General features: G+C 34.8%; 1 protein-coding gene across 2 annotated transcripts; it reads left to right on the top strand.

The window, feature by feature from the left end:
• Positions 1-83,859: 83,859 nt before the first annotated feature.
• Positions 83,860-266,062, top strand: KLHL1 (kelch like family member 1). Of its 2 annotated transcripts, XM_030235167.2 has the most exons (11): positions 83,860-84,347; positions 140,741-140,923; positions 149,218-149,354; positions 164,483-164,679; positions 201,883-202,095; positions 219,798-219,984; positions 235,111-235,335; positions 247,643-247,805; positions 261,062-261,274; positions 264,832-265,003; positions 266,003-266,062. In XM_030235167.2, the coding sequence occupies exons 1-11, from the start codon at positions 83,860-83,862 to the stop codon at positions 266,060-266,062; spliced, it is 2,238 nt and encodes a 745-aa protein (XP_030091027.2). The 2 variants fall into 2 exon arrangements, with proteins under 2 accessions (XP_030091027.2, XP_050830129.1); XM_050974172.1 differs by lacking the exon at positions 140,741-140,923.
• The last annotated feature ends 22,296 nt before the right edge of the window (positions 266,063-288,358 follow it).

Genomic DNA, 288,358 nt, shown 5'->3' with positions numbered 1-288,358 from the left:
ACAATTATTTTTTTAAATGATGTGTCAAAAATGTCATTTTGCTTTATGAATTCATATTGACTTGTTGTTTTTAAAATACTCTCTCTTTTCAGCACTAGCATTCTGTGTGCAGTTGCATTTTAAACTAACAGAGCTAGACAGGCATTCAACCAAAAGACTTCAGTTATACGATCCTCAACATTGTGAAATGTAACTGCTCAGTTCCAGCAGTAGAATTTACAATGCAGATGATTAAGTTTGCATAAACTGTGATTCCCATAAACCTCTTTGAATACTGGAACACTCCACATGGAAAACAGAAAATAAGAAAGGGATAGACTCAAGTGAGTTGCCTAAACTGAACTGTCATGGTCTGGGAATCCCAAGACATGAAAGATATGAACCCGTTGGAACAAATCCAAAGGAGGCCACGAGGATGATCAGAGGCCTGGAACACCTCTCCTATGAAGGTAGGCTGAGAGAGTTGGGTCTGCTCAGCCTGGAGAAGAAAAGGCACTGAGGAGAATTTGTGGCACTCTTCAAGCAACTAAAGGGGATCTACAAGAAATCTAGGAAGGAACTTTTTCCAAATGCATGTAGTAGCAGAACAATGGGGAATACATAGCAAATTACAGATCCATCTACTTTCTATTGATCTTGTAAGACTAATCATCTCAGCTGGCATTTACGCCTCTAAAAGTTATGAGAGTTTGAGAGAAGATGCAGCCACGAAGAAAAGACAGCTTTGGGAAAGAATGTAAATGAAGAAAATGAACTGGTGTCCATATGCATATATTGCACAACTATGTTCACTACGGCTCAATTTGTTCAGCAGTGAGCTTTTTTTAGTGTCAACTGGCACTTTTTATGGCTTGTAACTTAGGTTTCAGTGCTGTGCTAATCAGATCTTGGTGTCATAAATACTTTGCAGAGTGTGACATATCTGACTTTGACAGAATAGGGTACTGTTCACCTTGACACTTCATCCACCTCACATATACATGTCCTGATACTGTCTTAAATTTAGCAGGGGAATCTGAAAATTACAAGTTGGAACAAATTAAACTAATGTGGTTACAAAGGATGCCAAAAATATCTTTATATTTTATCTAATATGATATATTTTCAGAAATTTTTAAAAATATCCTGTAACTAGCAATTATATTCTCTTCTGCATTCAACAGGCTACATTAAGTTATTATTTCCATGGTTCAAATTCTATTTCTCGAAGAAACATGTTTATTTCTTTGTATATACAAGGTCATTCTTTTCTAATCATCTATTGCACAAATGGTAATCGGTTGAGCTGCATTGCAGCCTCAGTTCAGTGCATCAAAAATCTGTGCATAATGAGGACACAAGCCTCCAATCTTTAAGACTTCTAACGGCTTTTATCATATCTAATTTGCTTCATAATTCATATTATTTCTGATTTCTTAGAAATTTATAAAGAAGAATGAACAGAAAACTTAAGTAATAGAAGTGTAGAACCATTCTTCTGTATAAATTAGCTGCTGAAAAAGTTAAATTTCCCATCTTATTAGCGCTGTCTAAATCCCAGTTTCCAAACCCTTCATCAGGACGCTGGACATCTGCATTTCACCTCTATCTGCTGTTGTCAGTCCACACATTTCCTCCAATTAAGAACTCAAAAAACAACATTTAAAAGCTTTTCTCTGGACAGGAGCTTACCGAAAATGTTACTGTTACAGTAGGAAATACATACACACATACATACATACACACATACATACATACATACATACATACATACATACATACATACATACATACATACATACATACATACATATTTTATCTCATTCGCATGGCAACAAAGTCTTCTACCTGGGAAAAATATACTTTCAGAGTGTAAAATATGTTCAAAAAATTAGTTTATTCAGGTAGAAAAGAAGAGGTTCTGGAAACATCTTTTGATTAAAAGAATTTATATTCAGCTTTACTGATTCCCTTCTGAAACACACTTAACTTCATTCTTCTTTTATATGTCAATTTGTTTACTCCAGCAAAAGCAGAGTGGCATTCCTGTTCTGCAAAGTCTCCAAAGTTAGAGGCTCTGAAGACTTGCTATGGACTTTTCTAATGTATTCCAGTCATAAGAAAATTAAAATAATAATTTGTTCCATTATTTCTTATGTTACTCACTATGTATACAGGATGCAGGTTTTTGCATTTGCAGGAAGTTTGTGTGGATTTGAAAAGTATCCTCATATCAGAGCCACAAGAACAACCCCATGCCCTTATTAATCATCTTCAAACAAAGCAATTCTCACAATAACCTAACTAATAAATGATTTACAAGTGAGTTGAAGGAACACGGCAAATAAAAGTAGTGTTCAACTGCAGAGAATTGTTTAGGGATACCATTCCATAATATTTTAAGTTACTAAGCATGGATGGAATGCTTTTTGTTTTCTTAGTTGACTTAAGAACTGATGGTTCCTTGAAGGAGGGTGTTTGGATTCAAGACAACACTGGAAACTAAGAGCATGGCTACATAGAAAAGGCTACTTTTAGACCAGAACATTCAACTACTTAAAGGCAGACAGGAGAATACCTGACGTGACAGCTCTGACAGGAAGAGTCTGAGGATTACCCCGTGGGAACAGCATTAATGCATTTCAATTAAAAAAAATCATTATTTTCAGAGGATCAAGCATCAGTAAAAATAAAAAGCCAAGTAACGACGTCCTACTGCTCTGCTTATCAGAAGCATATTCCTCCATATAAGAGTATTTAGGTAAGGACAATGCCTTCATAAGGAAGGTGTGCCAGTTAGAAAACCTGTAGAACAACGCAAGACAAACTTTCACAATATACAACATACAATGCAAAATTAATAAATAATAATTTCAATCTTCCATTGAATAAATTATTTATTATTTGTTATTTTAGCTTCAGCTGCTAAAAAAAATAATTTCTTAGACTGAATTTTATTAATTCAGCAAAGATATCCTTTTGAGTGTCTTCACACCATACTGAACACTGAGGTGACTAAGAATGTCAGTGGGAGGAAACCTGCTCCATCTCCCCCTCCTTGTAGCTCCAGGCCTGTGAGTGATTAGAAGTTGGTCACTTTGTTTGAGATAAATAGCTTTACCAAGAGAGAATATTATCCAGCCTTTATCTTTCCTCTTGGAGCTGTTTCATTTTGTAGTAATAAATTATTGACTCAGTTGGTGAGAAACAATGGCATTGCAGCCATGGATGTTAGAGTGCACTGATAGGAAATGAAATTTTCATGTTCGGGTCCTTGCTTCAGTGAATATTCAAAATTCATCAGAAAGAAAGTTCAAAGACCAGTAATCTCCACTCAAATTACCTAATTAGAATAGTCTGTTTGCATAAGAGACATCAAGCAGGTGCTCTCATCTGTTAGAGGAATACTGAGTAAGTACAGTTTTGTCTAGTTAGGAGAGAGTAATTGCTGAAATAATTTATTTTTTTATATTGCAAGTGAATGGTCAATACATTTTATTACTGGATAAGGTAAAATATTGTCTTCTGGGTCCTTTCAGAGGGGAAGGCTACCTGGATCTAATGCTGCTCAGCTCCATGATAGGATGCTTTGTCTTAAGAGGGAACTCTTTTCTTTGTCTTTTTGGATTGCTTCCATAGCTTTTCACTCACTCTTCAAGTACCTGTTAAATGTCCTATTATCCCATGCACATTTTTATGGGCATAGTCACTGAATAGGTAAGTATTCCATTAAGTCCATGGGCCCTGTTGAGATGGACTCACAGGTCTCAAGGGTGCCAGAAGATGTTATTCTGAGGCCATTCTTAGTAATGTTTGAAGGATCATGGTGACTGAGGAAAGTGCCCAAAGACTGGATGAAAGCAAATGTCACCCATCTTCAAGAAAGGCAACTAGGAGGACTCAAAAAAGTACAAGCCAGTCAGCCTCATTTTTATCCCCAGGAAGTTTTTGAAGCAGCTATTCCTGGAAAACATCTCCAGGCATATGAAGAAGGAGAAAATAATGTAGTCAGGACAGATTCACCAGGGGAAATTAATGCTTGACAACTTTTAAAACTCCTATGAGGAATCAACTTGCCTGGTGAAGGAAATATTGTCTACCTGGGCTTCAGGGAGTTTTTTGACATTTATTTACATAGCAGCACATATACACACCTGAAGGAATAGTGCAAAGAGCAGGGAACCAGAGTCTTTTAAATGCTCAGTGAAAAGATGACAGGCAGTCACACACTGAAATACAGGAGATTGCCTCTGAACATCAGGAAGTGGTTTTTTAATGTGAAGGTAATGAACCAAGGGACAGGCTGGCCAGAAAGGTTGTGGAGTCTGGATATTTGAAGACAATAAAAAAATGCCCAGATATGATTCTGGGCGACAGCCTCTAGGTATCCTGGTTTAAGCAGGGGGGTTGGACCTAATGAGCCCCACAGACCCCCTCCACCCTCATTCATTCTGTGATAGTGAATTCTCTCAGAGGTGCATTTCAAGGACTGGCACGACAAATTTCTGTGCAGAGATAGATCTGAATGGACATGGGATTTAAGTTCCTGAAGTGGTGCTCAAGAAGCATGTAAAACTCCCAGGGAATTCTTTCTTCCACAACTGAATCCCTTTCATGGGAAAATTTCTCATGTACGTAAAGATCTTCTGATACCCATGCTTAAGACTGACACTAGCTGAGCAAATTTCTCCCTATTTCTGCCTAGGATCTTCACAGAAACTGTTGCTAACATAGTTATAGAAGGTAAATTGTTGAGAAGTGACAACTTACATCATAATGGCAACTATTAGTCCACAAAATGTATTAATGTATGGAAATTATCTACCTGTGTTCAAAATAAAAATAAAGAATTGGTCTTTACTTAATACTTTTATTGCAATATTCACAAGGGAAGAAAAAGACCTTAGTCCTTCACTTTCTTAACGCTAACAAAGATTTTAAAAATTCCTTGTAAAAAATATGTCATCATTATCAGACTATGAAACAACTTTAGTTGGGAAAAAGTTATGAAATTGTGCATAAAGCGGCAAAGAAGCCAAGCAAATAGGAAAGAAGCAAAAAAAGAGAAAAGGAGAGAGCTTGAGTCTGCAAGCTAGTTCTATAAGTAGTCTGCTAGAACAAGGAAAGCCAAGTTGCATTTCAAAGGTATTCATGCACTTTATTCAGTAACTGGTCATTGTAAAACCCAATCCTTTTGTACAACTTCTCCTAGCAACAAAAACTCCAACAGGTTGACACCACCATCTTGCCTGTCCCAGACGTATTTAAAGTAGAAATGATGATTTTCTTGAGAATCTATTTGTGTAAAAGTTGCAAGGCATTTCAGGAATTCTCCATATTCTCATTTCTCTGTGTGACCTGAAAGTATATCTGATAAAATATGCAACAAAGCATATTATTTTTAAGGTAGACTAAAATGGAAGATTTGGGAATTGATCTCTTGTTGATATTAAACTTGGTCTCCACTCTCTGCGAGGTTTCTATAAAAAAATTATGGAGCTGAAGCATGAATCTGCCATTACAGGAGTTTTCCCACGACATTAATAGTCCTTTTGGAAGCATTCAAACCCATGTTTTCACTAACTCTCATTTCATGTGTGTTGATACTTTCACAGATGCAAGAGTGGGGGAGATTTTAATGTATCTATTTGGAAATACATCAAAAAATGAATTATTAGCAACACAAAATTCTATCAGTCATACAGAATGATACTGAAGAATGAATAATATTCCAACTAAAGTAAAATAATCTAAGATTATAGAAAATGTATTTTAGGAAAAGAAAAACAGTGCTTTTAAAAATACATGCCCACATTTTGTTTTTTGTTCTTATTTCATTGCAGAATGCAAATAAAATAAGAGTAATAAACTTGTCACATTACAAATACATGCAACATTCCAGTAGAAAATAGGATAGACAGAAGTAATTAGCTGGAATATGTAGAACAAAGAATTATCCTTTAAATATTTACAGCATTAGTTTTGATATTCCCTTTGAATGGTTTATTTGCTTAAATTAATTAAAGATTTACAGGAGCTTTCAAAAGGATAGCTGCAATCTGAAATCTTAAACATCATATATTCCATGTATTAGAATTGACTGCCTATAGCTTAAATTATTAAAACAACAAAGCAAATAATTTGAAGGTATGTTAAATAGAAGATGTTAATCTATAAATCATTGCTTCCTAAATATGTCACTTTTAAAACTAATTAGAGACAATACTGATAAAGGAAAATAAATGAGCAGGGTTTAAGAATTGTGCAAGTAGCATTATGAACAAAAAAATGGATCAATCTTTAAATTTCCAGGCTCTGAGGTCTAAGCCAATAACCATCACACACTGAAGTTAGAAAAGCAAATTTCAACTTCCAAAACTGACATCAAGTAAACATTCATCTCAGAAGATTGACATTATATTACATCTTTTTCAGTAAACAAAAGGAAGATGAGAATTCATACTGATGCAGCACAATAAATGGAAGACAAAGAAGAAAATTTAAAGAGATAAAATAAAATTATGTGTGCAAAGAGATGTAAATTATTTTAAAGGTTTAGTTACTTTTCCTATAACTTTATCATATATTTCTTTAAAAAAAATATATCTATGTATTTGTTAACTATAGATGTTTCTTCAGTGTAAAATTTTGGACAGTAAACTTAAATTGGCATAATTACAACCCTATAAAGATTTTTATTCATGCTCTACTCTTTACCTGAGATCAAATAGACAGTGCAATCATCCTGTCTGAAGATAAAGTATTTTAACATATATTTATATTGTTAAGTCAGACATCTAACAGACCCATCTCTGTATTTGCTATTCCATTAACTAGATTAATAACATATGGTATGACCATACCTCATCAACCAGTTATATTGCTTTGTACATCTTATGCATAGCTGCTGATAAATGGGGCAATAACACATTAACAATGCTGAAGCTGTATATAACATGCCTTGAATGTTTTTCATCATTAATATTTAATAAATTAATTAATGTGTTGAAGTAATAAACCTAAAGCTTACTTTGTCTTATAGCAGTGGAGCAATATATTTCATTACTAACAATAAAGTCACAAATAAAGGCCTTTAGTTGGCAGCCTCAAAGAAAACTATTTACACAATGCTTGCACAGCACTGTTAAGAAAAAGCATTAAACATTCCACACTGACTTGATAAAAAACACCTTAATAGGGTAAAGATGGGGAAACCTCCTTTTTTCATGAGTTTACAGTTTTTCCTTCCTATCACCATCCCACTAATTGATGAGGATTTTAACCTCATGGAATAAACTAGCACAAAATAATAGGGAAAAGAATTTGTCAAAAAAAATACCCTATTATGATTTTCTGTAGGAGAAAAAAAATCTCTGCCAATAATGATTTAAAATAATTTATTTGTTTAAGTTTCTTGACATTTATAGAATTTCTGCAAGTGTTTGATACCCATATAGTAGAATGTGCAAACTACTAAAATATTAATCCATACAAGATTAAGAGGAAACAGAAAAATGTCTGTATGGGATGAGACCAAAGAATTACCTGGCACAAAAGCCTGACAATAGTCAACAATGGATCTTTAGGAAAGAATATAACAAAAACAAATTAAGAGGCAGCAAATCTTATTGAGCAACTTACATTACATACAATTTTGTAGAGTATTAGTGAATAAAAATTTATAGTCCTGATTTGCAATTACTTACATATAGATAATAAGAAATAAGACAGTGATTTAATTGCTGAGAGTGTCAAGTTTAATGAAGACTACAGAAATTACTCATCAGCATCAGTGAGCATTTACTTTCTCCAAATTTCCTGTCAATAGCAGAAGGTTTTCTGTCCATTGTCTCAGCAGATTGAGTTTGCAGTGTAAAACTTAAAATAAGTATAGACTTCTTCACATTCAACCTTGAAATGTCTCATGCTAAGGGAGCAGTGCTGTACAGTGGTGTGGGAACACTACTCATGTAAGAAAGAAATCGAGGACCAAACAGAATCAGTTTAGATGCTGACTTTGTGTACATCTGGCTACAAGTCTGAATATAAATCAATACAGATTCATTTCCATTGACATGATGACAGCTACTAAATTTCTCTGAGGAGATGATAGCATTTTTATTTACTGACAGTGGAATGATATTAAAACAAAACAAAACAAAACAAGAAAAAACCCAGTTCAGCTGTTTTGTTAGAAACTGTAAAAAGTGTCAGTGCTTAGGTCTTCTGCAGTAACTCTGTGATTGGACCAAACTGGGCCAGTGACATTCTGAAATAAAGGTAAGTTACAGCTTCTGTCTGTAGGCCCTTAATTTATTTAAGGAATATAAAAGTAACCACTGTCATACTGTGACATTCTAGCTTCTGGCTTTGTGTTTCCCCATGTTCTTTCCAAGTGTCCTGCCCACGTGTTGTATTTAGCATCACATAGTACAGAAACTCATGTCTGGTTTGTTTCTCTGCTTCAATTTAGGCTACATGTTTGCCACACGCTGCTTTACCTTTTCTGCAGAGGTTATTCAGTTCGGTTCAGTCTTTACAAGTTATTTAGGTAATAAACTTATATAGCATAAGCTGTATGAAGCATCAGTGAGCTCAAAATGTAAATACAGTGAGAAAAAGTTGCTAAAAATGTTTTTTTTAACACTCAATGAAAATAATTTTGAATACACAAACCAAAAAGCTTTGCAAATAATACAGTGCAGCAAATGGGTGAAATCGCACTTTGGGATAGGTTTGGAATTCTTCATGTTTAATAAAATAAATATCATTGGATACCCAAATAATCCAAAATTGATTACCACAAGTTGAAAGTAAAGAAAGTTCTTAAGTGAACTGCTGTTAAAAATCAATGATCTGTGAATCAATGAAAGACTGGACTTTCCAGAAGGACATTGACTAGAAAGTTTAAACTTTTCCTTTATGTCCTCTGTATAGCAGAAGGTGCCCTTGCCAAACCTCCTGTCATTTCTGAGAGACATCCAATGAAAATATTTGTGATAACCAATGATAATAAATGAATATTTTTAAAGACTGCTGAACAATACACACACACACATTGTACTTGAGGATGTGAAGAGTTTGACCAACAAAGGGACAAAGAAGTGTGCCATTTTCTCTAGGAGGCATAGTAAAACTTGCAAACAATGACACAAGTAGCAGACATGGCAGACAGAGAACATAAAAAATAAGATTGGCATAAGGGGCTGCAAATTAAAAAAAATGAGATTAGCATAAAGGCCTGCAAATAGGCCAAATATCCTGATAAATGTGTGAGAAGGATGAAAGGAAAATGAAAACCAGGATAATTAGCAGTGGGAACAGATGAGATTCTCCATCTTTTAAGATGGACAAGCAGCATGAAAACATAGTCTTGAAGGAGGGAATCCAGGTAAAAAGAATAATTCTACTTCATTCTGATTTTCTTTGTTCTCAGTAATGGTAACCTCAATCTTAGTAATTAAGAATAACCAAGGACCACAGGCCTCAGAGCTATTTATAAGGCATCAATTGTGTATACAGGTTTTTTGGGATATAAGTGTCAAAGACTAACAGCTGTGTATATGAACTGACCAGTAATAGCAGTAACTTTCAAACTGTGCTCCTAACAAAATTTATTCAAAGATTTAAAAGAAGCCAAGTGAATCAGACAATTGTCACAATGATTCCTAAATCTCAGACATAACATGTGTAGGTGTATGTAAATATTTACATATGTGTGTGTGTGTTAGTCTATTTGTATTCTCTTTATATATATATATTTATATATGTGTAAAGATATTCAGCTTGAGTAATACGTATTTACTAACTCCATTCAGTTGTGATTTTCATGGACAAACCAGACCAAAATAAGTTTTTGAATAGTTATTGCAGTTCTTTCACAGTGGGTCAGCTAAAATCAATGGAGCCTTTCCACTGACCTCCACTGAGCCCCATGTCAGGATGCAATCTCTGTGAGGTCAAACTACAATAGCAATTTCTGTTGAAAAAAAATCAAAACATGTTGAAGTGTTCCAGTTTTAAAGCAAACTTTTTGACATTGATTCAGACTTTCAGGTCTAGTAATGATCCACAGAGGGAAAACATTAGCAGATTGCTGGCCTGTTCCAAGTGGTAACATCAGCTACATCAAGACAGTACAGTCTGCTAATGGATGTGGAGCAAGGCACATCACTTCAGCACCACTTCAAGCCCCAGCTGTTACAACCAACCAATCAGCCAAAACCCCACTCTGCGCTCAATATATATGTTGAAAAGGTAAGCACACATAAGGTCAAAAGGTGTGAGATAAACAGAGATAAAATTAGTGGTAAGAATTACTATCTTAGTAATAGTAATAACAACAGTAATAGATTTTTAATATCTAATAATGAATGTTGTATCTGTAAACACTGAAAGTAGACATCACCAAAGTGATGAGAAAATAATTGAAAAATGTAACAGTGTTTGAAAGTTTAAGATCTTTTATATGTGAAAAAAAAGGGAGGGGGGAATGGTTAAAATGCAAATTATGGCATGCCTTTTAACAGCAGTCATTAATTAATTAAGTAGTAATAATAAAATAAATAATGAACATCAGTATGGAAAACATGAAGCTACACAAATCAGCCACTGTGATGGCTACTGCTCAAATATATTTACCAAATCATTCTTCAAAGAAATTTAGAAATTAAGGAGGGATGACTGAAAAATGCTGATTTGGTAACAAAGTTTGAGCCTCATCATTGGAAGAAACCAGTACCAATTTTTCACTGCTTTTGTATAAGCTTTAAACCTTGTGTTCATTTTTTTTAATATATCTTTACTATCTACTACATTCACTTCCTCTCAAAAACTGTCTCTTCCTTCATGGCTTTTAATCTATAATCTGTGCTCCTTGTCTATGTCACTGAGCAAATTCAAAACTTTGGCAATCTATAGTACACAAAAGCATAGGAAGCTATTTATAACTATAATTCAGAGTCTGACAGATTCCACATGAGACAGGGCTTGCTGCCTGCAGAATCTCTTTTCCATTTTGACAGTGTACAAACTTACCAAATCCTTTGAAAAACAATAAAAAGGCATTTGGACATGTTAGATGTTTGAAAACTAGTTAGTTTCCAAAAATTTAATGAATTAAACATATTATCATGGCTTACTATTCATTTATTTTCCCTTAAAGGATATCAGACAAAATAATCTTTGTACTATACAACAGATTTATTTGACAGGGCACTTCTTTACAACTATTTCATTGTGGAGGCTGTTAAACAGCAAATGAATATGAAGAAATTTAAAATGAACTGCCACAATTTGTTGAAGGGAGAAGGACAAGAACTGTTTATGGAGTAAAGGGGAGAAAAACCCCACAAACCAACAATCACGGTGAAACCAGTTCCCAAAAGCCACTGCTGCAAATATTAGCACTAGAAATCTTGCTACTGTGTGGTGTGAAATTCATAGTGCTCTGAATAAAATAGATATAAGTACAGACCCACAGAAAAGCTGAGATTAGAACGGTCTCTTGAGTTTGCCTAGTCCATATGCCCTGCTAAAATTGCACCAGCTAGAGCAGGTTGCCCTTGACTGTACACAGTAGGGTCTTGAATAGAGACTGCAAAGACTTTCTGAGCAACCTGTTGGGCACTCTCAGAAAGAAAATGGTTTTTTCCTTATGTTCAGATGGAATTTCTTATATTTCAGTTTCTGCCCATGGTCTCTTCTACATTTACTGAATATAACTGAGAGGAGTATGCCTCCATCTTCTTTATCAGTTATAAATACTAATAAGTTTTCTTCTGTATTTCTTCCCTTCTCCACCTTGAGCAGTCCCAGCACATTCAGCATCTCTGTAGCAACAGATGCTTCAGTCCCTATTCAACTTTATGGCCTTTTGTATTTGAGAATTCAAAACTTGGTCTGGCAGCTGAAATGTGTCTCCCCAGGAAAAGATCCCCTCCTGAACTAAGTAGCAATAATATTGCCAAAGTAACCCAGTAGGTTGTCGACCTGCTTGGCCATAAGAACACATTGCTGGACATAATTTATTATTTGTGGAAAGGAATAATTATTAAAGGTTAAAACAAAGAAGAGATAACTCATTTTGGAGTGATCACCTCTTAAAATTTGTCTTAAATCAAGCAACTAGGAAAAAAAATGCCCATTGTAACACCTTTAAGACTTATATGCAACACTGTGTTTCATCATAAACTAAAGTACAAGGTAGATGCTAATGTGACAGGCGAAAATTTCCTCCTTTGTGAAATTTAACTAATTTAAATCTTATCCCAAAAGTAGTTCAAAATTCTGGTCCAATTCACCTTTTATTTGAGTGAGATTAGCAAGTCAGAACTATTTGTGAATGTCAACAAAATATCAAAGTTTATGAGTTATTATTTGAAGGAAGAAATATGCTATATAATCATAAAATTATTTAAATGAACATGTTAGTGCGATGTTGAATAAAGGCTAATACAATAAAGATATTTTAATAAAATTAACATATTAAACAGTGAAGGAGCAAAGGGTTCATTTGAAAGTGATGAACAGTCACAACACTTTCTGAAATCGGGAGAATTTTAAGTTACTTTATGCATTCCAATTCATGTCTCATTAATATTAATATAGGTTAGATACCTAGGAGAGGCAGAACTGAATATAAGTTTCCCAGTTTTCATCTTTATCCAAGAATTGTTTTCAGAGGAGTTAAAGAAGTCCTTACAGCAAAGCAGGTTGACATCCTGTTTGATTACTTTGGCAATACCATTGCTAGTAGGTCCTTCCAGGTGATTCTTCTAACTTTGTCTTACTTTTTTGTCTCCTATTCCCAATCCCAAAACTCTATTCACTACTCTTCTATATCTCTGACAGGTACTAGGTAGAACAGCAGAAGTCACAAGCATATCTTTTTCCCCTTAAGTCCACAAGTGTTACTTTAAATCACTGGGGCCCAAGAAATTCTTGCTAGATATGAACAAAACTTACTTGTTTTTAAGATGTATGGATATGTCTTGCCATCAAAAAAGACCCAAATCAATGTAATCCAAACAAACAAACAAGTGAAAGAAATACAAACAAACAAGAAATACAAACAAACAAACAAGTGAAAGAAATACTCATTTTTTAGTGTAAATGAGTGTCAGCTCATTTACGCTAACAAAATAGAATTGATAAAAACAGGAATGTGTCTGGAAAGTTATGAACCCTCTATAACATCTGCTATTTTAGTGTGAAAAGTACATTATTTAATAAATAAATAAACAAACAATATCCCTGCAAAAAATATGTTACCTTTTTTTATAGAAGTTAATGGTTTGTTATTGGTAAACTAGTAAGTATAACAGTAAAATATTGCTCAGCCATTCTCTGTGAGGGTCAGACTGACAGACAAAATGTAGCAAGAATGCTTAGAGGTTAAGATGAATATATATTTGTCAGACTATGACAGGAGTAAACAGTTTAGAAATTCACCCATTTCAATATACTCATGATTAGTCTTCCAATGATCACACTGGACTGTGGAAAAAATAGAAATCCTTCATAGGGGCAACACAACCACACAGAGATCAACCAGTTAACTTCTGACTTAAAACATATACAAAGTATATATCATATATTGACATAAAAAATTCATTTACTTTTGTTCTGGAGTGTGGCAAAAGTCAAAGTTCAGGTCAAAAAATATTTTGCAACAGTGTTGCTATGTGTGAAACAACTGCAGTAACATTTGGGAAAAATGTCAAATCCATATCATTATGTCACAAAAAAACCCACAGAAACATTGAAAAAAGGAATTCTGTAGATGTTATTGGGTAAAGAGAAGAAGAGGAAATGAAAAGTCAAGAATGACATTCAAGAATGTCATTCAAGAATGACAAGCAGAAGTTGTAACATATGAATTAAAGTAATGGCAGAACCAAGACTCCATGCTTTTCCTTTACTTTGCAAAACTTAAATATCCCCTCAAAATGACAAGCATTTTGAGGTCTTCTGAAATCTTGCCCCTAAATGGTTTTGTTGGCTTTTAAAGAAAGCTTTTTAATGTGAAAGGAAAAGAAAATAGCATATATTCAATTCAATAAAGTGCTCTTTGCATCCAGTAAAAGGGTGGTAAAAAGTAACTTTGCAAAGACTGCTAAACCAGTACAGGCAGAAGAGTAACTTTGAAGTTGCTTTTACAAGAGAAGATAGAAAAAGTCCTTTGAACAACTTAGGATGAACTGCTTGTGTCAAACTAGCAGCTGGGTTCTGTGGTAGTCTGTAATTCACTGAGAGTGTAAGAAAAAAAAGTCAGATGTGACAACCATTATATTGTCTTTCTAAAATTCTTTCTAGCTTGTGTTTGTGCTTCTTAACCTGCTTTTAGTGTGGCATCCTACAGATCTATCCCTTTTTTTAACAGAGCATTCTACCTCAGGGTGTATTGATAAAGGGAGCTCATTTGACAGGAAACCTCTTATGCAAGATTAAAGGCAAGATTTACTTTGTCTTTTACAGCCTCATGAAAAACTGACATCTCTGGGACAGAAAGACACATGGTCCCAACTCCAAGCTTGTCATCGCAGTCCATCTAATGCTGCAGAGCACTTGAAGGTTTCACAAATCTGTTCTAAGGTTCAGAACTATTTTCTGGCTGGAATTTTAAGCCTTTTCAGGACATTATGTAAGTTTGTTCATATGGTAAGTGCAAGGCAAAATGTGTGTTACCTCAGGCATAAAGAGATGATACACTTAACTAAATTTTCTGTAGGTGCTCCTGGTGCAGGGATATCACATTTTCCTTTTCATTACCATGGACATTGTATTAAATGATATGAAATTGTGGTTTATTATTTTTTGTTCAAAACAACAACATTTGTTAAAGCAATTTGTGAGATTATTAAAATTAACAGGGGAAAAATGGTAAAATCCTTTGTAAAGACTCATTCGGCTTTCACTGAAAAATCAAGAAGAATTAATCTGATGATAAAAGTAGCATGTTTTTGTTACTTCTCTATAAAGAATTATCTCTTTATATGTGCATCTTTCAAAGCCAATAGAAAGTGATTAAACATTACTAATTTTATTCAACCAACCTACTACAGAGATTGGAAGAATTATTTTCTTCCTCTCTGCAGTGTAAAGGGGCATCACTTTCAGCTTTCTTATGTTAACTAAAATATTTTCTGTGACATGGAGGATATTGCTGCAAGCAAGTTCCACGTTACAAAGATTTCATGGTTTGTCAGACTGGGGGAACCGCAGCACAAGCTGGCTCAGGCAGTTAAGTCCAGGGCCAGAGGTCTAAACAGGCAAAGGTATGATAATCCCGTCGTTCATGGTAAGGAGCCAAGAATCTAATTACACTGAAAAACAGTTCTGATGAAAACCTCAGTTTCACTTTCAAAACAGATATGATATCTCTTGGGTATTGAGACCCTAAAACTTCAATATTTCCTTTTTTCTATTGCCATCTCAGAAAAAGAAGACTGGTTATATTGGAGGCTTTAGAAACGCCAGGGTAATTTTGTGCCAGATAAAAAGCCTAGTCAGATGACTAAGTGTCCGTGAAGTTTCAGAAGCCATGGTTTTCTGGTATTTTGCACTATCTGGAATTGTTCTAGCAGTCAAGAAACTACAAAGCTGTATATGTGTTTAATATACAAAAAAAATTTATTCTTTATGATCCCCTATTTTTTTACACTCTTGAGATCATCACCTGGATTTGTGGATTTTTACCTGGACATTAGTAAAGCTCTTAACACCATTTCTCATGACATGCTTCTGGAGAAACTGGCTGCTGATAGCTTGGTCAGGTGTGCTCATTGCTGGGTAAAAAACTGGATGGACAGCTGGGCTGAGAGAGTGGTGGTGAATGGAGATACATCCAGCTGGTGGCTGGTCATGAGTGGTGTTCCCCGGGGCTCAGTACTGAGATCAGCCCTGTTTAATGACTTTACCAATGATCTGGGAGAGGGGATAGAATGCACAGTCAGTCAGTTATTTTGCAGATGACACAAATCTGGGCAAGAGTGTGGATCTACTTTGGGAAAGGAAGGCACTACAGAGGGATACAGAGAGCCTGGATTTATAGGATGAGGCCAGTTGAATGATTTAGTGATGGACTCAGCCGTGTCAGGACAGTGGTTGGAGTCAATGATCTTGTGTTTTCCAACATAAGTAATTCTGTGATTCTGTGATTTGCCATCCGCTGTTTACCTCATTCATCAAGCAGAAGGAGTCCCTAATTTGTCTAAGGAATGCTTAGTAACATTTAGATTAAAAATTATGCAGATTTTCACCATTTCAACACTAGCTTAAAACAGTCATGTATGCTAACAGCCCTACCTTCTAGAGATACTGCAAGATGACAGAATGACGTTAAGCAAAACAAAGAAAACTTCAGCTCAGCATAAAGGGCATAATTCTGAAAATATTGGAGTTATAGTTGGGTGTTGAAAGAAACATTTACAGCTGCCCCAGAAAGGTCAATGTAATGGCCTAATCAGAATGGTGTGGATGACATCACCATCTTTAAGCAGACAAAGAGAGCTCAGCAGATATTTTCCAAAACACAGAATTTTCAAAGCCTTTTCAGGTTTTTTTCACACTGAAATGATATCTGAATCTGTATTTCTGGATCAAAAGAAATCTGAATATACAACATCATTGTGTTCTGATTTTTACCAAAAAAGCCTTTAACCAGTTTTTTTTGACCTGATAAATCCAACTAATGAGATCAAGTTCAGGCCATCAAAATTTTCCAAGAGTGAGGAAGCCCCATAATCAAAGGTGTGACAGGTGCTAAGGACACATTTATTATTTTTCCAGGAAATAACCAGAGAAACTTCTTGATGAAAGGCCAGAATCTGAGATTTCGGGAGAATTTCAATTTTGACATCTGTTTTAACAGATGTGGGTAAGCGGTGTCAAGGATTTTTTTCTGTCTTTGAAAATTGTTATTGGCCTAAAAGCAGAAGAAGATCCACTGCATCATTCTTAGCATCAGGTGTTTGTATTAGTTTGCATTTCATAAGCAATGATTTGATGCAGCAAATTGACCTAATGAAATTCCTTTGGGGAAAAAAAGAAACCTCTTCTTTTATTGCTTTTTGCAGTTAATTGAGCTTGATCTGTTATACCAAAATATGAGGAGAAATTTAGAGTGGTCTTGCACTGCAGCAGTAATTTAGTGGAATGGGAATTCATTTCATGTCCTTCCCTGTCAAGATATTTGTGCATCATATCTGAAAACCTAAACACTGCATGACTGGGTAAAAAATTCCAAAAATTGTGGCAGAATAGAAGTCAGACCATCAGCAAAACTGACAATGGACTTAACATAAGGAAGAGGCACTACAGTAGGAAGACTGTTAACTATAATTCTGTGAGAAAGGATTTTAATGAGATGAAATATGATCCTGCAAGAGGGAATCCCAAAGCAGATATTTCAGGAGTTGTAGGCAGGTTTTTACATAAGCCTACACATTCTTTGATCCTCATGCTAAGGCTAGTTAGAGGACAGTTATAAGCCCTTACTCAGATTTAGCTGACTTGCCAACAACAGCTACACTGATTTTAGAGATTGCTCCTTATGTTCCATGTTCCTTATATTCTACATCAGTAGAAATGGTGAGTGGCTTTTTTGAGCTATTTCCCAATACCTCCTGACAAAGTTACTTTATATTGCCTTTACCTTCAGGGAAAGAAGCAATGGTAGGAGATACAAAGACAAAAACATTTCTTTTGCCTTATATCATGATTCACCTCAAGGCTAGAAGAGCCAAGAGGGAACTAATAAAACACGAATGTAAGGATGAAGTCAGAGGAAGAAATGATAGCTATTTCTGCTGCCTCTGACCTTTTAAATATGGTTTTAGAACCTGGCCCTAAATTTATCCTCATAGAAATGATATTTGAAATTTATATGCAGACTTTTTGAGGGTTGCACTCAGTCTACAATTAGTTTTGTCTCTGGTGAGTTCATTATATTTTAATTGATGTAATCTCTTGTTGTGTGTATGCATTCATGCCTTGTTACTGACTTAGACCTTTTGCCTTCCCTTTTGATTTTTTTTTCTTATTTACATATTTTTTTCAAATTCCTGCTGTTCACAGTATACAACTGGTTCCTGTTTTCTGTCTGTTAACTTGCTGGCTGTACTTCATGAGCCCTGTAGAAGCTTCTATTGAACTGCTGTAAAACACAAAATAATACACAGTTCAGAATAGATGCATCATTAGCACAAACTGGCTAGGAGACAAGTACATGCAAGATATTAGCAGCTCTGTTATGGTTCACAGTGCTTTGGAAATGCTTTTATTTGACCAGTTCCTATGTTTGAATATTTTTTTCTGTTTACTTGCTGTCTTGTTAAGGTGTGACTAACCAGGATACATTAATGTGCTGCAGTGCTGACAGTAGCCCACTCTTTTCCTTGTCTATTTCCAGCTGCCCACTAGTACCAAGAACAACTTCTCAATGCCTTAAATCAGACTCTTTGAAACACAATATGCAAAAACATAGCATCAAATTAAAAAAGTCAGCTTTTTACTGAGGAACTTCTTACAAAACTACAGGTATACCTGTCATTTAGAGCACTGGATGTTAGACCCTGATTTCATTTTCAGGAAATCCTCCTTGCTATTTTAGTGAGAAAAGCAAACATTACTGCATCCAGCCCTGTTTAATAAATTTGTCAATCACCTAGAAGAGAGGATCAGGTACACTCATTTGTCAATTTACAGATGACACATTGTTGGGCATGAATGATCTCCTGGAGGGTAGGAAGACACTACAGAGGGATCTAGACAAGCTGCACCAATTCACTGAGGCCAATCACATGACATTCAATGAGGCAAAGTGCTGTGTCCTGCAATTTGGTCCCAACAATCCTCTGCAGGATCTGGGGAAGAGTGGCTGGAAAGCTGCCCAGCAGAAAAGGGACTCGGGGGGGCTGATGGAGAACTGTTGAACATGAGCTAGTGTGTGCCCAGGTGGGCAAGAAGGCCAATGGAATCCTGGCCTGCATCAGCAATGGTGGGGCCAGCAGAACTTAGCAGAGCACATTTGAGGTGTTGCTGCTGCACCTCAAGTTATGTGTCCCGTTCTGGGACCCCCAACAAAAGATTAATATTGTGATGCTGGTGTGTGTCCAGAGAAGGGTAACAAAGGTGATGAAGGGTGTGCAGCACAAGCCTTAAAAGCAGCTGAGGGAGCTGGTGCTGTTAAGCCTGGAAAAATAGGCTCCCAGGAAAATTAGCCTCAAATTGTACCAGGAGAGATTTAGATTGGATAGCAGGGAAAATCATCTTCCACCAAGAGTACATTTTCTTTGCTCCAGCACTTTTCCCCTTTGTTTTTGTGACCTAGGATCCTCAAAGACTGGTTTCACTAATAAAGACTGAGGGAAAGAAAGCATTCAGGACTTTCACCTTTTCCATGAAAAAGATATGCATGTTAGGTAACCAGTCTTGATATCAATGACAAAACATACAAATATATCAGAAGAAACAGATGCTGGGCCCTAAAGTAAAGTATTTCCAGTACGTTAGAAATTCACCATCAGCAATGTGAAAAAATCCAAAGTCCAAAACCTATATCTAGAGAATATATGGGCATGAATTATATTAACTTATGAAAAAGGAGAGATTTTGGGCTCAGAATATTCCTAATAATATCTCTTTTATTTGCTGAGACAAATGATTAAAGCACCCAGAGGGACCGAGCTAGGAGCAATGTATATGGATACTTACGGTCACAATTTTGACTGAGGCATTGAAAAAATATTTCTTAACATATTTGCAAAAATCCTACAGACCATTCCAAATGATCTGTGCTATTCGGAATCAAAGCATGGCTTTACATGCTCTAAAATTCTCTGTAATACATGTGATTCAATATTTGGGTGTTTCCCAGATAAATTAGACAGAGAATAAATTCTCTGAGTGGGCTTCACAGACCTAAGCCCTTTTTTTCCCCATAGATATTCCTATGAAATACTTATCTATTTCAGCACTGCTTTGAATTTATATTTTTGTGGTATAGATAGTGTAGAAATAAATAATTATTATTAAAAGTTTTGTGGACTCCATGCACAGAAAAAGACACCCACACAAATAAACCCATAATATTTTCCAGCTGAACTGCAAATGCTACTATTATCTGAGTCTCTTAAAATTGTCTTAGCTATCTTTCCCTCTGAATTTCATATTTTTGTGGCTTTATTTTGTAAGTTACACTGCTTCAAACAAGCAGTGTAGGTTTTAAGTGTGGATTTGATGCACAGGATCTTGAAAATCTCTAAAATGGGACTGCCACCTGAGCTAAAAATAAAAGTGGACTTGATGAACACAAGTGACAATGAAAACTACTTGCAGTGGCTAATTTCAATGAGGACACAAGTAATAGAGATTCAGGTTCAAATAGAACACATGCAAGTAGACATGATTCTCCTCTGGCTCTGTCCTCATCATGAGTAAAGTATTAAATTTACTAATCAGTTTATCTAAGAATTGCAATATTGTACTGCTGGTTCCGCATTATCTAGGGGCAAAAAAGCTTTTTAGCAACCATTCCCACATTATTTTTTTTAAACTATCATTCATATGAGCATGTTTTTAGATATATTGTATACTAGGAAAAAAACCACAAAAGCTCATATGCGCTTTTCAAGCACTGCAGAAAGAATCAGAAATGTTTAGCATTTAATCTGAAGGATAAAAGGCTAAGAGAATGGAAAAATCCATGAAAACCTAAATACCCTGAATATTTCATAGCAACACAGAGAAAACCAGCAGATACCTAATTGCCATCTTCACCTATATAGTTAAAAGTGGTCTGCTATAAAAACTACATGTAATCAATATGAATGCAGCTATAAACAGAACCACACATGGCACCCCGCAATTTAATTCTGTCCCTACTACTGCTGGGTTCCACTCTTATATTTATAGTATGCATAATGAATGACTACATTTTAGAGCTGATCCAAAGGGGAAAGAAATCTCTTTCCTTTTTGACACATTCAAAATCAACTGCTTGTTTTTCTTAAAGCCAAGTAAACTATATTTGGGTTGAGGATGAGCTGAGGAAGAATTGTGTTTGGTTTGTGTAGCAAAGAAGCTATGTGAAAGAGAAAATTAAGTAAAATTATATATATATATATATATATATATATATATATATATATATATCTTAAAAACAAAAAGTCAGATAAAGAAAATAATAAACAAAATTACACCAGCAGAAAATGCAAGATATTTAGCATATGTATATATATTTCTTCCAGATGTACAGGTGCTTGTCTGTCAATCACTTTTAAAATCTGCTGTCTTGCTTTAACAATAACTTTAAAAGTATTTGCTGTTTAAATATAAAATATATCATTTAATGGATAATATAATATGTGTTGAAAAATAATTTTCCAGGTGTTTGTGATTTTGGTTAGCTTATGCAACTCAACCTTAATTAATTTTGCCTGAACAATTGAGTCCTGAAGCATCTATTGGGGATTGAGTCCTGAAGAACCTACTGGGGATTTATTTTCTGTCTTGTACCATTGTGATGGGCGAATTAATCCTCAGCATCCAGATTTCTGTTCTTCTTTAGTGAAAAAAATCAAATTAACAACTTTATGCAGCTCAATAAGAATTTCAAATCCAAACTCAGTGACTCTTTTTAACTATGTAAAATAAAATTTTAAAGAAAGTAGACATAGATAGTAACACAAATCTCTTTAATAACTAAGTCAAAAGATTTCTCTATTTTTATAGCTAATGCATAACAACAGTGTAACATTGTTAAAAGGAAGTGTGACCAGCAGCTTCCAGAAGGAAGTAAGCAGGTCTATACTCTGTTCCTGTGAGACTCTACTGTGGGTGTTATACTCAGCCCATGACTCCTCAGTACGGGAAAGGCCTCTTGGAGTGCGTCTAGAGGAGGAACACAAGAATGAACAGAGGAACACCTCTCCTATGAGGAGAGGCTGAGACTGTTGGGGTTGTTCAGGCTGGAAGAAGAGAAGGTTTCAAGGAGATCTCATTGCCGCTTTTCAATATATAAATGGTGCCTGTAAGAAAAACAGGGACAGACTATTTTAGCAGGGCCTGTAGTGACAGGCCAAGGGATAATGGTTTTAAACTTAAAGAGCATAGAATCAGATTAGGTGTAAGGAAAGAGTTTTTTTAAAATTAAAGAAGAAAAGCACTGTAACAGTTTTCCCAGAGAGGTGATAGATGCCCCATCCCTGGAAACATTCAGGGTGGACAGGGCTTTTGAGCAACCTGATCTAGTTGAAGATGTCCCTATTCACTGCAGGGGCATAGGACTAGATGATTTTTAAAGGTCCCTTACAACCCAGACCAGTCATTGGTTCTATGATGCTATTGTTACTACTTACTGAAAACAACAGGTTTAGAATGGATGTGTTACCTTTATTGAAATTAGTTGCCAAAATCTTTGCTAGCAGGAAAACCATGAAGAAGCAAAGATTTGTAAAATATGCAAGAATCTTTTTCAGCATGTTTAAGAGGGTGGAGTGCATGCCAAACTGAGAGAAAAGATTCTTTTGCTTTGCAGTCTGTGTCAATGATCAGACCCAAGGTCTTTGACTGGGTCTTTGAATGCATCAGGTGTGCACAGAAGACCAAACCAACATGACAACACCAGATCTACCTCAATGTGTTTTGTTATTGTCTCTGTATGGGCTGCGACTCTGAAAGCTGAGATCTGTCCTTTAAAGAGCTTGAATGTGGCAGATATGCTCATGTCATTTTCTATCCATATAGAAATGCATCACATAGAGACTGAACTGCCCATGTTGCCATGGATCCTGGGGTCACCTTGGAAAAGCATATGTTTTTCTATGTTGTTGGAAACTACTAAATATTCTTCTGTTCAGACTCTACAGCATCCTTTTCCATGCCTCATCTAGTGCTCTGATATAGCTGCCATTATAACAGAGCTAGTACTTTGTATTCACAACATTACTATTCAATAACCTTTCTTTTCTGTTGGGAGATTGCCTGCTGTCCTTGTGTTTGACCTTTAAAGTGAAGAATTTCTACCTAGCAGACATTTCTCTCATTTCAATATTTGTAAAACATTGTCCTCTCTTGGAAAATGATCCATAGAATCATAGAAAGGTTTGGGTTGGAAGGGACACCTATGGTCACCTAGTTTCAACCCTTCTGCAATGTCTGGAAAACTTTCTACTAGACCAGGTTGCTCAAAGCCCCATCCAATGTGGCCTGGAAGACTCCTAGAAATGGGGCATCCACAACTTTTCTAGGCAATGTTTTACAGTGTCTCACAACCTTCACAGTAAAGAAATTTCATAAAATCATTCTAACAGAACCACCTCCACAGCTGCTGAAGGATGGTTTATTCAAATTCATAATTCCTAAGCTCTAATTTTCTCTGCTATTGATTTGCTCCATAACCTCACACTTTTCTGTGATTTAATTGGCTCAGTTTACTTTAGATTGGTATTATCTAATTCAGTGTGATTCTTCTGAAGACTTTGTATTGTTCATGATAAGAAAAGAAAAATGATACATGAATGCCTGTTATCCTGTTTAGATGCTTTGCACCAGCCTGCTGCTCGTTAAAGTTGCCTATAAGCAAGAATGAATGACATAAACTGTATTTGACAAAAACGTCTTCATGAATTGCTGGAAGTAGTGCTATGAATATACTAAAAATAACAACACTGTCATTGTATTCAGGCTGACAGGCTTTGCTAAGAGGCAAGAAATGTTAACTTAGGCTTAAATTTGTTAAAATATTGTATTCTAGACAGGGCTTCCAATGTTTGGCTGCTTTGTTGTGCCAGCAGGATGAGCATCTGACAATCTGCAGCAGGTAATATTTATTTGGCTACTGGAATCAAGCTCATTTATGCCAAGCTGGTTCAGAGGACTTACACTTTATAACACAATGCATCTATCCAGAGCTGTCTACACTCATCTGTATAAGCTTTAATCGTTCACTAGTCTTCCAGATAGAAGGGAATCCTTTTTTAATGTTTTTTTTTTCAAGTCTTCAGTTTATAGGGTTTTTTTTCTTGCATTAAAAGTATAATATATTTCATATTATGCAGTTTAATTAATTTTAGATAATATAAGCTTCTGAAGAGACTTTACCTAACCAGAATTTTTAATCTGCTTTGATATTTTAAAAAACACTTTTTTCTTTAATCAAAAAACCCCACCTTAATTGGCTCATAAACAGCAAAACCAAAACCAACTCCTTTTAAAAAAGATTTTATAATCAAAGTGCTTATATTTTTCTTCTGCTTTCAAAGACACAGAGAGACAAAAAAAGGAAGAGAAAGGTTTATTCTCCTCAGAAGCTCTAATTGAATTAAAAATGTTCTTTTGAGCAAGTTTAATGCATATTTGTAAGAAAGGTACATATGTTTTAGGTATTGCCATAAAGCTATATATTCTGAGCACTTCACCATGATCAATAATTTCTTTACTAATTCCTACTGAGAAATTGTCTGGGAAACATAAACTTCTTAATTTTGTTTTGGCACATTTATTCTACAATTTTTTAGTATTTTGGGATAGAATGATTTCCTCACTGTATCATCTGAACTCTATGCTCAAATAATCCCTTCTTCCTTCTACAACTTGTTTTTGACATTTCCTCATCTATTTTGCTAGGATCCATTTTTTGAATACTAAGAATTCTACTTGTATCAAAACCAATCTCCTTAGATTAAGCTGCAGCTTCAGCATTTACCCATGAAAGATCTTCACTATAAAAGATATGTTTATATTTTATCTCTTCTTTGGTAATACCACTCCTTCTTTGTGGGTTTTTGCAAAACAATTTTTTTCTTAGAGATATTTTCTGTGGCTGTTTAGGATTGTTTTTGCTAGGAGATCTAATTCTGTTTAATTTTCTTTTTCTTCTGGATCTATGATGAAGATTAGATATAATTTTTTATCTTAGAAAAAACAAAATACTTTCTCCAACTTTAAACCAGATTCCTAACAATCTTTTCCTCAGTTTGGAGTCTCAGATTACTACTATAACACTGTTAACTGAGATTCTAAACACCTCCCAAAGATCTCTCACTCTTCTAAAGTCATCTTTTAATTCTCTTTTTGAGTTTCTTAGAGAAGACTTATGAAATACAGACCCCCACCTTTTTTAAAAACTTAAATTTCCGTAATTTTGTTTTAATTTCTTTTGCACTCTTAGCAACTATGAATGTAATGTAATTGCATAAGTTGGAGTTTTTAACCTATGATTCCCTTATTTAAAACTTTTGGGTTTTTTTCTTAAGGATTCACTTCTCATTCTCTCTCTGCTGCTCTGATACTTTTTAGTGACAAATTTTGCTCTGATTTATAAATTATAATTATATTAAATCCTTAATATGATAATGAAATTAGAATTTTTTTTCTCCTTTCTTCAGTTAACAATATGAAATTTAAATAGACTAGGATGATACACAGGTTGTTTTTCTGGTTTGAACAGTCTATTGTGTACCTGTTATTTTAACATTTTTCTTCTCTACAAAATTTTTAAAATTCATCAGAATAGACAACATGCATTTTTTATAATAATATATATTTAAGGCTATACCATAATCTAAAAATATGACTAACAAGTGCAGTAATATACATAAAAATATTTAAACATGAGATTTATAAGAAGCACTGAAATAGAAGAGCTTTAAGGGGTTTTGTTCAAGTCTGATCAAGGATGATTGACCATTATTTATTGGTCTGTAGTTTTGGGTGTGATAGAGAACAGAAAAAAGTTGATCATTAGAAGAATGCAAGAAAAATGAAACTGTGGAGAGAAAGGGCTAAATTGAATGCAGTGATCAAAATTAGACAATGATGAAAATCAGGACAAGAGTGAAATAATTTCACATGAAAGTTTCTTTTAAATTATGAGAAATGCTTCAGTGTAAACCTTAACAAGGGATAAAATTCCTTTCTCGAATTTGCACTGCAATTCTTAATGGTATATTCTCCAGCTGCCCTGTATACAGGGCTCCCACTGATATTAATAAATGCTCCTTTCATAGAACTATTCAGAATATGAATAGAAATCAAGAAGATAAAAATTTTGCTGCGTAGAAGGGTTTCCTGATGTTCAGAGGGAACCTCCTGTGTTTCAGTTTCTGCCTCTGGTCCTGTCACTGGGCGCTGCTGAAAAAACCCCGGGTCCATCCTGTTTACACTGCCCCTGCTTCAGATATTTAAATACATTTAAATCTTTTAAGATCTCTTTTCCCCAGCCTTATCTTTTCCAGGGTGAACAGTCACAGTTTAAAAATATCATTTTAAAATATCCAATTAAGGAGTGTTATTAAAGAATTTATAGATCATTAGGCAAATTATTTTTGTGATGTATTTAATTTGAAACTAATGCTGGTCTCAATTAAAAAAATGTATTATATGTTAGTTAATAAAAGAATTGCATTTATACATGTGTGGTGTATAAATATTTAAATCTGAATTAATTTATAGAATTACTATTAAAATATAACTTCATTTTAAAAGGAAAAACAAATGCAATATTGGATTCATTATTTTAAGGTATTTCAATCTGCATGATCCCTATCATTTCATAAATGATACAAAGTACTCTGTAATAACAGTGCTATGGATTTTCAAATATGTATACATAATTTCTTTCAAAGAGAATATATATTAAAAAGAGTAAAATTGCATATTTGGTAGAAAAGAAGGGGAAAGAAAAGACTGAGTTTTTAAAATTCAGACGACCTTAATCTAAATAGACTTTGAGTGGTAAACAGGTGAGAAAGATGGGGTTTTTTTGTTTGGATGTTTTTCATCCCAACTAAGATAAAAACAATAAAAAAACAGATATTGTAAAGAATCCAAAGGAATTTCTGCTCAGAAAAGCAAATAGCCTACTCTAAAGCATAGTAATTAGTGAAAAGCCTTCAACTTCTCATCTAACTTCAGACACAGGCAGTCTGCTTGTCTCTTTGATGTATTGATACAAGGATTTATATATAATCAATACTGAGTAGCAGGAATTTTTAGGCTGTGGTTTATCTCATCTTAAGTAGATATCTTAATTCAGAAGAATCGCACATTGCAACTGTCTGTTTTCTTTCATTAACCATAAAAAGAAACTACCTATGATGCAGACTACTCCCTTTAATTGGATAAACCCCACTCTCACTTCAGTGGGTCTTGGATTTCTGGAAGCAAAAATATGGGGGTTTTAGAATTGCTTAATGAAATGTACCAATATACCAAATTAATCCAAAATTACCTGAGAGGGGAAGTGATGCTTATTAACCTGAACAGGAGCGATTCCATTTGCTCTAGGACTGATTCAGTTAATTTCCCACTGAGACTAATTGATTTGGGGATATTGAGCTGACCAGCTTGTATTTAAGTCGACTGAAGTCCTTGGTGCAATAAACTTTCTGTGAAAAACAATTATAAAAGCACAAATTTATTATCCTCAAGTTTCTGAATACAGTTACTTTCAAATAATTCAATAGTTAAGCAAACATACACATTCCCTTTCCCATGCAACCCCTTCCACACACACCCAGGCACACACAGAGATCAGCATAGCAGCTCATTAACACATTCAAAAAGACTGAAAATGCTAAATATTTCTCTTCCCGTGCACAATATCTGGTACAATCATTCAAATATCTGGTATAAAAAATTCTGTTTAATATCTATTTCATGTTTAAAAAACAGCTTTTTTAAATTTTTATTTGCAGAATATTTTCATTTATTGTGTTTATTTAAAATTACTGAATTATCACATGATGTATTTCCATGAATATTTTCTTCTAAAATAGAAAAAAAATATATATATTCAGAATAAAACATTGGTTTATACAATTTTAAACCATAACAATACCAAAGAATTTATTTGTCCCTCACTGAGGTGGAATAAGTATTTTAATCACAGATCATTTACAATGAAACACTTCACATTTTTAAGATGGTTTCAATAAAATTTGATCTTTATTGCTTATTCATGGTAAACAGTAATTTCTCAGTGAATGGAAAGGGTGTGTGGTATATCTACATTACTTAAAACACCAATTAGCATTAATGGCCAGGCTGAACTACAGTAAATAATGCCTTGAATGATATTTTGCATTCTTCCTCATCACTTAATGAAATTCTAGCATATGTTGAAATACAGAGATTTTCTCTTTGATAGTGTCTCATGTTGAAACCCATCCCATGCATTTTATGTTTTAATTCTTATCTATTTTAAAATTTGGTATCTTCTGCATAGTTTTCATTATCCTTTCTGTTACAGTAGAGAAAATCACAGATAAATGCAATTTTGTACAACTTTGAATTTAAACCAACAGCTGAGAGAAAACTTGCTCCTATACTTAAATGTGAGTTTCTTCTATATTCAAACTTTGTTTCTCTTCCATCAAGAGTCTCATTTGTGGCTGCTCAAAGCCCCGTCCAACCTGACCTTGAACCCTTTCAGGGATAGGGCAACCTGTTCCAGCGTTCCACCACCCCCACAGTAAAAAATTTCTTCCTTTCATCTAATATATGTCAGAAATAATAAATCTAGGCATATAAAATTTGAGAAAATATTTGAAACTATTTTGATTTTAAACACATTTTACATTAATAACAACTTGCAACTTACTTTAGAGTACTAAAATATGTTGATGGGCATTTGAGCTTGACACTTTTGGAAAAAGTACATGGAATTTAAAATTAAAACCAGTAAAATTAAAACTTTTTGCAATTTCCTTTTTCCTCTGATATTTAAAAATGCATATGTCAAAGCTGTGCTTCATACAAATCTCTCAGACACTCTCAGAAGAAGTTTTCATTTCAGACTAAAATACGGTTTATGTAGAACATTAGTACTAGTGATGGTTTTTCAGGAGATAGGGGGAGCACCTTCTCATTGGATTTGTCTGGACAGTATGTTTTATCCAAATTGTTAAATTCATTCCAGGTGTGATATAGTCATCATTCTTACTGCACCAAGCCTCAACATTCTGTGAAAAGTATCACTGAACATGGTTCATGTGAAACAGATGAGAGGTGATGAAAAAATTGAGGGAGAGAATAAAGAGCATATGGCCCAGTACAGAAACCAGAAAGTACTTTTTTATGTGATCCACAGCCTGAGAAATTGTTTAGCACCATTTAAAGGCTGTGTTTGACAAACAGGGTTGAAACAAATCTTCAAAAATATCTTGTAGATTAAAATCCACTTTAAAAAAATTACTCTGGCCAGTCACCTTCTTGCTGCTGATAATTTACCCTCCATACCATCTGATCAGGCCTAACAATGCTGCTGCAAAAGTATTGTGAAAAAGGTAGGCACATTTTCAGAGATGCAGGGGAAAATCATCTTGGATGATGATTCCTCAGGGAAGTGTAGCAAGTTGTGTATCCTTCTCTACTGTGCAATACCTAAGCTGGTGAGTTCACCATCTGTCAGCATAACTTTAGAAAATAAATGTTTGATCCTCAAAAAATTATTTCATATGTCTCGTCTATCTGCTTCATTTCAGCCAATGAATAGGCTATGTTCCATCAGCAAAGTGGTTTTGGTCATATGTTTTGCTAAACTGTGATAATTCTTTATTTTTTTTTTTTCTAAATCAGACACTGTCCTTTTACAATATTCAGATGCCCATGGTAGGGGTGTAATTAAGTTTCATGTTCACTGAGTCAAAAAATATCATTCTTGTTATCTTCTTATTAAATTACTGACATGTAACATCAGTTTGAGACCTGAAAAAAAACCTAAACAACTTAATTTGCTGTTTGCCAAGTATCATCTATGTGATACAAATGCTACTTGATCAATCACACCCACACATTGCCATATGATACTACTAGTAATGCCTTCACAACCTTTTCTTCATCGTTAGGGATTTTGGTGAAGGGAATGATTAGAACATAAGCAAGGGCATTTGTTCAAGATGCTCCAGAAAGAGCTGCAGTCTGTTCTCTTCTTCACTGCCCATGTTAGCACTGTGCTGTAAGAAAAGAAAGATTACTAGGAAGAGTGTTACTTTTAGTCTAAATTTGTAAATGATATTTGGAATACCCTGTTAAATGACAAGATGCTATTTTAAAATATGGTATCTTAAAGGAAAAAAATCATCTCTAAAGAGGTTTTGAGATGGTTGTTTCCAAGGGGAAAAAAGAATAATTGGAGGCATCTAAGGTCTTTAGCTATACCATTTTCAAGATTGATTCACAACACAGTTCCTTCATATAGGAAGAACAGAGGACAATAATGCAGCTCATTTTAAAATGGAGTTATGTATGGAGTTATGTTTCTGGTTGTGATTACTTGACAGCATCTCTTGTAAAGTCGAGGGACTGCAGTTAGCTCTCCAATAATTTCCTTCCCTGAAATTTCTCTGCATTAGCTCCTTTGTCCAGAGTTCCCATTTATTAGTGATGGTATAGTCTATCTATGCATTGGAATATTCAACTAGAGTGTGTGTCTGATATTTTCTAGTTAAAACTGGCTGGAACTGAATCAGTATTTACAGTTGCTTATATACAATATTCTTATTTTGACAAGTTTTCTTTAGACAATGTTAAGCAGCAGTAGCAAATATGAAGTACAGCTTGCAGCAGGGAAAGACACTCCTCTGCTTTCTCAAGTTTCCTGTAGTTAAATACATGCCAAAAGGCTTTTCATAGTACTACTGCGGTCATGTAGGAATACTGATAAAATCCTGCCTTTGAAAAGATTACTAATGGGCTACTTTCCATGAGGCAGAAATTTTTTCTCTTATTAATATGTTTTCAATAAGGTGGAAACATGAACTTGTGCACCAGAGATGTGGAATGTACTCCTACTTCTTAATGAGTTTCACAACTTAATTTAGAATATATTCACTCCGTGTAACTTAAAATTAAGAATTCTAGGCATCTTCCTTCTATTGATGTAATTTGTTTTCTACCTTGCTGTTATTTTTTTATATTAAACTAATTTTTACCAATAGAAATATTTTCCATATCACCTATGGAAAATACCTATGTTTACTCAATATTGCTGTATTAGTACCTTATTTATATCAACATGGTCTTAAACATATCTGGCAGCTAGACAGCAGAGGTTAGCAAGAGTGAATGGGAATAACTTCTGAACAATTTCAGTAGATTTCCCAGGAAGGGCTTGCTTTCTGCCACTGCAAATTTTCCCAGAGATATTGTCTGGTTAACAGTTGCATCAAAAGAGTATTTTTGCACAAACCTTGGGGCAAGTTCTTTCTCAGATTTACTAGTGAATGCAAAGAGGGTAGAATTGCTGTTTCAAACCCCTCTGTAAACTTTCTGTACCAAGAGGGGGATGACTCCAGAAATAAGTTTTTGATCCCTCTTCAGAACATACTGTTCTGGGACTTCTGGACTCACAGCATCTAAAGACCAAGAAGCTCTCTTGCTTGCTGAAGTGTGTTCAGCAAAAAAACCTTGTCCCATCAGCAAATTTGAACACAACTACAATAGAGTCAACTCCAATGCTGGTAGGGCAATACTCTACCCCAGTAGTAACATGCCACCGTTAGAAGACTGTGTAAAAATATTTGTGTATCAAGTCATAAGAGGGAAAAATATAATTGGGAAAAACAGCACATTGTTCTGGAAAAAAACTCCTGAAACAGTCTTACAGACGTCATCTGATGGTATAAGTTTAAATAGTTGGGTTTTTTTTAAATTTTGTATAAGATAAAATATTATTGCACATTTATGTTTTCTTAATAAAATTGTACAAGTGGCCTTTTAAAATACATATGCTATAGCACACTGTGAAAGTAATTAACTATTAATAGAAAGTCAAAGGTTTATAACTATTTAGAATAAAGTAAGTCTAAGGTGATATAAGAAGAAGAAAACAGCAGTTTTCTTCAGCTGGTGAAAAAAAATTGAGGAAATTGTACAGTGCAGGAGTATTATTTCACTTCCTGAAAAAATGAGTAGGTTTGCTATGGCCAATAGTTTTCTTCAGGAAGGAAGAGATTCTCTTTGAAAAAAAACTTCAAATCGACTTTACATTAATGTTCTGACAATTTCACCAGTCATGAACAGAAATTCTCATCACTTGATATGGAAATCATGATGGTAATGGAAACAAGGATATCTAGGCCATGCATCAGAAACATAAAAAAGGCACTAGAATGAAGGTAAGACTGAGCTCCTGTACTAGTGAGAAGACAATGCAACAAAGACATTTTCCTTTAAGAGTCTTCAAGATTAACAGTTGATCAAATTTTTTCATGTGAAGTATTTATGGATATAAAATAACATTGTTTTCAAAAATCTGTTTACAGTATCTCTTATAACGATGTACAGTTATTACCAATAGAAAAATAAAAGCATTTTTTTACGAACTGTTGTGCACTCTAAAACAATCTAAAATTTTTTTTTTGTTAATTACAAAAATGCCTTGTAGCATACTTGGCACAAGTAGTCTCTTGATTAGCATAGTTTTTTATTCATCTAACAAGTTTAACACTGACTATTTTTCAACTTTAATTAATGGTGTTTTTGTACTTATGCAGCATCCATGAAGAATTTCTTGGGGTTTATTTTGTACTCGATCCTAAATGGCAGGTTTTGCATTCTGCCATCTGTCTAGCTTTCCTGCTTGATGCAGCTTCTGAAAGGTCTTTTCAGATTTGAGGACTACCTGCAAGAATGATGCTAAATATGTGCATTTTACTCCTTGGGTAATGCAAAACTATTTTTCCTTTACAGCACAATAATAATAGGAAAAATAATGATGGTAGATTCAATTTTTATAGTAAGACAAAGAGGACTACTATCATCATTAGATACCAAGCAAGTCATATTTATTGCACATGCAGTACAACCACTAATGCAAATTACTCTGTAAATTCAAAATGAATCTGTATCATAGGAATGGATTGAACGTTTCTATTGATATTTTGCTTTAACCAGAAAATTAATTATTTTGACAGCCAACTCATAATTTCAGCCTAACTTTAAACAACTGCTTTCCAACAGTTGAAACATGTCTGTTTATAAAACTATGCAGTGCAGGACACAATACAAGATCAGGTCATACACATTAAAAAGAGAAAAATATATCAAAGGACAGATTCATTCACATCTGCAAGGCCTCAAGGATGTACAGGTCAAATGTCTCCAGAAAACTAGGCTGCTGGCAAAAATTTTCTATGTTTTCACCAGCAGAAGCAGCTGCTATCTTCATAGGATGCAATCTTGCTTACATCACCCTTCAGAGCAATCTTCTGCCCAATACACCTTCTGCTCTATTCCTTGGACTTTATGTTTGCATTTCTACAGTGCTGCAAACTGACTTGTTTATTTATTGCCTATTTCATCCCATCTAAGCTTACTGTAACTTTCTGAAGTGAAATAAGTCAAGTATGTCACGTGTATTTTGCATGTTAGTTCTACTTCATATTAAAACTTCTCACAGACCTCTCTGATGCCTTACTGCAAAAATATATAGCTGCAAAGAGTGGTTGTGGGAAGTTAGAATAGCCAGAAAACTATGTAAACAATCTAACAACAGGGCCTTGAATTTCTGAATATAATTGTACCATGTAAGGTCAACATATAATATTTAAAGTATTTTCATATAATAATGAGTGTGGGGAAGAAAGAATCCAGATAGGCTTTTTTGTTTTGTTTTGTTTTGAAACAGTTCCAGGGAAAAATAGTCTTAACTTGGAAGTATAGCATTAAATATTTTTATACAGCATGAGTTCTCATTACCTAATAATATCATTTGTACAAATGAATTGGAAATAAACCAAGAAGAAGATTGAAGCGATAAAAGATGTGAGTTTAAGAGAATTCTCTTACAGTTTAAAAATTTTTTTCTATTTCAGATTAAAAATATTAGGTAGCTAATATTTTTATTAGGTAGCTAATATTAAGGTCACCCATTATTTTGAAATGTATCTGGCCTTAAAAATATGTAAATTTCTGCAGGACTTGGATGTCAGATTTTTCTCAAAACCTTTATTTCACTGTTCCCCAAACCTGATTCAGTCCACTTAAACCCAGCTGTATTTCAGATGCTCAGTGAAACTGGCCACGTAATGCATATAGTTTAAAAATAATCTGCAGAAAAATCTGGATAAATTTGAAGATCTTTTTCTGTAAATGATATTTAAATTATTAGTACAAACACACAGATGGGATTTCTGCTCTCTTCTTCAGGCCACCTCCTTCAGAGACCTCTCTATAATTCTACTCTTCTGGTGATCCAAAGTCAGCACTGGGATTGTCCAACTGCGTGGAATTACTGTCTGCTGGAGCTGCACTGTCTGAGGGCTTCTGTGTGCAGCCTCATGTGAGCCCTACTAATGTCACCCTGTTGGTATAAACTGAGCTGGCTCAGCTGGCTGACAGCTGGACCTTAAGGGACAAGATTGTGCACTGATTTTGTAGTAAAAATTAGGCACTAAGAAGGAGGCTGGAGAATTTAAGTATTTCTGCCTCCAGCTTAAACAGCACTAAATCTTGGTCTTTACCTGAAAAACCATGTGAGTGAACCAATTCAGCACTCATATGCCAAAAACGTAATACACTAAGAACTTCCAAAGGAGTAACAATCCAATCATTACTTTATAAAAATAATTCATTTCAAGAAGTCAGGAAGAAGGACGAATCATGCAAATATTCTACCCTGAATAGAATAATTCTATTTATTTACACAGGTTTCTTATTATATTCCCATCTAATGCACTGGAACTCTGTGGTTGAGATGACACAAATACTTGCAAAGCTTACCAGATAAACCATGTGTTCTCTTCAAACAGCAAAACATTTATTTATGGCTGGATTTGCTAATTATGTTTAGACTCAATATTCTTAAAGGTCTTTTCCAACCAAAGTGATAATTCTCTAAGTTGCACATCCTGCTCTATTGAGACATGTCACCAGACTATGCTAAGACAAATTTTTGGAACTGCTAATTAAAATTCTACAATCACAGAGAAGCTGAGGAGGAAACACAGATCACTACAGTTACCTTGTGGCATGCCAATACTTCCTTTTAATCACAATGTTTTTCATTTTTAAATCCATGACATCACAGGCATTAATTAAACATCTTTTGGGCAGGAAGGAAGATCTTCTTCTCATTATACTGATGGGTAAGCTGAAATACAAAGCAGTTAATTCAAAGTGAAAAAGCAATAAAGTCAATAGTAAAACTCATCAGTTTTGGTTTTGTTTTGTTTACCCTAAATCCTTACTATCCCAAAATACAAAAACAGCTGTAAAAACCTTGTGGCTACTTAATTTTTTCCTATACCTACCTCGTAGGGTAAGGGATAGACAATCCCAAACAATGGTAATCCTCAAAAAAGCATTCTTGACATCATGTTCAGGTTTTTCATAGCAAACTCTTGACTTGGCAAAGTTATTCCATTGAAACAATTTGGGGTGTATCTTAAAAGGCCGGGTGTTTTTTGGGTTTAAACTATCTTGATGATTCAGGTATTCAGTAGCAATGAGAAAGTTTAAAATAAGATCGTGCTATGCACGATCTTATTGATTTGCATAAATGACAGCCATATTTCTACAACACAGAAGGCTGACCTAACACTTTAGTACATATGGGTGAAGTAGCATCCTGTTCCCCATAGGTCTTTCTGTTTATTTTTAACTGCTTTCCTACCACATTAATGAGCTGAACGAGCTCAAAATGGAATCTGGCAGATAAGTGCCAGAGCTTTCAAACAAACAAACAAACAAAACAAAAAAAAAAAAAAAAAAAACCAAAAAAAAACCCTAAAAAAAAACCAGATGCAAAATGGTGATTCATAAGTGCATTTAAAAATATGAGTTTTTTGTACTTTTCATAGATACATGGCAGTCTCTAGAATGATATTACTCCAATGTATTTTTTTTAAATTTTAAATGTTATGCATTCTTTTTGGCCATTTTAGTAAATAGATTTTCTGATATGTTCTTTCAAGCTGAAATTGGTTCTAGTAGATATAAGCACACTGGTAGGTAAAAGTAGACTATAAAAGATAACATTCAGAATGTATTTCTCTTGACTTCCCATTAAAGGAAGTGAAGAAAGCAGGCAGGAGATCTTCAGATAACATGCTATGTGAATTGAAAAGAATCTGTCCTTATTTGAAGCAACTGAGAAACTCACACAATGAAAAACAGTTCAGACAGACAAAAAGGATCACATATGATGCCAAATCTATACTTTTAATGTTTGAATTAAATAATATTTCTTCAAACACAACCATGTAAAATAAAGGTGAATTTGCAGAAGCAATTGAACTGGCTCTGTTTTATAAATGCAATGTTTTCTAATTAAACTGAGGATTTAGGAAGGCTGCCTTAAAATTAAAAGGATTTAGGAACATACAAATACCATGACTGGCAGTTCATTAGCTTTAACAGTCTCTTTATGATAAGATTTATTTTTAACTTCTGCTTGTAGTGGGTCTGAAGCCATTAGGAATGCTGCAATATAAAAAAAAAATAAAAAAACTTTCTCAAAAAGCTTTGAGAAACCAGAGAAAATATGATTTATAGGGGTTAAGTAGTCCTTTGAAAGTTGTCTCTGGAAAAGAGACAAAAAACTCTAATGACTGTGGAGTATATTACAAAACTGTAATGAAGCATGTAAGGGGCGAGAGCCTGTAATAAAAATACTATGCTAGGTTGATCTGTTGAAAGCATTCCAGAATGATCAAAATTATGATTCTCGTTGTGGGAGGAAAAAAAAAAGGAAACATCAGGAAAAAATATTTTGAACATATTTTCCCATTCCAAGATGGTATCATGGCTTTATTTCATTTTGTTACTAAGGCTATTTATTATCATGTTAAATGTTTTAAAATAGAGAGTGGGAGTGTTCACACTAACCATACAATTTTGATGGCTCTCTTTTACTTTATACAGCAGCAGATATGGTTTAACACTCCTTCACAATTTAGTCCCCCAAACTGAAAGAGTGTGGCAGATTTAACCTAACTGCCCAGTCCACCAGAATCCTTAATTATCTTTAAAAAGGCTTTGCTATATCTCATTATCTGGACAAGTCTCCCTATCTCCTTTTTGAGCTCCTTGATCTTTCATCTACAGGATGAGATCCAATTTAGCCTAGAAGGATATAGCCTTTCAAAACCACATATTTTATATTCTGTATTCCTACAAGTACATTTATACTGCAGGGAACATTTTGGAAGATCCTAGTCTTTTTGTTTCTCAGACATGTTGCTGTGTAAAATAGCTCTTATTTTAATTTTTTCCCTGATAAAACATAGGGTCTGTGCCTAAATTATTGCAACGCTAACTCATTATCATATATTCTGTAGTCTTACAGAGTATGCAGCAAAGTTTTCTCTTCTTCTGAGGATATTTTACTATCTTTATGAAAAATGTTGAAGGTCTGAATTTAGTTGTAAAGGTCACTGATTCACAGATTGCAGAATTGTTAAGTCTGGTAACAGTAGGAAATGTGTGCTGTTGCTGAGAGTGTAAATGTCATGTCAAGCTGCTGTTGGGATAAAAAGCATGAATATAACCAAAGATATCTGCATGGGTATAAAAGAAACTAATAATGTGACATTTGTTCTGATTTCTGCACTAAGGAACAAAAAGAAGTATGAAGTGTTAATTTCAGTGCCTAAGACAGTATCATCCTTGGGCCAGTTCTCTTCAACATCTTTTGAACAACCTGGATATGGGACTAGAAGGAATATTAAGTAAGTTTGCCAAAGACACTAAATTGAGAGGAGCTGTCCTCTCCCTTGAGGGCAGAGAGACCCTGCAGAGAGATCTTGACAAAAAAGAGAGATGGGCGACCACCAACCATATGAAGTTGAACAAGGGCAAGTGCAGGATTCAGCACCTGGGACAGGGCAATCCTGGGGTGCGTGTTTGTGTAGACTATGGAGCCAGAGGCTGGAGAGAAGCACTGCAGAAAGGGACCCAGGGTCCTGGCCAGTGGCTGAATGTGAGTCAGCAGTGCCCTGGCAGCCAGGAGGGCCAAGTCTGTCCTGGGGTGCACCAGGCACAGCATCATCAGCCAGGCAAGGCAGGGGATTGTCCTGTCCTGTCCTGCTCTGCTCTGCTCTGAGGTGGCCTCACCTTGAGTGCTGGGGACAGTTTCGGGTGCCACAACAAAAAAAGACTTTAAAGTATTAGAAAGTACTCAAATGAGGTCTACAAGGACAGAATGGAGGAAATGGATTGCAGCTGAATTAGGGGAGGATTAGGTTGGATGTCAGGAAAAAGCTTTTACCCAGAGGATGTCTGGGCACTGGAAGAGTCTCCCCAGGGGGGTGGTCACAGCATCAAGCCTGTCTGAGTTAAAGAAGGTTTTAGACATTGCTCTCAGGCACATGGTGTGATTCTCAAGGATGGTCCCATGCAAGGCCAGGAGCTGGACTTTATGATCCTGATGGGTGCCTCCCAATTCAGCTGATTCTATGACTCTGTGCTTCTGTTCTGGCCACACAAGGTGTATTGCTTGGTCTCACCAGATTTTGATCTGCTATTGTTGGTCAGAATTGGTCACTAGTGATATTCTCTAGCACATACTGGGTAATGATATTGATCACAATAGACAAAGTGCCTTTTCTCAACAGAAATTTGAACACACACCCTATAATCCTAAAAAAGAAATCTCCTTGAAACAACACTGTCTTATGCACAGTATTCTTTCCAGTTCTTAAGGAGAATTAAGGCAAAACAAGGGGACATATTATAATGAAGCATTGTCAATTTTCTGGTTCTTTAACAGTATATTTGTACTTCCACTGTTCTTTTCTACAAAATCGTGGTGTTTTATAGCATGTAATTTTCTAGCAAGACACATTTTTGCAACTGAGCCCATCAGTCTCTGTAAAAATATATTTTAAAAAGCACAAAACATATGCATAGGCAGTGACAAGTGAGGAAAAAAAAGAATATGAGAAGCAGTTCTGTGATACTAAGGTGAAACAAGGAGGAGGAGATGCTCCAGTTGACAGAACTGAGAATGCCCTGCAGTCCCTGGAGGACATCCTAGTGAAGCAGATTGTCTCCCAGCAGTCCCTGGAGAACAGTGGAGGAACACATACCTACACTGCAGCCCATGGAGGGCTCCATGCCACAGCAGGTTTATGTGCCTTGAATGAAGCTGTAGCTCATGAAAGCAGGAGCAGAAAGCCATCACTGGCGTCTTCCTTAGTCCGAGAGTATGTGCAAATGTCAAACAGCTGCTAACTCTTATCTATTCTCTTTCTAGTTATTGTTATAGATAACTAAGGAGACAAGATAAGAATTAGAAACCTAAATACTTTAGATTCAGGCTCCCATTATCTCTGGCCCTCGTTAAAATTTAGATTTTTTATTAAATTAAAATTCAATACAAAATTCTTAAGACTTGATATTCAGGCTCTTGTCACTGTAATTTTTTTTAATAGAACTAAAAAATAAAATTACTGTTTTCTAAGGACTTATGGAAATCAGCTGGTAGAGGTGGTGAGAATGAACAGTGTAATTATTCTGAAAAGAGAGTATCATTTAGGTACCTCAGTTGTGTACAAGTTTTTCATTAGGAACTCAGACTTTTAAACAGACTTAGGACACAACAGTTATCTGTGGGAATATTTTAGTATGTATAGTACATTCATCTTTAAAAAGCTCTGTTTTATAGTTATGACTTACATTTTAAATTTTATTTGAAAAGAAGTATTTGTGATTCAGATCATTTACAATTCAGAAGCATTTCAGTTGTTGACAGTTTTTGCTGTCTCCTGAGAGCAGGGAAATAGTCTTTGTACAAAAACTGAAACAAACTAGTTGGAAAAAATATTTTTCCTCATTCTTTTCTGTCTATTCTAACAGGCACAGAAACAATACCACTGCTGAGTTTGAGTTGCCCTACCACTCATGGATGGCAAACTTGTAGTGGCTAGTAGTTTATTTGCACACATTTCTGATGCTGGTTGTTACCTGTTGTGCAGAAAGATCTGCAAACTATTTTCACAGGAGGACACTCCTGAATTGCTTTACTTGTGTCTGAACCAGAGAGCTAAGCTGGCCCTCAATTTCTGAGAGCTTGCTGTGCTAGCCCCCAAACTCATTTCCTTAAAATGGATTTTACTTTAAACCAAAGCACTTCATTACTTCATGATGTAATCCATCGTTGTTATCATTCAGGGTATTGTTCTATAACCATAATAACATATTTCAGTAAGCAAAAATAACATCTGTCTTAAGTAGTATACATCACTTGGCTTTGGTTCATGGATCATAACATGTGCAAGGAATGTCATTTACGAAAATACATGGAGTGGGGTAACTGACCACAGGTTTAGGATTCTTTCTCAAATTAATTTTGCTTTAAAATTTAGCTCTTATCATTTCAAGTGTTTCTTCATTAAAGCAACCAACTATTTATTACCTGTACCACAATGAAGAACAATGAACAGTGGCTTACCATCACACAACATTTCTAATAAGAATTATGGTCTGAGCCCTCAGTGTAGCACAGGGGGCCTGTAATAAAGCCAGAGTCCTCCAGGCATCTTCTCAGCCTGGAGAAAAGCAGACTCTGGGGAAATGTTATAGCAGCCCTCCAGTACCTGATGACAGCTTAGTAGAAGGACGGAGATGAGCTACACAAGGGCATGTGATAGGAAAAGTGTTAGTGCTTTAAAACCTGAAGACTATGTGGTTTGTTTGGATTTGGGAAGAAATTCCTTGCCAGGAGGGTTTTGAGACACTGGAACATGTTGTGGGTGACTCATTCATGGAAGTGTTCAAGGCCAGCTTGAATGGGTCTTTGAGCCTAACAGAGTCTAGTAGAAGGTGTCTGTGCCAATGAAATGGGTGGTGGATTTGGATGACTTTTAAGTCCCTTCCAACCAAAACCATTCTATTATTCTGTGATAATATTCATACTGTGCAGTAGCAGTAAGTAGTTTAAGATAGAAATAACAGACAGTATTGATTCTGAAAAACCACCTTCTAATGAGTTTTACTGTTTTGGTCTCACATACATGTTCAATTTAACATTATTATTTCTAGTAACAGTCTTGGCACTTAAATACCATACATACAGGAGTTTTATAATTTTTCAGGTTCCTGCCATGTGGGAATTTCTCTTTCTTTCTTTCTTTCTTTCTTTCTTTCTTTCTTTCTTTCTTTCTTTCTTTCTTTCTTTCTTCTTTCTTTCTTTCTTTCTTTCTTTCTTTCTTTCTTTCTTCTTTCTTCTCTTTTCTTCTCTTTCTCTCTTTCTTTCTCTTTTTCTTTCTTTCTTTCTTTCCTCAACTTTGATGTTAATTTGCAAACTGTGAAGTAGTCATAGTAAATGACTTCTCCGTAATTATCATTTTGAAACCTAAAAATGGATAAATAAAAAATTGTGTGAAGACAGAGCATTTAAAAATGATTTTGAAGTAAGAATTAGAATTCCATATTGAAAAATCAAAAATACAAAATTGAAATTATGGAAAGGACAGTTTAAAGTATTGTCTTTGTATTTCTGCAATACAGATTATCATCTCAATTCTTACACCTTCAGAAAATACATATTGAAAGTTACTACTTTCAATGAGTATTTTCTGAAGGTGTATGAATTGATAACAAACTCAAAAATAGATTTGATAACAAAATCAATAGGAATCGATAACAAAATCAAAAATACTTAACAAAAATACTTCTAAAATAAGCAAATTGATTTATGCAGATGAAAATATAATCTGAATATTCATCATCTAGTTCAAAGGATTGCCCTTACACAGAAGCTTTATGGATATTTCTAGTCTCATACAAAAATAGAATGGTTTTTCAACTGACTAGAAAATCTTTAAAAGCAAATTTACCTTTGAAAAAAGGTAAATAATGATCAGAAAATGATATGCATTCACACTTACTATATGCTGGTTACTAAATATTGGGTCTGTTTTGTGGGTGAGTACACTTCCCATTTAAACACACAGATACACTTCTTTCCCCTGCAAACAAAAGTTTGATTTTGGCATCTCAAAGAAGGGACTACCTTCTTTCTGTTCAATAGGTTTTGGTTTTCAAAGTCAAGGGAAATTCTTCTTAGATATGAAGTTAATAAAATCAATTAAGTATTTGGTAAAAACTGTCCTAACTACATCTTCATGTGAATCATCTTTTCTAACTTAGGTTGCTTACATACAATTTTTTTCCAAGTATTATGGCAACTAAAGAATAATTACATTAATGACAGATCATATTTTGCAGGAAGAGGTCCATGGCATGTTTAGCACGCACTTATGGCATGCATTTTTTATTAAAGGATTTTTTTTAAGAAATCTCCCTACACCTAATTTTTCCAATTATTTAACATCAGATTCATTAAAATATGAAAAAACACTAATTAAAACCAACACCTTGTTTTCCAAATATCAGCTACCACAATTATATTTGTGTTGTCTAGATAATACCAATCAGTATAGGTAAAGTGCAGGTATAACCTTGAAAATAGATTTTCTTTTATCAGAGTCTCTATTTTTACAAATATAATTATTATAAAAACATAGTTAAATTTAATATAATAATAGCTGTTTCTAGAGATTTTGATTGCTAATAAGATGAGAAATCTATTATGGAAATTTACCTAAGCTCATTTGCTTCTCAAGAGGCTTGTGGAATGTAGGAAGTGGAATGTAGGCAGTAACAATGGTGAGAAACCTATTCCAAAATTACCAGCTGAATACCTTACCATGACTTGGTTTGATGAACTGAGAAAATTCTTAAGTGATATTAGTAAAAACATGGCTTGATCAAACATATTTCAACTGAAGAAAGAACTTGATTGTTTGTTCATTTGTTGGATTTCTGGAGGTTGATATTGGAAGCATAATCACTACAAATACAATGAAGTAAATATCTACTGATTCCTTAGAACCTATAAAAATGTCCAATAGAGGCTTTGCTTGTAAGAGGTACTTAATAAATACACACTTAATTAAATTACAGACACAAACTTTTGAAGGGACAAATCATAAATTTACCCTCTTGAAAATCAGGACATCAATCATAATAGAAATTATATGAGCAATAAAAGAAATTGCAAGCTGGTTTTAATTAAAAGGTAATAGTGCAAATATGTCATGTATACTTTTTCAAGATCATATTGCAGTGCTTCTGCTAAGTATAAATACTATCAGAAAAGCTGAAAATAAACACCTTTCATTGCACTTAGTTTATCTACAGAAGTTTTCACAAGAAGCATTTAAATAACCAGCAGTGTATCCAAGTTCCTATCAGGCCATCTGGATTAGTACTTGCAAGTGTCTAAAATGTATGAACCAATTTAAAGTAATTTGGTGTGAAAAAATATTTTGAGCGTATATGGTGCCTTGTCCATAATTTCTTGCTTGTAAAATAAGAAAATGGCCATTGTTATAAATATGCAAATACAGAATATGCAACATCTATGCAAAGCATGCACTATAAATTCAGGTAGAAATTATGATGTATTAAAAGGCTGATACTGAAGAGAACAGAGCAGAGGCTGGGCTACAGTACATCACTACAATTCTTTGTCCTCATCTGGCAGAAATCTACTGAGCTGGGAGCTCTTTTTAACCTTAATTTAAGTAGTAATTATGAGCACATATATTTAAATAACCTTCTCCAGATCTTTCTATTTCTTTTATTTTCTTTTAGAATATGAAGAACTTATGCTGTAGAGGCACTAAGTAGTTACTAAAAGAAGTTGTCTATCATTTGCTTAAAGGTAAGTGGTTTTTCCACCATCCTTCTTCCCTTCTCCTTTGGAAAATCTAAAATGTTTTCATCAGAAACAGTAAAGTTGTCTATCACAATATCCAATACATCCTATTAATTATGTAGAATAAGTATTGTGCTCAATAATGTCCTTATCTTGCCCTTTTAAAACGACTTTCAGTGGGAAAATTTGGTTATTTAATCTTGGATATTTAGACTCAGTGAAAATCCACTTTTCAAAAGTAAATTGTTAGGAATTGATTGTGAGGACTGCTTCTTTAGAAATTTGTTTTAAAAGTTATTGCCAAAACATACCAGTGAAATTTGATGCGTAGGAAAAGTCTGTTCAACAAATTAAACAAATTAAAAGAAACTGACCTGATTTGTACAATATGAGCATTTTAATCCCGAAACCAGATAATTTTGTACAATTTAAGTTGTTTAAAATATAAAAATATAATACAAGTAATATTTTCAATTACAACTCATACAACAGCAGAAGGTACTGCTATTTACTTAGAACAGAAAATCATATTAGAAACAATATTCAGGCCAAAATATTTTCAGATGCAATATGGTTTTAAATAGACTTGGATACTTTCTATTCCTTAAACTGCCTTTATATTGTGGAAGATAAGTGAAAAAGTGGCTGAATAAAATGTTGCATTTGGTAGTTTGTTTGTGAGTTTGAGTTTCAAGGTTTTGGGGTTTTTTTGCTTTGTGGTTTTGGTTTGGGTTTTTTTTGCCTTTGTTTTTTTTCCTTTGTTTTATTTTGTTTCTAACACGAGATGTCTTTATTCCTTATAGTGTTAATTAACCCTATCAGGAGATATTTAGGTTTTGATTTGGAATTATATAAAATTTGCAACAGTTTTTATTGAAGTTAGTGTCCAGAATGCAACATGAAACAACTTTTCAGATGTGACCAAGTAATTGAACACCTTTGTTTCTAGATACTTGGGACTAACTCTTTATTTACAGCAGAATTCTTTACATTGCTTTGTGAATGTGGCATTTTTTTCCTAAATATTTTGACTTTTCTGAAGAATACTGGAAACCAAAATCTGTAACAATCACTATCAGAGCATTACAAATTAATTCCCCTGGAAAAAGAACTAGATGGTAGATGAGGAGATGCATTTCTTTTTCAAGTCTAGGTTCTAACAGTGGGGTAACTGCCCTTCAAGCAAGATGCCAGAGATAAACATATGAGCATGTTGCTCTTAAAAGTCTGATGAGAAGCTCTGTTTGATAAATTATGAGTGTGTTTTGGAATTCTGGAAATAATACAAAATTTTCTTTGATCAATGGTGGGAGAAATAGTGGAGAAATATAATGGGAATACTCTTTTATTTAGTGGCTTTGTCTTCTATAGACAACACCATAAATGCTTTATAATATTGTACAAATGACAGGGCAGACAATTGAAACATTTCTGGAAATTTTTCCTAGTGTTCCAAAAAAAAAATCTTATTCAAATATTAGCAAAAAAAAAAAAAAAAAAAAAAAAAGAGATCCAAGAAGTATTAAATTATAGATTGTAAAGGCTATTAAAAATGCAAAAATTGCTGATGGGAAGTTAATATGTGGCTAAACATGTATTCACAGGGTATATGTCTCTAAAGAAATACTCTAACTAAAAGCCATTAATTCTTTATATCATAATCTTATCCTCTTTCATATTTTAAATGTGAAAGAAAAATATAATTATGGACTCTATACATATATCTCAGATTCATCTTACATATATAAAGCAAATATTTTTTTACTGCTTTTTTTAAGTTCTACTGACTGCATTGCACATATATTTGTGTGCTTTTTTGCTTCTTTTTTGCTGTCAATACTGGGCAATTCATACCATCTATAAAAAGTACAATTTCTCTCACCTTAGCAAATGTATTTAATCTTTAGGATCCCTTTATATTAAATTGGTAGAAAAGTAATTGATTTATTCCACCTAACATTGATTCTTTTGGTAAAGGTCACCTTGAGAAAACTTTTTTCTGCTAGGATTCAACTCAAGAATTGGGTTGACTGGTAGGCACTGAAGCATGGAGAGCCCTTCAGCCTCTGTGGATATATACCACAGCATAAAATTATCAACTCTCTAAACTTTATTGACTGTACTGAGCAGAATTCTGACTATAATCTCTTTCACACATAGATACCCCTTTTAAAAATACATGGTAAGATGAATCTCATCTCCTGTTCTGTGCAGGTATTTGTATTTTTATTGACTGTTTAGCATTCCTAGATAAATTTCAGATGTCCAAAGTTAGGTGAGACAAGGCCCACTCTAAACACCTAGGAACCCCTCCCTATAAGCTGCAAAATGTTGCAGTTCTGAAAAATTTGCCAAAACAATGACTATAGCATTAACTGTGTGCAAAATACCTGCACACAGATATTTTTCAAGACACTCACAAGATATTCTTCAAAAAGGAAGATTTGAAGACACATCTTTTATCTCTTCAGTGAATAAAACCATCAAAATATATCAGTTTTTTGAATTTAGTACTCTTCCTGTCCCAATTATTTCACTTCACATGGCTTAATTAAAAACATCCAATTCAGAGAAAGACTGGTAAAGCCAGATAGGAAAGAAAATCAGAAATTGGTTACTCAGAGTGTGAGTAGGAAGACAGGGAAAGATTTAAAAGAGTTAGGAATCTAAACAGAAGCAGTGACAATGAGAGACATCCTGCAAGCTTCCTGCAGGGATTATGTATTATTTAATCAGTGACAAAATTATAAGAGCCTGCACATTTGATGTCTCACCACGGGAACACAATAGCCATTGTGCATGCTCATAATTGCCAAAGCAACATGGCAAAGAGAAGGAAGTACACAGAATAATAGAACTGAGTAATAAGACTTTTTCAATAATTGAAATTCAGGTGGTAAATTATTCAAAAAACCATTTTCATATTGTAAAGCAGCAGATATAGACAGTCTGGTAAACTGCATATATGTATCACTTGTACTCAGAAAATGATTCTCAGAAAACTACAGGTTCTAGTTTTGATCAAAAGTTTCTGAATGTCACATAAGAAAGTATAAAAATGCAAATCAGAAAAGTATCAGGATCCAGAGATCAAGAAATTTGTCAAGGTTGAAAAAGCACAGCGGAATCCTTACAAGCACAGCCTATGCTAACAATTACTCAATTACTATGAATGGGAGTTTTGTCTATTACTGAGGGCAACTCTGTGGCAAAAGCTGCATTGATACTATTAAACTGCCTTATGCTGCAGGACATAATGAATACATCCACAGTGCCTTTTGGGGTCATCCACAGTCCTAAGAAATGCTTTAGGAGACTGTGAATAGCACAAGCTTTTCAGGGAGCATTCCAGCAGAATAATATAATATGAAATAGTGTCCAGGTGCATTTCCGGGAGCTTGATTTAATAATATAGATGCAATCAAAGACTTCACTCTTGATGCTTACCATTCCAGTTATTTTTCAGCTCTTTACTTCAAGCTCAGGCAGCTTGCACAACTGTGCATCCAATAAACCTCTCTAGCTGGTCATTCCATGATTTCTCAGTCTGATGCCCTTGAATATTAAGTGTGTATATCTTGCTCTCATTAATAACTTTCCTTCTGGCATGCTGCTTCTCTGTACACTCGGGTATACTAATTGGAAACCACTTCCTATCTGTTACACCAGTTCATAATCCCAGGCTTACTCATGAGGTGTGAAGACTAAGGTATGGCTCAAGAAGGCTTCATTAGAAATGCCTGGTAGTCCACTATATGATTTTCATTTGAAGTTGCTTAGCAACCTTCCTCTGGTATCAGTCCCTGTGTACAGATTGGCAAAAGGCTCTACAAAGGAAAAACAGATAATCAAGGAACAGGAGAGATATCTGAAAGAAAAATCAGCACATAAAAGGGATCCATTTATTAAACCTATTTGGTGAAATTTTTCATGCCTTTTCATTTGTTCCCTGATTATTAATAGAAGAGCAAAGATGCCATTGAGGTCTGGGCATCTCTGCAGCTTAAGATGATGCCAGGAATGAATGAATGAAAAAAAAAAAAAGAGAGAGAGAGAAAAGGATTTGTGACATAACAGTTGTAGACTGAAGGATCTAAATGCAAAAATCCATTCATTCTTCCCTCAAACTTCCTGGTGAGCTATTTATTTACTACTGTATGCTTTTTAGAAAGGAAATTTTTAAGAGATAATAATGGGCTCATTTTTAATGCATAAATGAAGAGTTGTGGAGTTCTGGAAAATGGAATTGCTCTACAACACAGACTTAGGTATTTACCATAGGCTAGTAATTAAATACACTTTTAACTTGTTTTCATTTGAATAATTCTATCAAAGGCTGAATTTGTGGAAAATCTTGCATAAATTTCCTTCAAGCATATATATATGGATAGAGATACTGTATTGTGCCATAGAATATAATCAAATTATCTCTTTATGCTGATGTATACTTACATCTGGAGTCCAGCAACAGAACCAAGAGAAGTAACTTACCCAAGACAGTTTAAAATCAGCTGCTTCCAAACAAATATAAAATGTTGTACTTTTCTTTGACTGCCTTTTGATAAAGGCCATGTTTAGGTCCCCCATGCATTAAACTACAGTCTTAATGCTTTGAAGTACAGCTTTTTACAAGCATGGAAATGGATCCTTGAATGAATAACTACTTATAAAGCACAGAGAGCTGCCATCCAGCTTCAAACACTTCTTTCTCATCTGGTGACTCCTACAGTTCTTATCTCAGATGTCCTTTTGGTGTACTCACTAATAGTGTAAGGAAATTTAATTTGAAAGTTTCTCCTTTTTTATACTGTACAAGATTGAATTTGGCAACTAAAGGCAGTGATCAGAACAAGAAACATACTCTTCAACTCTCAGAGTCCAAAAATTTAGACTAAAGGTTTGGAAAGGATTGTGAGCAGGAGGATAAATCTATAGAAATAATAAATCTCTCCTAAAATATGCCTGGGCCTCAGACTTCTCTGTCTATTTAACTAAACCTGTAACTTGTGTTACTATATATTTTGACTGATTTTGCTGCAAGAGGAAGGACTGATAATGAAGGACTCATAGTGCTGACCACCTGAAGCAAACATTTCCTGATTAGGCTAGATGAATAAGTGCTGGTTTCTTGTGGCAGCCATCCACAATGCTGTGCCACTGAGACCTTGGTCCATATCACTGATTATCCATGGAACTTGAGCAGTTTACCTGGTCAGATGATTGCTGACACCGCTACAGGAAAGATCAGGCATTGCAGTGAGGTCTGTGAAGATATTATGCTCTTGTAGAAATCTGTCAGTAATGAATTCTTCCAATATGTGCTCTTAGTGAAGGCATTTATTGCATACAGTACTTCTGACTCCTATATTCTTATCCTGTATAAAATGTGATGACAGTGAAGAAAGAGAAAACTGTGTCTGTATATCTTCCCAGGCCCATTCAGAACATCCTTTATCTGATTTTCTTTGGCAATCCCAGCTGTCCCTAGTTAGCCCCTCTCATCCAGAATCTTATATTATAGGTCTTCCACCTTACAGGACAAAGTGTGAAAACACTACCATCCTACATGCTACTCAGGGAGAGAGCAATTTTCAGCTGCCAGCATCTGTGGACTCTTAGAGCAAGTTAAGCATGTAAATCATCAACCACACTGCACTACATATAACAAATGCAATATTTATTGGCTGAACATATGTGATATCTGCCTGATCCAGCTAATTGGTTTGGGCTGTGACAGATGGGGACCGTGGTGTCCAGGTGTGCTGGGTTTTGCAAACTTTCTGCTTCTGTAAGACCAGAAGCTGTGACTCTTCTCTCAGAATTGTCTTAGAGAGACCCCAGCTTTTTGTCCATGAACATTGAATCTTCTACTTTCTAGATAGTTCATCTGGGGTTATGGGTAAGACATCTTGCTAGCAAAAAAGGAAAAATAAACCTCCGGTGTTTGTGGTTTTTGAAAAGCAGGATAGTGACTGATTTGAAGAAGTAGCTCAGCAAGACTGAGCAGAAATATGGAGGGAATGAGTAGGAGGAGGAGGTTTTAGTGTGATGCCCTGCAGCACTTTTTCTTCATGTTGTTGTACTGTCACCTTGATAAAGCTGAGTCACCTGAACCACTCCAGCTGAAGGCTGTCTATCCATAACATCTTCCATAGTGTAAATAGGAAAGTAGGACGTCTGCCTTATGGGAGCTATCTGATGATTAAATGCAATTTTGAAAAAGCACTAGCCTAAACTGAGATCTCTATTTTTAGGCAACTGGATCACTTCCCAACAGAAACTAATGTGGAAGCAGGAGTGGTCATTGTGAGCCAAAGGAGTCATCTTGCAGTCTCTCCATAACTTCCTACAATGAATATGAGAAGAGTACTTCACAGGATCACAAAAATATGGTTGATGTACTATGGAACCTTCAAGGAAAAGAATCATGGGGAAAAAAATAACAGGGAAAAGAATCATTGTGAGTTTAACAATTAGCAACTGAGAGGAACTGCAGAGTCTCTGAGTCCTACTTAGACATTGCATGTAAGAAATGTTATAAGGTGGTGTCAATTAATGCATTATAGATGCTGTACAGCCATCACATCTCTTATTATCACATTTTCATTTGCTGCATTTGGCTAGAGTCTGGAACACTGACATTTAAAATTAATCTTTTGGGAGAAGTGCTTCGAAGTCTAAAATTAAAATTGTGCGTACGTTTCAGGAGTTCAGTTGGGAAACAAGATATTGTCTAGCATCTAAATATGTAATTAAACAAAGGCTCCTTCCTTATACTGTGCTCATTAACTCATACCTAAAAAAAATGCCCATCTTTAAATATTTATATGATTGGATTCATGTTGCTGAATAATGTACTTCGAATGATTTCTGCTTAAAATAAAATCATTACTGTGCATATTGCCATTGTAAATCTGGAGAGGTGGTTATAACTCAATGAATTGCAGGGCTTGGGGGTCTTTTTTAAAGATGGGCAACTACAAATTACATTAAAGTAATTTATGTCAAATTTTATGTTAATAAGGATGACTGAGAATGCCCTGCAATAGGGAATTATTAGAGGGGACTGTTCACAATAGAATGTTACTTCAGCTTTTGGTCAAAGCAAGCCTTGTCATTGCAGACCTGCAAGTCTCAAGGCAGGTAGGTGTTCCTCCTGTCTTATTTTTCAGTATATCCAATCTTGTTTTCAGCTACAGTGACGAGATATATTCAGTTATATGTATGATATATTCAGATGATAGCAGTTAAGCTGTTATCATTCTGCTATTCTCAAGTCCACAGCATCAGCAGAAGACTTCATTTGTTAGTTTCTCTCTTGTTTGTGAAAGGTGTGAAATATAAGTTGCAAGTTAAACTCAAATTTGTTCTTCAGCTATAATTGCTGTATAACAGGGTATGAGTTCTGAGCTTTTGTGCACACCCAATGCACTTAAGTCATTAGTTCTTGGTGTGGTCCAGAAATTCCCTGTGAAGCTATCTGCATAGTTGAGATAGTGGACTGACTGGATGACTAAGACTGAAATCTTAGTCATCTTCCCAAAAAAGCTGTTGACTAATTTGCAGAAGACCTCTCCAGGTCAGAATTTCAAACTGTCCCTAAGATTTTCCCAGGTGAAATACGTTGTCTGTACCAGTGGGTATGTGCGAAGTTTTGACTGACACCTTGGGTGAAAAACCAGACCTTTTCAGAAACTACCAATGGCTCCTGTGCAGAACTGACCAACCTTTGAGTAAATAAGACCCCCGTAATAAGTAACTGTTGTGTGGCACAGGTACAGAAATGGTCACATGTGACAACCTCTTGTGCGAGGATAAGCAGGAGATATTTCTCGTGTGATTAAAGAATTGGATTGGACACATCCTGGTCGTGTGATCATGTAGGTCAGGGAGCAGCAAAGAGCAGGGCTCCTCCCTGAGCTGAGCTGGAGCCCTGGGTGACCCTGGCAGAAGCCGTAGGCAGCCATGGACAGAGCCAGTCCCATAGCACCTGATCTAGGCAAGCAGAGCAGGGGTGGAGGCGTTGCTGGAGAATGCAGGGAAGGCTGCTGGGGCAACTAATGCACAGTGACTGACCACCTTGTTTGCAATTCCCCATCTTACTCAATGCAAGGATCTCAATACTCAGTCTCTTTAACTTCTTTTTTCTTTTTTCATTTTCTTCCTTTTTTGTTGTTTCTTTCTTTCCCCCTTCTTTATTTTCCCCTCTTTCTTTTTACTCCTTTTCTGTGCAATACTTAAGCACTGCTGAAAAAAGTGTTCTCTTTATTTCTCTGACACCATTATTTTTTTATATTTATATTTGCTGATTACGTTTTCTAGTGAACATTCAATTTTTTCCTTATTTTTACCATTCTTTCTGAGAATGAGGGACTTACTCTTTTTAGCTTTCTATTTTATTTTTTACTAGACAACTTTTCTCTCTCGTATGATTTAAAAAAATGAAGTAATTTTTAATGTAAGATCTGTGAAGTATTAGGTTTGTAAATAAAGTATCCCATGAATGTATGACACACGAGATAAAGTTATTTCAGCTTTTGAAACAAAAATTGTTTGTAATAAAATTAATGGTATCCATAATTCATATTAATAAATACACTGAGATGAGTTTGTTACAGTCAATATTTTAGAGTAAGACTTCAATAATGTATAAATTATCTAAGGTTACTGGTGTGTTGTATTATTAAGCCTGTTATAAATTTGTGCAAATAAAGCCCACATAGAATTAGAAAACTGAATAGTAATCAGGTAGCACAGACAAATTTCCTCCCAAATTTTACCAGCAAAGTTGCATGCAGGTATCAAATACCAGAATGTATACTACCACCCTAGTCTATTGATTCTTTTTAGTCTCTTTTAATTTATTCCATGGAGTAAGAATAGAATTGAACTTCTGAAATAATAGCTTCAACTTACACAAAGTCTGTGTTTGTTATGATGTAAACCTATCCTCCATGAGAAATTTCATTTTTTTATCTCTATGATTAACAGACTTGTTTCACCATTCAGATAAAAAATACAAGCAAAATACAAAGTTAAACTTAATTTTGTCTATTATGGGTTGTTTTGGTTTGTCTTGGTTTTTTGCTTGAGCTTTAGATTTTTTGAGTGATTTATTTCCACTATATTTCTGTCTTTTCTGTCATTGAAAAAAACCCATAAAACTTTTATCAGCAATAAATTGTTACTTTCAGTTGCCTTAAGGTATCTAAGTACAGGTCCACACTTAGAATCATGGAATTCTTTAGGTGGAAAAGCTCTTTAAGTTCAAAGTCTGACCACTTACAGTACTGCCAAGTCCACCACTAAATCATGTCCCTAAGCACCACAGCTACACATTTTTTACATACAGCCAGGATGGGTGACTCAAGCACTTCCTTGGGCATCCTGTTTTAATTATTGACAATATGTTTGGTGAAGAAATATTTCCTCATATTCAATTTGAATTTCTTCTTATCCTACTTGAGGCAATTTCATCTTGTTATCTTTTGTTACCTGGGAGAAAAGACAGATCCCCACCTCACCAGATTCTCCTTTTAGATAGCTGTAGAGTGCAATATGGAATTCCCTTTATCTTCTTTCCTCCAGGTAAAACAAGTAAAATTCCTTTAGATGCTCCTCATTTCGCTCCAGCTGCTTCACCAGTTCTGTTATCCTTCTCTGGATGTGCTTTGTCACTTCAGTGTCTTTCTTCTAGTGAGGGGTTCTCATAGACAGAGTGATAAAATTCACTCATAGCAGCAATATACTTTATTGATATAAAACAGTGAGTTGAACAACTTTAATAGTAAATGAGACAGAAGTTTAACAAGATTTGATGACAAGGTACACTTGATTACTACGTAGGGTTAGATAAAACTATCAGCGAGACCCTCTAATTAAGTCAAAAGGTTTTGGAAGAAACTTTTTACTTTTTAAATTCCTTCTCAGAGGGTGAACTAGATATGGCTGGATTCAATCCTAGTCCTTAATTTGTTCAATGGCTTATGTCTAAAGGATTAGATGTGCAAGATCATTCCTTTACAAAACTCAAAGATTTCAGCTCTTACCGTGCTACTAATCCCTTACCAAGGATCTGTTGTAGGAAGGAATCTCTCAGTCTCTCAGAGCAGCCTTGAGAGCCATTCCAACTAAAAGGGAGTTCCTGGTGTGCAGCCCATGGTTGTGCAGGAAAGTTTAATGGGTTCTGAGCTGCCCACTATTTATATACTGCGGTGCTGGACTTCTTCAGCCTGACTAGCTCCTGTAGCAAGAGTGGGCTGCCCCCAGACAGCTGTGGAATCCGAGGTGTGGCTGTAGGGCACAGCTGCTCTACAGAACAAATGGCCCGTGTTGGGATAAAACTGCGCCGAGGGTAGGAACAAGGAGAGATCTTTCGTATGTTTTCCAAAGACATTTACTCCCCAGAGGGTCAGGAACAGAAAGACACTGAATCAAAGGCATACATCAACTTATTAACAGGTGAGGTCCCAGGGGAGGAGACAGTCTTTAACCAGGGAGGAACTGGGGGGTGGAAGGCAAGGCAGGGAATACAATGTCTAAACCAGTAGGGTAGTACAGGGGAGGAGAACTTAAACAAACCAATGGAGCTTTGAAGGACACAAAACTGATAGAGAAGTTTTTAGAGAAAGGGGAAGGCATGGGAAGAGATTGGCATTCAATAGGAGGAGGAACAGGGAAAAAAAGGGCAGGTCTTTGGGGAGATGGACAACTAAGGCAAAACTAATAAGGGGAGAAAAGAATGATCCATTGGTAGTAAAATAGGTTATAACAATGGGGGGGGTTATAAAACTGACTACTAGGACTAAATTACAATCAAGAACATGCACCACAATATTTACAGAGTAATTATTGACATTTAGTCATACCTGCATACCAACAAGAGGTCTGGGTCACTGTGTCCAGACAGCCCTTGCCTACCATGCTGCTATTGGTCACCTTGTCCAAAGTGAACAGGTTGGTCAAGTTGCCATTCATGAAGCCACGATGCCTTTGTGTGATCAACTTGTTGTCCTGTATGTGCCATGTGAAGGCACTCAAGATGATCTTTTTCCACTGAAATAAGTGCCAATATAAAATAGGCCATTTTTTGTCTCAGCAAATCTGCTATCTGAAAGTTCAAATTTAGATGTTAACTTTATTCATAGTCATTTCATGCCCATTTCTTCTTGCACCAACATTTATCCCCTACCTTTAATAACTCTTATTTTTATGCTCTACATTTTAGTACTGACTTTTCCAGCTTCATTTTATCAGTTTTAACAGCTAGTGGCCCCTGTAACTGCTGCTCCTTAGCATAACTTTTATAGTTTCCAGTCAAGTCATCCCTCTCTGGGCACAAGTATATATTAGGAAGAAGATTGGCTTGAAAGCAACCCTGCATAAAGGGATCTGGGGGGCCAATTAACAGCAGGCTCAATAGGAGCCAGCAGTGTGCCCTGGCAGCCAAGATGACAAAATGCATCCTGGGGTGCATAAGGCAAAGCACAGCCAGTCAGCCAAAAGAGGTGCTTATCTATCATCCCGTATTCAGCACTGCTGCGGCCTCACTCCGGGGTGCTCTGTGCAGCTCTGGCCCTCACAGGGGTAAGGTAGTCCAGTGCATCCAGAGGAGCTGGAAGGAATCTCCTCTGAGCAGCAGCTGAGGACTTTGTTTGTACAGTTCAGAGAAAAGGAGGCAGAGGGGTGACCTCATTGCTCTATGTGGCTTTTTGAGGGGAGGGAGAGAGAGGTGAGAGAGATGCTGGGCTGTTCTCCTTGGTATCTAGTGACAGGAAGCATTTCTTTACCAAGAAGTGGTCAAACACTGGGACAGGCTTCCTAGAGAGGTGGTCAATGCCCAAAGAGTGTCAGCATTTAAGAAGCATTTGAGCAATGCCCTTAATAACTTTTGTTCAGTAGTAGTAGTCAGGGACTTGGATTGGGATGGCTGTTGAAGAGACCTTTCAACTGAAACAGGATATTCTGTTCTGATATTCTTTTCTGAACCTTTGTATAATAATTCTGATATCTACTGGGAGTAGCAGGGCACTTTTTACACCTTCCCTTCATTTTTACCATATCTGTATTAATTTGGCAAAGTACAGTCATGGTCAGGGAAGTAATATTCTACTGATTAGCTTTCAGTTAATCTAGTAGAAGCTCACTCCATAAGTTCCTATGCACATGACCCCACTAAATTTTGTCCCATTTATATTACTGCATTTTGGAAGTTCATCTCATTATTCCCTTATACAATATTCAGGTCTTGTTATGTATTAATGATGTCTCCAAAGAAATAACAATATAAAGAGTTCAAAAAGAATCATTGACTGATATTTTTTCTATTTTATTAATATGAAACAATAGAGAGGCATATGGCTTCCACTCATTTCTTTCACTACTCTGCCTGAGGATACAGAACTATGATCCTAAGCCACTTCCTCCACTAATTTTACAATTATGAGCTACAGAGCATGAGTTAAAAAGTCACATTTGAATTAATCTCTGTTCTTATTCATGCAGACTCTGGAGTTTATGCTGGATAGGTTCAGTGTAATCCTTCCTAATGGATTTGATAAATACAAGATCAAGCAGAGAGTCCCTTCAAGAATAACGCTGCTAGGATAAGCAGACTACAGGGTGTTTAAAGAATACAGTAGCCTGACTGCTGCCTTGACATCCATCCCACTAACATTTTATGAGGTAAAGCAGCAGTCCATGATAGTGTCTGATATGGAATAGCTGAGAGCTGGAAAATAAAATCTCTTTTGCAGGCAGACTCCTTTAATACATAACTGATAAAGAAGAAACATCCTTCTGTACTGTCATTCAGCCTGGGGCCTGTGTTAAAAAATTATTTCAGAAAATTCAAGATATTAAATGTTTAAAAATGGATGAGTGGGCATCCACTTGTTGCTATTCTTCACTTTTCTTATTTTCAAAAGCATTTTATGAGTGTTGGTAGTCATGTCCTTAGCACTTGCTGAAATAAACTTAAAATGTCAAGAATGCTCTAGAACTGGAGTTCTCACTGGAGCAAAATGACACTTGTGAAGGTAATAATTTTTTTTAGTAAATCATATAGACCATTTCACCAAATACTCTCAAGGACTTAAAATTAATATGAATTCTCTCTAACAAAATTTTTTTGTGAAATATTGATAAATGCTTTCTGCTGTTTTTGAGTCAAGCTGGCAAATGCATTTACATTACTTCAAATATTAATGCAAAAAAAAAGAGAGAGTTCTTCTATAATACATGATTAAATTTTTAAAATAAAAATAAATAATGTAGTTATCAGGGGTTTATGTATAATCATATTTTTAAAAATCAAAATATTAATCTATTTTCTAGGAAAATATTTTAGGTAGGGTATGCTGGTTTTCTATCCTATTCTGTTACCACCGAAGTCAAATGAAAATTCTGTAAAAGATTATGTAGCATAAAAGAGCCCATAAAATTAAGTACTTCAGATACATAGGACACTAGTAAATTGAAGAAGACATGTAACTTTTTTTTTTCCCTGGGTTACACTGGCATGCCTTTAGCTATGGACTAGTGTCAAAAGAAATATTAATCAACTTCATTGTAATGACTCGTATTAAAATACTGCAGCTGAACAGGATATGTTAATTATTTTGCATTTTTTTATTCTAAGAGTAATTTTGAATGCCATTTTGAGGTTTATTTTGTTAAATATCTGTATTGGAGTGAAAGAAATTTGCAATTTTTTGGTATGATTTATCAGATTTTTTTCTTTGCACTCTACTTTCCAGCCAGATTTCTAAAAGTGAAGAGACAGAATTAGACACTGAGAATAGGGCTGCTCAAAAAAATTCTTTTCAAATCATGACCAAATTATTGAATCTACACCCCTATGTGTTTTGTTCTGGGATGTGGTTTTCTTCTTTTCAGGAGTTATATGACAGTGATGGAGGTGCTGATACCTACATGCTCTCTGGTAATAAAAAGCCATGTTGTCAACAGTTATGGAATCAAACCTCCTGAACTTCACTGTTTGAGATGACATTGGCAGAAAAATACATTCTAATCTCAGACACATGTACACTTTTAAAAGTTTCATAACATTGCTGTCTCAAGGGGTGGACTGGGAGGAAGGTCAGATGGGTCAAAGCAGCAGTCACAGCTGTGTGGTGTGTGACCTGGGCTGTGGGCTCCTGTGGCTGTCACCCTGTGCCTTTCTCTTCAGTCCTATCAATCCTGTGTTGGGCCCCCTCCTCGATTCTCACCCCAGGAATCTCTTTCACCAATGTCTGTGTTTCTGTGTGTTTCCACCAGCATCCTGCACAGCCTCCACACATGTCTCACCCAGCCCCAGCTGTCTCCCTCCACAAGAGTTCATCCCCATGTTCTCCCCAGCTGCCTCTCCACAGCACGTTTCCTCATCTACCTCTTCACACACATCTCCCAGATGTTCTTCCCCAGTGTGTCTTCTGTGCCTTGTGGCTCTCCCTCTTTCCTAAATATGTGTGAGCCAGAGCACATGGGACTCCTCTGCCTGGCTGCAGTTTGGGGTGCAATGGGATATTTACAGCATCAACTGAACCCTCAGGATCTCCTCCCTTCAGAGCACCTGGCAGCTCCTGGCTACCCAAACCTGCCACTTAGCTCCAATATATGAACATACCATGTCAGATCTTCCTCTCCTTTTTCCTTCCCTCCTCACTTCTTGCAGGGCTCACTCTCACACTTCTCTGCTAGGATTTAGGACTTTCTTAGTGGATGATGATTTTCATTGGTTCTACTTTATGTGAAATACTGACTTTTTCCTTGTAGAAGGCAGGTTTACAGTTTTTATTCACTTGTGAACTAGTTTCTTCCTGATCTGAAAAGGATTGGGTTGTGGTTTTTTTCTCTTTTCCTTCCATACACATAACTTTCCTTAAGGCAACAATTTTTCACCTTTTCAGTCAGTCCAAAAAGGTGCTTTAGAGGAAAGTATTAGCAGCCAGAGCTAGAGTCAGGACAGAAGATTGTATATTGTTAAGGTTACTAGTATCAATATTTTGCAAATCCTTGAGAGAGGTGTCTTGGCTGTTTTTCAAGGATAAGATTGAGCTGGAAAAATGCAGTGCTAAATGACATTTTTTAACTTTTCGTGCATATTAGACTTTTTTGTATATCTGTATTTTATAAGTAACATATTAAAAAAGAAAAAGGGAAAAATTCTTATTAGGATTTTATTGGAGCAAACTACTACATAGATTCTTGGTATTACATTTCTATTTTATTATACATAATCACCTTTTTTAATGCATTTCTTGCTTATAATTTTGTGAACATCAAACTCAAATAAAATGCAAATAAAGCAAGCAGGATGGGAAATTCTCAAAAGTGCCCTTTCTTGCTCTTAATGGTTGGGTTTGTTCTATCATGATACCTATCTTTCTTTACTTTTTGATGTTTGGCTTAGAGAAGCTGTAAATGGCTGACAGGTTCCTTTTACATTTATTTAGATTCCAGCCAGGACTTTATGTATGAATAAACTTGAGGCCAAGATAGTGAACAAAACCAAGAAATAAAAAATGCTTTCTTAGCATAGGAGTCTACCTTCTACAGAGACTATGTATATAGTCAATTAAACAGTCAAAAAATATTCTGCACCTGCCAAAAAGTTCAAGAAACCCTTACTGTCAGATGCAGCTGCATATGCATTGTATAAAGATGTCTATCTATTAAAGAAAAATTGAAGTGTTCTGTGTGAAGCAGTTTTACAGAGCTTTTCTCTCTGCTTCCTGTCTTTCTGACTTACCTGTTTCCTAGAGAGTCTTAAGACACATGAGCACAGGGACTTTTCTTCATCTTTGTGCAAAACCCTTATTTATATCATGAGGATTTAAACTATGAATTGAAGATGTTAATTTTACACTTCCAGGAGCTCACCAGCCCTAAAGAAAAGAGATTGGACAAATCCTCCCTACAGAATGACTGTGACATTCTAGTTCTGGGGTTTTACTCTAAGTGAAAAAGGCAGGAAGACATCTAATTTTTAATTAGTTCTCCCCATTTGGGAGATCATCTGATTTTACTGGCAGAATTAGCAAGTGAAATCACTCCAGAGCTGCCATGTAAATGTCCCCTGCCCCTGGGGACTCAGTATATTAAATGAGCACAGTGTTAACCTGGAAACATTATTATTGATTTTAAATGAGAGCAACTCTTAAAGTTAGCCGAAAACATTAAGTTGAAATAGTTATTTTGATTCCGTTCTTGATCACTGACAATGGAAGTTAGACATGTGTATGCATTTTATGCAGAAAAGAGGAAAATTTCTGTCCCCCTCCTGCATTTTGTAATTATAATAAACAATTTAAATTAATTCCAGACCAGCTTTAGTATTTTCTTAGAAACGCAAAGAACAACTTGAAGGACATATGAGAGAATAAAAAAGGTCTTAACTCTTTTCCTCCTTGATATTTATTTTTTAACTTCTTTTGCTGACTTATATATAATATGAAATTTTGCTGAAAGAATTTAGAAAAATATGCACTTAGATTTTGTTAATTAGTTTATTTTTCAAGCACCATTTAATTATTCAAATCAAACTATATTTCAATGGCAAATTTTCAACACTCAATTTAATTACAAATGAAGACTATTTCTGGAGTATCAGTATGGAAGCTCATTTACTTCAAAATTTACAATGCTTATGTAAATTCTAAATGACTGCACCCTGGAGCCATACAGACAGCTGTCACATATTTAAAGCTCAGACCTCCAAAAGTTCTTGAATAAGTACCCCAGCCTTACTAGCCTGAATAGTCCTACAGAACTGTCATTCTTATCACTCATCCTTTTACTACTTGAGAACAAACAATGCCTAGAGATGAGCAGAGATTTGAGTAGTCACTGATCTCAGTCAGTGTTTCATAAATTTTACTGCTAATGCAAAAGGTTGTTTAAAAAGAATCATGCATTTCCAGATAGATATTAAAACTAAAAACTAATTAATGTAAAAATTCACTGCTAATGACATGTTTGTTTAATGTTTTAATGTATATATATATATATATATATACACGTATGCAAGTGGACTCACACACAGTCACAGGCCCATAGAACCCTTTAGGTCAGAAATCACCTTTAAGATCATTGAGTACAGTAAATTGTAGCAAGGATATCTGATAGAATCACAAAAGAAACTACATTCAGGCATAATACAATACTACAGCTTTCCTCATTCTCTTCTGTCTTTTACTCCGAAGATGACATAGGTCTCCTTAAAATAAATATACATTGTTACATTTTTAAACATAAATTACTGTAAAAGAACTGACAAAAAGGTCTTTACTTCGCAAAACCACTCAAAGTCAATGGGGAATACATCTTCTAAAATCAGATAAGTGGTATGCAAATCTAGCACAATAATGCAGAGGACTAATTTTAAATGTAAGTACTCTAAAAGGATAAATAAAAGCCGAGGGGGAAAATTTACATATTACATTTATTATCATAAATGAAAATACAAGAAGTACAACTCTTCATGAAACTTTGTAGTCTTTAGAATTATAGAAAACTAGATACCTGCACCAAGGAGAAGTTTATCCAGTTTTTTGACAGCCTCAGAGATACATTCCTTCCTTAGCCACTAACTAGTTTTAGAAATAATGTATAAGAGGAATGAGGTTGAAATAATAATAATGAAGTACAGAGAAAAGAAAATAACTTTTATTTAATGTAAATGTTAAGATTACATTTCTCAAAGAACAGATTCAGCTAGAAAGTGCATCATTTCTTGGACAGCTTTATTGTATATAGTCCTGCAAATTTAGGGAAGTGTTCCAAGTTTTTTTGCAATGGATTTTGGTCTTCTACTACTAATACATTATTAACACCATTAATATTATTAAAAGGGAGAAAAAAGAGGCATTTCTATCAAGAAAATGTATTATTAATTTCAGTAATATCTGCATCTGCTCTCAATTATTCAAATCAAACTTGTCATTATATAGAACACTATACCTAAAAATGGAAATTTGTTTTTAAGAACTATCAAGGATGATATGAGAACTCATTAAGAGTTGAAAGACTTTTGTTAAACAAAAGCAGAGTACTTGAAAATGCTTTGAAATCAAGGTAACTATGTACAGCCTGCAAAAATATATTAGTAAAAGAGATAGGGATTCAATTCTATAGTGCTCTTGATCATGCAGTCAATTCCAGATGTAGAATACTGATGTAAATCACTATCATTTTAATATTTCTAAGAAGGCAAGTATGTATGTATATTCAAAATATAACACATTGGAATTTGCAAATTTAAATTTATGGAACTTTCTAATATTTCTTTCTATTGTTGGAAAACTGAGTATAAATGCAGCTCCTTTTTTAAATTTTCAGATAATTTTGACTTGCAAATAAGGCCCAAAATGACAATATTTGGACGGTTCATAATAAATTTATGCTTTCTGCATATTTCACTAAAAACACAGTCCTTTTTACTGCTTTTGTCAGAGCTTAAAAAAGAAACCACTTTGGCAACCACTTTGCCAATAAGCTTCCCTGAATAATAATTCAGTGAATAATGTTGGAATATATAAAGGGGAGATAACCATTTTATATATATATATATATATACAACATATATATATATATATATACATACATATATATATATATATATATATATATATATATATATGTTCTAAGAATATTAATATATTAATTCCAGTTATGAGAGGGAGTATCTGCCTGATTTATAGGCCAGTCAATATGGTATTTTACAAAATAAAGGGATCCTTAAAAGTAATTACTTTAACTTAATTTTCGCTTAATTTCAAACTTTTCTTGTCTTTTTCCAATATAATTTCTCAGAAAGTTGTGTCTTATGTCCCTTCAAAAAAAAAAAAACAAAACAAAAAAAAAAAAACCCACAAAAAAAGTATTACCATAACAAGAAAGAGACATTTAGAAAATGTCTATGACAAAAAAAAAGATCTCTAAGTAGCTGGAACTCAACAGGTACAATCAAAGAGATATCTTGAGCAGAAGGTCTTTCAAACACTTGAAATGTACAGCAGAGGTTGTCAGCATGTGTTCTCCACCTGGCTACTGCTGGCTCTTTTGAGTTACTGATTCTCATCCAGCCACAACCACTTCCAGCAGAATTAAGCTTTATGAACCATGGCTATGTCACAGGTCTCAAATTGTTACATGCAGGCACATTGTTCCCCTTTACTACAGACTAACCCATGGATAACTATCTAGTGAATCTAGATTTTAGAGTATGTACAAACCTTATGATTCATGAGTGCTGTGAACAGCTCATCTAAACTCACTATGTGCCTTCCTAGCTCTGAATTTTCACAGAAGTACCTTCTTGGGAACCTTTAAGTAAACCAGCATGTGCATCCCACAGACTTAAAAAAAGTATGGCTGCAGTGTTATTTCCAAGCCACTGGCAAGACTTGTGACTTTTTGGATTTTACATAACTGCTGGGAGACAGCCTGTTACCTTTTTTCTATTTTACATTGTTTCTTTGCAGCCAGAGGAGCAGCCCACGCTGTCAAACAGCTTTGTTTACTCCACACTGTACACCAACAGGGTAAAAGGAGCATCCCAGACTTCCCAGAAAAAAGCCTTAGAGATTACATTAAAAGATGTTGGGTTAAAGCAGATGAATTCTCTTGGTTTCTTCTTTTGAAGACGAAAACCACTTCTTTTGAAGTGGTGCTTTCATGCAGTAAGAAAAATAGTATTTAATGTATTAGAAGACATGCCACCAGTGTGAAAATAACTCCTATATAGTCTCAGTGTTGATATGACTTTGAAATTCTGAAATGGGAGGGGTAAATGAATGCTAAATTTTTAATTTCTCTCAGCTTTTCAACTGCTGCACTATTATTGTGGATTACTTCACTAGTACTGTACTGATAATATTTTTTGAGACTCTCTATTACAGTTTATGAGGGACAAACATGGTGGCAAACTTTGTTCATTGTGGTTTGAGATTTCCATATGGCCATTCAGAAGACATTGGATTCAGCACACAACTTTGAGGTTGAAGAGACTGGTTCTGCAAACGGATCAAAATGAGACTCCCTGCAAACCTGCACATAAACAAAGCACAGTGATTCTAGTTATTTAAGGTCAAAAAGGGATAGAAATATATAGTTTTGACACGACATGGCAAATCCAGATTTTGAGTTTTGGCAAAGCCAAATTTATAAACCTCAAATTAATACTGCAAAGTATCCCATTGTGTCATGCCTGTAATCAGATTTCAGGGGAAGCATTTGTTTTAGGTTGCATCAATCAATTACTCAGGCAGTCTTTACTTTAGAAAGGCCTCCAGAAAACAGCTATTTTCCAGCCTGGATATATGGATCTGTGCACCAGCTTGTAACAGTCAAATCTGTATGCCAGCAGCACTTCTAAGTCTGCACACTCTAGCTAATTTCCACAGTAGATTTTGGGAAGCATATTCCAAGCGTGTTCTATATCAGAAGATGAAAATGGATGAGAACATAACAAGAGATTTATATCTGCCACTGCAATGCAGAGAAAATATATCTGTGTAATTAAAATTATCTGACTATAATCTAATGTGGATGTTTGTTTACCGGGATTAATTATAACACACAAATGCTGTTTATGGCTACAAGTACACAATTAAGGACAACATAGTATCAAATTCAAATAACATATGGCATTTGCAAAACCAGCAGTGCCACCAGAAAAAACATACCAGTTGTCATATTTTATTAATCTTATGATAAATTATTGCTGCATTGTAATTAAATGAGCAAGACAGTCAGCCAACATCATTATCAGAGCTCCTGTTTTCTTTGAATCTCTTGTAACTTAGAAATCCAATTTATGAATATTACATTGGTTTATTGAATGTGAATTACTGTAGGGATAGTGGGCTTGAGTTATTCTCCAGTAATATTGCTCCAATATAGTGATGATTTATGCTAGGTATTAATTTTGTCATGTTTTATATTGCATCTATTTATGTGTAGTTCTTGGCAAGAACAACTAGCCCAATATTCCTTAGGTAATGAGCTATTAAGTTCAACAAGTGAACTTGCAGTGCCCTTTGAAATACAGCGTTCACATTTAGCTCTCATTCCTGTCAGGGGTTAATAATTTCACAATTTAATAACTTCCATCTATCAAAGGTAATCAATATTATTTTGTTTCATATGTTGTAATGAATATATTTTTTTCTTGGTAACATGTAACAGAAGCATTCAAAATTAAAAAAGCCTCATTCTTTTCAGTATCCAATAAGTTTTTAAGAATTAAAATACCAGTGAAAAGGAAATGAAAAGCTTGCACGTTGTGGAAAGATAGCCCGATTATTTTCATTACAGGAGCTGGAGATGTAATCCAACAGCAGATGAAGTATCTTAAATTAATTTTGTGTTGCAGTGCTGAGCACTCTGTGGATAAATAATCATCAAAATAATGTCTACTGATTCTTCTCAGCACCAACAAAATTCAAGAACCTTAAATCTTTCAGGGTCATGTACACACCATGTAAGCACTCATCTTGTATTTAGGGGCACCAGATAAAAGACATTTTGCCCCAGAATGTCTTTAGTATTACTATGTAGACACAGCTAAATAAGCTATCAGCCTATTTTGATTTCAGAACTCAACTACAGGTCAAGTAGACACTCTAATTACTCCACTAAGAAAAAATAATTTGACCTAAAATGGGTTAACTGCTTCAAAAAGAAAACTAACCGATGCAAGAACAATTTCTAGTAAGCTCTTGGAGATTTGGATGTAAAAAAAGAAAATCATTATATAGGTGAAATAGTGAGCATATTACAACCAAGAAGAAATTAGGCAGAATTTTAAACTTTGAGGATTTTTCTACATGTTTTTCTTGTTCTCAGGTAATATAAAAATATGGGCCACAATTCTAGTATAGAGACCTCTCCATTCAAAAGTTACAATGTCCAATCTGCTTATGAAGTGGTAAGTATTTTCAAATTACTGTTTGTATGTACCTAAATCTATTCAATTGACACAAGGGGTCAGTTCTCACAGCGAAATCCTTTCTGGAAAGGGCTCTGCAAAGGTTTTTTCTGAAATCAAAAGGATTGTGTGAGAAGCTATGGCACATGCATAAATAAACAAGAACAAAACAGGTCACATAAAGAATTCCATGAATTTTTAGCAAAACCACATGATATTTTGTCTAAAACTGCATTGATATCTGGATTGCAAAGGAAACCTGTCTAATTATAAACATTTTCATGTGCAGGCAGAGAACTACATCTCTGTAGTTATAACTCTTATACGAAACAAATTAAGATGCTACAAAAGACAGAAATAATTTATATGTGGACAGATAAGATCATTCAGTAGATTATATATGCTTATCTCTTTTTATCAAGACAAAGAAATATTTTAAATCTCTCTTTTCAAATTGCATATTTATTCCACAACATCTATTGACTGGAGGTCAGGGCATATGACAAACAAGCAAACAAACAAACAAGCCTAAAAAAACCTAAACCCACCAGAAAAAGGTACGTTTAAAACTGAATCTACAGCTACTATACCAAAATAAACTTCTGTTGAAAGGGAAACAAAAATGTTCTTGATGTGCTCTGTGTCTTCAGAAGAAGGACTGTTAGTCATGCATGGAGAAAACAGCCTCCCTGGAGACCATTGTCTGAAGAGTAACAGCTCTGAACAGATACTTCTCACTACTGGCTAACTATTGGCTCATCATTCAGCACTCTAGTCAGTCTCAAATATGCCAATTCATTTAGGAAGCTCACAGTCCACCAAAATCGACTGGGATTTCAGTCTACAATGAACATATCTTCAAAATAGACTTAAAAATGTGGAACAATAATATGCTGCAGTGCCTAAGTTCCTTTCCAAATTTAAACTCAAATTAATTTCATACAACACTCTCACTGTTTGTTTCTTTCTGAAAACATGTTTGTTATAGCAATACTTTGTAAACAATATTTTTTTACTGTTTCCAAATGAGCAATTCATAAACAAAGTATATTGAGAGTAATTACATGAAACAATTTTGGAACTACAAGAGAAGAGATTTTGCTCTTAACATAATTGAACTAGTTTTTGTCATGAAATTTAATTTATATATTTTAGAGTACAGAGCTACAATTGCTTCTGCAAAAGTAAGCAAACAAACAGAAATCAAACCAAATAATCAAGCAAAAATAATTCCTTTTCTGCCCAAGTGATCTGGTGAAAGTGAGTGGAGATACCTAACAAATATGACTTATCTAGATGGGAGCAAAAAAAGGGATTTGAGCTCTTAGACAACTCAGAAAACAGTCTTGAGTTTTCTGGACTATACAGCTCTGGATAAATTACATTTGAGGATCATAATGGGAGATGTTTGTATGACAGAGAAATATATTATTTTATTTCATGTTGTGTTATTAATTCAAATTTCTATACAAGCAGCTCAATTTTCTAGACAAGCAGCTATTTGGGCAGTTCAAACAAGAATTTAAAAAAAAAACCCATAATTCTGTGCTTTTTTATGATTCTGAGTTATCTTATTAAATGCAGGCTAACACATTGCAAACCATTATTCTCTGTTTTCAATGAAAATGAAATCCTGAAAAATACTTCCAAACCCTTCAGCATAGATTTTTTAAATGCAAATTAAACCATACAAATTACATTAAAATAGGAGGAAGAAAGGTTCTATAGATCTTTATCAGTGAACTCATGCCCAGCTCTAACAGAAGACATATGTTTCATGAAAAGGTTTCCTCTGTCATGTCTTCTAACACCTTAGTTTCTTCCAGTTCCTTCCATCATATTGCCAAAATACTATTGCCAAAAAGCACATGAAAATCAAAAAGCCTTTAGAACAACAGAAGGAACATAGCAATTGCCAAATCAAGTGCAGGAGAAGGGTTTATTTGCTTATTTTTTATGTTGTTTTGGTTTTAATTTCCCTTCTTAATCATTTTGTATCTCATCATTTATAGGGTCATTTCTGTAGCATCACTTTTCAGACACAGAGGACTTTTACTTCTCAATCTCACTTGGCCAAAACTATTCCATACATGATGCCCTGCAGGGCACATTACTAAGTTAGACTTTTATCCACACAGATAACTTTCTATCAAGGAGGAATAATATGACATGGAAGTCTAATGAGGTTAGTCTGTGTTTCAATAATTTCTGTTGGACACTAACTTCATTGAATTTGAGTATTTTGACCGGTTATTCTTTCTAGCATATATATAAATCCAAATAAACAGTTTATTAAATTATAAGTAAGGAAGTACTGACAAGAGAACTGAGTGGCTCCGGGGCCATCCAAATTTCAAGTGCATCTCAGAGTCAGACATCATAGTTCTATCTGTCCATATAATACACTTGGTTAAGAGCTAACACAGCATTTAAGAATTTCTCTTGTTTAAACACAATGCACAGGCAAATCAGAGACTTCTTCAGTGTTTGAATACACCACAGCAAAAAATACCTAAAACTCTACATGAAAAAATTCCTAACAAATAGGCACTAGTAAGTGAAATATGACAAATATAAAAAAATACCATCATAAGTAGAACACTTTGTTTTTAGGTGCTTCACGCAGCTGTAATTTGAAGGAGGGAAGGAGGAGGACAGAGGGATTGTGTTATATCTGTCATGTCACTTTGAAAGGCAAGGCAACTGATGGTGCCAAATCTTACCATTGACTATAACACAAAGCACAGACTTAACTTTCAAAACCACGTGTGATAGCTGAGCACAATAGATTTTTAGTGTGTGCAGTCTGGAACTCATTTGCAACTTGCATCACCTTAAGCTTACTCTATCCTATGTTCTTACCAATTTCTGTCTTCTGGCCACTGAATTATTATTTAAAATCTGCCTTAAAACCTAAACTACACCTGAAATAGGATCTGAAGACAGTGCAGGGGAACTAGAGGTTATAAACTTTGCATTTTCTCTGTTTGTTAGCAGTAAACCCAAAACCACTTTAATTGTTAGAAACACTCAGAGAAGGTCAAATTCCAGACAATATGAGTACAGAAAACCAGATTCACTGATGGTCTATTTCCACACAAGGAAAATATATAAATATCTTGTAGAGTTTAGTGTACAAACTCATAATAACTAATAGGTATATTTCAGCTACATTTTCTTCCATAAATAAATAATAAAATGCAATACATATCTAAAATGGAGATAATAATTTCAAGTTTTCAAAGTAAAACTCCAGGAATTGGTGATAATTTTCTTTAGAGCTAAAATGAAGAGCACTGAAAGAATAATCAATAGCTCTGAAAGCAGAATTGACTTTGAGTGCATTTTTTAATTAACTTCTTAAATCACAGTTTGCTTTTAATAACATTTTAACATAATGAAATATCATATTGTGTTTGCAGTGTTCACAAATGTAGACTATTTTTTAATTAGCTAAATTTTTTCTTTCTCCTACTTGATGACAAATCTTCATACAGAAAACATAAACACAATGGACTGCAAAATTATCAGACACAGCTTTGTAACTTTTCTCCTTGTTCAAACTTTGTAAGGATCATTTACAATAAAAGTCTAGAAGAGAATTTTTTTTCTTAATAGGAGATGTTAAAGTGTGTTTTTACAGTATGGATAATTTCAGTGAGAACATGATGTCAAAGTTGATAAAGAAAAAAACAACAAGTAAAACATGACATAAAATGATGATGTATAAATATGGTAATAGCATAGAAGTAAAATTTTATGGAAGGCTATTTTATGGAGCATTTGAGAAAAGGAATCAAAGCCAGATGTTCTTATAAGTTATCTGACATCTCTCAATGCCAAATACTTTTAGTGATGTTACTGGAAAAGTTAACTGACCACAGGTAAGTCAGGAAGAGGGGCATAAAAGTGATGGGCATTTATCTCTATCTGTACCATAAAAATTTGTACTTGTATCACTGGCATTTTAGTCCTCTTAGTTGCCTGTGTTAATAGCATGGTAAAAAGTCTGTACCTAAGTGTCCATAGACATGAAGATTGGCTTTAAACAGCTGTGAACTTACATAAAGGGTGGAATCTTGTTAGGGCTTGCAAGCCCATGACTATGCTGTGGGCTATAACCGTGCCCTGAGATAAAGTTAACTGAGCTGGACACAGCACGGCATGGGAAATGGCTGGATGTGACAGATAACAGTAGGAGAAGCTGAAATAAATTACAGAGAGCACCATGAGGCATGGCGTGGGGTGCAGAGGTGGTTAAGGCAGAATTATCCAAGAAATGGCCAAACTTCACAGCTAATTTCAGGGATAACTTGGGACCTCCAGGATGGCAGTTTCTCACAGGCAATCAGTGACAAGGTAACCACCTCAGCAATGACCTCTACTGAGGCTGAGGCAACATAAGGAATGGTCACAGAAATAAACAGTTGGGATAAAGATGCAGAAAAACAGGGATCAGTAGGGAAGAAGTAATTGAGGTCAGTTAGGAGGAAGAAATTGGGGCATAGAAAAGGATGTGGCAGAAAGAGAGTCAAGATAAAGAAAAAGAAGTAATAAGGCATGTTAATGTTGAAATTTGTGCTGCCTGGTTGTGCCTTCTGGGCAGTCCTGCACTTGATCATTGCAGCCTAAATCGGGACTGTAGACAAAACCTGTTCCTCTGAGCATAACACAGGAGTCAGCCCTGCAGGAAAGACACCTTAGAGGAGCACACCTGGAAAACCAAACCAACAAGAGTCTCCATGTGAGGTCTGGTTCCTGACAGCATCCACATCTGACCATCACTTCTAACAAGAACAAAATTTTGACACAAACATTTCCACACAGTTAATGCAATTCATATTTTGGATCTTTCAGCTGCAGATATGATTTGAAATAAGAATATTCTATCCACTGGAAATATTATGTCAACATTAAATTATTTGGAGAGGTCAAAGCAATACTTTTCTTATTTTTTTTTAATTGCTGGTATTCATAGTTTAGGGTTCATCCAAGCACAATTAACAAGCTGTACTTTCAATAGTACCAGAATGCTTCTTTTTTTACTTACAAAAAGATGGAGATGGGAAAAAAGCAAAAGGTATACAACAGAGATTGTGCATACACATGGGATGGATTAAACTGCTAGGAAAACTTTGCCTGAGATCTGAGACCCTTGGTTCCCTGTACCTGACGAAGAACTTGAATTAGTATCTTGAGTTTATTGCAATTAAATGGCACCTACTCACCTTAATATTTGGCAATACACGCACACGTGTACAACCCTGCTGGACTGCAACTCTCTTAAATGGTGTCAGCAAGAAAGCTATAAAACTTAAGTATGTGAAACACAACCTAGGGAGAAGAAATGCAATTATTTTCAGAAGTGTTTGTACAATTCCTTAATCAGTTTGCTTTTTTTTCATGGAGCCTTTATGATCAAAAGAATAACTTTTAATATTCACTGCCTACTTTTGACAAAATATGGAATAAACTGCAAAAAATGTAATTTACTGAGCTGAGAATCAAGTGCTATATGTTAGAGATTCTATTGCTTCAAGAAGACTAAATATACATTACCTTTATTATCAAGTAGCTTTCAACAGAACCTAATTGTGCCATCCTTCTGTTCATCCGTCTCTATATCTTGCACTTCCTTTGCAAAATGATTTTTTCACAAGTTTTTATTAAACTAAAATATCTGCACTTCATTTATCTTACATTTATACCTCTTGCTCCACATAAGAAGCAGCACATGATGAACTAACTCTGAGCAGGAAAAACATAAACTTTCAGAAGGAAGCAGCAGAAGTCTACTGCAGTAATGATAATTTCTTTTCTTGATTAGAAACAATTAAATATGAATCTAAAGAAATGAAACTTCCCATCTCACTTTCTATAGATTTATCCTTCATTTGTAACATTATGTATTCCACTAAGGACTTTGTTCTATAGCACTTTAGTGTATTCAATAAAAAAGCAAGCTTATCAAACCATGAAGTATTTAAAATTTCGTGCAGTACAGGCCAGACTCAAAAAGGGTTACTATGTGACCAAATCATAGGATGCTATTTAATTATTTTGAGAGATACAGAAAGAAGGGTTTATATGCAGGCAGATTTAAAAAAGAAAACTGTGTAATCTGGTATGGTTTCAGTTTTAAATATGCAGGCAAAGCCCTCACTTAGCTGTCCATTATTGGTTTATTTTTCCAAGTTAGCCTGAGTCATATTCATTAAAATTGTCATATTTCAGCAACTCTGACATTCAGAGGCAGTTTTCAAATGTATCTTTGAAATAGTCCCTTCTGTTGTTAAGATGCCATGGGAGTTACAGACTCAACAGCACTCTACAGTCAACTGATGGAGACATGGATGAGCATAGGAATGGTGGCAATGACTCTGGAACGCAGAAGCAGGCAATGCTTCACAAATTAATTCTTCTCCTTGCAGAAGTGCCTTGTGAAACACTCCACCTTACATTTCTGGAAAGAAAAAAAAACAATATATATGGGAAAACCCAAAAATCAATCCAAAAAAACATGGGCTTAAATGCAAATAATGAATTTTCATTTCTTTCAGCACATTCCATCAAATTTTGTGTTTTGCATTTGTATTCCTACTAAAAGAAATAACCTAGACAGTTCATGACAGTTTAAAAAAATGTTGCACTGTTAAGTCTACTGTAACTTGATCAAAAACATATGGTGGGGCTTTCAGCTCTGAAACTCTTTCATGAAGATGCCTAACTCATATCCATCTAGATCTACATCAAATCCTGTAGACAACACTTTCTGTTAAATCCTTTCCTTAGCTGTTGTTTTATACTTCTATTGTCTTTAGGTTTCCTGGTCATCAGGATTCTTCATATTTTCAACCATATGATACCTTTACATATTCTGTAGATGTAACCAAGATGGTAATTTAACCTTAAAACTTGCTGGATCTGCACACCTGTTGTAGCTGCAGTACTAAGGCTTATAAAATTTCTTTTTTGTGTCCTCAATTGCTTTGCTTATCAGTTGTATTGAGATGGAAAACATGAGGCAAATACAGCATACTATTACTTCCCATACAATTTAGGTTAATAAAAATTGATGCTATATTGGGATATTTTCCAAAAATTGTTTACTGCCAAATGTTAATGAATAGTAATTTAAATTTAATCAGGACAGGATTTCACATAAATTTCCAATTAAAAAGAATGTGTTCTTCTATTGCCAAGAGATAAGTGGTGTTCAACAAAGTTCAAAATAGATCTAAAATTCAATTTCGATTTTGATACACATTTTACTAAATACATATCAAGAGGCATAAAAGCTAGTTTATTTGAGAACATCATACAATCTACCTAACAAAGAGATTTAATTTATGGTTAAATGTTAGGTGCTTTGTGACTCAGATATCAGGGAGCAGCTATCGTTAAAAGTACAAAGATATATATTCACTAATAAAAAAAAGCATATTTAACACAGAAATTTATTTAATTTATTTTTTGGAGGATGAGTTATTCCTTTAAAAAATATAAAGTATACCAATATTAATAATCTGAAGACAATTTTCAGTTAACTATTGAACCTGAAATCCACATAGAACCATAGAAGGTTTTAGTTGGAATGGATGATGATCTTCCTCTAATCCCCTTGCCATGGGTAGGGAACATTTCATTACACCAGGTTGCTCAGAGCTCCATCCACACTTCCAAAAATAGAGCATTCACAACATCTCTGGCCAATCTGCTCTAGTGCTTTGCCACCCGCTCAGCAAAACAAAAATTTTTTAATATCTAATTAAACCTTCCCTATTTCAGTTTGAAACTATTGCCTCCTTGTCTTGTCACTACATGCTCTTGCAAAAAGTCTCCCTCCATCTTTCTTGTAGGCTCAGTTCTGGCACTGGAAGACCACAAATAGGTCACTCTGAATTCTTCTCTCTTCCAGGCGGAACAAAGAAAGTTCTCTCAGCCCTTCTTTGTAGGAGAGGTGCTCCATCCCTCTAATCACCTTGGCTCTCCTCTCGCATCCAGAGGTGGCTCTCTGGATTCACTCTGATGGGTCAAAGTCTTTTCTGTACTGGGGACCGCAGAGCTGGATGCAGCACTCCAGATGGGGTCTCACCAGAGAGGAGTTGAAGGCAGAATCACCTCTCTTGACTTGCCTTTGATGCAGACCAATGTATCTATGGCTTCCTGGTCTAGAGTGGATGTTGTTGGTTCATTTCTCATCTCTCATCCAGCACCATCACCCCCAAGTCCTTCTCAGCAGGGCTGCTCTCCATCAGTTCACCCCAGCCCTCACTGATACTGGGGATTCACCTGACCCAGCTGCAGCACCTTGCAAATGATCTTATTGAACCTTATGACATTCCCATGGGCCCACTAGTCAAGCTTGTTCTGGTTCCTGTGGATGGCATTCCCTCCTCCAGGTGTGTCAACAGCACCCTGAGTTTAGTGTCATTTGCAAATTTGCTGATGGTGAACCTGATCTCACTGCCTACGTCAGTGATGAAAGTATTAAATAACACTGGTTCCAGTATGGACTCTTGAGGGACACCACTCATCTCTGATGTCCACAGGGACTCCGAGTCATTGACCACTTCTGTCTGGATGCAACTTTCCAACTGACTCCTCATTCACCTAACAGTCCACCCACGAAATCCATCTCTCTCTAATTTAGGCAACAAGGGAAAGATTTTCAGTCCTGTTCATCTGCAATGAACTTTTCTGCAGGGGATTTAGAAAAGTACCTAAGGAAAGAAAATAAATGATCTTCCAAAGTATTAGAAAAGAGCAAAACCAATATTTTCTTTTAAAAAAAAGGAAGGAAAATTTTCCTGGCAAACTGGGTCCCATTGAGGAAGAATATGTTAGTATAAAAATATGTAATATCAAAAGGTGTTTACTGTTGACCAGTACTTTATGTCCTTACAAATTTCATTCAACCAGATACCTATTCTCATTAGTATGTTTGAAATATTAGGGTATTTCAGATATCTGAAATTTCTAGGCCATTTATTTTCTTAAATGGCCTAGAAAATTACAGTAAAGAATATCTGCCACAAGGTAAGAATATAAATTGTTGGAAAGATGTACCTGGCTGCTATTCATTGCACAGAGTACTAAAAGAAAAAATGTTGTGCATGTTTACATATGTATTTGTCTTTCCTTAACTACTGTTTAATACATTTATCATTTTACAACAGAAAATAGAGGGCATTATTCAATTTGTAGACTTCAGACTAGACTAGGCTTTGGAGACCATCTTAAAATTCAAAGAGACTTGAGAAACTGGAGTTGTTTATGTTCCAAAACAACTGCAAACTGAATGTTTGCTGACAAGAATGCATTTTTAGCTTAAAAGAATAAGAAAGATAGCAACTGTCCTCACCTAAAACCTACATCCTGATAGTCAAACTGCACATATGAATATTTGGGGCAAATAAGGAAATTGCCCAAAAGTTTACCATAATGATTCTATTATTTGGTATTTTCTTCAGTCCCTTTCTTTAGATTATCAGAAATAATAAGCCTTCTTGTTTTAGGTAGCAGTGCTTTGTACTGCCCATATAACTTCTACAGGATAGGTAACACGTGTTGTGATCATCACAGTATCCTAATTAGTGACCTTCTTTGTTAATTATGCCTTTCTATTTGTTATATGCTGTAGCAATCAAACTGCCCAGCTCAGATTAGAACAAAATAACAAAAAATATTTCAGTCCTTATTTACACACTTGCAGCTACAGACGAAGTTGTGTCTGGATTTTACATTTAAATTTAATTTATATGTAATCTTATGGAACTGCTAAAACCTACTGGAATAAAATAGGAAAAATATATTGACTTTGCATTAAAAACATTTATTAAAAACCCCCATAATATCTGTCATTTATGATTCATTCAACTATGATGAGAAATTTGAGGGGAGAAGGGGAGAAAAGAAGGAGAATAAGAGAGAGATTAAGTAGAAAGATATCATCACCATGTAGTTTTTTGTGGCATCCTTCTGGTCCTCCTCCACCCTGGTCTTCTGGTGGTGGAGTCCCAGAGTCATTCCTCTGGCTACTTGCAAGTCTTTACCTTTCTTAGATGTGGAATTAAGGCCTTCCTGTTTTGCTACTTGTGCTTGTCTCAAGTTCCTGATGCGGTGGCTTATCTTATAATAACTTTTTCTTTAACAGTGTTTTGAGAAATGCAACTGCATTCTTTAAGTTCTCACAACATTCTACATCTAAAAAAAATGAGCAAGGGATTAAAAATATGGCATAGTTTGTCAGGTAAAATCAGAGAAAATGCAGCAGGAAAACAATTCTGCAAACAGAACTAATTATAATTATGTGAAACTTCAGATATAAACTAATGTAAAAAACATTTTAGAGTGTCCATAACCATCGAATCAAATCTTTCTGCTTTTGTACCATGAACCTGAAGCCAGGAATTTTCAAGCAATTTTTGATCTTAAATTGTTATGCTAACAGTTACTGTGAGTGTCATGACATTTGGATGGAAAACTATCAAGTTGTTCAAACAATTACATACTGTAATCTGAATCAAATGGCATTTCTTTCCAAGGGAGCAGCCACAACAGTATACACCTTCGGACACTCAGTTCAAATGAAAGAGTGAACAGGCAGATTAAAAAAACCATTCTCAAATATTTGATTTTTTAATTTGGTCAGACACTGAATGTAAACAATCAAAAGACCATTTGTACACATAACCATAGACAAAGCCCATCTTTTCTTTTCAGAAGGAAGGACAGGAGAAGTGAAAAGAGCTTATTTTGTTGCTTTATATTCAGTGCTGAAGAATTCTTTTAAATAAATAATATATTTCTGAAAAATGTGTAACTTCTTGCTTGTTTCTTTTTAATGCATTATCTGATTGTGATAGGAGATGTGAAAGAATGAAGTGAATTGTAAATAAAGATTTCATTGTCATTAAAGTTTAAAATTAAAATCGCAGTTAGAGATCCTCAAGAGCATAACTACTTGTGTATTTTATTGTTAGGATCCCCAGAAAGAACATGAAGTCAAAAGTTGTCCAGACATCCACCATTCCTTGAAAACAACAGAAAAAAATCTGTAACTAGGCAATAAAAATTTTTAAACTACTCTTACTCATGTGGCAACAAGGCACTTGATACAAGCAACAAATATCTTGACTGCAACTAGAACGTTTAATATCATGGAGAAAAAGCCAGTAGCTTCCTAATCTGAAAATACACAATTTTTCAGAGTTGGGAATCTGTCTACTGAGACTATGCAGGAAGTATAAGGTACTAAAAGTTTGATGCAAAATAATACGACAAGTGAAAGAATATACCTCTGTGAGGGGTCTTACATACCATGAGAGATGAGGAAAATAGGGAAATGCTTTTCCTGTTAGTGTGTCTTATTATATTTTCCTATAAAATAAAACAACAAAGAAAATAATAAGTCAGACTTATTAAAAAAACCTCCAAAGTTTCTTTTAAAACAACCGGTTCACAGAGGATCCTTAAAAAATATCTTGTAAAAGGTTTTCAATGGCAAAATTACCCCCAAATTATATTTTTTTTTAACTTCAAAAGAACCTGTGAGCTGAAATACAAGCATTGTAAGGTCATGTCTAGAACAGTAAACAAAATGTCCCTGTGCCTGTTCTCTGCTCTGTTCAGCCACTGGACCCAGGCCAAATGGCATGGCACCATTTACCTCCATATGGCTAAATGCTTTTTTCCTCCAAAATTCTAGCTGTATTCAAAGTGCCTATTGAGTATGTTCCCTGAATTATGCTAACTTCTGAATGAGGTTGAAAGATGCTGGTTTGTACAACCAAAAACCATTTTAAGGCTGTGATGCCTTATCAGCATTGACCATCTTATGCCAGTTAAAATGGCTGTTTAATTTAATTTAGTCCAATATAATTTGCTGCTACATGGGTAGTTGTGAAATTTTAGCAGTTTCCTTTTTATAGATACTACATTGCAAACCATTGGTGTCTCTATACTGCGATTTGCCAACATATATTTGAAAGTTTTCAATTTAGATTAAAAATAAACTTTGAATAAAAGATCAGCTGGAAACTGCATATTTTTTGAACAGAACATGAAAGCAAACCAGTTCTAAGAAGATTCTGAATCATAGGAAAATGACAGCAACTATTATGGAATCTAGCAAAGAAAAAACACCCTATTTTCTTTTCATCACGAGAGATTGATGTCATTCATAAAAACACTACTAGAAGTGTTAGTTTTAGATCAAAACAAAACAACATAATGATTTTTATAAGATATTCTAGCACTTAAAATATATAGTAATAGTGTCTATGTGAATCAGCAAGTGGTATGGATGACTGGCCTCGAAATGCTAAGGTCTAAGGATATTGGGTGGAATATGGCATAGGAGCAGAGGTGTGTGCTCTGCCAAACCTGTAGTAGAAGGAATTCAGCTGTTTCACTTGACCATAACTTAGAAGAGTAGACATGGCATTTTCTTCAAATAAAGGTGATTAATAGGCAGCTGGGGAACTGTGGGTAAAAACTATGTATTTCACAAGAGAACTGACAACTGTCACAACCAGAGGAATTGTGGGAAATTATTTAGGAATTTAAGACTCATAATATTATTTAACTTCCCTACTTTTTGAAAATAATTAGAGTAATAATTTCATTTTCTCTAGCCTTAGTTTACTTGCGAATCTTCACCCACAACAAATCCTGTAGCATTTGCACTTCTTAAGTGAAATCCTCTGACCATTGAAAAACTGCTTTGGGGTGTGTTTATACAGCTGCTTGTGATCCTGAAATGAAATGGATTAAGAAATTGCTGTCCCTCAAGCTTATATAAGATAGGCAACTGCTCTTCTAGGCTCCTGCAATGCCGAATAAAATGTATCTGTTCAAGTCACCACTAGGGGTAATTCATACAGCATTTTTTTAATCTGGCATTACTAAGGAGACACTCATCAACAACTGTGGAGAAGAAGTTTTTTTTACCACCTGAAATAAATGCAGTTGGTCATGTCACCACACTTTCAGAAACCTAGCCTCTGCTCTGCTAGCTCACTTTTAATTTTGAGAAATCACACCATTTAACTGTTTAACTTATTGAAGGCAAAATCATTCTCAAAAGTTCAATCTCAGTTGAAAACTCTCTACAAAAAACCAGTCATAAGTACTGACAAGTGAATTAGCTCTGGTTTACTTTTTGTCTGGTTTTGTTATTCCTTTCTTCTGCCATTAGAAAACAATCATAGTAAATAAGTGTAGGCATATCTATAGTATTTTAAATATGACTTCACATACTATTATGGGAGGAAAATCAACAACTTGACTCAGAGGAATACCACAGCATTATGTTTATGCATTATAAACAACATAAGAGTTTAATTTCTCCCTACTACCATCTATTCCCAGGGTTTCTCAGTTTACTTACCAAAATAGAATATATCTACATATCATAAACTGTTCAAAGGCTTTGTAAACACCAAAAGCTTAAATAATAATTCTAAAGCATTACTTATTTGCTTGAATCACTTAGCACACTAGAATTTTCTGCTCTGAGTTTTGATCTCTCAATGGATCTCCCATCCCATCAATTTCTTTCTCCACTTTCTTTAGCTTGAGTATTCTATAGTTCTGTTTCACAGCATCTTTTTAACACTCTCTAGCTTCTGAATGTGTAATTAACCACCCACAAAATAAGCATCTTTATAGCTGAAGTGCATGTTCATTCATTCGTGTGAGAACTCCCACACTAAAGTGAGAATTGTTGTAAAACTTCATTCTAGTATCATCCTTACCCAAAGCACAGAGCTCTCTTTTTGTTTGTTTGTTTGTTTGTGTTTTGGTGGCTTTTTTGTTTGTTTGTTTGTTTTTTGGTTTTGTGCTTATTCTCATTAAAATTCAGCATCTTCTGGATTAAATTATGTGACAGGATAAAACTCAGTAACAAAATTATGCCTTATCCTTACAGTTTGTTGAGAGGTATAGCCCTTCTCTCGTTGGTAACTTCCATTCCCCAGTACACATATAAGCTCATCACTCTCAGACTCTATCTTCTGATTTTATGTAATGCAGAGACTCACATAGACAACTCTTAACCCTAAGGGGTTTCTTTGCATGATGGCTCCTCTGTTGTTTGTTTTATCCATCAATAACCAACTGAAACTCAACTTCAGTCCTAATCCACAAGTTCTCCCTGGGGTACAACATGCAAATAGCTTGACATAAATCATGTGCCTAAAAATAAACAGTACTCCAAACCTTTTCAATAGAAAAAAGGAAAAAAGAGGTTAATAAAATCTTACTCTTTAGGATACCTACTTCTAACTTTTTTCCTTTGGAAGTGCTTTTTAGTACTTGAAAGATTTATTAAAAGGATATATATCCCTAGGCCATTTTTCCTATAAAACATGAGCATGGGACTTCCTTAGGGACATGACTATGTGAATTTATTTCATTTGAAGAGCATTAGAAAGGCAAAAACACAAAGAGAAAGTGTCAGGAATCTGACTCATAACTGGAACATAAAGAATAACCACTTTCATCTGTTTGCCTGACTAATAGATAAAGAAAAAAGAGCCTTGAATACTTTCAAGCAAAGTCGGTAAAGTTATTCAAGATTTGAGTGACAATGAATAATCCAGGGAAACTATGTTGGGGGTGGAAGCTGAGAAATGCTGTTTAATAAACACAAATACAATGTGATATACAGTGTGCAACCAACAGACAGGAAAGTTTACCTGTTATCATTTTTTTTTGGCTATATTTCATGGAAGACATAAAATACGGATGGAATGCTGCAAGACATCAAAATGTTTCCCTTTGACAACCTAAAAAACAAGTGTAATTTCATAGTTCTGTTCATATGTCTATGTCAATCCCATATCAGTAGACTAAGACATATTTGACTAGTAAGCTAATTATTTTAGTGCAATTCCTATGAGTAAGGTCCCTAGAACTTCAGTAGTAGAAATATTTTTTCTTCTTCTGAATGGAGAAGCAAGCCTAGATAAATTACAGAGTTAAGTTAGTATTTTTATGTACCAGAAGTTTCAACTGAAACTCAAATATATTTTGCTTTTCTCTCATGTGATAATCCAGAATATGTTTTTTGCCTCCCCAGCATATGTAAAAAGTATTCACTGGGAAATAGGAAGATAAAATTCTGTGAAAACGTAACTAAACCAGCCTGTTTAACTCTTCTACTTCATGCTCAGAAAACCAGTTTATTAATTAACTATAAATACTAACAATGACTACTTCTTCAATATAGCTTTTTTTTTGGGGGGGGTAGCTCTTGTTTACTGTAAATTGACAAAATAATTGTGATCATGATATGAACTAAGATAATCGAGACAGTTTTCCAGATTTCATTTTATGATACTCAAGTGTTCATGCATCTTCATGCAGGAAAAAAAGCTGGCATACATGCCAAATTAATGCATCTCACTGCAAAAAATTTATTTATGAACTAAAATATGAAAGGATCAAGTAATGTTAAATAAGTCAATGGCTATACATGATATATTGAAGAGCCGAGATTTTAGTTACTAAAAAAATCCAAGACTTTATTTCAGTTACTGACATAACTGAAATAAAAACATTTAAATAACAAATATCCGAAGCATTTTCTACCTTTTTTTCTTATAATTTCTTGATAGCGTGTACTGCATGGACAGGTGATAAAACACCTAAATCACTTTCTTGGGTTGCACTATAATATATATTTATTGAGTGACCTCTGAAGTATATTTAGAAAATATACTTTTTTGGAATGTACTGTCATTTATACTTATATATTTAGGTGAAGTAAAGAGAGAATATCTAACTTATCAATGGTTCACATCAAATTATCAATTTAAGTATTAATGCAGATTTAAAAATTATTAAGATTTACAGCATGGCAAGAAATGATGCAATTCTCCTCAAATCAGAATATCTGAATAGGCTTAATCAGTTAAGAGGTATTAAACACAGAAGAGATAGCATTCTGTCTATCTATATATTAATTGATTAAAACTATTTTATATGAAGATACCCCCATCTTTTAGGGTGTATAACTAGACACTAAGTAGCCATTACTCACTATAGATGATTTCATATATTTCATCATAAGAGATGCAATTCTAGCCTCTCAGAAATTATTGAAGTTTCATCTGTCCTATTCTAGATGAAGATTTCTAGGCATTTCTTCCCGCTGCTCTTGCAAGCAGCACATACTCAGATCAGTTCCTAGATAAAAATGAACTGTGTCTTCTGTTTGATTTAGAATGGGTTTTGTCTCTTTTTCTATCACTGAATACTGAGAAAAAAGTTGAGGCACCAGGGAGTTTCAGTCCAGCTGTTGTGGCATAAATCAATATTTAAAATGCACAGTGGCAATTTTTCTTCCTTTGAAAGTAGGACTTGGTGCCCTGAATTCTTGTACTGTTAAATCCAAGACTTTATTAGTGTTAAACACAAACCCTAATATTGGTTTTTATCCAGAAGCACTACTCCACTGACAAACTAAACAAAACAGTAATATACTTCAGTCATGAAGTAAATATAACAGTAATAAAATTTTTAATTTGTGTTTGATTTTTGTGCTTCCCTGGAGGAATTTTCAAGCTATAATACTTTATGAATGAGGAGTTAAAACATTCCAGCTTGAGGGAAATAAGTCCATCAACCTTATTTCTTGATTTCACAGAGTTTGAACAACAAACTTTTAAAAGCTCATGAGTGCATGGGTAAAGCTGGCCAATGCAAAAATTTCTGGTTGAAAATACAATCTGTTTCATCATTTTCCTAGGGATAAATCTACTTCTATTAGTAAGGTACAGATGAATTGCAGGTATTCTGTGTATCATCTTATTGCCACCAACTTCTCACATGTGGGGTTTATGAGCCAGGTGACAATATGCAATTTTGCTGCCATATCCCTCTCCTACATTTCACTATAAAGCTTTTAATTCTGTAATTATGTCCCCGATGCAGTGTACTCTGTGACACCCCTCCCAAGTGGGCAGATGTTCCTAAGCAGATCTCTTATGTTGTGAAAGGAATCTCCCTTGGGTTTAGCACTGTCAGACTGCATTAAGAGCAGGTATGAAAGGTAAGAAGCAGATGTGTCGTGCTATTTCTGTTTGACACGCTGTACCTCTAGCCAATGTTTCCTACTGGTGCAGCAACACTGAGCCAACAGGCTAATGAATGGAGCCTGCAGAATACATTGTTAACCTGCAACCTCATCCAGTCTCCATGCAGTCTGTTAAGTCAGTACTCCTATTATTCACATTTTTGTGTTTACTGCTGCTGATACATTTGCTGTTGTACTTTATTTTGCTCCCAGTAATATACAGATGTCTCAGAACCAAAATACCAAGGTGAGTAGACCTGCACTGGAGGGAGAAGAGGAGGAGGCTGTGAGGGGCAGCTGGTGACCTGCCGACTTACTTGCACGACGAAGCTTGCAGCATCTCTTTTTCCCTCTGTCTCTTCACACTGACGGCCCCAGAGCACATCTGCGTCACATGCAAGGGAGGGGGCGGCTTGGTGAGAGGCGCCGAGATAGACAGAAAATTGTATACTGAGGACCTTGACAGCCTCACGGGCGGGATTTTTTTTCCCCCTCCTACGTACAGTGCATATAAAGGAGCCCCGATTTCTTTCTGTGCCTGCTCTCAGGCTTTGCCATCCCAGATAACGGCAGGCATGGGACTCCCCAGAGAAACGGGATGGGAAGGCGGGAGGTGGAGAGAGGCTTCCAGGTGACTTTTTCCTCTCTGCCTGCACTCGGTCACGGAGCTCTAAGAGACTGAGGAGGTGCCACCTGCCTCCCGCTGTGGCTGCCGCCGCCGCCGCTCCTCTCCGGGCTCTAGCTCGCTCCCCCGTTAATCAGATTAGCGCGTCGTAGCAGCCTCCCTCACCCGCTCTTCCCTCGCAAGTGTCCGTCTCCCCTGAGAGATGTCTCTCAATTCTGCCTCTCTCTCCTCCCCTTTCCACTGATCACCGTGCAGTTCTCGTCAGCTCTGGGCATCTCTCCCTCTCTCTTTCTCCCTTTCCTGCTGGGTGTCTCTATCTCCTCTTGGCTCTGTGCATCGCTCCATCCATCCTCTCCCTCCGCACTGCTGTGTGCGCGCATCTCTCTCCGCCCGGCGGCTGCCACCCCTCGCCCTACAAGCCCAGCGCTGCCCGGAGGAGCCGCCGCCGCCGCCGCTGCCGGAGCGGGGCCGCCCCGCGCTGCCGCCGCCACCGCCGCCGCCTGGCCCTGCCTGGCCGCCGTGAGTCCCGCCTCAGCCCGCGCCCGTCCCCCGCCTGCCGCGGCACCATGTCCGGCTCCGGCAGGAAAGACTTCGACGTGAAGCACATCCTGCGCCTCCGCTGGAAACTGTTCAGCCACCCCTCGCCGGCGGGCGGCCCGGCGGGGGGAGGCTGCCTGCCGCCCGACAGCAGCTTCGAGCACTGGGGACCGAGCCAGAGCCGCCTGCTGAAGAGCCAGGAGAGAGGCAACGGCGTCTTCTGGAAGAAATCCGCCTCGTCCGCCTCCTCCTCGGCGGCCACCACGGCCAGCCCGCCCAACGGGACGCTGCTGCCCGCCGGCGGCCGGCCGGCCGCGGGGCACGGCCCGGGACCGCCGCCGCCCCGCACCGTCTTCTACGTGGAGTCCCTGGAGGAGGAGGAGGAGGAGGCGGTGCCCGGCGGGATGGAGGTGGCCCTCGAGCCCGAGAAGCCCCTGGCGCCGCCGGAGCGGGAGGAGGCGCCGGGGGGCTGCGCCGATGGAGGCAGCCGGGCAACAGGTGACGGAGGCGGGCACAGGTAGGGGAGCGCGGCCGCTGCGGCGCCACCTGCGCGGCGGGCGCGGCCGGGTCCGCGGGGGTCATCGCGGGGCTTTGCGGCCCCGGGGGTAGCGGCGGGGAGAGGGCTCAGCCGGGTCGGTGTGCTGGCGTTGTTGCGGGAGGGTGAGGGTCTGGGCGCGGGACGATTCCTGCAGTTTGAACTAGCAGGGTTTGGAGGCGGAGGGAAGGGCGGCTGGAGGGCTGCCGAGAGTCCCGGGAGAGACGGCCAGCCTCACGGTGAAGGTGACGTGGACCAGGGATGCTGCCCTTGGCCTGTCCCTGGCCTTGCCCCTGCTCCTGGCCTGAGGCTGCTCCTGACCAGTCCCAGGTCCTTGTCCCTGTCCTGTCCCTGTCCGCACCTCCGCCCCCGCACCTGGGCTGCCCCTGCCCGTGGGGCTGGCCCGAGATCAGGCGCCCCTCAAAGCCGGCGCTCCGCGCCGGGAAACGTCGCTACCCAACTTTCTCAGAAGTTCATTAAAACGCTGACGGGATGTGGTGCTGTTCTGGGTACTGGGATGACAGATGAAAGCTCGAAAGTATAAGCGTCCACTCTCCTGAAACTCGGTGTTAAGCCTACCTCAGAGAAAAATAAGACTTATAAGAATTTTATGAGTCATCAACTGAGTGACACATGAGAGGATGTAAGAACAAGAAAGACACATCCAGATTCTTGTGTTTCATACAAATGCATTAATGTGGAATTGCTTTTCCTTCCCATTCCCTGCCCTCTTCATGCCCAGGTGAAACAGAAATTAAAATCATTTGAAGAAGGAAATATAGCTAACAGAGAGCTTTCAGAAAAACTCTGATACAGATAGTCCTAAGGGTAAAATGACTCATTACTTTAACTCTGCTTGCTCCTGCCTCCCCACAGTTAAGATTACTTCATTTTTATTTCCCTTGTCTTTTTTTTTTTCCCTATGGAGAGAAATGTACTGTTCTGTTTCTAAACATTAAAAAAAATAAAAGAAATTATTTGTTTTGCTGGTTTTGTTTTCATATTGAAAGTTAAACATATCATATTAAATATTTTATGACATGAAGGGACAGCACTGTGCATATGTTTGGATTAGTACAGCTGTAGATAAACATATCTTACTGTTTTGTCAGTTGCTATAGTTGATTTCATAGGAGCTACATAATTTAAACACGTGGAATTGCTGCTAAGTGAGTTAGTGTATATTTTTAAAGCAGAAGCAATGCTGAAGTTTTTATGAACACTGGAAGTTGTTCTGAGCAACAAGAACGTGCTTATTCTATGATTCAATTCAAATTGTTATCAATACACTACAAACACAGATAATACACCAACCTTAAAATTATATCTTCAAGGTTTTTTAGGAGGGAATGGGAGAGGTTAAAAACTAATACCAATATAGTTTCATTCTATGGACTTTTCACTTAGGTGTGCCACTGATCTGAGATTCTGTAGAGATCTGCATACTAACAGAAACTTACTGAGTGGCACCACTTGATTGGTACATAAGAGGTTGACTTGATAGAATATATGTACTCTGTGACATTATGTACCTGATTACTGCTCTTACTGCTCTCGATTTTCATAATCCATTTATTTTATGTTCTTCATTCATTGTTACTGAAACAACATCTAGTCATCAGTAGCTCATAATCCTGTTGAAATATGCTCAAATTTGTTCAGATTTAAAATAACTGCTTCAGGAGATGTGCTTTCATTATTTTTGAAAATGCAACCTTTGGAAGTATGAGAATGTTCAAAATAGTTTTAGAGTCTAAGACTTGACTCTCTGTTTCTTATCAAAGAACCTTTCATTTGCCTCTACAAACTTTGCATGTTATGTCAAGAGGTGGTCAAGTGCTGCAAAAATGACTGTTCTGTGCTTAAAAGTTCTATGATCCAACAATCATCTAAAGCCCTTGTAAATTATGTCTCACTCATTCTGTAGACATAAGTCTTTTTATAAATATTTTTTTCTGCTATTGACATATATGAAGAAGTGAAAATTGCTTTTTCTTTTTTATTTTTAGTGCCTACTTAGTATCACTGTATCTCCAAAAGAGTGTTGGTTGGATTCTTGTTTGGGGTTTTTCTTTGTTTGTTAGTTTCTTTATATTAATTTTTTTCTCAGTTGGTCTCCTCAGCTTGGTACATGAATTTTGTACTGGTATCCTTTTTCAGATCAGCTGGATTTGTTTTTCAGTGTAGTTTTAGTTACTGTTTCTACATCTAAGCTAAACCCAAAGCAGAAGTATCTTGAATTCTTGGTTTTAATCTTCTGTTAGATATTGTGGGATTTATTAAATGAGAGAATTCATTATTACACAACCATTTATTTAATGGTTGTGTAATAATAAATACATTCTACTTTATTAATTTGGGTTTTTTTATGTTTCTTAAGAACATCCTCTCATGTCAATTGTACAATATATCTATGCATAAGTAAGGTATAAATGCAGATAGTCCTATTGGCATTAAGAAGACTGAAGGATTAGATGGGGCATGTTATAAAGTACTTACCTAATTGTTCTACTTTCCATATTAAAAAAAAAAAAAAGAAAGAAAAAAAATGTTTTACCATTAACAATAAGTGTTAGAGCATGGTCTGATTGCTTGAAATTGCTTGGAAACATGCATATCAAATTGGTTTAGAGCTGGCATGACAAAATTGTCAATAGATGCAGTGGATATTTAAAGATTCTTTTTTTTTGATCTTCATTTCCTAAGACAAAACTGTTAGGAAAAAAAAATCTATAATAGGAATTTTTAATTAAGATTTACAAGTCAGACCCAAAATGCTTGGAAAATACCAGCGCAAAGATTTGTGATACATCTATCAGAGCCTCAAAGTTTGTAATGGAGATTTTACATGCTCACGATGGCTCTTTTCAGGTGACTTGTTAATCAGCCCGCAACATGAATGGGATTCACTTAATAGACAAAGAGTTAGTATCTTATCCCCTCCTTTCTGGGTGGGTGGTAGCCTGTTTTGCTTGCCTGGCACTGTTCAAATCCTATGAAGATGTAATTCCTCATGTGCCCTTGGCACTGTTCACCACTACACTTAGTACGTGCCTCACAAACTAGTAACAGGTTTATTTTTACATCAGCCCTATTTTACAGTGGAGGAGCAAGCCAGAAGGAGAGATATAAGAAAAAATCCAAACCATTGAATTGGTTGATTTCAGCACATATAGCACTTTTCTCCCACTACTTTCTCTGTTCTCAGTTGCACCCATAAATGATGAGCCCATCTGCAAACCAGTCCCAGACTCCTCTGGTTGTGTGTGAAAGGAGTGGAGAACACAGGATTCAATTAACATTTGGTTTAAGAGACGGTTCCAAGAAGAATATGCCAGATATGCCTAACCCACATAAAGCAAGCACTGACAATGCAGAAGTCTTTCATAAAACATACAAGAATTTGAAAATACAGTTTCTGAAAGAAGATGGCAAATCCTTCCACCATTAGATACTTTCTAATAGTGTACTGTAAAGAAAGAAGCAAAAGGACTGAATACTGTGACTTTCTCACACAACAGAGTTTCCTGCTCAAATGTTGAGTCACTAGAAAAGTAATGAGGAAGGCATTTTACTGTGTTTCTGTCGAGTTTTGTCAATTGGAAGTAAAAAATTCAGTATTAATGGGAATCCAAAAGGTTAATAAATGAGAGAATGATTTTCTAATTCGAACATTAACTGAGAAATTTAGTTTGCAAGTCTCTGTGGTCAAAACTATTTATTTAAATTAAATTGCTATGATCAGCGAAGAATCAGGAACATAAAAATGTGCATTTTTTAAAGTACATGATCAAAGCTTTTGTATTAGCATTTCTTTTGTATTTTTCTGTTCTGAGCCCACAAATCCTGCATTTTGATGCTTTTGCCCATTAGTGTCCACTTCCAAGTCTTCTTCCTTTTCTCCTAGCAACCTACAACCTTGTGGTTGGCATGCTGCTCTATAAAGTCACGAATTTGAAACCTATCAGGATGACCAACATTCTCAATGCAGCTTTCTAATTTAATGAGGAAATGTTTTGTCCATTTTAAAAAATGTAGATAAAACTGTCATAAAAATTTACTATTTGACTACTTCATGCACTGCTCTAAGTTTAGCTAGTCTTAGGAGAGGATTCTGGTCCCTGGTTTCTAAGTAAATGGAGCTTCCTGTTTGCAGCTTTCATCTTGGTACCTGAACTTACAAGAAGAGGAGAATCAAGATACCTTTAGGATCTTAGTCTACCTTGAGTGTCTTAGTTTACCCTGTGACCTCTCATAACTTCAAGTATTTTCACAACCGATCATGTGGCCTTTCTTAGGTGCTATCCATACTTGAACCATAGCTTCCTTCTCCTATGATAACCAGATCCTAAAATTAGATCCTAAAGAACTCAAATCAATATCTGCCTATGTTTTTATAGACTCATATAGACTGCTTTCTTAAGAAGGCAATTTAATTCTTGGGGTGGAATATAGATCACACAATTTTGCATTTCTTAGTGTTATGGAATCAGAAGAGGATAATGCATTTGTTTATATCATGAGCTAGTTTTTAAACTTTATTATGAAACTTCTAAAAAAGGTTATATAACTTGTAGGCTTTTATATTTATACTTTTAACTTTCACAACAAAAGAATCAGGGTTTCCTACACAACACAGGCCACAGACCTTTCTTATTCATTCTCAGAGGATCTATGCTCTGTGCATGGGATGCAGAAGAATCAGGTGATATAAATAGTGCAAGAACACATAGCTGAAGACTGTATATATATACGTGTATGGAATTAGATAGGTTACAAAGAGCATCTAGGTCTAAAATTTCCTAACTTTAAAAACTGGCTTTGGTACTTTTAGAACAGCATTTCTAAAGCTTGGCTGTTTTGTTTTGGTTTGGTTTTTAAAAGAAAAAAAGAAGCAGAAGAACACATAAGTCACTTCATGTACTGTCACCTCTTTTGTCCGTCACTTGAATGCAGAACTGAAACTTGAGGTTTCACTGTGTATCCCATTGCCACTTGAACTCGTAGAATAACTGACATCAAAAGAAAGTTCTTGGTTTTTACTTTGGTGATTACAATGGTGATTGTGTACTTCCTCTGCATAAGGACTGAGGACTTCAACAGTGGAAGATATTGCAAGTCTTTAGAAGCTTCTGCTGAATTTGGAATTCTCATGAAAAGCATATTCCTATATCTTTCTTCTTGGTGCTCTTGAACTTACTGTCTTTTGTTGCATCCACTTTATTTTTTTTTTTTTTTAATTGAATGTGTGTTGTCCTGGACCTTATTCTTGCTTTTTTCTCCCCCTGCTTTCCATGGTCTCAAAGGAATCCCTACTGCCCTCTTCAAATCCTAGGTTCCTTACTCAGAAATCATTACTTGGTTTTGCCAACATCTCTTACCATCGCCTCATTGTTTCCCAGGTTACTTTCTGTCCACTTTTGCCTGTACCTTGTCCTAGATACTTCCAAAAATAAAGTCAGATTTCCCCTAGTTCATTAACAGCTTCTTGGACCTCTCATTGTTCTGTTTCTCCCTAACTATTTTGCAATCTTTGAATTTCAGTATCATTTACACCTTCCCTTATCTCCTTAGCTATTTTTTAAGAAAATCTTAATAGAATTTCCATTCCTATGTTTTTACCTCAGCTCCCCATTTTACTTTGTTCTCTGAGTTGTTTAATCACTGGCTGTCAAACTGATGGTAGTATTTGCTGTGTTTAATGGGTCAGCAAGACACTTTAGTTTGAGTAACTCCTTCAGTCCCTGATGGGGATTTATCTTATCTCATCTCATCTCATTTCATCTCATCTCATCTTTATCTTTATCTTAGATGAACATTTTTGAATAAGGTGAATTACCTTTCAGATGTCCCTATTTCTCATCATTGAGTGTAACAATAGTCTAAAGTGGCTAGTTCAGGTTCAAATGTTTGATTTAAATGTTTAATGTTCAATTAAATTTGGTAAAAAGAACACCATTTGAAGTCTGCGAATTCAAACTGTTCTAAAAAGAATAAATGGATAGAAATAATTGAACCTATTATATTTTCACAGTGTTAGTAAAAAGTATATCACTCATCTCAATAAAAGTATGGATGCTGCTAGAAAACGAGTCCATTAAACACACTATGAAGCAAAGGACTTGACCAGTCTTTTGGTTGTTGTTACCCATGTACTTTCAACGTTGACAAAACCAACCATTCTTTTTTCCTCTGGACTAAATTGCACTGTTTTTCAGGAATATTTAAAAAAAATACAGTATTAAGAAAAGATTTGGCAGTGAAAATATCAGTTGCACAGGGAGTGACTGAATCAGTGAAATACCGCTAAAACTATGGACCTCTTAAGTGTAAACATTAAAGAACATTACAATAGGGAAGTGCTTTTCAACCTTTTCAAAGTCAAAGTAAAAGAAAGAACAGAGAATAACCATCTTGAAAATCCAATTGATGGTGAATTGTTATAGATAAGTCTGCAGAAATACTCTTGGCTTGAATATAATTTTTTTCCCCTCGATAAAACCATTTCTGGAATAATTATAGTAGAGACCAACATAAGCCTATATATGCTCAAATAAATACGTACCATTTGCATTTCTCTCTTAGTATAAACATTATAAGATTTACATATATTAAAATGCATATATGTATATAATTTATATAGTTCTTAATAAATAAATTAGAGCTGATTCTTATATAATATTTTTGTGAACAGTGAAGCTCATTCAAATATTGCACATGGAAAAAAAATGGAGCATATTGTTGGAATCTGTTAAATTCATAAGAATGTTGCTGATACATACAGACAAACATACTCTTAACACATGATCATTGTTTCCCAGCAGCTTCTTCTTATCCTTGTGACCATTTTTTTATACCCTGTTGAAAGCAGTTTAAGAATTTGCTTTCTTTTTATATCTCAAACTTGCATTATTTTTGGTGAAAATTGCTCCTCAAATGTTATGCTATGATGTTTTGGCAGAATTTTCTAGCATAGAAATTTCCTGGTGTTGTTAGAACAATTTTTAAGAATACAAAATTGATGATTTAAAGTAAACTATTTACACTAGGGAAAGAACTAGATGTTATTAAAAGTTTCAAAAACGAAATTTATCCTGTAAAAAGTTGAGAGCTGCTGGAACTTCCTCAGAAAGACAAGTAACTGTGTAATCATCCCTAATAATACTAAAAAAAAAAAAAAAAAAAATAATCCCCCAAATCCCCAAACCTCAACTTTACCAAAAATTTAATTTTATCAGTATTTAAAATTTCTGATTTTTATTTCAAAAGTCATAACTTACCAGTAATTTGAGATTAACATAGATCCAAAATACTAAAATAAATACTAAAATATTATTACATTTTTAGTAAGAGTGTAAGTTAAGATTATAACTTTGTTTAGATGTTTTTCTATTAGTAATTTAGATCTTTTATCTCTAAATTTTTGAAAATGTTTCTTTTAACTGTAATTTTGGATTGAAACATTATCATAATTTATACTTTAAAAACAAACTTTTAAGTGAAAAACATTTTTCTCCAAAATAAAAGGAAGAAAGTTTCTCCAAAATTCATAATAAAATCTAGCTGGAAGTTTCAACACATGCTTCAAGTTTATGTCACATTGTTCTTTCCGTATCGTCTATTTTCAGTTGAACTCTTGAATATTTGTACTGGCTGTGCTGATGATTCCTGTTAGTTTAGGGCAGTGTTTATTACAGTTCTGTAATCCTAATGTTATATATTGAAGGCATCAGAAGGGATTGTCATGAGTAGCCTGGTTTTCCAAACCACGTTTGTAATCATATCTCCTATTTCTTCTCTCTTCAGTCCTTTACTGCATCTCTCCCTGCCACATTTTGGCTGTCACACAGACCTTTCCTATCAATTAGGATTCTCAATCCATTCTTTCACTTACGCAGTGAAAGAAGGCACATCTTATCTCTTGATTTCCATTTTCACTACTTAATGTGGAATTTCTTCTATTCTTCTTGACTCATGAAGAATATTGGCTTTAGTTAATGAGATAAAATGGAAAATAAATGATGGGTGTTTAATTCTCAGAAACAAGCCAACAGAAAAACACGGAGAGAATTAAGACTTAAGATAATGTAAAATTGAAAATAAAGCTTTATATTTTAGAGTTTTCCATTATCTCAAAATGAGAGATGGAAATGTCTTTTTCAAAACTTAAAAAATATTTTTTGAACCTAAACCAACAATCTTTATCACATGGGATTGATTTTATGAATTTAGTAAGGCAATGATTTTCTTATTCTTTAATAAGTAGCTGGGTGTAATTCATGGAACCCAGCATCTGCAGTTCATTCTTTTTTTAACTGTATCAGTCAAGTTTTCTTTTTGACTATGTGTCATCAACATTAAAATATTCAACCTTTTGTAACACTTGTATTTTCCTGTCATCTGTTTTCATCCTTCCTCCTTCTATACCATATGGAGAAAACAGCACTGTTTTGACCTTGGTGTCTTTTTGCTGCTATGTAGGTTTGCTTTGTGCAAAACTCATGAAGGAAAACAAAACCAAATTAAATTTAAAAAATCATAAAACATCCTTGAATCTGAATGGGTATGATGCAGCATCTTTGCCGAATATAGTCCTAGGACTGAATCCTGTTTGGCCTCCTAATTCTTTCTAAATATGCTTCAGTGGTTTAAGTGATCCATACCTAAAAATAGTGTTGAATTATGTAAGGAGAAAAAAGTCCAGAATGCATACCTCATGCCACATTCTGTTGTGCTGTGTGTTTTTGTTTGAAACTATAGTTTCCAAGATTATTTTATATTCTAACTGGGAATAGGTTCTTTCAGAGTGTAGAAGTTGTTTTACTTTCAGCAAGTATGGAGAAAACTTTATAAAAACCACTGCCTATGTATTTTCAGGAGTATATGGCACTGCAGATACTCAACTTTTAATTCTTGGATGGACTTCTGATTGCCTCCAGAGATATAACTTCTTTTCATGTTGTAGACCAGTCAGGTGCATCACCTGTCCAAGCCTTCAGGCCAATCTAGTTCACTGGTTTTTTTCTCATATTCCTTGTTATTTCTCTACTTATAAACTTGAATATGTAATATTAGTGTACGTTCATCCACTACTAATTTCCACATGCATTGCTATATTTTTATTCGTGCAGTCAAATGATAATAGTTTATGAATGTCCAAAAGATTGAATTTATACAATTGTTTCTGTAGTAGAGTTTTGTAATGCTAATCATCATGCTAAATGCAAACCTTCTGCATGTAATGCCTGGTGGCTCTTATTTATGCTCTATTTATATATTTAATTCTCTTCTCTTCTCTTCTCTTCTCTTCTCTTCTCTTCTCTTCTCTTCTCTTCTCTTCTCGTCTCTTCTCTTCTCTTCTCTTCTCTTCTCTTCTCTTCTCTTCTCTTCTCTTCTCTTCTCTTCTCTTCTCTTCTCTCCTCTTCTCTTTATATATTCAATTCTCAGTTATTTCATCATAATTTTTACGATTAACTTATCCACAAAGATAACCACTTTTTATATCAATTATCTGAAGTTCAGAACAAAAATATCCCTTCAAAGTAGCAATAGTAAGAGTAACTCCAAAGTAAATGAGACATCAAAAATAGGGAAGAAAAGAGCAGAAAGAAGGATAGAGAGAAAGTAAATTATATAAAATAAACAACTCCATATTTTCAATTAGTGGGAACAGTTTTTTAAACTATTTTTAGTCTTCTATTGATAAACATAAGGACTTCAAACTACTGTCACATCTCAGAAGTTGTTTTTTTAATTGCAAAAGCTTCAATTAATAATTGTTTTTTAATCAACAATGCCTTCACCAACACATTTGATGATAATTAATCCTCCTGAGTTAAGTTTTTTGCATATCTTGACTCCGGTATTTTAATTTAAAAGATTAATGACTTTTGTTTGAAAAGTAATAGTGTTTGAGAGGATAGAAATTTAGATGAAAGTGAATACTTCTGTACACTGTTCATTGGAGATGTAAATGGAATTTATGAAAATTGCTATAAAAGGGATTGAAGAGGAAAGCCTTGACATGCAAAATTAGGAACAGCAGTTGTATCAGTAGGAATTCAGATGTTTCTTTTGCACCCAGTACTTTCATTTTAGTCAATAAGGACTAAATAATGAAATAAAGCATATGCTTTTTAAAAATAAAAATGAAAATATTCTGAAATTATTCACCCATATGTTATAGGAGAGAATTAAAATACACACAATAATCTTGAAAAAAGTCAAAGACCTCTGAAAAACTGAATATGGAATAGTGCAACTTGCTATCCTGTCACAACAATAATCATCAGAGGTGTGAAGTAGGATCAAATGTCTAGATAGCATTCTGCAGAAGTGTTGCACTTTGTACAAAGCAAGTAAAATATAAATCAAGTATTCCATCCTGCCACCAGAATTTAATCATAGGAGTAGATGAACGGACACATAGCCTGTGAAAAAAGGAATTTCTATTCTCTGATCTGTTTGGGTAGAGCCTCAGGTCTACTGTATTGTCCAGAACAATCAAGAAATACATGGATTGTTTGAAGAAATTCCAGGTAAAAAAAGTTACTATCATTTTAGAAAACATGTTGTACCAAGAAAAGATTATCACAGGAAATAAATGTTTGTGGGTTTTTTAAATATCAAACAGGTTTACTGGTAGTGGTGTAGACTCTTTAATATCTTGGATTATAAGCTTATAGTAAACTAGACAAACTTCTGTCAACTGTGACATGTTTAGACATGACAATCTTTTTGCCTGGAAGAAAGAAGAACATTCAATAATTTCTCACAAACTGTCAGTAAGTATCTTTGTATGAAAAGGTTGCCTGCAGATACTGACGCAGATTTTAAAAAAAAATCTAACCTTTTGTATGAGGACTCAAAGTTTTTTATCATTCACTTTTTACAACAGTCATTGAATATACCTTTTAGAATTTAAGTACATCGTTTCTTTAAGTTTTATGAGTTCATCTGATTTGCTCTTCCGCTGGATTACTGTGGTGTGCCAAATCTCATGACTGTGCATACCCAAAATCAGTCCCCATCATTCATGCATTTAACATAATGCACAGACTGGTATCTTAAAAAGTTTAGTGTTTAAAGAAATTCCACTTACTGAAAGTGAATGCCAGTATTATTATTTGAGGGGATTTTGTTTGTTTTCTGAAATTTTTTTGTTTGTTTTCTAAAAACACTGAAACAAAAATAAATTGATTGCATGGGGAAATTATAAACTGAAACTAGCTGTTTTGAGTCTGAGTCCTTAAAGGCAAGATCTTAAATCTCCATTAAGTAAATGCTACAGTAAAATAAATTCATCCACAGTGCTCATAAAAAAGAAGCTTAAGTACATAATGAAAACTTGTGTATTTAGTTCATCAAACTGTAACTCCTTAATTATGTGAAATTTAGTGTGTTCCTTTTTGTGCACAAGCTTTATTGTTATTCCCCCTAATTATCCCACTCTATGTCATATTTCTAATTACATTATCTTAAAAATATTGTGGAAAATATTATGAAGTTGATTGCTTCCAGAAAGTGAATTAGATACAAAATAAAAACTTAAAACCATTTTGTATGGTTCCCTGAGTAATGGCTAGTGCCATCTCTGTCACCACCATGAAAGTTGAAAGGTTGGTTTTTCTTTAGATGACACTGTTTTCATGACAGGCTTCAAACATTACAAAAACTGAAAGCTGAAATGAGACCTTTCTATGTGTAAGACTCTTAATCCTCTCATAGTAAAAGAGTTCACATCATTAGGAGTGTAATGCATAGAATGAAACATGGTTGTCTAATAAGGGAGATTTCTGTCTGAAATGTCCCATTTTCTTTGTAGTGGTGACTGGAAATGTAGCAAAAAAGAGGCAGTGAGTAATTAGGAAAGGAAGGAATGTGAGTTATCTTATGAATTCTAGTATAAGAGGCTTACTTCAGAAGGAGAAATTCACTGGAAGGTTTCTTTCCAAATTCTGGCGATTAAGAAATTATAGAGGTGTTTCTTAAATCTTTGGTCCGCTGTTGAAAGTAATTCCTTTGTGCATGACACAAAACATTTTGAAACGATCAGTGAAAAAAAAAATATATATAAAACCCTAAAAAAATTGTGAGATTAGTTAATCTCAAATGAAATCTGGAAATACCCTTTTTTTCTTTCCCCCCCTCCCTTCAAACTAAGTGTTCATTTACAATAGAGATGTGTCTAGGCATATGTTATTTTGCAAGGTGAAGTCAAATAACATCTCTCTTCAGGGGCTTGGCTTTTTGTGTAGTCTAAACAAAGCCACCCATGATTATTGTACTGTAGGAAAAGCTCAATATACTTCAGGATCTTTACTTAGCTTGACTTTTTATGTTAGCATATGAAAGCAGAAGTTGAAAAAAACCAACCCAATCCAACAGATGGTTTGTGCATTCTGCTACAAGCAGCTAATAGATTCTCTCTCTAGTGTATGCATTGTCTGCTAAAAGTTTTCAAGAAAGTATGATTATGGCCTAAATTGCTCAGAAAAATGTCAATGTCTTTTTTAAAAAATTATGGTTAAATGGTGAGAAGTCTACATATTTCAACATGTGTACAGTTGTTCTGTGATATACAGAACCTAGATATTTGATATTTAGATATAGTAAGACAAATCAGAAAAATGCCAATTTCTGGAAGTATTGAGCTGCCTCTCTTTGTAAATGTCATGTTTTGACTTTCTCTAGCAGACTTTGCTGTCAGGGCCACAACACTGTAATGAAACTTTTCTCTCTGTATGTTTGAGCATATTGAAATAACAAGTAGATGAATCTCACTTTCCTCACCGATTTGTATTGATTTTTTTAATATATATTTTTCATTATTTAGTCCGAAATTTCCTGGAGATTACACAGATAGTAATATTGGCTTTTTTATCTCTTGAACAAAACCCACTTCGTTGGATGAGAGTGTAATGGAACAAAGAGAAATACAATTCCCTTTGTGTACAGGTGAAATTTACTTTATCTAAGATTCCCCACCATTACCATAAAAGGCAATCATTCTGTTAGAAAAAAAATCTAGTATCATATCAGAGTAAGCAGCAGATGTAATTACTCTCTTTCACCTTTTGTAAAGCTTTTTCTCTTCAGGAACAAAGCTTTGTCTAAAAATGTCTAAAAAAATGCCCCAAACAAACACAAACTTTATGTCATGTACAGTAGACAATTTTAAGAATATCAAAACTCAATCTAAAGCTGATATAATTTCAAGATAAATTATCTATCAAAACCAGGTATTCCTAATGACTATTCATGTAAATATGTTGCATGCCTTGTCTTTGCTGTGTGGTATTTCAGAAAATCTTGTAAAGTTATGCGTATTTCTGCCATAACCTTTGTCTTCTAATCCCTAATTTCCTTCATCTCATGCAAATTCTTAAAAGAATGTCTGATTGCACTAAATGATTACACTAAAATAGTCCATGTAGCAAATTTCTTCAGGCTTGTTTGAAAATTAATGGAAACCAAAATGTGTTGAAAGTAGGAACAAATAATTCTTGTGTTTGATCATTCTATTCTAATTCAATTCACTGTGAATGGAAGGGTCAGTCAAAAAAGACCTGATGCTTCTTTTCTATACACAAAACAGGGATTACCATGAATTTTCCATGACAATATTTTTTGTGATAAAATCCTGATTTATAAGAAATAGTGGGAAGGTGTTGTTCCACTGCTACTATTTATTGATTAAAATTAATAATTAGGATTTTCAGGAATACTGAAAATTCCTATATGGCATATGAAAAAAACATTTTAGTCTTGTTATTTTTTTTTTTCAGAGATCATAATTAGATAGCTAAAAAGCCTAAAGAGTATGACAAGAACTGGTAGTAAATTATTCAAATTATTTGTTGGATTGAGCTGATAAGGACTTTTTGTTTTGTAATTTTTGCATTCTGGTTCATGAAATCATCAAGGTTCTGATTGCATTGTTAGAATTAGGGAAAATTATTTATCTCAAAATCTCATCAATTTGATCAAGAGATTATTTCAAATTTAATGGAAGAAGAAGTAAAATATATTTTATTTTTAATTCTCAGATCACAGATCATATTTTGGGGAGTCTGGCCTCCTCATGAATGTTTTTAAATTGCATGCTTTTTCTAGGCACGTAAGTTCTTCCCTGCTGACAGTTCTCTGGCTTAAGTAATCTTTTGGGTTTTAGAGTCTCCTATGTTTATATAGATTTGCTATATGATTGAGAACAGATAAAGGTTTCAATAACATTAATAAGTTTTAGATGGCTGAACTTCACGGTATTCCATGCCTTTTGAAGAAAATATGCTAAATAGTATAATATGCTAAATTAGTCTTATGTTAAAGTTTATAATTTACTCTCAGCATAATATTTCAGTCTTATTTTCCATTACTGCTGATAGCTACTCAGTAAGATGTAGTGTCAAAAGGAAATGAGCCATAGCAATCTTATAGATAGGAAATAATATATTTGCTAAAAACATAATAGGGGCAAAAAAAAGAGCAGTATTATTCTTCTGCTAAACTATTTGTCACATGCTATGTATTGTCCCTGCATTATGACCTTTTCAAATGGCATTTAATTTTAATTCTCCACATTGTATTAGAAATTAATTTCAGAGATTAAAACAACATTACTTAGGGTTTATAATTAGAAAATGTAGGAGAAATGGGATACAAACCAGAGGAACTAGATTTTCAGCAAACCTCCTCTGACTACCGTAACTTTTCTTACTCTACTTTTGTGTATTGGATTACTAGATAAAAAAAAATAAACAACATTTCCAAATTTTCATTGCTATAACTCTAAGCTTTGGTGAACCTCTTTCAGCCTTGTTTTTCAGGTGATACATTAGTTTCTTCAATTTAATTTGACTCATCTAACAGAAAGAAACCTAGTTCCTCAGTCATCTAGTCAACATAGTGTAGTTGGTGTTTGAATATAGCTTGTCTTAAAAAAGATGTGCATATACTGCATGAGATGAGTCCTTTAAGTGATGAGAGGGAAGCAGGATCACAGTTCTTGAGTGAGATCATTTTTGAGGGCCAGTATTTCCATGCATTTTAGCTGTATACATTTAGATTACACATTTTGGTGTGTCTTTTTATATTCTTTAGTAAGTGGAGAAAAAGACATATTTAAGCCATGGTTCAGCTGACATACATCAGATGTCCATGGTAGTATGACTGGATTGTGCTTAAGAAGTGCTTAGATTTCTGTACTACCCATTCTCCATTTCCATAAAGATTGTCCCTGAATAGAATAATGAAGAATAAACTGGGGCAAGGCAGAATCTGAATTTTACTCTTCTAATGAGCTTAAATTTCTGGGAAGGCAGCCCAAGCCTGATCATCTTAATCTAAAATGATTAAAAGAATGAATTAAAAGAGAATAAATATTCCTTTAAAGGTAAAAATAAAAAATAATTTTTAGGTGCTGTCTTTCATATATAGATGGAGTTACTTCAAATTACATTTAATACTCTATAGCAGAAGACATTAGTACAAAAAGGAAGTAACTCAGAAGGTTCTAAAAGAGATACAAAACAAGAATTGCACAGTGCTGCTAAAGAAAATTATATAAATTACTTTATCATGAAAATTTTGCAAATTAGAAAAACAAGTACAAAGTGAAACTTCCAGAAGTTAAGTTAATCTTGCAATTGACAGTGTTATTTTCAGTTCAAGGCACATATTTTTCACCTATAGAGAAGAAAATCTGCAACTTTTTAACACTGCTGAACCACCTGCTGAACCATCTATTTGAATTATTTTCAAATGTGCTTAAGAGCTGTATATAAGAATTTCATACAGAGATACTGTTGAGAGCTACTGGATGAAAATTTCTGAATTCAAAGAGAATTTATTTTGATTGAGGCTCCACTTTACTGAGCCCTTTAGCTCTTGACAGTGCTGCTGGTATCGAATAAAATATTTTTGATGTCTGGTGACTAGCAGTTCCTGATCACATTTTGAGATTATCCAAGACAAACTAATTGAAATCTTTGAAAGAAAGTTTGTAACAATTTCATTTTATTGGATCTCAATGGTCATAATGGTCATTTTCCTTTTTTTTTTTTCTGTAATGCATTGACCATAAATAAATATCCCATGAGAAATAAGTATCAGAAAAGCATATCCATAAAGCAGCAATGCAATAAAATCTGTATTTTTTTACTTTCTGGTAGATACACTTGCTGTCTTTTAAACAGAAATTATCACAAGCTCAAGTCTTGTCTTAATATTTCATAACCTTAAGCCTTATAAAACTTTAACTCTGATATAAAATTTTAATAGATAGCAGAAGATGCTGAATAAGAATGTTTTGAAAGGGGTTCTTTAGCACAAAGAAAAAGCACTGAAGTAATTGTGAATATTTCATGTTGTAAGAACTAGCTTCAATATTAACCTTCATTTTTTTGACAAAAAAATTCCACCAAAAGGTTCGTTATAATCTTTGGAAAAGGTTACTTTAATAATACCAAGCAGGGAAGCATATGAAATGTTTGCAAGCCTTTGTGGTCTTAGTATGTGTGTTTCTGATGTCAATTAAAAATATCATCACTCAGGGAAAAGTGCATTTTGAAAAAAACATTGGCAAAAGCCTTATCCTTCAGAAAGTATATTAAAGGAAAACAAATAGGGGAAAAGGATTGATATGTGTTTCAGATTGAAGTCTGCAAGCCCCATTTTAAACAGTAACATTTGAATTTTCAGTTCTGACTGACTATACCATTTTACTTGGCTTCATTGGTTCCTCCAAAATTAGGAACAGAAGTAATGAATGACAACAACAGAATTTAAGAAGGCCCACCTAAAGAATCATGCCTGAGATCAAGAGTATTTGATCACAGCTGGATGGGGTAGTCCATTTATGCCAAGTTCTTCCAGCCACAAGTAGGTTGCTTAAAGCTAGATGTGGTGGCACTCTAGTAATAAATTATTGGCTAACTAGTATGATTGATGGGCATCCAGTGTTTTTGTGTTTCCTATCCTCAACTCAGAAATAGCTTCAAGGACTGAAATAAGGGACATTTTGTTTTGAGCTGTCATTTCTTTGCTTCCTTTCCATGCCCCAGTCACTCTGTAGTTTACAGCACTGTCAAATATGGGTCACCTTATCACTGACTACACAGGTTGTGACAAGCATTAATGTGAAGAAGAGTTTTATTCAGAATAAAAGAAAAAGGCTTCTCAAATTATCTTTTCTTCTTCTTTTCTCTCACCATTTTTTCTCCTGTTTTTTTTCTTCCCATTTCTTATCACTGAGCTGTATTGCTGTCATAGCCCTGTGAAAATACTACTTTGTAAACTGCAAACATAATAAAATTGCTGGTCATGACAAATGACTCAAGTCAGTCTTTCCTATTAAGTGCATGTAATGGCTGCAGTATGTACTGCACTGCACTGAGGAATTGGAATATAGCCTCTGCAGGAGCTAACCTACCAATTTTTAACCAGAAGTAAATCAGTCAGCAATGAATTGTCTTCTTCTTAAACAATATTCATAAAGTCTCTGCTGTGCATTTTCTGTGGAGGCAAAAGTTTCCCAGATTTCTGGAACCTTGTGCAGATTCTGTGCACTAGTTTTTCTTTTATCAGGTTTTGTTTCTAACTTCATGGCATGCAAATTTCCAGGGGCACTTTGAGAAGGTTTGGTTCAATAAAATGATATAAAATTGACTCTTCATTTTACATCTGGAAAGTGTGGACTGTAGAGGCATTACCAATAAATGACAAGTATAAGACGCTCACCAAGGTGCCTGTGTCCTATCATCTTAAATGTATGGTATCTGATTTAAGATATGGGTATAAGAAATATTTATTTTAAATAATATGATTGTGGTGGTACATTATGCAGTCTGGATTACATACAGACACATAGACAAACTGATGAATTTTCCTTTCCCCCAAAATAAAGATAGTGAAAATCTCTCAAAATGAAACTGTACCTTTATTTCAAAATATTAAGAAAAGAATGGTCTTTATTTTTAGAATACTAAAAGAGGTTTAAAATTAAATTACTGTCATATCACCTTTTTTCAGAAGTTAAAGACAGAAAATCACTGCCAAATCAAAGATTCAAACATCTGACTTAGTAAGTGGCTGCTAAGCACATATTAACATAAGGAAAGAGGATCAAATGGTATTCTATGTTTATTAGGAAAATAAAATTATCAAAAATGCATCCAGAGGTATTGTCTAAGTGTTAATAGCCAATTTTTAGCCAATTTAGAGCCTGTTGTTTCCCATATGTGGTGATTGTTTCCCAGTCTCCTTGATTCTGCAGTTATCAACACTGAATTTAATCTAATTTGGTTAGGGTTCAAATGTATTAGTCATTTAGAGGCATGAGATCTTTCTTATGCCTCTATGATCAGGCTAGATGTGATTATCTTTAATAATTGAAATAAAATATTTGATATACTCATTTTTCTTGGGTAAATAATTAACAACAAACCCAGCAGATTGTTCAGGGATATTTCTGGGGAGATCTCTTCAGCATGAAGAATGACCATTCATTTAAATTCTTCTTAATTCCAGTCTTTGGCCTTATAATTAATTCATTAAAGATCTTCTTCTTCCTTTAAAACAGGATAGGTTCTTTCAAAGGTGCTGAGGAGATGACTTAACTGATGTTTTATTGAAAAAAAAGGAATATATTGTTCATATCATATTCATATAATTTCTGATTCCTTTACTTTTTAAGACATGTAAGCTCAAGGTTTCTTCCTTGTAACCCTGTTTGAAACTGTAACTTATGTATTCCTGTATCATGATACTTATTTTATTTTTATACTAATTTCCTTGCAATAGAGCTAAGACAATGACTAGACCTTTTCTTGCCGTTGATGTCGCACTAATAGGTTCTGCCCATAATTCTGATACCATTATTCTGATTTGAGAAATGGCTTAAACCACAGCAGATTGCTGTATATTTCACAGAAGATTTGTGGATAAATAGTGAATTATCCAGACAATTTGTTGTTTTCTATTTCATAAATCCTTTTCTTTAGCAATTGCATTTTGGGACTACTTGTCAAATTTTGTTTTCAGTAAAAGGAAGACATCTGGTCAGAGAACCTACACGTGTCCCTCTGTGACTGAACTCTATTGTAAATAGCAAATTAGAAAAGATACATGAAAAAACAAAAAACAAAACTGAAGGAAGCATAGGACTTTCCATATTTTTAAAACCTTGAAAATTGCATATTTTTATGCAGCTTCCTTCCAGGTATGATTCACTCTTTCAGTGTGTGATACTGCAATATTTCTACTATCCATTTCTTGTTCTTTGCTAGAGCTGTAATCTTCATTTCAAGATACTCTCAAAAAAAAAAAAAAAAAGAAAAAAGCACAGGCATCTAAGAATATAAAACTAAAAGATTGTTTGATTTTAGAGCTGTCATTCTGTCAAGCTTTTTGAAAAATGCATCAAAAAATATGAGTTCATTATAACAGAAAAAAAGAATGGGAAGGAATAATTTATTTCCTCTTTTTTTCTATCATTTTCTATCATTTTTCAGTATTCAAGGCAAATTTAGAGATAAGATAAATACCTAATTTTTAGTGGAAAATTAATCCAAGGATTAATTTTTTTTTGAGAAATGCATAATTATGAAATTAATTATATTTAATTTCTGTTATTAGATGTTTAGTAATGACTGTTTAAAGCTCAGCAAAGAGCCTTCTGGCTTTGTTAGTACAAGGAGATAACGTGACATCTCACACATTTGATGCTCAGTGAAGCTCATTTGAGCTACTTAAGTTTCACCATTTATTTGGAAAAAGCATTAGCTTCCTCATTGCATTTCTCATATATAACAAAGCATCTTTGGGAAGGAAGAGCGGAAGGAAGGAACACAGGAGTCATTTGAATGCTATTTAAATGTCCTCAGCATTTGGTTATTCTCCTCATGAGAGGTCTACTGAAGTATATTATTGCCTAAGATAAAGGTCAAAGTTCAGGAGACAGTCCAAGGCCAGGACATGCATCAGAACACATGCATGCCTGCTCCTGACTAGGCTGGGTATCTAAACTCTCTGGGTTCTGGGACTTCTGGCTGGTTGGTTTTTATTTATTTAACTTGTAAGTTACTTAGCAGAAAGTAATCTGCTTTAATGCTGGAATTCTTATAAATACTACTATATAACTATATTACCTCTTGAGTATTCTGATAATACAGAAAAATAGTATGAGAAAGATTTTCTCCATTTTGAAGAAATCAGTTCAAGTAGTTTGTTGATTAAACTTTTCATGTCTATGTTTCTACAATACTGTAACTGATAAATAAAATTGCAGAATTACAAGAACTTGAAATATGATGATGAATTATGCTGCTAATGAATTCTGTGCCCAAAATTTTCCTGTGAAAATTTTAGGCAAATAAAAGTAAAAAATAATTCTTCAATAAAATGCCGTCACCTACATTGTAGTTTTATTTCCTTTTTTAGGAAAGTTTGAGCATATCTCTGAATCACTTGTAATAGATTGTCTTTATTCTTTAAAGGGTTTTTTAAAAATTGTTTGTGCTGACTAAAAGATTATAAAGGTCTTCATAGACTAAGTAAGCTAGATTAAAAGAATAATTAGGGAATTATGTAATCATACCTCATTCCCTGCGCACTTTTAAATGCACCTACTAGGAAAAATTCAAAGTAACTTACAGCAGACAGCTAACATGAACCGCAGGCAAATCTCAATAACATCAATATATTTTTGGGGTTAGTTATATATGTATGCATATACATACACACACTTACATATGTGTCTATATGATCAAAATATACCTTTTTGTTTAGTGGAAACTCTGTATGGGAAATAGGTTTGGATGTTGTTAGAGTAACCATTCACTTCTGGACACTAACAGTCATTCCTCCCCCACCACACAGGGCTGAAAGAATGGGGAAGAGGAGATTAAATAACCCCATCCTGTCCTGTAGAGAATACCAGAAAGTTCAACCATGTCCCATGATGCATAAATAGAAAAAACTGAATCAATTTTAGTAAAAAATATTTTTTAAAACTATGCAGTACAATAGTACTGCAAATTATATCTCTAACTGAAAAAAATACTATGACATTCAGGGCAAATATTCCCATGAGCCTCATAGACTTTGAATGAAGAACTCCTCTCTAGAAAGCCTTACTTATTTCAAAATGGGGCATGTGTTGTTATTTCAAAATAAATTCAATGTGTTAAAATTTTATTTTAAGAATAAGATATATATATAAAATATTAGAACATGTGGGGTTTTTTGTTGTTGTACAGTACTTGATATCAATATGTTTTACTGAATATATGAAAATACTTTAAAATATTTATATCATTATGAATTTATGACATTTTTAATAACTGTGATTTAAATTAAATCATCAAAATATTTGGAAATAACATGCCAATTGTTTTGACTTTCAGGAAGATAATATTTTATAAACTTATTCCAGCCCTGCAATGCTATTGAAACTACCATCTTGACTTCAATCTACGAAACATTATGTTACCTCTGTGATGGTTCAAGTTTTAAAATTGTCTTAATTATATTATTGATTCTATATTAACTGGAGAAATTTAAACAAAAATTTATTTGCTTTCCTTAATGAGATATTTCATGAACAGTATCTTCATTACAGTTGCTCTTCAATACATAGGAAAAAACTAGCACTGAAGGATCTATGATTCCTTCTAGGTAAGATTCTTACAAAACAGCAATAATAATTTCGTTCTTGAAAATTTTATTTGCAACTTTTGACTACTAGACCAAACAGAATTGAAGAAGCCAGTCCTCTTCCTTTATAGAAGCTTTACACAACAGTGGAGTTTATAAAGGAAACAAATAATTGAGGTTTAACTTTTTAAATAGCTACTAATGTTCAGAATGCTCTGCAAACAAAACCAGAATAAGGAGTCACCAGAAAGGTGTCATAAAGACATGAGTTGGAGTCCTTATTCTGTAAAGTGTGTACAGCTGTGTGAAGTTTTCAGTGTTTTCAATAAGTAAGGTAAAATGTGTGTGTGTGTTCAAGGACCAAAAGCATTGTCGGTTTTCTTTATACTGCTAAATAGGGAAGTGAGACAAAAGATGTTTCCCTCCTATGTGTCTCCCCACTACATTCACAAAAGAGCCCATAATGGCCCTTAGCCTTGCCTAAGCTTGGCTTTAGACATCTGAAGTGAGGCATAAAAGTGAAGAATACAAGAACTTGCCATAATAGCACTAGAAGAAAAAAAAGTATTTCTGGGTAATCTAGCACATTTTCGGTCCATTACAGCAGCTAACTCAGTGTGAAAAGTGGAGCCTCTCCTCATTATCACCTTCAGCTTTGTGACTCCTTCAAAGGGAGGCAAGAGAAAAATAAGGGAACATATGGTAGTGCTGTAAAAGGTATGGAATCAGTCTCTGTGGAGGTTAGGGGAGACTGAGAAATTGCTCCCAGCAGACACCTCCTAGTCTATTTGCTCTAAGCAATTGCTCTCAGGTCAGTATTAGGCCCTGAAATTTGGAATCCTGCTTGAAGGAAGCATAGTTGCATACTTACATGAGTCCAAGATTATTCCATAAAATTAGATTTGCTGTGGAATTAAATTTCTTGTAGTCTTCTCTTGCCATCTTTCCTATGTTCTACCTTCACGTGAGACTATGACATGAACATTAAAGGAAGATGCAAATAGAAATCAATATCAGGCTGATGAAGTGACATTTAGAAACAGCTTTGTTTTTATTACAGACAAAATAAAATAGGTATAGATTTTTACATTCTAATTTAAGACCGTAAATCTACTGCCCTTTAATGAGACTGTTACTGTCACTGATTGTTGCAGTTTCAAATACCATTTTGAAAAATGTCTTTAGAAACTCAGAAACAATCATGTATTTTTCTACTAATTAAACTGAACAAATTTGGTGTGTCAGCCACATTTAATTGAGAGTGTTCTGCATGTGTATGGGTTCAATACTACAAAGCTCTCATCCATTAAGATGCTTTTTCTTAGCACATTACAGGATAAACTGAGTCAGTATGCCTAACATAAACAGGAATAAAAATATAAAAGCAAATGTATGTCCTTATGCATGAGCATAAGTAAAGCATTGCAAGGAAGAACACTCTAAAAAGGCACTCTTTGGAGATGTACTGAATTGTTGCAATGGTTATTTCTTGTTTAACAATGAACTGGCAAAAAAAAAAAAAAAGTATTTCTAAACTGAACAGCAGGCCTGTGAACACTTAAATGTTACTAAGTTAATAAATGTAAAGTAAATCTAAACTGCCACATATTGGAAATCCTTGAATTAGGGCTGTCCATTAATGTCTTAAAATTTTCTATGCGCAGACTGAAGTGAATGAACTCTCCCTTCCCTTTTACTGTTTTGTTTGCCTTAAGGATTGTACATCAATCTATCAATCAACAAGTATTGCAGATACCCCCTCAGAATAAAATTTGTAGCCATGCTTGTTATCCTTAAGCATTAAGCTAGAATTGCACACAGTTGTACTAAGGCAGCTAAGTGTCAACATGTCAGTCAGGCATTGATCTGCCTAAGTCTCTTCAAATATCTCTACTAAGGCACTTCTGAAATAGCATTGCTAAGATTTTATTGAAGAGAGTAAAATACTTAAAATTTTATCACTAGTCTTTTATTTCATGTGATTTTTTTAGAGCAAGAGAATGTACTTTATGATTCTGACACACAGAATAAATGTCAAAAATACTCATTTGTTTATCACTCCCATGAAGTGATGCATGGAAATCATAATATTGTCATGTGCTTGTGATACAAGATGGTTTGTGTGCCACCGTCTACCAGCTATATCCAAATAACTGCTGAGGATGACAGCTGTGGTACTCCCACCTAGCAGCTTTGGTGGGACCCTCCCAGCTTCAACAGAATGCCTTAAAGAACATTCATGACATATGAGCAGTTAGGAGAATATTTGTCCATTGACTACCCTATCTGGCTTTTTCAGCCCTAAGCAGTGTCTGTAGTTTATGAAGTCAGGAATTCCTTTTTGCAGGCTTTACACAAATCCAAAGTTCAGAGCTTTTATTTCATTATTTATAATTCCTGTTGCATAGCTGGATGCAGGTACTTATCCACAGAAATGCTGCTTGATTTTTCTAATTTTCTTAAATGTATTACTAAGAATGAGCAGTAGCAATGTAACTGTTAATCTCAAGAAATATAAAAAAAAAAAATGTTTTAGTTTGCATTTAACAGTCAAAGCAATACCTTCTCCACTTCCTTCTTCATGCAATTTTAAATCTTTTCACTGTCTTTTCAGGAACAATAAAGTTTTACTTGCAACTTCTGACCACTAACCAAACAGAATTGGAAAAGCCAGCCGTTTTACTTTACTTCAGTTCCTGTGATGTAGACAGTTGAATGTGGTCAAGCAATTAAGCACACATTGTTTAAAGAAAAGCCAAATAATGTTTTCAGAGACTTCATAATATCCTTGCTAAAGGAAATGTCAGTAAATGTCCAGGTGAATACTGCTCTAAGCTCCACTAACAGCTAAGTTCAGATCCTGCTGTGTAGATATCTAGTGCCATTTGACATGCCATAAGATGTCTGAGATATGTTCAGTGGAGTTGACAGGTACTACACTGGATGTAGAGGAGACCATTCTTTATGTGATGCCATCTGAAGACCAGACAAGACATATGAGAGCATCTTAGATTGCTTCAAGATGCTGGAATGTGGGCAGCTGTACTGATAGAGCACAAAGAGTGCCACAGTCAAGACATTAAGACTTCTGTTAGTAAGAAGTAATAATTTTAAATATACAGATTTGTGTTGTGTTTACTTGGTGAATAAGTGCACTACAGAAAAGATAATATCATTATCCCACATGCAATATTGCAAATTTTACTAATTTCTCTATTTTAAACCAGCATAATAGGGTGATAATTAACATGTTACAAAATACTCATTTGTTACTTAATACACAAATACAGCAGCCTTTGTTTCTAATATTAAAAAACAAACATACAGAAGACCTCCAATGTATCAAAGAGGAGATAGATTGTACTGTAATTTGGTTTTGACTATTGTAATTTATTTCCTGGAAAAAAAAATCCCACAGTTATGAGCCCCATCATATTGTGATTTAGGATGATATAGCACAACTATAGTATTGAAAAAACAACGTTCCAATAGAGGAATAAAAGTTGTTAATTGTGATCATGAAAAGACAAAAAAAACAACTTCCTGGAAATATTTAAGATTCATATATCACCCCTTTCCATTTATTGTTTTCTCTCCTACATTCTAAAATAGAGAGCAGACATGTTACTAATTTTTGCTGTGTTTCCTTACATGTTGCAAGTTCTTTGCTTAAATTGGTCCCTCCATCCTGAAGTTATTCATGCTATATACTCACTTCAGATTCCTTGGAATTTCAAATCTAGGGAACATTTTTTGTAGATTATTTCACTTTCAAGAGACACAAAAGAAAGGTTTATTTAATGAGATAATCATTGACTATGTTGCTTGAAAGAAATACTGTCTCTTACTTCAGGAGTTTGACAGCAGTAAAAAAGTGATGGATTTATAACAAATCAAGAGGGAATCATTGTATAGGCTTAAGACACATGGAGCACATACACAAAATTTCACTGAGGTACCTTTACTTTCAATAAATAAACACTGATCTTATAAGATTGTGATCAGAGATAAAACCTATCCTCCTATCACCAGTATTTGAATAAATCATGTCTAAGCAATCTCTTTTTTAGATTGGCTTTCTCAATTAATTAAAACCCAGGAAAGATTTTGGCACTTAAGCTAACTGATAAATGAACTATTGATATATGATGTAGGTGTAATCTGCCTGTGGTAAGTGTTCAATTGCTTAAAAATCAATCACAGGATAGTTATTAAAGACTTCTTGTTGTCTAAAAGGACATTTATTACAGTTATGTTTGGAATCTAGTTTCATCCATTATTCTAATAGCTTGAATAATAAAATAAAAATTAATACAATCTGCAGGTGAAAGACAAAAGAGATTTAAAAAAAATTATTTCAAATTTAGAAGTCTGATCTCCCATTGATTTTAAACCATTTGGAAAGAAAAAGGGAAAAACAAGGAGCAATCTAGATTTTGAAACACAAGTCTCACACACACAGGCAGGTTACCCATGGGTACTCTTTTAGTAATCACAAATGTGTATATCCCACAGCAAATTCAAGGTAATTTGTATTAACATAGTTCTCTTGCAACAGTGAGAAGCTATTCCATGTTTCTAGTGTCTGCAGCTAAGAACTGAAGTTTTGGTCAGCTGACATGTTCTGTCTTTTGGGAACATGTTTAACCTGAGATATAAACACTGAAAACTATTACAGATACCTCTAAATCTCATTCACTAAGCAGTTTTGGGTTTTGAGAATTACCCAGATATCTTTTAGCAATTTTCTAGTTTTGTGTAATTCTTACTAGGCAAATGGTTAATTTAAAACATATTCATTTTAACATTTAAATCACTTTTATTTTAGCTTTTTTGTCCTCTATATCAGAATCATACATCTTCCCTGTACAGTTTATATAATGAGCATTTCTTGTGTCTCTTGCTTGGCCAAATACATCCAAACAATGAGCACTTGTACTGTTCAGCAGAACCCCTCTGACTCACCCTGAGGAATGCACCCTCATGTAATTCACAGAGTGCACCAGGAAGACCAGGAACAAGAGTGTCACCCCTGCCACCCATGTTCTGAATTTGTCGGACTGTTAACTGTGCAGTTGAACTAATCTGCCTTGTGTTCCTAAGTGCCATGTGTGCACACAAATGCTGTCTGGATACCAGTGCTATCTGAGAGACACAGAGCCCTCAGCCTTCCCCAGGAAGCTGGTGCCAGGTCTCCTAAACAACCTGCTATGACTTGTTTACTCTTCTGTGCCTTCCATTAGCCTTCATGACCTGCTGTCCAAGGACACTGTGAGTGGTGTAGCTCTGAAGTGGCACCTCCTGGTGCACAGCTAATGGGCATGTACATCTCCTGAGTAATCTCAGGTCAATTTAAAATTGTTCTGCTTACTGACGGTATCATTGTACAAAGAAGTGCAGCAGTACTGCATGTGAGAAAATAAAGAAATGAGATTGGCAAAACAAATTAGTATCTTACTGTAGCTTCTTTTGAGACCATGATAGCAGTCTCCCACTGGTGTGTCTTTTCTCATCTCTATATCCCAAGTCACAATATGTGCTAGTTCAGTAATTTGATGCTGTGAGCATTTCACAAGAACTTATCCACAGGTGTCAAACTCACAGCTGTCATTTTTTTTTTTATGAGCCATCATCCCTTCTGATAAGTCAGCACCTGTCCTGCAGGCTCACCTTTCTCCCTCCCTGCCTGTCTGCTTCTAAGGATTGCATGTAGCCACTCAGTTGTGCTCTTCAGTAGCTCTAGGTTTCTACTTGCACTTACCATTGTCTGCAGGAAAAGAAGCAATAGCTTACCTTACTGAGCAGGCCCCCAGCCACTAGCTGGAAAGGGAAAAAATGATAGAAAAATATGTGGTTTTGTTATTGTCAAGCTAAGATACTTCCACATCAAAGCTCAAGAAAAGAAAATTCTCCTTCAGAAATTGTGCAGTCATAAGACTATCCTCTCTTCCAATTTAGGGTGCAGTTCTGCACATATGCATGTGTGTATATGCACACACAAGAGATATTTGTGCAGTGCAAGTGCGGTGCAAACTGTCTTGGCAAAAGTCGCTGTCTATATCTGGATGAGGTCTGCACTGTTATGAATTTTTTATAAAGAAGGAAAAAGAAAACCTGGAATTAGATAAGTTGTTTTTTTCTTTAGGAGTTCAGAGCACTCTGACAAAGCTATTTACCACAGTGAAAAAATTCTGCTGCAATTGTGGCAGTCAGTAAATTCCTCTGCTCATCTGCTCTCTCTTTCCATACAAACAGTGATGATCTTATTTTGCAAGAGTAAACAATTTTTGTACTTATCTTTTCCTATTTATCTATTTTTTCAGCTTTATTAGCGTGTTCTTATTTGTGTTTTTGGTTTTTTTTTAATGCAGATTTCTGAAATCTTTGCAAGAAGCAATCCTTTTATAAGCATATAGATTTCTGCTTTTTAAGATACAGCTAGATAGCAAAGTAAACAATCAATCTGTGGATCATCTGTTTTCTCAGTTCAGCATTTTTTTCCAGGATTCAGCATGATTCCTGCTGTAACAGTACTTGATGAAAGGACTCTTCAAAGCCCTTCTATTTATTGTTATTTTGGCCACTGGTAAGTAGGCTATTGCAGCTAATGCTTAACTGTGGCCAAATCTATCAGAAGGAAATGACAGTCTATATAGTTTTATGTAGTCAGCAATGAATTTCACAGAACCTTAAAGGTTTGGGGTTTTTTCTGAAAAAAAGTCAATTGCAACTAAGCAATCCTGTATTTTTGCTCTTGCTGTTGTTAGAGCTTTGTTGGATGATTGCCACAAGTTAAGAATGCACATGCCAACCAGAAACTGAGTTTCATGTAGCATAAATGCAGTTTTGTTTAAAAGAGATTATAATTTTATAGCTAGCTCATATTAGCAAATGTAGATAGTAATAAGTAATTTATGCTACTGCTTGTCCTCATCAAACTCATTACTGCAGAGTCTTTCATCCCTCTCCCTCATCAGAAATATGAAAAATTCTCCCAAAAGGCCATCTTCATATCTATTCCCTTTCCAACTTCCACAACTGAATTTTTTATATAGAAAAGTAATGAGAACAAGCTCACAGGACATGCAGTAAACAAGCTCTGGAAAACAAGCTCCAGCTTTCAGTTGCCATTTTACTAAAAGTAGTAATTTCTCATAGTCAGAGCATAATTTAAAGTGCATGGAGTTCCCTCTAAAAAACCAAAAGAGAACAGGGGGGAGTAGAATGGAAACAACAACAACAAAAAAATTGCAAAACATTTTTGTAGAATTGCCTTTTAATTCAAACAGAAAACAACCAATAGGTTACCTTAAAATTTTCATCTTATTTAATTTCAAGACTGGGTCTTTACAAATGGTTTTACTGCAAAAGTGTATCTCATCTTTTTGGGAGAGGGTAGGTCAAGGACTGCTGAGTAGGGGAGGGGAAGCAGTGAGCAGAGGGTGACCACGGCATGGACAGTGATGGGGTACAGCCCTAAAGGATCTGAACACATCAGAGACCAGGGCTTGGCACTCAGTCTCTTGCTAACCCCAACACAGCAAATAAGAAGCCACAGCCAGAGTGCTTCAGGGGGATCAAGACTATAAGGAGACAAGGCCAGAGAAAGACCTGGAGATGAAGCTACAGTATAGACAACAGTGGAGTTTCACTTCTGAAATGAATCCATTTCCTCTTTCATTATTTAAAATATGAGCTATATTCCTGCATGCCTGAAATATCAGCAATAACTCACAAAACTGACATTAGAAGGAAAGAGTGCTGACTTCCAGTTTTTATTCCCACATGGAAACAGTCTTAAGGTGCTTGTGGGTCCTTCAATTTGCATCTACTTCAAAACGTTAGAAATATGCAGTCAAGGTGTATATACAGGCATATAAAGGAGGTTAAACATATGCATGAAAAATTCTGAGCAGTACTAAGAAACAAAGAAAACAATATTTTCAATATTAGGAAGAAATTTACTTTGCTGACATCGGAACCTGGTAGGCAGGGCATACTGAAAATACAGCAATCATATGCCTGATGTGGTGCATTTGTAAATATTCTTTCACTGAAATGCTATATGATATGGTTTTAATTTGTAAAATGTTAATATTGAACTATTAAGAGTACATAATATATAGCAGAAATAGTAACAATATGTTTATTAAAATTGAAATTCTTGATCAAATCTTTTAAAAGAACCAAACAGAATGTTGGAGCATATGTCGATGTCTAAGGGAAAGTTGTTTCTTCTAATAGTTCAAAAGGCCAGCAATGTGTTACTGTCAAACTAGTCCCATTTTAATCCTAAGAAAATATTAGAGAAGTTGATACAGTATGCACTATGAATTAAGTAATTCAGAACAAAAGAGCTTCATAAAAGATAAGTTTTATCAATTCAATTAATTATCTTTCTTCAAAGGAAAAAATGGATACTGTTTTGTAACAGTACATTTTGACACCTGTAAAGTTTTATATTAGTCTTTCATAAGATTCTAGTTTAAAAGAAAATAGTTAGGTATGGGGGTTTTTTACCAGATAAATGAAGTGTGACTTGCATTAAGTGAATTAATTTTCTCTGCTCTAGACTTTATGCTGACAACATGCATTAATATATAATTATTTTAAAGATAATATATAAATTGACTGATGCAATCTGCAGATGATTCTGAAATTATAGAATCTTACATAATAATTACAAAATAGTATGGTCAGCATCCATGCTAGATCATGCCATGATCAGCATCCAGGGAATAATGAATGCCAAGGGAATCTTTTGAATACAAGCTATTTAAAGGTACCAATGTATATCTGCTAAGAATATAAAAAATATATTACTGTGATAGGAAATAGCATCCTGGATGATAAAAGTAACGTAAACAGAGGATCAACAAATTTTGAATGCAAAAAGAAGAAAAGATTAAGAAAATATATGGCAATGGTAATGGCATCACAAGAGCTACACATGCTATGCTGGTATACATTTTGAGGAGAGCATGAGTCTGAAAACCAAACAAAACGAAGCAAAAATCTTTAGAGGAAAAAAGGAAGAATGATCTGATAATTATGCATTAGATAAAATTAATAAACAAAGTAATATTTTCCTGACTGGAAGAGAGGATTTACAAAGAATTTGATCATGACCCAAGTATTTGTACACAGGAAAGTATTTCTTGTGTACCCTAGTCTTTGTAAAGCAAAAGCATCACCATGTGATTTCTGACTTTCTGGATTTTAGAACTGGTATTTGAGTTGTCTTGTAAATCCTGAATCCTTTCTGAGCAAGCAAAATAAGTAGGACTATTACTCACTTGAAGTATGTGTGTATTTCTACTGAACTCAATTGAGTTCTCGTGTGCTTTTCCAGATGGCTGTGGGGAATTCAGTACTAAGCTGCTGCATCATTCCCTTCTGCATCATGTAATGTGTTCCCATGTGTATGGCTGCATTCATCTTCCTGTATGCTGGGGCTCTTGCTGTCTGTTGCTCTCAGGCATGTTTGTAAATAAGCATTTAATGACATCTTGCTGTACCTTTGACTTAGTAAAATGTTTCTTCCAGGGACATTAGTAACAGTTTGGACTCCAGAAAGCATTCAAGGAGACATAATCAAGGAGGCTGGTCTGAATCAGCTTGGAAACTCCTGAAAAATGTGCAGAATAAATAAAGAAGCTGTGGAATAATATATATTTAGAGATAATAGTATTTTTTCCATTCTTTTCTTTGCATATTGTGGAAACATTTCAGTTGTTTTGGTTTTGTGTTTCTGATGCCAACAAATTCCATGTATATTGAAAGGAAATAGTATCTCTAATCTAATAAAATGTAATAAGTGTGAAAAGAGCACATGATTTTTTTTTCCCCTCCAACTCCCTCTGCTCCATATTTGCATTGCCATTGTTGAGCTACAGTGTTTTTTAGAGGAAGCCAGGTATTTCTTGTGTAGAATCCCTTAAATACCATAATTACACTGACTGGTGGAAGTATGGGCTCTGAGGTTTATTAATATTATCCAGCTCTACTTTGTCTCCAGAGAAACAATGGAATGTGGAAAAGGACAGAAGGAAAAATAGAGTACAATTTATACTTATTTCTGATTTTCATTATACCTTAACTGAGAAACCATTTTTCTGATGAAACACATGGGTGTCAAGCCACTGTAAAGGCTTTTACTTCAGTGATTCTAGAAAAATATTTAGCTAGGCTTTTTTGTTCTTACTTGGTTACAATTAACTTCTTGAAATACAAGATTTAACTGAAAAGAAAGGCTGATTCTGTTGTTGAAACATTGTATTAATGTACAGGTGATTTAAGGTTAGGTTTTGGCTTTACTTCAAGCCTTCAATGTAATTTTGTGGACAAGTGACCTAATCTCAAAGCTTCCACAAGAAGATATGATATAAAGATATATTAAGATATAAATATATATAGAATTATATAAAAGATATGGTATAAAGACATGATGTATGAAAGATATTATATAAAGATATAATAAGATATAAAGATATAATGATATCCTCATTTTTCTTTATATTAGGCTTGAAGGGTAGTATTATTCTAATAACATGCGATATTATTCTCCTTGAAATTTTTTTTTTGCCAAATATTGCAAAGGGTATAATTCTATAACTTTGTAAACTCTTTACATTTTGATAAGCTTCCCTATAACTTAAAAATTAAAAATAAGAGAGGCAAAAAATACTGTAAAAGAATAGTTGTTTAGGAATTAGAAGAAATCTGATCCATCATTCTTTTCATGTCAGAGGATTTTCATAGGATACAGCTATGAATGCTGATGTGTAGACACATTTAGACATTCTTGTTTCTTCTACAGATGATCTGTTAAAACTTGTTTTAAATACAGGAATAACCTGAACCCATATGATCATAGGATCACAGAATCATGGAATGGTTTGGGATGGAAGGGACCTTAAGGATCCTTTAGTTCCAACCCTCCTGCCATGAGCAGGAGCACCTTCCACCTTCTGGCTTGCTCAGAGCCCCATTCAACCTGGCCTGGGACAGTTCTAGGGGTGAATGGAAATAGTAGCATTGTGGTTTGTATGCACTACCTGTGAAAATGATAATTCTGATAAAAGACAACACTGAGATTATCAAGTAATTGTGCAGCCAAAGGTGTCTTGTCACCAAAAAGTTATGCCTAAATTACAATTGGTAATCTTTTAAATATTTAATTTTTTAATTTTTTTTCAACATATATTCTTTTCATTATTCTTTCCAACATATAAACAAATCAGCAAATTAAAATCTTCAAATATGACATAATAAAAGTGGTACAACTGAAAATTAAGTCTGTGGCTAAATATAACTGAAGGTTACATTGTTATAATTTTTGACTTCTGTACATTAACCTGCTATTTGGCTGTGTATTACATGCATTTGTCTGATTAATGTTTGCCCTAAATAAAAGAAAGAAAGAAGAGAAAAAATCTGATGACACATAAACTGCTTCTTTACTCATATTGGGGAAACAAGAGAGAGCAATAAGAGATCCACCAAAAGATACTGGAAGGATATTGGCAGTGGGGCAGATTCTTGAGGAAGAAAGAAATGTACTTGGATGAAAATCAATGCTTGCAAGTGTGGATATTCATAACTCCTGTTCATCATCTAAATTTTTATTTCTTTTGTTAAAGGATTTTCTTTTTTTAAAAAAAGGTCTTTTTGGTTTATGGTTTTGGTTTACAAAATGGATTTTTAATCTAAGAAGACTCATTTCAATCAATGGGGAACACTGCTCACACCTCACTTTCTGCAAAGAGCAGAAAGTGATCTGAATAAGAGTGCTTTATAGAGGCATAAAATCAGACATGCATAAAGATCATGAAGAGAGGAGATACAGTTATTTTAACCCGTGTCATTCAACATTTGTGCCAAAGTATAATGACAATTATTTATTGTAACCACTTATGCATTAAAACAGAACTTTAAATTAGTTGCATTCTGCCAAGGAATCTTAAGGTTTTGAAATGGTTAATTCTAAGTAGTAAGCAGGTAATGTGAAGTGTTTTTAAAGAAAGGGAAAAATAGTGAGGTGATTCAGTTGAGCTGAAAGTAAATACCAAAGACATATCTACAGAAGGGGAGATAGCTTTGAAGAAAAATAATTGGAAAAAAAGTGATTATGATTAGAAGGATTAAAGTATATTTAAATATGTGCAGTATATTAAACAATAACTGTGTCTTTCCAACATTTGTAAAAAGAATTGGATTAATTGTTTCTGTCAAAGACCTGTTTGCTATTGACAAGATGGTACAGAACAGCTTAAATAGCTTTCAGAGATTAATTATGAATGCCAGTTTGAATCTTTTAGAATATATATCTTATGAATATATGTAAAATGTATGTGGTAAGGAAAAAGTCTTTTAAAAACACATTAAAAGCTTGGGGGGAATAACTCCATCAATTGATGGCTAAGTCATTATTTCTACAAAGCTTAAAGGTAGTGTGGGGAGGCTGGGGAAAGCACACTGTTTCTGGTCCTTGGTCTTGAAATGAAGCATCCCTAAATGACAAGGTATTGTAATTAATTTTTTTTCCTCAGCCAACATTTAACTTGGCACTGTATACATTAAAATCTCAAGATTAATTATAAAGGCAGAGTTGTGAAAATGCAGTGTAGTAACAATTTCATGTTTAAGAAGCAGAATTTGTGGTGGCTCAATTTCAAGTCACTATGGTTTGGAAACGTATAGTGAGCAAAAGGAGTGTGAAGTGCACTGAAATAGGCTTTTGTTCATGTATCGAGTGGGAGAACTGTGAATGTGCAGCAGTGTCACATTTTTGTTCAGACAGATGTGATATCACTTATGCATAATACTGTATTTCAAGCTTAAGAACATATCAAGTTCCTAAATTAAATTCCTTCTACATGATCTTCTCTAGAGCCATAAATAACATGTTTCAGTTACATGATGTAACATAATCAATGTCAGTGGTCTGTGTTGTCTAGAGAGGGCTTCCAGTACAGAACAGTGTCTAATCACATGAACAAGAAGCTCTCCTGGGCTGGCAGCCACAGAACCCAGGGTTCTGGGCATAAGACCCATATCTCCTACTTTCTGAGGTGATTCCTCTGACCCTGAGCCTTTTCTGACTGTTACTCTTAACAAGTGGACTGACTGATGTTAAATGTCTTTTCCCACCTAAGTGATTCTATGATTAGTAAGTCCAGAATGGATATGTGTCTCTTCATCTCTGTTCTATATTTATACAAGTCTGGAGTCATGAGGGAGTCTCTCTCTTATGCTCTATGACTGTCTTTTCCAATCCTACATCATAAGGAAATTCCATTATGTTTCTTTTGCTGGTATTCCATGCTGGCTCAATTAGGTGCTCCAACCTCTGATTATCCTAACTTGTTATGAAACAAACAAGTTTTTCTGTCTTATACAACTCTACCTGTAAGTGCACCTATTAGTTTCATTTCTGGAAGTAATAGGCATACTGTTAGGCATCTCATTACATCTATGAGTGTAATGAACTATAATTTAGGCTTAATTCCTTTGGATTTTGTTCACCATGCAGCAGATTTTACCTGGCATTGTTTTATTATCAGCTTAGTCCTCTTTAGTCAATCAAGAATGAACTGATGCAAGGTTACAGTATCTGCTGTCTTGGTTCTTAAAACCTGCTAGATCTCTGCTTTTACAGGTCAGACCAGCCCTTCAGTTGCACACATTTGCAAAATTTATATAAGAGGCAGGTCAATGCTGAGAAGGTGTTTCCAGAAGTAAAGAGAAAGGGCAAATTTATGTTTGTTTCTGCCATTGACAGGGCATGGCAACAAACAGCTGGTAAGTTCATTAGGGGTCATTTCATGGAACACTTTTCACCTGTGAATTAGTAGCCTTTGAGGCAGCATAATAGAGCTCGATGGGAAGGTTACATTGGCTCTGGGTTTGTGTCTCTTTGGTTTAAAGGGTTTAAAACTCTAGAGTATAATAATTTGGAGTTAGTAATTTATTAATGAAAGCTGCATTTGAATTAAGGTGCAAAGATCATTTTAAAACATAATATAAATTTGCTCTTCTGTTTCATTTGATTCCAAGAGTTGAATAGTTGATTGTTAGGTATATAAGGATAAGTACTATACAATGATTAATATGTGTATGTTATCAAAACATTGTTAGGACCATAAGAACCTTTTAATGATAGGCAGGTTTGGGGTTTATTTTTAATTGGGAAGGATAAGGATGATATTTCAGTTGAGGTTTTTTTTAATTGCCTTTTTTTTCTTTAGTAACAGTAGCTTGTATTTCCAATTAAATTTTTATTATAAGAGATGCCAGCATTTAAATGCATATCCATTTCATCTGAGAGTAGAAATGTTTGGTGTATAATTGTTTTTTCATGCCAAAAGCTTTAAATAGATTAAATGTATTATCCTTTTAAAATCAAGTAAAATCTTTTTTCCAAGGATGCAAAGTAAATTAATTTTAAAAGTAAAACTTGCTTCATTATAGTATAAAACTTTATGTATCCCAGAAGTTGTCCTACTAGATTTGCAGCTCTGACACATAGCAATTTTTCTTGTGTGTTGATATTATAATTATGCAAAAATCTCTTATTAGTCTGCCTGTTTTAAATTTTTCCACAAATCTAGATGTAAAGTACACATGTGCTATTGAGGAAGCACTGACAGTGAAAAGTGCATTCTGGACTGTAAAGGAAAACCTTACTAGGTGGATTAATGTTACAAAGCCTGAGAAGTTAGGAGTCCTTCCTTTCCCTTTGCCAATTACTAGCATTCTCTTTTTTCCATTCCTTCTTGGAAAGGCTCTCTGGGTGAAGAATGACAGCGTGCTTGTAAAGATGTGTGAATATCAAGTGTACAGCTATTTTTACCTAAATGCATAAAGTCTTTTAATATGATTTAAATGCTTTGATTTTTAAATGTTATTTTCCATTCATTATTTATACTATTGTTCTTTAAATTGGCTCCTTGGTTTAATGTACTTAAGCTAGTTGCTTGTGGGCTTTGAAGCTAGTTTGTCTGTAGCCCAGAATAATCTGCTGGTATGTTTGAACACACAGGCTTTCAAATATACACAACTTGACAATTGACACAAATCCTTTTTCTTTCTGTAAAAAGAACTTTCAAAATATGACCAATCCTGCTGTCAAAAAACTAAACCCTGTTGCTTCTCACCTCAAGCCATGATGGAACACAAAGAAGAAATTACTCAATGATCCCAAGTGTCTTTTCCAACCTAAGTAATTTTATGACTATGTTTTAACTATTGCAAGGCACAGTTTCTGATATGTTTTGTTTACTAATATTTGTGCAACTATTGGAATTTATTACACTTGGTTGCCTACATTACATTTACAGAATTTATTTACAGAAAATACATCATTTTGGTAAGCTACAAACAGGATCTGGTTAATTCTGGCATTTATTGCTTCCTTTTTTACTGGCCAGTATTTTTTTAAATATCACTTCATGTGTTGATGACACAGCTTCTCCAATACTAAAATGCAGTTAATATTGATAGCATTTTTTTTAAGAACAATGATGCTGAATGTGTAGACTTTAGATAATATTTGAGTTTAATAGAAATATTAGGTTGGTAAGAGTAAATTAGTATGAAGGGTCATATAAAGTCATAATGTGCTATATTGGTGTTAATCTTTCAGTCTTTTTCATTGTGAATGTAAGAACACTAAAGCATAAAGTTGCTTGCATATTTATGCCTTTCCTAAATGTATCACATATGAAAAGGCATTGAAAGAAATTGATTTTTTTCATTTTTCAAAACTAGGTGAGCAAAAATCTCTCATTGAGAATAGTTTGACATAAAATCCAATCGAGATGATGCTACCATGACTTCATTAACTGAATTTGACTGAACTGATGTACAGTGCATTTCTGGTATCTTCTGAGAGCTAATGTCTGAACCATGCAATCCTTGAGACCCATAATACCATCGTGAACTGCACCTGGAATTTAACAGGCAGGTGATGCAGCCTACAATGCAGTCAGGTCACAATGAATCCTTGGAAGTTGGTTTTGTTTTTTTTTTTTCCTTTCAAAGCAATGCTTTCAAAGGAATAACTAAGTACAGCCATCCAGGCTAGAGGAGGTCAAAAAGCAGCACTCTGATCTGGCAGCTACAGTCATAATTATTGTGCAAAATGCATGAGAAATAGATGAACTTCACAGTGAACCACTTGAAACTTCACAGATGATTCCTGACCTTATTGAATTCCTCCTACATGTGTAGCTCGCTAATACTGCTAACAGCGATTGATAAAATTTTGCTTTCACTCCTTCTTTTAAATTGCGCTGATTATTTTTTTGTGTTAAACTAAAAGCTAAATGTGATATGCCAAAGCTCTTCGTGAATATGTGTCTGTGTATGTATGTTTGTTATATATTGTGCATATACACATACATGCACACACATATATATAAGTATGAAAACTCACACATACAAAGTGTATTATGCAAAAAAAGATATAAATATATAAATGCCTAATAGATTGAGTCAAAGGAAAACTCAGAAGAGAAAACGTTCTGGCACATCACGTGCCTGAATGGTCTGTTCCCTCTCTCCATTCAAGTTTTTCTGGAGTGTGGAAAATGAAAGGTAAAAGGCTAGGTTTCAGTTTTCTTTTAAGAAAATGTACCCTCCAGTTTCTGTGTCTCAAGATACCACTGAAGGACTGTAAGAAAAGTTTTAATGCTATATTTGTATTTCTTGTCCTCTACTGCTTGAAGAGCCTTATATGATGCTCATGGAAATCTTGCTTAGCCTGAAGATTCCTCCATTTTTACCTGAGGGAGAAGTGCTCTTGTGGCTGTTTTTCCACTAATTGCTGTTGACATATTTTTTCCATAACTTTTTAATGTGTATAACATTAAAACACTTTGAATTGGCGAGCAAAATCAAGGTTCTTTGTGGTGTGAGATAAAGAATGAGGGGGCTGTGCCAGCAAGCAGAGTGGCCTTTGACTGTGGTATATCCAGGTGCCAGAAACTGGGCAGTTGGGGTGTCTGAGCTCAGTTGCTGGAGACATCCAGAAGCTTCCTTGTGCATAACTTCTTTCCCCTGTGTTTTGTTATACTCTCTCTTTTCTTTTAATGACTATGTTATAATTATTGCTAATAATAACTTAATTGCAATTATTAAACTGTTCTTATCTCAACCCTCATGTTTTATCTTTTTCTGATCCTCCTCCCCATCCTACTGGAGAGCAGGGTGTGGTGGGAAGGTGACACAGCAGTGTGCATTCCAGCATTCAGAATTTCTATTAGAACGAAAGTGTTTTCAGATATTGCAGTTGTATCCTGAATGTAGCAACACAGCATTGGAATTGCCAAGCATTTCAATGAAAGCATTTTGGTATTGAGGTAAATTTGTGATGTGTGATTTGTAACACAAGAACATGGAATGGATGCACCTTTGAGTTCAATGTTAGTTTAAACTTATTTTGCATTTTAGCGACAGTGCAGAAGGTTTTCCACGTAATTAGGGGTTCTGCCATGTGTAATCAACTTGCTAAGTAAACTAACATGTTAAATGATTTCCTGAATATTTTTATAATCTGAGATGCTTGTGAAATTATGTACTAAATTGATTTTTCTTAATTTCTATTAAAACTGGATTTCAAATCATCAGAAAAGATACTACCAAGGGGGAAAAAGTGAATAAATAAAACCAATACCCTTTTACTGTCTTTTATTGTAAATAGAATGATATTGTACATGAATTTTTTTTAATTATGGCTAGCTACTTGGGCTAGCCATGCACATATATCATTTAGTAATAAATTTGCATTAAATTAAACCCATAATGATAAAGTCATCATTAATTGCTTAAGGAAGGTGAGAATACTATTCTGAAAGCAAGAAAAGTGATAATGAAATGTCATTTCAAGAATTTTTTTACGGAGGCAGAGAAGAATGGTAAGCATAATGGTTGGAAGTTAGGCTTTTTGAGTGTTTTGGTGTTCTGGTGATGTTTTAGGGATGAGATTTTTCCATACACGCACAAGTAGAATAGTCTTGAATAAGCAAAATTTTGGAAGAAAACTCACAGAGTTAGTTTATTTGTTCTGTTTTGTGTTTTTTTTTTTCCCCAGCATTGCATGTACCTTTGAAATAACTTCTGTTGATGCCTTGTCAGCGGTGATATTTTAAATCAGAAAGGTCTGTCCAGAAAGAATGATTAGTATTTTACAATCTGTCGCAATTTCATGTTATGATTGAGAGATTTCATATCATTATAGGATGAATGAATCGCTCTTTTTGACAGTGAGATAAAAAGATCATGTCAAGCACACTGGATAAGTTTCAATGAAATATGAATCCTGGAAATCTGAGCCTGCCAATAGCATATTGCATCCTTGACAGATGTCCAAATACAACAGCAGAGAAGCCCAAAAATTAGCGGGCTTGCACACATCAATATTTTTAATTGAATTCTCCATCACAGCAAATCTTGGCAGGCATCAAAATCATTAGCAGGTGTATTTCATTAATAAGAGCCAGTCTCACACACAATTTTACCTAATTTCATAATATATAGTATTCAATGATTGCAATTATCCAACAAACATTTATTAGTAACTGCTATATTATGGCCACACAGTCTACAGAGAAGATGCACTGGTTTGTTGCTCTGTTTAATAGTAGCTCTTGTTTTACTTTCTCACTATTAAAATGTGATGATAATGAATATTAGGATTGTCAAAATAATTTGGAAATAAGAAATTGTACTCCACCATAACATGCATGAAAAATACAAGTGTGCTGCCTTAATCTTTCATTAAGTGAGAAGTTAAAGGTCCTCTCTGCTAAAAAAAAAAAAACAAAACAAAAAAGGCCCTAGTTGGGAATTTACTGATGTGGAGCAAAGTTCCTTCACTTTAAACTGGAATTGTCAGTGTCTTTTTTTTAATAAACCGTGAAAAAAATTCACAATCAAGCAATTATTGTTAAAGTAATTAGAGTTAACATTACTTCCTGTTAAAAGAAAATATTGCATGGTGTAGAGCGGTAGACAATTTATCTTTGCTTCAGAATAAGATTGGCAGATACCTTTTGTTTGTTTTACAGCACTCCTAATGAAACGTGGGTCATGCTTGCAGGGATTGATTTGTCTGCTAAATTTGTGAATGCAAGTTGCTCAGGTACAGGAAGAAAGCTGTCAGCAAAGCTCTCATAGCCTACAGCCATCTCTGGCCAAGAGCTATAGCATTGCCAAGTTGTCACATTCTGCCCTTAAGCATGTGTACGGCAGTTTGATGTGTTCTGCTTACAAAACCTTTTCATACAAGTTGGGCTTTTAAGTGACAACTAAATGAAATTAATTCCTCAATTAGGACTCTTTAACTATGCACTTTGTAAACCACTCATCCCAGGCATCAGTTTCAATAGTGAAAAATTGTCATATCTATGATCATTCTTAGAGGTAGGCTAGCAATTACAGCATTAATGCCTTCTCTTTTGTCTTGCAGCTGCCAAAAATATGGCAACATTCAGTCATGACTGGAAATGGCTTTTCAGCAAAATAATCTCAAGCAAATAAATGGATATGGCAGAAGATAATGCTTTCTGTAGCTAATGAATATTAGCTGTTGAATTGAATAAATAATGAACCTACCTGGGCAGTGCACAGGACTAGACAGTCTGTAAAAATCATAGAGCTATTTAAAATGTTTTAGATGTGATCAGTACTTATAGATGGGGGTTTTGGTCTGGTTCTTTAATTTTCATTTTTAAATTTTATTTAATTTTTTAAACTAAGGGCAGAATTTCCTGTTAATTTACTTCTTTCCTCCCCCTCAGATTTCTGATATGAAAGAATACTCTGGTAGCAAGAATTTTGCCACACAGCAACAAACCCTGAGGAGATAAACCTACCATGTCCCTTTTGCTGACATGAGATTGCCCTAGAGCTATTCAAATTTGAGGACAGAAGTGAACAGTCCCAAAAACCTTACAGACAAAAAAGTTTCTCAGAGATACCCTATGCTAGCATATTCACTTGGGTTCTACATGAAACTTAGTGAGGTCAGAGGTGAAATAAGACTAGTTTTGTTGCACCAATGTGAATTAATTGTAATAAATTCACTTCTATTATACTAGTTTGTCTGTAGCTTGGCTGGATTTAAAGTGGTTGAAGAAGAATGTTAGTTGAGCCTCTATATCGTTGTTCTATAGATTATAGATTACTGAATTTGATTTGTTGAAAAAGCAAATTTTATGTAAATCTGTATATCTTTGTGCAACAACAGCTTTTAACTTTTTGGATATTTAATTTGTTTTAATTTTTAAAATTTGTTTTGATTTAATTTAATTTGAAAATTTTGAAAGTGTGCTAGAAAATGCAGGTGAAGACTGTGTGTGTATATATATATATATCTCCACATAACTTCCATTTGAACAGATGTAGTGAAAAAAACCCAACATTCCAAATATGAATCTAAAAGACTGTGGTACCTTCTTGATTACATTCTTCATGATCTTTGGTTGTTTAATACCAGAGGGATATTGGTAGTAGCTTGCTCAAGTCTGAAGCATAGGAAACATGCTCTTTGCAGCAGGCAGGACTTTCTGTATCTTCTGAGTCATATGAAGGAACAGCACTAAATATATTCTTAGAGCTTTTTTTGTCTAAGCAGGATTACTTTCATCTAAATAGGCTTTAAAATTACAATTATTACTGAATTTGGGTAATGTCTAGATTCTTTCTATTTAAAAAAATAATTTAGGTTTGCATTTATTTATTTATTTATTTTTAAGGCACTCAGATGTGTTCTATTATATTTGCATTTCATCCAAAGAATGACAAATCAGTGAAAATCCATCTTTCTAATCTTTGGTACAGACATAAACAGCGTTACAGACATTTTTAAAGTAGGTTGATTAGAAGTACATTTCTGTTCTCTGTTTTTATATTAATCTTATCATTTCTTCTGAATACTGGATTGCTCAAGAAAGACTAATAATTTATAATATTCAAATGTACTGCTATATTTTGTAACATTTTCGTATTTATGACATTATAATATTTTTATAATAGAGTATTATCAATGCAATGTATTTTAATGCCTCGTATTGTGATGAAGAGAACATTCATGAGTTATAATTCTAAGATATTTTGCAGAATTTCAGATTTTTTTCTTTAATAAGTTGTATAACTATAGAACTAAGTAAAGTTATATTCTAAAATCAGTGGTCATTTTTAAGTGTGTTTCCAGAGATACTGGGTATGATGGATATCAGATATAATTATGTTGAATGAACATCCCATAATAAAAACATTTAATTGATTCAAGAATGATCTCAGAAGTTTGAAAAATTATTCCAAATTTGACTTTGCAATTCATATCTTGATGCTGTTTGATAGCTTTATAAAGGTTGCAGGAGTTCTTAACGATGTAATATATTTAATTCTTTTCTTAATGAATGGTATAAACTTTAATTTTTTGTCTTTTCAAGTATACTTGAGCTAGAATTTTATTTTATCCCAAAGTTAAAGAAATAGGTATAAAAACCTATCAGTCACAGCTCTTAACTACTGTTTGAATAGTACTATGATTCACAGCTACACTATTCTACATAGATGAAGTTTGATCCAGATAGTCAGGGAATGGAAGGCTCTGCAAATTAGTCCATATGCACTGAAATTAGCTTGACATTTGAAAGTGCATATTCAGAAAGTGAAAGTGAGTACATGCAAGGAAAAAAAGTAGACTTGAGACTTGACTAAGCAGGCACTCTTTTGAGATGCAAACAGTTGCAGTACAAATTACTCTGGTTTTTAATGAGCCTGATTAAAATAAATCTTATTCTAGTCAGTAATTTTTGATTTTGAAATGTTGTGGGGTTCCCTGAAGCTAGTTGGGAGTGTATGCTCACAATTCTGTCGACCTGAGAAATTAGGGGATGACATATTTTGTAATACAAGTGGGTATTTTTAAAGCACTTGACAAGTTCATGAATTCCACATGGATTAAAGAAAAAACACAGCCAAATAATCATTGCTACCACGCTTTAAAGCTGTCCTGAGACAGAAGATGTGACAGAAGATTCACAAAAGATGTGAATAGGTTTTATCTCTATGTATATGACCTGCAGCTTTTTTCTCTTGTTCTCTATCTAAATATGAAGTGGGAAAGAAAAAGAAAGAGAATGGCCTCAAAACAATTGTTGTGATGTAATAGCCTAAGAAAAAAAGTGGGAAGTGTACGCAGCAATCAGTGTTGTTAATGCTCCTGGACACTCTTTTTCACTTGCACCTGTGTTGCATTATACTCAGAAATCTAGACATTCCTTTTGTCATCACTGGAGCTCAGCTTCTGAAGGAGATTGTTGCTGCAATGTTAAGTACTGAAAGGCCTAAGGATGAGTACCCATAATGAAAAAAGGGTTTTTGGTTCCTTAAATGTTTAATGCAAAAGGCCAAGTACCACAAAATGGAGATCCATGAAAGCCATCACACTTAGAGTCCTCATAAACAAGCTAATTTAGGGCAGGTGCAAAAAAAAAAAGATACACTTTTCTTTATAGATTGCTTTTTTCTCATGTATATGGCTGGGAGTACCTTCAGGACTGTCTCATATCTGTATCTCTCTAATGATATGATAAAAAAAGTGGAAAATTCCTGATCACTAAGGTCTGGCTTCTTTGTGCTATTTGCAATTAATTCTGTGGTCAGAGCACTAATGCTCTGCTCTTGATTCCTTCTCCAGGGAAAGGTCTTACTTAGGGTTTTACAGACTGATCTGTGAAGGAGAGAGTATTTCAGCTACTTCGTCTTTCAAGAAAAATTAAGCAAAAGGCAGAGAGGGGTACAAAGAAAAATACCTTGGCTTTAATGGAAAAAAAAAAATCAGAATTCTAAGTTTTGTTTTTATGTTTGTGTCACACTTTGCATTTAAAAAAAAATAAATCACAGTCAGTAATGTGGAAAAAAATAACATTGGGTTTTTTTTCAGTCCTGTGAGATAATCATTAATTATGCCACAGGCTGCTCTGTAGCTCTCTGTAACTGTGAGGCTTTGACTGGAGGTTTCATACCTACAGGTTTGGAAATTAAGGGCAGTATTTAATGTGGATGTATGTGTACTTATCTTTTTGTTTGGTTCAGTCTAGCCTATCACTCTTATTGCCTGATTTCAGCCTCTCTGGATAGTAATTTTACAAATACTGCAGTAGACAAAAGCAGTATTAATGGCTAGGTGTTTGTGCTACCATGCATGCATATGAAAAATTCATTAGACCTTTTTCATATTGATCATAGGGTGAAGAACACAGCTTGGGTTTGTGCTGGGTTAATGAGTGGGAGCTATTATGAAATATGTAGAATTTAATTGCTTGCGAGTTAAATTCGTAGTGTTGTAGTGATCCTGCAGTGTAGAAACTGAAACCGTCAAATTCATCTTAGACAGGATTCACCAAATTGTCAATTTTAATTGGTGTTTTTAGGATTAGCAAAAAAAATGTACTGGCACTTCAAAACAGCAGGGAAAAAATCACCTACAATTTATTTCTGGTTTTCAGACATATCTTTCTCACTGATTTACAGGTGCTGTGAAATTTGTGAGAGTCACCAAAAGATATATGACACTTGATAGATCTGTAACAAATAGCAGGAAGAGATTGTATGCTGCTTTCCTCTGAATGCTGCAAGCTCTATAAAAGCTTGTCTTGGAACAGGACATGGGCTGAATCATTCATACAGTTTGCTGAAGGGCAGAGTGTGCACACATATGTGCTGTGATCTCCCACCTCAACGAGTGCAGTACTTAACTGAACTAGAATTTTAATCTGGGAAGTTTAAAGATTCAGCCTCCAGTGGTCTTTGACATGATTTCCATCACAGTCATAATGTGTTTTAAGCTCTGACATGCTACCTATGCTGTGGAATATCAGCACATAATATAGTAGCAAAATTAAATTTTATTGAAATGCATGCTAAACTCAATATTCATAAAATACTTGTTTATCCTTTTTTGAATGTCATTGCCATCACTCACATATATCACTTCTGTTTATATAAAGTCCCAATGTCACAAATTAAATGTTGGAAGAAAATGTCTCTTAATAAAAAAGAGATCTGCATCCTAGTATGTATTTGTGCCCACTCTGAAGGAGTAACTGTGTCAGCTAATTTGCTTAGTTTATCCATAGAGATATGGCCATTCATCATGACTAGATAGTTAACACATGGCACAAGCATCTCTCTTAGGCATAATGCAGGCCATCCATTCAGAAAATAGGGCACTTTTGCAGAAGGAAGTAAAAGCAACTCTATCTTGGGTATCTCAATAGTAAATCTAGCACTGCTCTTTTATAATCTGAAGTTGGATTATCCTGTGTAGCATGGAATAGAAGAGAGCTTCTGTGTCAGTGGCACTGGCACTGATTTTATGAAGTTTTAAAGAGGCAGTTCTTGGAGAATTACACACTACTGATAGCAGCTGCTAATGGAATTATAGCCAGAGCTGCTTGAAAGATATGGGAGTTTTCCTCCATAGTATATTAGAAAACTCTCCTGTGTGTAGTACTGGCTTCATCAGTTTCTGAATGTACAATCTTTAGTGTGTTTGTTTGTAAAAATCTCATTCTCTTTGGAAGTATTTGCATAAATGCTGGGTGGTGATACTTAAAAGATATGGGAGAACTACTTTGTTGTGTTACGTTTGACCACTTAAGTAAACCACAAAGGCTCAGTGCAGTTTGTCATCTGGAATAAGATGTATTAGCAGCTGGGCATCAGGGAAACTGAAAGTCTGTGCTTTGTGAGGGTGTGAAGCCTGTGGTGTTACTAGCACTGCTCAGCTGATAGTGCACAGTGGTACACAATACATTTCCATTAATTTCTTGAGCTATTAAGAAAGGAAAAGAAATTTTTCTCATTTTCACCATGGCACCTACTGCTTGGTTTTCTTCCTCTGCTTGTCAGGCATTTAACTGTTCAAGCCAGTAATATTAGCCTCTTTTACAACAGTCTTTACCCTTTGTCTCAAACTTCCCAGATGATGGTTTGGGGTTTTTTTGTGTTTTGTTTTGTTTTGGTTTTTTGTTTTGTTTTTTATGAGAAGCAAATGGTTTCACAAATATAAGGAATTTCATTTTTGCAGTGGCACGGTTTTATTGATTTATTATTTCAACTCAGAGTCACAATCTTCCTTAACAGAACATGGAGAATGAGTGCAATGATTTATATGGCATTGGGTAATAATAGAGAAAGAATGCCTATCTAAAGAAAGAACATTAGTTGTTTCTAAAAGAAGCTAATTCCTGGTCTAAACCAAAGTTGTTTCCTTTCAGCTGGAATTTTGTCTACTTCTGTGATAGGGAAGGAAAGCAGAGCAGCTGGGTGGTACTCTAATGAAGCAGACTAGCTTGAGTCTGGAGCTAGAAATAGAGAAATATTATCGTCAGCAACTTAAGAAAAGTCGGTTGTGCTTGATTGTTCTCCAGCAGTGTATGTATTTAAAAATTGAGGTTTTCTGTGTAGTTTTTTCTGTATTCAGGAAGAATGGGTTGCCTCCTTTCAGGAAGCAACTTGCCTTTTACTGAGCTTCCATTTTACTAAAAGCATGCTTTGGGGAATTTTGCATAGCATGAGCAAAACAGTTGCTAAAAACTTTTTCAACTGGAAGGGTTATATAAAACGGATATTTTCTCAGTGATGGAACCATTTCTGCCTGGGCTGTCCTTCATTTTCCCTCTTAGAATACATAAATTGGAAAGTAAATGTCCCCATTAGTGGTACAGACCTGTAACTTTTCAATAGTGTAGGTTTATATGCACCTGGTATCTGTTTGCAGGGCTTCTATACTTGTAGGCTCTTTGTTTCCTGTATTCTCCATGATGCAAAAAATAAATTCATACAGCCAGATCCAATATAATAGAAGGTTCTGTCAGCAATGTGAATGTGTAAAATATGTCAGTATATGTCCCAGTCATTAAAATGTGACTGTGTGTAGCTAGGAGAACTCTCTTTGAGTTAATCATCAGTTTTCCAGGAACAGCTGGAACAAACTGCTCCCTCTGTTTGGGCATGCAAAGCTGAAAAAGCAGTTGATGCAGCATTAGGTGTGTGTGGGAGAGAGCAATCCAACCAGCATCTTTTTCTGTTGCATAGCAAGATTGTTTAGAGGCACAATAGGTTGAAGATATGGGGTGGAGGGCAGAAAGTGTGATTTGTCAAGAAGGTGTGATGGCTGCTAACTTGTAGCAGAGGTTTGTAGTGGTACCATTATTACTATAGCTGTCAGGTGCCTGGCACAACCAGTATGATGAACCTTAAAAATCAGCTTTCCTTCAGCAGTTTTCTCTGGATTTTAGGAAGTGCTTGGAACTTGCAATAGGGTTTATGCAATGATAATCTTTGTGTTGAAATGAGTTTCAGAAAGGGTGAGAATGATTTTAGGTATGAATTTTCTGCAGTGCTACACCACAGTAAATTGTTGTATTTTACATGGTGAGAGAAACACTATGAGATCTTAGTTACTTTTCAAAGACACTATAAGAAGCAATGACTAGATTTGAAAAAGTATTAGAAAAATAAAATATCCTTTTGATTGGTGGATATTGTGCAGAACAGAAGAAAATAGAACAAAATATTCAGTTTTAGATCCTATCTGGCAACTCAACTATCAGTCAGGGAAAAAAATCTTTAAGTTTAGTTTGTATTTGTATTTATTATTTTTTACTCATGATTTAGATATTTTGGATTTTCAGGCAAAAATAAAAAGTGAGAAATGAGAGAAACAGCCCTGCAGATGCCAAGGTCAGTGCAGGTGTTGGAGGATGTGCTCCAGGCACTGGAGTTGAGATTCCCCTGCACCATGTGCAGACCATGGAGGCTCATGATGCAGCAGAGATCCACTTGCTGCTGGTGGAGGATCTCTGGCCAGAGCAGGTGGATGCCTGAAGGAGACTTACTCTGTGGGAAGCCTGCTGGAGCAGGCGCCTGGCAGGACCCACGGATAGAGGGACCCACTCTGGAGCAGATTTTCTGGTAGCACTTGTGACCCCAGGAGTGTCATGCTGAAAGTTCTGGAAGGACTGCACCCTAGGGAAGGGACCCACACTGGAGCAGGGCAAGAGTGTGACCTTATCTCTCTCTACAAGTCCCTGAAAGGTGGCTGTAGTCAGGAGGGCGTTGGTCTCTTTCACCAGGCAGCACTTGACAGAACCAGAGGACACAGTCTCAAGCTGCATCAAGGGAAATATAGGTTGGATATAAGGAAGAAGTTTTTTACAGAAAGGGTGATAAAGTTCTGGAATGGTCTGTCCAGGAAGGTGGTGGAGTCACCATCCCTGGATGTGTTTAAAAAAAGACTGGATGTGGCACTCAGTGCCATGGTTTAGTTGAGGTGTTAGGGCTGGGTTGGACTCGATGATCTTGAAGGTCTCTTCCAACCTAGTCATTCTGAGATTCTGTGAATTCTGTGTGAGGAGTCCTCCCCCTGAGGAGGAAGGAGTGGCAAAGTGTGATGAACTTACTACAGCCCCCATTCTCCATCTCCCTGTGATTCTGAGGGGGAAGGTGGAGAAATTGTGAGTGAAGTTGAGCCCAGAAAAAGGGTGTTATTGGGGAAGGTGTTTTAAGATATATGTTTTATTTCTCATTATCCCCCTGTTCTGACTATTAGTAAATTGAATTGATTTCACCAAGTTAACTGGTTTTTGCCTGCAATGGTGATTTTTGAGTGATCTTTAGAGTCATTAATTAGGTGTCTCAAATGCTGTTAAAATGAGATCTGAAATTCTGGTTTAAAACGAAGCGAAAACACACACAGACACACACATATGAAGCAAACAAAAACCCCCTCCAAAATACAAAACTAATCTTAAAAGAACAAATTGAATCAGTTATCACATGTGAAACTAAATTAAGTCAGTTCCACTAACTTTCTCTTTACTAAAAGCATACTTTGGGGAATTTGGCATAACTTCAGCAAAACAGTTGTTAACAATTTTTTTGACTGGAAGGGTTATATAAAATGGATAATTTCTCAGTAATGGTACCATTTCTATCTGGGCTATCTTTCATTTTCCCTCTCAGAATACATAAATTTGAAAGTAAACATCCCCATTAGTAGCACAGACCTGGAAATTTTCAGTTGGAAACTTCTGTATCAGAACACTCTTATGTATTATTTCCTCCTGAAAATTCATAAGTGAAGAACATTGATAAAAGCTGTCCTTATAAGTATTTTGCTATTTCTTTGAAGGCAATTTATAGTTGTAATGTAAGACAATATGAAAATGAAACTTTTTTAACCTTTTCATATAAAAGCATCACAGTGTGGCATTTTTCTGTCCATTGCGGAAAAAAGCCTCATCATCCCAACCCCCCAGCCTTTGACCTAATTTAAAACCACCAAAACAACAAACTTCAAATTTCACATATACTTAATTTTTCTGCAAGTATTAGATTATGATAATTTAATTTATTTTTCAAAGTTTAAAATCATTCTATTGATAATTGTTGATGCTCCCTCTCAATCTTTATTTGGAAATTCCATTTTTTGAATATCAGTCTAAGCTGTGTGGGAGTGCTGAGCCCATTTAGTTGTTCATCCATGGAACCTAAATTGCTGGGAGCTGTAAGTATTGGAGAGAGATGCTGAAAGTAATATTGACAGAAAGTAGAGCACAATATTGGTAGGAGTACTAGCAGAGGTGAGCAAAAGCTTATGCTATTTTTAACACTGGGTGCTGGACTGGAGAAAGAGGAGAGGAAATAGGAAGCTTGAAGTAGTTGTTTAGAAGACTGTGGGGGATAAAAGATGAAAAAGTATGCAGAGATAAAGGATCAATTGAATACCTAAAGAATGAACCAAACATCCTAACAGTTTAAGTGATTCTTAGGGCATAGGACATGGAACAAACTCATTTCATCAATAAAAGTAATAAAATCTGGAAAAAATGGGGGAAGACTGAGGGAAGTTAAAGCATTTTTCATCAATATTACTGAATTTTGTAAGTAATTGCTTTCAGAACACAGAAATTTATTAGTAATTGCTCATTAATTAAATTAATTTTATTTTACCTTTTTTTTTTTTACAACAAAAAAAGGCAAAAAAAAGACATTTTAAAAAGAAATGAAATCTAAAAAACCCCAGTATTTCAGGAGTATGTGGAATTTTTATGTGTTGGTTTATCACCACTGGCAATAGAGAGGTCTATGCTTGTAGCTTAGGTTGTATCATTATCTGGTGAAGGATCATAGATAAGAAGAAATCTGGCTGAGTATTTTGAACTGATTCCCCCTTTCCCTGGAGAGAGTTGTCCATGAAATTCTCCACCATAAGTCCATCCCACAGGCAGTGGTTCTTTGAGAGCTGCTGCAAGCAGGTCCCTCTTGCACAGGCTGCAATCCTTCAGGCATAGGCTGCTCCAGTGTGGGTCCCCCAGAAGGTCACAAATCCTATGAAAGAAAATCTGCTCCAGCATGGGCTCATCTCTCCACAGTCCTGCCAGTGCCCCAGGGCTCCCACAAGTTCACAGCCTCCTCTCAGGCATCCACCTGCTGTGGTGTGGGGCTCCTCCATGGGCAGCAGATGGATCTCTGCATCCCCATGATCTTCCGTGGGCTGCAGGGGCACAGCTGCCTCTGCGTGGTCTGCACCATAGGCTGCAGGGGACTCAGCTCCAGAGCCTGGAGCACCTTCCCCCTCTCCTTCTCCACTGACTGCAGGTGTTACTACTGTTTCTGATTTGCCCAGCCTTGGCCAGCAGCAAATCCATCTTAAAGTTGCCTGGAATTGGCTTTGCTGGGCATGGAAGAAATTCTAGCAGCTGCCACCCCTGTACCCGACCCCCACCCACACTAACAAAACCCAATACAGCTGCTAAACAAGGCAACTATTTATTCTCCACAGAAGCAGCTTGATGTGGCACAGTAGTCCTTTCTCATTATCCTTCCCATGTTTCTGAAGAGCTCCTCAAACAATTTTTCCAGGATCAAGCAATAAACTGGTAGCTAGTATTTTGTTTCTTCTGTCTGGTGATACTCCTAAGAGGTACAGAGATATAGAACAGTAGGGGATTCAGCTGCACTTTTGCTGGGCACACAGATGTCCTATGACTGTATTTTGCCTTGTGGTGTTCAAAGAATAAGTTACAAGTATCTTGATTCAGAAATTGCCATTAGGAGGAGATACCATTGGAAAGTATACATTATGCAGGTTTATCTATTTATAATATTCACTGGATTTTTTTTAATTTACATATAAAAGGGATCTCTGAAACAGGACCAATACATCTCTGAGAGAATCTGGTAAAATTAAAAAGTCCTATTTGATATTCTGATTATTTTTTTATCTGGCACTTCTACCTGCTGAAACTCTGGGCAGAGCTTGCAGTTGCAGATATGATTGCAGGTAGCAGAACAAAAAGCATAGCTTTTGTTCACAAACAGAACTTTAACCTTGCTGTTGCAGTAAGAAATCTTAAAGTCTCCCTCTTGCCTTTTTGCAAGTGATCACTAATGAGAGCCATGACTTCTGACAGTCTATCTTAGATGGTGCAATTCCACAGGCTATTGATTTTTAAGCATTCAATAAGTAATTTTTAGGGAATGAATTGTGTGAAGTTTTTTTTTTTTCACTCTTACATATGGAATACTTCTTCTGGCTTTGCAAGTTATAAATAGCAAAGCAATGTTTCTTTCACTGAAGGACTGGATATATTTTATTTCTTGACTATGCATTTTGGATATGTACCCAATAATATACACTAAATTAAATTGAACAGGTTCTGGATAAGTTTGTGTGATCAATCCTGCATAAGTGAAAACTGAAAAAAAAAAAATGTTAAATACAACAGGATTTAATATTCCAGTAATGATGAAATTATATGACATTTTCTGGTTAAAGAGTTCTTCATCTGGGGCCAGGGCCTTTAGTGGAATGAAGAAAAAAAGTATTCAAATTGAGTGTTTAAAATACCTAAGTACTCTGTAAAGTTTTTTCGCTATACACAGTGATATGAATCTGTTGTTTTCTGCACCACTATGAATATTATTTCCAGAATGGAAACATTTCTAAATCTAAGCCTCTGTTTGCACAGAGAAATGTGGTATAATTTCAAGTCATGTAAATTTTCTATTTCAAATTACTTCTTGTTTTTCTTTGGTTTAGGATTTGCTTTAACTCCTGGTTTTACTAATTACTTAACAAGAAAGGGATAGGTAGTTAAATCTGTGTGTGAAATTCCTCTTTCCCTGGAATTTTCTCTTTAAATCCTTGACAACATTACTTTAGCTTAAAGGTTTTCATTTCTTTGTTCTTCAAATCCATGGGTTTTTACTTGTAAAAGAGGACCATTTTGGAGTCAGATGTTTTCAATTCTCTAGTTTTTTATTTCTGTTTAAATTTTTTAATATCTGTGATAGCTCAAAGTCTAGATTTTTCTCCACACCTTCAGGCTCTTTAATAATTTCTCTTTTAAGAGCAGGATGCTCTTAGCACTGAAAATAGTCTGTTCAAATTTGCTAAGGTGGATTTTTTCCTTTTTTTTTTTTTTAATTATTATGCCATGTGCACTCTGGTTTGCCATTTCATTAAAAAAACCTTTTAAGAATATTAATTATTTGCAATGTTGATAATTTTTGTGAACCTTTTAGTGTTCTCATGCTGCAGTCACCCTTCAGTAGCATTGCTGTAGTCTTGAGAAAGGTTTGATTTCCTTATTTCTGTGCTATTACGAAGTCATTTAAAGTGTTTTAGGCTGGACAACTCCCAAATGTTTGAAATTTCCACACTGAGTTCAGGCTTTGCACTGGCCAGCTGAGGAAGATTATTGAAAAAGTCCCTCTGGAGTCTGTCCAGTTCACTGATTACAGAATTCTGAGGTACACAAATGCTAAAAAGGGTTTTGAAAGACTTAGGAAATTCTCAGTCAAATTTGTGTTGGAGTTGCTGCTGAATGCAATCACGAAGCCTCTCACTCCATTTGTGGTTTGATTTGCTTGCACCTAAACAAGAGCAATATATGCAAAGAGAAAATGTGATTTTCATACTGCTAATTGACCCTGAGCACCTATATATGCCTTTCACAAACTGGTAATTGGTAATAAATTCTATTTGCTTTAACTAATTCCTAATTTAACAAGTTGCTATCTGAATTTAAAGCACTGATTATGCAGACAGAGCATTTATAATGAAACAGATAGATATCTCCTGATTAGGATAAGTAGCAGACTTTTTATCTGGGCTTACTTAGAAAATAAATAAAATATTAACTTATTGTCTTCTACCAAGCTTATTGCTTCTTTTTTTCATGATAACATTTAAAATATGCTTTGGTTGTTGGTGGCTTGCTTTTGAGCAGTCATTTATTGACTTGCTAAGTGACAGATACACTGAGTTAGTGGGTAGAAAATGTTGCTTATAAATGGCTAGCAGGAAAAAGCAAAATTTGTGGCAAACACTGCCTAGGAATTCAAGAACAAAATAGACTAAGCTTTTTACAGTGCAATCTTACTTCACAGGATCTGCATAAATTCAATCAGGATAGTTCTCTTTTTCTGACCTGGAAAATACAGCATTTTGAATAGCCAAAAAGATTCAGGACTAGTATCCTATCAGTTCAAATTTAAGCTGACCTAGACCTACCTTCTGAACTAACTAACGGGATGAACCCACTAAGATCTGCTCATTCCTGTTACTTTCCTTTCTCAGAACTGCTTTGTCACTCCTAAATTCCCCAGAGGAGAGGAAGAAACATGTCTGTTTAAACCTATCAACTTCATTTATTAGGCATTAATTTATTTCTTGTAAATTACTTGCCATTCTAATTCTCCAACAATAAAACTTAAGAAATTTGTGTATGGCTACAAATGTAAAATGGAAAATAAAGAGAAAAAAAAACGAGCTGAAATATCTTCCCACTGCCCATTCTAGTGAGCTTAGCTCTCTGTCAGTAGAGTTTTGTGGGAAAGCATCAGTTGATCAACCAAAGATGGGACAATAAACTTGGATTTCTGATCAACATGGTTGGAGTCCAGATTAGATAGGAACACACAAGCAAATTATGTCACTCACAGAATGAATGCGTTTGTTTTATCCCGGAGGAAATATCTGGCATTAAGTACTTGACAGTATAACAATGTTACCTGAAACAGAACTAAGCAAATGTTTCTTTCTAAACAAATCACCAGTTTGTTACTGTTTCTGTTGAGGAATCACATTTAATAACATTTTGCCAGTTCAGTTTCCTATAGACAGGCTCGGCCATAATAAAACCTTTGCAGCATAAAAATAAAAATATCAATTAAACCAACTGAGAATTTTTCACTATCCAACTTCATGTTACAAAAGTGAATTTACTTATTTTAAATGAATTTAAGCAAAGTTAACTTCACTTAATTTTAAATCATAACTCATTCTGTTAAGATAGTACCTGTATGTGGCGCAGAATAGGTGGTGGGGGAGTGAGATACAGAAGTAGCTGTGTTGCTTCCCTGGGAAATTACCTGCATGTCTCCTTCAATTAGGCAGGATTCCAGCTACTTTAAAGGAGTGCTGTGAAGCCTAGTGATTCCTGTGACAGAAAGATGGACCAGCCCTTACTCCTTAAACCTGCTGAGCCCTGTACAGTGACTGTAGGAGACTACACTTTTGTACAAAACATAAATCAGAAGCAAATCAATAGCATGTCTCAAGAATTTGGTTTTTTTTAAATTATTTTTATTTTAGAACTTCGTTTCATTCTGATCTTTAAGAATTGTTATGTTTATGCACTTTTCAAAATTTTTCCCAGCACCAGGAATGCAGACTGCATTTTTTTTCAAATCTTTCAATATAATTTTTGAATGTAATACCTACTGAAGTCCAACCTTGAATAACGAAACTGTTGTATTATTGCTGTAAATAAAAAAATGGTTTTTATGTGCTCCTTAATATTTCTATTTCAATAGAATATGCAAAATGAGATTGTTTTGAATTAATTTATAGTATTGTTTCATATGCTGGACTAAGATAAATTGTCTATTGCTCTTCTATTGATTATGTAAACTCTTTTATATATATATGTTGAAGAATAAAAAATTAACTTCATCTGTGAAATCCTTCATATTCAAGACTAAAAGTCATACATATAATCTTAAGGCTTTGATTTGCATCCATCTCATATTTTTAAAAGAAGAGGGTATCATCTGTGTTGAGAACTATTTAGAAATTCTAGCATAGTTTCCAAGTTTCCTCAAGGGCTAGTGCTTCCTGACACTTGGATTTTCCACTGCGACACTGAACTGAGTAACTTCAAACTAGGAATAGATGTCTATGTAATGAAAAACAAAACGAAACATTTTCTCCAGTTTATTTTTCTTTGCTTTTTTTTTTTCCTTTTTAACATAGACATCATTATCTTTGCAGGGTAAATTCAGTTTTTATTAATAAATATTTTGGATTAAAATTAGGTATGAAATTTTTCATTGTGTAAATAATCAGGGTTCATTACAAATTAGGTCAATTAGAGTTTTTTTTTTCTTTCCCAAGGGGTGCAAAATGAATGGGAATTTGAGAAGGTGAACTAGGGTGGGTGCTCACAATCAGTGGAAAGATTGCTTTTTCCATTTCTCTCCCAGTGCAGCAAGGCTTTTCTGTCTTGTACTTCCAGTGATGAGAACAGGGAAAGGATGCATTGATTTATATGTATCAGATTCTGGAAGCTTTGCTGGGGTCAACACTTGGTCCCATCTTACCAACCTGGAACTTCTCTTGTTGTTTACAGACTGTCAGGAGCCAGCCACCCCTTGCCACCCCACTGTGACATGGATTCCTGTAGCTCTGAGGAATTCTACCAGGCAGTTCACCATGCAGAGCAAACCTTCAGGAAAATGGAGAGCTACCTGAAGCAGCAGCAGCTCTGTGATGTTATCCTGATTGCTGGGGATCGCAAGATACCTGCACACAGGTAGGAGATAAGCACAAAACATGGAGATTACCAAAGTTAATGTTGTGGGTGTGTGTATTTCTTAGAACAGTGCTTCCTGTTGCCCCTCATGATTCTTTCCTCTTTCTATAAACACAAGTGTAAGCGGCTGGAAAAGGTGGGTTTGAAGGTTGGGGCTTTGAAGGTAAGTGGTTTTTGTACAGATTTCAAAAGTTCAAGTAGCACTCAACTAGCAAACTGTTGGTGAGTATGACTAAAAATTCTTCCTGCTGTGATGCTGTTCTTATGTGAAGAGAATGTGAATTTCTGAAATGGGGTGCTGTATAGCTGCACTGAACAGCATCATTTCTAGCTTAAGATCCTGATCCTGCAATGAGGCTGTTGTACAGAGTCTCTCAGACACTTATAGTAGAATACTGAATGCTTTCTTCCTATGACCTGTGCCTTTCAATGAACTAAAAAGTTCTTATTTACATTTAATTATAATTATTGGGATAAAAATTATAGTACATTTTAATTTCTAAAATTAAGTAAGATTGTCTGGTATTAAAGCAGCTAGTATTTATGAAGCTATACTTGGTTTTGGATAAAAAATTAAACTTAAAATAGTTATTCTTCATTGAGATTTTGGTCTCAGAAATATGTTTTCATTAAATGCATGAAAATAAAAATATTCCTAGAGTTTTGATTAAAATAGAGGGAATAATTCAAAATTTCCAGGTGAGCAGGTATTTTTGCATCTGAACTCTGCATAAGGCTGCAAACCAAGGGTAATCTATTCCCTGCTTGTGTCCTGATTTCTCTGGTGAGATACTAAATTCAGAGCAGGATTATGGTTCCCCAGCAGGAAGTCAGAAAAACAGCCAATGAATTTCTGAACTCATAAATTAACTTCCTGATGAAGAGGAATACTCTAAGAGTACCCTGGCAACTTGGACCTTACAAAGTTCCTTTTGCCCTGAGTGAATATGGACACAGAGACTATTCCTGTTAAACAAAAAAGCTGGATAGTCTACATTCCAACTTCTATAACAGTAAGTAAAAGAAAAAAATGTGCAAGATACAAGACTGCAGAGCCAAAGTTATTTTCTAAATGCTAAGAAGTAAAACCAGACAGAACCTTCATTACTATAGTTAAATAATGAGGGTTTTCAAATTAGTTTCTTTCATTTCCCCTATTATTTTTAATACAGTGGTTCATGTTTGGGTGCATACCTTTTAGTAGTAAATTTATTTTCATGTTTGTCATTTCAATTCTACAGTGTATATAAATCCTTCCTCAGCTGAAAACATGCCCCAGTAAGAAGACTAACCGTGAAATAATACCCATAATCATATTTAGATTTTCTAATAAACCTTTGGACACCTTTACATGTAATTTTCTATTTCTCTGTGGTCTGCAGGCAAAATTCCAAGTCTCAAATAACTGGAAAAGTTTTGATAGTGTTTATTCTATGTTTGTTTAGACAGGTGTGTCTGGACAAGCACAGTGAGCTGCTTATTTTACTGTAGTCATTGCAATTCTATAAATTACAGATTCAACTCTCCCTGGTCAAAGCAGGGTCAACTGCAAGGTTAGACCATTGAGGTCAAACACAGCTAATTTTCAAATATCATCTCTTGTGGATGTTCCTCTCTTGTTAGCCTGTTCCAGTTTTTATCATCCTCAGTGTTTTTAGTGATGCAGGATGTGTCATCCAGGCAAATTTGCTTCGTGATCTTGGTGAGGCAAACAAGTCTATAGGTATCCATATATCCTTCTTCTTAGGGATTTACATGGAAATTGACTTTTCCACTCCTTAGAAACCTGAAATTATCATGATCCATTACAGATAGGAGAGTGTGGCACTTCAGTAACATTGTAGAACTTCCCCCTCTATTACACCTTAAACTTGTACTCAAAACACAACATAATAAATTAAAAAAAAAAAAACAAAACTGAACCAAATAAAGCTTTTTTGAGCAGCTCACAAAATCTTTCAAAAGTTTTTCATTTGCTTCCAAGGCATTTACAGAAACCCTTCTTTACTACCAAATCCCTTGCTGTCTGCATCTGTGCCTGGCATTTAGGCCTCTCTAATTCCATTTTTTTACATTGACACAATGTTTCCATATTTCTCCCACATCATTCATCTCTGCTTTCATTTTCCATGTACTTCTGTTGTGCATTTGGGAATTAAATATTGTTCAGAACTATAGAGGCATGATCAGAGTAAATGAAAACTGTTAATCAAGCAATAATCAAATGGGTCAACATAAAATTAAGAGTATGTGACATGTTTGCCATCAATGATTTGCTTATTTTGAGTGAAGGCAATTTACATGAATTGCACTGGTTTTAGATAACTGTGCTTGAAATGCTGTATTCTACAGCTGCTGAAGAAACATCAAAAATCCTGGGAAGAAAAGAGCTAAAGTCACTGCAAATGATAGATGAACCTTAATATTTGTGCTGGAGAGTTCATGAAAACTTCCATCTAGGGCTGCATAAATTTTAGAACATCTCTAAACTCAGACTGTAGTTTAAGATATTTTGATTAGTAATGCTGCACAAAACAAGATAGGAACTCTATGCTGAAGGTGTAAAAAAAAAGAACAAATGTGGTATAAGGCTAAAATTCACTTTCCCCTATCCAATTAAAAGACACCTATATAACAGAGACTGGATTCAATAAAACAGAAAATTCAATAAAACCAGAAAATGCAAAGAAGATGCAGAAGGGGGGGGTTACATCCTCAGCTTACAGTTCTGACTTCCATTGCACTTGTTGAGAAACCAGGTAATCTACTTTTGTTGTTGTTATAATATAGTCAGGTATAGTTGAGTATTTGAGAAATACAAGTTTTTATTTTCTGTTTTCTCTTACTATCAAAAAAACATAGGGTTTTTTTTTTCCTTTACAATACTCAAGGATCATGGGGGACTCCTACCATGGCAGAAAAGGTAGTACAGAACTATTTGGAAATTACCAGTAACATATGAAACAAAGAAATACTTTAGTAAGGTTATCCAAATCTTTCTACTAGTATTTGAATGATATGTGAAGATAAATTTAATAAAACCCCTTCAGCAAAATGCAGTTAGCATTGTCTGTTTCAGTGCTCTGGGTGGTAACAACTTTTTCAATGCATTTTGACTGCTACTACAGAGAGACAAATTTTAAAAAACCAGTAGTAGTAAAATGAGGAAAAATTAATGGAGTAAGTTTAGCTGAAAGGCAAGATGGAAGAACAAAGAACCAGGCAAAAAAGAAAGGAGAAGCAGGCAGAGAAGGAAGGAAAGTATGGAAGCAGAGAGTGAAAGAAGAAAAATGCACATCACTCTGAAGATGCACATTATAGTCTGAAGACCTGTTTTCTGTCACTAGTCAGTAACAGATCCACATGGAATACATGGACTAAAAGCAGTGCAGCAGCTGTATGCTATTCCTAGATACCTGTAAGGTTTGAGGAACTTCCCATATCATCTGAACTCATCTGAACAGGGTTGTTTAACACAACCCACTGTCTGTGAGTTTAGAAACAATTCATTCAAGCAATATGGTTGGGAAAGAACAACAACAGGGAAAATTCCTGCTATCAGAGGAGCAGCAAGGCAATTTAGATAAGCTTTTGACATTAACCTTGACTGATACTCTTGATATGAGGGTTTGGGTTGCTGGCAAGTCGAATGAGAATCAGATTTGCCCTGGCAGCAAATGGCCACCCATGCCCTGGGAAGCACCAGGCACAACATCACCAGCCCATCAAGGGGTGATTGCCTCTCTCTGCTCTCTGCTGGTACAGCTTCACCTTGAGTATTGTGTGCAGTTTTAGGAGCCACAATATAGGGACATCACACTGCTGGAGCATGTCCAGAGGAGAGCATGCAGGGTGGGGAAAGTTTTGAAGGAAAAATGGACAAGGAGAGCAGCTGAGGTTGCTGTGCTTGCTCATCCTACAGAAAAGAAGGATGAGGGATGACCTCATCACAGCCTACAGCTTCCTCAAGGGGAGCAGCAGAGGCGGAGGTGGTGATCTCATTGTCTGGTGACCAGTGACAGGACCCAAGGAGATGGAATGAAGTCAGGGGAAGTTCAGATTGGATATTAGAAAAAAGGTTCTTCAGCAAAAGGGTGATAAGTCACTCCAATAGGCTTCCCAGGAAAGTGGTAAGAGTTCAAGGAGCATCTGATCACATGCTTAATCACATGGTTTATTTTTGTGTTAGGAGCCTTAAGGGTCTTTTTCCAGCTAGAGATATTTTATTACTGTATTAAACCAGAATACTAATGCTATTACTTTATGGACTGGAAAAAAGGTGCAGTAGCTGAAATGGACTCCAAAGGGTGAAAGAACCTACTCTTTTACTTTGAAACCATTCTCCCTTGTCCTATCACTGCATGATTATATAAAGAGTCCCTATCCACCTTTCTTAAAGGCTCCTTCAGGTACTGGAAGGCAGCAATTAAGTCATCCCTAAGTCTTCTCTTTTCATGGCTGAAAAAGCCAAATGCCCTCAATCTTTTCCTATTGGAGAGGTGCTCTATCCCCCAAATCATTTTGGTGGCCATCATTTTAGTCACTCACTCTAAGAGATTGATGTCCTTCCTATGCTGTGAATTATAACAGTATTTATTGAATGTGACATTTTATTCCTTTCAGAACTCAGAGCTTAAAGTTGCAGTTTTTTAAAAGAAATAATACTTATGAATGCATATATATGAGTCTATATAGATATATATATAAATATATATATATGCATACTTTCACAATACCATCTGTCAAAAGGTAAATGAAAATTAAAATGGAGTGTGGAAAAATTCTAAATATTGCCATTTTTTCCCTAGAATCTTTGTAAATGAAAGCTGTTTGCATGCAGTAGGCCAGGTGTGGTGTCACCAGAGTTGAGGGGCAGAATCCCCTCCCTCACCCTGCTGGTCACCACTGATGCAGCCCAGAACATGTTTGTCTTTCTGGGCTACTGTGATTGCAGATTCCAGCCTGTTATCCAGAAGCATCTCCAAGATAGTCTCAGCAGGGCTGCTCTCTATCCATTCATCCCTCAGCCTGGATTGATACTGAGTGTTGCCCTAACACAGGTGCAGCACCTTGCACTTGGTCCAGGTAAACCTCATGATATTCTCATGAACCCAGTTCTCGAGAATATTCAGCTCCTATGTGTACAAGCATAATATAAGTGGAGAAAAAATAGTGTCTTGTCTATGATTTTTTAGTCTAAATAACATCTGATATTCTACTCAGTTGGCAGTAAAATATGTAAGAGTTTTCTTAAAGATTTTAAGTGATCAAGGTTTGTTTGCTTCTTTTAATTAATAAATGCGTCATCAGTGTTGAGGCAATTCTATATCAAGAGTGTATATGAAAACAGTTTTGAAAGTAGCAAAGAAATATTCTATAATAAACTAAAATATAATCTGAAATTCTGGAAAAAAAAAAGGTCACAACCCTAATCAGTCATATGGGTTACTTGTAAAAGAAATCAGAAATTGATCAGGATGAAATTAATTGTAAAGAGAAAAAGTCCCTTAATCTGGAAAAATTCTTTCTGGGTTCACAGACTCATTTTAAGCCATGAATTACCTCCTATGAGTCTCAAGGATGAAAGAGTTTATTATGTATTCTCACTGCCAGATCCAAAGTTGAAAAGGTGTCATCCTCAGCCACCTGACCTTTCTTGATTAATAGGTCAACATGTCTTTAAACCAAGATTTAGGGCTGTTTGGAGTCTTCTGAACTACAAAAAGCAGCAGATCATTACAAATTAATTGATTTCTTTGGTTTCTCCCTTTTGATCTTCCATCTCAACCCTGGAATACAATAAAGATTTACAAAAGGTGTCACCTCTGGGAATTAAGTGTAATTAGCAAGTTCCCCTTTCTTCAGTTCAACTTGCAGAGCACTTCCCAAGGTAAAAGTTAGTGTCTTGAAACTTCATCTTTTGGTTGTAGTAAGTGGATGAAATAGCTGATTCAGTATTTCTGTTAACTATTGATCAACATAAGACATTTTTTAAAAAAACCTTATTTTTTTTAACACTATGTTCAAAAGCTTGTCTTGCTTCTGTAGGTGAGCTGCTAAATCACAGAACCTTTCTGCTCATTAAAGCCATCTTCTTTGATAGGTGGTACAAACCAGGAGGTTTAAACCTCTAAGAAAAATGGGTAATGCTGAGTACCTGACACATGTCTTATTTATTTTTCCTTTTTTTCCCACTTTGGACTCGCTCTTGTGTGTTCTCGTATACTGTATGCTTCTTTGCAGCTGAAATCCATTAGATAATATCTTTGACTTTCCTCTCAGAAACTGTGGAAAATCACATATTTTTTATAGAAGTTTGTGAAGGAGATTTAATCCTTCTGTTATTTATTTTCTGCCCTACCCCTGTTGTTTTTTGGGATTTTTTTGTTTTATATTTGACCATATATATACACACAATAAGATTATATAATAAGTAACTGCTGAACATAAATCACGTGAATTTAAAATACAAGATATTACTATTTGAAAGTATTTTCACTGATCATTAACTGCTTTATTAAAATTTCTGTTCATTAATTTGTCCTTTTTTTTTTATGCAACCAAGGGGTTTGGCCTTGCTTTTGGCAAGTGATCAAATTGAATATCCATAGCTGAATTTTAATGATGGCTATTAAATCTGAAGCAACAGCTAATGCAAAATTAGATGAAATTAAATATCCATGAATGAAACAGTCTCAAATTAAAATCTCCATCACATACCTAAATTACATCTCTGTGAAAATTATAATTCTATCTACATGTCTGTGAGAATTATAATCTCATATAAAATCATCATGTTTTTCCTTTCTGTGATTTTTGTGATGCTTTTATTGAAGCATCTATGAACAATGAAGTCATTTATAAGTGGTCAGAAAAAGTACTAGAAGAAGATTTACAAATATTACAATATATAAATAAGAAAGAATAAATAAACAAATGTAGAAGAAAATCTTCCTCAATGATGAAAAAATAGTAAATTAGAAGTTTCTAGTGGCAGCACCCAAGTCTATTTCTAACTTCGTGTTTTTGTAGGCATCCATTGACATTTAGTCATTAAATAAATATAAATGTAAACTGTTTATGATTTTGGATGTTTACTTCTATAATTCATGATTGTTGGAGTTGAGCACAACATGAAAAGTGATAAAGTATTATACCTATTTAGTAATTTCCCATCATTAGAGGTAAAAATCATATATATGCCTTCAATCTGCCCTGCTTGCAGGTAAAATATAGCAGCATAAAGCACTGTGAAATTATGAAACCAGTTCAAGCTGTCATATTTTACTTAGCAATTGGGGTGAGCTGAGAGTGCAAAGGCAATCAATTACCATGGTGGCTGATAAGATGTAACTTGTTTATCTTCACTATTTTTTAGTAATAATTTGCCCTGAAAATAGCTAACAATATACAAAAGGGTAATTGTTTTTCTCTTGGTTTCCAAGTTCTCCAGTTGTGATTGCAGTGTCTTTTATTAATATGTTTGTTTATTATGTTTTCAAATTAATCCAGAAATGTGACCTTTATGGAAGCACATGGTACACTATTTATAGCTGTACCACATTTCTATCTCAAGATCATCTGTGAATATTCAGTCCTAACAAGCTCAAAATTTCACTGTAGATGGTATTTGGAGGAACACCTTAACTTAAAGCCCCAGTAATTACAGTTGTACCTGATACTGCTGTGGTATTGATTTATCTATATGAGATCCCTAAACAGCAAGCTGTGAATGCTTTATTGGTATTTTCAAAATATTTTTCTTGGACATGTTTATTAACAAAAGCATTACATTACACAGTGATTTTGTTACATATTTTTAGTGAGTAGCATGTTAAGCTACTAACAGTTTAGTAGATTATATTTAGTAGGTTTATAGATTGTCTGAAGTCACATGCTGTTGTTAAAGTTTATAACAAATAAGCCTTTAGGAACAAAGAAGAGTACCTCAGGATTATGAAATGCCTGTCATTAAGAAGGTGATGATTTGATAATGAGAGATTATCTTGTTAACAGTTGGGACATCTGCATGATTGGAACGTTATCAGAAAGACTGAGTGCTAATTCCTATGTCTGTTTTACAGTCATATGCTAAAGAACCACTTGGTTCAAAGGAGGCAAAACCAAATTAGAATTAAATGCCATTCTGTGTTTTGGTGCCAATGTGCATTAATAATATATTCCTTCTAGTAATTTTTAATTATGAAAATAATATTTAAAGAAATTTGGAAATATGTGACATTTCTAATACATATATCCAAGCAACTTACACCACTTTCTTCCTTTTTCTGCAGACTTGTCCTCAGCTCTGTCTCTGACTACTTTGCTGCCATGTTTACAAGTGATGTTTGTGAGGCCAAGCAAGAGGAGATCAAAATGGAAGGCATAGACCCCAATGCACTGTGGGACCTTGTTCAGTTTGCATATACAGGTATTGTGGTGCATACATTACATATGCTTCCTATAGAGGCAGATGTTGATGTTTTTGTTTGCTACATTCCAATCAATTGTATTTTTGTAGAAATATTTTTTTTTTTAAACATAATCATCCAAAAATATTTATTTACCATTTCTAGGGATGGATTCAGATTATTATCTCTTATCTCCAAACTGTTCAATATTTCAGACTTGACAGGTTCAATAGGACAGTCAAGAAAATGCAATTTTTTTCTTGGTTTTCAAACACTTAAAAGGAGTGCCTCATACCCTCAAAACTCAAATTATGTAAGATTACTGAAGCAACAGTTGTATTTTTTGAAAAACAATCCTATGTTGCTTTTTAAATCAAATCTCAGTTTAAATAATTGCATACATCTTTAAAAATTTTAAAGGAAAATATATGAATTTTGAAGAAGAAAATGTTTTAAAAGGTTTTATTATGAGCCGGATGTTTTCACTTTCATTTCCTTTCATATGTTTTGAAGTGTAAACTCATGAATAGCTCACAATTCAGAGTTAATAACTCAAACCTCTCTTCTGAATAGTTTTTATATTTTAATGCATTATAGATTTGGGATTTATACTTCTTAAGCAACTTGTTATGCACATTGTAACTGAAGTGCATTAAACTGAAAGAAAGAATGCTAATATTACAAAATAAGGTAATTAAAGGGCGGAACTGCCTATAAGATTTGCCTTGAATCACATAAGTATAAAATATATACTGATTTCTATTTGTTTCCTAAAAGACATTCTTATATTGTTTAAATCAACCATATTTTATCATGATGATTCTATTGTATATTTGATTTAGATTCAGTTTTAAATGGATAACCCCAACCTTGCAGTTTTAATCTGCTTTAAATACACATATAATAATTTAATCACAAGTTGCTGTTCACTTTGATGTATTTAATCAGGATATGTTCTGGGTTTTTATGACATAATAGCTTTACCATCTTAATAGAAAAGAGAAATGGCAAATAAGCATAATTTAAGCTTAAAATACTCATTTCGAGAATAATGTCTGAGAAATAAATGTTCTAGGAATGTAAGACTGATTTTGTAGAACTCTTAATGTTAAAAGGGTAATGTCTACTCCTTTCAGCTGTGGCTTTGCCACTCAGGAATGTGCATCATCTGGAGGGTTTCAAGCTAGGGATCCATGAAATGAAATAGTTCAATAAGAAGGATACAATCTGATTCCTTGGTGAATAAATGGCACAGGAATACTGAGGCAAAATCAAGAATACCTTGATACAGAACAGCAAAAAGACTACAGGTAGTGTTAAATCATTTTGTAGGAGGGAGGTTAAAGATAAAGGTAAGAGAAGGGACAGTGTTGTTCCCCTGGAAAGAAAAATGTGGAAATCCTAAAGTACTGTATTGTTATTTTGCCTCAGTATTCACTAAAATATATCACCTGGAAAGATGCAAAAGAGTTGTTATTGACAAGAGCAAGAGCAAGAGATAGCATGGAAGTATAGATTAAGGAAAGAAGGACATTCAGAAGGAAGGGGGAAAAAATATAAACATTTTCAAGATGAATGAAGATATCTAAGAACTTTATGGTTATCTGTGGAAATTTGGAGACTGGATGAAGCAATGAAAAAAAAAAAAGCAAACTTCTGCTTACCAAAACCATTTAAAATTTTCAGCTTCTTTATGCTCTTTGATTCTCTATGCTGTGTGATGTACTCTGTTTATTATATGAGGTGACATAAAAGTTTCTTGTAAAAAGTTTCTTTTTGGTGTAAGGTAAATAAGGGCCAGATTTCACAAATGGATGAAAAGAGAACTCCACAGATAGTATAATTTGCATGTTTTCTAATTTGCCTCAAATGAATTTGCATCTGCATGAATATTTATTCATTTAAACAGTCACACAGTCCAAACTTCTTCAGAAATGGCAACATTATGTGTTATTGTAACATCACCTTGAAGAATTAGAAACTTATGATAACCAAGATCTCTTTTTTCCTACCTCATTTTGGAGACCAAATAAGACTCTAAAATGCTTTAAGTTTACACTTGCAAGTTTCACAAATACTTAATGACAATAGAAGAGTGATGAGGGTCAGGAAACGTGAGACAATTTTACATGCTGAAAGATTAAATATATTGGATGCCATAGATCATTCTGGTTTTGATTACTCTGTCTTGCATTTCTCTTCCATCAGGTTCTTTGTCCTGATTTATTCTTTTTTATCCTTATTTATTCTTAGCTTGTGTCCTTATCTCCTGGAGTTCATGTGGGATTATTTCTCTATTTGTTTTCTCTGCATCAGATATCTTAGCAGACACCTAAATTTCCTAGCTACAATTATGCTAATAAATTAAACAATGTTGGGAATCTTTGCAGGCACTGGAACACCATTGTCTCTATTGATCCTGGAAGTTTTAGCCAAATCCAAATAGCAGTCTCTAACAAATGGTGGGTATACCTTGGATACACAGCCCATCATTAATGTGGCCAACCTTGCACAGAGGGTGAGGGCATTCAAAAGTGCTATGGAGAATTCAGTGATAACTCACGTGATTTGTGAATTACTAGAAAATAGTCCCAAACTTATTCAGTTTATTGAAATTAAATACAATCTAGGCTTCTCTGCTAATCACTCTGCTTTCCCTTGACTTTGTCAAAGCAAAACCTTATTTTTTTTTCCAATTTTGTGTCCATCATCTCATACAATTTATCTATATTCATAGTTCCTTATCTCCTTTCTTGCACTCTGATTACTTATTTACCACCAGTCTAGATCATGTCCCCTTTCCCATTGAGTCAGTTCACTTTCCTTGTGCTGCATGGATGTGGACAAGTGGAAATTTAAGAAAATAGCCACTGTTTCAATACCCAGAAGCACAGAGGCCAACAGAAATTCCCTTTCAGACTTTTGATCTCTAATTGAGAGCATACACCTGTCTAGACTTGGGCAGAATATCTGGAGAATCTGGCTGCCAAATTCTGATTACTGATTGTGCAATGTGTGAAAAAGTTTTCAGCAACTCAGGTCTGTAACCAGTTTAGCTCTTTATTGTTTTACCTCAGGAAGTAAAAACAATTTTGACAAATGGGCAGTTATTTACTCCTACTTTATTTTTCCTGTTACTACTTTCTTAACTCAAAGAGTCTTAAAAAAAAAGATCACTGATAGTTGCTGCTATTACAGAGAAGGTTTTCCCTGGGGACCACCAAACAAATCAGAAAAAATACAGCTGAACATGTACTTCTTTGCAAAAATGTAGAAGTTAAGAATAATACAGTGCAAATATGTTTAGATGTGATTTAAAAGATGGAACCATTTCCACATCTTATTATCCGTAAGTTTAAGTTTTCAGTCAAGTTTATATTTTTTTATAATCTAGTGAAATTATTGCATTTCTACCTGTGAATCATACATATTAAAAAGGAGGTTAGAAAGGATAAAATATATGTGTCTATGAAAAGCATTATTATAGGTGAAGATATCATAAACTGATATCAGACCCTCCACCAATAAAATCTAATATGGTTGCAAAATATCAGAATTAAAGTTCATCACAAGGGAGATTTTGTACACCAGACACATAAGGAAAAATAGTCCTGGGGTGCATCAGGCACAGCATCACCAGCCAAGCATGGGGGATTGTCCTTCTCTGCTCTGCACTGGGGCGGCCTCACCTCGAGTCCTGTGTGTGGCTTTGGGCACCACAATATTAAGAGAGACATTAATTTATTAGAGAGTGCCCAAAGGAGGGCCATGAGATTTGTGAATGGGCTTGAGGAGCAGCTGAGTTCACTTTGTCTGCTCAGCCTCGAGAAGACTGAGAGAAGACCGCATTGCAGTCTGCAACTTCCTCATGAGAGGAAGAGGAGGGGCAGGCACTGATCTCTTCTCTGTGGTGGCCAGTACAGAACCCAAGAGAATGGCCTGCAGCTGTCCCAGGGGACATTCAGGCTGAATATTAGAAAAAGGTTCTTCACTCAGAGGAGATTGGGCACTGGAAGAGGCTCCCCAGGGAAGTGGCCTCAGCATCGACTGACAGTGTTCAAGAAACATTTGGACAGTCCACTCAGGCACATGTGTGACTCTTGGGGTTGGTCTTGTGCAGGGCTTAGAGCTGAACTCAGCGATCCCTGAGGGTCCCTTCCAACTCAGTTTATTCTGTGATTCTGCAGTTCTGAGGTTCTGTACACAAATAGATTTCTAAATAACTGGCAAAGTAAAATTACATGGTGACCAGGAGAGGCACTAAGTCTTGCACAGCCTTGATTAGAGCAGCTCTTGAATGGAGGCACCTGCCAATCTAACAGTATTAAGAGAAAAACAGAAAATTAGACAACCAAAAGTACTGATTTAAAGATAATAAAGAACATTGAAGTTTCTGTGAAGATTCAATGTGAATAATTTTTTTAATTTTAAAGTTATACTCTCGATGTACGTGTAAAGCGGAATTTGATTAAAGTTGAAAAAATTGGCATGTGTTGAAATATATTCTATAAACTCTGTGTTAGGCCTTGGGGTTGGGGGTTTTTTGGAAGTGTTTTAGGATTTATATATATAGATATTTAACTTATATTTTTTGTAAACAAATTAATTATGTAGTGACTACATTTTGTTTTATCTGATACATGCACAAAGTTTTCTAATGACATAGCTACATTATAATGTAATTACAACTTGTATAATTCAAATTATGTAGATGATGTGAATTTATTAGAAAAACACTCCATCAAAATTATATGCTTCTTGTTCTATACACATGCTCACAAGGATAAATCAAAAAAGCTTTATGACTGTTTTTTGTAAAAGATATATTTGACCAGTAAAAAATATTATTAAAATGAGAAAAAATAGATTAATATTCATTATCTAACTTGGCTGCATTATTTTGGTTTATTCAAATAGACAAAGAATGTTTTGTCTGTGATATAGCAGAACTGTAACTTAATAGGAAACAACACTTCCTCTTTTGCATATCTCCTCCTTGTGAGCCAAGTGAGGAAATCAGAAGCCAACACAGCTGCAATGGCTATGCAAAAAGTATGTTTCATTTTTCAAGCAGCAAGATGACTGATAGCAAAAAATCTATGACTGAGATTTTAGTGCCCTGGGATAGATGGATGTGTAATCTTTGATCTTTTAAGAATTCAATATAACAGTTACACAGATGACTGTTTCTTCATCTTATTTTCTTAGGTAGTGATTCTTTTTTGATCTTAAAACTTGAGTTTTCATTATTTTCAATTTTGCTTCAATAGTTCAGAGAAGACTGAAACTGTAGATTGATATTCTGTTGATTTTCTGCTATTGGTGGCTGTGGGAGCCCTTCTTTGAAGATACAAAAGAGCTGTGAAGTTACTATAGATTTCCTATATTGGGAAATCTAATTAGCATTGGGATATCTAATTAGCATGCATTCCCAACAGTGATCAGAAGAGTAGGTTGGTGCTTTCATACTGTTAATGAAACTGGAAAAGCAAAACCCATTTAAGCAACAGAAAACTAAAAATCCTTTATTTATTTATACATCTCTGAAAAAAAATAGAGAATATATCATACATGGAGGAGTTTCAAGCCCTACTGTATAGCTTTTAATTAAACTTTATTTGGGAGAGTCTTTAATTAAAGTACTGTCAAGTGCCTTTGTCAGTGTTATAGCTAATAACACAGGGCAGACAGCAGGGATGTAGCAAGTAGGAACATGCCTTTAAGCACAAGGACCTTTAGGTTCTTGCAGCACAGAGATTATAATAATTAAATATTCAAGGAGATTTCTTTCTTGATTGTGGTTTGGGGACTTTTTTTTTTTATTTAATTGGTGAAAGCCAGTTTTCTCTGTGAACAAACATTGAAGACAACTCAGCAATACTCTTGACTTGTGCCAATTAATAGTGTCAAGAGTCCCGGGGCTATCACAGCCACTGGATTATGCTACAACATGCTGTTTGAATGTGACTGCCATTTGGAGGATGACAGTGTTTGGTGTAAAACTGAGGCCATTTCATTCCCCTTTGCCTCAGTGCTAGATGGAAGCCCCAGACAAGCTTAAGTCAATGGATACAACGTTAGGTATTTTATTAAAAGTTTGTGCTCAAACGAATAGTGCCTGGATTTTAGGTACTGGTGGCATTTTTACAGTGTTTCAGGATACTCCTCTCTATTATATATTGATCACATTGAGAAGTGGCCTATCCTGGTATTATAAAGGTCTTTGCCTCTACCTCTGTGACATGTTGAGTTTGTTCAAGAGTTATTTGTTCTGTACTATCATGTTAGAGACCCCTAGGAAGGTGGACCATGTCTAAGTGGCACTTTTTGAAGGAGACTGTTACCTGCTGCTGTCCCACTACATTTTCTCTGCTGTGCAGTTGATGGTTGACTTTCCACTTGCAAAGAATAGGCCCTTAAATTTCCATTCATTTCAGATGGGAGATCATTTATTCCAGGAACTCTGTGATGAGTGATAAAAGGACAAATTAAGATAAGTTAATTGATCTGAAAGACTTTGTCAGCTGTTGTGTAATGGACAGTACAGAAAAGTGCTCCTATATCATCCTAGGGGCTCATAGACATTGGATAAACTTCTGGATATGGAGGTTCCACTGTGAAACTCTCTTCTAGAAGCAGAATGATAGATGTCATACTTTTCAGGAGTAAATAAAGAGACATACTTGTTATGATACATGTCACACTTCTCAGGAGTCAATAAAGAAAGTGTTGCAAAGAGGGTTATCCAAAGAAGACTTCAGGGTTGCTCTAGTTAAGGAAGTAGGAAGTAGGATGGTGATGGCACAATCTGTAGAGCCATAATTCAGATATCTGTCCACGGATGTTCCACATTGACTACGCTTCAAAGTTCCTATGTACCTTTGCTCCAGTTACATTTCAGATTGACATTTTCATATACAGTGTTCCTCATAAGATTCTTATTTATGCATCAGGATTAAATTCTCAGCTATACTGCCCATGTGTACAATGCAAGAATCTTTCAAAATTCCTCAATATAACTGTAGGTTCAGATTGTTGTCTTCTGTCCTCTGTGAATGTCAGCCTGCTTGGATAAAAATACCTTCCTTCACAGAATATTTTTCTGATCCTAAAACAAACTGCGGGCTTTCACATAATTCAGGTCTGTAGGGAAGAACTTCAGAGACCCATTTATTGTAAAGAACTGCAGAGACTGACTGACTCCTCAATTTTATTTTTTTTTTTCTTAGCCAATCTCTGAGGATCTTGTTTCCATCTGGAGCAGATATTTTCCATTCCTGTCCCTGAAACACAAAGTCCTTGCTCATTCCTGGAGCTCTACACTACACTCCAACAAATTGTAATTCTTCCTTTTACCCAACATACTTCATTAAAGGACAGAATTGGCAATTATGTACCAGGAACCAGCTGTTGTCTCATTCTTTTGGCAAAGTATATGAGAAGCACTTAGGAAAGAGCTCTGAATTGGATATCCATAAATTTTGAGTATTCAGAATTATCTAGAATATAATGGAGAGATAGATAGTGACTGTGTTTCCTTGTACTCTGATGCAATCTACTATTGCGGAGAAGTCAATAAAAATAAATTCAGACAGACACAGGGAAGCAATGAGTATGGAGGGGAAGAGCAGATAACTGGGTAAACTTCAGGGCGCATTTTTAAAGCTTTCCTTTGCTAGGCTCAAAGTTCTTCATCTCCAAACAGAGATTAAAACAAGTACTGAACATTAATACAGGACATGACTGGAAAGTGAGTGTTCCTTTGAATGGAGTGTCATCCCTCTACATGGCCATCTGGCACATGCCAGCCTGTTGCCTGAATGGCATCAGTGAAGTGATTAGACAGGCTGCTGTAGGGTGGTCTGACTCTTTAATGTGTTTCTTTCTGGAGCTCCTACCCTGGAGATGCGCACCCGTATCCAGCGCTCTTGAGCTCAGCTGTGTATCTCCAGTTCCAAAAACAAAAGAAAAAGAATAATGAAAATTGCAATGGTAGTTTGTGAGAGAGGTTCTCACCTTTCAGGTGTTTACTTCTGCTCCTGCACTGTAAAACACCTTCACTGCCTTTCTGCTCTGTGCCCATGTGACAGCAGCTCTGATGAAATGTAGCCTCAGAACAGGATGTGACAGGAGTACTCACATCTCCCAGCAGTGCAATCCAGCCCAAAAAAAGTAGATTTCATTAGGCTGTAAGGTGGATCATAAGCAAAAATCTTTTCTTGGCAATTGATGCCTTCATTTCTGTAAATTTTTGTTCTCTAAGCATGGATTTGAACTGCTCTGTGCTGTAGCACAAGCTGCCAAATCATTGCCTGAGAAGTTAAGAAGCTTATCTGGCAGAGGTGAGTGCTCCTGCTTCTGAGCTAGCTTCAGGTGTGGAGAATAAAATACTGCTCCTTCAAATCTAAAAGCTGAGCTTCTTTGTCCTTGAGACATTTTTGTCCTTTTTTTTTTTTTTTTTTTTTTTTTTTTCCCACCAGAGGCCAAATCTTGATTGTGTTCAGTGTAATAGAAAGGTTGTATCTCTCCAAGAAGTACAAGTACAAATTTGGTACAAGTCTTGTGGAATGAAACTTCCCCCCCTTCTCAACCTGAAGTTTGCTTTCTGTTTACAAACATAAATTCCTGGAGTGCCATTTGCTGTGTGCAGCATGATGATCAGAGCATACAGTCTAGAAACAAACATAAGTACTGAAGTCCATTGACTAAAAGCAGTTAAGAGAAACTAAGGCCTTATAGATTAAATTAGTTTTTTTGAAATAATTCTTGTAATCTCCCAGCTTATTTTGTGAATGACTGCAAAATTTGTGCTGTCTCAAATTTAATCAGTAAGTGCTGTTTATATGTTTTTTGAGGTAAATTTTATCTTGGGGTTTTTTTTCTTTGTTTTAAACTGTGAGTTTTTATTCCTCTATTTATATATATAATTCCATATTTATATACATAATTCCAAATGCAATGCTGTATATTAGCTGAATTACTGGTGACAAAACTGCTAACATAATGGTCATCTGTGCAAGTACAAACCAGTAATATTTAGCATAAAATCCCAAGAATGATGTTCATATTTTAACAATTTTTCTATAACTAATGGAAAAACATCTCTTGTATCTCAGAGTGCTGACATATCTTTCTTCACAGTTGATATAAAGGTTTTATTAAGATGAGGCTAACAGCTAAAATGATTTGCTGCTTTTAGTCCTGTTACTTGTACGTACATCTTACAGGTGACTAAGTTCAAGTGTATAAAATGAGTTAAGGCGTACGAATGGCATAAGGAGAAAATAACATTTTAATGTCTCTCACTAAAAAGCTGATTTGTATGAGTCAGTGGACAAATTTTTTTAATACCTGACATTTCAGTTATACAACAGAGGTGTTTTTGTTTGTAGCTTTGAGGGGTTTTTTTCAGAACAGGAGATGAAAAGGTAACACGTTGGGGATTATTTTGGTTAATATATTTTTCTGATCTTTAGCCAGACATTTGCGAGAAGTTTCCTGCTCAGGGGGATTTTAATTTGTTAATAGCATTTCCTTATCACTCTGCAATGGTGTAATTTTCCATGCTATTTAGATGAAGGGGACTGGCAGTACTGATGAAGGTCACGTGATTAGGCCAGTTTAGTCCACTTACTCAAAAGATATGACATTAGGGTGCAAATAATTGTACAGTATTTTAAAAGAGTGAATCTAGTTAATTTATAAGAATTCTGATATTACTGTGATGGTGGTTTTATTCATTTTTTACAAGCTGAATATTTATGTCTCTGGAATAATTTATGAAATTATTTCATACATAATAATACTTAAATGAAGGGGGCCTACAAGAGAGGTGGAGTGGGAATATGTATAAGAGCACATAGAGACAGAAGAAAGGCTTCAAACTGAAGTACAGTAAGTTTTGATTGGATAAGAGGAAGAAATTCTTTACTGTGAGGGTGGTGTGGTACTTCAGCAGATTGCCCAGACAAGGAGGAGATGCTCCACCCTGGAAGTGTTCGACGCCAGGCTGGGTGGAGGAAACCTTATTTAGTTGGACATGTCCCTGCCCATGGCAGGAGGGCTGGAAGTAGATGATTGCTGTGAGACTGAGGGACGGGGCTTCAAAGGAGGGGTGCAAAAAGTAATCCAAGCAAGAAGCCTGAGCAAAAAGAAGTTGAAGTCATTGAAGCCATTTATTGAAGTTGCAGTATTGTTCTCACAGTGCAGTTTTATACTGTTACAGCTCCAGGCAGCCACAGCTTTTGGCAAAAATTTCCCACTAGCTGCAGATAGCCTATTGTTTGCATTACTTGGCAGCCTTACAAAACTGCATAATTTCAAAGATCTTGATAGTTACATACCGTTCTTTTCCTAGTTGTTTTTGATATCTGTTTTCTCTTTTCCCAGGGTCTCGATCCCACCAAAGCCAGAAAAATCCATTCCATAATTGCACTGTGGTCTCTGTTCTGTCCCCCATTTGTTGTCCCATAGATGATCTTTATGGACCCTTACAACCCAAACCATTCTGTGATGTTAAATAAACACAATTAGCCATAGAATGACTTCTTCCTCAAGTACAACTATGATTGTACTTGATTAACGTGGTCTGCAGCAAATAATTAATAGGAAATAAAACACAGTTTGATCAGAAGAAAACTCTGCTAAGTGAATATATTGTGTCCTGTTTTTTTCTCTGAAAACATCTTCAGCTTTATAATAAATATGGAAGACAATACAATGTAGAATTTCTCTCTTAAGGCATAGGTCAAACTGGAGACTAAAATATGTTCTGCTACGCAGATGACAATTTTTATAGCATTCTTCATTGACTGGTGCTCATGGATAGACATAAGAGGTGTTTTTACACACTATGTCACTACCAGAAATTGACCATAAAAAAGAGAATTGATCATCAGAATTGAACGAAAAGAGTGTTTCATCACCTGAAACCTGATGGCTCTAATGATTCCAGTGCTGTGTTTGGGAGCAGAGTAACTGAATTCATATCAGCAAATATGAATATCTGTAGTGTCTCAGTAAGACAAATGAAGGTCCTCATTTTGTAGCTGAAATCAAGAAATAGCCATTCAGGGAGTGGTTCATCTCATTCTGCAGTACCTGACTGAAACAGAGCAGGTAAAAACTGCTCTAAGGCTTCCTATTTCTCTCCGTGAACTGTAAATGGAGATCTTGGGTGATTAGGTCAGGTGGCTATCTCAAAGTACCTAAGATTTGGAATGATTAAGGTAAGCAATGGCAAAAAAGTTTATTATGGGAGTGTGAGGCATAGTACCTTTTTAATAAGCTTTTTCAGGTCTTCAATTGAATTAGATGCTTTTTCAAGAAACCAATTTCCTATTGTAATCAATTAATCTACTATGCATAAGATGAATAAATATTATCTTGATACCATTTATTGCCTTAAAAAAAAATTAAATTTTAAAAATTTTAAAAACTGATTAGCCTCCTAAAACAGATTAGCCTCCAGAAATAATTCCATTCAGCAACGTTTCAAAACTGCCACACAATTGATCAAGACACATGAAATAGAAAGGTTAAAAAGATAAATACGTGATTTCAAGGAATTAGCTTTAGTCTTTGTTTCCAATTCCTTGACACTTCCCATGATTTCCCTTGTACACACAATGCTCTTAAGAATGTTGAGGAGTCTTGCTATGAACGGATAAGTGTGTTGTTACAAAAGAAAAAAAAAAACTACTGTGAACATGATGTAAAAAGTTATTATGATGTGTTAGAAATTTAGGTAAAAATTCTTTGCTTCTACCCAGAGCAAATGATCTGTACCTACTGAGTTGTCCCACCACAGATCCAATCTGTTGGTCAATACTTGTGGGCCGCTGTTCCTGTGATACAGAGTGACCTTATTTAACATCATACAGAGGAGGGCAAAGGTGCAGTGGTTCCCTGTAAACAAAAATAGTTTAGTCAATATAAGTAGAAGTATAGTCAATAGTGTAGAAGAGAGAATAAAAGAGAAAAAAAAAAAAAAACACACAAAACCAAAAAACAAACAAAAGAACCACAAAAAAAACAACAACAACAAAAAACCCAAACCCAAAAACCTAAACAAACAAAACCCCTCAAACCAATTCCAAGACATAACTGTCCCTGAACTTGGGAAAAGTTTAAGGAACAGAAAAAGAATATCAGAGAATTCTTATATGATCTCTGCTTCACATTTGATAATGAGGTAATAAAATTTATGTAGTCATTATGAGAATGCATGCTAAAGACAGGCATTTTAATTTCTGCATAAGCAATGCACATAAAATTTTTTGCAAATACAGCTATAATTTAGAATAACAATTAGAATTCATTAAAGTTCTTTTGATTGTTTTTTCCTCATATTTTTTCATCTTAATTAATGTAATACAAAAGCAGATTTTAAGCTCTAGTTAATTTGTTTTTCTCAGACCAAGGCACTTATGCAAGTTTTTATTGCATAAAAATGTGAGGGGAAGATGAATTGAGGAAGCAGTAATATTAATGCCCCTTGAATATCCTATTAAACATTTTTAAATAGATGCTTGGATCTTCTAATTGCCAATATGAAACTGTCTGAAGATTTCATATTTTATATACAGAGCCCCTTAACAGCTTTCTTTTTTCAAACTCTGACCATGCTAAACACTTGATATCCCAGAGGAATTTGCCTAAAAATGTCATAGCACTCTTCTGAAAAAGGGAATACAGACCCTGTGAACAAATTTATGAAGGTGTCTTGATGTTTAAAAAAGAAGATAGGTAAGATTTGGAAGACATTTAGATGGATTAAAAACCTATCTATCATTGAAGCTAAAGGAATGAAGAATAATAAACTCTTTAATTCAAACTGACTGTATTTTTCTAGCTTTTATCATAGATGTATTAAGTAGTAAATTAGTATTTCTGAATTTAGTAAAAAATAAATAAAGCTATAATATGTTCGTATGCCTAGATATGCCATAAGTGGTTGTATGTTTACTTCCTCTATTAAAATGTAAAGCAGAAATGTATTCACACTCTTCTATAAAAATGTGAAGCGTCTTTTTCAAAGTTTCCATGTTAGTTACATAAAGAAATACATAAATAAATGATTCATAAATCAAACAATATATTTTGTTGATTTAAACTTAGTTTAATTGTACTTTTTCCCAACTAATACTGTACCAGGACTAGTATACCTTAAAGTGAACAGAAAATATCTCAATTTGAAAACAAATAAATTGATGTGATTTCAGCTGATTCCTTTGGGTTCTTCTCCTAAGGGTATCTACCATTAACCATAAAAAGGCCAAACCATGAGAGTGTTACCTTTCCTCATAAAGTTAGGATATTGAAAGTGATTCTTTCTATGCTTACATCACTTTGGAAATATTACTTGGATCAGTTTTGTAGGGCTGGAGAGGTTTTTGAGCTCATTGTTGAAAAATAAATAGCATGGAAGAAAAGGAGATTTAGAATTCCTTTTTTTTTTTAATTTTTTTACCTCTGTTACCAGAATGGTCATTTTTAACCTGAAAACGACTACTTTTTGAATGCTTCCACTTTATACAGTGGAACTCCTCCAGAATTGTTGGGCCAGCCATTACCTGCAGGCATGCAGAAAATGTGGGAGTGTCATTGATGAATATATGGGTCAGCCAAGAATCTGCTGCTGAGTGTGCCTTCTGACCACACTGCATAAAGATGGGATGTACAGGAATTGTGAGAAAAGGTTAGATAATATAAAAAAACCCCTCATGTGGCATTAATAAAAGAATAAAAATAAGGAGAGGAAACCCACTGAAATTAGGCTGTGCGCTTGATCTGATGCTCTGACCTTTGCAAAAGGATGCATTATAACTAAATCTAGTAAAGGAGAACTTCACAGTTTCCCTCCTGTGTTAAAAGCTCCAGATACAGTGAAAGGAGAAAAGATCGGATGGGCAGTGTTAATGTTACTGTATTTTGGGTTTAGTTTTGCAATATAAGGCGTATTTTCTTTCCAATGGCATGCTGTTTTGAAATTGAGGATTTTAGAACTCTTTAGCACCATGCAATAGAATTATTAGGATTTTTAGATTTTTTTTTTTTTTTTATTTTACAACAAATACAAAGCTTGTGTGGGGAAAAGAGTGAGTATAGGTGTTGAACTATAATACTGTTAAGAAAAGGTTCAATATACACTTAATCCTCTTATAGTCAGAAAGTATTTTTCTGAGCACAGCACAAGACAATAAGAAGTATTTTTTTATAATTTGTATTAAATTTGCGCATTTTATTTGCCTATTCTTTTTTTTTTTTTTCAGTTCTTCAAAACATCTTTGTAATCTTTAGTTTGAAGATTTTTAAGTTATTAATGTAATAGAATTGTAAGATTCCACTGTAAAAATTAAATTTAGTATTATGGTTGGGGGGAGCATTATAACAAGAATTACATATTCCAGCCTAAAATAAATTCTTTTTGAAGTTTATTTTATTCTATTATACCTTTTATTTATTAAAAAGTGTGTCAGTCTGCAAGGTAAAGATAACGACTTGTGAAATTACAGAATTAAGTGCAATATATGTAATAATAAATAGCTCTTTTCCCCAATATAAATTATTTTAGAGGATCTGTGTGTTATGAGAAGCCTGCCATATGTTACTCAGATAGCATTAATCCTAAAGTCACATTACAAATAAGCAACACAATGTTAGAAGACTGTTAAGCCTTGTTTTGAAGAGGTATTTATGGGTTTATTCATACTATACTAGGCAGTTATTTCATTCTTTTCAATGAAGTAAATGGCTATGATGTTTGCTCTGTGCCACTGAAGATAGCACAAGTTTTATCACAAATTTCAATGAGAAAAAGAAAATAAACCCAACAAGCAACCATCAACAGCCTGGTTGATATTCAGATATTCCAAATCTTCTCTTCCATTTGATACAGTGCAGTCTCTCTTTTTATGCCTGTTATATAGTTGAATTAATAGTAATTTAAAAAGAAATTTTTCTAATATTGTAATTTCCAGGTCACTGGGGTGTTTAGTCAGGGAGATTAATCCTTCTTTCCTTCACTTTTTCTGTAGAGTTATTTATATAGAGCTGCAATTATTTATAAAAAACATCATTTGCTACTGTATATTTTGTAAATACTAAGTAAATAAGTTTGCATTTATTGTCAATACTTCTTTTTTAGGCTGCCTGGAATTAAAGGAAGACACCATTGAAAACCTGTTAGCAGCTGCCTGCCTTCTCCAGCTTCCCCAAGTAGTAGAGGTTTGCTGCCATTTTCTAATGAAGCTTTTGCACCCATCCAACTGTTTGGGAATACGAGCATTTGCTGATGCACAAGGGTGCACAGAGCTTATGAAGGTGGCTCACAACTACACCATGGTAAGGCAGTTTTGGAATATCTAAATTCAAATCTTGTGACTCCTATATATCCTCTACAAGTAAAAATACTGTGATAGGTTTTGGATTGAAATTATTCTGTGTTATATTCGGTATTTCTATTGAACTTCATTTCATAAGTGAAAACCATCAAAGTGATGAATCCTAAGAACTTTATGACAATTGGCCTTCTATGATGGATGCACTGTTTTCTGTGTCAGGACAGTATATAACTTACTTAGATGCATGATCTCATACAGGTGATAATAGTAAAGTGCTTTTTAATCATTATCATACTCTTTAATTGCTGTAGTTAAGCTTTAGGGAAGCTTTGTAATTGTCATTGTTTCTTGGGATTTCTGCTGGTCAGAGTGACTGAGATGTGTTAGAAAGTCTCTTTTCTCAGCCCAGCAGTCAAAGAAGGAATCAGAATTCTTCTGTTCTTATTCTCAAGGTTGTTTATTATTTCTTATCTATAACATCCTTTCTTTGGCTTGCCGAGGTCAGACAGAGGCACAGTGACTGCCCTTGGGGCTGTGTTATCTTTTTATACCAAAAACTACATGTACATTATTTACAATAACTTTCTAATACCTGTCACTTGTGTTAGACAGTGAGTTTCTACTTTAAACCAGTCTGAAAGTTGCAGTATCACTCAGAACATGGAGGTAAGGAAGAAGAAGAAGGACAAGATATGCCTAAATTCCTCTTTCTTGGGACCTCGAGCCCCCATTCTAAAAACCTCAAAATTCTACTTTTCACCCTATGACAAACTATCATTCTACTTAAATTTTTGTGGCTTGTAATTCCTCATTTAAGGTTGGTAATTTTTTCCATGGGTCAAAATCAAAGGCACAGGTGTCTTGGGCTCTGTGCCAAGGTCTCTGAGCTTCCTGGCAGGGGCTCGAACCATCCAGGGCAGCCAGAGGGATGACCTGAGTTCCAACAAATGTTCTGAATAGGAACAGTATGAAGGGAAGTTTTGTTGGGTAGTTGGTGTTTTGGGGTTTTTGGTCAAGAATTTTAGTCATCCTTTTAGTCATCTGTGAAGTAGATTAAGACAGAAAGTTCTAGAAATAAGGAATTTTATCTGGTTATATTTAATATTTTGCTGGTTTCATCTGGCAGAACAGGTATGGAATTAATGTCAAAATTTAATCAGAATTAATGAAGCAGAAATATACTACTTATTCAGAAATTAAATCATATTGGTAGCCTTTGATTTTTTATAGTTTGACAAAATTAAAAACATCTGGCTCATTAAATTAAGCTTACATAAAGAGTAAATTATATATAATTTATGATGGTCCCTTTCGGTCTCTACTGAAATTATTATTGAAGTAATAGAGCACATTTCAGTGAATCTCTTTCTCTTGTTCAGCATTTATGTCCTTATTTTATTTACTCTTTCCTGTAACTAATAACACATTACAATTCACAGGTTTACCTGTGTTTTTTTACCCCTACAGTTCAAGTAGTTATAGCCCTGTTACACTTCTGGAGCAAGTTCTGTGATTTCTTTGTACTACAGGTCCAAGCTAGTCAGGTAAACCTTGGTGTGTCAGTAGAGAGAAATAAGCTGTCAGAGCAGAATTCTTATGATCTTCTTTTGAATGAAATTGTATTATGACTGAACAGATGCCTTTTGAAAAAATCCAAACTTTTTATCAATATGTTTCTTAGATTTATATATTACTTTAAAAATTACAGGGTTTTTTGTTGTATGAACATGAGAAAAATAGAGAAAAACATTGATTTCAAAATTTTTAAAACTGTTTATGATTCTTTAAAGGAACTTATTGAAATATTTTTGGGTGAATGAAATTACTCATTATAGTTCATTTGAAGACTAGTGACTAATACATATCTAATGTCTCACAATGTTCACAAAGATCTGTGCCATGTCTCAGATATTTGGTATATAATTTATTATTCTTTTAATGCTGAGGTCTAAAATCTCAATTATGTGTAATGGGAAAATCACAAAAAAAAAAAGGCAGATCATAAAGGAAGTAATTTGTAATTAATAAGGAAGCACTGATTTATCTTCAAGGGTATTTGCAAGTATGCACAAGTCATGCTTTCTCTTTGCAAGAAAAACAGATAATCACCATGAAATGACAATATTTTTTTCTGACCCAGTGAAAGCATACCCCTAAAATGATAAGCTTCATAGTGTGTGATATTTTCGCAGGCTTTGTGTTCCTTCATTTAGGTGTGAGTCAGCCCCCAAGTCTATTTGACTTGCTGTTTTTGGGTTAACGTGTGTGGAAGACCAGTTGTGAGCGGGGCATAGCCTGATTGCCTCTCTTCAATCAAAGAGAATCTACATAGGAGAAAAGTGATTAGTTCTTCTACATGGATATATAACCAGGGAAAACATAAGCAGGTCGAGGAAGATACCCTGAGGAGTGTGACAGAGGAACACTGGAGACTTGGGAATATGCAGAAAGGGGAGAAAGTGAGGAGCACAGGCAAGGAGCAGATGCATAGTCTTTGAGGTGACAGAAAGCATTACTTTTTCCTTCAGACTTCAGGACAGTACTGTAGACTGTGATGAGGGCAAACATAAAGTAGGGCAAGAGGGAGTTTGTTAACAAACTCCTCCAGTCTTATGCAGAGGACTTGAGGGGAAGTTCTGGATAAAAAAAAAGGATGGGAAATTCACTGTTTCCATAAAAAATAGCTCTCTTGCTTTGCAGAGAATTTCAAGGTCCTTTCTGTTAAGCCATTTGAGGTGCATTTTTTTAGAGTTCAAAGTGGTGTATCTCAAATTCTTGCTCTGTGAATCTTCTGTAGGGTTATTGCAAAAGCTTGTTATGAATGGGAAGCAAAAGTACTCCCTTAACTCTAGAATCTTCCAAGGTTGTTTTCTTGAGATAAAAGCATCAAAAAAACAATACTTCTATACTGGTGTAGGAATGGAGAGAGAGACAAAGTTTTTTAAATAACCGTGCAAAAAATAGATTTATATGCATGGCTTATATGATTGTATAATAATTTTGAGATATGACTCAAGTTAAATCTAATCTTTGAATAATTTTGCTTCTTAGCTAATTACATAGTTGAAATTAAATATTCATCTATTCATTTGAAAAAAACAAATAATAAAACAGTAGCTCTCTGCCTGCATTATACCTGGCAAATGTTACACAGATTTTCTCCACCAATTACTTTTAAGTAGAAAATCACAATTTTTTTCACAATAACATTCTAATGAAAATCAATATATTTTCAAGAAATATTTTGCTTCATTGCTTCATAAATGTTTTAGTCTTCATTTTTCAAAGAAATCTGCTTGCCTAGTCTCAGACCTGACATAAGTTCTAAATTATACTGTTATTATATAAGTCGCTTTGTGCTTTCACATAACATATTATGAGGGCAAGGCATTTGAGCTTATAGACCTCTTTATACTGAAGAAGAAAAAGCTCCTGAAGAGCAGACCAATTAATTTAAGAATCCTATTGACAGGGGATGTATAATTTCAGACACCTTTTCTGTCACATTGAATAACTTCTATTTCCCTAACCATGAAATCTGTGGAAACGAAGAATACAAATTTTTATTTGCATAGGGCTTGCAGGTATGTCCTATCTACTGTAAATGAAATTTGTTAACTCTAAAGTTATATATGCCTTTCCTCAAGCAGAGGTATAATATCCCTGGTGTTTACTGGGATACTTAGCCTTAAGTGTCAAATATAAAATTATTAATTTGAAATGCAAAATCTAAGCAAGGAAGAGCAAATGTGTTCATAGAAGAGGAGAGAAAGTGTAGAAATGAAGATAAGTAAAGCAGTGAGGGAAAATCAGACAGCATCTGAAAAATCCTAGAAAATGCATTTGCCATATAGCAAAATATGAGATTGGTAAAAGAAAAGAGCAAGGTAGATTTCATAAAAATTTGATGAACAATGAACATTGGAGATTTCTGTGTTTGTACTTTTCCCTGTACTTTTTAGAAGTGGAACTTGGATGGCAACATTTTAAATGAAAGCTTTACAAGGAAGAAGTTAATAATAGAAAAAAAGTAAATTGTCATTGTTTTTTTTTTTTTTTTAGGCACATCAGATTTAATGTAGTTTGTTTTATTTCTGAGGTATGAAGATGCCCTACCAGTGTTTTATGGTGTGATATTTTATTTTTTTAATTATTTTTAATGGATCTGCTAATTTAAATGGCAGCACAAATATCTGTGTCTCTTGATTTAAGACTTCTGTACTTCTTAATTGCAATCTGGGTTGTTACTAGCTTGTCAGTTTCTGAAAGCTTTCAATCTGCAGAACCATATGTCTGATAAGTTTAAATCCCTAGTTTATTGCCAGAGTTAAGTTAGATGATTGTAGAATGAAATGCATGTGTATTGTCTTTAAAAAAACCCAAAAAAGCAGCAAAATGAAACATATTAATAAGCTGAAGCAAATTATTTCTTCAAGCAAACATTTTTAGTGACAGTTCTTTAGTCTAGTTATAAGGGGCTTCATATATAGGGAAGCTAACCTCTAAAGTTTGCAATTTATCAGCTTGTCATTCTTGTCAGAAATTTCAGTCATACTGTATGGACTTATCTGTCTCTTTAACTTAAGTGTAATTTGAAATTGTGATGGCCACCTCATTGGGATGCAATTATTTTTAGAGTAGAAAATGTTTTCAAATATGGTCTAATTGGAACCATTGTGTGTTTATTGGTGAAGGTATGTAATAGACCATAATAGATTAAAAGACTCTGGGGATTTAATGTACCATTAGTCCTTCTTACAACAACTACTTTGATGCATTGGTAAATATTGAAAGAGGAAAAGCATGTCATATTTTTCCTTTAAAAATATTTGCATTTGGTTTTAAAGCCTGGAAAATTATTTTAAAAAATACTCATACATGGTATGATTTTGAATACAAATGCTTTCTTTCTCCCACTAAATGCCATGGTTCTGCTTGGGTTACAATGTACAGAGAATGTTTAGAAACTGAGAGTGTTATCTTCCAAGATGTAATACCAGATTCTTCATCTCATTTATCATGCCATTTTGCTTAAACCTGATTGCTTCAAACAGAAAATTGGAGTACCTCATAGATATAGCTCTTTAATCTCTCAGTGCTTTGCCTCTTTGGAAACTTCACTTAAAACGCAGTGATCATTTTGCATCTTGAAACTGCAGTTTGAGAGTTGAAATGATAGAGTTTCTTCTCTATTTTTATTTCACCATATTTCAAAATGAATTGCTAAACATAAACTTGTAAAATCTTCAATTTACTTTGATGCACTGAGCAGACAAATGGCCATAAGTAAAAATTCCTTGACCAGAAGAACATGAATGAATAAAATGATTGATGTGTCTGTAACCCACTCATAATGTTAGCAATATAAAGGACCCTAACATATGTTACAGTTTCAAGCCTGGGAGATGCAGAATGTTTCCAAGTGCCTTTGAATGAAGTGGTAAGAGGTGTTTAGCTTCTCAGAGATGCAGTTCTGTGCTTTGCACTGCAAGGGTCATTAGTCCCAGCACAACAAAACATTATTCAATCTTAATTATGAGCACGTAAGTATCTCAGTGACATGTGCTGACTCTATATGGGCTCTTTAATTTACTGAGAATTCTGATTGTACTGCAGATGGAGAAGCCATTTCATTTAGTTGAAGTGTATGCCTTATGCAAATTTTCAATGATCTTTTATAGTGAAGAGCTTCAGTGATCATTTTATTAGTTATGTTTATTATCTAGGTTACAAAATTTCACAACAGGTGAAAAAAAACCTGTAGGGCTGGAGTGAGGGAGGAGTGATATGTAAAACCTTTCCTTTTCACTTACAGCATTTTATCCTGAAGCATATTGAAATATTGTAACATTACTCCATAGTCAAATTAAGAAAAATATTATTGATATATTGATAAATCATCATAACAGTCCATGAGTTGTAGTTGTACATTCAGACAGGGGTTTATTTCAGCGTTAGTTTTAGTATAGCTTTAACTAAAGTCAGAAAACAAGTGAGACAAGAAAACTCTCTACTATTTTAATTTAAATTTAATAATTCTTTAGGGTCATGGTAAGGAGTAGTATTCCTCAGTTTAGTGTTCCCACTAAATCACTCCAAACCAGGCACTGCTCACTCCCTCCCCCTTTTCTCTCCCCCTCCCCCTGCAGCAGGACTGGAGAGGAGAACTGGAGGCACAAAAGGTAAAGATCATAGGTTGAGATAAGAACAATTTATGGGAAACAGCAATGAGATAGGAAAAGGAACAGTAGCAGGAACAATAGTATACAAATGACAAAGTGTATGAGAAGGAGGCAAATAATTCACATGTTCACCATGGAGAAACCCCACAAAAATACTCAACTGCTTCATCTACCACACTAGCTGACCTGGAAGGGAGCTTTTCCCAAGTCCCTGGAAATTGCTATGAGGTGGTATAGAATAATCTTCAGGTCCTTGCTACCTCTCCTCTTGGCAGCTGCATCAATTAACCCTGTCCTGGCTGAACCCTTCCCCTGCTGATTAACATCATATTTGTACAGGGTTGTAAGGTTTCTTTCTACTGTTTAACATAGCTGACCACATGCTGCTCGAGAGATGCTGATCAGATATCTGGTTTTTAACTTTCATACTTTCTTTTCACCACTTTGACTTCTTCACCAGCACATTGGTGACGTATGAGATGGGTGGAAATCTGACTGGACAGACAATGAGATGGATGGAAAGCTGACTGGACAGAGAGGCCCAGAGATCTGTGATGTGCAGTAAAAAGTCCAGATGGTGACCAGCAAGTGAAGTTCCTCAAAGATAATTTTGGGGTCCAACACTGTCTAGCAACTTCAGTAATTATTATCTGATAGGATGGAGTTCTCTCTCAGCAGATTTGCAGATGTCATCAGACTGGCAGGAGGAGGTGATTGATATATTTGAGAACAAGGCTGCTATTTAGAGGGCATGCTGAAACAATGGGCTGAAGTCACAGATCATTAAGGCCGGAAATGACTTCCAAGACGAAGTCCTGCCTTCAAATAAATACAACCATACCCACTAAACCATCTCAAAGTGCCACTTCTACTTATTTTTTTTATATCTCCAGGGATAGTGATTTTACCAGTTCATTGGAGAACCTGTTCCAAAGCTTCAACACTCTTTCAGTGAAAAAATTTTTCCAGAGCTTCCCTTTGTGCAACTTGAGGCAGTTTCCCTCTACTTGTCCTGTCTCTACACCTTTTCTCTTGCCTGGGAAAAGGTGCCAAACTCCAACACAAGCTCCCTTCCAGTAGTTGCAGAGAGCAATAAAGTCTCTCCTGAACCTTCTTTTCACCACCCCAGTAATCCCAGCTACCCTAAGAGGATTTGTGTTCTAGACTCTTCACTAGTATTTTTTGCTTTATGGCCACTCATCCCCAAGCCTGCAGTGTTGCATGGGGTTGTTGAGACCGAAGTGCAGCACCTGCACTTTGTCATGTTGAGCTTCACAACACTGGCCTTGGCCCATCAATCCAGCCTTTCCAATCCCTCTACAGAGCTATTCTACCCTTCAGCAGATGACACTCCTGCCCAAGATTTTGTTTACTGCAAACGTACTCAGGATGCACTTGATTTCCTTATCCAGATCACCAATAAAGGTATTAAAAAGGCGTGGTCCCAAAGTTCAGCAAAGGGAAATGCAAAGTCCTGCAGTCTAGGGGCAAATAACCCCATGCACTGCTACAGGCTGGGGAGTAACTGTCTAGGAAACAACTCTGCAGAAAAAGACACCAAGCTGAGAGTAAACCAGCAAGTACCCTTTCTGCAAGAAGGCCATCAGCATCCTGGGGGTGTATCAGTGAGAGTGAGAAAGTTGAAGAAGGTGATCCTTCCCTGTTTGGCACCCATGAGACCAAATACAAAGTGTTGTGTCTCCTTTTGTATTCCTCAGTACAAGAGAGACATGGATATAATGGAGTTAGTCCGGGGGACATCACCATGCTGGTTGGATGCTGGAAGTCTGAGGAAGCTGGGCTTGATGAACCTGGTGTACTGAGGGGGGTCTTACTGCTCTCTGCATCTACACAACTGGGGGGATACAGACAAGGGTCCAGACTGTTGTTGAGGGTGCAGATTAATAGGCAGCAGACATAAATTAGGATATAGAAAATCTTAATTGAATATTGAGATTATTGTTTTAGAACATTGGCAGTAATTAAATATTAGGAAAGTAACAATCACTGGAATTTTTTGGGATCTGTTCTTGGAGGTATCCAAGACATGACTGAAAACGTTGCTTGGGAACATGACCTAGTTAAGACATGTGACTACATGAGGTCACTTTGAAGCAAAATTTTTCTGTAAGGCTATTAAATATATTTCCTGTATGTTTTTAGTGGTAGATCTGAGCTATGTATCCAGGCATGACATGAAGCAACAGTTCAGGTTTTTTTTTAATTTTTTTTTTTAATTTTACTGTTCAAGCTATGTGCAGCAGATGGGTTTCCTGGAGCTAGCATTTAATTGACTTTTATTAGCAGTAAGCTATTGGTAGCATGTTAGCAACAAGTTAACAGTAACACACTGATATTTAAAAACATTCTGCAATTTTCTGTTTCTTACGCTCAGACTACTATCTTGGAGTAAAAAGTTTAATTATATCTCTATTTAAAATGCTTCCTTGATCTACATAGAATGCTAATTTTAAAGAAAACAGGTTCCTTCACTTGACTAGGTAAAGTCTGATTTTAAAGCTGTTACTCTGATACTCTTTTTAAAGGTTGTTTTTTCATAATATCCTTCCTCTCTCTAGCATCTCTTGGACAAGAGAAATTAAGTTGAAAATACTCCAAAGAGACAAGAATAATTGAAATAAATAGTATTACCAGAGATACAGAAATGAAAAACATTCTAGAACTTGCAATCCAGTATCAATTATGCCCAACTGATATTTTTTGAGGTTCAGAATTTTCTGTATTTTGCCCCTTTAAAGACATACTAGTGATACACAAAAATGAGCGATTGCAGGAGTGCCAAGACAAGCAAGAGTGATAGAATCCTTGCCACTTTAATTGAACCACAAAATTTGATCTTTTATTTCTCTTGATAGGATGACTTTCTTAAAATATTTCAGCAGCTTTTTTTAAATATAAACTATTATTACTATTATTATGACTCCTACTCCCAATTTCTTTTTTCTTTTCTTTTTTGGGAAGAAATTGTACTTTATAGATCACCTTTCACACTTTCAGTATTTTTAAGATTCTTGTTTGAAAGCAATAATCAGCACTTAGCACAGTGTGCTGCTTTCTTTTTAAGTTCTCCTTAGTACAGCTGTGACATAGCACGTTACAGTGCCACTCCATCAAGACACAGTTGGAGAAGAGGAAGGTAAGAGTGTTTCAAGAAGTAGCATATGGACAGCAAGATAATTAAGAGGAAATAGAAAAAACAACTGCTGGTAGAAAAATACTGTGAAATCTACAGGAAAATAGTTAAGGAAATAGTCTATAGTGCTTTAATCACATTTTGATGGCTTCACAATCACCAGGAACTTCAATTTGGTTGCCTAGATGCTATATTAAAAGGTTAGTATGGCAGAATTCTATATTATTCCTAGAGAGAGCTGCTCTGAAAATCAGTGTTCTCAGCTAAATAACATTTTTACATTATACACATGTATCAGCTGTTCTTGTAGCTTTAATTTGTTTTTCAAGTTTATTCTAGTTACAGAAAGTGAATTCAGAAAACTGAATATTAAGCAGCAATGTTAATATCCCATTGAACCAGTACCTTCTATGCTTTGGGCATGTACTTGCATACTAAGGGTACTCTGATAGGTCTCTTCTTCATATGGTAATTTTCTGAGGTCAGCAGATCTACATCTCAATCTCTCAAGTGAAGAATATATCAATTTATAAATCCTGCTTTATCTGATTGAACTGTAGGCAGCAAAAACTACTGCTCTTAAAGGTGTCTCAGGGCAAGCAGAGTTAACCTAACAAGCATTGGTGAGTGCCTAAAATCAGCATGAATCTGTTTCCATATGTACAGAGCTGCAAAAATCAAACTAAAAGAGCACTCCAAAGACAGTGAATCTTGGAGGATTTTCTTGTCATTCATGGAAAAAAAATGAAGATGAGAAACAAGGTAGCTGAATTTTGTAGCTGTAAATTCAAACCTTTGCATCTGCATAGCAGTGTAAAATCAAATACCTGCAATTTTTTTATGTCTTTGGTACAGTTAAAAGAGGACTGGGACTATCCCTAGTCCCAACACTAGGGATAAGCATTCTTTCTGTGTTTTCATAGAAAGAAAGTGTTCAAGGGTAGGTCAATAAAAGCCCTACATGAGTTCTTAGACTGTGTGTGTAGAAAATTAGTTGATGCCTAAATTCTCTGAACATGTAGTATATATTGAATTTTCCAGTTCAAGGGTATCAAGAAAGCATGACATAAGCTTTAACTGCATTTTCTCTTTGCTATTTCCAACATTTTACCATTGAGAAGTGGTCCTCTAGGGTAGAAAGAAGACTCACTATTGCTTTCTGGGGGCATCTCAGACAACTAAGAATATAGTCTAACTGGAATATGGAGCTGGTGGGAGGTGAAAAAGAGCTAACATTGGACAGGGTGGTTGAACTGATCCTAGTATGGGGAACTCTGGTAGGAAAAAACAGAAGGAAATATACAGGAATGCGACATGATAGAAAAGAGAATATTAGTCTTTGGACTATGGTTGAAGCAAATAGGACAGTATATGACCAGTAGAAATTTTACTGTAGAAACTCCATCACCAAGATTCTTTTCCCTGTTCATTGCTCTGCTTTCTGAAATCATCAGTAGCTTATATTGTTAAAGTGGCTTGAAAATATTCAGTCTGATCTTATCTGACAAAAATGTGTTCAGTACAATGCAGGGCACGCCTCTCGTTTCTCTGTTGACTAAGAAAGAATTTGCAATCATACAAAAATAAAGTCAATGAAATCTCAAGGAATGGTATGGTTTTTGGTACTTACAGTGCTGGGGGAACAAAAAAGATAACAGTTAAGAGTAGAGGTTAGCCTCGGTCTTTCCTGAAGCAGCATAAGAAAATCAGGCTTTACAGTGTTCTGCCAATGTACAGGAACCCTTCAATACGTTGATGACAGATGTTTGAGAATCTTGATACAGAGATACTGAGAAATAAACATCACCTGCAAGTATTTCTTCCTAGATTGGAGACTGAGGAACAAAAGAGTGTATGTTGTCACTTAACACCCTTGATATTTAAGGAAAAAAATCCTATTAATAGACAAGACTTTGGTCTTTCCACTTTATTGACATGTTATTCCGTCGTGAGACTTTTTATATGCTGTTCCATAAAATATTTCCTTTTATTCACATTCAGAAAACTTCTTGTGGTATTGCAAACTTTCAGAAAGTTTTTTCTGTTGTGGAAACATCACAACCGTGCCTTAATAAAGGCTCGGGTGACTGACTACAGTGAGCTGTAGCTGACAATACAATGACAATACAACTCACTCTAACAGAGACAGAGTATGATGAGCCTTGGTACAGGATGTGGGTCAGCAAGCAAGAGAAAAGCAAAACCTGAAGCTGCCAGAAAGTCACATCATATCATCATGGACTGATTTTATTTGTGGCCTGTGTGACACCTCCTCAGTAAGAGGGATTGGGACCAGAAGGGCAGGGGAAGGGGCATATTGTTATGTAGGCATCCAACATTGAGCCGCAGAAATTACTGCATTTCCCCAGGCTCCACTGTGTCAACTCACATTTAGGGCCAGCTTCGGTAGCTGGAACTGTGTGTGGGCTCTATGTTTGGGAGTGTGAAGTTTTTCCTGACACAGCTTACCCGCTGCTTTGGTTCAATTATTAAATAGAACTTTGCAGCATCACACTGTCTGGTGCTCTTTCTCCTTGCCCCCTCCTCCCTGACAACTGTTCATGGGGAATTTTTTTTTGGCATGAAGAAATAACAGGTAATCTCATATTGATTAGAAAACATTCTTACAAAAAATACTTTTTTTTTTTCTAAATGGGAGCCTATACTTAAAAACTATTACATTTTTGTAATTCATTTAGAGTTTTTAAAGACATTGTAATACATGATAGCTACAAAAGAACTATATTTATAAGAACTATATATATATATATAAATATAAATATTCAAAACTGAATATTTATCTACTTTTATCTAAAAATCATAAAAAGTGCAATTAAATCTTTGTAGAAAAGCTCATCAGGCTCATTGGATCTGCTTTTTTTCTCACAACCTGTTCTGAAAAAGAAACAACAAAACTATACAGCAACAATAAGTTGTGATTTTTATGTGACCAGCATGTAAAATGCAGGAGACTAGGCCTGGAAATATAGCTGCACATAAGGAATTACATAATTTCATTTTTTGCCTCTCCCTGTCTTTCAAAATATCATTAATTTCTTTCACTTTCCCTGTGTCCTTCTCCTCTCTTTCTTTCCTCTGTTCTTCCATTCTCTCTCCGTCCTCCTTCCACCTTCCCTATGTCTGTTTCCTCTCCTCCCTCTTTCTCTTCCCGCTTTCCTGACTTCACATCCTCTGTGCTTGCTTCTTGCTTTCCTTCCTTCTTTCCTTCCTCCTTCCCTCCTCTTTGATTTCCATGCCTTACTCTCTTTCCATCCATGATGGGTTCCACCTCTTGGTCACTTAAAGTAGACACACCCTTAAATGCTTGTCAGTAGTAATTCTGTTCCACACGGGGAATACGTAATGAAAACCTTAGAAATTAAGCTGGAAAGGCAGTAAATATTGAGAAATTCAAAAGGATTGTGACAATGGTCATAATTAGCTACACTGTTCAGGTATGCTGTTCATTCATAAGTATGTATATATATACTATATAAATATGGATTTATGTACATATATAACACATTAGCTATATTCTACATAATCATGGTTTTCAGGTTCAATGTAATGCAATTTTAATTATGAAGGCTTTGATACAGTGTAAGCACTTCTCAGCAATAGCAAAAACATCCCTGTGTTATCAATGTTGCTTTCAGTATAAATGCAAAAATCATAAAAAATGTTTTCCAAATTTTCTGAAAATGTAACCCATGCTGACATGGAATGAAAGCAGTAATTATTGTTCCAAGTGTTGAAATTTTCTAGGGAATGGGAAGCTTCTATCAATTCAGCATTCCCCTAGGTAGAGAAGACTTTTTTCAATTAACAATTATCGCTGATCCTCACTCCCATGAGGATTTGGAATCTAAAGATTCTTTTTCTTTTTTCAGGATCAGGCTTGTCTTACTACTTTATGATCCCCCTTGTATGTCACTTTTGTGACATCCAGTGTACTTGCAGCCTAGCAGCAAAGAGCAACTGTTATATAGAATAAGATGAATGGCTCAAAAATTAAAGGGAAGAAAGATGGGAAGAAGAAAAAAACCTCTTTGTTTGAGTGATTCTTTTAAATAACTTCTAATCTTTTGGAATTGCAGTTCCAAAAGCCTGCCTGAAGATGACTGCTTCTGGATTACTTCAAAAATTAAAACATGCTTCAAAAGAAGATTAATCAGTTGATTCTTAGAAGGAAATAGCCTTACTTGATTTTGAGATCATTATCACATCTTGTACTTTCAAAAGTATTTTGAGTAGCAAAAAATAATGTAATTTAAACAGACATAATTTCATTAGAGTCGTTAAAGCTAATGCTTGTTTATGCCAGCTGGCAAACACATATACTTCTAGAATCACCCTATTAAGATTGTTTCAACTTTTTTTAAGGGTATTGCATAGTTCTTCATGACTCTGCCTATATTGTTAATTTGCTTGCAACCCCTGGAATTATTTGTTCAAAATGGTGCCATATTAACCTCATACCTGATGTTAACTTGTTTACTCAGTGTGTTTTACAGGGTTGAGCATATAATAATATGGTATAATCCAAGTGTCCTCCATAAGAGAAACCTTGCTGAGAGCAGGGTGTAGAGAATTGTGTGAATATTTCTTGGGGCGTTTCTATGGGATGAAAAAGTTGGAAAATCTATCACTTAACACCGATGATGTTAAAAAAGGATTTAAAAGAATATTCTGTATGGCTGAAGTGCCCAAAATAAAAGAACTGACAGTTGACTCAAGGTTAAATATAATTTACTTCAATAATTACCCAAAAATACTCAAGCCACTGAAGATTACACTTAATATGAAGTAGTTGTGTTTCATTCTCCCCTAAGTCTTTGTTTTGGAACACTAGAATTTTCAACTTCAATATGAATTCATAGTTACTGAACTCTCATTATTTTTCATAGTCTTGACTGAAAATTTAATGCTCAACAGAAATTGTAAGTCATGGCAGCTGGGTATAAAAATTCTTTTTTTCCAAGAGTTCATGTTTGCTGTCAATATTTGTGTTTCATTCTTAGAACTCCCCCTGGTGGATTATGTAAAATATAAACAGACCAACTCTAAAGAATATGCCTCTAGAGGCTAATTTTACAATTTTCAGTACTAAGAGTATTTCAATTACAATTTTATTAATATCTGTTTTATTTATCTTGATAGTAGCAATATATATTACTTAAGTTTATATTAATTCTTTGAGAATCTCTGAGGTTTTTTTGCTTGTCTATAATGTGGGTGTCCTCTAGCATATAAATGAGAGTTTATTAAGAAAACCCAAACCGAAATAAAACACAGTTCCAATAAATTGAACAGTCTAAAGTCTGTCAAAGATAAAAGGATTGTCAGGGCATTCATGAGAAATACCAGCCATGGAGAATTTCCTGGGCTGGTTACTTAACACTATTTTTAATGTGCCCACAAGTGAGTTAGTTACATACTCTAGGGAAAAAAAGATGAAGGGTCTGAATTTGAAATGATACTCTAAGTAAGAAGGACCAAGAGAGGAATGCTAGAGCACAGGAAACTGTAAGGGACAAGAAATATCACAGTGATGTGTAATTACTTATGTACTCAGGTTAAGACAGAGCAGCTACCTGGAGAAGTCTTTATTTAATGTGTGAAACTGGATTTTATACAGATAGCAACAAGTTGATTATTGTGAATATCTTCCACAAGTATGAGATCATATAGCTCATTCATTAAAGGAAGAAGGTGAAAAGTAGTAATGTTAAATGGAGTGGCAGGCAGGTAAATAATAAGAATTAGCACTTATCAAAGAAATTCTGATAAATGAAAGTGTAAGAATAATAAAATAGTGAAAAGTATCTGTTGGAGACCTGTAGAACTAGACTTTCAAATAAATTCTGTTGTCTTTCAAGTTGTAGAAGTGAGAGATTTTAGGAGGGATTGTTATTGTGGAAGATTTGAAGATGTAAAAAATGTAGTAGTTAAATATTGCTAGTAGAAGTAGGGGACAGTCATTTCCAGAGATAATAGTTGCCAGGTTTCTTTACCAAATAATTACTAAGCCAAAGCAAATTCATGACCACAAGACCTCATGATTTGAGAGCGTCATTGAAACATTGGTTCTCAAAGATAAAATTGATTCATGTGATGACTTTACATAAAAAGAAGGATAAACAAAAAATGAGTAGCATTTAACAGTCTTGATTGCAAAAGTAAAAAGCTGTTATAATTCATTAGTCAACTTAGGCCAAATAGTTCTTAAAACCAAGATGGTGAGGAGATCAAGATCTTTAAAATCAAAGGTATAATATAAAATTAGGTATAGAACTACTTATATTTTGCATTCCAGAAAGAGGGGAAATGCTTGCACAGAGGACTCTAACCAAATAAATAATTTTCTCAAACACAAATCCACCAAAACAATTTAAAAATGGGCTAAGAACATATAAGTTATGAAAAAAAAATCAGTGCAGAAAAACTAGAAATCAGAAAATAAAGACAAGCAGTATAAAGTGCCAAGACCAGATTTTAATTATTTCTTTTCAACAAATACAAGAAAAAATATTGGATTTTAATTGCTAAATTACAGTGAGTGTATCTACCACTAATTGTATAAATTCAATGAAACTTAACAGAAACATGAATGTGCTTATAATAGTTACACTAGTTTCCCACATGTAGATCAGAGCAGGATGTGCTTTAATGAAAACTGAAGTTCCTGAAAGGAAATTTACCACAATAAAAATGAAGGTAAAACTTGGAGTTCAAAATATATGCTAGTGATACATGTATATATATGTGTCTATGTACGTACATATAGTTCTATATGTTTATAGATATATAGGGATAAATACCTAAATACAATATATATATGTGTGTGTCTGTGTATATATATATATATATATATATATGTATATATGTGGAATAGATAAATAACTCCTTTCTGTGTCAGTCTGGTGCTGTGGAGAAAAAAAAAATAGCTAATGTCTGGATGCAGTGGTGGATTTTGTAATATTTTGTATAATTCTCATATCACAGTTTTTAAATAGTGCTTGACATTTGGAGGGTGTGAAGAGGGGACATGCATAGGATTATAGGACAAGAGAAAATGTCTTGCAATAAATATCTTAGAGTGCTCAGGCTGTTTCAGCTTATTAAAAAGAAAAGAAGACAGGGCTCTTGATGACAGTGTATCTCCACAGGGAGAAACTAGTGAGAACTAAAGAGCTCTTTAATCTAGTTGAGAAATCTTAGTGAGAGCCAATTCAGTTTAGATGGATTGGAAATAAAGTACTTTTCCATCAACAAGATTGCTTAAACACTGGAATGAACTGGGATAACTGCAGAGAAAGCATTGAATTCTCCAACTCTAGGTATTTTATCTCAGAATTGAATATGTTTGAATAAAATTGAGATAAAGCAGAAATTATTCTTAGTCATAGAGCAATTGGTAGACTGTATATGCAGAATATATTTGATATACAAAAAAAACCCCAGATTTATGACCTAAGTAGTTTTCCTGCCTTTAATTCTAAATATCTATGTCATGCTAATCTGTTTTTTTTTTGTTGTTGCTGTTAGTGCTTGATATTTCCTGCTAAAAAGGGTCAACAGAGGAGCAGGATGCCATTTTGTTTAGTCATGAATACTGAAAACTGAGTGAAGGGGAATTGTGTGGGACCAAGGCCAAGTTCTCTTTAACAGGTTGCTCAGCAGGAGTAACATTTTGGAAGTTTAGAATGTCATTAGAGAAATTTTGCTAAGCAAGGAATCGACAGAAAAAATAGAAAATTCCTTAGCTCAGGAGGAAGCTGAAGCTTAGAGGCAGTGGACTTTTTTTCAGGGCATCCCAGAATATTCCGAGTTGGAAGGGCCCCACAAGAATCATTAGGTCCAACTCCCATCCTTTCACAGCACCACTCCCAAGAGTTACACCATGTGCCTGAGAGTATTGTCCAAAGGCTCTTGAACTCTGTCAGGCTTGGTGCTGTGACCGCTTCCCAGGGGAGATGTTCCAGTGCCCAACCACCCTCTGGAGGAAGAACCTTTACCTGAAATCCAACCTAAACCTCCCCTGATACAGCTTCAGACCATTCCCTGGGCCCAAGTCCTTGGTCACCACAGAGAAGAGACTTCTTGCAGGAGATACAGAGAATTTGTTGCAGCACAGAAATGTGTTGTAGTTCAGCCAACAGGAGTTCCCTTCAGCGTGCCCACTAAGGGAAAGATGCAAGGAATTTACCTCAGTGCTCCAGTGATTCTGGAGCCTATCATAATATCTTACTATTCTTTTGAAACCTTCATTGTCAAGTATCCTGAGGGAATGACAGGCACACATTGCTAATGTAGTTTTAAATAAACTTATATAGACTAAATATCTTACATAATTTGATAAATATTTTAATATATGGAAAAAAAAAGCCCTGAACAGAAACATGCGAATTCATGAAATTCCCATAGGGATGCTGGCTATCCAAGGAATGAAGGATTGATTAATATAAGTAAAATGTCAGTATTTCTGATACTGGAGAAACGAGCTACTTACATCTTACACATTAGCAGCTATCCAAGTTTAAATTCAGATGATTAGTAGTTTACATGAGATGCAACACTTCTAACTGCTGCCATTATATCCCAGTGATAATATAGAAGATTTTTCTTTCCATTTAAGAAAGAATAGCAAGATTTGTTTACAGTAAAATTTTTCTAGGAAGAATTCATAAAAGACAGTGCATCCAGGTGATTTGCTCTAAGAATCCCTAAGAATACCTTGCACACTTGGGAATTTATCTTTCCATTTGAAAATACAGAGACAAGTTAAATGTGTGCAATATGCAGCATCATTTAAACAAAACTTCAATCCTTTTACAGAATTCAGATGGTAAATTTGGCTTATTATCAGACTAATAGAAACAATGAAGATTCTTTTTTTGTGTGTTTTGCTTCTAATAATATCCTTACACTCTTGTATATGGAGCTGAAAAGCACTGTACAAAATGAGACATTAGACCACCAAAATTTCCTGATACTTCTAATATGTTTAAATAAATGACATGTCAGTAAAAAATACATACAACCCACATCTAATGTTCAGTTTTCTTTGCAAACATAATTGCCAGTAATGAATAACCTTATCCCAATTAAAAAAAATATTAGTTAATCCATGAATTCATACTTACACCTGTGCCCACTAATTATTCACCTTTAAAAATTCAGAATATAAATGAAAAGCCAGAGTTAGCTTGCATGACTTGGTCATGTTAATCTTGGTTGCCTGGTCTAAGCTTGGTTTCCAGGCCTCTTCTCTCTTCAGGGGAGAAATAGAAGGCTCTCCAAAGGATATTTAAATATCCTCTGTTTTCAATCTCACAGTAACAATAGCTACTTAGAGATCAAATATGAAAAATTTCTTTGTAATGATTATATAAAATGTGCTTTCCACATCCTCATTTATGGAGACGAGTTAGAACAGCTTGTTCCTTCCTCAGAGTTCCTTCTACTCCTGCATCCAGATCTGGGATATGTGACCAGTCACCAGCCAGATGTAGCCCCATTGCTACAACTATTCAAATTTCACTCTTTAGATAATTTTGTAAATGTAGAAATGTCCTAAACATCAAAGACAAGCTGCTGAATTGTGCTACAGAGACCAGATACTTAAGAAGTTGTCAAAGTTGTTACTTTCAGATTTCAGTGGAAAAGGTCATCCTTTCAAACAAAGGCATTAAATTCTAGTGGTCATACAGTTCCACATTAACAAGGATAGTTACTCCATTTTCATTAATTGAGTAAGCAGTGATTTCTTATTTGCAATAGTGATTTAATATTTATTCAGCACATTTATTTGTTTTGTTAGGGAGCAGGTTGTAATTTCATTCATCCATTCCTTTCATAATAGGAAAACTATCATGGATTGATTTAAGAAAAGTGAGGTATAAACATTGTCATGTATAATACATTTTCTTCATTGATTACACATAGAATAAAAAATATTCTTTTCATTTGCATTTAATTTCCATTATATGTCCCTTATATATCTTTATGCAACACACCCTTATTAATAAGAAACATAAAATAATTGCACATTTTTTAGATTCGTTTTATTCTAGGCATTGGCTAACATTTATTTTTATTTAGCCTATATCTCCTCTTTTTCAGTATGACTAATGTTATATGCTTTATAATTATGCAAACTTTATCTGACAGGTTTCTAGCTTGCTGAGATTAGAGGTCCTTAGGTTGGGAAAGCTTAAAGAAGGGAACTTACAGGTTTATTTAGCTACTGAATGCAAGAGACAAAACACTGTTCACTAGTTTATATTAATGTAGATTTAATAGATAAATGTCAACAAGAACTTATTTCGTAATGTTTCATAACTTTTTTCTTATCTTTTAGATTGAGATCTGTTCTAGGTGGTATTGCTTTAATGTGATGGCACTATGAGAACATTTTCTTTTTACTTTGTCCAGTGTTTAATTTTCATTCCTGAATTGGCACCAAATGAAGTTTCAATGTAATCAGAAATGTGGAGTATTCTGTGCAAAATTAAGGGTGGTTATTTATAAGTAAAGGAATGCTGTTCAAATTTTTTTCATTCACTAATTATTTATGTTATGGAAACAATGTGTGGTCTTGGAGCAAAGCTTAAGCTTTTGTGTCCACTGGAACACTTTATCATCATTAGAGTCAATAATGAATAAGGATTCTTAAGTTCTACCACCTTATTCTGTGACTTCATCTTAATTAAATAATTAATTTTAAAACCTACTCTTTAGGAGGTCACAAAATTTCTTTTTATTAATATTTTTATTTTAGCTCAGCAATTGGTTAATTAGGTTTGTATATTTTGATAAATTAGTTATGAAAATGTCTATGAAACTCAACTCATCTTTCTGAACCTTCTCTCATCAGCACATTTCCATCAACATCTGTCATGTTTTATTTTTTTACATCTGTATTAGAATTCTGTAGTCTCCCCTGCTGGCAATGAGTTGTCTAGACAAGGCTGCTCAAGAAATTAATCTGATGTGATTTAGAGAAAAGATCCTACTGAAAAGACATGATATTAAAAATAACAATATTTTTCACCTATTTTCATTATATTTTTTGAGGTCTTGTTAATCCTGAGATGTTATTTTAAACTTCTTATTATTTAAATTGATCTTTCTAAATACAAAGTTTGACAGGTCTACTGTACCCTTTGGCATAAATACCGCAGAGAATCTTTTCCCTTTGTAAAACTAAGATACATCTGGGCTTTTTGTGTATCACTTCCTGTTGCAATTAAGGAGTTGAATTGTGATTTCTGTTTATGCTAGTTAAATTAAAAAATAACAACAACAAAAAAGAAATTATGTAAATTGGCAAAATGTGTTTGTTTAAATCTGCAGTTTCACAAAACCAAATTTTGCCAGTGACACTGGTAGTTCATGATAGCCTAGTGCAAAGTCTTAAATAGGTCTAGATGTGTCAGATTTTTTTTATTGTTGTAAGAGCTGTGTTTTTTGCTTAACAGTAATATAATTTTTAGAAGGTGAAGTGCTGTGCACTGCTAATATAAACTAAAGAAATATCCCTCCCTTCAAACCCTTTCAGCAGAGTTATATCTAGCCAGTGTAGCTGCTGTGTGCAGTAGGGTTAAACGAAATACAGTAAAGCCTGAGGATGCTGCTATCACAGCCAGGCAGGAAGGGAAATTGCTTTTCTTCAAAATACAAAGGTTAATGAGAATTAATCGTTTCACTTGTGTTTCATTAAAGACTTTCCTAAAGGTAGTGTAGTCTAATTCCCTTCTTCTGTATTCTACACTGAACTAAGTTTTTAAGACTTTAGTTAAAATTTAAAAGCTGTTTCTCAGACATATATCCTTTTCATTTTGCTAAACTGCCAGTATGTGTTAACAAGGTGATGATACCTCATCTCCCCACATATTTAGTTTATACAGAAGGCCTCTTAGTTGGCATGTAGTAACAACATAGTTTGCTATGGATAAATTCAAGCTGAGTCAAAGCTGTTTTATTATATCTCAGGTGCCTTATGTTGTTTATTGTTGGCTTTGCTGTTGTTTGCAGGGGTGGGGGAAGTTTGTCCTTTTTGAGCTTTCATCTAGGGTGCTTTGTATTTACTGGAATGCTCCTAAAGGTTAGGAAGTGTTCCTGTTTCACATGTAAAATGTACCAGAATGTTTTAGATTCATCATGGTTTTTTTTCCCTAAGAGTTTATTTTAAAATAGTTATTATACAAGTCTTTGGATTGCCAAATGGAGAGCAACACACATTCTACAGACCATCTGAATGACATGCAGCTGAATTCAACATTATCAGTTTTTAATGTGTGGACTCTCTACTGCAATTATTAAAATAGTCTCTGCTGATGAAGGTGTATGCTGCATCTGTATGAAGACTAAGTATATACTCAGTTGCATTAGCCAGAGGATTGAAAGAAATTTACTCCCCTCTAGTCATGATGCCAAAATGGAATGCATTTTCCAGCTGGTGGCATTTCAATTGATGAGCAAATTGGACCAGCTATGAAGCTAAAACAGGAAGCACACAATATATGAAGAGAGCCTGAGAGGGCATTGACCAAGAAAGCTAAGAGAGATGGTATTTTCAGCACTCTACCAGGGGTTATGGTATAAAATCATTCTTTTCTTGAAGGTGCACAATGAGGGGCATTGGGCACCAGTCCTAAGTGTCAGTTTCCAAGTGAAAAACACATCTCTAAAGGGAGAGTAGTACTCATTGTAGCCGTATTCTGTGAGAGGCTGTGGAATCTCTGTGCTTGGAAACATTCCAACCTAGACAACAAGGCTGAGAGCATCAAGACTCAACAAGGCTGTGAGCATCCTGTTTTATCAGTCAACCTGATGCATTTAAGTCTGAATTTCCTACATTCCATTGCTGTGCAATCGAGGGAAAATGTAATTTTCGTGCAACACTAAGATGTACTTATTTGTGGCATTGTGCAATTTTCAATTTTCAGTAGAAATTTCATGAGATTAGAGCTAAGATTCAAATCAGATTCAAAAGCCTGTGGTGGAATGTCTTATATAAGTGAATGTTTATACATGCACATACCCATATGCATGTGCATTTTTATATTTATTTATATATTTGGGACTGACCAAGTTCCAATTATGAAAAATACCATTTAATCGATAATACCCATAATTATGGATATGCTGCTCATGTAATTGAAATCAAGTTAATTTAAAAGAAATGTGGTAGTTCTTGTAAATTGCTACTAAATAATAGCTCCTAGGCAGGTGACGTTATAAACTAAGCACATGCTGCAGACAAATTTGTGGCCAGAGCAATAAAAACTATATCTGTGGCTCAAAAAGCCAAAACTATCAACCTAAAAGTGTAACTGTAATTCCTATTGTATCCCATAATGGGCTTACTATGGAGTGAATAATTAGTGTTTCACATAGAAATTATGCTACACATTTAGAAAATAACAACTTGTACATGCAAATCTCTTCACATAAGGGAAAACTGTCAAAACTGTGGAAATCACTAGCTGTTATGAAATATCTCCTTCTACTTGGAATTGGACCTGTGACAAGATTGTATCCAAACCAAATCAATTTTCCATCAATCTTGTGCTCTTCATAAGACTGAACACACTGATTGTTTTGATTCTGAAGACATGAGCCATGTACTGACACACAGAGCAAGAACTAAAAGTATTGCTAAACTTCTCTGCTACTCTTCTGAAGATCCGTATTTTAGAGTCATCCAAACTTTTCCTTAAACCAGTTTAATTCAGCTGTAAAACTTATACAGAGTTCAAAGTATGATGGTTGTTAACAGCTTGGCATAGGGTTAGACAAAATCTGAGCTAGTGTTGTGAAATTCCTAGGGGAATAAATAAACTTGATGTTAATTAGGATTTTATACCAATTTTAGAAATATATTATCTTAAGAATTTATTCAGAACTACACCTGATAGTTTAGCTATTTGCAGTGAATCTTAGAAATGTATTCCTATGGCTTCCTCATGAAAGTTATCACCATGTATGTCCACAGAAAGGATTTTGCAATCTGGTTTTTAAACACTTGCATTTTTCTCATTACAAATTTTATATTTATCACCATAGATTAATGAATTCTGTAGAATAAATTCCTGAATTAAAATCCACTCTTTTTTTCTTCTTTTTTTTTTTAACATTTTGGTTGCTAAATTGCATTTGAATAATGTATGTTCTAAACATATGTTCTTAAGTCTTAACATTCTTTATCTGTTGTATGCATCAGGACATGCTGAGATGTACTGCAACTGTCTTATTTATTGTATGCTTGGTAAAAGCCTCTTCCTTTTAAGAAGTGAAAACCAGAATATATTTCGGAAATGCATTCCATAATTCAGTACCTCTTATTAAAGAGCTTTGTCAAGTACCTGCGGGAGAAAGTGTATATGTGTAAAAATACAGATACTTTGATTTGTTTTCATTCAGAATGTTTCTGTACAATGAAGCAGAACTGCAGAATAGTATCTACTGCCGTCTGGTTGTATGTTTAACTAAAATTGAGAAGAGGCAAGAACTTCCAGAGTTTATCAACACTTCCAAGTTTTCAGTAAAATTCAAAGTTAGCTGAAATAAGGTTGTATTTGCTTTGCAGTATCTTTCTTAGTGAGAAGAAAAAAAACTTACTGGAGAGGCTTTAAGAGACACTTAAGACACAAGTGACCTTGAAAAAGAGAATAGGATATTATTTCCCTCAAGTCAAGAATAGAGATTTCATCAAATCTATTTCAACCACAGGTTTAAAAGTAAAACAACAACAACAACAACAAAAAAAGAATATTTGAATAATTAGTGTTTCACATAGAAATTATGAAAACACTGTTGTTTTTATGGGCATGTGCTTAAACTGTATAGTTGGCTGCAGGGACTCTATGAAGGCAAAACCTAAATAAATTCAAACTGCTGTTAAATAAATTGAAGAGAACATCCCAAAGATCTTCTAAGCATCTCATACAGGAAATCACTAAAATCAAAATTTTTCAGAATCTATGATACATGGAGAAGATAGAATATTCACCATTTAAACTCCTTCTAATCATTTTCAAAATTACATTGGGTAACTGGTCACAAATGGTGAGCAGTCTCTTGCTCTAGCCCCATGAAGCCCTTTTTATGTCCTATGAGTATTTAAACACTGTGTATCACCTAGATACCTAAATTCTGTGCAAGACTTTATCACCTATCAATAGGTTTATCTGAATAAATGCAATTTTAAATATTGTGGGTAGCTTCTAAAGCATAGGAGAATCAGAAGATACACTACTAGAAATTTACCAAATCCTCATATAATTTCAAATTCTTCATTTTAAAGAATGCTTCTATTTCTATTCTGCTGTGCATAATTTCAGGTGTAAATATCATGTAATAGTTTCTGTTTATTTCCAGAAAAAATTATGCATCAATTTGTGTCGGGTCCTGCACTTGGGTCACAACCATCTCATTCAGAACTACCATCTGGAGGAAAAGTGGCTGGAAAGCTGCTCAGCAGAAAAGAACCTGGGCCTGCTGGTCCACAGCCAGCTGAACATGCTCCAGTGTCTGCCCAGGTGGCTGAGAAGGCCAGTGGCATCCTGGATTGTATCAGCAACTCTATGGCCAGCAGGACCAGGGCAGGGATTGCCCTGCTGTACCTGGTGAGGCCCCACTTTAAGCCATGTTCAGTTTTGGGTCCCTCGCTACAAGAAGGACACTGAGGACCTGAGGCATGTCTGGAGAAGGAGCTGGTAAAGGGTTTGGAGCACAAGTCTTATGAGTAGTGTCTGAGAGATCTGGGGTTCCTGGAATAAAGGAGGCTCAGGGATACCTTATCACACTCTATGGCTCACCTGAAAAGAGGTGGCTGTGAGGAAGAGATTAATCTCTTTCCAAAGTGACAAGTGACAGGACAAGATGAAGTGGCCTTAAGTGTCACTAGGGGAGGTTTACATCAACTATTAGGAAAACATTCTTCACAGAAAGAGTGCTCAAACATTGAAAGAAAATACCCAGGTAAGGGGTGGAATCATCAACCCTGCATGTATTCAAAAGGTGCATGGATATGGCTCTTGGGGATTTGGTTTAGTGGTGAACACAGTGGTGCTGGGCTGGATTCAATAATTTTAGAGAACTTTTTCAACCTTAGTGATTCTGTATTTCTATGAACTTGAACACAGGCTAATGAAAAAACGCTAAAAAATCAACAGCAAGCCACAGCTATAAAGTTCTCTTTGTCTCCTTCCCTTTCCAAATAAAGAACTTACACTAAAAAATTAATGTGCATTACAGTTAGTTGACAGCATGAGATTATTTGATGTTAACTTACACTCTTGGAAAAAGTGAAACATAATGTCTGTTTCCTCCAAATTCATAATTTTCAAAGCAGCAATAAAACAAGAATAACTGTCAGTATAATCAATATTATGCGCAGGATGACAAATGTTTTACAATTTCATTTCAGTCTGAAATTTGTCTTTTGGGATTTACATAGTAGATTAAAATATTTTCAGCATTCATTTAATAGTTTTTTAAAGTGTTTTATCAAACAACCTAATGTGACACATTTTTAGCAGCCCTATATCTTGAGAATCACTTAAATACAGTGCTTGTTTTACATTATATACCATTATTTTGTTGGAATGAGTGTGGAAATTCCATTCTTAATGGTCAGACATCTTTGTGTGAACTATTCTATTTTGTGAAATTTTGTGGAGTACAAAAGTTTCAGTCATCCAAAAGATAGCCTATCTTAACTGAATTTGTATCATGATACTGATTCTTGAGCATTATCCTGAATTTAATGTGTTTGAAGGTTGTAAGTGCTGTCAGAAAGTGATTACCATATCAGTTTCTTCAAACCTTCTTATAGTGGGAAAGTGTTTGGAAGTCCCCTTTCAGTTGAAAGGTGCTTCTTTCCCAGAATAATGTTTGTGTTTTGATGTTTGTCTAATATGAAATATATTCTCTTTTCCCATATGAAATTATCAGGAATGCTTCAGTTTATGCTGGATGCTAGTTGAAAGGTGAATCAGAGTTCAATAATGGAAAAGAGAGCATATCAGGGAATTATTCAGGCATACAACTCAGGCCTTTCCTGAATTTTTCAATGGATTTCTTTTTGTTTCCTAGAATGCAGTGGGTTTTTTTGTTTCCTAGAATGCTCTTGGCTGGTATTCACATTTTCAATACAGTGATTTACTATAAATTAATCAGAAATGCTAATGTTTTTATATGTCTCTGATATGATATTTTAAATATTTGGTTTCAGTTAAAATGACTACTCTATAAGCAGTACTAACATAAACTATCATTTGTAAATATTTCAGTCCTCAAACAAAACTTTAACTGAAACACTCTCCAGAAACCACATACATGACATGACACAAAACACATAAGCTTTGAGATGCATAGTGAAGATAAAAGAAACAGCATTGTCACAAATCTTTATGGTGTGGAGAGTCACAGATAAAAGCATTTTTCCTCTATTATCTTGCAATTACCCATGAATGCTTTTTGATTTCATTGGCAACCTGTGTTTAATTCAAGTCTGAAGAATGGGAATACAAAAAAAACCCACCTCACTTCAGTGCTGACTGATGTTCCAATTACCTTTTGAAAAACCATCTTAATTACTGTATTTATTAATCTTTTATTAAAGTAGAGGCTTTTCTTATGGACATGATCTTGCATATGCCTTCAGCCCTTGCTCTGTGCTGTATTCCATCACATTTCAAGGCTAAGTAGGGTCAGAATAGATCAATGGATGATTATAAGATTACAAGTATATTTTGAGGTGCTACCACAAAGAATAGTGCTAATGATTAAGTATTCTGTTTTCACTCCTGAACATTACAACAGTTACAGGACAGTGAATGAATTGTAAAAGCAAAACCATACCACTCAGCCCCTTTGAGTTATTAAAGACCCAAGAGATTATTTTGAGGCTTTTAAATTTTGGTGCTAATGGGCTGATTAATCAGACTGAGAAATTCATAAAAAGAACCAGTATGTATGAGTAGAAGACAGACAAGTTCAAATGGGGTATTAGACATACATTTTAATGTTCAGAATTATGGCTTCTGAAAGCTACTGTGCAAGTGGCAAATTATCCATCGCCACATGGCTTTGAGTTGATGCCTTTATAGGAAGAAATCTTCAGTGTATCAGATATTATTAGGCTCAACAGAAGGGTAACTGGGTTGAAACAAAAACTGAAAGGGGTTCCAAGGCAGCTTCCTGCATTGAGAGACTGTTTTAACACAAAGCTGAAAGGAATTGCTGATACTCTAGAGAGCTGTGCAGCCCTTCAGAAGGACCTGGACAGGTTGGAGAGAGGAACTGTCTGAAGGACAAAACAGGGTCCTGTACCTGTATAGTAATAATTCTGTGCACCAGTACAGGCTGGGGACTGACCTGCTGGAAAGCAGCTCTCAGGCCATGGAAAAGGACCTGGGGGTCCTGTTGGGCAACAAGCTGTCCATGAGCTGGCAGTGAGCTGTTGTGACCAAGAAGGCCAACAGAATCCAATCCTGGGATGCATTAGGAAGAGCATTGCCAGCAGGTCAAGGGAAGTGATGCTTCTCCTCTACTCAGCCCTGGTGAAGCCACACCTGGAGTGCTGTTTCCAGTTCTGGGCTTCACATTATAAGAGAGACTTGGAGCTCCAGGAGCAAGTCCAGCTGAGGGCTCTGAAGATGGTGAACATTTCTGATATGAGAAAAGTCTGAGGAGTTGGGCCTGTTCAGCTTTGGGGAAGAGACAGCTGAGAGAGGACCTCATCAATGCATATAAATATGAGAAGGGAGAGTCAATGAAATGTTGTCAAACAATAGGACAAGAGGCAATGAAACTGATTAGCAAAAAGTTCCCCAAATATGAGGAAGAACTTCCTCACTGTGCAGGTGACCACACATTCGAGTAGGTTGTCCAGAAACCTTGTGGAGTTTCCCTCGTTGGAGATATTTAAGAACCATATGGTCACAATCCTGTGCAATGTGCTCTAGGATAACCCTGCCTGAGCAGAGAGGTTGGACTGGGTGACCTTTCCAACCTTCCCTTTTGTAAACTGTATTCTATGTTATTACACAGGTTTTAACAGACATGTTCCCATCCTATCCACTGGAAATCTGTTCCAGAGCTGAATGCTTTAGCAGCAAGGGATACTTTTTTTTTTCTGATTTCCAGTTTTCTTTTAATCAGATTTAATTTACATGAGTTTCCTGTTAGACTTGTTACCCTCCATTTTCTTTGTTTTCCTCTTCTGCATCTGTAATCAGTATAAACAAGACAGTGGCTCTATTAGGACGTAAATATGCTCACCTTTACATAAATCAACATTATCATAAATCAACATATTATCAACATTATTCCCATACTGAGTGCAAAAAGCAGCACTGCATCAGCTAAGAAAATGAGCTCCATCACAGCCAAAAGCAGTACAGTAAGAAAGAACAAAATGTTGTGCTAGGAGAGTTAGAAACTGAGATTGTCATGGTGACTACTTTCCTGAAGTGTTATAATTTAAACCCAGAAAATTGTCATTCTGTTATCTTAGTGAGAAGGGTTGCATTCCTGCTGTGGAAACAGCACAATTTAAACAGCTTGGGCAGCTCATATTTTCCATACTGGAAAGTGCTAGGGGTAAACCTTAGATGAGTAACAGCAAAACCAGACAATTACCAGTCAGTACCAGTATGTACCCAGACTATTCAATACTGCACCATTGTGACAATTTGAGCTGTGATTCTCTATTTTTTCTATTTGTAGCCTTTTAAATCCAAAGTGCCTCTGGATGATTCACAGTACTGATCTCTTCTGCTATTTGCTTGAAATTGTGCTGTGAGCCTTTCTGATGACAAATAAATCAATCTGGGCCAATTCAAGTCAGAAAACAGAATCGTAGAATATGTTAAGTTGAAAGGGGTCTCAGGGATCACGTAGTACAACTGCACAGGACAGTCCCCAAGAGTCACATCATGTACCTAAGAGCTTCTTGAACTCTGTCAGGTTTAGTGTTTTTTTACCACTACCCTGGGGAGCCTGTTCCACTGCCCAAACACCATCTGGGTGGAGAGCCTTTTCCTACTCTACAACCTAAACCTCCCCTGACGCAATTTCTGGCTGTTCCTTTGGGTCCTGTCACTGGCACCACATCAGTGCCGGCCCCTCCTCTTCCACTCATGGGGAAGTTGTAACTGCAATGATGTCTCCTCTCAGTCTGTTTGTTCCTGCAGACTGAACAGACTGAGTGACCTCAGTCAGTCCTCATACAGCCTTTCCCTCAATCACCATCCTTACTATCCTCCTCTGGATGCTCTCTAACAGCTTAATATCATATTGTGGTGCCTAAAACTGTCCTCAGGTCTTGAGGTGAGGCCACCTCAGTGCAGGGCAGAGCAAGACAATCCCCTCCCTTGCCTGTCTGGCGATGCTGTGCCCAATGGCTGCCAGGGCACTGCTGTCATTCAACTTGCCATTGACCAGGACCCCAGGTCCTTTCCATGGCACTGCACTCCAGCATCTTATTGCCCTGTCTATCTGTACATCAAGAGTAATGCCATCTCAGGTACAGGCACTTCCTCTTGTTGAGTTTCATGCAATTGGTGATTGCCCAGTCCTCTGATTTGTCAAGGTCTCTCTGCAGGGCTTCCTGCCTTTAAGGGAGTCAACAGCTCCTCCCGGTTTTGTATCATTTGTGAACTTACTCAGTGTTCCTCTCAGTCCAGTGTCCAAGTGATTTCTGAAGAAGTGGAAGAGCACAAGGCCTAAGTTGGAGCCATGTGGACCCCTACTAGAAACAGGTCATCAGTCTGATGTCAAAGATGGCATCTTTTCAAGTTAGCTCCCCTAGGACCTGTTCCATAAAGTTCTCATCCAGGCGTTTTAGGAGCCTTCTTGCCTGAGTTATACCAGCTGTGTGATCCACCCAGTTAATTGTGGCAAGTAGAAGTCTAGAGTAGTTGACTTGGAAATGTCCCTTAAGTTCTCAAAGGATAATCCATCAGCACCATCATCCTGGCTAGAAGGTCTGTAATAGACTCCTATGGTGCCATCTGAAGTATCTGTTTTCCCTTGATTCTCCCCTAGAGGCTTTCAGCTGTTGCCAGCTGTGAGCTTCATGCATTCAAACCCTTCTGTTACATGCAGTGTCACCCCTCTGCCTCTTCTGCTCTGCCTTGAAGAGCCTGAAACCATCCAACAGGGCACTCCAGTCACAGCACTCATCCCAACAGGTTTCACTTATGCCATGATGTCAAATCCCTGGGACTGGGCCAAAGGTGTCATTAGACCCATCAGATGACAAAAGACAAAGTGTTGAGTAGATCATTCCATCATCTGGGGCAACAACCCCCAAATTTTTCTGCTTGCACCAACCTCAGAGCCATGCATTGGCCTGATGGATCTGCCTCTTGCTATCAGTATTGTTTGGGTCCCCAAGCTGTGCTCCCTCATTCTACTACCTTTATTTTGAAAAGGTAAACAAGCATTAATGAAGACCCCCAAAAAAGGGAAAGAAAAAAGAGAAGAAAAGAGAAGAAAAGAGAAGAAAAGAGAAGAAAAGAGAAGAAAAGAGAAGAAAAGAGAAGAAAAGAGAAGAAAAGAGAAGAAAAGAGAAGAAAGAGAAGAAAGAGAAGAAAAGAGAAGAAAGAGAAGAAAGAGAAGAAAAAGAAAAGAAAAGAAAAGAAAAGAAAAGAAAAGAAAAGAAAAGAAAGAAAAGAAAAGAAAAGAAAAGAAAGAAAAGAAAAGAAAAGAAAAGAAAAGAGAAAAGAGAAAAAGAAGAAAGGAGAAAGGAAGGACGGAAGGACGGAAGGAAGGAAGGAAGAAAGAAAGAAAGAAAGAAAGAAAGAAAGAAAGAAAGAAAGAAAGAAAGAAAGAAAGAAAGAAAGAAAGAAAGAAAGAAAGAAAGAAAGATTAAGTAATTAATAATGAATTGGTTTACAGGCTGCTAGAGTTTTGGTTTTCCCAGATACTGTGGTAAGAAGAAAATGTTATGCATTCATTAAGACCTAATGCCAAGAAGTTCCAGGGTTTGTAGGATGCGGGACCTTCCAGGACAATCTTGAAAGCAAAATGTGTACATGTCCTCATCCATCTAGCAAATTGTGCCTGGTTTATGTACAGGTTTAGGCTTCTTGAATCTTCTTGGATGTGAAAAAGAATATATGTAGGGTGTGATACAAATCCTTCACCGGTACAGGAAAAAAATGTTAATCATTCTGACATAGCTTCAAAGTTTCAGACTGTTTATGGTAATAAACTGGCATATCAGCAAATGTCTATGAGCAACTGGTTGTGACCTATCCTTAGAGTGTGAAATCCCAAAATGCCACATCATATTCACAATGAATTAGACTATAATATGGCTAGTTCTGCAGCCTCATATCCTAAACTCTACTATTAAATCAAAAGATGCAAGTAAAAAAAAAATTTTTTTTTAGATTGTGAAAGTCTAACTTAGTTATCTAGAAGTCTCATACTAAGATTTCAGTGTGCTGTATGAGATTGTACCCATAGTCACACTCTCTTCTATCCTTAACCGGCTGTCTCCTCTCCCCAAAAAGCAGTGCTTGCTTATCTCACTTCCCACTGGGAGAGTTGAAGGAGGAGGATAGACAGATAGATAGGATCTCTTTCTACTGTCCTTTGAATACCCCATCCTTAACAACTCTTTTTAATGATGATACCAGGCTGGCACCTGGTGCTGGAAGAAATTTAGCTCTTTGGATTATGTAGGTCAGATGGAGCTCACTCTCCAATAAAGTCTGAGATTTAGTTAGAGATTCAGGATCCCAGGTTCAGGTTTCCAGGTGGAATCTGGGATTTGGCTAAAGATCCAGACCATATCAGATTAATAAATACTGGTCATTTGTCTAATGGGAGTTCATAACGGGCTGAATAGTCCATTCTCCTTAGAGAAAAAGTTACACAGTATTGTAAAGAGGGTGTAGTCTTATATGATTCACAGCTGATGCAAAAAATGTGGCATAAAAACAAGAGGTGTGAATTCAGTGTAGCACAGCAGCAGTAATTCCAGACTAAAATATCTTGGGAACTGACCAAAATCAAAATTTTCTTTCATGTCTTATCACGTCAGAAAGTATACTGCCAATATGATTTAATATGAAAACCAGATGCACTATTCATTTATTTAAATATTCTCATGAAAACTTAAGTTCTAAACTAAAAGTAGTATGAGCTTAAAATATTATAGACATTAGGTATGTAATAAATGAAAGCCTAGTATATGGATATCTATTTTTTGGCATAAGTTTATGCGATTTTAATTTTTTAATTGTTAAGGTCACAGCATCCAAATCACAAAAATATAAAACATTTTAAATAAGACCCCTACATCCAAAACCAAAACACCAGCTAAGCATTTTAATTTCTTGGTAACTCTGATGTAGCAGGTTCTGAATAGCACTCTTAGAATATGACATTCTTTGTCAACAATTGAAATTATTTAATATGTTTCAGGTCCTTCATTATAATTTATACATGCTGATTAGTGAAATCAATGACATAACCATCAATGGAAACTAGCTTTTGCAAGATAATTTGATTCCATGTGGAATAATAATCATTGCAAGTTAAGATTAAAAAAAAATCTAATTTAATTGTGTTGGTGACATCATTATAAAGATATATGGTATTAAATTCCATTTGGTAATAGTTTAATTTTATTAGGGCCTTTATGTTCCTATGATGTCCAATCAATTAGATACTTGTGCTATTGCCTATCTACCTTTAAAGATAGATATGTTTTGTTTACATGGCTCTGCTGTTCTAATATTTTATGCTTATTTAATGCTAACCTTGTGTCCTTCTAGAAAGGTTTTAAAGTGAAACAGCTCTGCCATTGAAATGCTATAACCCCATAGCAATGGTCATTTTTAGAAAGTGGAAGAGCAATCAAGTGATACAGCTTTGTCCAAGTAGGTTCAGAGACTGTCATACTTTCTACTGTAAGTTACATTTTCTGAATTAAAAGCAAAAATCTACTAGTCCTGAATTAAAACCTGGAAAGGCTACATGAATGATGCGTCTTATGAGATGGTACAGACTGATCCACAAAGCCTTTTAAAGTATTAGAGTCAAAATTACAGGTCCTGGAGACTCAACCAACTCTGTCACATAATCTTTGGCATCCTTAAAGGTTCAGTACACTTGTTCCTGTAACAAAGGTTTATCTGCCCATGAGTGCCTAGACATTCCTGAAAGCACTTCACTAGAACAGGATGAGAGGAAGTGGCCTCCACTTGTGCCAAGAGAATATGCCATTGGATATTATGAAAAATTTCTTCATTGAAAGGGTGATCATAGTGTGGAATCACCATCCCTGAAAGTATTCAAAAAACATCTAGATCTGGTGCCTGGGACATGGTTTAGTGGCGAAGATGCCAGTGTTAGATTAATGGTTGAACTGGATGATCTTAGGTTTTTCCAGCTAATGAATCTCTGACTTTATAAATCTGTACCTCAATTCCTACCTTGCATCTTAATCTCAGAGGAATTTAAAATTTATTTAATGTATCCTGAAAAGATGTCACAGACGTCTGTTGCATTATGTTCCCTAAAGTGCAAAATGAAGACTAGCCCCATTTAAAAAAAGAAGGTGAATATTTTTCCACAACTAGCATATGAGAAATTATTTCTTTTGTGGTAGAACAGGTAGCCATTGAAATATGCTTTGCTACTCCAAATGAAATTAACCTCAAGGAATTAAAATTATCTAGGAAGATTTGACATTCATTAGTCAGTTCAGGAAATGCTAATAAGTTGAAGGTGAGAGCTTTTACCTCAGAAGATCAAAAATCTGGATTCTATATAAAAATCAGAATTATATATATATTACATTTATATTATATATAGAAATACATATGGTATATTTATAATATATATGGCATATTATAGATATAATACAGTATTATAAATATAATACAATATATTTAATATAGTATATATTTGTTATTTTCTGCAATACTCATGCCCAAGTAAAATGAAATTTATGTAAGTCCAGAGGTTTAGAAAAAGAGATTTGAGCTTACATGTTTTGAAACTTTGTTTGATTCTACGAACGGTACACAGGCTGGAATAAATTCTCTTTAAGCATGTATGCAGATAAAAACCAATTTAAGATGACCAAAAAAAACCTTAATTAAATCTAAAATTATCGTTTTGAAGTAAAAGCTCCTGCTTGGAATGTTATTCTTAATAAATTAAGTTCTGTGAGCTCATGAAATGTGTCCCACCATCACAATGCTACTCTAGATTATTAGGTCTTTGGATTAATATGTTGTTGCAAAGTTTGGTGTTGGTTCCTATTAAGAGGTAGAATTTTTTGGTTTTTTTTCATAATGAGATTTAATGTCAGTTGAACCAGGCTTAATTAAACTTTGTCTTATAAATCATTTTATTGAGAAGTGCAATGAAATCTTAAATTTTATGACTTTTTAATTAAAATTAATTAAGCCAGATTGTGGTCAAATGCCTCCCTACAAACTAGTTCCCTTACATTTCCAAGCTATTCTAAAATGTTCTAGACATCCAATTTAAACTTTATCAGGAGGTAATGGTTTAAAACCTCTTTCCAGAAAAATCTACGTTTTTAAGGACCTATTGACATTTAATGTAGTATTTTTAAAAATAACTGAGTTATGTTTTGATCCAATTATCAATTATGCTAAGATAGCCTAACAGCATGGATAATATAGGTCATGACCATATATAAATCTTTGATTTTCTGTTGTGTCAGCATCCTATATGTGTAGAGTTAAAAAGCAACTCATTGAAAGTTAAGCTGTACAAATAAACCATTCACATTTATAATAATAAGCATAATTTTCAACTTTGTCCAATTTATTCTATCTGCACTTATGCATTTTTTTTGTAATTACATTACACATTTCAATGAACTTTTGTCTCATGATTTTGGCAAGCCTATGCCTGCAATATTAATCTCTGCTCTCTTATAGAAAATAATATGTGGTTAATTTTTAATAAAAATTTTTAAACAGTACATTTCAAAAAGCATGAATTTGGAGAATTGAAATAAGAGTTTCCTTCTATTGAATAAGTCAGGGAAGGACAGTATGTGACATACAAGAGCCAGAGTATAATTCTACTGTTGTAAGTATTGCACGTTATTTTCTTGTATTTGTTATAATGTCTTCTATTTCAGTTTTGATAACCAGTCAGTTTTTCCCCTGGTTCAAACATAATCAAGCAATTATAGGCAATATTGTTTGGATTTTGATATGCTAAAAACTGAATTTAGATGGTATAACAGTGGAATTATCCACTTCCCTCAGTTTTGATGTTCTTACATTTAAGTCCTTGACTGATGTTTTGTCATTCTTCCCAACTTCTCATCTTAAAAATTCTATCTGAAACAGCATAACAAAATTAATTATTATTTTTCATAAATTCGATGTTGCAACCTAACTGTTCCCAATATTGCTTTTCACATTTTCAGTTTACATAAAAATTTAGTTCCTTTTTTTTCTGCCTCCAGTCTTTAATTACTTAACTTTCTTTCTGTCTATAAATCAAGAATATGAAAACACATTTATAATTTCTCCACAGAGATAAAGCACCCTAAAAGAAATATTTGGAGAAAAATATCTGTAGAATTGTGATTCTACTGTGTCCTGTTGATGTAGAGCAGGCAGTTCAGGGAGTGCTTAATTCAGACCTTAAGATTCAGACAACTAAATGCAACACTTTTTTTTTGGATTTGTTTGTTTTTATTTTGTTTTGTTTATATGTTTATGTAGTTTATAAGGTTTTTTTTTAAGCTTTTTTAGCTATTCCTATTTTATTTGTCCTGGTTCTGTCCAGGACAAGGTTAATTTTTTTTTTTTTTCAGTAGCCAGGAGTGGGGCATAACTAGGACACAGAGGTTAGTCTGTAAAACCCTATGTCATTGCTGGGAATGGGGAAGAAAGGTCTCTTCCAAGGGGAAGGGGTTCCTTCTGGTCAAGTAAATGTGACAAGGGATCCATCTGGTGTTGTCTGTTGGGGATGGGGGAGTGGGTGTGAAGGCTGTGGTTCTGTGTGAATAATTTCCTTCCTTGTCTCTGTCATTAGTATAGTTTTTGTTACTCTTTGTTTCCTCATCTCGTTGCTGTTTCCTGTAAATTTTTCTATCTCAACCAGTGAGCTTTGCTTTTTGTGCCTCCAATTTTCCCCTCCAGCCCGCAGCAGTGTGGAAGAGTGAGGGGAAAGCAGGAGAGCAAGAGAGTGTCAGTGGTTTGGAGAGTCTCAGTGGGGGCACTGAACTGGGGAGTACCATTCCTAAACTACAACAGTACAATAGTTTTCAATACTGTAAGATCTTAATTGCTGTGAACTATTTGCGTGATAAGTGAATATTAAAAATCTGTTCTGAACAAGGTAAAAAATTATCCTTAAGTCATGATGTTGATCATCCCCTCAGCCTTGTCGTATGTGTCGATGGAAATCTAGATATTCATAATATAACTATATGACTGACACATTATTTAAACAAGAGTGAAAGAAAGACAGTGAAAATATCCAGGAAAATGTAGTATGAGCATATAAAGTCTTACAATATATTTAATGTGCTCAATTACAACTGAGTTTATTAAAATTCCAAATAATAGCCTTTACTAATTCTGACAATTTTTAATTATGATATTATTATATAATCCTCATTGTTTTTGAAATATATTTTTATATGAATTGCAACTATAGCTGTTGAACTCTATTAATTTATATTTTGTTTTTCTCATGAGCTGCAAGGATATGGGAAAGCAAACCTATATCTGGATATGGCAGATATTGACTAATCCTATGGTTTATTAGCTTTAACATGCTTTTTTAATTTTCTTGCAGTATTACTGAATCTGAAATACTTTTCTCTTCTCAGGAGAATATAATGGAAGTTATAAGAAACCAAGAATTTTTGCTTCTACCAGCTGAAGAACTCCATAAACTTCTTGCCAGTGATGATGTGAATGTTCCTGATGAAGAGACCATTTTCCATGCCTTAATGATGTGGGTGAAATATGATATGCAGAGGCGATGCAGTGACCTAAGTATGCTGCTTGCTTATATCAGATTACCACTCCTTCCACCTCAGGTATTTTTAAAATTATGTAATCATCATCCTCATAACAACAAGAACATCATTGTTATTGTGTCCTTGTGAAAACTCTCACAGCTTATAGTCTGCAACTTCTGAATACTCTGTGTGTTTAAAAGCAAACATGTTCAGCATCAGAAAAAATTAGTGGTGACCTTTTACCCAGGGTGATCTCAATAAACTTGAGGATCGGACCAACACATTCACAAGAAGGGCAGAGTTGTGAAACTGAAGAGGAGTAACTACAGATTTTATAACATGCTAAGAAAAAAAAGGCAGAATAATATTCTCAGAAAAACCAACAACAAAAAAAAAATCCATACACATGGGATTTATACAGATACCAGGCTGAGAATGAGTCAACATTATGAATTAAGAAAAGTCTGTATTGTTTTAAAACACAAAAAATTCTGTCACCAGGCAATATAATGTTATTATTCCCATAATACCTGGTGCTGCTAAGGCTGCATCTACACAATTGTTTCAAATTTTGTACTCCGTGATTTGAAAGGCATAGAAACAAATTGGAGAAGGTTCAGGGGTGGGTTACAAAGATGGTGTGTCTAGAAAAGAGAAGCAGAAGTGGGCTTGTTCAAACTAGTGAAAAGAAGGCTAAGCAATGACCTAATAGCAACTTAAGACCTGAAGCTAAGACCATGGAACCACATTCCTGAGCACACCACAAAATGTAAGAAGAGACAAACACTCTAACTTGTAGCATGGACAGTTCAGGTTGGACATTGGCTTGGGGAGGAATCACTTGGAATGCAGTGAACAAATGCAGCAGTTTTTTCAAAGGTCAAATGACCTTCTTCATTTAAGGTTTTTCCAAATTAGCTAGACCAGATCAACAAATCCAGTGTTGGCAGAAGCCCTGATTTGAGTGAGCAGACCTAGCTGACCACTGGTGGTCATTTGGATCTCCATGCTTCAGCTCCTTTTTTTTTTTTCTTTTCTCTTCCCAGAGAACTAAGTAGCAATTCTTTTCCATAATCCCAGACACTCAATCCTTCTCCTTTCAGTTAGTGTACTGGGCCTGGCTGGAGTGGAGTAAAGGTTCTTCGTGACTGCTGATAATGTGCTGTGCTTTGCACTTATTCATAAAACAGAAGGTGAGAGTAACCCATCCGGTTAATAGATCCCTTGGGGCAGATCAGAGTGAAAAAATGCTGAATGACTGGTGTTTTTCAACATACACATGTAGGCTTTATTGTAGAACAATTTGGTTGCACAGAAAAACAGGTAGCTAGTTACAATACAAAAGCATAAAAATATCACTTAAGAAAATGTTAAGGAAAGAGAAGGAAGGCATTAGTGTAGAAAGACCTTACTACCCATAGACCTCAAGAAAAGCCTTGTTTGGGGCAATTTTGGTGTCTATTGAAGTGATGGTCACCATCTTGGTCAAAGTGACAATTTCAGACTCCATCACCAGGTGATGGAGGAAACCCCAGTGAAATCCACAACACAGGAAAGCTATTTGGTTTATATTCCTTCAGGTAGGAAAGCCCAAGTACCTCCCTTGGAGTGGGGAATTCTGAGAGGATGATGTAATATGACATGAGAGACTTCTGGAGTTATTGACACCTTCTAAGATACAGCTGCCTATTACATCAATGAATTTGACTCCCTTAAGACCCGTCATGGCCCACCAGCAGAGATTGATACCTTCAGGCTATGTGTGAATGCCCCAGTACTCCCCCAACGGGAGTCATTACAGCTGACTCACTTGAGTAAGCACAAAAAGACAGGAGTGTGCCTTGCAGGATTTGCCTCTGTCCTTAACTGGCTCAACACCAGCTGTAGCCTGACCTGTCAGGTGTGCTCTCCCACTGCACCTGGGAGTTACTTTGCACATCAGCAGCTTGTCCCTGATTGAGCCATCAGCATTCCAATCTCTCTTCCAGTGTCACTTCTGGGGTGCCCCCTTTATCTCATCTCAAGTTTCCCTCACAGTCCAAATTGTGGTTAGTAAGCATATTTAGGGAGATGTGGGTTTTGATGGTTGCAGATGAACTGGATCTTTGCAGTTTTCTACAGTGGGCAAAAGTCCTCTGATGATTTTAGCAATGTTTAAACCATCAACTATTTCAGTCTCTTACAGTGCTGGTAACACATGTTTTGGCTATTGCTGAGCTGCATTTATATAGCAAGGAAATAGGTGACTGGGGAGCTGGGTACATGAAAATAAAAAGGTTTAAAAACTGTTTATAAAGAAATTTAGAAAGAAAGATTTTATAGTGATAAACTGGCAATTTTCTTGAACTTTCTCTTCTATTTAATCTGCAAATTAAGTCTTATACACTGGTCTGTAATTGAGAACTGCATCATAAATGTGCCAACTATAATGCTAAAAAAGCAAGGTCTTTTTTGGAATTACAGTTAAGACATAACAGAATTTTAGCAAAAAATTATTGAGAACTGAAAGTGAAATTTTACTTTTTATTACCAAAAGAGTATTTTTTTCCTGCTGTTGTTTATACTTAAATATGTATCAAATAAAACCTTCTGTCATTTTCATTGCACTGAAAATTAACTGAAGATTTCTCTGGAAACAAGCCAGGTCAAAATTAACAGCTCATCATTGGACCTTTCATAAAAACCCCAAACCAGCTATTTACATTCCTTACTTTTCAATTCACTTAAAAAAGAGGAAGTCAAAGACTACAGAAGTTATTGACAGACTGGAAAGATTGTACTGAGATCCACTTAAAATGAAGGTTTAAATTTAAAGTCTGAGTTTCCATGATACCTCATTTTACTCTCAAGGTGCAGTAATTATATTGGCAGTGTAGGCAGACTTAAGTAGTACAATATTAAACAATGTAATTCATAATCCAGTAGATAAATTTAGGAGAAGGCAAGTCAGTATTAACTTGTTAAAAGGAAACTATCATGAAGCTGAAAATTAAATAATAGAACCTGCAATGTTGCCATAGAAACTTTTTTGCTTCTTTGATTTTTCTGGAACCATCTTCTAAACTACAATGGTTCATATTTCTTCATTCAAGTCAAAAAAGAAAGACTGGTGGCTTGGCCAACACATAAGAACTTATTTCACATTATAATAGGTAATATTAGAGGCGATAATATATAATATATAATATATAATATATAATATATAATATATAATATATAATATAATATATAATATATAATATATAATATATAATATATAATATATAATATAATAAGAGCACATTCCAATAGGTGTTCCAGATGTTTAATGTTGATCTGTACAGAAAACATAATTTATGCTCATTTTTTTTCTTAAGGGATTTGGGGGGAGTAAAAAAGTCATGGCATCCTTAAACCTTGTTAAGGCTGAAGTTTTTTAGATCATTTATTTGAATTGTTAATTTACAAGCTTATCAATTTTTTTCCCTGTGACTTTTAATAGTATTCTTTACAGAGAGAAAGTTAACAACAAGTTAAGAAACAAGTAAAAACTGTATTTAAGAGGACCTTTTCTCAGTTGTTTAAAAATTATAAGAAATACTTTTGTGGCTGAATGGCACCACTGTTGTCCTCAATTTTCAATTTTTGAATGCATTTTAAATAAAACCCTTTATAATGTTAAGAAACTCCAACAAAATTAGTTCATGTAAACCAATACAGAAACACTACAGATAATCTATATAAAGGGTGTGTGTGTGTGTGTGTGTGTGTGTGTGTGTGTGTGTGTATTTTTTACATGATGTGATAAACATATACAAAATCACAGAATCATAGGACAGAATGCCTGAGTTGGAAGGGACCTCTGAATAACCTCTGTTCCAATACTTCTGCTCAAGCAGAGATAACCTAGAACCATTTGCACAGGACTGTCTAAACAGTTTTAAATAACTCCAAGGATTCTGCCAGTGCTTAGTCACCCTAACAGTATTAAAGTGTTTCCTGGTGTTCAGAGGAGACCTCTTGTGTTTCAGTTTGTGCCCATTGACTCTTGTCCTCTGGGCACCACTGGAAAAAGCCTGGATCTCTCCTTTCTGCACCTTCTCTTCAGGTATTTATGAACATTAGTAACATTTCCCAAAGGCTCTTCTTTTCTGGGATAAACTGACCCAGCTCTCTCAGCCTTCCCTTATAGGAGAGGTGCTCCAGTTCCTTCATCATCTTTGTGAACCTTCATTGTATTCTCTATAGTATGTTCATGTCTCTCTTGTACTGAGGAGCCTAGAACTGCACACAGCTCTCCTGTTTTGACTTCTCCAGAGCTGACTCTAGGGGAACAATCATTCTCCTTGAGTTGCTGACAATACTTTGTGTAAAGCAGCTCCAGAGGTCATCTGTCTTCTTTGAGACAGGGGCGCAGCGCTGGCTCCTGTTATGCCAAGCTGCTTTCTGGCTGGGTCTCCCACAGCATCTATTAGTGCATGAATGCACATTACACATACACATATGCATGGACACACAAATATACATAGGAATTTATTTAATTCTTTTATAGTAGAATGTAATTAGGAACCCTTTTCTTAGAAGCGAAAGCCTATATTGTGGAAAGATATATCCACTAAAGTATGATTAGAATAGTTGAAGGTGTTCTTACCTAGTTCCCTGATGACATGTGATATAATGATTGCCATTCCCACCCCCCAGGGAGCAAAACAGTTCATCTAAATCCTCACTAATTGTGTACAGACAGAAGTCTAACCTTGTCTGCAGCTAAAGCTGAAACATTAACTTCTGGCCATGAAGGAAAATGACATAGAGAGATGAGAAAAGAGATTTTATCTATGTCACTGAATTCTCCTTTTCTTCCTCTCCACCTTTCCCAAAAGAGAATAATTTGTTCTATGATTGTCTCTCCTGTTCCCTGACTCAAGCTGTACTGTGAAACATTCAATGCAATGCAGCAGCGTAGTTGAGTCTCTGCCTGTTTTGATTACTAACGATGTAATCTCATTTACTAAGATGAAAACCTGGTTTCTGCTGTATGTGGGTACACAGTGTAATGTGTCTGCTAATGTTGACACTACAGAATGTGCCAAGAATGTGTGCAGCTTCTGTTGGGCAAAACATTATTTTTATGGTGTGAGAAGTTGCTAATGATACCTGGACTGCTGAAGAAATTTGCAAGCAAGAGAAGTTAACAGGATACTGAGTACCTAGAATAGTATGACAATAAAGATGAGGATGTTTAGTGGTTTTAAGTGAAGATGTGCATGATGAAAAGAGCACAAATATTTCCTTATAGAAATGCTGAAGTTAAAGCTAATTTGTATTCCACCGGTGTGCTGGGTTTATAAAGGCTGTTATTTGAATCTGCCTATAACAGTAGATCACTAGTTTAACTAGGAAAGCTAGAAAACAGCATAAAGCAGAGATATTACTGTCTTTTCCTCTATAACACTTTTAATAATATCACTTTCAGAGGCTTGCAAATCACATCATAGGATAATGCATAGTCTTTGACTATTAAATACACTGTGGCTCAGATCCAGTGAATCTGTTATAGGCATCTAAATTAGATTTCTTACCCCAGAGCAGGAACAATGCAGTCCTTATAAAATGAAGTACTTAAATACTGTGTAAGCCACTGGAGAGAAAGTGAGCAGATCCACATGAGTTGTCTTATTTCTACAGAGATGCTGTAGGTAAACTGTAGGAAGTACTGAGCCTCTAAAATCCCTTTAGAATTCACACATTACATCTGACTGTACATGGTCTTAAAAACATATATGAATTTGCATGTAATAATTGAGTAGAAACTGTTTAAATCTTAGCTTAGATAACTGATATGATTATGTAAACTTGTAAATTCCTTCCACAACTCAGCTGGCATTTGACAAAGAAGTATTTTTTTGTGCTACTAAAAAAACCCAATTAACCAGGCAGTTGTCAGACAGGATCTTTAAGTTTTGACCTTTTCAACATATATTGAGCTAGAGAAAACAACTGCAGGTTCCTTTGCTTAGCAAAAAAGGAGGGTATCATTTTATGTCAGTCAATTTTTAAATTTGTCTTTGAGAGCAGTGTGATTGATAATATGAAATGAGAAGCTTCCTCAGTTCTCTCTCTCCAGTGTCACTAAACAAGTGCAGCTGATAAGAACTCACACCTGAGTAGAGTTGTAGGCTTTTAAGGTTGGTTCCTACCCACTGGTCTGGGGTAAATCCTAAGGTGTCTGTAAACTTTGTCAGCCTCTGCAACATTTTGTGAATTCTTTCAATCATTTCTAAATAATTGCATACCAGGAGCTTATAACCTGAGTCTGAAAAGTCTGAAGGTGAGATTCAGTTTCTTGTTCACCTATGTGTGCAGGCTGTGCCACATCAGCTAGATTCCTAACCTCTCCCTATAGGCAATGAAGATCTGGTGCACTTCCCAACACACAGGAGCAAACCTGTGTGCTGATTTGAGAAGTTCCATGGATTATCTTGCTGCCTGGCTCCAAGCAATTTTTCTAGAAACATTCCCTTCTAAATCCACTACTATATCTACTGTCTCTGTGTGGATTCTTAGACACCCTGTGGCATCTCAAATGGTGCTAGATGCTTAGTTTTGTGCAAGTGGCTTAGGCCAATTAAGCCAAGCATTTTTTTTGAAAGAAATATTTATGTTAATGTCAAGCAAACAAAGATAAATTAATTACCTTAAGAATTAATAACTTCCCAGCCCTCAAAAAATGAAATCTGGCAAGCTTCTAGGATGATCTGCATACTCCTCTCTTAAGTTATCAATGCAATAAAAATTTGGGCTTGTAAAAATTTCAGTTGGCTGTATAATGACAATTAGTTGAGTATAGCCAGTAGAAACAAGATAAACTGTTATGGTTTTACTTTTCTTATATAGATCATACAGTAAAGCTAGCTATTTAACTTTTTAATAGCAACTTCTCTGGCAGTGGATGTAGCTTGTCAGCTGATACTTTACCTGAATAAAGATGATACTTCAACGCAGTGTACAAGAAACAGTCCAAAGGATTTTTTCTTTTTTTTGCCTTTTAGGTTGTTCTAAAATTGTCCAAAAGTCCTGTCCATATGGCTGGGATTTTTTGTGTGTAAATAAATGACATGTGAACATAGTGATAATGATAACTGCTTAACACAGTTATGTGTGACCTTCATTTCCAAACACATTTTATTATCAGGAAAGTTTAGTAAATATTGGTAAATATCAGTAAAGTTTCAGTAAACGCTTTGAAGCTGTCACAAGGTGCTGCTCAAATAAAAGAGTGTGACAACATAATTCTATAGTACTATTTCTTTATCCAACACACAGGCAACTTACCTGAATTTTTATTCAGTTTCTCATGATATAATGAGCTTATGGTTCATTACTAAATATTTTGGGGTAAATTTACTTAATGGAAGACTGGATTTTTACTAATTAAATCACTTTACCCTCTGTAATGTTAAGTCCCTATTTTTTGTAGTGTAGTGCTCTTTTCTGCTTTCTTTCTTGTCCCTTAGATTGATTCACTTCATAAAATGCAAACTTTGTGCCACTTGAATTTATTCTGTGTTGTGAAATTCTTAGAAAAATAGTTTTATAAAAATACTATACTTCTGTTGCTTAATCTCTGCAGTTTATGTGAAACGCTTAAGAGAATGTATATTTCATACATGTCCCTGCTAGAATGTATAGACTGCTCCATGTGAAAACACATAATCATGGATAAATTGGATTATAATAACTCTCAAATCAATTAGAAGCTCTGGTCATATAAATAAGAGAATATCTTTCCTTGACCTTTGAAATATATCCATTATTAAATAATAACATTTATAATACAGTTACATTCACATAAAATGATGTCTTCCATTTTGAGGAGACATGTTTTACCTGTTGCTGGTGTTTTTACAAAGTCATATGATCTGTAGTAATTTTTGACAGGTTTTTGTCTTTTTCTTTCTTACTGACTGTCAGATTGACAATCATATTGTCGTGGGTTGCCCCTGGCTGGATGCCACTGTACCCTCCCCTCCAAAACTGGGCAGGGGAGAGGAAGTACAATGCAAGGCTTCTGAACTGAGACAAGTTTTGCTGCTAGGTGTTGATGTTCCATAAACAATGCCTCCAGAGGTCATGAAAATAAAACCTATTGAACATTGTTAGGATGAAGATCAGTTGCTGCTTTCAGCAGTTGTTAACAGGTAGTTTTAGAAGCAAAAACCATTATTGCTGTTGATGTCACTGAAATCTATCACTCTTAAGTAAAGAAGGAAGGAAAAAGGGAGGGCTAAGAAATAGTTTGGACTCACCTTCTGTAATTCTGAGTCCCTGTTTTTTGTAATGTAGTGTTTTTTTCTGCTTCCTTCCTTGTCCCTTAGATTGATGCAGCATAATAGACAAGCACAAAATAAGACACTTTCTTTTCTAGTTCTTTTATTTGAGTCATCAACAGTTTAGAGATTGTGAATGTCTTAAAAGAATTCTTCCTCTTCAACATTTGTAACATTTAAACATTAAATATACTGTTTGGAAAAGGTGCTTAAATACAGTCCCCCTTCTGTGATGTTTTCTTGTCCATCTTTTTTGCCTGCTTCCAAGACTGAACATGGTATTTGAATCGGGAGGACATTATTTATGGGGGGGGAAAAAAAGCTTCTTTTATGTTCCATTTCTTTGTACTTATTCTCATATTAGAATTTTATAAAAATTACATCAATTCTGGTACACTACTTACTGCAGTTAAGAGGTAGCTACAGTAAAAAAATAAAAAGCCAGTAATTTTCAAATATGGGCTGTTAGTTGTTATTGACTGAATAATGTTTGTATTCCATTTGTTAGCATCTGTTGTGCTTTTACCTAATCTCTTATTTATCACTTTTAGAAGAAAAAAAAAAAAAGAATTTGATTCAGAAGAACTTCAAATAAAGACATCCGTCTTCAAACAAGACGGATTTTTTTGTTGCTTCTAGTGTTGGGGTATTTTTTATATTTTCTCTTATTTTAAATGTGATTGGGGTTTTATTAAATTTTGTTTCCTTTTCTTCTGAGTGAAATTTGACCTTTTGAATGCAATTTGACATTTTATTATTTCTTATGTAGTATTTTAATTCTGTGGCAAAATAGCTAGTAGCTCTTGGGATTATGAACTTAATTTTTTCCTCAAGGAGTAGAGAAGAAAATTGTAATTTTTCCTCAAGGAGTAGAGAAGAAAATTGTAAGATGTTCTAAAAGACATTAATCTTACCTAACTTTATCTAGAAACTTAATATTTACTTTAAGAAGCAATTTATCTTGAAATAAATATACTTTTCTTCATTTTCTGGAGAATAAGCATACTGTGATGAAGTAAAATGTAGATCTGGCCACCAGTAGAATTGTGTACTAAGCTTGCATCTTGGATTTTGCCCTCCTTACTTCAGCCTCTCTGTAAAATAAAAAGATTGTTAAAATTGTCATTAAAAGATGTCACTGGAGGCTGAAGTTGGGGTGGGAGGGTTTAAAACAATTTCTCTTTTCCTAAACTGAATAACATTTGAATCAATAATGCATCTAGTTGATAAATCGATTGGTCAAATTAGTACCAGTTTCAAAGACAGACCTGGTTGTACAAGGAGTTCAACAAAAGTCAGTATGTGTGCTAAAAAAGTGTGGGCATAGTTATAAATTAAGTTAAAATTTTAACTGTGTCATAAAAGACAACATGGGTTTACTTATAGAAAATAATACTGAAGATTGAGATTGTTAAATGAGATTGTTAAATCTCATAACAATAAATGAGATTGTTAAATCATAAGCTTTGGAGAAGAGTTAATGTTGTGAAAGTGATTTCAATACCACAGTTTAATTACTTGCCACAGATGCTACCAATGAATGCTCCAATTCCATTACTTAGTTTATTCGAGAGGAAGTGGGGGGAAAGTCAGTTTCTTTATTTCTGTATCAAATGTACAGCCTCAGGGAATGTGTGTGTGCATGGTTGATTGTTTCTCTAGTAAATTTTTTAGGGTAATCTAATGGTAAGTTAAGGAAAGTAAACTTCAACTATGCTATATTCATTTTTTTTGGTTTGGATTTTGTACCCTGATGTGGGGGAGGAATAGGGAGGACTTGGTTATAACTGGAGGGTAGAAAGCAAGTTAAAAATTTCTTTTAAAATATTTAATATGTTGGGAAAAGTATTTAATATTTAATATTTCTTAAAATATTTAATATGTTGGGAAAAAGGTATTACAAATCAAATGAATACTGAACACATTTCCTCTGCCAGTGACTATGGCCATCAGAAAGGCAAGCTTGGTAGATGTCAGGATTTGGATTTCAAAGAAAAAACACAATTGGATTTGTTTTCCAAAATTCCAGTCTGAGACTAATCATTACTACTGCTATGTGACTGAACTCTATGCAATATATTATCACCTGTATGCATGCAGGGATCACAGACTTGCAGTGAGGCTAATGAAAATCTGTGGTGTCTAAGCAGTAAATCCTGATGTAGATTATTTGTAATAGAAATGATTAGCCACATGTTTCTAGGAAAAACTGGTCTTAAAGATCCTTAGTCTGCTGCATCTTATTGCTGAGGAGAAAATAGTCTTTGTTTGAGAATACAGAAATTCTGAGTGATTTAGTATAGTCTTTCTTCCTGGGCTGGTTGAGCAGCTGGCTTGACTAACACATCATGAATAATTTAGTCCATAAGCAACACAAATATTGAATTTCATATTCTGAATATTTGTTGTACTACAGAAAAATGCCTGGAAATGTCTGCGTTAAAAAAACTTTACTGAAATCATTAATTAAACATGAATATGAAAAAAAGAACTTAAAAGAGATCCAGAATGTTCAATGAGCTGAAAAAAGATGGTAGAAAACAAAATGAGACATGCTAAATTTGAGGTATAATTAATTGCAGATATTTTTTTATTATTTTATTTCTATAACAAAATATTGAAATTAATGTTTTAAAAGCCAACAAAACCTCAAATTATAAATTAGAAATAAGCTTTGTTAAAAAAAATCAGTATAAGGCTCCTGATTACAAGTCAAGTAAACAAAGCAGATGGTTATGCCAGATTTAGCTCAATACATTCAATTCCTAGCAAAACAAAAAGGTCATTTGTTAATGTTGCAAAAGTTTATATGGATCAAATGGAATTTAGTAATGGAGTTGAAACTTCAGGTACATACAGGATCAGTTTGAGACCTTGTGTTCTCTATGTTTAGAAGTCCCGAAAAAAGTTAACAACTTTTATAATTTTTTCATTGTTTAAAACCAAAAGGTGGAGATGGAGATAATGTTTAAGTGTTTTCAATTTCTTTACATAAAATCTAATTGCAAATCAGGATGTGTATAATAAATGACACTATTGATAATACCTCAGAATGCAAGAATTGGCAGAAAATTCTATGACTGCAGTGGATTTTACTTTCAAGATGTAGTAATTTAAAAGAAAGAGTTAAGTGATATATATCTTTGCAGTAAATTCACAATTATAAAATTCTTGATGATGTACCTTCTGTTATGAAAAGCTAAGGAGGTTTTTGTGTGCAAAACTCTACCAATTTTTAAATCAATCCATAATTTTTGATGGTTTTTTATGACAACTTTTCAAATTTTTTGTCTGAACTTTTAAAGGTTTTTAAATTTATTCTTGTTCTCTGAGTATGATTCTTAAACATTGTAAAATGTTAATGCTTAATAAATAGTCCCAAATATTTTCTCACATAAACAGTGTAAACACTCTGCTCTTCTTACTCATGTTCTCTTAGGAATTTTTCATGAATACCTAATTTAGTATTTATAAAAATAAGATTTGCTATATATTTCTCCTTTTTGTAAGTATTAGTGATTGCTGAAATATCTTGCTGATTTTACTTTTCTTTACTTTTTTTTACTTTATTTTTCTAATAGTTAATAATATTACTACTGGACATCACTTAAATTTCTAGTGTAAGCATGTAAATACTTTGCATTGTCAAGACAGCCATAATGATCTCTTACTAAAATCTGTTCTTTTCAATAATAAATGTTAAGCAGAATATTTAGTTAATATCAAAATAGCAAAAATTAAACTGATATTGAAAGAAGCAAACCATACTTTAATTCTGTTCCCCAGTACCTGTGATTAATTTTCATAACCTCATCCCAGCCAAGACCAGCAAATTGGTAAGAAAATCTGCTGTAAATTTTCAACTGAGATTTCTTAGGTCACTATTATGCCTATCCCATAAATTCAAAGGTTTTTAATGAAGAAGTTTAAATACATTAAACAATAGTCTTTATACCAAAAAAAGTGCTATCCAATAGAGGTAGCTCAGAGTTTACTCCTTTTGTAAAAAAAGAAGTAGCACTTCTTGGGGGACATTTTTTTCTGTCATGTTTGCAGTGAAACATAAATAGCCTGACTGATTTTTCTTAAAATGGGTATGTTTATATAAAGCTTTCATCAGAATAGCAATTAAGTTGAAATTTGCAGTTGCAATAATATTACAGGCATTTCTTTCAACTATCTTATAGACAGAAAATACAAAATGTCAAAAAATTTATTCCTTTCACCACATTAATCAATAGAAATGCTTGTATTCATATGGTAATAGTCTGATGTAGGAATCGTGACCTCTACCAGCTTTAGACAGATAAAAATTCTTTAAATTGGAGCTTTGTCCATAGAAACACAGCATTTCCTAGCATCTTGAGCAGCTTGAGCATGGTAAGACTTTGAAAGTATACTGACAACTATTTTTGTAGAAAGTTTCAAAGCAGTTTTTTTATTCTTTCCACAAACTCATATAAACCCTTTATTTGCTTTTCATTTTAATCTGTACAAAGAACAATCATGACCTTACATTTCAGAATTCTCTTTCCTAGCAGCAGCATTACTGTGATCATCAGCAATAACCAGATGTAACAAACCTGTATGTGGAAGAAGGCTCATAAAAGGACAATGATGGCTAATCAAACTTGTCTCTTGAAAAACATTCAAAATTCAAATTTCAGGTCATTAATTCTTCAGGATTTTGTTTCATATGGTAATGTGATTCTCCGACTCAAGGTTGCCAAGTGACTTGGGATACATTTTGGATCAAGGAAGAGACTTGTGGACTTTTTTAAAAAGAAATGTGCCATGAAAATCCACATTTCATTTATTCACGATGCATTTAAAGGACTTTTAACTTTTTGTTCTTCTGGTATAATTATGAATGCTATTAAGATAATTCTAATCCTCTGTTCTGTGTGACATTGGCATGAAGGTTTCTAAGGGCATAGAGCTCTTTAGGGTTTTTCAGAGGGAAAATGCATCTAGATACTAGGATAGTTTTTAGAGAACTGGAAGTTGCTTTGTGCCTATGAAAAAATTAGTATGTTTGAGTATGAAATTTAATCGTAATCAGTGGTGTACAGAATAATTATATGTTTTTAAGGACTATTCAAGATTCTAAATCATAATAAACACTGGTGGGCAGATATAGACCACAAAATGCATAATTTAGAATGATGCTGTCCCTCTTTTGGAACCATCTATCTCTTGGATTACAGATTAAAACTTTTGCATGGGTTTAGTATTTAATTTTGGCATGCAGGGAGTACTTTCTCACTTTGTTCACTTTTATAGCCCTGATATCTGTCCTGGAGGAAATACCCATGGTTTTTCATTGTAGTGGTAGGAATCTGATGGCGTTTCATCATTTCTTCTTTTGGACAATTACTGTGTCTGAGGCACACATCAAGGTGGAATCTGAGGTTAGTTCATCCTGACTGAGTGAATATTGTCACACCTTGCACTTTTCACAAGATAGAAAGCTCTGTCTAAATAACTAAGGGGTGCTCTCTGCATCTTCAGAAGTATAAGGTCACTATGGAATCTTTGGTGAGGCAGCTCTTTGCTTCTTCCATTGCCTTGTAGTCTCTCCCAAGAGTGGAGTAAAGGAAAAAGGTGGTCTTTTTCTTTCCAGGTAGGTGGAAACTCTTTCCCTAGTAGTGGCTGAATTTTGTCCTAGATGACACAGGGTAGAAAGTGACCAGTTCCATCTCTCAGGTGATCATTTATGTGGAATATGTGCGACTTTGCTTAAGGTCATTCAAATCAAGTATTCAGATCCCCACATTTGTAGCCACAAATCCTTGGGATAACAGAGAAGCTGGGAGAGATCTGTCAGGAAGCAACAAGTGCAGAGCTGCTCATCAAGGCAGCAAGGAAGGAAGGAGGGCACTGAGGGCAAGCATAAGGCAGGCAGCAGTCGGTGCAGTCCTGTGGTGCACCCACGGTTGGTCCCTGACCCAGTCCCCAGCCACTCCTTTTTAGGCTTGACTTTCCTTTTGGCAGTACTTGAGTGCTTTACACTCCAGATCTCAACTTGAATGTGTTTCACTGAGTTGAAACGTGCCTGCTCTCTGCAGCATGGTGCATGCTGGAAGTCATTTGGAAGTGCATCTAAGAAAGGACTTTTGGGGGGTTTTAATTGGGAAAAATGAGAAACAAAGGGATGACACAAAGTGACAAAAAATTCTCAGGATATTGCTAGTCTGAGAAGTTCAAGCAATGGTAAAGTTAACTAGGCTGGCACTGATTCTGTAGTCCTTTGAGAACCTGCAGCTCTGTGAATTTCCTCATTACAAAGCCCAGCAATATTCAGTTAGTATTAGATACAATTCTCTCTTAATGAATTATGTCATAGACATAGAAGAGCAAGCTGAACATAATATGGTTTCCAGGGAAACATCCTTATTAACTGAATTTCCTGATCAAGTGCATCCTGATTTAATAAAAAATATATTGATTGTTGTGACTTAAACAGGAAAGATAACTATGGAGCAGAAAAACTTTGAAGCATATTACTAAAATTTATGCATGATGAAACAGCTTTATATAACTTCTGATTTTTAAATAGTAGCTTCAATGTAATTTTTTTTTGTTATTAATGACTTCTAGCCTTTAGAAGATTCAGAAATACAGTGTTTACCACAAGTTAGCCCATGTTCTAAAAAAAATGAATGGGATGAATGATTAATTTTTTTTAAGGGACATGAACAAGTGTTTCTGTCCACTTTTAAATTTTTATTTGCAATTTTTTATGGGGTTTTTTTCCATTTTCTAATAATTTTTAAGGTGAATTTCTAACATGAAAGATAAAGATATTCAGCTTTTATTTGTGGTTGGTGAACTAAGTCTCAGAATTTTGGGACAGAACGGTGTTCACAGATTATTTCTTCTTTATTTGAAACATCTGGTGACTCAGTAGAAAGATGTCAAAGATAAATATTTGCTTTAAGAGCCTAAGCATTTCTGGGTGAAGGAGTAATGGTCTAAAAAGAAATCACCAATATTATTGTAGGACTTTGAACCTTACTGATACAATAAGCTTGCATAAAAACCTTTGTCATCAATTTCATTAATTCCATTAAGCATTAGAAAGTCTATGTAACTTAATATTACATCAAATTTGTGCAGAGAAAAAACTGGTAATTTGATTTCTTAGCTCTCTTTTGCCTGTATTCTATTCAGTTAATGTTGACAGAGTACTCTGTTTGGTTCTGTAGTCCTAAGTCTGTGTTAAATCATTTTGCAATCATCCTACCTAAAATCTGGACATGATTTGTCTACAATCTTGGATTTTCTAGTCTACTTGCAGTGTGCTGAACACTGTAAAGGAAAAAAAAACACAAAAAGAATATATGAAAAATCTTAAGATTATAAGATAAAAATTAAGTGCTATGAAATATGTCTATCACCCCTGCTTATAAGCACACTTTTAATATTCTTATTTAGTAATATTAATTGAATAATAACCAGAACAGGCACACAAAAATACACAGAAACCTTTCTCATAGAATCATAGAGTGCTTTGGTTTGTCAGGACCCTTGAAGTGCACCTTCCACTAGATCATGTTGCCCAAAGCCTCATTCAGCCTGGTCTTGAACACTTCTCTGGGGACCTTAAGGGGCATCCCCTGAGTTAGGGAGACACAAGCCACTCGCTCCCAACTCCTGCATTTTTACACCTCCAGGGGTATGGTATCCACAATTTCTTTGGACAACCTATTCCAGTGCCTCACCACCCTCAGAGTAAAAAAAAAAAAAACTCCTTAGATCTAATTTAAACCTACTCTCTTAATTCAAAATTATTCCCCTTAGTTGTGTCACTGCATGCTTTGTGAATAGTCTTGCCCCATCACTGCTGTAAATTCACCTGAGGTACTGGAAGGCTGCAATTAGGTCACTCTAAGGCCTTCCCTTTTCCAGGCTGAAAAATCCCTGTTCTCTCAGTCTTTCCTCATAGGAGAGCTGCTCCACCCCTCTAATCATCTTGGTGGTCCTCCCCTGGACTCTCTCCATCAGGTCCATGTCCTCCCTGTGCTGGGACCCCAGAGCTGATGCAGCCCTGCAGGTGGGGTCAGAGCAGAGCAGAGGGGCAGAATCCCCTCCCTGTCCCTGCTGCCCACGCTGCTTTGGATGCAGCCCAGGACATGTTTGGCTCTCTGGGCTGTGAGTGCCCATGGCTGGGTCATGTCCAGCCTCTAAGCCACCAGCACCCCCAAATCCTTCTCTGCAGGGCTGGTCTTGAACTGTTTATCCCTCATCCTGAGTTGATACTGGAGGCTGTAATATCTATTGCCTTTCTTTCAACCATTGACTTATTTCATGACTAGTGCCTAAAATCAGAAGCAGACAACAGCTGTCTACATGTGCCAGCTGTTAATATTTCAGATGTCACAGAAAACGTGTTACCTGACAAAGGCTGACAGATTGACAAAGGACATTCAAGCTTCTTCTGCAGCCACTAAAGTCCAGATGAAATAGCTGAGAGCTCTTAAAAGGAATCTAACATCCTCTCTTTAGGCAACTGCCAAACAATTTGCATGTGTTTTCATATATATATATCTATAGGAAGACATTCTTAGACTCCAGGAATGAGATTCTTCTGCTTGCTGGCCTTTAGCTTCTTCTCTGAATATTATTTGATCTCCCAGATCAATGTTCTATGATGTCTAGAAATTTACTGCATTGTACAGATATGCTGTTATATGCAATTAAATCCTGCTCTAATTTGGATGTCTTAGGTTGTCTGATATACCCATATGGGTCTGGCAGATGTGGCACAAAATCTGCCTGAGCATTGCACTCCTCTGGCCTGACATCAGTGAGACCTCAGAATCAGGGAATCGTTCAGGTAGGAGCAGGTCTCAGGAGTTCTACAGTTCAACTCCTGCTCAGAGCTAGGTCAGTGGTGAGGTTAACCCAGATTTTGTAATTCAATGGGATCTTGGAAAATTATGTGGAAGTTTACAACATCTCAAAAGCTGGTAGATACATAAATATAGGCAAGTGAATCAAACAAAGCATTTACAACTTGCAGTCTCCTTCTTTGGAATCACAATAGAATATCCTTTTACCTGTATGAACTGAGGATTGTTGGTTTCCAGGTAGGAACTTTGTTTTGGTTTGGTTTTAAAAATAAAGGATGTTCCCCCAAAGAGATGCCTTCTGGGTTCTTTCACTGTTGTGCTGCAAACCATTAAAAATGAATCAGCCTACAAGACAATATTTAGTTTTTTTCAAAGCCTTCAGTCAAAGATTAGTAAGATTGTAGTCTTAAAGGCTGGTGAAACACTGGCCTTAAAATCCTTTAAAAATCAACTATTTAATTTTCTCTTCGTGTTCCAAGAAAAAATAGCCCTGAAAAACTGTGTGTTTTAGAATGAAGAAATATACTTGTGACATCCATTTGTATTTGTCTCTCATTGCATGGTATTACTTTTCTAGGAATTTCTAGGGTGTTTATTCACTTATTGTCATTCACAGATATTGGCTGACCTGGAAAACCATGCACTTTTTAAGGATGACTTAGAATGCCAGAAGCTTATTCTGGAAGCCATGAAATATCATCTTTTACCAGAAAGAAGAACTCTGATGCAAAGTCCAAGAACTAAGCCTAGAAAATCTACAGTTGGAACACTTTATGCTGTTGGAGGGATGGATAACAACAAAGGTATTATAGGGTATTTGTTGCTTTATGAGTTATACTTCATATTTTCTCTGTCAGAAAATGGTGAAATAACTTTCTATTCTAAGATTGGTGGGGGGATGGCCAAATCAATCAAGAAATGTTGCCAAGATTTTGGGCCAGTGAAAATCTACTGATATTGAAGGAGAAGCATAATACAGTTAGAGAAAAGAAACTGAATTTTGAGTTCATTCTTTGTTCAAAATTATTACAATTTTCAGAAAGAAATTTAACAAAAAAAATAGAATGGTAGTAATATACCTTAGCTATAGTTTTCTAGAATTCGTTTTTCCATTTTAAGTCAAATACTTCTCTCAGTTTTTTTTAACTTTTGAAAAAAGGCAGCTTGATATGCAGTGTTTTCAATCCTTAAGTAATTGTCTGGAATATTAATGATTCATGGGTCTTCCAATGCAGAAATTTTTGAGTCTTCTAGAGAAAAAAGATAGCTAGCTTTAACTAGATTGCTAGTTTGTCAACAGATTAAGGAAGGTAAAATTACCCCCATTTTTCTATGAGGTAGAAAAAAGTGGTAAATTTATTAAAGCATTTTGTTGTTATTTGTTTGGAATAGGAGTTATGATGATAGGTTGTGCTTTCATTTCTGGTAAATTTAATCCACTGATCTCTTGAATGGAGTGAAACAAAATATCTGAACTAAAAGCTAGCTAAATTACAAGTTTATATACTCAAAAAACTATAATTTTTTGGGGGGATATTCACTAACAATTCCACAGAATTTAAATTTTCATGTCCATATTTAGACTGAAGATTATACCTTCAGATAAACTAGCTCTAATATAAAATAAAATGTACTTTAAAAAAGTGTAGTATAAAATTATTTCTTTAGTATTTCACAACTCTTTGTCTGGGAGCTGTTATTGAAGTTGTTTCACTAAATAGCTGTGGCAATATTGTTTACAAAATGCCATGGCATGTTTTTTCCCATCAAGTTTTAGCATTGATTAGAATGTATGACATCTGTGCCTGTGTGAAAATAAATGGGTGGCATCAAGAGAAATATGACAAGCATGTTGAGGCAGCTTCATGCTTTTGGAATGAAGCTGTGTCAAGAGAGGTTTAGATCAGATATCAGGAAAAAGTTTTTCACCCAAAGGGTGATTGGGCACTGGAAGATGATCCCCAGGGAAGTGGTTACATCACAAAGCCTGTTTGAGTTCAAAAAGTGCTCTCAGGCACATGGTGTGACTCTTGGGCATGTCCTGTGCAGGGCCAGGAGTTGGACTTGATGGTCCCTGTGGGTCACTTCCAACTCAGCTTACTCTGTGACTGTGATTCTTTGACCCCACTTTCTTGAGGCGCCCACAGAGTATGGGATCCACCTGTGGGATCACAAAATGACACAGAGCTTCTAGAGCAATCAGAGTGCTGGAGCACCTCTCCTGAGAGAGCTGGGACTGCAGCACAGAGAAAAGAAGGGCTCCAGGGAGACCTTTTAATAATCCACCTTCCAGTAACTAAAGGAGCCATAAAGAAAGCTGGAGACAGTTTTTTCAAGAACATGTAGTCATAGGACAAGGGGCAATGACTCTAAACTGAGGTCATAGGTTCAGATAAATTTGGAAGTAATTGGTTTCTGAGTGTGGTGGTGAGACACTTGCTCATATTGCCCAGAAAAGTTGTCCCATGCCTGGAGGTGTTCAAGGCCAGGCTGGATAAGGCTTTGAGCAATGTGGTCTAGTGAAAGGTATCCCATACCATGGCTCAGGGGTTGAAACTAGATGATCTTTTGGGTTTGAAGATCCCTTCAATCCCTGTTCAATGAGTCTATAACAACAAGAAATCGAAGATGAAAGAACCAATACATATATATACATATACATATATATACATATATATATATATATATTTATATATACATATTCTGAAAGTAGCTGCAGAATATTTTTGTCCTTTTAATAGTTATAAAAAATTGTGTAGCTAAATGTGAGTCATGGATGTGCACAGAACATTGTCTTTGGATGATATAATACAAATTTCCTCTTACTGACAACAAATCACAATAAACACAAGCATTCAGGTAGGAAATGACCCAATAATAAACCCAATTTGGGTGCAGCTGTATTTGATGGATATTACTAGTAATATCCATTTCTCAGTAAAAATACAGAAATATTTAGGATGACAGCACGAGGCAAAGCACCATTACCACACCAACACACAGCCTATTTTGCAGATTCAGGTCAGGCAGACACAGTTCATTTCTGTAGCAGCAGGAGAAAACACAGAGCAACAGAGGTTCAGCCCTCTGTTGCTGCAATCTCTGACTGAAAACTAGCAGGGCTTTTACACATTTACAGCAGAAAAAAGCTGCTTTGAGAATGGGCTGGTAAGGCAAAGGAGCATCTGCATAGCAGGAGCCTGTGTTACAGCTGATGCAATACGTGTTCCCAGCAACCCAGGCTCTGCAGCTGTGCTGTCTCAGCTTGCATCTGTTCAGCTCATCCCTCTTGTGATCCTGCTGTGTTCTTGACTAGCTTTTATGCCCAGTGAATCTTGTTTCCACACGTCCTTTCAGGAGACCTGAGTGCTCTTTGCCTGCTTTGAAGAGTCACTGAGTTTATAAAGGGAACCTGGCCTGGGAGGTGATGCTGATACTGTATTAGCTCTCCTAAAGAATTAGTAATTTGGTTTTCCCCCCACAATTTTCTTCACTGAAAGACTTATATGGATGGTTGAAATTCACAATGACACATTTTTAATACTTCCTGATGTTTGCTACCAAATGTGAAATCGTTGCAAATAATTGGATGAACTAGACAAATTAGTAATTTATTAACTAGCATATAAAATAGTGGCTAAGTGCAAATATTATGAAAGCATTTGAAGCTTATATGGCTCATCACATAAAAAGTAGCCTAGCATGCTAAGTTTGTTTTGAAGTCTCTTCTATAATTATCTTCCTTTCCATAAAAATGAAGTGATAATTAAAATCCAGCAAACAGCAACTGGAATTTTTCCTGATGTGAGAAATTAATGCAGCATAGTACTAAATAGATAGAGAAGAAAGCATCCTAGTTAGATGAATTTGTAATTTTAATTTCCTAGAAAAACGGAAAGAATTTAAATCTCTTTTTCCACACACCTTTGCTTATTTAATAATTTAATTTTAAAGGCACCTATAAGAAATACATTTTCTCAGTATGTCTGCATTAATGGAATAGGATGCATTAACAGATTGTGGGTATGTGCTGCTGAAAATTTTCCATTCACTTTATGCATTATTATCATCACACTTCTCTAATTTGGATTAACAATATTTGATCATGTATACAGAAGTCCACAAATAGAAGAGGATGAATTACTGAAACACACGAGTAATTGCAAGGAGTGGACATACAGCAGTTTTTAGGAATGATTAAGCTCTGACTTCCTGCAGCCATCCTGGAAACCCAAATACAGAGCAGAAGCCAAGTGGTAGAACATGATATGTATGGTCTGTGTTAGATGGTGCTATGGATTATGAGCAGGAAAATATGCAGCAAGTGGAGATTGGTATCAGTAATCAAGCAGTGTTGTAATGATGTCAGAATGCTGAGTAATTTCTCCTGAGGTGTTTTAGCCTGTCTTACTCTAGGCAGAAGTTAGAATAATAAGGGAAAAGAAGAACTTGCAGAAAAAGAAAATAAAGGTGTTACAGTAACCATTATCCAAAACCACTGGTATATATTTCTTTTGGAATAGCCCTGGACTAGTTCCTCAAAGACTTAGTTCCTCAAAAATTAGTTATTTTTTTACTGAATCCCAGTCTTTAGGTAAATACAAAGAAAAAAGTAATGAAAAGTTGCATGAGCAAGAAACTCTTCCATAAAAATGTGGTAGGTCATTTAAGAAAGTGATGGAATACTCAGTGTACTGAAGCCCTGATATTATATATGTGTTTTTCATTAATCTTATGACTAGACATAAAACCTTCTGCCAAAAGTACCCTGGTGGTAAACAGGTAATGTTCATCATTAAGCTGTATCAAGCAATAATAAAAGTTCTTTTATTGTTGTGTAGGTACCTTTTAGAAAGATCTCTTCTATTGCAACAGATATATTAAAAAAATTAACCTTTTGAAATATGAAATTGAGGCCTCCAGTCATTCTTCCTTATACACCCATGTTGCATATTTTTCCTTTAATGTATTTTAAATCATTGCAATAATCCACTTTGCTTCACAATAATGGTTTATCAAATGTGGATTATTAAATAAATAAATAAATAAATAATAATAATATATATATATATAATTATTTCACAGAAATGCCATCTAGCATAGCTGCATGAAGTTACTCTTGTTCTAGTGAATTTTGGAGATGTCCTTGTTTTTCTAGACTTTTTTAGTTTTGATTTTGCTTTTTGTTTTGTTTCATTTGGTTTCTAACAAGAACTTTTCTCAAAGCAGATCTCATTTAAACTTTATTTTAAATTTATATTTTATCATTCTCATATAGGCATATTTTTTAAATCTGAAAGAAATATTTAAAAATCTATTCTAAATATTGCAAAAAAGGGCAAAAATAGGGAAAGATTATGTTTTTCCTCTTAGGTAGTTTTTCCAGCTTCTTGAGATATGTGTCTGAGTTGTCTGTGACTTGAATCTGCCTTCTTCCTCTTCAGTGTAGTGGGAATTTGTTAAAAAAAAGAAAAGAAAAGAAAAGAAAGTGAAATCTATCAAGGTTGTTATATGGCACTGCAAGTTGTAAAAATTGCTACAAGTCACTTTGTCTTCACATACATAAAAGGTTTGACAGCATTCATTATCTATCCATTTGATGAACAAAACTATCTTGAGTAATCTTATCTTCAACTTACCTGCATTTTCATTCTAAATATGCAATGTACAGTAACTGTGTTTAATTTTCAGAATGTGGGTGCCTAAAGTCCTATATTTGTATAACACACAAACAGAAAAATCTACTTATGAAGATGGAGTATTTTCCTTTAAAAGAAAGAAAAGTGAAAAGTGTTTATTACTGAATATTTCTCCCTGATGTGCTTTTTGAACAGTTTTATATAAATATGAATACTTTGTAAGTATACTTATGTATGTTCATGTATCAGCCCTGGTCTGACTCCAGGAGCAGCCCCTGTTAAGCAGGAACATAAACAAACATGCTGTTGTTACCTATTGCATAAACAGATGTTCACAAAAGAACAGCAAAGTGAGAACTTGATGGTCCTTCTTGCAGTCCTACTCTTTCTATTGATAACATCACATATATGTCATTACCACTCCCCTGTATGAGTTTCTTCAGCCTTTAGCACTAATTTGTTTTCACCAGTGTTTCCTATGAGGACATTTGTAATCTTAAAGAATCCTAAAGAATGTATTCATAGCCTTAAAATACCTCAGAAGGACAATAAGCCATAATAAATTGTGCCTCTGACATTCCAAGCAGCTGTCAGTATACCACTTTTTATTTAGACACCTACAGTTTTTCTCTGAAATCTTGTCTGCTCTATTTGAGCTGCAGTTCTATGTCAGCCAAACACCTGCAGCATTTTCAAGTATCAGAAGTGAGTAATTTTGCTGAGATAGATGTGAAGGAGCAGCGAAGGGTACTGAGATTTTTAGGCTGCCCAAAAGGAGGCTCTGGAGAGATATTATCACTCTGTACCACTACCTGAAAGGAGTTTGTGCAAGGTGGGAGTTGGTGTCTTTTCCCTGGTAACAAGCAATACAACGAGAGAAAATTGCACCAGATTTTACCAGTGGAAGTTTTGACTGGATATTAGGAAAAATTTTTTCGATGAAAGAGTTGTCAAGCATTGGAACAGGCTGCCCAGGGAAATGGTTGAGTCTCCATCCCAGGAGGTATTTGAAAGATGTATAGATGCAGCACAGAGGGACAAGGTTTTGTAGTTGACTCAGTAGGGCTGGGTTAAGGGTTGGCAATCTTTTCCAACCAAAATGAGTCTAAGATTTTTTGTTTGCTCTGTTCCATGTAATATATTTTGCTTGTCTTTCTTATAGTTTCTGGAAGTTATTTTTTCAAAAAAATGACCCATTTAAAAGGGTTTTTTTTAAACATAAAAATGTGTGTTGGCATAATCCAGTGTTTTCTCAGACGTTCTCTAGCTAGATATGGAAGACATTGGAAATGGAAAACAATTTACCCAAAATCTAAAATGCACTAATAAACAAGTAACATTCCATTAGCTTCAGATCAACATTGTACCAATGATCTGTCTTCCTTTTTCGTGCTTTCTGGAAGACTCAACAGGAAAATGAAAATGGAATATATAAACAGAAACAACAACACAGAAGTATACACTTGTTGGACAAATCAAGATATCATAGTAATGTCATCATGGCAGATTTTCATGAGAAAATCCACCACAGTAAGTTGCAAGCAGGCTATGCAGAATGAATAAGTAAAATTTTTGGTGCCTGTATTGCAAATAAGCATTGAAATTCACTTTTTCTTGTATGTTCCTTAAACAGAAAAGATGTAATTTAGATGTGGGGGAAAAAAATCCACTACTTTTTAAAACAGAAAATCAGACAGTGGATTTTGGGAGAATTGGTTTATCTTTCGTGGAAATTCATACTTTTTAATATAGCCCAAGAGTTCATTATTGAATATGTGCTTGATAAACTAAAAGAGAGTCTGATTTTTAGTTTGATTCACACAATAATGAACAGAAAACAAAATGAACTGTTTCAAGAAATATCTATCTATCTATCTATCTATCTATCTATCTATCTATCTATCTATCTATCTATCTATCTATCTATCTATCTCATATTTAGCTAGCAACAAAACACTCTGGAGAGGGAAATCATAGTTAATGAAACAGCAGGAAGTAACCTCATAAATATGGGGAAGGCACAAAGTCCTGTGTCTGTTCCTGATAGGAACAACCCCTAGAACCAGTGTAATTTGAGGGCCACCCAGCTGGACAGCAACTTGGCAGAAATGTGCCTGGGATCATTTGCCCCAAACATCTGCCTAACAGTTGTTCAGATATTTGGAAACAGCACAATTGCACCTGCAGATTTGATCCCTGGGAACAGATCTAGGGAGCACAAGAAGCTGTACAGAACAGCCACTCTCTCCATCCACTGTCTGCTCCCTGGGAGCCCTTGCATGGGAATTTTAAAGCATGTGCTTCTATGAAAGAGGAAGATATGAGAGGATTCTTTTTCCCCCTGTTTTCATTTGCTTTTGGTTTCTCTTTAAGGCACCAAGAAAGATTTGCCTCAATTCTCACTGCAGAGGTGAGAGATGTTCCCAAAGAATTTCCCCTTGCAGGTGGTACCATGAGAGGTCACTTTACATGCCTCACTACTAAGACAATGCTCATCATCTCTTTGAGAGCTGAGCTACATCAAGGATAAGGAAACAGTTTTTGCTTAGGTAGTTATCGGAAAAAAAGATGGTAAAATACCACTATTTGAGGTTAAAACGCCCTCTATCCCTTCTCTTTTCAGTCATCATATTGCTGACATCTTCCTCACTCTGGTCAGATCTCACTGGAAATACTGGTCAGTCCTTTAAGAGCATCTCAGACAGGTGATGAAAGGACTGGAGCCTCTCTCCTGTGAAGAAAGGCTGAGAGATTTGGGACTGCTTAGCCTAGAGAAGAGATGACCTCCAGAGGTCCCTTCCAGCCTCAACTTTCTGTGACTCTTCCACATGTTAATGTAATTGTAGAGTAAAAGTAGAGCCTGGCTAATTACTTCACCAGAGGAATACAAAATACACTGGCTAATCACTAATGAGATAATTAAATGTATAAATCACACTAAAATTCTCTTCTCGTCCAGTTCTTATAAGTATTAACATGATTGCTTCCTTCTTTTCACTCCTATGATTTTCAATATGTTCCAAAACATTCAGTCTCATCGGCTAATTAGCAGTTTAAGTACTTTGATTTAGCAGAGCATTTCAGAATGGAAAGAAAAAAAAAAAAAAACACCAAAAACCAAGCCATATTTTAACACCATCTGGTACTTTTTCAGTACTTATTTTATATCACTAAATTTCTGTGACTTTTTTTCAGTGTAATTTTCTGAAACTGCTGATTCAGGTATAGTTTGAAATACAAAGAAGATCCTGAGGTGACCTATTCTGAAGCCTGATCCTGAGGTGACCTATTCTGAAGCCTCCATGGCCTCAAATGTGAGAGAATTTATGAGAATTTATCACACACAAATAAGATAAGATAAATTTTATAATCCCACAAACTTCTTATTTTGTCAATCTGTTGCCCTGGAATTCACACCTGTTGGTACAATCTATGGGATTATGCAGACAGTGCAAGAGGGTTGTGCATCGTGAGTTTGTAAGGAGGATTATTATCCCAAGAACAACCCTCTGTTCCTCCTAATTACTTCCCTGCATCTTATTCTATTGTCTGACATTTCCAGTGTAGATACCTTATCACTTACAAAAAAAAAAAAAAAAAAAATTCCCCAAAAAATCCAACCAACCAAAAAACCCCAAAAAAACCACGCAAAAAACCCCAACTTTGTGTGTGAGCTAGAGAAGACATATGCCTGGTAGATGGATAACTTAGAGAACTTCTATACTATCAGAAAACTTAGCTTTTTCTATACACTAGCCAGTTTCTGTACCCTGATCACCAAAGTTTCATTAGTGGTTGTCACTACTGGTATTGGCTTTAGAGTAAACCACCACAAATTCTGAATCTTGCTCTGTAAATAGCTCAGATCTGGAACCCTCAACACCCAGTGTGGGTAAGGTTTGAAAAATGCTGGCTTCTCTCACTGTAGTCCTCCAGCTCTATCCTCCACCTTCAGCCACCACACAAATCGCTTTTCTGAATTCTAGGAAATGCTCAGGAAGTCTCTATTGTCAAAAACAAGAATAACCAAGTAATCTTCAGTAGAGTTTTCACCTTATTTTTAAAATTCTGAACAGAAAAAAAAAAAAAAAACCAATTATTTTTTTAAACTACAGATGGCACCATATAGAATCCAATCAGCATCATCTGGGTCACTCCTGTAAAGATTAGGAATATCATCCTTTGCAGTGGGTTTACTGTAGAGGGAAGTAATTGCAGCAAAAAAGAATCTCCCAGGAGCTGAGCTAAGGGCCAAGCAATGTGGACGAGCATCTCTACATCTATAATGAAAAATAATGAAAGGCTGGAGGTTCTGGGAAACTGGTACTGTTGCAGCACCAAACAGCTCAGTTCACATTATTTAACCAAATCATGATCAAAGAAGCTTATTGATTTAATATGGTGTGTAATGAATTCCCAATCAGTGATGAACCATGTGCTTAGAATCAATCATGCAGTAGACAAACTGCAATACTAGACACTTGCAAAATATGAATTTACATCTTTAAATTTCTAAATGTTCTTGGTGACCAAATCCCTCAAGGTTCTAGTTGCAGACCCACATGTACATAGACACACAGATACACAATGGTGTAGGTCACCATCACCTGCTCCCCTCTGGTGGGAGCTCCAGTGGGTGCACGTCCCTCCTGCAGAATATGTAGTTCCTCTAGAATTTGCATTTGTCTACATGAGGAAATTTTTTTACTATTGTTAACACATTATTTGCACAATTTTCAGTGAGAACAGAACTGTTTTAAAAGAAGAGACATAAATTTGTTGCTGAGCAAAGGTAGACTATCATACTGCATGGCATAAATCATTAATAAAAGGAACTTTTGTAAGTTTTAAACTACATAAAAATATAAAATAAACCATGAATGTTTTATGTAACAACACATAACACTATATTGTAAAACAAAGTGCATAACATCAAAGACATTGCTTAAAATCACTGTTGAAAAGCTGTCAGTTCTAATACACTCAGAAATATAAAGATTTGTGGGAAGAACCTGGATTGGTTTTAGAGAATTCTGCTCATATATAATAATTAAAAATGACCAGATGTTTGCTGATTTTTATTTCATATCACTGTATGGAAAATCCTTCTGACATTTTAATACGTTTTCACTAAAAAAAGAGTGAGAATCTTTTTGTGTATGTGGTATATATTTTTGGAGTGATTAAAGGAATTTATAACAGGCTTATTATGGAGTAATGAACTGCTACCCTATGCTACCATTTTCTGTATAGCTGTTTCTTTACCAAAATAATCTCCTTGATATCTGCATCAGTAACCTCCTTAGGTCACATTCGTTCCACTTGAGTCCCCATCTTTTCAGTTCAAAATGTAATGTTGCAGATCACTAGATCAAGGTCATCACTTTGCGCCTACTCACAGCAGCATCTCTAAATCTTGAACAAAATGATCAGAGTGCATGTCAGCAACAGCTTTAGTAATAGCAAAATCAGCAGAAAGTCTTACAGGGGAAAAAGAATAAAGAAGTAGAATTTTTCTGATGATAAATGTAGAACTCCTACCCTTCTTCATGGGTTTAAATACTGAATCATTCTACCAATAAGGGGAAAAAAAATAAAAGGAATTTTATGTGGAAATGTTTACACTGAATACAAAGATAGTTGGGCAAGGCGGATATGTTTGGGATTTTCATCTGCTTCTTGAAACAATTTTCACTTTGTTTATATGAAAAGTCCTGCATTTATACCTAGTTAAAATAAATACATTGCAGTCATAGTCTCAGACAATCTTCATTGCTTCATGTAGCCAATGTCAGCTTGTTCAAAAATACTTCAATATATCTTTGAAGGACAAGTTTCTAGGTATTTCTTCTTTTGACTTAAAATATTGGGTTGCAAATAATATTGCCATCCAAATATTTTTCATTCAATGACCCTGCTGTGTTATTAGTCTTCAGTCATCAACAATGTAAAAAATGTGAGAAGGTCAATCAGGTCTCTACAAAAATCTTGATTTATAAGTCATTAGCAAGGAACTGAAATATACCTAATTTTAGAAATAGAAAAAGTTTAAGAGAAGATAATTAGAGGATCATTTGAAGGGTTACACAAAATAATTTCACAAATTCATATTCTTAAATATGGCAACAAAACTAAAGAAATAGAAATTTGTATTTAGTGCAATGGTGTGCTGCCCTGTAGATAAAGGTGAAATTGTGAGAGCTAGTACCTTAATGTTTCATCAGAAACATGGAGTGGTGGGATCATCTTCATCCCTGCTGCATACACAGAGGAATTGTCAGCAGACATTAATGCAAAATTAACCTGATCATCTACGACATTTCATTTCTGAAGCTTTCTTTCTCTGTAGGACTCTCATTATTCATAGACCTTGATTAATCTGGGTTTATAATGCCCATATGCACAATACTCAGAACTAATTTCATCCAATGCCCAGCTGGATCCTAAGTAGAATTTAAGTTAGGGGAAAAAAAAAAGAAAAAAAGTTGAAATGTACCCAGAACATCAAAAACATTGTAATGTTCTTACCAGAAGTTGTTTGTGCTGCCACAGTCATGAAAGATTTTTTAAATTTACTACATGATTTTCTTTATCATGCAAATAGCTATTAAATTAATTCTGTTTCACCTCACTATGTCTTTTTCATATACTCTCTCTTCAGTGCTACATCCTGAAATTAATCAGTTCTATAGCTCTGTCCATCTGAAAAATAGGAGTCTGTGTGTGTCTAGAGGAATTATCTGGATGTGTAGTACTTTTATTGTAAAATCTTCAATATTTTGTGTATTTGTTTTCTTTCATCTTTATAATTTCATACCCACTGTCTTAAAGACAGTCTAGTTATTAATTTATTTCCTCTTTACTATTAGACCACTCAAAAAGCACTAGTGATACATCAGTGAAGGAAACAATAATAAAATAAATTGTAAAATATAATTTCATGTACTTTTTAATATAGCTTGTATTTTTATTTGGATCTATGTGTGTGTTATTTATTCTGTGGTATTCCATCTGTTTTGTTTTGTTGAAAAATGTGTCTATCTCTGCATAATCAGCAGATATGCTTCAGCTCAAAATGAATAATGAATTTTTCCTTTACTTATTTTATTAATATCTTCACATTAGTCTGTATCTCCAATTTCCATAAATATATATACCAGTCACTTCCAATTTTTTCCTACCATCCTCATGTTCTTGGGAAATTGGATTTTCTGATTTTCTGAAATATGTATCAGAATTACTCTGGTTTTTTCATGGGGATTAGGCAAAAGTCCTTGTCTACAGATTTCTGACATTGCTAAGACATCCTTTCCCAGCCTGTACAGACTGGGGCTGGCAGTATAAACCAACATAGCTCATTTCTTTGAGTCTGCACAGTTTGGAAGTTTGCTTCAGTTAGGAGTTGTCTCTGCTGACTGCCTTCCACTAGTTATGGTAGAGAGGAGATGATTTTCTTATCTCAGCTGTCATGTGGTGCTACCAATTTTTGCTTGTCACTGGAGCCAGCATCTGGGTGAGTGACTTTTCCTCCACTGTGCCACAGCATGCTGGTTTAACAACCTAGATACTGATCTCACCCTGGGAGTGATGAAAGTGAGTGGAGATAGGATTCTGTCCCTCTCTCTGGTAGTTCCATATGGGGTACTCTATATTCCTTCCAGATCTGGCATCAAAGAGTGACCCATCACCTTGCAATGATTATAAATTCACTGTGCTCAGCACTGGTGAAGCCACACCTCAAATCCTGTGTCCAGTTCTGGGCCCCTCACTACAAGAAGGACATTGAGCTCCCAGAGTGTGTCCAGAGAAGGGTAGTGGAGCTGCTGAAGGGTATGGGTATAAGTCTTGTGAGAAGTGGATGAGGGAGCTGAGGTGCTTTAGCCTGGGAAAAAAAGAAAAAAGAAGGCTTATCACTCCCTACAACATCCTGAAAGGAGGTTGTAGCAAGGTGGGTGTCCGTCTCTTAACCCAAGTAACAAGTGATAGGACAACAGGAAATGGCCTCAAATTGCACCAGAGGAGGTTTAGTTTGGATATGAGGAAAAATTGCTTCACTGAAAGTGTTATCAAGTGTTATTGGAATTGCCCAGGGAAGTGATGGATTCCCCATTCCTGGAGGTATTTAAGAGAAATGTAGATGTGGCTCTTGGGGTTTAGTAGAGGATTTGACAGTGCTGGGTTAAAGGGAGTATTATTTTAAAGGTCTTTTCCAATCTAAATGATTCTGCAATTAGACAATTCTGTGATCCACTTAGATGTCTGGCAAAGGCAGAACAACTGTGCAAAGTCATAAAATATAATCAGTTACTTAAATGCTAAAGCAGATTTCCAAGAAATTTCCCCCAAACCTTAATGTTTATGAAATTCTTAGCTCCAGTAGCCTTACCATAAGTCAAAATTTTGTCAATATAGAATTAGCAGAAAAGGCTGTGAGAGAATCTAAGAATGACATTGCTGTCCTTTTTGAATTAAGATTCCTAAAAAATGGGAAAACAGATGTTTTGTAGTCCACTTAGTGAGAGGAGAGTTTAGAAAAAGTAGCTCAAAGGTGCTGTCAGGATAAAGCAATGGCCTTGTTGTTTGTGCTGTGTTTGATGCACCCCTGGATACTTTAGAGCTTCTGCTTTTATTCTGTTGCAGAGCAAATTTGTGATGTCAAGATTTGGCATTGTAAGAATACTTTCTAAGACTATCATATGCAAATATATTCAAGCCATAAAATATATGATAAATGGAAAGTCAATATTTCAATATGGTATTGATTTTATATACACCAGAGGACCTGACTCTTACATAGCTAAACTAATTTGTCTCATAAAATCCTATTGGTATCAAGATTTTGCCTCCTTTCCTAGGTGCAGAAAATCTCTTTACTGTCACGTTTAAAACAATTGAGCTAAAGAAAAGAAACCTATTCCTTTGTCAGAAATACCCACTTTTCTCCCTAGGAAAGGTAGAAGTTTATTCTCTTTTAGTGTCTAAGCTGTGTGAATATTTGACCATATGTATGGGAATGAAGAACAGTCTAAATGTTATAAAAAAAGAAATTCTCAAAAATCTGCAATTAAAGATATCCTAAAGTCTTTGCTGATGATACCCTTCAGTTGTTCCACCATCTTTTTGTTTAAAGATTTTTCTATTTTGAGTGCTACTATTGCAGAGTCATTGCAATCAAAATAATTACTGTTATTTAAGAGGTCTTCTTTTCTTGTCTGAATTGCAGTCTAGAATGTAGTATATTCATGTTCTGAGAATAATGATTTTATAGGAATGACACCTATTTCACTTTGTGTGGGTGATTTTTGTCATTATTCTCATTCCCATTTTTATTGTTAGTATTATATTATTCTATGATCCTCATCTTCATCATCATTAGAAATTAGCAAGGCACCTTATTGGATAAACAGAATTCAAGCAGTCCAAGAACTCCTGGATTAGGTTCTCAGTATGTAATATAATAAAATATTGTGGAAACTCAGACTTAGCCAATATTAGAAAATATGTAGATGAGCATAATTCAGACTGTTATATAAGTAAAATTTTCTGAAATCAGAATGAAAAAACTTTCAAGCTGTACTTTTTACCATTGAAGTAGACAGCTTTACAGAATTCATGTTTTACAGGTCTAGCTTTTAACACAAATAGATCCAACATATAAAACAATACGACTTTATGAATATGCATCTTTAAATATGCCCTGCTCCACCTCCAAGAAACTGTATCAAATTAACTATATATTTTGTTCTTTCAAACCTAAGTATTAATTAATTTACAGTTGTTTATTTTAAACTAGGATCAAAAAGATGTCTCTCTAAATTGAATGCAAAATTTGGTTCATATATCTTGTGGCTTAATAAAACTGGAAGGGAATTTAGTACATCCGGTTGTAGCATACATTATTGCTCCTCTCCTACACTTACATGCAAATTGAATTTAAATTATGTCTTTTTTAGTCCAGCTAACAAAATTATTGCTTTTATGATGTTTGCTTGAACTTGGCTCATTGGTTGTTGGCTCCACATAATGAATGAATCCTAAAAGAATTATTTTCCATGGAATTCTAACATTTTATTATAATCCAAAGGGTTAGTTCCAAAGAGTTAAGCTTCAAAATTATGTTGATTTATTTTTTTCTGTACAATGTTTAAGTTTCGAAAGTGAAGAACTATTATGTGAATGTTAAAACAAAATGCTGGTTACATTTTGGATGAATTCTTAGGCTATCTCAAGCATTAATTTAAATTCATTTATAATTTTAATATTTGTAGTTCTGCTTTTATGTCTCATCAGGAGCTACAACTATTGAAAAGTATGATCTCAGAACAAACATATGGATTCAGGCTGGAGTAATGAATGGCAGGAGGCTTCAGTTTGGTGTTGCTGTCATCGATGACAAGCTGTTTGTCATTGGAGGCCGGGATGGTTTAAAGACATTAAACACTGTTGAATGTTACAATCCAAAGACCAAGGCTTGGACTGTGCTACCACCTATGTCAACGCATAGACATGGCTTAGGTAAGAAAATATATTTTTTAAACATGCCACATTTGTTTTGGTCTTCACCTACCCAAAAATTCACCTCTTCCCTATTGGGAGGTGGCACATTGTGGGGTGCAAACCCTGGTCTAGCAAAGCACCCTAGCACCTCCACAAATGGTCAGATGTTTGACCCATTAACATCTCAGACTCCCAGAGACACTTGTGGGGATGAAAGTGTTAAAAGCGGGAGAATGGCAAGGAAGATGGCACATTTGCTCAAGTGACGTTTCAGCCTGGAATGCCAGGGCCTGGAGAATACCAGTGTGGGAGCCCCACATATATGTTATGCCTAATGATGTTTATTTCAGTTTTGAGAAGTAAAATTTCTGTGTAGAGATAACATAGGTGCATGGAGAGGCTTATGGACATGTTTGAGCTCCCTGTTTTGGGACAGAGGTCATAAAAAGCTCAGAGGAGATCCCAGCACATTGGTAAACTATGCATGCGTGGGTGCTTGATAAATGGGTGGAAGCAACAGCCTGGCCACCTGCTGGTATTGTTTTTCTTCCTGTGTGTCTCTACCTGGGTGCTGCTTTGGCATCCTCTGGTCAGGAAGGTAATAAATAGGAAACAAATTTGCTCTTTGCATTTCAGCAGTGGTTTTGTGGTTATTCCACCTGCCTGCCTGCCTTGACTCATGCAACACGTGATGTTATCCTGTCCATTCCCCTGAGTTACAATCAGCAAGTCCTTTGTTGTACTATTGCATCAATACCTCACAAAATGACCATGCTTTCCTGCCCTTCACTGTCACAGACACATTTTATGAAAAATCCTTTCCTTAGGATTTTTCTCCTGAGAAGCTGAGAGGCCTCAGGAACAAAATGTAAACAATAACTATCTGCTGCTGTGGAATGATGCAAAGGTGCATCTTTGATTGGTCTCATATGGTTGTTTCTAATTAATGGCCAATCACATTCCAGCTGTCTCAGACTGCCTGAGAGACACAAGTTTTGTTATAATTCCATTCTTTTTCCTTTGCTAGCTAGCCTTCTGATGGAATCCTTTCTTCTATTCTTTTAGTATAGTTGTAACATAATATATATCATAAAATAATAAATTAACCTTCTGAAACATGGAGTCAACATTCTCATCTCTTCCATCTCTTCCCTCATCCTGGGACCCCTGTGAACACCACCACACTTCACTCATGTCATTGGACACTTGCAATATGCATACGTACTGCTGCTATTTAACAAGTCTTAAAATTGAAAATAGCAATGGGAATCTATATCAGATGGCATCGTGGCACTAAACATCTCACTGATTTAAAATTGTTTTCTCAGTTTAAATTTAATTGTAAATTAGAAAATACATGAGAAAATACATGAATTACACGCAAAAATACGTCATGTCTTTTCTGCCAGAGTCCGAGAATTTTACAGAATCGGTGCTGTTCCCCAGAGTGGTAAAAATGCAATGATTTCAGCTATAACTACAGGAAAGTAATAGTACAACATTAGGGTATGGTGAATAGAGAAAATATTTGTCTTAGTGACAAAAGAGGTGAACCTATGATTGAAAACCCTTGGTGATCAATTAAAAAAAAATTCTGGACTATAATTTTACAGATTATTTTGGTCAACAGATTTAAAAAATACCATTGTATTTTAAGTTGAGGAATGTTGAGATTGTGACTGGAGAAAAACTGGTATGCTTTCTATAACAGGAAAAAAGAAACAAATTAGGCATTTGACCATTTGAGGGTTTTTTTCCCTTATTATAAAATAATTTTTGAATTTTATATTGAAGTAATTCAGGCTTTTTGTAAACAACATGTAAAATGAGAAGTCTAATTGGGATGATTAAATACAGCTGTTTGGGAGGCATTAGAAAGGTGTTCTTTATCTGGAATTATGTACTAATCACATTATTACCTGAGAAGCTTAGTTAATAGAATTTAATTGCTTTTTTATTTTAATTTTTTCTAATAACCCATAAAGTTCTTTTAGTAAATGCCTTTTGTAATAAACGTTAATCTGAAGTAATACATCTTTCTTTTTATTATTTTTTTTCTAAATTATGTTATGTTATATCCATGTAGTAATAATGCTAGAGCAGTTTGAACTGGGTTTTGTACACAGGATAGAGATAAGTGCTTATCCTTTACATGGATGACTTTTTGTTGACACAGCAAAAAAATTGTCAGATGTACCCCATTGTATCTGAGGGCACAACCAGGTAATACAATTCACTTTATCCTGTATTCATATAATCGTCAATAGCAGCATACGGATAGAAGTTGATACATGTAGAAATGAGGAAATAGAAGTTGACAGGCCTTGTAGTGCTAGTCCATAGTGTAGGAAGTCATATGTTAGGCAGTTTTAAATCTGCCAATTGAAGATAAATGAAAGCTCTTTTAATGGCAGTGTTTGATATAAGTGGTGCTAAAGTACAAAAAAGAAAGGGCAAACTGTGGGATCCAAAACTATTATTTAAAGTAATAGTGATTCTAATATCCCTGTTGAGTAGTCCATAAAACAGAATGGAGTATGAAAGAGCAATAGGAGACCAGAAAGGTGGTGAAAGGCAAAAATGAAATATGGGAAAGATGAAACCTGACAAACAGGAAGACCAAATCAAAATCCGTATAGGAAAGGAAGAAAGAGACTGAAATGACAAAGATGTGAAAAATGTAAAACAGATTCTGGTTTATTACTTCAGTGGTTTTATGAAGCAATGCTGTATCTACTTTTTCAATTTCTGTGCTGAACTTAATAGTCTATGTAGAGGAGGAGAGAGAGGGGAAAATGTGGAACCAATGATAGACTAATTAGAATTTTAGATATTAAATCCAGTGAAACTGTTATTTAAAAAAAAAACAAACAAAAAAAGCCAAAAAACAAAAACCAAAAAGCTAGAAAAATGGTATTTGTCTTGTCTTTACAAAAGAAACAATTTAAGTGCCACAGTGAGAAAATAGGCTTCCAGTATAACTAGGGGAGAACAGCAGTCTTTTCGGGTAGGTGTTGTAAATTGTCCTCCAAATGAACTATGTAAAGTGTTTCTAAGCTTCTATTTTTGGTTTTGGCTTTGAAAATACACTGATCTCACTATCCACAGCCAAACACCTATTTGCAAGATGATCAGCATGGGAAGGAGGCTGACAGAACATGGTATTACCTCCTAAAATCCCTTGCAGCTTAGAGTGGAGGCAAGTAACACATTTTTCCTCCTTCCCTCTTGGAAGAGAGAATCTTGCCAGTTGAAATCAACTGAGTAAAAATGTTATAAAAATAATAATAGCTGATGGGAAGGCCTTAGATTTATTTACATAGGTATAGGCCTAGGGTGGATAGAATTCACTCTACCCAGAGTGAATGGTCACAGAAGACCTAAAGAATTTCCAATTCTTAGTTTATAGGCTGGGTTAGGCTCCAACCTATTGTTCTGAAGGAAGTAAATATGTAACGTAAATGCATTTTAAAGGACTTGAGGTTTATGCCTGAAATTAGATTGAATACTTGCTTATAATGTGGTTGTCATGAAACTGGAATGTGCAGGAATGAATATCTAAAAGACTAAGTTCAAAATTCAGAAGTGGAAAGAGAATACATGTAGTTAGGAAGTAACAAGATAAAGTATCCCAGAATATCTCAGATGTTGCTGACGAAATATCAAATTGCACTATGGGTTTGCATGAAGGCCAATTTCTATATTTCACTGAGAGGGAACACCCACTGTGCTTCTTAGACCCAGCCTGATGCTCAGCTTTCATGCTTTCTGCTCTAGAGTCCAACTCATAAGTGAGAGGAAGGGAAAAAAAATTACTTGGGAAAAATACAGGGATATTTCTGTACCCTTCAAGTAGTAATGAGAAATACTAATAGGGGAAAAGATTGTGGAGAAGCAGAATTATCAGTATTCTTACTAGATAGTAAATCTCAGAAATAAAATACACATACAAATGTAAGTAATAAAAACAATATAAAAAAATAAAAATCTAGACATGTAAATTACTTATTATCAGCCTATATATTTTTAATCACTAAATTATAATATTTAGAAAATATTTTATCTACTTTTAAAAGTATTCAAGTGTCGACGACTTCATTGATTCAAAATTAGTGAAAGTCTTTAGAAGTAATGGTTGTATTTTCAAAAGGAATTTTTGTTTATCAAATAATTTTGCATTGTGTGAAAGCTTAGAACATAAATACAACTGCACAGTTTTAGAGATCTAAGAATTTGTGTAGGATTCAACAGCCTATATGTGCAGTGGAGTAGAGCAACTGTGGTCACATAATCTGATTTCCATGGGAATAAGAAGTGTAGTATGTTTTGAATTAAATTATTTGTGGCTTGGGAAGAGTTCCTGCTTCTCAAGGTACAACAAATACTATTAAGTTGACTGGAAACTGAGACTCTGGTAATGCAAAAATAACTTAGATTCCAGTTGCATTGACACTTTTAAAAAGAAAACCAATGGTGTTTTATTGGGTATTTATGCCTGCATGTGTGTATGATTTGAGTGTGTCAATAATATTGATTCTTGAGAAACTATTGAAGATACAAAACTAAACAAAATAATACAGTAAGTTTTTATGAACACTTCTATTTAAATAAAGCTAGGATAGGAATGAAGTACATAAAGTCTAAAAGTTCTAGCAGTAACAATGTAGCATCATTGGAACTGATTACTGTTTAGTAATTTCTGGTGAAATTATTCCTTCATGAAGCAATAAGTTGGAAAAAAAATATTCTGTATAACATTTCTCTATATAAATATTGACATGAAGCAGATATTTTTAATCCCATTGCTCTCCCTTGGTGAAGTAAATAATTTCTGACAATAAATTTGTCAAATTTCAATAGTTTTTTAAAATAAGCCTGCAGTGCAATATCAGAAAAAGTATCAGATACTAGAAACCTTAATAGATCCATAATAGCAAAATGAGTATTGGATTGCACTGAAACAAGTGAAGGAGAAACACATGGGTAACACATGTTTGATACTATAAATTTGTAAGGAACAGGTCATTGCAATAAAATGATATGTATTAAAGATGCATTTTATGAGATGGAAATGAAAAGTAATCACCTCTAATTTATTTTATACCAAATGTTTTGTTGGGAAACAAAGCCTTTGAAGAATGAGTGCTACTAACACTCATTTTTTAAAACAGTTCCACCAGGAAGACGTGGCCTGTAGGATTCATGAGCAGACTAGATCAGATCCACAGCAAAGCACCAAAACTATTAACTGTACAGGCTGAGTTTTACCTCTTTCATGAACCATAATATAAAATAGATTATTGCTAACTCAATACTGAAAGTCTAATGATGAATGGTGCCTCTTTTTGGACCTAGTTTGAAAGATATTTTTGAACTCAGCTAGAGCTGAACTTTCATCTACCATTTTAAAAACTTTTGCTATGGCAGTTAAGTAATGCTGTTATTTTAGAAAGCACTTAAGCCCCAATAAAAACGTGTTTGTCTATGGAGTTACAGTCTGTCAGAAAGCATTCCTGAAGAGTAGAAACCATTAAAATAGACTAGGAATATAAATAAAAGCCTTAACACACCCATTCATGGTAGCTGTAAAATATACTATAAAAAGGTTGAAGATAAAAGGGATCTTTGTTCTTCTTTCTGTGCTATCTTGCATGATAGCTTCTTCTTTTTATGTATCACCATTCCTGGGCTACTTAAGAGCCAAAAATGGCAAATTTACATCTTCCATTAACATATAACAAAAATAAGTAGTTTTTTTTTCTAGGTTTGGGGTTTTTTTTTTTAATTTTACAACATAATAAGTACAGATTTTCTGTATGTAAAAGAAACCACTCTGTGGAGATTAAAAAGTGCAGAGGTGCAAAGACAGATGCATGATAATCTGAGAATCCATTCTGGATGTCAGGCCATATACGAACCTGGAGGCCGGAGACAAAAGGCAGGAAGAAAGAAATGTCAATAAAATGAAGTGAATTGAATTAGCATTGAAACCAACACACTAGGGTATACCCTATTAATATGATAAAACTGTAATTACTTGTGAGTAATTAATTTCCCAATATTGTGGAGCAATTATTTATAAATAAAAAATTATTAAATGATATAATAATAATATTTTTGTATATTGTTTTTTATAGCACCAAACAGCTGGATAAAAGAAACTTTTCCAGATAGTAGTTTCTTATAGCATGCAGAGAACTGAAAATATTACAGCACTTCATATTATCACATATATGATACTGACCAAATTCTACTGAGGTGGGCAGTGATGGTCCAGATTTCCAGAGCATGATGACATACAGTATTATTTTGATATAATTTTGATGCCATATCATATAATTTTGATCAGAAGTGGTCAGCTGAGAAAGATTCATGTCCCAGAAAAGTTCAACTCAAGATCCTGTTCTCAATGTCTTATTTTTCTGCAATGGTAAAACTTTCTGGGTACATCAACACCTCGTAAAAGCAATGCTGTTGTTCAGATGTATGATCTCCATCTTTATGTTGTGATTTCTATGCACAGAAAACCCCACCCAAAAAACACAACAATCAAAAACACCACGTTTCGCCACCTAAGCAGTGAGTGGAAGAGTTCCACAACAGACTGGCTTACCAGAGCACAGAAATCTTCTGATGTAGATGTACTTTTTACCCCAGAAGCAGCTGTTAAGAGATTGGTTTGGGAATCTTTTTTTTAGGCAACATTGACCAGTACTACATGCCTCTCTGTAGTTAAATGATTTTTTTTTTTCCCATGTGAAATCTCAGAAAAAAAATGAGTGCTTTCACTGTGGGTTGCAATAAGGGCTGAACATTTTAAAGTATTTTCTCTGGAATATTGATTTGCATGTATATTAGATTTCTGCTTTGGGTTTTTCTCCTAATCATGGGGAATATCAGAGGGATTTTTTTTCTTTGTACTTTGCACCTTTACTAAGTAGTAGATCGTGACCTAATTCACTAAAGAGTTACAAATCATAACAGCAACACTTATAATAATTTCTGAGTCATGTTCTCAGGATAATAGTGTGGCAGAATTGAAAACCTAGTGTCTTATCTACAAAACTGAATGTAAACAGAGGGTCGACAAGCAGATCTTTGCTTCTATAAATTTGCATTATATTAGCAAGTTAGTGTAATATCTTCTGGCCCAAGAGGGCGTGATACTGCCATAATTCCTTTAACCATCTTTGATACTTGTTGATTTACATAGGATTAAGTACTTTCAACATTGAGTCACTGATTATTCTCTAAGGAAGATAGGTCAGGTCCAATTCTCCAATTAATGACACACTAAATTCCAAGATTGGCCTATAGCAGTCCCATATGCAGCATCCAAAGAACAGTATTGGTATTTCCCACTCAGTTAATATTATGGCTTTGAGAACTAAATATGAGAATTAATTCATCATTTAATTCATGATGCATAATTTAAATCAAATTGGACTTTACTTTCTTTGATACCACTGCTATGGAAGAAAAGTGATTTAAGACTTAAAGAGGGAAATAATAGAGTAAGAAAAAGCAGCAATACTAATTACAATTAAGACAAAATTGTACAAATATGCTTCTGTGGGTATGGGTGAGAAAGGAGTTTGTTAAAAATGTGCTTCTACCTGGACACTAATTAAACGCAGGGCTTAAAAGGGTAGAATAAAGTCTGGATGTTATCTGATCAAGTTTCATACTTGGATAGCAAACTACTCATTTGTCTTCTCACCTTCAATTGCATGATATAGTGTATGTCTACCTTCTTGAAAGGTAATGTCCTAATTTAAATTTGTTGGGTACAAGTATACCCTTGCAAATTAAGATTTCACGTCTCTGCAAATATCAAAATGCAGAGAATACAGTAAAGCTAGCACCACAGTTAATTTTTTCTTTGACATTTTATATTCAAATGTCAGTATTAAATATATTTACAATTATTTTATTTAAAAATTACACTTTTTAAAATTTTACTTTGTAAAATTAAGTCCATCAGGCAGATAAGGAACTGCAGAATTAAAAATATTATAGGCAGTGCTCCCTTATTTTGTAACATTACAGAAAAGCAATTTAAAATCCCATTCCAGTCTTCAAGTATAAATAATTGGAACTGTAAAGATTGAGCACCTAATTAGGCATAATAGGGTTTTTTTGCTGCATAGCTTTGTGAAGGCAATCAAAAGGAAAATGCTTGCCATTGCAAACTAGACAATTAATTTTTTAGATCTCATTTAGTTTAGAAAGAATACTGTTTGCTTTTATAAATTCCTAGGTCAAAATGCTTAGAAGAATTATTTTCCAGGTACTTGTTTTGTTCAGGAAAACATTAAGGTTTCTCTGCACTGTACTTACAGCACTTAACTACTCAAGATATTGCTGAAAACATATCTCCCCTTAAGAAAATAAGTTGCTTCCTTTCTAAAAAGGGATGTTCATAGCTGGTTCAGCTCTGCAACTATATGAGAACTAGGAAACCCAAACTATTCAGTGTCAGTTAAATGAAAGTAATCCATCAAAAGATGGGTAGAACAAATTATTCCCTCAGTGCCAGAATTATTATTTTCTACAAATTAAAAAAAGGAAGGATTCCACCAATTTCCAATTTCTTTGTTCAGATAAATAATAACTTTTGTTATTTAATGTAACTCTCTTACTCCCTTTCTGAATGTATTATTACTTTTGTCAGAAAACAACAAAGCACTAGTATAATGTGAAAAATTAAATCCAAGAGGATTTTTTTTCTTGTAGCTTAAACTGGTTTTGCCAAATTGTTGAAGATGATGTACAGGAAGAAATAGTATGAGGGCCTTCTAGCAAGGGCCTAGCAAAGTCTCCTGAAAGAGCCAACAGCATTACTCTTCTGTGCAATTTGCCTTTCCTGTAGATATTTTTCAATATGTACATTCTAAGTGTAAATATAGGTGGATGTTTATTATTTAGTGGCTAGAGACGACATAAAAAAAAATTATATACTGTGACATCAGTATACTCTAGGATACACAGTGAATATGAAAACCTGTCTCATGAAGTTGAAATGAACTCTGATCTTCTAACACACTGTTCAGTATCTTGACTACAAAAAGATGAAAAATCTTATCTCAAGAGACCAAGCAGAAATTGGCTGCACCATTTTAAAAAGTAAAAGGTATCTAGAGTTCAGTACCTTTGCTCTTTAAGGAGGAGGAATTCTACAGTGTGCTAATAGTATTGGAACTCTGACATTTCAACACAGACTACTTACAATGAATTTAATTTTTTTCTTCTATTAAAACAAATGACCTGGAACATTCAGAAAAGAGAATAGTCTTGCTTCATCAGTTTCACTGAAAAATATTTTGCTTTGTGATCTTGGGGAATGTGTCCCTTAAGATTTTGATTGGGCTGTTGCCATTAGCTGTTATCATGGACTGTTCAGTAATTTCAGTCAAAGAAGAGGTGCACTGCAATCCATCCTGCATGATAAGGAGGCTACAAGCAATACCTTTGGGAATACCTTTTAGTCCATATGTGTGATAGAAAAATCACACAGACATTCTGGCATCTCAGCCTAGAATGAATTCAAATGCTTGAATTCAATGAATTTTTCATATAAGACACAGTCTCTCTAATGAGAAATATGTATTTATATACTTACTTATGTAAGTGAGTATATAAGAAGATTACACTATCATTACTACTCATTAGAATATTTTGAAACATATGATTCAAGCACTGCCTAATGGGGAAAGAAAATACTTCTGTGTAGCTTAGAACATTGCCAACCTGGCTTCTTAGAAAACATAAGAATGAAATGTGGGGTTTCATACATGGGTGGGTCTAAGCACACGGAGCAGAGATGCAACCCAGCAGATGCAGCAGTTGGTGCAGCAGCTTCCACAAAAGGGCACCAGAAACTACTGAGGGCAGTATTTTGGTTTCTGCAATGGAGAAAAAAATCAGCAGGAGCTGAGCATCTCACAGGGTTCTATCTACATTGTATAAACTCAGAAAAGTTCTGATGAGAAGAACAGAGAAACCATTGAAGACTATTTTCTGTATAAAGTGCAGTTACTAAATGTTACTTTTCTCTCTTTGTAACAAGAAATGCAGAGAGAAGAGAACATTATATTAATGCAATGAGCTTATCAGTTTTTATTGTCATTAAAAAAATTTGAAAATCCATTAAAATGTAGGAAGAATGGTATTTTGATTAAGGGGAAATCAAATTTCCTACAAAAAGTGAATTAAATAATCATAATGACTTAATTTCCAGCAGGAAATAGATGAGACTAAAGCTCAGCTATGAAGGACTTGAAATAAAAAAATTAAATACTGAATGAGATAAAAAGCGTAATTGAGGAAACATTTTCTATCCTAGTGAAATGCAAATAAATTATCTGAGGAAGTAAAAACTGGAAATTTCAAAACTGATGAGATGAGGGTTTCATGTACATCATAGCTTCCTTGTGAAATTCACTGCATAACAATACAACACTCTTTATGTGTGAAGGTGAGAGAGGGCTTGTGTGCTTGTCTAGGCACCAATTATGTGTACATGTATGTGTATAAAAACGTTTACCCCTCTGAACTTTGAATATGATTCATTTTTTATCCTATAAAGAACTTGATTTTCTATTTAACTTTGCACCTAATCAAGAGTATGTAGATGAAAAAGTTAAAGAGAACCATGTCTTTGAAACAAGTCATAGTAAATAATATTTTTCAATGTAAACATCTTTGTTCAGGATTTAAGAATATTCAAAAATATTAGATACTAGAGTAAACAAAAAACCACTCCCAAACTACATATTTTAGTATAAATCCCATAATTTGTATGTGATCACTGACACATCTGCCCACATACCATTACTGGTTGTGTTCTGAGATTAAATATTGAGGTATATGGATAATTACTTCAATATTTTGAAGAAATTATAACTGGAAAATGTGATTGAATAGAAAGAATTTCTAGGCAAGGCAATGAAAACAGTTGGAGAATGAGTTCTATAGAAAAGAAAAGGCTCAACCTTCATTTGGAGGAAAATTTTTCTAAGGGTTAGTAGGGATTTTTGAATTATTTTCTTTTTTAAGTTAAAAAATATTGACGAACAAAAATCAACACCCAAAGGGCAGGAACACTTTCTGTGAACACTGACATGAAACATATTCAAACTCATTGATAAATATAGTTTTAAAGTGAAATAAGCTTTAAATTAATTACTTTTTTGAAATAGGACAAATTGTTCCTACACAGAAAGGGGAGACTTCACATTGTTGAAAATTCAAGATAGACTTTTCTGTAAGAAAAAAACAAAGCCATTCTCTGCAACTTTTATGATCTATTGTTTTCTGACTTTTTGATGAGTTCAAATTATGTGAAATGGAGTGAGGATAAAAAAAGATATCGACTTAGAAACAGGACTGGATTTAGCCTGAAATTTTTCAGAGCAATGTTCATTTGGGATCATGGAATGGAATTACTAAGCTCACTGTCTTGTAACAAATGGTGTTTAGCTATAAATTATCTTCCTGGGCCTTCTAAGCTTAACTGAAGAGACTGAGATAGAGAATTCATCAATTCCTTTGACTGGGTGGTTCAAACTGTTCACAGTTTAAAAATTGTTTCTTTTTGAAATATGTTCAACTTCAGTTTTCACACATTACATTTTGTTTTGTTTTCTTTCAGTAGATAAAAGAGTGCTCATATATCCAACATTATTTTTCTGTGAAGGTGTGTGGCTTTTTCTTTTTTGAATGAAACTGAGGAAACAGCTTAAATTTGTCAGTCTAATTACTTGTTAAAGGCTTCAAATGTGTTTTTTTGGTTCTGTATCAGTCCATCAATCTTCCAGCTACTGAAGAATTGTTTTCTTCTATGTGATTGACAAAAATGGTGCAAAAACAGACTTCAACCCCTCTAGAAGCAATTCCATTCAGTGAAATCCCCCTTGGGTTGACAATAATCAGAGATTTACCAGGTATCCAGTCCCTACTTTATTGTGTGCTTTACTGCTATTCTAAAGAGCTAATTCATGATCAGAATGTTATGAGAAACTAAAGGGAATACAGAAATCTAAGAGGATCACATCATTGACAGGTTATTCTCTGAAGCAAACACTCTTCTCAAGAAATGAAATTAAGTTTGTTTGACAAGACCTGTTTTTCATAGAGCCATGTGGAGCGGCATTAATTTTATTCCTGTTTGTTGGTTCTTAATTAATCAAATCTCAAATTGGCATTTCCCTTTTCATTTTGAATATATAAGTTCATTTGTTGGTTGTGTTTTGGAAAACTTTATTTTTTACTACTGATAGAGGAAACATACTTTTATCTTCTCTCACTTTCTTCTTCATTTTAGGAGTTACAGTGCTTGAAGGGCCTATTTATGCAGTGGGAGGACATGATGGTTGGAGTTATTTGAACACAGTTGAGAGGTGGGACCCTCAAAGTCAGCAGTGGACATTTGTGGCAAGTATGTCAATTGCCAGAAGCACTGTTGGAGTAGCAGCATTAAATGGCAAGTGAGTAGGGTGTGCTTACACAATTGAAACACTTCTTTTGAAAACCAATGAAGCTTAATTGTCATTGCTTTCCCTTATTAAGTTGCAGTGGCATTGAATTGTTCCAGAGTAGATCAAATGGTCAAAGCTGCTTTAATAGCCCTGTTACTCTTCAAGAAACTGCTTTCAATGATGTACAAGCTGTGCAACAGACTAGCAGAAGCAACAAAAAAAACCCTGGAAAATTTGATCTAAAGTAATGAAGAGCAGCATATGATTACTCATAAATATTCCAGCTTTGTTTTTCTTGCACAGCTGACTATATACTTAATGCTTCCCAGTTAACAGATACTCAGTTGAATTTTTGCATGACTTGTATAAAACACTTTTAAATTAAAAGAGTTGTTATCTGTGTCCAAGAAAGGTAGGATGGACACCACTGAAAACTGAAAAGCAGTGGCCTCTCTGCAACAAGTAGAAATATGCCATTGATTTTTATTCTTTTTATCTGAGTACCCATCTTTAAAAAATATCCAACATGCCAAGAACTGCAACTTGAAAACATAAGTGAGGACCTTACAAATTCCTGGTGCTATTCTTGCTACATTGCTGTTCCACACAACTGACATGTGCTGCATCCCTCAGGATATTGGAAATGGATAAACACAATGAACGCATTGAGAAACACAATGTTGGGTTTAACATTCAGCAAAGGAAAAAATATTTTAGTATGGAAGTTCTGAGGAGTTTTTCTTGATTATTCATTATGATTTCTTTCTTCAGCAGTGAATTAAATAGGTAAATAAATGAGATGCATTAGATGCTCGATGAAGTGAGAGTGTTACCAACTATTCTGCACATGTCTCTCTCTCTCTGCTTTGGGCATTTTACATAAAATGAATACTGGATGCTAAATATTTCAAATGTGAAATTCTTAAAAGACTTGAAAAAGTATAGCAATGCTTTTGTGGTTTTATGTGAGAAACTATTCCATTTGTTTTGTTCCATTGCCCTATAGCTGTCTGAATTTTTTTTCCATTTAAATTAATTTCAAGCAGAAAAATGAAAATCGTATTTTTCTATCAGCTTGTGATAGAAATAAATAAAAAACTTAAAGCTTTCATATTCTGATCTCATCAGGCTCTGAGTGAGGAGACTGATTTGTAGGTAACCTCTTTTTAGTTCCCAATGTATGGAAGTGTTTTGAAAGCTCACTTGTGTAGACCATGCAGGCAAATTATCAATTATTTTGCTGCTCAAACAAATTGAAAACAATACTGTCTAAACTTGGCAAAACAGGGTGCACAGAAATGAATGTTATTTCACTGAAATACATTTTTAAATTTAAACTGAAATCCTTATATAAACATCTTTCCTAAAACATTAAAAGGATTGTGTCAACATGTGCATCAGAATCTAATTTGAAAAATACTTAATTATTAAAGCAATAAAATATTACTGAATTTCTCAGAAATTCAGAAAAATAACTTTCTGAAGTTTTGGATTTTTTTTAAAATTTTAAATTTAGTCCATTTGCCAGGATTCTTTTCTATAATCATGTTGCCTTATTACATTTAGAAGTTGCAGCACTGTTTCACCCAGGAGGGCTTAATGGAGTATCTTCCCCTCCCCACACAAAGATCACCTGGTTGTTACTTCCAGATTTCCCAGAGTACTAGGATACAATAGTTACTATCTTTCAATGAGGAACACAGGCAATCTTCATTTTCTTAAACGTCTTCTTAGGAGAGCTAGAACAACTAATAAAAGATAAAGGTGTTTTTCGAGATAAAAGAAAGACACACGACAAATTTATTTTACCTGAATTGCAACAGAACAATTTATCTGGTGCTACATATGAAATAAATACTTAAAATGAAAAGAAGGTGAGCAGTACAGGGATTTTTAAAGAAGAAAACGACTTTATGCAATAACTAGGATGTCACAGTTACCCCTGGAATTCTTTACAGATCTGTCCTGGGTTAAAAGAGTATAACAGCAAGAGCAAGCTAGTTAAATTACCAGGTCATTCAAAGTGACACCAAAGGGAATAATATCATATGGTTCATGCTGGTCACATGAATTTGGATGACCTTAAGAAACAACACAAATAGTATATTTAATAGTTTATGTGTAAATTAACAAGCCTTGTGTCTGAAGAAAATTAATGTTAAGAAGTAAAAGAAGAGACGAAAAACGCTTTGTATGTTGTTATCACAGAAAAAAAAAAAAAGAAGAAATCTGGGGGAATAAAAGAAATGCTACTGAAGAACACAAAGTTTTATTAATACTGGAAATGTTTATATTGTGTTATTCTGTGGAATTCTGGTCATCCATATCGAAGGAAGTTCAAGTGAAGTTGCAAAGGCCGTATAATGTTTACCATGACTATCAAGAATGCGTGTCGTACCAAAGAAAAGCAACAAAACTGATACAGCTGGCAAAGAAACTGATGCACAAAATAGCTGCAGTTCAGCTGGGAAAATAGAGATGAAATAAAAGTAATATGGGGACACTAAGATTGTGTCCAAAAACCTCTCATCAGGTTCTAAATGCCTGTTTATTGGTTCATATAAAGGGTAATGTTATGTGGTTTTATGTAACACCAAGGACTGGAATCTGAGAATTTTCCTTTTCAGTGATATTTTTGTTTTCCCAAGTCAACAATAGGTTCTGGGCACCACTACAATGTATGCTGAGGCTTTGGAGATTCCATCTCCTACATCTTTGAGTGTTTTTCATAGTCAAACAGTAACACAAGAGTGCAGTATGTTATCCTTATTATAGATAAAATTATTCATTTTTAACTTGATGTCTTCATCAATTTTTAAGATATTTTGGTAGGTGTTGTAGGACTTGCCATGACTGTAGAAATACCTGGGATGAAATATGGTCAGCAATTCCTTCTGATATGGAAACAGCATCATCCTTTCTCTCTTGTTACTGTTAACAACCCCACTGCAGAGACTGGAAGAGAAAGAGTGCATGTACTTCCTCAGATCAGCAATAGATATGGGTGCTAAAACACTAAATGTGGGATGGAGATCTACACTGTGAAAAAATAACTGGTAGAGGATGGTGCTTTTTGTATGCAGGGAGTCAAAAGTTGGTATTACTTATTTGAATCTTCTCTGGGGCTCACATAAATGGTGTGTAACTAGTGTGCAATTTATAATATATAAGACCAGTGTTCTACAGTTGGCAGCAGATAGTGCTGAAGCAATAGAACTTTTCTGCACTGTGAGTTAGAAACACTGAGGAATGAAAAGTGTGAAAAAGTCTATATTTTCCAGAAATTTTTGAAATTATCACCGAACTATTTCAAGCTTTTCTTAATTTATTGGTTTTAAACTCAAGAGGAAAAAAACCCTAGTTGACACCTTCAATCACATAAATACTAATCCTCCCATTAACTTAAAATGTAAATGGTCCCAAATTTATAGCTAATAACATAGCTATTTATTATCCTTCCATTAAAAATTCTAATACATGAACTGCTCATTCCCTAAGAACACTAAACCTTTCCACTAATTTAATTTCATTTCAAACATATTTTATGCTAATGGTGTAGCACTAAGTGAAAATGAAATTTAGTAGACACACTTGCATCAGGAATACATACTCCTCAAAGACATTCTCTGTATCATACAGATTAACGTTTTTCTAAACATTTTTGTGTCACTACTATCACTGAAATTTTTCTCTCTTGCTCTATTAAATGTCCACAAAGACTGCATTACAAAAAATACTCCTTAGTTTCTACTGGTATGTTCGAAATTATCAATATTTTTTGAAGCAACTGTAGCTTTCTTGGCAGGAAGTCTGGCCCTTAAGTCTTGATCTCTTCAGTGAATATCAGTAAATCTGTGTTACAAAAGCATAACATGCTCAGCTGTTGATAGGATCCACAGGCTGACTTTGAATGATAGAAATCACAGCCGTGCCTAAAGTGTCAAAAATCATGACTTTGACGCACACTGGCAAGCAGTTCAATCTCATGCTAACATCTTGTGGAGTCAAGGAAAAGGAGTGCTGACCTTTCTTGATTGCCACATCCTCAAACATGTGCTATAGTGAACTTGATATTTCCCCCTGCCGCTGTTGTTTTTATTAAACACCACAGAACACTGTTGGCATATGATAGATGACAAAAAGCGAGGAATTGTTTAATCTTAACTTTCAAAAATACAGCTGTGTAAGTATTCTTTTAAATAATATTTTACTTGCATTTAAGGAAAAGTTTTGTAGGTATTTGTTGTCTCTGAAGGAAGGTAAAAGAGCAAGGAGAAATGTTGCAAGAAAATGTTATTCTCCATCAATATCCATCTGACTACTTACCATTTGCTGTCACAGGCAAAATAGGCCTAACTCAGGGAAAATTAATGCAAGTCATTAGTAATAAAAATAGATTCTGGCTAGTGAGGAGCAACCCCAAATTTTAAAATGCCACCCTTCTTCCCCCCTTTCCCAGGCTCAGTTTATGTATTGTATAACATTATAGCCCCACCCCTGACTAGTGCAGGGCAGGGGAAATGGGTGTTATGGGTCAGACCATAATTCTCAGACCCTTCTCTCTGCCAGTCCTTCCTCACACATTTCCCTTGCTCCATCATGGGCTCTCCATGGGCTGCAGTCCTTTGGGAGACAGCCTCCCACTCCAGTGTGGTGAACTCCACAGGCCACTCCCTGTGCCTGTGACTGGTGATTATCTTAAGCAGGAAAGTGCAATTCTAAGAGTACAGGCAAGATGCATAAACTGACCCAGAGATATTTTCCTTTACAGGAACAAACCCCTAAGCATAGATCCTCTTAATCAAATCCAACATGTTTAAAATTGGAGTTATTTTGCAAGCCTCATCTCTCTCCATCAGTTATGTTTTGTCCTTTTTCCTGCTTGCCTTAAACACTGATATTTTTTTCATATTATTGTTGAAAGACAGTCCAACATAAAAAAGCCACTGCTTTTCTGGTTGTGTCATTTAAGTAATTATTTATTATCAGCTGGTAATGTCAAATTTTGTCTCTTACTTAACTGCAACAGATAGAATTTAGATCAGATTCCACATTCTTTTAATTCTGCTTAAGTACTGATAGAATATACTAATTGTTATTTTTAAAAAATGTATTTGTATATACATATTTATTATTTTCCCTTTACATCCATGAAAATTAATTTGTTACATTTTCAATTTTACTAGTTAGGTAGAGAGACTTTAATAATTATGTAACTTTGGGATTTTTTTTTAGTAGTTATTTATCTATTTATATTCAGTTACATTCATTCAGTTCCACCACTTTTGTAATAATTGGATTATTTTAGTAATGGATTTTCATAAATTGGATTATTGTTTTGGCAGTGCTTTCCCAGCTATTCTCTGCTTCATTTTGAATGGGAAACACAGAAAACTGCCCAACAGAGATGTTGGCATATGCACAGTGGAATGTTTTGTTTTCAGGTCATTTAATGAAAAAAAACTGGAAAGAATCTTGTGTTATTTAGATCAGTATTATATCTGCTGTAAATAGCAGTTACTTTAGTTTAATATGTCCCTTGCAATTATTATGCACTATTACAAAGTAACTATTGAAAAGTTTAGCCTGATGAACCTTAATTTTAAAGAAAAATGCCAAAATTCAAACCAAATTAGTGTGAGCACAAGAAAGGTTCTCAAAATCATCTTATAGTTAGTCACTCACCAGGAATATAATTGCTTTGATCTGACCTTGGAGAAACAAAGGTTAATAATTCCACAAAGTCCTTAATAGTAGTTCAGTGTTTGGCATGGGAGAATTAGGAATGTATTACATTCATATAACCACCTGCAAAACTTGATTGTATGGCTGATTACAGCCTCCTCCAGGAGTTCTGCTCCTTTGGCTTTCATGCATCATATAATAAACTATCTGTGGCATTTTCTCTTAGCAGAATCATTAAGGCTTATTACTAATTCAGTGCCCTGCTCTGATCTTTTTTGCTTTTGCACACAAATTCATATATCCTACGTGGGGGTCTCATACAGTTCAGTGAATGTTCCATTTAATTCAAATTGCATCATATTCTCTCTTTCTCAAGCAAGATTTACCTTGTTATTTTACATCCTGCCTGTAAAGAGAGACACTCTGCACAGGTCTGCTTTTCTTTCTGTGGGGCTAGGCTAGCCTTAAAAAGATACAAACTAGATAAATAAATGTCACTCTTATAAGAGAAAATAATGAATCTTCACTGAAATAACGAATATTTATTGCAAAGCCACTATTTTTCCTGCAGTCCAAGGCAGATGCATATGCAGCTAGGATGCCTTCCTCTTCAGAAACTAAGTCATTGGTAGGAGACAAAACAGATGCTAAAAACATTGCTTATTTGCAGAGTGGGAACTCGATGAGGCTATTTTCTCTTGCTATACTGTGGCCAGGGTCCCAGATGCTTGGGCCACACTTCTATTTTGAATGTTTACTGCACATCTACATCTTTTAGTGCGTACGCCTCCACTATGCCCTTCTCTTCATCCATCACCCACACAGGAAAATTTTCAGACTACCTGGCTGTTGACTGTTGCACAGCTGGAATGACTGTAATTTGTGATAAGGTCTGTCATTCAGGTTTTGGAATAAGAAGCCATTTGTCTCTACTACTTTTTTTTTCCTGTAAGTTTTGTAATGAATGATAAATTCTACATAGATATGCATATAATCTAGCATGGTATGAATTAATTTGGACATGCATGAGTATTTCAGGCCAGACATAACAAGTTAATTAGTCCTAACACATGGCAGAGACAAGCAGTAGTGTGACTCCATCTAATTTAAGCTTTTAAATGTAACATATGCACCAGTCTAGACAGCGGGAAGTGGTGTGGATAATGCCTAGGAAAATCCACTGCCTATTTTTTAAATGCGTAGCTTCCACAATTAAGCACAAAAAAAAAAAAAAAAAAAAAAAGTGAGCAATAACTGTCTTCTCTCTTGTGGTCAAGACTGCAAAAGGTAATAATATCCTATATTTTTGATTATGACTAAAGTTTGCCTTTTCATTATTATCTTTAGTGGGAGATGAAGTATGAGAATCCAAACGTGTCTCACATGGTTCTTGGCGCTTGTATGCTGGGACAGGAAGGAAGCTCTCGTGCAGTGCTGTTGGAGCAGTCTAGAGATGCTCCCAAATGTAGGCTTCAACGTAGACTACACACACAGACATGTGTGCACATGTGCCTTCCTGTGTGTTATCAAGTGTATTCACATACTTCTTTACTTCCACATATGTGTAATCTGGAAGGATATTTAAATATACACATCTGACTGAAATTAAAGAAAGCTAACACTAAATAACTTTTTGGGCAGCAGCCATTACAACAGCTGACAAATACGTACTATACTCAGCAGAATAGAATACCAAGCCATCTCTGCTCTTAACTTCCTATATTTCCAATTTGAAACCTTAATAACTTCTTATTAGCTAGTATTTGGGTAAGATGAAATTTCTTTTGACTCAGTAGACCAGCTTCAGATAAATCTTACATTATTGGCTGCGTTTGTTGAACAGAGAAGGGTTTGTTCATTGTGAAGATCACAAGCTAAATGACCTAAGACATTTTTGCAAGTCAGCCATATAATTGCAATGCAAGAATAATTTTCATACTTTAGCGAAGACTAGGGAACTGCTCAAAATTATTAAATAAAGGAAGTATTAATATACTTTGTTGTGTCTTTTAAGGCTAAGGTAACAATTCAAAATTTAATGCCAAACTAACAAGACAAGAAAGTAGGAGCAAAACTACTATATTACCCATCAGCACCATTTTTTTCTCAAAGTTTTTGTTGCTTGAGGTTTTCTTTGCTCTTATGCCTTATTAGTGATTAACTTATTCTTTTACTAATCCATTTGATCTAAGAAAAGTACCTTGATTGGCATACATAGTTACTGTCACATAAAGAGAAAAGAAAATATTTTAAACTGCATGCTTTCTGCCCACAATATTCTCACTAACTACAAGCAAATCATATATTAAGTGTGACTTAATAAAGATATTTTGCACACTGCTAAATTACAGAAGCACTTTTTTTGTCCAAAAAATTCATGCTGTCACATGTCTGGTTTCATCTACATCATCTACTTAACTAGACAGTACCTCAAATTTGTCTTAGGAAGTTATTAGCTATAATAAATTACTTTTGTGAAACTCTTTTGCAATGGGAAGAATGAAAAACTCACTTCAAGGCCTGGTTCACCAGTTACCAGCCTTAAAATTTTTTTGATTGAAAATTTTGTCTCTGTTCTTACCATGTTTTACTCTAAATGTACTTTGACCTATAAATAGTTTTATAACTTCATTTCAATCTGGAGAAGTTATTTCAGGTTCTTTTATGACAGTTTTAATGCTGCTGCTGTTTTATAGATATGGTGTTTATTAACTTCTAGTTTAAATCAAACTCTTTTTTTCAGAAAAACATTTATTCTGTATCCCACTATAGGGAAAATGAGACACATAGTGAAATTATTCTTCCTCAGCTGAGGAAACTACAAAAAGGTGTAGATGTTCTAAAATATTTTAGTAAAAAAAATTAAATAAATGGATAGTGAGACAAGAAATGGAACAACTCTATGGTCTAAAATTCTTAAACTCACAAAGAAAATTTGTATCATAAACATCATTTCAGTCAAGAACAAAGTAATTCTATGGATTCACTAAAAATTCTCATTTAATGACAGGTTCACTGTGTGTCTTAATAATGGAGCAAATAAAGGGCCTCATGCACATGCTATAGTAAATGATTAATTTACAAAGACTCTTTTGCCTTACCTACTTTATAGCCAGATAAAGTCAAGAATGTTCTGTAACTGTTGGATTCCACATTGAATCAACGGTCTTGTATAGAGAATGCAGCCCATATAATTCTGATTACAGTTAAAATTGCTTGAAACAAGTTCTCTCTATTAGGAAACTAAAATTTCCAGTGTAGGAAGTGTTGTCCTTATATCGCAAAGGTTCTATTGCCATTATATTGCAAATGTTCCGTATTGCCAGAGTTTCATACCTCCTTGGTGTTTCTCGTTGGTAGCTCCTCTAAGTACTAGCTTTTCCTTCTTGCAGTAGCCTACTGACTCCAGCTTTCCCCCCTTTAACCAGCCAACCCACTCTTTTACAACACTCTTCTTCTTACTGGCTACAGCTGTAGCCTGTTAGAGTCAGGCCTGTTCCTAATCTCAAATAATTGGCTCAGCTGCAACTCCATAGGGGTAAGGTTACTTTCTATACCACCTTTAATTTCATATATTTTATCCCCCTAGAGGAAGTCAAACTTTTTCATAAGAATATTATCCATGCAAAGGGTGTTTTTCTCTCAATATTTTATGTCACAGAATCATAGAAGGCCTTGGGTTGGAAGGGACCTCAAAGACCATCTAGTTCCAGCTCCCCTTTCATGGGCAGGAACACCAGCCATTAGATCAAGTTCTCAGGGACCCCATCTAACTTAAAAGTAATCACAACTAATTCAATTCCAGGAACTTACTCTATGACTATATATTTTTTCCATTTTTGGGGATGAAATTCTATTTTTAATTTGCTTCCCTACTGCATTACAAATATGTGAAATGGCCTTCCAAATTTACACACAGAAATAAGACTTCATTAATGCTTTCCATTCTCAAAATTATTGCATTTTCAACTTTTGTCAGTGAACTTCATTGGCTTAATCAAGGCAGCATGGATAAATATCTCTTTCTATAATCTGATTCCTAGGCCAGGTATGGATTCATTCAGCAATACAGCAGCCCAGCACTTATCAGAATTATTACTGTCCCTCAGTCCTACACCAAGCAGATGTCTTTTGTGCCAGAGTAATTCTCTGCTGCTCTTTCACACTGAAAGGCCAGAAAAGGGTACAAAAGGGCCTAAGCAAAATACTGGATAAGGTCTTTGATATTCATAGTGAAAGAATTTTGAAAGGGAAAACCTCATTAAGAAATGCACCAAGGGCATGATTCAACTGGTTTCACAAACCATACCCACCTCACATCAAAGGCAGTCTGGTCTTTTGAGGTTGGCTTGTCAAACTGAATTTAAAACTGTCTTTTCTGAGTAGTTATCAAAGGTTTGTAATGAAAGAACTGAGATAAATGCTTTTGATCCAGCTGGTTGTGATTTCTCCTAATGTTTCCTACTTTGAAACCTCTACTTCATTTTTCTAGCCAATTATACATATATTACATATATAAAAATGTTCAGGAATCTCTCTCCATCTTAGTAAAAGAAGTGACAAAACCCTGAAAAGACAGAAGAGGATGAGCTTGGCCTAATTTCAAATCTGTGCATAGTGTCTGATTCAGCTGAAATGTAGACTATTTAGGAATAGAAATCTATAATATCTCCACAGGCTGAACTTTCACTGTGGAGATAAAAGTGCTCAGTACTGGATGCTTTCTTTTCCTTACTTGTCTTGCTCTCTAAGGAGGGATATATGATTATTATTTTTATAATAATTCTAGTTTTGATGACATACACCATGAAGAGTACTTCAGCTAATTTAGAGAAACACATGATATTTTTCCCTATGGAAATTGTATTACAAATTTTTGACAAGCTAGACAAAGCTGAAAAAATTGTTTACTTTAAAGTCATCTAATAAAATAACCCCCTAAGCTATAAAATTGAAGTAAGACTACTAAATAGCTTTAATTATAAGTATTTCAAAAGTTTCAGATTCCTGGTTCAGTATCCTGAATATTCAGTGCTTGTTGCAGAACTGCTCCCCAGTCATTTTGGGCCTTTGTGAACATGGATTTGGAAATTTGACTGAAGACTGGAAACAATTTCTGACTGAGTTGTTCAAGCTCAGCCACAATCAGAGCTTTAAAGCAATTACTCCATTTTCAACTTTTTCTTGTTTGAACTATTTTTATTTTATCCTTGTGAAACAAAAAAAACCAAAAATTATTACTGATTCCTTAGAGAAAAAAGATAGAAACACAATCAAACTCTAAAATGGTAATTCCAAAATGTGATTTTGAAAATGAATTTTGTTCTGAATAGCTGAGAACATTTTAGCAACAGACTAGGTGGCCCCAATCACTTTATCAGCTACTTATGAACAGCATTTGCTGTCTTTTTACCAGCATTTCAAGAGTGCCTTCAGCTATATTTTATTAGCTGTCTTAATTGGAATAGAGGAATGAGAAAGTATGTTTTACTTTCAGTGTGCAAATATCAGCTTATTGATTTATTTCAGTTGAAAGACAGTGGAATAAATAAGAACTTTTCATGCCAGAAGAAATGTCAGAGTGGTGAGGATTTTGACTAGGGCTACACAAGATTATTTGTACTGGTCTGCAGAAGTGTTGGTTCTTTGCATTTTTTAAATGGTGTTCAGTGTTTACGTGTCCAAATATCTGCTTAAAAATATATTTGACAATCTCAGTAATCTTAGTCATGGTTTATATTTTTGGGGATCAATTCACTTACTGACATGTAGTTGTCTACTGACATTTAAATTGCTTCAGGATGCCAGCAGTCATGTTTTTTTCTACTGGTTTTTGTACTGTACTATTTTCCATATCTCTCAGCCTGGAAGGAATGTCAACATAACTTAAATGTAACAAAAAATGTTTTATCACTGTCTATGGGTAGCTGAACCAAGTGACATCTTTAAAAATAAAGATAAGATCCATGCAGACACCTGTATGTATATGTTTATATTTACATTTATATTACTGTGAATGGTTTTGGTTACATGTTTAAATGTTTTTAATGCTGTTGTTTAGGCTCAGATGACTGCTCTGAGTGTAACAGCAAATTGGACACTGTACACATCCACAGATTAACAGAATTGGATGCTTTAATATTGACTTCATCTGTAGATATCTGATAATCATAAATAAAATTAAATGTGTTCAGTCTGGATCCAAAGAAATAGTTGTAAAAAAGTGCATTTGCTTTAGCATCTCTCACAGAGGAGGGTGGATTCTCCTGGGTGCTTTAGAGCATAGGTATGTCTGTCAGGCACTACCAAAATGTTCTCAGGCTTCAGTGACATATTTAGTGATTGTACAGCAATTCCTTGTTCATCAGCATCCATACCAATGAAATGTAATGGCAAATGCACATTTAAATGGCTCTGAATTCATGGAGTGCTTAGGACAGTAAAAGCTTCCAAATGAGTAATTGCTTTACAGAGACAGCTTTCACATCCGAAATTGCTTAGTGGCTGGACTTTAAAATAGCCTGTGTTTCTATTATTTAATCTCCAGGCACTATATAAAAGGCAACAGACTGCAAAAAGATTCACATGGAATGAATACAGCGTGGTATTAGGGCCAAAGAACAATCAGAACTATTTCCTCCTGAGACCCATTACAAACAGTAGAACAAAACAAGTTTCTTGCCTGCAGATGCTTACAAACACAACATCATTTTTGTTAAACCATATTTTTATAATTTCAAGTTTACAATACTCTTCAGAAGTTGTCCATGACTTTCCAACGTTACTCTATATTCATAAAACATTCAGATGAAGAAAAACGACACACCATGCTCGGGGGTTATAATTTTCTTGCAAAGTAGACATGTTGCTGTTAGTGTGGGTAAGAATTTTCTTTAGTGTAAGAAGAAGCCTTGAAACTGAGATAGTAATTTTTAAAAATCCATGTTTAAGACATAACGTAATAGTCCTATCTGCAACACATTTCATATTTGATCTCTACTATATTCTAAGTGTAAAATTCACGCAAAAATGTGTTCCCATTGATAGATCTTTTTTGTGAAATTTGTTAAATATCAGACCTTGTTTTACATATTATTTGTGCTTCTTAATACCTTGATGCACAGCAAAAACACAGAGGAACTATAATAAATGGATTGCATATTTCTTCCTTGTCTGGACTACCAGTTATGAGTTTTCACTTCCACTTCTACCTCATAGATAGTGAGCTTAGACAGCAACCCTGCTTACATGATTTTTAAACCTACAGAGACAAACCTGCATGTCATTTGTGTTGCTCTTGACTTAATATGCAGGAAAAAAAGGATGAAAATATTCATTAGCAGAAATAAATATCTTCCTTCCTCTTCAGGTGAACAAAGTATTAAATAGCATGTGAGTTTGGTAATAATATTGAAAACATCTGTGTTTTTTCACTATATGAGATTCACATGATTTCAAATGTAATGTATTTTCTTTTTTTCTATTGTCTGATGTCAGATAAAAAACCAGATACTCATTTTTATTTCTTTAATTCTGAGCTCTTGTTTTGTCAACATTTTTATTTGCTTGGACTTTCTTAGGTTATATTCGGTTGGAGGTCGGGATGGAAGCTCATGTTTGAGTTCAATGGAATATTATGATCCTCACACAAATAAATGGAATATGTGTGCTCCTATGTGTAAGAGAAGAGGAGGTGTAGGAGTGGCTACCTGTGATGGCTTTCTTTATGCAGTTGGAGGTCATGATGCTCCTGCTTCTAATCACTGTTCTCGGCTGCTGGACTACGTGGAAAGGTATCAAATTATACATGCATCTTTAAAATACAAAATAATATCTAGTAGCATTATTTTATTAATTTAGAGATGGTAAATTTAAACAATGTTCTTAACCCTAGAAATGTCTAATTAGTACTTACTTGAAAAATTCTATAAAGGTGGGTGAAAGACAATCTCTTTGAAACTTATTGTAATCCCTTTTATTCACAGTACTATTATATATTACCACAAACACAAAAATCCACTCCTTTCACATCCCATTTAAGTAATTTTAGGACACTATATTATGCATTGAAGTGTCACAAACTAAAAATTGTAGAGATAAAAGTTTTTCCTTTAAATAATTTTTTACACAAATTGACTTGTGTTTAGAATATTTTCTAACTCCAAAAACAAAGCTAAGCAAAGAAGAAATAAAGAACTTTTTGAATGATGGATATTCACAGTACAATGAATTCTTTCCTTTATCAAAGAGAGGGACAGTTAATCAGGAAATCCCATGATGCCTGTACTTACAGGGACGATGCTTGTGGACCTCTATTTGTGAGGAACGATAACAAGAATTTTCAATTAGATAAATTTATATTAACACTACTAGTGACAATCTTAATGAGGTATTTTCTACTGCTTCTGCTTATTGGTACTCAGCAAGGAACTTTTATTTCATTTTTCATTCTCTGAAAAGAAAACCCTCCTGGTGTTGATGACAAACCATACTCTATCTCATTTGCCTTTCTCAAGAGAGATTGCAAAAATGAGCTAAACCTATCCTTATGCTGTTTTATATACTAGTATTAGAGTGACAATATATAGTATCCCTCATCTAGATATTTTTTCCGTTGGTAGAAGGTGTGGATGATGTACTTCATCAATAGTTAGCTTTGAGACTAAAAAGCTGGGACTAACAAACAAAAACTTGTAAGACTATAAATCTGCATTGAGTAAATGTGAATTAACTGGTAGACTTCACTGAAATGTGAAAAAACTCTCATGGCCCTCACAGTGATTGATTAGTTTATAAGATGACTGGAATGTAATTTAGTGTGTCTGGTTTTTTATTCCAAAGTAATGCATCATTTCCAAAAAATAAAAGCCCCTCAATAACTTAGGAAAACAAAGAATAGTAAGTGGTGAGGAGCATCTATTAGTCTGAGTAATTTTATAACTCTCTGAAAAGTTTTCTTTCTGTAACTATTGGCAGCCTGCTTTTTAACTAAGTCTCTTCTTCTTCAGGAATTAGCTGCTTCAGTCTTTTTGTCATTCTGATGCAGCCTGGTAGGATGTGCTTTATTCCAGTACAAATTTGTTCCTGGAAGACTATCAAACCAGACATAATATTTAAAATTTTTTTTGAGATTATGCAAATATAATGGATGCAGCAGATACAGGTTTTCTTAATGTTACCGCTGAAGTACTGCTCAATAGTAGTTAGGTATTTCAGTTTACTTTCTTCTAAGATAGATGCAATTTTAAAGGATTTCCTCTGGATTCAAGCATTCTGAAATAATAGGTACATTTCACTCACCTTCACAAGTTGGCAAAGTGCAATCTTCTATTCCTTTTTAAAGGCAAAACAACTACTTCATAAGAATTATAAAATATTCAAGATATTTTGGCAGATTTCATAAAGCAACTTTTTTTTTTCAAATGTTATTCAAAACTTGACAGATGCTAAAAACATAGTCATTTGACCTATAGTTTTTTTCCCCCTTTGTCTCACCTTGATTTCAAAATTTATTTCTTTCCACAGTAGGAGCTTTTTTCACAACCCTGTTCAGCCTGGGGCATACCTAGCTATTATATAAATGACATATACAGTTACTTTTTAGCAGCAAAAAGCATGTAAGAAAACTCAGGTATTTTCCTGGCTGTTACAAAACCAATAAGATCTTGTGCAGTTCTGTTTTGCTGACAGAATTGAGTAATAAGGATTCATTTTAGTCTTGCATACCTGTTTATTGGAAGAAGAAGAAAAAGGTCAGATGATGATGATGTCAATTATATTGTTTTCCAGCTTTAACTTTTTCACCTCCTCACCTTGTCCCTTGTAATTTAAGAGAAGTGTATGGAGGAGTCTATTAAACATTTATTACCTTTAGGTAGGTGAAGATACAATACACACTGGTGCATTTCACTGGACGGGAAACTGTTTCAGCTAGAGGCATATGATTCTGTTGTTGAAAAGTTCTCACAGCCTTTGAAAAAATCCTTTTTTTTTTTTTTTTTGGCTTGTTGCATGGTCATTTCCCTTCCACATATTCAAGAAATATTTTGCAGTATTTTCTTCTAAAGTTAGGAAAGACATTTATTATATACCTAGATATTTGACATCTTATTTTCTGAGAAGTCCCCCAAATGCCAGATTAGCAGTTAGCACACAAGTAGATTGTTTTCTTAAAATACAATATGAACAAGGTTACAGACAATTCTTTTATTGTCCAATTTAGAAGTTATACTTAGGAACCAAAGGGCTGTTACAAGCAAAACACTGTAGCATTGCTGTTTCACTGCTTGTATTAATATATATATATAATATTTCATTGTCCAAATATGTGACTTCAAACAGTATCCCTCCAAGTTGCTTTTTGATAATATGACTTACTAAAATACTTACACATTTAAGCAAATTAATAAAGTCAGACTTTTAAAAGGATTTGTAGACCAAAACTATTTACTTTCTCTACTGATCACATGATTCTATTACATAATAGACTTGCTTAAGGACAGATGAAATTCATTTTATTATACTGAGATACGCTTTTCTGTTTTAGTAATATTTGACATCTAAAAATCAGGTATCTAGCGTAACCTAATACTCCAAACATCCTTGATAACAAACTATCAAAAGATAATTAATTTCTGGCTTATGCATGTCCAAAAGAGTTACAATGGAATGACTTCAGAAATTAAACAGTTTTAATTTGTTAAGGAATATCTAAATGAAAACCTAGGTTAAATATTTCATTTTTAAATTGTCGTCATTATGCAGAAAGATTTTTACCCTCAGTTTTAAAAGCTCAGTTGTGTTTATGTCTAAAAAACAATATTACTTAATCTACTTGAGCAAATATCAGAAGGAGACACTAACTGTAATGCAGTTAAGCATTAGAATACATAGGGAGATTTTTACTGTTGTATTGTATAATTTCAAAAATTTACAATATTTTTGAAATAATTTTTCTAATAGTTTAGATGTGCTACAGGAAATACCCCACTTTAAATGTATATATAACAGATAAATAAAATTTTATACCCATCCATTCAGATATTGCTCATATATCTTTATGCTCATATATCTTTATAAGTCAGATCTCTTTATGACACACTATCCTACAAATATCTTTATTCTAGAAGGTTAGCTGAGGAAAAGTTTCTAATCAGCATCTTGAGGGTTGAATTGGGAACACAATATATCTGTATCTTTTCTTTTTGATGTTGGGAAGAAATTTTTTGGATAGAATACTAAAGGTTTGGTTTTTTCCCCAGGAAAAAAAATAACTATATTCAAGTGAAAATCAACATGAAGTGATGCTTGTCTTCTCTGCACATACCCAGTTTAATTTTTCTTTGCTCAGGTATGACCCAAAAACTGATACATGGACCATGGTGGCTCCACTGAGTATGCCTCGAGATGCTGTTGGTGTTTGTCTCCTTGGTGACAAATTATATGCAGTAGGTGGCTATGATGGTCAATCATACCTGAACACTATGGAAGCATATGACCCTCAAACTAATGAGTGGACACAGGTAATAATAACATTTATTTTTTAGAGACACTTGTGCAAACACACACACACACATATGCAGACTAATATGTAGGAATTAGCCATTAGCCAAGCTTTCTTTGAACCTTGTGTAGAAGGGTTCATGCTTTGCAATCATCATCTTATCATAAAACAAGCATTTAAAATAGGTGAGATGCATCATGCTCAAGAATGCCCATTTCTTTTTATGACTGCAAGGGAGAACTTCTGTTGACAAGCTTGAATGTAGACAAAAATGCTTTGAAGTTGGTAAAGAAGGTCATATTTTTAAATCTACTATGAATTACTGGGAAGAACATTTTTATGATGTTCTGTAGGAGATACAAAAATAATTTTGGAATATTCTCCTTTTGAAAAACCACCAGTTCACATGAAAAACCATTAATAAACATGATTGGACAGGTAGTTTGGAGACATGTAAACAATGTTGTGATTTATACAGTTGCACCAATTACAGTGTCTTGTTACATACATTTAAGCTGATTCTACTCTGATGGTTTTGCAAGATTCAGTCCCCTAAAGGTTTTAATCCTTGTGGTGTCTTGAATACTGTTTAAAATTGCCAAACATATTCTAAAGGACACTTGAACCTGTTTAGAAATACTGGAACCATTTCTGTATTGGTAGCTTTCACCTTGCCTCAAGGACTAGAGTGGAAGCATCAACCACAGTCTACAGAATACAGAAACCCCTTGCATATCAATGGTTCACAAAATTGATGACAACTCTAGAATTAATTCCCACTTTCTGTTCTCACACCTTTCAAATGAAAGATGCCAGGTGTGAGTAAGCAATTTTAAATTACAATAGTAGCATAATGTGGGTTTTGTTTATTTTTATCAATTTATACTACCATGAGTTTTGACCATTTTAAAATAATTTTGACACGGCACTTTGATAATCTTTGCATGGCTTGTTCCTGTTTGGCAATCTTTTACATGGTTTTTTTCCTATTCAGTAATTTGTGTCTGTTTTTCTGCAGATGGCTTCCTTAAATATCGGAAGGGCTGGTGCCTGTGTTGTAGTCATCAAACAACCATGACTTTGTCAGCACTGCTTAGGATTTTACTGACTGTGAAATAATTATTTTTCTATGAGACAAAGAGAATGATAACTTCACAAGAACAAGGATCTACACAGTGAATACACTGTTGATCACAAACTTGAAGAAGTTTGGAAGTGACAAAGATTAAGTATTTATGCCCTATAAAATCATAAAACAGTTCACAGTCAGTGAACAAGAAAAAAGCCCCCGGAGTATTGTAGGCGTAAATATGTGAATGTAGAGTAGTAAGTTCAGGTATTGTTCTCATGAATGTGTCCTGGAGAACTGGATAATCATGGGAAATCTACACTAAGAGTGGAAAGGAATATGGGAACAGTTTTCATGGCTGCAAGAGAACTGCAGAAACATGAAAGTATATTTAATCAATTTTAAACTGTGTTTTTTAAAAGAGAAAAGTGGGTAGTAATATAATTTTTTTGCTGTGAAAGTCTTGTCTTCAAAGGGGTTATGGTCTTCTCATTTAAATGAGCAGTTTGAGTTTACTGAAAGGTAGAGGTCAAATGGTCTGGATATTCATAGTGACTGAGCTGTGACTCTAGAGCAGGAAGAAACACAAAACTAAAAGTAGGCTTTTTTTGTAACTTCAGATTGTACTTCCTTGCCTGTGTTAATGCATCTTACAAATGAGTCCATAGAGGGGGAAGCCTGTGTGTTGAATCAAGTACTATAAAGCAGTCTGGTGGCTTCACTGGGGCTTTGTTGCAAATATGGGAGTCAAAGAAACAGTTACCTAATTCTTTCTTAATCTTATATTCAATTTAAGCATGTGAGCTCTAACCTCATTGTTTAATGCATCTACTGCATGTTGGAAGCTCATGACAAGCTGGACAATTGATCCCCTTATTTTACTGCATCATGTTAATGGATGAACTGCGACAGGCACAGTCTATAGAGACTCTTCTAACATTTCAAGAGGGAGAAAAATCCTACATTTTATTTCTTTCTGATGCTTGTACATACACAATTTTGCCTACTTAGAGCTGCAAATTTATGGCTTTCCACTTATAACTGAAAATAACTGCAAGTCAGGAAGTCAGAATAAATGCAAGTGGAATAAGGAAAATTAGACAATTTGATCTAATACATTTCATATGGTAAATATACCAGTGTCATCTGTGCTTCCCTTTGGGGTTGATAATTTCTGCCAGTAATGATAGTTTAAGCTTTGATTTGGCAGTAGATGTGGTGCTGATGCTTTCTGTCTGCTCAGCTGAATCAGTTAGAATCTAAGGCCACTACTGGAATATGAAATTCTGCTATACAGGGATGCACAGCTTCTGGGAACAGAGCACCAAATATACTTCTCTAAAGCATTGCTGATCCTATAGGAAACATTTCATGGCCCAAAAGCTGAAACTTCACAATCCTCTGTCACTAGCAATTTTGAGAAGTAATTCTGGTTGCACTAAAACGAGTTTTCTTAGTGGAAACCTCTGAAACCACTTGAGATGAAAAAATACAAAATGTGAAATAGATCTTCCATCTTGGGACATTTGATATGAAGGTTGTCTTTCCTTCTAACTGCACCAGTGTGCACAGAGGTCTTTGCTTATTGATGTAAGTTGAATTGCAATTCTGAAGCCTAAGTATATGGATTTAAATATTTTAAATATTTCTCTGTCCTAATTTGGAATCAGCTGAAAACACTTCAATATTAATTTTCCGCAGCCAGCTGCCTTTTGAATTGGAATTAGTCTTTCACAGACAAACATATGAATTTTCAACTACAACAAGCTGTTGAACAAAAAAATGTTACCTTACTAAAGATTTTGCTTCACATGAGCACCAGTTTTGGACACCAAATGAAGAAGATTCTAGAATTAAAAATGTAATTAAATATAGATGTTGGCATTCAGAAATCCTACAGAGATAGCTAAAGAACTTAAAAATTGAATTTTAATTCTATTCCCAGAACTTTCTTTTGATTTTATTATATTAATATATAATAGAAATATTATTGCTCTACCTATACACAGATCTTCAAAGTTGGATTGTTCCTATTAATTTCATTCTGTGCCAAATTTGTTTTAAGTGCCTTGATAATTATTTTCTTCCATTTATCCTCATTTCATTTTTGATTCTCAATTTCCATTTCTACTTTTTCAATTTACTTTTATTTTACCAAAATGATTCTGATGTGAATTTTTTCAGTCTACTCCACTTATCTTATTTTTAAACAATAATTTTTGTATTTGTTTTATTTTGATTATGTAAAATCTAGCCACAATAAGAATCAAAATTGGCTTTCATATTTATACAAGTGCTTCAAGTTTCTTATAAAGAGAATTTATGAAAAAAAAAATTTTTTTCTTTATTATTATGGTTACTTTCACTAAAAATAATACCAGTTTTACCTTATTCTCAAGAGGAAGGTCTTTAAGTCTAAGTACTATATAATTGTAGTCTTGATTTCTGTGATTCATTAAAACCCATTTTTTATGTATAAGAGTTTAAATCACTTCTGATGCACTAAATAGTGCTAAACAATGTTGAGTTTGCTTAAAAAAGCCGCCGTCTTTTCAAAAAACAGGTGACCTAGTTCATTTACCATGATTTATTTTCTCTCACATAATCTCTTTAATTTCAAAGTATAAAAATCACAGTGAAATCAGAGCTGCAACAAACATTATTTTTACTGAAATCAATGAATAAATTCCTTGAAATGTAGATGTTTCCTAATATGTTGGAACCCTTGTATATCTACATATAAAAATGTCAGTTAAGAGCTATTCTTTAGTGGAGCTCTTTAGTATTGACATTATGTGATCCAATTTTTTTTGAAAAGTTTCACATTGTTATCAAAGTCACAAATAAGCTACGAATATTGTTTCATTGTCTTAGCTACAATTGTTCAATAATTATTTTAATATTTGCTCTTGCAATCAAAATACTGATATTGTTTAAAAATCAGAAGTAAAATTTTTAAAAAAATCCTTTTACACATAGAACAGAGTTTTAATTCATATGAAACTTGTCCAATTATTAAGACAATATTAGGATGCTTTCAGGGAGTTGACTGCCTCATAATTTTACTCTGTTAAGCTAACATTACTTGATGTAAGGGAACAATTTTAGCATAGACAGAGGATCATTTCCTTGGATACCATTTTCTTCTACAGAAACCTGCCATCAATTGACCATTATTTTAAAAGTACTTAAAATATATCTAGAAATAGATATTTATTATAGCTATAACCTTTTCTCTATATATTATTCAGATATTTTCCATATGTTTAGAAGGCCCATATAAATTCACTTAAAAGTGTTTATGTCTTAAATATTTTCTATTATTTCAAGAAAAGTAACTCACAAAATAAATTTGAATTATGCAAGTTATGTGCAAGTTTTAATGGCTCAGACCTTGATGTCCATGAGCAAAAACCAGAAAAGCTGTGCATAGTGATTATGAATGAAATACACTTTTTCCACAAGAGAATTTACATTCTGGAAAACTTTCCTTGTTATTTTGCCCACAATGAGCTGGGGAAAAGAAATTTGACCTATGACCTATGTTATCTATGAATTTGCATTAGTTATTTCATGAGGAATAAATAGAGAAGGCATTTCCACAAAAGCTTCATAAAAGCTCTTGAACTTTTATCAAATAGCAGTAATAGATTGCATCATTTAAATTCTTAAAATATCAAATTATTGGAATTTTTGCATTAACTGTACCAAGAAAATGTGCATACACTAGGTAATGCAGGCTCACTGCCAGCTCAGAATCTCAATATGTTAAAGTAACTCCAGATATTTCTTTAAAAACATATTATCCATGCACTATATCTGTTCTAACTTAAATGAGGATGCATAAAATTTTCAGCAGAACAATTATTCTTCAGCATTATTCTAAATCCAGTGTAAAGCTGCTCAAATTGGCATAACCTAGCAATTCATTGCAAATTCCCTCATTATAGTTCTGCTTCATAGTTCATGGGGACTGGGTACACTTGGGGACAGAGAAACCACTGAAAATCATTATATCAGCAAAAGCTTGATTTCCACATGCAGGACTACAGCTGTCAGACATTAAACCATAAAGAAAATTACTAGCACAGGTAAGAATTGCAGTGACAGGGAACAATACAGCTTCCAGTCACTGGCTATTCACAGCCTCACCTTGGGGAATCTATGCAGCTGCCAAATTCATCACCTGTTAAGAGCTGCAGAAGTAGTCAAAGCTGAGGTGTCAGCAACTTGCACTTCTATCACCCCATACTTTCCCAGATTTCCCACGGTGATTAAAAAATGCACAAAAATTAAAATAGTGATGATAATAAATCCACTTTTGCAGAAGTTAAGTACTGGTCAGAATTAGGTCTGTGAACCAGGTTCATGTTCAGTGTTTTCCCTTAAGTGGCCTAGGTTGTGTGTTAAGTCTGGTGACATCTTTAGTGAACCCTTTCTAATGTCCCCAACAAAAGTGTCAGAATAGGGCTGCCTTTGATGGCCTCCAGGAAGAAATGATATTCCAAAAGTGAGATGTTTCCATTAAATAGATGAGCATTCAGTTTAGTCACTCCCACATAAGTGTCTGATACCATGTGAGAAGCCCAAAATTATCTAAGTCATCCACACTGGGCTGGCACATATGACACAGTTGAGGTTATGCAGTGGTAACAGGAGTTTGAATGGGCTGTAAAGTATCTCAGAGGATATTAGATACCTTTTTAGATACTGGTTATTTGACGTTATTATCTAACAACCCGTCTGTGTGATGGAACAACCTGAATTCAAAAAGGTTGCTTAAGCTTGAAAATATTAACTTCAATTGTCCAATGAATGATACAAATAGTGAACATAGGTGTGATATCCAATTATACTCCTCAATGCTGGCAAGTATGGGAAATGCTAACTTGCAGAGATCCTCTTAATATGGAAAATGATCTTTTTCTGCATCACTTCAGTCAAAACTTTTTTCTGTAACCAAAACAGGAGTAAATTGCCCTTACTCAGCAGTTATTGAAAAAAAAATCACCAACATTAGTTGATACTACCTAATGTAGACTTTTAGTTTGTTTTTTTTTTTTTCTATTTAACAGTAAAATGTTTCTGAGTGCAATTTTTTTAAAGGTTTGGGTGGCACATTTCAGTCATGTAGTGGAAAATCTCACATATAGGCATAGTGTGAAAACAGGCTATTTGGCTTAGGTCTTTGGGTCCTTTATTTTTCTTGTTTGTACACCTGTAGATTTTCCAGGATATCAGTTAATTTTAAATGGTCATTTGTTCCACTTGAAAGGTAAAAGAGAAAGAAGACTTGTTATAGCAGGCTGAATAGATAAACGTCCAGGTCATGATAAAGAGGGTTCTACTGCACAAATGTCCACATCAGAATTATACAACCAAAAGATTTTCTTATAGCCAGAGTAGAAAAATCACTATGTACAGGACATGATTCATCATGTTAATAGGTGAAATAAATCACACTTTAAAAATGTGTTCTCTCCATTGACTGCAAAAGTCCTTAAAATGACTAGTTCAGACAGAATTACTTAAGCTGGATAAGATGCATCTCTACCCTTTGAGAAATGCCTAGAAGGAACTGGCCCCACAAACATTTATTTCCAATAAATATGACAGGAATTTAATTTAGAATAAAACTCCAAGACTCAAATATGCATTGAACAAAAAACAATTTCCCTGTTCTGAAATCAAATACTGTCATGACATACAGAGGGTGGATTATTTGGAGCTTTCAAATTACAGGCAAAGGAGGAAAAAGATATCTCTTTGTTAACCAAGAAGGAAAAAAAGTGTTCAGAAAATTGCAGCTGCAGCTCCTGCTTACCTAAACTTTTAGATATCCTATATTTGAGGGTTAAGGGAGCAATTTAATACAGTAACCTACAAAACATATCTATATAATTAAACTTCACAAACTTTCAGAACATGAAATAGGATTATTTAAAAGCAGGATTACTGTAATCAATGGGCATCATTATTCCAGGCCCTTGTGTGAGAAGAGAAAAACTGGAGAAAAGCAGACATCTCCCACCAGATGGGTCATCTCAGCCAAATGTAGGCATACAAAAAAATCACCTGCTTACATTGTTTTCCTCTTTGATTACATTGTTTTCCTCTTTGATTTATAAAGGTGCCAATGAGAATAACAAGATTTAGGCACCTAAATTAGTACAAATACCAGCAATGAAGTGTAGAAAAATGCCAATAGTATGATCTATCTGAAATTGTAAATCCACTTGACTTGCTTATAGATTTATCCATGTTATCATTTATCTCACAAATAGTATACACCATACTACATATTCTTTGACAGCTCTATGTATATAGATAATTAAAGAGATATATTTTATGTGTTCAAAATCAACTTTTGAAATAACATCCATTTTACAGCTAATGTAGGTGATTTTTTTTTTTGTGAAAGTTCACAGTTTTGTGCAGTTCTGCACAAAGTGCAAAACACTGGATTAATTGTTCATTTCATTATAAACTGTGAATTTTTAGCACCTTCTAAAATCACAGACAATATTCTTTGCTCTTTAAAACCAGATGCTTATTTTTTTATTCAATTTTTCAAAATTGTGGCTATATTTTACATGAGACATTTTTATGAAACATATGTTATGTGTCTGGAACCTTGCAGAAAAATACATGTCAGGATTCTGTTGGAATGAGATTACAAAATGCACAATCTTTATAAATTTATTTTCTATGTCACATGCTCATATCTTTGGTTGTGTTTAGTTGACTTTAGGAAACTGACTCAGAGTTCTTAAAAAATTTATAAAGAAAATGAAACCAAGATTTTGGTTCAAAGAATTTAAAGAATAAGCTTTACTTGCTTGACTGCTATCAGTTCCCTCTTCCCTCCTAAAAAACAGGAACAGGAACTAAAAGAAAAAAAAAGAACCCCAAATAACCCAGATAAGTTCTAAGTCCTTTTTAATTTCAGTGTGCATTCAATAATTTATATTGTCATGCATTATGATTATTTGTAAAATTATTATTGGAGGAAGAGCTGCAACCAAACTGACGTAGAAATAACTGTTATGCACAGGATTGCAGGACATCATTAACTGGGGAAATAAAAGCTAGTTTTTCTAGAATGGTCTAGTAAACACAGAGTGTCAGCAGACGTGCTAGTGGATGGCTCATTCTTTAAAATGCTTCTGCCTTACCTTGCATACCAAAAGAGCTTGTATCAGGTTATGGCTGCTTGCTTTGAGGAGGAGACTGGAAGATGTGGTCTGAGTCTTTAACGCAAGAGGAACATTGTTAAAGCAGGAATGATGTGGTTAACAGCATGTCACAAACATAAACTTGCCAGTGCTGTCATATGAGCATGCAACTGTTTGCAGATGTATTATAGGATTTTTTGCATCAAATGGGTCCAGTCAGAAGTTTTGAAGCTGTAGTCGAAAACAAAATCAGTATTGAAGAAATATGTTGGGATGTTGACATATGAGTTTACTTAGTATGGAAAAGGAGTACAGAGCAAAATAAGTGTACAATGTTTTGGAATGTAAGACAATAAATACACTAAGAAAATGTATCAATATGGTTGTAAATACATTCAATTAAGCTGTCCTAAGTTTTGCAATATTTGCAGAGCAGTTTACTGAATGTTATGCTTTTACCATGCTTCCGTTATATCTTGGACATGTATGTATAGAATGCAAGTGGAGACAATAGAGCACAATGTTAAACTCTTGAACTTTGTTTGACATAAATTGTTTCTAAGAAATTTGAATATTGAAAATGTCACTGTGCAAAAATAAACATGCCTGTTTTTATGTGTTGCAGAGGTGATTCTTTTAAGTGAATATGATAACACAATTGGGGGTTGAGCTCACATATTTAAAACTTACCCATAAACATTTTCACTTGTGTAGATCCAAAGGGCAAGAATCTTAAGATTCTGATAAATATTATTATTTGTTGCTTATCCTTTTCTTAAGTCAGACTATCAAGAATATAATGGGATAACAAATAACATCATTAAAAATTCAGACTTTCAAGTTTTTTTTATTACCTTTTATTGGAAACAGCAAATGAAGTTCTTTCCCTCAAAAAGTAAAAGAAGTCTCCATGCAGAGCTATGTGATTGAAGTAGAGTAAGATCATGAACTGCAAGTGAGTCTTATATGCCATTTAATATGATCAATAAGAAAATAAATTTTCAGTGGAAAGAAATATACCTGTTCAGGCAAAACAGCTATCTTGAGTCACGTGTGTTTGAAGAGTTTTCTTGAATCACATGGATTTAGTGTACAAAATATTAACCTGGGGTCTAAAATAAATCTCTGTTTAAGGACTTTGGAGTAGTTCATATTTCTTCAATCTACCCCCAGATTCCAGATTTGTTCTGTATTTATCTTAGAGTGAGATCCAGCTGCACTCTACTGTCTGGGTAGACATTTCAGATTGGCTGAGATTCAATCAATTTGTTTTCCCAGTTTTCACGAGTATTTTGGGAGAATTATGTATTCTCTGTTTTTTAAATCCATTCCCTCATTCTGTGAAACATCGATCATATTATATACTTAAAATGCACAGGATTTATGAGAAGATATACTAAAATATGTTGAAGAAGATATGAGAGAGATGCATGACAGATAGGTTGAAAATTCTGCCAAAGTCAAATTTGAATAGAGACTCCTGAAGCGTAAAGAATGCATGTACTAGAATTTTCATTAAGTAATTTCAAACTCTTTGGAGAGACAAATACTTTAGACATGAATGCACCAATAAGCACAAATTTTAAATAACTGATATCAGGCTTTCTATTGTGGACAGCTTAAAGGCAGAAACTTTGCTGAGAATGTACTTCTCTTTAACATTTATCTTGACCTAGTTTGGATGAGAGTGAAGTGTCAAAACTCTTTTTTTATAAGATATGCTAGAAAATATTTAAGCAAGAAATCCTTTTTGTGTTCATCTGAGTTTAACTTTAGATGCAATGATCCTTTGACACATAACTTACTTTTCCCATGGTCTCAACATTTCTCTTGAGTAATGCACAATCAAACAATGGGTAATTATTTAAGATTCAAATTAATGAAAAGGAGGTTGTCAAAAACAGCCATACATTCTACATCATATTAATTATTGGAACTTTTGATCTGCCAATGCAGTACATGGCCAAACCTGTCTGACCTGTTAACATAACTTTCCAAAACAAATACAGGGGGCTTGAGTCCTGATTACTGTATGTCAGATCACAAACAAGATCATTTAACAAGGTTTTTAGAATCAAAAACATTCTCTAATAGGAGGAGTGGTTTGATTTATTAAACAGTGATATTGAATTATTTAATACTTTATGGTGCAAGATTCAGTTTTGAATCACCATATGAAAATGTCAGACCTGGGAAGAAATGACATCTATGCTTTCTTACTACTCACTCTTTTAAGCATACTTTTCTCCTTTTTTTTACGCATGTTTCATCCTGCTCTCAATTCCAGTTTTCTGTCCCATTCATATAACAATTTTCTTCCTTTTAATAAATGCTACTGTTTTGCATTTCTCTTCTTTTCCCCATGTTCTTCTTATTGTAGCACTCTACCTAGTCTCTGGGAACTTAATTTTTCTTACTGATTTTTATTATCGTGGGTTGTAACATCTCCTATGTCACTTTTAGCTGGACCTCATAGATTTGTTCTCCCTCTCAGTACTTTTCCTTCAAGTTCCTTTATTTTTCTATGTATGTACATATAAATAACCAAGAAGCCCTGCTTGCATTGTTTTGAAAATTGTTATATTTCAGCCATCCATCCTTTAAAATTCTTTCCTTTTGTCCTATTATAAACATTGGGAAAATATTTTTATGAGGATGAATTATTAGCAATATTGACCTACAAAAAAGAAAAAAATGCTAATTATACAGTCATAAAGGCTTTGTTTTTCTTTGTACCATCCTTTGTACTATAACTTTGTATACTCATGCTGCACAACACATTGCATAATTTCCCTGCCAGAAAGACTTCATGTATTTAAAAAACAGCTATTACTGTTCATTTTCCTCTGGTAATTGTGTTCATTAAAACTGTGAGGAGTTGAACAGGGGGATTCAGACTTTACAAGGGATTCTTGTTAAGCACAGTGAAATTAAGAACTACAACCACTAGCTGCAAAGAGAAGTCAGGAAAGATTGACAGCCAGCAAAGAGAAAATGATTAATTACAGGGTCAGAGTGGGAAGGAAAAAATACATTTAGAGGAGTTGAGAAAAAAAAAGGTAGACAGGAAATTTTAAAACTATGTTTAAGTAGGAGAAGACTAAATTTACACAACTACCTTTTAATAAAAGTGTTTAGACATTAACTGGAAATTTTATTAATAAACTCCAAAGGAAATTAACCCTACATTACTCCAATATCAGATAATTTTATCACATTTTGACCAGGTCTCCAATTGTCCTGAGAGGATTCTGCGACTTCAAAAAGTAAGTTTTGGAAATTTTGGAAGTTTAGCAATAAGAGGTACTCAAAGCTGATGCCAGTCTGTGAAAATTGTAATCATAAATGAAGATTCTCAATATTATAGCAGCTTTTATAATAACATCTACATAGTTCTCTTGTCCTCTTTTTACAAGAACATATTATTTCTACTGGGAAAAAAGTGCAGAAATAAATAATGTGGTATCTTGATCCACAATTTCCTTTGGCCCAAGGACCGTAAAAAGTGTTACTTTGTGAATTCATGATGCTGCACTCTCTCTGAAGCCCCATGTTTAACTTTTACATTTGCTATACTCATCAGCCTTGCAGCTGGTGCCCCAGCTATGATGAGGGGATTTCACAGACCACAATCTCCACATTGCTGCAAATGTGTCATTAGGCAGCAAAGAATGAGGGGTTCATTGAGCCAGAGAGAGCATGAGCACCAGTGTGAGAAGGAATATGACTTTCTAATCTATTAATCTGGGCATTCATCACACAAAATTTCTGGGGTTAAGCTCTGCATAAAATGTTTCATATATTACATTTTGTAGTTTATGATCCTTTAACATTAAAAAGATATGAGGCAAAATAATCATCAATGAAATGTAGTCCTGGATCTTTCCATTTTCAGAATTTCCTTTCATCTAATTTAGGTAGTTCTAATCACTTATATGTTGATTGGCTACATACCCTGCTTAGATTAGCTTAGATTCCTGATCCTGGGCAGTTTTAGGTACATGAGCTTATATTTACACTCTCTGTACAGTTATATTCCTGCTTTACCTCTTTAAATTACTTAGGGCAAATTGATGAAGATAAATGCAGATATTTTACTTCCTGAAGATTTGCTAATAGAAGTTCTAAGTAATTTTAACACAGTCCCACAGACCTGCACTTCTTCAGGGGAAGTTCCCTTATAACCAATACATATTTTTTTAAATCTATTCTTAAAAAATTGCATAGGCTCTCCCTCCTCCCCCTACAGTTTCACTAAAGATGGGAAGTTTAAAGCTCATATAGTGTTTGGTAACCAGAAAATTTCTGAAATGGTGAAGCACAGCAAAAAAAAATGGCAGCTTAACAAGTCCTACAATGAATCTAAAGGAATTTCCAGAATTTTAAAGGTCCAAAGAAATAAAACTGGGTAAATTTCTGAAGAGAAAGATGGTATCTTTGAAGTAATGGAAATAAATTTCCTTGACTTTATTCAAGCTAGAAGATAAGAATGTATTATAGTGAGTATTCTTTCTTGCATCACCTAACCTACAATATAGGATCAGGAAACTAGTAAATCTCTAAAAAAAGGAAAAATTGTTTGAATTATAAAACCTGGTTAGCAGGTTAAAATATATATATATATATATATATATATATATATATATATATATATATATATATATATATATCAAAATGGAAATTATTAATTTCTCTTTATCAAAATCTATGCTGGCACTTGTCTATAATGGCAGCCTGTGACCCGTAGTGATTCAAAGAATTAAGCACCTATAGGGATTATTTTTAATTTTTGTTATGTTTTATATAGCCTGACAACCTATGTTACCTACCTCTAGCTACGTACCTCACTCATGCAGGTTTTATTTGGGTTGGTTTTAAAATATAGAAAATTAGTTTAATTCAGAACATTAAAGAACACAAAATCGGTGGGGTTTTTTTCTCTCTCTTTTATTTTCTTTTTGATGGCATTATATTGCAAGTCAAAGATATTCATCAAACAGGCAAACATAAAAGAGAGGCTGTCTGACCACAGGCAGAGTTCTTCAGAGTCTGACAGATGCCTTCATCTGATGCCTGGTACCATTACACCAAGATACATTTGAAGGATAAATTACAAAAACAAATACAAAGCTCAGCCTGCCTGAAACTGCCTTTGAAGAGTTTGATGAATCCCACAGTTGTATAAGATAAACATAATAGTGATGCTAAAATATCTCAGGATTGCCCTAGTATGACAGCAGAAAGATATCTAGAACTTCATTAGGTAACTCAGGCCTGTGATCAACAAACAGTTTAGGATAAACATCAAGGGGCTTCGGCGGCTGATATTATTAGTAAAATAAAGTAATAACAAAAATTCCTTTATGCTGTCTCCAGTATATAAGGAAGAATCAAATGAAGGGCTTTCTGCTGTATCAGAAAGAAAAGCACAAGTTGCCTGATGGAAATTATTTGGGAATACATCATGACAGACTTTGAGTTATTTTGAATAATTCAAAAAGAACAAGAAAACCTGCCTGTAAGAACACAGAAGTGGATGTACTATCTTTCTGGTGAAAGATCCATTGACTCTCTAATTTTATCTTTGAGTAGTGACCGCCACCAAGAGCTTCAGAAAAAAAGTTTATGGGGTTATTCTGTCGCCTTCTCCTGCCTAACTTCTCTCACTGCCTGAAAACTTGGGTATGCAACAAAAAGTTTTGTGTTGTCAAAAAGAAAGAATTCCTGAGTTCTAACAAAGAAAGAATGACTTCTCTTTCCTTGTTTTCTCAATCTCTTTTAATTTACTTTACTCATTATTTTACATAATTCACTATCTTTCATCCAGGGCAGCTTTTTTCTACCTAAAGAGACTTATTTTCTTTTATTTTACAGTACTTACTCGGTAGCTTCAGATATCTTTGACAACCTGTTACTGCTTCTTGAAAAGAAATTTTACTATATCATGTTAGATATCATGGTTCCTGAACTAGATCCCATATTTAAAATTTAAACGTGTCCTGGAGGTTCAGTGGCATCAGTATATTTACTTTTTTTTCTTTTATTTTATTAAGAAGTTGTGAGATATTACCCTTTCACATGGCTGCACATTATGATGATGATATTGTAGATTTTTTTTTAAGATTCCTTTTTTTTTAAATTAAGATCATTAGATTTATCTGTAAGATCCCTTCCCTAAGAATAGACAACTTACAAATGTTTATCATTTGTTGTAATAAGACCATTTTCCACACAGGATTATACATATTGACCTTTAATTTTATCTTTTTACTTTGTTATTAGAACACTTGATTCAGGATTTGGTTTTACAGTCAAGCATAATTTTTTATCAGTTGCAAATGCAATATTCTTTCACCCATTTTCTTTTTTATCCCTTTGTGATCTTGGTTTCATCCCATGATGGTTTAGTTTCTTTAAAAAGATTTACAACATCATCCTAAGAGGTTTTGAAAATCAAGGTGCACTTTATTGAAAAAAGTCTTTCAAAGATTTCTAGTTAATTTTTCCAGTGTGACTTCCTTTAAAATAAAAGATATTGACTTTTCCTGATATTTTTTAAGTTAATAATTTTATTCTTTACTACAATTTCCAACAGTCACAGTTATGTAAAACTCAAACCTAATTGTATGCAGATATTCATATGCTCCCAAATCTTCTCATTAACTCAAGTATTACTTTCCATATGTCATTCCTAAAGGTAAATTAAAGCCAGTCTTATTATTTAACAACTTTGTATCTGGCTTCCTATAACACTCTGGGGTGAATACCTTTTGCTCCTGGAAATCTGAGTATTTTACTTTATAGATTAACACTGGGTCTATTCTGGTGACACCTGTCTTCAATGAAAGTTTTATCTCAGTAAAGGAAAAATTAAAAATGGTAAATTTCCAGAACTCTTCCTCAAGAAATGTAAACTACCAAAATAATTCCATTTTCTACAAATGTGGAGTTTCTTCACAATTCTTGCATGTTCTTTTATATCATGATCATCTGTGTGCATGGTAAATTCTTTTGTCATTCTTCTGAATCTGAGAAGTTCAAAATTGTTTCTCTTAATAAGTTTGAGGAAGTATTTTCTAAAATTTTCTTTTGGCCATTTTCATTAAGGATTTATATTTGCCTCTTCTGTGTTCTTTTGTTCATCATATCTTTTACCAGCTGAAGATTTCTTTTACTTTATGCACATATGTCCTTTTTTTTTCCGACAATTTAAATATTTCAAGTTGGTTTTGATAGATGGAAAATATTTCCATTGATGTGCCAATGCAGTTTCTTTAATAATATGTTTCACTTCACTTTGGTTAAAAATGGTCATATTACATAATAGCATCTCACTGATACATTACTAGGCCATTGCAAAGCCTTTTATTAAAATATTACTTTCTTCTGCCACAGAGGTCTGATGAATGCCAAGACTAATGGATGGTCCTTCATATGACCTATGAGACATGTAAGAAATGTCAACAAAAAGTGGAGGAAAAGATGATTTGTATGTGTATTTCCTGAGATTTACTCAGTAGGATGTAAATTGTGAAGTCATATAATAGAGTCTTTATGTCCATGTTAATATTTTTCTTTTCAATTTTGTGAAATTCTCCAGTAGCACTAGGAAGATATGTTTGCTTCAAGTTGGTATGATAAACATTTGAAAATATTGTACAGCTTTGAGTATTTCATCTTTCACTTTTAAGCTTTACTTTCAGAAATGGAAAATGTATAATGTGAAACTTCTGTGTCAATCGAATGACATTAATCCTTGCAATAAGAATTACCAGTTCATAGGAAAATTTTCAGTAGCAGGTATGTTGCTTTCAAATGATTGAACATTATAATGGTCACAATGGTTTCATAAACCCTTGTATCAAAAAGCAGAAAGATTTTTGTTTAATTTTAGCAGAAGTTATTAAAAATATGCCAACAATGTAAGATACATGGCTGAAGGCTTTTAAACCCTAATACAAAACAAATATTGTGGTATGACAACCTTTGCTATCAAAGTTAATAATGAATATTGAACAGGCTTCTGATGCATGAAATACACAATATATGAAATTTTCATCTCATTTTAGTCAGTTGCCTTGAACTAAGAAAGAAAAATGTTAATTTAGAAAGACAAGTTCACTAGCTATTCTGTGCAAGAAAATCAGCTGGATGTGGTAAGTTTGATTACAACCTTTTCAATAGGTATGCTTACATAAAAACTCATAAGGCCATAAAGATGAGATTGTATTTTTAAAACTTCAAGACCAGTTTCTTAAAATGAATAATAAGATATCAGACAGGGATATATCTGCTGCTACTCCAACAAAGAAAAATTAAAATGTCTCACATTTTTGTTCAGAGAGTGTGTGTGGTAGATAAAAGAGAAGTCTTAGCATTAGAACAGTTACTACATCTTGATGTAGAAAGTAGATCTAGGACAACCAGAATTCTTTCTGCATGGTGTTTCCTTAAGACTATCTGAGTCCTCCTTGTGAGTTTGTGTTAAGTGCAGAGAGTAAAGAAATCATTATAGAAGTGTAGAAGTGACATTGAGACATTGAAATATCAGGAAATGGGGTTATTTGAAATAAATAAATTTCTTTTTTTTAAAGACCTTTTAGATATGTCAGCCATGGGACACTGTTTTTTTATAGACCAATAAAGAAAGTTTAAGAAATAAATATAATAAAGTACTATAAATATAAATTAAATTTGCGTTACTATCTGTGCTTGTCACTTATAAAATTCTATGGTGAGAGTCTCATTGAAAAAGAAAAATGACTATACAAAAAAAAAAAAAAAAAAAAAATTAAATGAATGTTTTTCTTTCCATTCTTTAAACATCCCTTAGCAGATCACCTCTTTTCACAGTCCTTCTCAGTCTTGCCTTCATGATTTCTCCTTTCTCCTCCTAGTTCTTTGGTCTTCCATTACTTCATTCCCTCCTTAAGGAAGGAAAAGGTACTGTATTCAAGTTGCTATTACTTACATTCTCCTCTGAAAATCCATGTTCCACAATAATCCTCCCTTCTCTTCCTATTCCTTTCTATAGTGTTTCACTTTAAGTCTCTTCAGCTATATTTTGGCTTATTAAGGTTAAGGCATAGAGAGAAACTATTCAAAGCAAATTACTTTCTTAGGCTGAAAAGGTAGAAGTAATCAGAATATTTCATAGGATCTAGCCATGCCTCAAGGCTGTCTGATTTTTTGCATAAGGTGAACTAATTTAGATAGTTATGGAAAGAGAAATGATACAAGAATTTTCTCTTTTTCTTTCATAAGGGGAAGTCTAATTGTTCAGACTTATGAACAGTCTAACTGTTCATAAGGAGAGTCCAATTAAATAGCTCAGAAACAGAGGTGTGGTGCATACAACTAAACTTTAGTGAGAAGGATACTGCACAAATGTCAACTTTTATCCTAAGGTTCAGATTCAGAAACAACGTAGTGGCAATCTTTAATAATTAAATTTGTTAAATTTGACAGCAGATCTCTTGACTCAGAGAGCTTCTGATTTCAGTCATTTACAGTAATGAAAACTGACAGTCATAAAATTAGTCTCTAGAAATGTTTATACAGTAAGATAAAGACTACTGGAAATTTCTGTGCAGTGATTTTTAAACTCATTCCTCCATGATTTATACCCAGTATTCCTTGATATTGCCTCCTCTTCCAAGTAATAAGTGGCTCATCTTCTCCACTTGGACAAGAAATGTTCCTGATGAAAATTTTTCCATTGCAACCAAGTGTATTGTATGAGAATGGAGTATTTAAAATAGTAGACATATACTTTAAAAATAAAACTAGGATATAGTATCATTACATTTCCAAAACAGGAACATTGCCATGTATCTTTTTGTTATACAAAAGAAAGTAAAAGCTCCTTTTTCTTGTTGCATGACAGACATTAAAAGTCAGACTCTACTTCATGGAAAACCTGAATTCATAGAGACATTCATTCAAGGAACAAGACTGAATCCCATTGGGAAGAAAGAGGAAGGAAATTATTATGTCTAGGATTTTCAAGTGTAAACCTAAAAGATGCAGATGCATGAGATCCACATAGGTTATGAGGAATCATGAAACTTTGTTTTACTCAAGTAAAAAGACACTGACTGGAAACTGAAAGTTTTCAGTTTGATAGCTTTGGCCCTCTTTGAAATTTTTGTTTAGACTGTGGTTACCACAGTTTGAGTTTTCACTTGGAGAATTAAGATGACAACCATCAGGAAAGGATTTAAAGCTAGGCTACTCATCCTTTAAAGTGAAATGAGAATGTTTTTATGGGAAACTGTCTGTAAAGCAGAGACAAACTTCTAAAATGGTACTGTAATAGTCTCAGGCATTCTCCCTGTTGCTGTAATGCCATGGAGGCACATAAGACTAGAACCATGAAAGTTTGTGTAACATAATACAGGAGCCTCTCCTGGAGCTTGAAATATTGGCCAGATGACCACTCTCTGAAAAGCCTGAAAAGTCAGAACAAATATGAACAAATATTATCTGGGACTATTTTTGGTTAGCTAACATTGCTGAAGCAATCTTTAGGAGCAAAAAGTTAAATTAAGTAAATAAATAATTTGTTTACAGAATTCAAACACAGGTCATAGAAATTATTTTCTAAGAGGAAGTAGGGGTTGGTAAGAAAAAAAGCGTATATATGTACTTTCAATCAATGCCAGGTATTTCAGATTTCATAACCATTTTCCACAGCTATATCTTGATGAGAGGAGACTCAATTTTATTTTATGGATTTAGAAAATATTTATGTTAGTTTGTTTGTTTTGTACAGAAATACTCTTTATACACATGTATAAATACAAACATGGATGATACACCTTCCAAGTTGCTGGCTGAAATTTGAACAAATGTATCTGTACTGCCAGGGTAGTCTCACATGATTACTTACCTCACTTTTGGGGGTGACCATGCACTAACATACACCATATGATAAGTCTGAAAATAAACCTGTGCTGATTAATTTGCCATGACACCTAACCTTACAAGATCTAGCAGCAGAATGTCATAAGTATTTTTAAAAGGATGGACTGTGTCTTTTCTTAAACAAATTTCCTACAAAAATTTCATCAAGTTGCAGTCAATGTTCATGTCCTAAGAATTTTTAAAGGAAAACCTACATTTTTGCAGTCTTTAATCTCAGAAAAAAATGAACATAATTTAATGGAAGATATTCTATGATAATCCATAAGCAACACATGCTGCTTTTCTGGAAAAATTGTTTAATTTTATTCTATGATCCAAGACATCATCTGAAGATTGACTTTTTCTCCTTGGTCTTTGGTTTGGTAAATAAACTGATGGATTAGTATTTACTATGGGAAAAAACCACATATTTACAGTGCTATATTAATTTGAAGTATCTTGCAATTCCTTTAACTCAAATACATCAGGTAGCTATAATATCTTGTTCAGCAGGCACTTAATACCTGGCCATATTTTCAGAATGACATCCACTCAATCTTTTGGGTTCACATGTACATAACATGCAATAGTTTGATTAACTTGACAACAACAGTGCAAGTTTCAGGTTTCTGAACTCCTAATTAATAAGATAAATAAATTTTTTAATAATTTGGGGGGTGGGAGGTTGTTGGTTTTTTTTGTCAACCATCCTGAGGCAAGAAGTTTATCTATATCATGCATTGCCTAAAGATTAATGAACTCAGGAAACACACACAAAGAAAATGAAAAATTTGCTAATGCTGGATAGGAATACTATAATTCTCTGTGACTCAGAGAAAAGTAAATTATGGTGCTTACACTGAAGTGTGTGTACAAGTCTTTCAAAAGTTGTATTGAAATAAGGCAACTGCCAGAGTAATACACTTTTCAACATTATTAGCTGATCTTCAGTTATGATTTTGTTGATTTTGTCAATTTTTCTCTCACTTCTGTCTGTATTATTCTTAGTAAGTGCTCAGAAGGAATTCCGTAGGAGTATAGCTCACAAATAGATATTTTTAAAATAAAAAATAGAAACAAGTGCAACCTCAGTCGAAGGACTGCTTGCAGCTCTGTCCTCATCTTCCTTCATTTGCTGCCACATAAATTTCTTAAATCTACATTTTATTACCTTTGTCCTTCAGAACCCTTATCTCTGTAGAGGAGCACATTCCTTGTTAATAAGGAGTAAAAATTGAATACAGTCCCCGTGAGTTCCTGATTGTCCTGGGCGTAGCCCTACATATAAATGTGGATTTAATACTGCTGCAGTTCACTGAACATCCAAAAAGACAAATGTTCCCTACACAGACTGCTGTGATGACTTTGACATTGCTGGACATATATTTCCACAGGAGTGACATTCACTGAGGAGACAAAAGAAGGATTAAACATTATAATTGTACTTTGACAAGAACATATGACTTCTGGGATAGATTAATACTCCTGCGGATGATTTTACTACAATGTCTGACAATACTGCCTCATGAACTTTTATTCTGGGTGCCTTTTTTCTTTTGCAGGAAAATTATGCATGAAGTGCTCTGAAGAAACCTTTATCTTTATTCCAAGCAAAATATACTGCAAATTTATGAAAGGTTATCCAGACCTTTCCACCGCTAGCAGAATTTGGTCATCTCATCTGCCCTTACAGCAGGTCAGAGATTTTTACTTTTTATCCTGAGTGACCTCTGCTTCTGCCTATTAATCTCAGATAACTGAGGTTGGATTTTTTTTTTCCTGCTGTATAAGTCTGAAATCCATTATAGACTCCATCTGGCCAAACTACATGTAGCAGAGCTTTTTCTGGTCATAATTATAATTTTTCTTCTGAACCTTTGCAGATGGCCAAACTCATATCTTCCACAATAGTAACACTACCTTCAGTGATCTGTCTTGAGTGATTTCAATGGAATTCTTATTTACAAAAACATTTGAAATAGAACTGTCTAAATTCTTTCTTAGAGAGTATTACCAGAGTAACAAAATTACCAGAAATGCTTTAAAAGAAAATTAACAAATCCCAAAAAAACAAGAAAACAAAAACAAAAACAAAAAAACCACTGTAACTCACTCCCTGCCCAAAACCCAACCCAAAAAAACCCCCAAAACTCAAGGAAACAAACAAACAAACAAAAATAGATAAAAGCCTGACAAAATTAAAAATACTAATGCAAACAAAAAAACTAACAAAGCAAAAATCCAACAACACCCTTCCCCCCACCAAAAAATAATTAAAAAAACCAAAACCAACATAAATGAAAAGAAACAAAGCGAACCCAGAGCAGAAAGTCTGATTCACATTTCGTTATATTAAAGAAAGACAAATCACTGTTTTCAGACCACCTTTCAAGCTCTAGGGTTAAGGTTAGTCTCTCAGTGGTTCCATCAATGAAAACTGACTCCACACAGTTCCACTTGGTTCCTTTGAAATCACCTTCTGTTTGCTGTGAGTTCTAGTCCAAAGCACTGCTGTCTGCTCTCTTCCTCCTAACCAATGTCTTACTCTGTGCATGAGGGGCAAACTCGTTGTTCTATGCTAAACTACCACCATTTCTCCTTTCACTACCCCAGGAAACACCTTTTCCCAAAGCATGCTCAAAGAGATGTAGAAGCTCATCGAGTTTCCCTGAGCAGACAGGGGAGTTCCATCTGACTTTCTAATTCTTTCCTTTAGGGAATACAACATAAGGAAAGTAAATAAAGATATTAGCTTTCATATTGGTACTGCAACCATGTTGGTGTCTCAAAAAAAGGTGCAGGGTAAACAAGGTAGTTGTCTACAAAATTCTGGTTTTGCTTTTTACTAGGGTCTGTAGTGACAGGACAAGGTGCCATGGTTTTAAATTAAAAGAGATTTATATTGGACAAAAGTAAGAATCCATTATTACTGTGGTGAGTCACTGGAAGAGTTCACTCAGAGAAGGTGTGAAAACCCCATCCCCAGCAAGATTTAAAATCAGGTTGGTTGAGGCTTTGAGGAACTTGATTTAGTGAAAGATGTCCCTGACCATGGCAAAGGGGTTAAGACTAGATGATCTTTAAGGTCCTTTCCAAACCAAGCCATTCTATGATCCCATGATTCTGTGATCATTTTTCTCTGACTCATGCTGGAAATGAACTATTCATACTGATTTACAAACAGAATTAAATATAAATATTTGCATATAATTTTCTCATTTTATGGTTCCATAATTTTGTATCTGATCCTTATTAAGAAAGATATTTTGATGGATTTTCAGATGTTAGTGGTTTTCCTCTTCTTCATAGCATTATAAGTATTAAAAAACTTTTAAAATAATCTTGCAAATTTTAATGGTTACCTGAGTAAGAATTTCTTAATTATATTTCTGGAATACAACTTTTCTGTCATTATTAAAATTATCCAGACTCCTATTAATCAAACACACACACCAAAAGACCATCATCCAAGAATGCAGTTTGGTTAGTCTCAGGATTTCCCAATAGATAGTGCATCAAAGCTTTCAGACACAGCAGCTGGAAAAGAAACCTCTCATCACAGAGGAATACGCCCACACCCATCCTTCAGGTCTGTTTTGAAGGAGATACTTTGAAAGTCACACACTGAAAGAAAAAGATCATTTCAGCTGTGCAACTTCAAAGTTTCTCTAATATGAATCAGATTTTCACAAATACTAAACTCCCAAAAGACAGAAAATGCCTTTGGCAGGGAAAGTCTATCTCCACTTTGACAGAGGGAAGCAAAAACATTAAAGTTTTACTTGTTGAGCAGCAATATGACGTTAGTGACCCCATGTATAGACTGACACTGTATTAAAAAGAAATAATTTATTTAAATCAAAGCAGTATTTGTGTCAGGTGGAATATTTGTGTCTTTGTTTTGGTTATTGTTCCTGCTGTTGCTGTGTTTTAATTGGAAAATCTGATTAAATTATAAATGTATTTGTGTTAGCACTCTCCACCACTCAGATCACAATAACATCTTAGTAGCTAATTATATTAGTATGTGGTAATGTACATGAATGGTACACATTGTCATCTAGCAATCTTATATTTTTAAAATTCAGGACAATTTCTAACTTGTTCAATCTACTTACAACATTAAAAAATTGCTTCAGAATTCAATGTATTATTAATAATTCATATTTTAACGTCTGTGGGGATTGGAGGAAATAGGGAATCCAATAAGATGTCAGACCTGTTT

This window comes from Serinus canaria, chromosome 1 (genome assembly GCF_022539315.1).
Source record: "Serinus canaria isolate serCan28SL12 chromosome 1, serCan2020, whole genome shotgun sequence".
NCBI lineage: Eukaryota > Metazoa > Chordata > Aves > Passeriformes > Fringillidae > Serinus > Serinus canaria.
The sequence above is the reverse complement of the archived record's forward strand: the minus strand, read 5'-3'. Positions and strand labels throughout refer to the sequence as shown.

Bases quoted from the DNA above. Each gene is read 5' to 3' on its own strand.
- KLHL1 (XM_030235167.2), top strand. From the start codon at position 83,860: ATGTCCGGCTCCGGCAGGAAAGACTTCGACGTGAAGCACATCCTGCGC. The intron at 84,348-140,740 runs GTAGGGGAGCGC...TGTTGTTTACAG, and splicing joins GGTGACGGAGGCGGGCACAG to ACTGTCAGGAGCCAGCCACC. The intron at 219,985-235,110 runs GTATTATAGGGT...ATGTCTCATCAG, and splicing joins AGGGATGGATAACAACAAAG to GAGCTACAACTATTGAAAAG.